The 288,358-nt window shown below is 33.6% G+C and overlaps 3 protein-coding genes and 1 long non-coding RNA gene across 5 annotated transcripts in view; 3 read left to right on the top strand and 1 right to left on the bottom strand.

Annotated features, from left to right (window-relative positions):
* Nucleotides 1–29,531: 29,531 nt before the first annotated feature.
* On the bottom strand, nt 29,532–30,213 carry LOC118683769 (uncharacterized). The gene is made up of 2 exons (XR_004979645.2): nt 30,044–30,213; nt 29,532–29,975 (listed from the first exon to the last, which is right to left on the bottom strand). It is a non-coding gene; the product is annotated as an uncharacterized lncRNA (long non-coding RNA).
* Nucleotides 30,214–66,354: 36,141 nt separating this feature from the next.
* On the top strand, nt 66,355–268,018 carry side-VI (sidestep VI). Its single transcript, XM_036378077.2, has 17 exons — nt 66,355–67,274; nt 146,898–147,867; nt 202,112–202,235; nt 202,665–202,788; nt 203,485–203,569; nt 203,932–204,042; nt 213,315–213,515; nt 222,908–223,059; nt 223,606–223,750; nt 227,985–228,115; nt 236,382–236,541; nt 241,929–242,137; nt 247,150–247,312; nt 253,045–253,266; nt 257,748–258,032; nt 259,939–260,063; nt 261,539–268,018. Exons 2-17 carry the CDS (start codon nt 147,765–147,767, stop codon nt 262,484–262,486), a joined length of 3,288 nt encoding a protein of 1,095 aa, XP_036233970.2. The 5' UTR covers nt 66,355–67,274; nt 146,898–147,764; the 3' UTR covers nt 262,487–268,018.
* Nucleotides 268,019–284,031: 16,013 nt separating this feature from the next.
* LOC106620513 (UDP-glycosyltransferase UGT5) lies at nt 284,032–287,792 on the top strand. Its single transcript, XM_070109644.1, has 3 exons — nt 284,032–284,497; nt 285,946–286,205; nt 286,283–287,792. Exons 1-3 carry the CDS (start codon nt 284,254–284,256, stop codon nt 287,339–287,341), a joined length of 1,563 nt encoding a protein of 520 aa, XP_069965745.1. The 5' UTR covers nt 284,032–284,253; the 3' UTR covers nt 287,342–287,792.
* A 426-nt stretch (nt 287,793–288,218) lies between these two features.
* LOC138857306 (UDP-glycosyltransferase UGT5-like) overlaps nt 288,219–288,358 on the top strand; it is a 6,512-nt gene continuing 6,372 nt past the window's right edge. Inside the window, exon 1 of one of the 2 annotated variants that reach the window (XM_070109655.1) lies at nt 288,219–288,322. The gene's annotated coding sequence lies outside the window, so the exon portion shown is untranslated. The other variant, XM_070109649.1, reaches the window with a different exon arrangement.

Below are 288,358 nucleotides of genomic sequence, written 5' to 3'. Positions count from 1 at the left end.
AAATGTCAGGACGTGCAGCACACGAATGCTCTGCGGTTCGTCTGGTTAGACAATACCGTCTGAGTGTCAGCAAACGCTGCTGATTTGAGTGATTCACTTCGAATTCAAATGTCACACAAAATCGCTTCATAAATCACATTATTATACCAACCCTTATTGCTTGAACATGCTGCTATCGCTGTTTAAGTTTTTTTTTATACAAGCCTTATTGTAATGAGTACTTTGATGACAAAAGCTTACAATCTGCTTCCCTTTTCAATTTGTTCTCCTCTCGACGATAATACTTTGTCCAGCAAATGTGCTGTGTGTACCGTCAGCTTGGTTTGGCAATCTTGCTATTGTTTTACTTTGCCACATTTATTGTTGCTGTTGTTTGCTAACAACAATTACACTGGTGATGCCACTTACCGATGTCCTTTACATGTGTTTACTTGACACTTTTAGCCACTTGCCATTCGCAGGCACTTGTCACTATTGTTGACTGTCGTCCGGTCATCCGCTTCAGCTACGGGCGTTGAATCCGATTCGAAACCATTGCCTGCTACCATTATTCTACATCATTCGGTTTGTTAGTCGCTGTCGCAGCTATGAGTGAGAGCGGGCTGCGGTGTCGGCTGGTATGTGTGAGGGGCGACCGCTCGTTCCAATCACAGTCTAGACAGGATGCGATATGTTTTTTTTTTTGTAGTGGCTATTGTGTCAGTCGTCACACGGCTTGGTTCATTTCAATAGTCGTCTTCACATCGGCAAATTCTTTTGTTTAAGCAGTTTTTTCTTCGACTTACCTCGCTCGTTTGCATTGAAGGTGTTAAGAGCAATGTAAGTATTAACAAGTGTCTCAGCTGGATTTTCAAATTGCCCCGGAAAGAAATCTGGGAAATTAACAAATAATTGTCGTAATGCCTGTTTGTTTCCATTTGCAAATTTTATTTGTTTTAAGAAGCTTGGCATTCAGAAAAAAAACGGCTTCAGTAAATGGTCAAAAAATTATAGTCTGAGTTGGGAGTGTTTGAACCCCTATTTTAACTAGTATTCCATATTGCATTACATATGGTTGTTTCAAAAGTTCATATTTATAACAAAAAAATAATATTGAAGAGTAGTCTTGGTAATTAAGATTAAGGCTGTTAACTTTTTATGGAAGTTACTCTTCATCTGAAGTGTTCCAACTGGAATGTGATTCATTAGACCCTAACTGACTTGTTCTTAATCTCGTATGCTTTAGAAGTACAATCCTCGATGCCGTATGGATACTTGCATGGTGGAGCTAACCATGATTTCAACACTCATAAAGCCTTATAACGTTATTGACCGTATCCTGAACTCGTAAAGGGTGCATATGTTTTCGTTAAGCGAAGTTTTTAGACGCCAAGTCAAGCGTAAATTTTTATATTTGCTGAAAAAAATCAGTTTATGCTTTGCTTCCACATAAGTCACTTTGAAGTTATGTTGAAGTGGCGTAGTCGAGTGGAGTGGGAGTTGATATTTGATTTCTAGTAAATGGAGGCTAAAAGAAAATGATCTGTTTGGACCGGATATATACTTTTAACAAATTTATATTTTTTACATGTCTGAATATAATCCAAGGATCAGACTTTGTAAGTTCTTTCCAAAGATTTAGAGCAATTTTGAGTTTCCCGGCGATCCTTAGTAGAAGGGGCCTTGCCAAACTATTTTACTTGCTGCATAAGCTTAACCCAGGGTAACTTAAACGAAATCAAAGAAAATTAAATAGAAGAAGCTCATCATTCCAGCAATATTATAGTTAATGGACAAACCGCAAGTTGAGATAATTAAAAATAAAACTGCCCGAGGTCAAATTCACTGCTAAAATTCGGTAAAAATTTCAAAGAAGCTCGGCAAACACTGGAAAACTGTTCTGCTGCTAAAACATGATATTCATCAAAATGCAAGCGGCGAGCAAGAGAATCACTCATTTTACATGTTGGTGGTGTTAAGTGTCACAGCTACACGGTCACAGTCTTCTGGTGTCGTTGAGTACATGCTGAGTGCAATGGAGACATAACAAGGCTGTTGGTGAAGGCGATTGCTACGGCTTCAAAACGGTAAATCTTTTACCAACAGTTCATAGATTATCTAATCAGCAGATAAGTGCAACGGCAACAACAAGAAAATGCAAGTGAAATTCATTTGAAGAGTAACAGCAGCAACAACAATAACAAAAACAACAAGAATATGCTTGACAACTATGAGGACAAGTATGTCCAATAGCTGCTTCGCTTGCGCACGTACCTACATATGTGGCACCGTAAGAGCATGTGTGTGTGTGTGTGAGAGACCATTCATGAATGAAGTGTGGCAGATGACATGTTGCAACATCACCGACAAATCCAATGACCGGCAGCCAACTCATCATGTTGAACGATAGCAGCTGTGAAACCAGAAAAACAAAAACAACAACTAAAACAAAAACAACAGCAACAACTACATCTAACAAAGGTAAGAATTTTCAGGAAGAAAGCAAATGTCACCGCAGGACAACAAAAAAGGTTGGCTGAAAAGCGAAATAGCCCGGCAGGTAAATATGTTGCAGTTGATGATAGGCAGCTCGTTAGTGGATAGTGCATAAGCGAGCGCTTGCCGTACACATATACACACATATGTAGATACATAGATCTACACACAAATAACATTTTTGTATGGGTGCGTCATCAGTCAGGCTTGCGAGATGAAAGCGCCTTTGGTGGTGTCACACATACACCTAACTATCTTACTCATCACAGCATTACAACAAACACACATACATAAGCGCTGCACAAAAATGCATGAAAATGTCTAACCATTGAATTGTGCTGGCGGTTGCACTTTGTGTGTGTGTGTGTGTGCGTGACGTAGCTGTTGTCGTTTTGGTTTTTGTGAAATACTATATTCCGGCAGTCATTTGTCGTTAGCGTCTGCCAGTCAATGCCTTACTGAGTACAAAAACTACACTTGTTGTTGTTTTTGTTTATTATGGCAGTGCAGCAGATAACTGTATTGCCATTCATTGGGTGCGCGGCAACAACAAGCTGTGTGTGTGTATGAGTGTCGCTCTTAATAAGGTGAGTGCAACAATAAGGAAGCATGTGTGCAAAATTGTGCTGTACTCGGAAGAGTTTGGTTGCCGGCTATATATAGTTCAACCATGTTACAATATACATAAAATCAGTTGAAAATAAACTTTGCGTAAACATAAGCGAGTTTCCTTGGCATATTTCACGTCAATGCATCAGTGATGGCAGATTTGGACCAAGATAGTCTCAAATTTTAGTAAGCTGTATTGAATAAGGCTTTTTTGGTTTCACTCCAGCTGCAATAAAAATTCGTGCTGTAGATTAATAGCTGATTAACGGCACAGTTGTGCCTTTCATAACACCGTTCTTACTTGCATAAGGCTCATAGCTAGTCACTTCAAACCGGAGATGTAAGTAATGCTATACATATAATATTAAGAAACAAGAAAAAACGTTAACTTCGGTTGTACAGAAGCTATAACATCCGTCACAAACACAAAAGGTTCGTTAGAAGAATTCTATTCCGTTCAGCTCGTATGGCAGCTATATGCTATAGTGATCCATTCTGAACAATTTCTTCGCAGATTCCATAATTATCCTAAATAATGATCCGTTCCAAATTTCGTGAAGATATCTCGTCAAATGAAAAAGCTTTCCATACAAGAACTTGATTCCGATTGTTCAGTTTGTATGGCAGCTATATGCTATAGTGGTCCGATATTAACCATTCCCATATATAAGCAGCTTGTTGGTGAAAAACGACCATATGCTAAATATAAGATCGATATCTCAAAAACTGAGATACTAGTTCGCGTATATACAGCCGGAGGGACAGACAGACTGACATGGCTAAATCAACTCAGCTTATCATACTGATCATTTGTGTATATATTTTATAGGGTCTCATATGCGAAATTTCCACTTATAGACCTGCTGGTCCATAATAATGCCAGATGTAGGTTCAGTTTAATTGAAGCTAAAGCATTCGTCATACAGGACGTCAACGCTTTTTGCGAACTTTAAGAGCGATTTGATACCTAATTCTAATACTTCATCTAGTTTCTTGAACCGCAAAGCTCCTAGATATCTATGATGATTTTTAGATAAAGCTGTAAAGAAGCAGAGAAGGTATTCCAGCGTCTCTCTTATGCTTACTTCTCTGCAATTTACACATGAGCGCGTATGTATGTCCGTGTAAGTAAATGACATGCGTGTTTTTCCTCGGAGGTCTAACACATGCCTTGATGATCTTGTGTGTCCTTAAGGCCTTCCATCCCACCCTTATTCGTCTGCCAGCGATTTCGTAAATTTCATTGTGTATCGTGTTTAGTGACTTACTTATTTCCTGTACTGTTTCGGTAGCCCGGCATTTTTGGCAATCTCATCTGTTATTTCGTTTTTCGTAATTCCTTTGTGGCCCTTAATTCAGTTGCAGTCCCTTTTTTGCCCGCAAATACTTCCCCTTGGAAGATACTGCAGTTTTCCGGCAGCTGGAAGGGTCGCCTAAGATCCAGCTCCGAGCTGGATTCCGGTGCCCACTACATTATTGAAAACCCGGCAAAAAGTGTGTGACTGAGTAGGCAACTCTCTCTTGAACTTGCGTTTGATGTTATTTTGTGACTATAAATATATTCGTATATGTAAATGATCAGAGTGACGAGATGAGCCGACTTAGTCATGTTCATCTGTCCGTATATATATAATTGAACTAGTTGCTCAGTTTTTGAGATAACGTTCCAAAATTTTGCACATGTCCTCTTTTTCCTAAGAAGCTGTTTATTTGTCGGAGCCGAACTCAGACTACTCTAACATACGATATAGCTGCCATTCAAACTGAGCGATCATAAACAAGTCCTTGTGTGGAAACCTTTTTCATTTGAAAAGATATCTTCACAAAATTTGTCATGGATTATTACGTAAAGCAAAGCTATAATCTCTGAATAAATTTATCAGATGGAACTACTATAGCATATAGCTGTCATATAAACTGAACAATCAAATTCAAGCTCTTGTTTGGTAACTCTTTGGAGTCGGTTTGAATCTCGTATGATCCTCCCCATTTAAAGAAACATAAATATTTTTCGCAGAAATAAAAACAGATACTGTGTCGTCCCGTTCAGCAAAAGCTTCTACGTCGATTATATTGTATGCATATTTGTTGAGTATAGAACACTTTCGAGGCGCCTTAGATGAAATTTCGAAAGGCCTTGTTCACCTAAAAATATAATACCCCAAATGTGGCTATTAGAATATATCAATATTTGCTTTCAATACCTCAGAATTGAATTATCTATATTTACAATTAGGTTAACGGCTTTAATGCAAGTAGCAAGTTATACATTTTTTAATATATATTGTTATTATTTTTATTTGTAAATACTGCTTTTATGAAAATATACCAATACTAGGTAGTTAGCAGCGTAATTTAGTGTGGCATATCAATGTCATTGGAATATCGTGCTAACGACGGCATGTTTCCTTCAATGAAATTATACCAAATTTGATTGATAACCTAGCGTATTGACATGCATTTGTGGCTGAGTGAAAAAGTATCTACCAAAATATTAGACTATAAGCTTATGGTATTAGCAGGCCACTTGGCAAAAATGTAGAATCAGTCTAAGTTTTTTATCTACACTGAATAAAGCAACCATATTAAACTGCTCTTAAAACAGTAATTCATTATATATTCTAAAACGCTTTATTAAATGCGGTACATAAGGGAACATTTGGTGTATGAGACTTATTTTACTTAACTTTGTAGTGCCTTTTTCTTGGGTACCTTTTGAAATTAACAATATAAATATTTGCAGTATACAGTGTTACGGGTTCATTCTGTGTTACAAAAATAATCTAAAATTTCCAATTCTTAACATCGGAAGAGCACTAATAAAATCTTGGTTTGATCCTCAATCAAAAAAGGAGAGCGGTTCCGTTGGGGTGATTTATTTCTCAACATAGTCTCCTAGTAAATCAAGAGAGATTTATAATTCGAGGAGAGATAAAAATTTGTTCTCATACAAAAATTATTTCAATAAGTTTAGTGTAATTATACTCTTGGACGAAAGGCGTGTCACCGAACACATTTAGGTAAAAATCCATATCTCGGGACCTATCTTGATATTCCTACATTACAGTACGAAAATGGGCTTGCATGTTGCGAGAGTGTGAAATGTTCGGTTACACCTGAACTTTGCCCTTCCTTACTTGTTTGAATTAATTGTTTTTCCATACAATTTTTATTTTTTTTTGCAAATATATCTAATGAGTTGCCCACGACTGTATATTAGATAAATTTCGTACAAACTCAGCATTAGCCGCGTCACAATCAGCGCCAGTCATCAGAAAGTGAACAGAGTTTTGTCCTAAGCGCATTTTGCTAACCAAACATAAAGTGCTTATTAATTTCAACTTATACACAATGTAATAAAATACACATACGAGTATAAAACAACAAGAAAACTGCCCTTCACAGTTACATATGGTATACGAAGGCAGACATACGAGTATTACATGCCTCCGCTAAGAGAGAGTGTCGTGCTGACATTCGTCAACTTTAATTATAATGCGATTTTGTGGCTGTCAGTCTCGGTAACTTAGGATGCGGCGGGCGAGGGCGCGGTGAGGCACAGAAAAGACCGTTAGATTAATATAAATCAAAAAACTTGTAAGGAAGGGCTGAGTTCGGGTGTTACCGAACATTTTATACTATTGCAACTTGCAAGTATCAAATTCGGGAAAATTCCTTCAATTAACTCATTTTATAAATATATGACTCACAGACTGACCGACATATTGAGGATTGGATTTGTTAGAATAATGAAAATCTTTATCAATATGAGGGTTTGGGTAATTCGTAGACTAATATCACATATTTGCGGCATTCAATTTTAGTATGTCCACTATTGTCCGTACAGTTAATTTTGTTAAGATATCTTACATATTGGCCGATATATTATACAAATATATGGTATAAAGTAATCAAAAGTTTGAAACTCTTATATATGGCATATGACAGATAGGAATAGTATTGTATCGCTTTTATCCATTTTTGGCATTAATACAGAAAAAGATGATCTCTGAGTTTCATTAATGTACTTCACAATCATCACAAATATATGCCGGATAAAGTCAACCGGCTGTTTTATAATCCTGATATTAGTTTTATGGCGATTAGGGCAAGTTCTAAACCGATTTTATCCATTTTATGCACAAAAATAGATTGTTATAAGAAAAACACGCTTATTTAATTTCATTAACATAACTCGCAAATTGTCTGATATTTGCGGTACAAAGTTAACCGGAAGTTCGAACATTTTTCTATTAGATATGGTGACTAAGGGAATGATTGATCTGATTTAACACATTTCCAGCATACGGGCATATTGATATCAGATAAAGATTCTCTCTGAGTTTCTATAGCATATACCACAAATTTACAGATATTTTCTATAAAAAGTTCGCAATAAGAATTGGGGTACCTAGGAGCTTGAACAGTTTTGTTTCGATTTACCTAGGTTTTGGTCATAAGCTGTCACACTTCAAAGTCAGTATACGCGCAAAGTTTTATATAACTCTTAACTACTTAATTTGTATACTGGAAAGTGTAAGAAAAAATGTAATTTAAAATTGTGTAATATGGAAAGGAGGCGTGGTTGTGACGGACAGACAGTCACTCGGTATTAAACCAGTATTTTGTTCCTGATCATTTACATATATATATATATATATACTGTATATATATACTTGTATATATACATAGATAACCCTATATCTATCCCTATTAGTTTTAGGTGATATAAACACCAGTTAGGTGAACAAAACTATAACAACATGTTGCTAGAGTATAAAAATGTGTGTAAGACAGTGGCATTATCAAAACGCTAAGCTTTAATTAAAACTCAATAAATCCCGGAGGTGAAATGCGACCGAGAAGTTTGGCACGAGAAGAAAAACTAACGGTAATATGTAAACATGCAAAAGCAAATGAGCAGAATATGCCTTCAAAGCGAACAAAAAGGCAGTTATATTAAGTGTTTAAGAATAAAAGATGTGAAGGAATAATCATTTATAAACGAGTTGCGCATACATGCACGTACAGTGAGTTAACGAATGTGTGTGTATGTGTGCTTGTATGCAACGTTTCTCTTTTGTATGCCTACATGATTGCTGCTTTACTTTACGTCGGTTTCCTCCAAGGATCATATCAATTCCCAGAAAGAGACAAAGTAAACTCAACAAAGGCATTAACCACACATCAACACTAGCAGCAACAACAACAATGCGGCGCAAATATTGTATAATACCTTTTTTTTAGTTGTAGTTGTCGTTGCTGTCACATGGTGTGTTGACAGCAATGAAAAAAAATTGTTAAGCAGCAACTTTTCGTTGAACAACAATTGTGCACAAATCAACTATAATTAACACGCGGACACTTGCGCTGTCACACGCACCCTTGCGCGAGTGTGTGTGTGGGTGTTCATGTTGCGAAACAAGCAACATTGCAACAAAGTCACTTTAAGTAAGTAACTATTATTATAACATTAGTTTACAAGCAATATTGTAGATGTCAGGCTACAATGATTAACAAACGGCTACAAAAACTACACGAACAAAAAAAATTGCTTCAAGAAAAGAAAAAAAAATAACAACTAATACTGTTTGACAGCACTGTCGGTTAGTGCTGAGCGACACAGTCGCATACAACTAAATATAAAATAAGTGTTTATTTATGTGTGTGTGTGAGCGTGTAGCCCAGCAAGCCCAAGAAGCAGAATTAATTTGTTGAATTGTTAGAATTGAAAGGTTGTTTATGAGAATTGCAGCCTGTTCGAGATACATAAGGCTGTTTTGGAGATTGCGTATACGACATGTTGTACCTGAAGTTTACTTTGCCAAGCATCCACTGAAAGCTGGGCTAATGGAGTTTATGAGCTTAGTTACATAACAACGATTGAAGCTCTTCATATATTTATTGGAAATTTAGTGGGTTGGAAGTATGAATATGATAGAGATAGAAAGTGCGAACATCAAATCTTTGTTTTCGTAAGTTATTCGCCATTTCTCAAGTTACCAAAAAAACTTTATTAATCTATAAGGCATTGTCTATACAATGACCTAAAATTGTTTAGAAAACAGACAGAATTTCAAAAAATAAAATTCGAAAACTGCACTGTATGGGTGTGGCAATGGTCCGATTACCCCCATCTATGTACTTGCACGCACTTTTTTGCTAAGCAATCTTAATTTTTACTTAAGTTATCGCTTGCACAGACGGACAGACAGACAGTACCTTGGATTTTATCTTGTCTCATCATTCTGATCATTTATATATATTATATATAACGCCTTATCTAACTCGATTGTTTTTAGGTGATATAAAAACCGTTAGGTAAACACAACTATTAAACTCTGTAGCAACATGTTGCAAGCGTATAAAAATATCAGAAACATTATTTTACTATTTCAATATGTTATTTTTAAGAACGTAGACTGTTGCAATATGCACAAAAATTGTATTTATTTTTTTTCAAAATCTTACACTAAGTTTAGAAATAGTGACGAGAAGCATTGTTACCAAAAATATAATTTTGTGCAAGCTATCTATCTTCTCTATGTAGGCTAATGTTTCTTTGCAAAACGGCTTCTGAAATGTTGCTCTCCAATGTCTACAATACTCTCACTAATGCGGACTGAAATGTGTTATTCGTCCGTAAATTCCGCTCCATGTGGTTACGTTGCAACCAATTTGCATGGTCTTCTCTAGTCGATTTGTGTGGAAAAATTAAACGAAAGTTATGCACGTAAAACAAAATTGTAATAGGTTGCAGAATGGATTGAAAGTAAATTTTTGGGACACTTAATTATAAAAGACCTTAGCATTGTGAGCTATTGGGTTCGCTGTTTCACACCCCTCGTATAAAAGTAGAAACAACTACATAGTAAACACAACAGCGCACGGCCACTATCACTATGCGGTGCCAGCTGAGCGATGGCTTACATGAAAGAAACAACACACACAGGCATACCTATGAGAGAGCGCGCACTAACTGGTATAAATAGCGCTAAAAGTAGCAAAAACTATTTTATAGTCATTTAGTTAGTAGTTAGTAGCGAATGGATAAGAAAAAAATATATATCACAATACACACATACCATATGTATGTCCCGAGTGGCAAGGAGGCAACCAAACTAATACTGATGAGCGAGTGAGTTAATAACGTTAAAGCAACGACAACAACGACTAAAACCAACAATATCAGCGCGGACAATAGAAGCAGCAAGAGTTGTAATGGAAAGTTTTGCTGATAGCATGACGCGCAATCTGTGGCTGTGGCTGTGTTGTTGTTGCTTTTATTGTATGCTGTGTGGTTTGTTTGTTATGCGGACATTTTGTTGTTGCTATTGTTGTCATTCTGCTCGATTTATTGCGTTTTTTCGTTCAACTAGTTTTTTTTTTTGTTTTGTTCCCATGTGATTCTTTTATGCCCCCCTTTTGTTGTTATTACTGCCCATGTTCGTTCTCATTCATTGCACAAACATGCAGCAACATTCACACATAGGCGCACACATGTGTTACGGTCCCGTAACGCAGTTTTACTTTTCGCAGTTGGCAGTCATGTGTCGTAATTACATGGCACTTGACGCTTGGCAATTTGTTTTCAGCGTCGTCATTGAACGTTGTAACGTTGAAGTTTGTACAGCAAACAAGAACGAAACTAAAAGTGTGGCAACACACACTAGCAAATATTTGCTTGTAGTGTTCGTATATAATTCTAACACTTACAAATGGCAACCACAAAAATTGAGTTGCGAACTGAATGTACTAAATGACTGCGTTGATCGTGTGGGAATGTCTTAATAGTTAAATTACAGTTGCAAACTAGTCGTAAATAAATGTCATCGGGTTGTTAATAAGCAGAGTTTTAATTGAAATTAATGTATGCTTGCGTGATTTTTGTTGACTTGGCAGTCTGGTCTTATGTTTCTAATCGCATTTCTTGTTGATTGGATTTGTTGTTGTATATAATGGCGTATCAGAAGCTCTTTCTCTTCGATGCGCTACGCTCATCATTTCATAGATTATTTTTTTGCGCAGGAAAACGAGTAATCAATCAAATTGGATTTGCCAGATGCTTACATAAGACTCATCATTCCCACGTAGTCTTTTATATTATGAGGATCATAACTGTGATTGATATTGTCTACATTCCTGCGCTATACCTAGTATGCCGAAAAGCTTATATCGCAGAAGGAAAGCACAAATGTTTGACAAAATTTTACTTGATTATTCTGCATGGTTGCCATGGAAAGTGATACGCCTATTATAGCGATATGGAAACTTTTCGCTACCAATTTTTAGTAAGATTTGTCTTTTGCTTCTAAATAGGCCTCAGCATCCGTTAATATACGAATATACCGGAGTCGAATATATGTTTTCAGTGACTTCAGATACAATGTATTTTTTAAATTACTTATGAGCTTTTGTGGTACCAACTTTTCAAAGAGCTTACGCATACCCAAATGTTTACCAAACACAGACCCAGTAAATTCTTGGATCTGATCTTTCTATAGTCAGCAATCTGCATCAACAGTCAGTTCACGGTTTTGTCGTATTATCTAGTGGATTTTGGTTTGTCCGCAAAAGTCTTGTCAGGCTTTGGAGTTTAGCAAATTCCTTACAAATGGTCGCTCCGTCTGGCGCAGAGCTAAGATAACACATATTAAGCCATTTCAAGGTATTTATATAATAACCAGTATTAAGAAGTTGTATAATTTATACGGTTATCTTTTGAAAATTTGATTTAACTACACAACTTATGGCTTCAATTCTTAGAAATTGTATGACCCTTTGAACGGGCGTGTCTATCTGTATATATGTACGCAAACTAGTCTCTCAGCTTTTGAGATATCGATCTAAAATTTTGCACGTGCCCTTTTCTTTCCAAGAAGTTGCTCATTTGTCGGAACCGCCTATATTGGACCACTTTCGCATATAACTGCCATACTAACTGAACGATCGCAAACAAGTGCTTGTACGGAAAGACTTTTCATTTGACGAGTTATCTTCACGGAATTTGGTTTAATTTCTAAGGCAATGGTGTAATCTCCATGAGAATGGTTTAGATCGGACATCTATAGAATATAGCTACCATGCAAACTGAACGAGCAAAATCAAGTTCTTAAACCTGTGAGGGGTATTATTATTTTATATTATTAACGATTTTATATTATTAACGTTTTTTCTTTACAAAATATATTTCAATTTCGAACAATGTTCACTATTAAATAATTTTTTTTTTTGCATAATATTCTCCATGTAATAATTGTTCCTTCATTCCTCGAAAAAAAAAACTCTTACCAAAGTTGGAAAAGCTCTTACTTTCGCAATTAGAAAGCTTCATTGTAAAAGCCAGTACAGTTAATGCACTATTCCATAGTTTTCATTGAAGCGCCTGTACCGCTAATGCACAAAAGGTATGAACGCGCTAGAAGAAGTGTTGAGCAGCAGAAAAAAGGTGGTGGTTTAAGTGGTTTGGCTAGAAAAAGCATGACGTTTTTAGAAAGTGTAAGCGAATAAGCTGTGCTTACACAAAACCAAAGCCACTACATGAAAATGTCAAAGCGTTAATATCATTAGGCCACGTTTGTGTTACGACGAGTACCATTTAAGCCGCTGGAAGAACTACTACAGTTACTTAGTTTGGGTTTTTAGTTGAATGTAAAGCAAAGTGCCGTTGGAAGAAATCAAAGCGTGGGTTTGCTTTTTTAAAAGTAAATTTCCTATACTCACTCAAACGCCTGTTTGAGTGCAGAATTTGCTAATATGTAGAATTTGGTGACAATACGGCATTGAAAAAGTTAAGTACTCTCTAGATCCTCTAGAAATTGGTCGTGGAAACACTACTAACTAATATAAGAGGTTTGTTCTACCTATAAGAGCTGTATTTGACCACAGCTATGAAGCAACTTTAAAAACACAAATCTCGTTAAGTTTTTTCAAATCTCCGCGTGTAGTTCTGCCTATAAAGTTAAACCTTCCAGCAGTTTGGAGATGACTCAAAACTTGTACAGCACATGGTCAAATATTTAGCAAGGTGATTTGGTTCCGAAAAAAATTCTGCGAAAATATAAAATATTTATTTCACAACTTCAAATTTTATGCTTTTTGGTAAAAATTTATTTCAACCAAGCACAAAAATGTGGTGTCGAAATGGAAGATGGTGATAATTTTAATTGTAATATCCACACTAAAGTTGTGTCTTTTGATGTTCTCCCGCATTTCAGTGCGGTTCCTTTTGCTCGTTATGCAGTTGTTAACGCTAATAAAGTTCATGTCATGTATGTGCCTAGTTATTACTATTAAATTTAACTTTCATCAAATACTGCTATGAATGAGCAGACCACTTGAACACTTTACATGCAGCCATTATGAATAATTTAACTGTTGTTGTGACACTGATTGCTCGAACCAACTCAAAGAGTGTGGTTAGGTATACATTTACTCGCGGTTAGGTACATAAATAAATGTCTAACTGAATTTACATAGGTATGTAAGGTAATAATAAAATTATTGTTTTTAATGCACAAATTGTGTCCAGTGGTAGAAGAGACAAAAATAAATTGATGTCGGTTTTAACTCAAGTTCTAAAAGGATCTAATTTATTCATATTGGAAATGCATGCAATTATATAGGTTGAAATATTAGCAGCTACCAAATTAAACGACGAATTTTGTACAAATTACAACTGAAGATAAGAAGTTGCGTGGCTGTTAGGCTATGTTCTACCCTAGTATGAGCTAGAAGTAGCATTGAGCTAAAAAAACACCGGTTTCGTTGAAGTGGTGCAGAATAAAGAGATCGTCAAAAACTATACACATGAATAACGAATTTACACTGAATTTTTAACTAAGCTGTATATTCATTAATCTTTGTACGGAGTTTAACTGAATTTTAAAATAAGAAAAAACGTTAAATTCGGTTACAACGAAGCTGTAATACCCATCAAAAATGCCTTACAAGAATTTGATTTCGATCTTTCAGTTTGTATGGCAGCTATATGATATAGTGGTATGATTTGAATAAGTATATCGGAGATTGCATCATTGCCTTAGGCAACAATCTATTCAAATTTTTTTGAAGATATCGTCATGCTGATTTATGGGGAAGGCCAATAAAAAGTGAGTTTTCCAGAAGTTTTTCTGAAAAAACTGTTAAATTCATTGATCTAACCAGTTATGCACATATTAGGGTATCTTTTAACTATACTTTAAGACTTAGTACTAGTAAAAATATTTATTTGGAAAAGAGCTACAGCTGATTTCCGGGAGCTCCTTTCAAAAAAGACGTTTTGCGGTGACCACTATATCTCTGAACTGAATCATCTGAAATTAAAAACCAAACCGATTTCGTTAAAGCAATGTTAAATCTAGTAATTAATCGAAGAAATAAGCAAAATAAAATACAAAAATATTTATCGAAGAGAAAAAAAACTTTGATTAATTACTAAAAATTATAATTAGGGAGCTCGTGTTAAAATTTGAGACTAATCGCTTTAGCCGCTTTTGAGTCAATGTTGGTCAACGACTTTGAAAACACCATTCTGAGGGAAACGCGTTTAAAGTATTCCGGCTCTAGCCTTGTACTTCCAATTACTCTGAAACGCTTATTCAAATTTGCGTCTAACTTCAAGAATATTCACCAGAAAGATATGAAATTTTCTGTGTGTATTCTTAAATATATGCACATTAAGAAAAAACATAAAAAGAAAAATAGAAAAATCGATTTTTTGAAAATTCTAACTGTATGTTACCCCTTATGTATACATTTAATGGAATCTACAATATTTCCTTATAGCTTTTGCACTCTGTTTACGTTATAAAAAGCTTCGCATTTGAAGAAAATTGTCATTTTTATGGAAGTTCTCTTTCATGAACGGCTTGGATCATAGACATTTTAGACAGTAAGCGCAACACTTAACCAAAAGTAAACCGTACTAGATATTCTACGACATTGAATTGTATAGTGACTAATTTGCAAGTAAAGTGTTAACCAGCTTTAAATTATTTGTTTATTTTCAGTAAATTGTTTAACTTAACTTTCAAAAGGACAGCTAAAGACTGCTGGGGAACGTTAATTTTAACAAAACTTCAAAAGACATAACCGAACTTTTGACGTATAACAAACACTGTCTGCACTCAAATAAAACATAATCATTTCCCCGCAACTAGGTCACATTATTATCTGGCAATTGTTTTTGTTTTGAAGAGTGACAGCTTGGAAATTTTTCACCTCTCCTCTCCTCCAAACTTCGTTAAAGATTACCTTTACATTGATTCACAGTTGTACGTGCTATAAGAAATCCTGTCGCTGTTATTATTGTTGTATTTCATGTCGAGCAAATGAATACACAATGACAGCGCAGATTAGTTTACTTAAATTAATGGAATTTAACACTAATAACAAGCTGCTGTAGGTAGAGAAACTTTTATAGAGCCTATGTTTAGGCGTATCAGTGCTATAAAGCTGAGTTAGTTGTTATTGCTCTACATGTAGTAGCAGCAAATTGCTCGTATAAAGGCAGGTATGAAAGCGCTGCGGCAGGAATTTCAACTTGTTGTTGTTGATAGACATATTTTTGTAGTATTGATTTTAAATGACAGTTTATATAACGAAGCGCTTATTATTACATAATAATGTTGATGACATGCCATTTGCGTAAACCGTAATTTACCTAACATCACAGCGAGGGTGTGAAGGTGTACTTGGTATGCGCCACGAAATTGTCAATATTTTAAGGTGTCTTCTATTTAGATGAATGTTAATATGAATTAAGCTGAAATCACATTTTTCACGCGCTCAATTTTCGTTTTATTTAAATTACTAGAGATTATCTAATCCACTCATTTTGCGCTGTTTATCTTCTGGTTTAGAAGGGAATGGTCTAGCGGAAGACCTAGTTGCTAGTTGGACTTTTATAAAATTTCATGCGCCATTGGACGATACTCACACATTCAGCAATCTCGGCTATCGACAATCCTCACAGTGGAAACTTGTCCTAAAAACATTAAATAAAATTTTAAAAAAATTTCTTACAGTTATATTTTTAAGTTGCACACATATATCTACTGTTCACTGCTTTAAGCACAATTGCCAATAAAAACAAGTAAGTTAGCGCTAGGTTCGGGTGTAAGCGAACATTTCATACTCTCGGAACTTGCAAGGCTCAAAGCCGCGGCAAACTCTTTTCGAATTTCAATAATATTTTTGACAGGTTGACCGATATTGTCGGTAAAAAGTTCCCAAAACGAACTGTTGTCCAGATATTCGGTATCTAAACACTTGAATAGTTTTAGTCCGACTTCAACAATTTTTGATCACAAGATGGCGCATCTCAAAGGCGCTATTCGTGCAAAGCCTTATGCAGATACATTGATTGGTTCTTAATTTGCATACTGAAAAGTAAAATAATCAGATGGAATTTATAATTGTGTTATATGGGAAGTAGGCGTGATTTTTGCTGACTTCGCCAATTTTCGCACTGTATTACTTGTAGTGTTGAAATCGGTCGAGTAGGTCCCAAGATACGGGTTTTTCGTGCCATCTCGGTAGTAAAATTGAATTTATAGATTTTTCGCACTTTTAATAGTTTTTAACAAAACTGTTATATGGCGAGTGGGTGGGGTAATTATCCGAATTTTACCATATTCACAGGGCGGATCGGGATGCCAAAAATTTGCTCTGCTCCACCCTAATGTGATGCAATTCCAACCTTCCTTGAGTTCCCAAAAATACATGTACCGAGTTTTATCAAGACACAATTTCAACTTGTACCAAAGTTATCGCTTGCACGGTCTGACGGACGGATAGACGCACAGTCATTCGGAATTTAACTCGTGTCGCCGTATATATTTATATAGGTATATACTTGTATATAGCTTCATATCTATGTCGATTAGTTTTAGGTATTACAAACAACCGTTAAGTTAACAAAACTATTATACCCTATCACAAAATGTTGCACGAGTATGTATATGTACTACATATAAAAAAAAATTGGCAACAGTAGCACGCAGTCGTTAACGTAAAGTAACATGATGTCGCACGACCAATTAAAATCGAGGTTTGAGTCACGAAAATCACAAAAAGCAGTTGTCATTTCCAACGCAGCAGCAAGCTCCATACATGAGCCACACACCTGCCGTGTACATATTACACTCGCCTTACAACCATTTGACGGCAGTGGTGGCACAAGGAAATTTTGTAAGGGAAAACGGGGGAATGATTTGTAAAAATGTTTGGCAGAGACAACTTCAAATGCAAACAAATATTGTTGAATCGAAAAAGTTAAAAATGTATTATATAATTTAAAATAATTATTGAAAAATCGATCACAAATCGTATTGGTTTGATGTGGGCTGCCACTAAAATAATAAAAATTGTAAAATTGCTCTAGCAAAATTGACGCGCCCATTTTTTAAAAGCAGTACTCTCTTTAATTTTTCGACAAAATTGGATGTATTTTTTCAATCTTACCTACTAAAATAGAACCGACATTTTTAGTTTCGAAAATATCCTGTTATATCAAGGTAGTAGTCTGGTAACTTGGGTTCAAAAAATCGAAATTATTATTTTTGCTTAATTTGAAAGTACAATGTCTTGAGAATATACTGTAAAAATTTCAGACAGAAATTCGAAATATTATATTTCGTCAGTTATAACGAGTATCCTATAGCGCCTCGAAGTCCAACCTTTACGGTTGTTTTACTTCAAATGCGTTTTTCTCCAAACATTGTTTTTCTGGTCGGCCCGGGTCCTTACTGTTTTTCTTCTAAGCCGATTGCTTTTAAATTTTAACAGGCTGTTCTACACACTTACAGTTCTTCTTGGTATGAAACGAGAATTTTTTTCAACCCTAACTTTTTATTTTACAACCCTTTCGTTGTTAAAATAAAAGGACTTTTTTTTCAAAGTTCGCCATTTTGTTATTTACCCTTGAAATTTAACTTCAGTAGTGCATTTTTTTTGAGGTTCCAACTTCGAGTGATAATAATAATTGCAACAAACTATAAAATTTTTTCAAATAAACTTTTTTTATATTTTCAATATGTAAATAAAAACACTCTAAATACTATTCAAGATTATTCATATTTATTTTTATATAAAAAATCACCCTCCAAAGAAGCCATAAAAATAGGCATAAGTTACCAGATTACTACCTTGCAGTTGCTACATGATATGTTGTTATATGTTGTTCAGAATAAATTTTAGATACAGAAACCTACAATATTTCTTGCAACACATTTTAATCGGTAGTGTTTCTGGCTCAAAAATTTACTGTGTTGAACAAAAGTATTGCCAGAGACAGGTAATTCAATGTAAACGTTGCTTTATGAGAATATGGTATAATCTAAACTTAAATTTTGAAAGAAAAATAAAGTGGACATGAAAGGAAATAAAATTAGTTTTTAAGATATTTGAAAGGCGAACGGCTACTTAGCCCCCCGAACATGCATTATGTGGTCCACCACTGCTAGTCTAAGGATAATTCTGGCAAAACCCGGCAATTGTGCTGCATCTAATTGTTTTCGGCTTTGTACTGCCGACTGTTTGCCTCTGTTGTTGTTCTTCATTTTAATTTTTAAAGTACAGACCCCTAACTTAACGCATAAGTTTACTTTGTTTGTTGCACATATTTTTTCATGTTTTCAATATTCATACTCTTTATTGTCTCTCCGAATGTTCAGTTCGATTGTTAAAATTTTAAGTGCAAAAACTTAGTCCTTTGTTCTTTAATGTTTTGCGCTAAGTTTGGCAACATATTAATTTCCCAGGCGTATACAATTTTTTAACATACCTACACACATAAAGAGCGTAAATAGCTTGGATGTACCTACAAGTGCGTTGATTTGTTTAACTGCCGCCGGACTGGTGCAAAAGCGATAGTTAATGGGTTCAAAAGTTTTGAGGTATGCAAGAATTGTAATATAATTTTTTAAGCACACTCGCGCTGGTTTCAAATCACCAAAAAAATTGTTTGGAAAATCTCTCTAAATTATTTATAAATATAAATTTAATTATTTAAATATGTATGTGTTATAGGTTATGTACACTTTTGTGATCGCTCTACTTGCCTTGTGCAGCTCCGTGATTTTTCAATGGTTATCTTTGCCACTCTAATGCCTTTGCTTGTGCTTGCATCGTCATTAAAAATCATTAAATTTTCACGCTGTGGCAGTCAACGTCGCAACGCTTTAGTGTCACTTTATTATACAGTTTCTTAGGTCAACATCGATTTTAGTTTTTTACAGTGAATTCTTCGTGAAAGTTTTGTGCTTTAAATTTTAGTTTCCACACTGGTGTACTGTGGGAATTAGAAATGGCAAACTCTCCATCCACACTCTATTCTTCTTCTTTCTAAGTTGCCGCATAACTATCACCGACACAACATCCGACCTCTGGAGTTAATGCGCGGCTTGTGGGTGTAAAAGTTAGACGCTTTAGTTAGCGATGTCTGTCTGTGACTGTCGCAAAAGGCATAAAAGCTTACGAAAATTGGTATGTTCAAAGTAAATTCATTTACATACACACATGCATATTTACGGATAAGATAATGTCTACCCTCGGAAGGAGTAATTTGTGTTTGTGCCGGCAAAAATAATTAATTTTCGGTTTTTACCTTCAACAATTAGTGAAAGTGAAGATTACAGACTTTACTTTGACTTTGTCGGCACTCACGGTAGTTTTACATAAATATGCATATGTAACATGGATTATTACATATGCGATGTGTATGTTTGAATAAAATAAAATAAATAATTTTTTAACAGTAATAGAATAGTCGGATCCTTTTTCGCATTTTTATTTCTGTCTTTCCTATTCCTTAGTGTTATTAACGGTATTTAATATACTTAAAATCTTACATTTAAGAGATCTGTATCCGTAGTTGGTAATATTCGGTCAAGCGGTTGTCATATGTGTATGATTTATATTGTAAGCGTATGGCGATATGATGAGTAGGAACTTAAGGAGGAGCTATTATATCCCAATTTGCTATGATGACATTGCAAGAATTCCACGCCATCAAACTGTATGACTTTTGGTATCAAGCAGGTGTGTGAATGCTACAAGTGCAAATTTTCACCAAAAGAAAGTCCCAATAGTATTAGTTGATGCCAAATATTTTCAAATGACAATACTGGGGCTCGCTCGTAATTTCACGTCATTAATTGAACTGTACTATTGAAACTATTTTGGATTTCCTGTGATGAATCAAGATAAATTCTGGATTCCACATTAAGGTTGTGTAACGTGTGTGCGGTTGCTATTAGGTTGAGCTTAACAAGAACCCAGACATATTATGCCTGTTGCTATACCAATGACTTGGAATAATGGAGCAGCGCTATCAAGGGAAATGGAGCACAGGAATGCTAGCAGATTACTGTTGGAGACTTAAGAAAAATATTTCACGAACCACATATTTACGAAATTCATTAGTATTTTATCTATATTAAGAATGATTTCATCACATTTCTCTTAATGTGGGTGATGTTTTTACTTCATATATCACAAGAAAACCTGACGTGTCAATATTATTGGTTAGTGGCCCTAGTGTATTTGATATGACTTTTCATGTGACAAAAACAATTACAATTTTGTTAACTAGTGTTATTTTTTTATAGTCGTCTGTTTCTTCGTATGTTGGTCTGTTTGTCCATCTGTCTTTCCGCGTGTCCGTCCATCTGTTTGTATATATGCGAACTAGTCTTTGAGTGTATAAGATATCTACCTGCAATTTTGCATCCGTCCTTTTCTCACAAAGAAGCTGCTCATTTATCGGAACAGCCGATATCGGACTACTATAACATATAGCTGCCATACAAACTGATCGTTTAATGCTCTTGTCAGGAATCTTTTGTTTTTGTGAGCGGTATTATAGCTTCGGTGCAACCGAAGTTAACGTTTTTTCTTGTTATACATTTTTATTTTCACTTTTTATCACCATGAACGTTCTTGTTGTATATGTAAATCAGAAAACTTTTTAATTTAATTGCTTTCCTTTTAGCAACTACAATCTAACTGCATGTCACTAAGCCACACACAGCATATCGAATTACTCATCAACTGTTTTAGCCCATCTAGCACCTATACTCAGGAATACACACGCACGCAAACTTATTCTAATATACTCAGCAAACAACTGTGCAAGACGCTTCTCTATGCTGTTTTGCGAGCGAGTGAGCGTCCATGATTTCGTTTTCCATATACTTATCTTTTTTGACGTTGCCAACTTGTTATTACTCAACTTTCAAAAGTTTTGCTTAATTTATCAGTCTCTTTGAAGCGAGTAGATGGATTGGTTGAAAAAGGCGTAAAGTCAAATTGAAATTTCCGGACGAATCAATGTGCATGCATGCGTGTGTGTGTGTGGGTGTGTATGTGTGCGTGATTTTAATACACTTTTATCAACGTTATTTTGAAGCCTTCCAAATGGAGTATTAAAATTTGCAAAATAAAAGCAAAAACAACTAAGGAAGGTCTAAGTTCGGGCGTAACTGAACATTTCATATTCTTGCAAATTGCAAGGATCAAAGCCGGGGAAATAGCTTCAGGTGGTGTTGGCAAAATTTTATATTAAAAAATATAGCGAAAAGGTTCAACTTCATTGTTCAACGAAATGGTGAATGGATTATAATCTAATTTGGTATCAAATTAACTTATTTTGCAGGGCATATACGCACTTATTTTTATTACTATATTTTACTTCGCATCAGCGAAAATAATACTTAAGTCAATGTGGGCATAGAAATGGAAGCGCTGATTGCATTAATTTTTGACATTTCTCAGGTATACTTAAGAACTTATTTTTAAGCAATTTTATAAATATATAAATATAAACATATATATGGTGTAAAGTCAGCCGAACGTTTCAAAATCGTGAATATCAGTCATATGGGACTAAGGCAAGTTTTCGGCCGATTTTATCTATTTTTGGCAGAAAGACACACTGTTATTAGAAAACCACGCTTTATCCGTTTCATAAAAATAACTAGCACATTGGCCGATATACAAATGGGGTATGAAACAACTGGAAAACAACTGGAAGTGCGAAAATCTTTATATTAGGTATCTGGGGGCTAAGGGAAGTCGTCGTCCTCATTTGTTTTTTTACCAAGAAATACGTTTACAAAGTTTTATAACGATATCTAAATTTTTACTGAAGTCACAACTTGCGCAGATGGACGGACGGACGGGAGGACAGACAAGCACCCGAATTTTAAGTCGTCTCTTCATCCTGAGCGTTTAAAATATATATATATATATATATGTAACCCTATATCTATCTCGATTAATTTTGGTTGATAGAAACAACTGTTAGGAACAAAACTATTATACTCTGTAGCAACATGTTGCAAGAGTATAAGAAAGAAAGGACTTACATCATAGTGGGGCTTTGGGATTTACTGATTGGGCTGATAGAGAATAGTTTGACGTTTGTATATTCGTATTGCGTGCATGTACATGTGTCAGTCATATCAGTGCTTCGACCGTAGGTGTGTTTTGCGTGGATGTTAGCAGATACGAGTGTTGGTCCACCATGTGTGGAAGCAAAAAAAAAAAACAAAAAATATACAAAAAAAATGGTTGTAAGCTTACAACAACATGTAAAATGTGCCGGATAAAATACTCACTACGTCTAACAGCTATTGGCTGCTAACAGGCGCATTACAACTGTCACTTGCAATTCTCGCACCTCTTCACAAGAATTTTGGGATTCGACATTTTTTCGCCTGTCATGTTTGGCCCATAAATGTTAGCACGCTGTAATGCATGTGATTTACACATCGTCTGTAGGTACCGGGAAGCGGCAGTGGCGGGGTATTTGCTCGTATGGCAGCATCTATCCTATAGATTGGCAGATGGGCGTCACCGTGGCGTATGAGTAACATAAATTGAAGTTGTTCCACGCGGCTTCTTTGCGCTTGTTATGTGGTCAATAAGAGAAGGCACTTAAAGGCTTGTCGCAGGTATGCTTACATCTTCGTAATTACGGGTGAAAACATTTATTTATGTGTATGCAACGGTGTGTATTTTTTTGTGCTGAAACTTTTTTTTTAAATAGTTGAAAAAATCAACGTAATAAAAATGTATATATAAATAATTATACTTTTCGTAAATATAATAACATTGTTGCAGGTATGATCCTATGATCTATAATTATAGTTGCCGGGATCTCAAAGAATATTCCATATGAACAAACATATTTATACCTCGAACAGGTATATTAAGTTTGCCACGAAAGTTGTAACACCCAAAAAGACACGTCGAAGACCCTATAAAATACGTGCTATTTAGCCATGTCTATCTGTCTGTTCGTCTCTCTCTACGCGAACGAGTCTCTCACTTTCTACATACGTATTTTTGCCCCAAAAAACTGTTTATTTGTGGGGATCGCCATTATGGGACCACCTAGCACATAGCTGCCATACAAACTGTACCATCAAAATCATCTCTTTGTATGGAAAAGTTTTTTATTGTACAAGTTATCTTTAAGTTAAGTGCAGGCAACGCCACAATCTCCGTAAGTACTAATTAGATCGGACCATTATAGCAATTAGCTGCCATTTAAACTGACAAACCAAATACAGGATAAGTGTCTTCATAAAAAAGTTTTTTTCTTAATAGGTTACTCTAATTGGACTAGCGTAACGTTTTCCGTTGGACGCAAGTATTTAGACAGTTATATTTTAAAATTTAGATATTATATATATGCGAGGGTTGCCTTTTATACTTTCGGATTAGAGACCAAAAATAAATAATAATAATCGAAAATCGCTTTACTGTTTTTCCAAGTATTCTCCAGTAAGATCGTCTTTTCGTTTTATCAATTGTTGAAGCAAATTTTGCCACTCTCATTGAGGTAACTCTACAACATTAGTTCTAAAGGCATCAACCGCCCCTTCAAGTGTCGAAAAACGTTGCCCTCTTAGTTCATTTTTTACGTACGGGAATAAAAAAAATTATTAGTTTCCAAGTCAGAATTAAAGGGGGGTTGTTTTGAGTGCTCAAAAAGGCAGTTGTCACATCGACTTATGTATGAGAGCTTGCATTCTCGTGGTGAAGAGTGATTTCCAAAATAACAGGGAACCATTTGCGTGGAAGTCAACTGCTGTTTGCTTTCGGGGTCATAAGCGTTTTTTTACATTACCAATTGACATGAGTCTATTTCGATATTCAACTGGAAATGATCTACGACCTCGATTAAATTCACCATACCATCGATAAACACAGGTCATTGATAGCAATTTTTTGAATAAAGTTCGTCGATGTACTGTTGCTGAGTTAATCAACGTCGAAAGTTTAAAAAAAATAATCACGCGAAGATGTTAGCGATTTAATATCATTTTTTGACCGAGATGAATATTTTCTGTTACTGTAAACAAGACAATTAGCTCTCGTATGTCATTATATTCTGAGTATGTACAACATCAAAAATTTCAAACTTTACAATATATTTGTGAGTTGCCAGATTGCAACACTAGAATTGCCAAATCTGCGAGGGATACCTTTTTTAATTTTTTAAATATTGTTTGTTTTTGGTTTTCAAAATATTTGTATGCAGCAATATTTTTCTGGGCGATTTTTTTACAGAATTTCTCACACTCTACCATCAGGTGTGGACTTACCCTTACAAAGATAAGAGCTCTTCAGTGCTTTCGAAGCAATTGCCAGTGAAAATTCTTCATGTGCGCTAGCTTAAAATTTGATTTGAGCTTATAAAGGCTATATATATGCATATATATCAATGTCGTGGAATTTATCCATTAAAGGTAATATAAGTAATGGCAGTCTGTTTGAAAAACCGGTATACTTTGTTCGATTCACTACTCTCCAATGTTTGGCGAATCGAAGAATTCGGAAAAAAAGTCAAGTGTTGTTATCAGTATTTTTTTAAATTTTCTGTGAAGTTTGAAAAATACCTGCCGCCATATAATACTAAGCTTTCAAGAGAGTTCCTCGTTCTGATTTTATAGCAGTTTATCGTAACATCCGCTAGGGCACCATTATTTTACTCTCATGCTTGTGTATACCATATGTATGTATGTATGAGCGCATAATTGTCATCAATCAAAGTTAAACCGCATGAATTATTATTTAGCATGATGAATAAGGCGTAAAATATCCTTTCAATCAAATACATTGAACCCCCGGCTTGACAAGCTGTCGCACGCAATCGACGAAAAACGCTGCAAAAACTCCATGCGCGCCTTTGAAGTTCTGCAGTGCATGAATACGTGTGCTTGTACGTTTGTTTGGTGTAGACGCACCTATTCAAAATATTTTTTCCATCAATATCGCGAACTTTCAACACCTTAAGCTATGGTTTGATTTTAGCCGTTTTTTCTTGTTGATTGTTGACGGATTGGTGGATTGGCTTTCGTTATGATGCCGTAGCAACGTCAAGCTAAACGAATTATATGCTTTACGCAGCGTCATGAGATAGGTTTGAGTATGCCTATTTATTATACATGTGTGTATGTATGCATTCAGTTAGCTCCATTTGGCTTTCAGTGGCTGCCAAGTCGGCTCCCATGTCTGGTTGGCGCTTATTGCTGAGGGTGCGCTGCTGCTGATGCTACGGTTTATGGTGCGTGCGGCAACGAATTTGTAATACTATTTTATCCCTGTCGTCGTGCTGTAAGTGGTACCGCTGTATATACATATACATCAACTTATATGTTAAATGTTGCGCGAAATCTCACCTCAACGTTGATTTTCAAGTCTGCCACTAACAATTCGGCTTTCAACAACTACATATGTGCGAAATCATACCAGAGTGCATGTATAATATATAAGTTTGCCTACACCTACATGTTTGAATACATACATACATATGCCAATACATACATACATACATGTATATGTTTCTGTAGATAAATTCATTGGTGTTTTTTCCAACTTATTGCCCCGTACTAACTCATAAGCTCATATTTGCTGCATGCCTTTCCCCCGATCTTTTCGTTTTTGTTCGAAATTTATTTACTGCTGTCATGAAGCTGTCAAAATTGATAGGAAAAACATTTAATTTTGACTTCATACACCGAGTGTCATGTGCAGGCTTTGATTAAAAAAGAAAATTCTATTGGTTGCACCGAATCGTTTTCGCCTAATCGACGCTTAAACAAATTAAAATATTTAGAATTTGGTATTTTGCGTGAAATTAAACGGAATTGTGTGTTAAAATTTTAAAATGCTTTCTTTTTTTTGTTTCAATGCAGGCAATTAAAGAAGTGTAGTTGCGCAAGCAATAAGGCTATATCAACATGCGGTGTTCAAATATGCAAAACTCAAAGTTATCGTTGGCTAAGTGGAGAGTGATGAATTATGTCGCTTGTATGACGTTTACCTAAGTCACCTTGAAGTATCGTGAAAAACTTTTTACAGAAGTCCAGTCAAATAAGTTCTAACTTAAGCAAGTTCACGAAACTACACCACAACATCTCGTCAGTCGTGCTCACCGCACCACAGCGTCTTCTTAAAATAACGCAAATCAGACTCTCTCTATAGCCAACAACTAATACTGTTTTTTAACATTTAGCGAGTTGCAGATTTTAGCATTTGTCTGTGGCTGTCATTCTTTAAATTGAATAGCTCATTGCTTTCATATAATAAAATATTTAGTGGTGCCAATGCGCAGAGGTTCTCAAATGAGCGGCAGCATTTTTCTCTCTCATAGGGTATGCTCTCATGCTTGCGCTCTTCGGCCACATATTAATACGGGTGCAATATGCTGCTACAGAGTATAATAGTTTTGTTCATCTAACGGTTGTTTGTATCACTTAAAACTAATTGATATATATGATCAGGACGAAGAAATGAGTTCAAATCCGGGTGACTCTGTGAAGATCTGTCCGTCTGTCCATGCAAGCGATAATTTGGGTAAAAATTGAAATTACTTAATGAAACTTGGTACACATGTTTCTTGGTACCGTAAGACGGATGGTATTGCAGATGGGCGTAGTCGGACCACTGTCATGCGCCACAACCACAAAGCGCCATGAAACCTATAAAGTGTCATAACTAAACTCCACAATACGATACAAAACTGTAATTTGATGCAGGCGATCGCAGCTCCGCCCCTTTAATGATTAATTGTACATATATATTCCGAATATTTTTGTTGAAAACTACGATAACTTACTGAATACACAAATGGTGCATCGCAGCATTAAATTTCACAACCAAGATGGTAGTGAAGTGCTCTTACGGTACGGTGTACAAATTGAAAAATACGTGTAGCACCGCTCACCTTTAGATGAAATCGTATATCGCAAGAACTACTTGCCTTATTTCAACCCAATTTTGTGTATGAGGTGCTCCACATATTCCTATAATAATCTCTGAAAATGGACCAAATCGGATGACAACCACGCCTGCTTCCCATATAACAAACTTTTCAATTCGTCTAATTCTTTCACTTTAGAGTTTACAAATCCAATATCAATGAAGTTGTGCCAATAAAACTTGTCATAAATAGTACCCTCAAGCCTTTTCATCTTACGCCCAAAAATTGTCGAAATCGGAGTATAACTTTTCCGCAGACACCAAATATGTGGATACCAGTGTATATAGCTAATTTTTTACCGAACATATTGGCTAATCTGTGAGGTCTAGTATTGAAATTTGGAATATTTTTGTGATGACAGCACTGCTCTTATACCAAATATGGATCAAATCGGGTCAATACTTACCTTTGCCGCCATATACCTAATATAAATATTATATGTTCGAACTTCCAGTTGACTTTATACCGCATGTGAGGAATCATAATGAAATACAGAAAAAATCGCTTCCTAATAACAGTTTATCCTCTTGCCTAAAGTGAACGAATTCAGGGCAATACTTTCCTTTGTCTATATGTGAGATATCTTAATGAAATTCAGAGGGCATCTCATTCAGGAAACTGGATAAAATCGGGTCAAGATATACCCTAGCCCCCAAATTATTATAGGTATTACTTATATATGAAAATTGATGAGAATTATGTACACATATATATCGATCAATATATGATATATCTTAGCAAAATTAAGTGAATGTATCACAATTGGATATACTATAGTTAAAGCTGAAAATGTGTGATATCAATCAAAGAATTACCCCATCTCCCATATACTGTAGGTATATATTGATTTTCATTAGTCCAGTACAACGCCTGAAGGTATTTCCCGCCTTTGATCTTTTCAGATTGCAAGCGTATAAAATGTTCGGTTACACCCGAACTTAGACTTGCTTACTTATTTGTTAGTTAAGTTGGTTGGGCCGATCAGATTAAAATTTTGCAGAGGTCCGAATTCCATTATGTGAAGATCGTAGTCGATATTGTGGGGAAATGTTGGAGTAAGATTTCAAGGAGTAACATTTTCAATTTTCCTATATCCTAAATGGAGTAAACACTATTAGGATGTACAATATGTAAACAAAAATTTTCGGCGTTTGCGCCTACTAAGCTTCTGTTTAAAATAAGAAAAAATAATAATTTTGAAATTTTGAAGAAAATGCTTTCTTTTAACATAGACTATCGCTGGTTAGCGATATGTGCTTGGGTCGATGTAAATGTCAATACAGATAAGAGAATTAAAGGCGTGAGTTAGGGCAAACGAAGTTTCTTTATTGCGTATCAGTAAAAGGAAGGGGTTGCCACTAAAACTTCATGAGACTCCTACAAAAAAAGTTATTCGATAATAAAGTTGTCAAGAAAATCCCATGCAGCGAATTAATTTCGTTGGGAGGTAGGCAGAAGTTTTCATATAAAAAATCATTTAATGTTATTTTTATTTCCCTATATGGTAAATACAATAAAATGGCAGCTCCAGCACAAACATATCCCGTCTGCGATAAGATAAAAAGGATGACGGTGGTTAAGGAAATGAGTGAGAGGGCAACGGATATCGAGATGAGAAGGGTACTGAGCGACTGTAAACTTGGAAATAAATGTTTTTGAAAAACAAAAAAGAAAACGTAAACGGAGAAAAGCAGCAGGGGCAGTTGCAAGTCCTCGTCGATTCGATGGCAAAAGCAGAAGATAGCAAGCAAAAGTCATCAACACATACCCGTAAATGGTAAGCGACTTAACGGCACACATATGCAAGCTTACACATGCGAATATAAATTTAGCTGAGCTGACAATGATGTGCGACTTCAAAAGGATAACGTCAACTAATCAAGGATAATCGATTTTGATTGATCTTTAATGGCGAATTGGCGAAAGACGCCGTTGTCAAGCAGTAAGTCGACTCACACACTCACGCAGTCATACAAAGCGCTGAATATTTGTAGTGAGCATATCTTAAGTATTTACTTAAGCACATGCGTTTGCAAGCGTAAACGTTTGTGACTCTGCTTTGGCATTTGTAATCCCTCTCCTGCTTTGTTTTCCTTCTTGTGTGTGTGTGTATGTGTATAAGCAAAGCGTTAACATTTCGATTGAATTAGAGTAATGTGAAGACTTTGCGGCAATTGTGACAGGAATTTATTTATGCCAAATGAAGATTTAGGAAACCATTGCAAACGGAAAACGCATTGAGTGACTCGGTGTAGTTTGACATTATTGAGTAATTGTTTTGTAATGCTCTGTGGTTACTAATTCGTCTTGCTGCCGTCGCTGATTAAGAAGCCAAAGCGCTCAGTGGATTTTAAATAAGGTTGCGCTATTTTTCTCTGTGTGGGTTTGCCGATTTTTTATTTCGTAAATTTGCTTTTGTAGCCTTCTTTGTGCGCAAATTGTTTGGAAATCTGTTGAGCTTTAGCCTTTGATGTATTGCTTTGCGTGTAAGTCAATTATGTGAGGGTCACATAAGTAGCAATTTTTTTTTTCGTTTAAAGAAATTAATTTTTTGCCAAGTCTTAGAATGCCACCAATTCAATTAGTATAAGCTCTGATCCCAAGCCTAAAGATCCTGTAAAATATTGTGATTGTTGAACTGCTTAATTTGACAGTAGATCCTGTCGTGAAATACGGAAGTACCTTTAAGTAAATGCCAATCAATCTGTAGTACCCATTATTCGATCTGAGCGACTGTAAACTTGGAGGCGACATTATTTGTTGAATAACACATGTACGAGGATAGAAATAATCTATAATAAGCTCAAAATATACAAACTGTTATTACTTATACATATTTATAAATTTTGAAATTTATGTTTTCAATTATTTGATAAATTTTGTTGTTGTCTACTTTCAGCATTTTCCATTTGAAAACGGACTCTTTGTTCATCGAAAAATTTTGGCTTATGTTAGGTGCGCCCGTTATTACTGTTTTTTATATATGTAGGAAATACATTTTTGTAAAATTGTTTTGCATTTCTTAAATTAATTTCTTTAGGATAGGATTAGGTCTGTAACATACCTTGGGTTGGCCTTTTTATTCAATATTTATACCCTGAACAGGATATATTAAATTGCCACGAAGTTTTTAATACCCATATAAAGTACTCGTATATATGTATATAAGTGATCACCTTGACGAACTGTATATACGCGAACTATTCCTTTAGGTTGCGAGATATCAATCTGAAATTTTGCATACGTCCTTTTCTCCCAAAGAACCTGTTTATTTATCAGAACCGCCAATATCGGACCACTATAGAATATAGCGGTTATTATGCATGTGACTGAATGACCAAAATCCAGCCCTTGTTTCTAAAAATTTTAATTGACAAAATATCTTCACAAAATTCAGGCCGGCATATTGTCTAAAGTAATGGTTTAATCTCCGAAAGTATTGTTTAGATTGGTCCTTTGTAACATATAGCTCCGATACAAACTGATCGATCAAAATTCATTCTTTTTGTGGAAAACGTTTTTATGTGTCAAAATATGTTCACGGCATTTAGCCACTTTTATTAAAAGAAATAACAGTGTAATCTCCGAAGAAATTGTTCAGATCGATTCACTATAGCAGATTTGGACTTTAATTTAAATCATTCTCAAAAGTGAATATCTAAATTATTAACCAGTAATATCTTTAATTCTGATTATTCTTGCATTTAATTTATTTCTATTCAGTACTTTTTGAGTGTTCCACAAGCTACATGTGAACTGTAGTTGCAGACAGTTGCTTTCGGACTGTTAAGCGCTGCAAATCTACGGCAGCTTATTGGCAATGGCTGTTAAGTAAATATGAGAGCTTAATTCGTTAATTATTAAATTTTGGATTGCGAGATTATGCTGTTTGAAATATAAAATCCGAGCAAACATTTTGAGGTGGGAATCGCCACTAGAGAATTAATTATTATCTTCTTGGCTATATATGCTTTTTTGATGTTTTTATACTTCATATATTTTTATTTTGCTTAATTATTTTTTATACTTCAGTACTACTTTGTTTTTACTGAGCCTTTCCCGACCAAACAACCAACTCTTGCATGTAAGTAACAAAAGAGATCGTTCCAAACTAATAAAATTTACGAAAATGAGCCTTTTTTGAAGTGATAATATCTAAAATATATGATTTATGAACCAGAATAACTTCCGGTATAAATTGATTAAATTGTAAAGAAATGGGTAAATAATAAATTGAAATCTGGGTGGAGTAGAAGAGGTGAAGAGAAGTGAGCAGATTCAAATGCGTGGAGTTATTTATTAACAAAAAGAAGTAATAAAATGCCTTTACATAGGAAATTATTATAAAAATATCGTTATCAGACGCTGATATATGCTGACTATCACTACGTACTTACAGCAAATAAGTTGTTAACATGCCAAAAATGTTTCTTTGTACTTACTCGTATACGCTGCCACCTATGCAGGGACTTTCCTTTCGCGGTCGCATTTATAGTATATTGAATGCGAATTTCACCATTTATTTAATAATATTTTTTTTATGCTGTAAGAAAAAGTAATCATCTGTTGGTTAACTTGTAGCAAAAGGATAACATTTAAGTTGTCAGTTGAGCAAATAAATCAGCATAATGAAATATATATTGCGCCTAAATGCTGGCTACAGAAATTCGTCAGCACACGCTTACTTGAAGAATTCGCTTACACTCATTTATTTTACTTATGCGGTGCTTAAGAGCATAAGCCGACAGTAGTGGCAGTGCTCAATTCACGCACAGAAACATGCACACACATACTCACTAAGCTCTTCAATGTATTTCGTTTTGTATAAGTGTGTATGTGTGCTTGCAGAAAAAAGAAGCGAAATGAATAAAATATTAAGAGCGAATGTGGTGGGTGCTTGGCTTTCGGTGCGTTTTGCGTGATAATTTTTCATTTCGATAAATGTCTAACAAAATAGGTTAATAAATAGACTAGCAACTTGATAGACATTTAGGCTGATGAGTAAGATAAACAGAAGTGTTGGGCTTTGTTCGTATACAAATAATATAAATTACATGCGCTTCGCTCTATATTTCATTCCGCACATATGAATAACGCTACAAAGTCCCGCACTAAGTTCATGTGAGCATTTTATCTGCTCATACTAGTTTGGCTTGTTAAAATTCCAACAACTTTCATGTGTTTATAAGTAATGGTCTTTGTTTGTTATATTTATACCTAAACTTATATTTTTATTTATTATTTCATTTGCTGTCTACTCTTCATGATATCGCTGATCCTGTGTAAGCATAGTGAAGAGAATTAATGAGCAAAATCCTTTGAATGAATGGCCTCACATATACTCTTAGTATACATACACACTCATATATGTATATCTTAATATAATATATTATATAAAAATTACGTGTCACATTGTTTGTCCGGTGTAAACTCCTAAACTACCGTACTGATTTTAGTAAAGCTTAGCACATTGTGTCCAGTTTGATGCAATTTTAAAGATATGATATTTAGTAACTTAATTATATTAAAAGTCAAAAGAATTCATAAATTTTGTAGTCCAAAACCCGTCTATGGCGGCTCCCTTCGTTAGTTGGGACATAACTCTCTCTCTGGAGGCTTTCTATCTCTACGGTGCAGTAGTGCGGTTGTTGACTGGCTTATGTAAATCCAATCGAAAGCCAATCGAAAGAGTTCAAAGGCTCGGTGCGCTGTGCATAAGCCCAGCAAAATCTGTGAGACGACTATTGGCTTCAGGAGAATTTACACCTACAGTTTCCCAATAGTTCGCAAAATTTAAACATAGGTACTAAAGCCAAAAAAATCAATTTTAGTTTTAGTTTAGATTTTGAAAGTTCATTATTTTTTCCAATGTCCAAGGTTTATATCAATCATTTTAAAGATGAAACTTAAAGTAAAGTCCCTTGAATTCCTCTCTGGTTAAAAACGTTTTCGTTTTTTATTCATATATAATATATTATTTTCACTATCAAATAGTTTATTCTAATAGTAGTATTTAATTTACCATATACAAATGATTTATCTACTACTCCAGTGTGTACTCATCATCCCGTTATATACACTGTTATTACAAGTTTTGCATTCTTGACCGAAAGTCGCGAAGTCTAATAAATTAATCTGCAATCCTTTCGGCTTTTCATCTATCAACGAATGATAAATGACCTCTTACTTATCTAATAAATTTTGAGCAGCGTATTGTGCCAGCCGTTAACTGTAATGCAAATATCATGTAAATAAAGTTAACAAAGATTTTTTATTTGCAATAATGTACATCAATCAAATCTGACACCTCAAAATATTCGACGTTTGATTATCTATGACACACACCATTTCACTCTCTCATAAGGAGAAGAGAGAGGGCTTTATTCTCAGCACATAATGCTTAGAGTATTTGTAGCATGTCGAATTAAGACACTTTAAATAATGAATTTTTTTAACATGGATTAACACCGTTTTACCTTACGCGGGTGGCAAAAGAACACTCGCTTAGATAGCAAAGCATAAGTAAGGCAATAACAGCATAAATTGTTTTATTGCGACTTATCGCAGAACGAAATGCGATATATGTATGTATGTTAAATCATTAAATGGTTAGAAGTGTTGCTAAATAACCAGCTTTCAATCATGCTACTCGTTTCTTTATCTAAATGCTACACTTTAAGATTTTCTTTCGAGGTGAAAAAGGTTTGCTTAGGCAAAAGACATTTTATATATAACAAGCTACTTATATTTTTAAGTATAACTCAAGTAATTATCAATGATCTAGAATATGTAGTCCCAAGTTTTACAATTTATGAGCAAAAGTTACAAGCATGAGAAAGAAATATTAACTTAACAAAATACGTTATTGATAAATCTATCCGGTTTTATATTAAAAAATTTCCACAAATTTGCAAATTATTTTAATAAATAAACTTATTTAAAGAAAGGTGTATGAACTTTTTTAAGAACAAAAAAGATATATTTAACGTATATCAGAAAGTTCAAAAAAGTAGCGCATCTCAAAGCAGCTTATGTTATTGCTTTTATTTTGCATGTTATCGCACTTTTTTTTTCAACATTGCAACAGAATTTTTTCCTCCGGTGTAATTAAGAATTTCAAATGAACAAGCTAAGGATTTAAGCTGGGAGCTTCCAACACTTCAACTAACTATATTTACATTTGTGAATGTTCAGGTGTCCGTTATCTGGTTTAAATTGAAAATTACGTTAAAATCTTGTTTTTATGGCAAAAACTTAAACTGCAAAGGGTATCAACAAAAAAAAAAAACAAAAAAAGAATCAACCGTGGTATTAACGGAAACCTTAATAAATATGTATGTATGTTAACAGTACTGCCTATGAGTAGCTGTTGTTAAGTGCCCTCAACTTAAATGCATATGACTAACATATTTATAGATGTGTGTAACTAATCTTCATCCGTGCCAGTTCTTTTTATACTCTTAAAGCTATCCGTGAGAATAGTGAAAGCATTGACGTTTACTTTAATCAAAGCAGTTTTTAGCATTAACATATATATATAACACTATCGAGACGGAGGATTTAGAATATTTCATCTTACCCTTTATGAACCAGCGCATAGATCAGTAAAAATACATTTATAGTTTAATAATCATTAGCAAAACTTTTTGAAAAAGCGTGCGAAAATGCGGCAACATTCTCCTAAATTAATTCTTTGGTGAACAAGAACACTAGTGATTCTATTTTATGTGATGATTAGAAGAATGGTTATCACAAAAATGGAATTTATTGGAAATATACTAATTATACTAACAGTTCACAGTAAATGGGTTTTCACCTATAACATTTGAGTCTTCAACTTTAATTTATATTAATAAATCGCAGCGAGCATATAAGGACTCTCCGTAAATCTTAACTTTAGGCTATCAGACCATTGTAGTGTTTTTTCAGGCAGAAGTGACTACTATCAAGGTGGCGGTAGATGTACTACTACAAAGTGTAGCTTTTTTTTAGGGAGTTGAGTATTCACTCCGCCAGCAGAGCGACAATACTAGCGCTGAGTTCGTTAACTTTGCGCTCAAAGCAACCAGACACTCCTGTACTCACTAGAAATAGCATCATGCTACTTCATAATCAGAATGGTTTGGGTGCTTGGTCACAGCGGAAGCGTTGGTCTCTGGAAAGCCGTTGAGCTACCCAGAGAAGGTATTCCCGCTCAGATCGAAATGGGACCGAGTTGGATTTCCATTGGCGTCTTGCGTTCTAGCACTGGACCAATGGACCTCGTGACCATCTTTTGATTTAGAGTAGAATGCAGGATATCTATTGAACAACTTGCCCTGAGGAAAGTTCATCTTGCCGCAATCGTAGCATTCTTACTGGACATTGTCCAATGGGCTCAATGCTGCAATGTTGCCAAAGTTGTATGCAGGAGGTTGAAGTGGAAACATCCAGGTACTTTCTCCTCCATTGTTCAGGCTTTGCAAAACTGAGGCTGGAACATCTCGGTAGTTTCAGCTTCAACGCAGTAGAAGACATAGCCGAAACTGACATTAGTCGACCCAACAAATTTGTGATAGGCTCAAGGCGCTTTGTCGATTTGTAAGAGATCTCTGTTAAGATCGACCGCTTACATTAACCTATATTACTTTATACAACTCTCCTTTTAATAAACTAATTTGCATTAATAATAAAAAAAAAACCATTAAAAAAATGCAATAGAGTAAAAGTGTAGCAAGTTGCTCCCAATAAATTTAATTCAATTTTCTTAACTTTTATTTTAAAGAGTGCCCACAGCACGTGGCATACTTCAAAGTGACGCTAATAGACGTACGTACATGTGTTAAGATAACTTAACATACATTCTTTGAAGGGAAGTGCATATGCATTGTGTCTGTAGCAAAAGCACCACACACACATTCACCACACACACACGCACTTACGCGCCACTTGGGAAAGACGAAAGTGGAGTGAAGTGCGTTTAATTCGCTACATGCCACAGCAAAGCGCAGACACATTAACTGCACCAAAAAAAAACAAAAAAAAAACCAACACGCACGCGGAAGGTGGGCAGATGCAACAGCACAAAAATAACAATAACAACAAGCACAATGGCATGTAAATTGGATAGCAACAGCGCATTAACAGCGGCAGTAACTTGTGCCACATATTGCGCTGCTCTTCACCACACCGTTCTTTTTCTCGCAATTGCATGCCGCAATCACACAGCCACTGTTCAAAAGTTGCAGAAAGTGTTTTTGTTGCATGCATTTTAAATTTGCATTTTTTAAACTTTACTTACAATATTTGCGTTTTTTTTTGTTGCACGCGAAATAGTGTTAAGTGTTTGGTGCAAAAAGAATTGTGGAGTAGCAAGGGAAAAAAACGCGCATAAAATAAATAATAAATTCACAACAACCGTTATGTAGTAAACTGTGAAAAAAATAAAAACACAATTTATGCAAAATTTCAGTGACTTTATTGCTGCTGTTGTTGTTGGTAGTGTTTGTTATACTTTATTTTGCAATTCAAACCTCATAAATGTAGAATAGGGCAGTAAGTGCGGTGTTTGCTTTTGTTGGGCGCCGGAGTTAATGATGTCGAGGGTGCTAAAATTGAGACAAGTGTTGAATCGTGTCTGTTTCGAGAGAGTGGACCCGATATAAGATTAAAAAAATTTTGTTTAAAAACTGCTTTACTATGCTGAAAGTATCTTGGCATTCCTTAAAACAAAACAAAAAAGATAAAATAAGAAAAACCATAACTTTTAATACCCTTCACAAACACAAAAGATTCCTTACAGCAACTTAATTTTGATCGGTCAGTTTGTATGGCAGCTGTAGTTACTCGATCTGAAGACTTTCTTTCGAAGATTACACCACTCGGTTAGACAATAATCCGTGCCAAATTTCCTAAAGATATCTCTACAAATAAAAAAGTTTTCTATACAAGAACATTATTTTGATCGTTTAATTTGTATGACAGCTATATGTTATAGTGTTCCGATATTGGCGATTCCGACAAATTAATTGCTTCTTGGAGAGAAAAGAACGTATACAAAATTTCAGGTCGATACCTCAAAAACTGAGGGACTAGTGCGGGTGTATATAGACATACGGACGAACGGGCAGATGGACAGACAAGCTCAGCTCGTCATGCTGATTACTTCTATATATGTTATATAATTTATAGGGTCTCCGACGTTTTTTTCTGCGTGTTACAAACTTTTTGCCTAACTTAATATATATTCTTCAGGGTATAAAAATGTTCGTAGAATTTCTTGCGAAGCCAAAGCCCTAGCTTTATTTTATCTTCCAAATAAAAAGCTGTTTGGTTTTATTTCTCACTATCGGCAGCTGCCTTGTTGGCTGCGTTTAGCGAGACAGTTTTTTGATTCTTCATATGATATAACTTATCCAACTAGTCTGTTACCTCCGCAGTAATTGCAAAGGGAATATATTGAGCGGTAGAAATGAAGAGGGGATCTATTATTAGAGGGATAATGTTCTGTAGTGAATCTTATATATGTATGTATATTAACAGAATCAGGTATTAATAAAGACAATGGGCCAGTAAACGTTGAGAAAGTTGTCGATGGATGTTTTGATTCTAAATAGAATATATCACTTTTTTTCGTAGTTTAACCGATTTAAGTACGAGTATCTGAACACCACAACTTTAAAGGATAACTATATGCTATATGCTAACTTAACACGAAGGCACTCTACAGATATGTTTCTCTAAATTGAAAATAAAAAGGTACTGCTATTTTTTCTAGTTAGTTGCTAGTGTTTTATACCCAAGGGCTAAGTGTGGTATCTGTGCGCGGCAAGGAAGTCTGAAAATTTGCTTTGGTCAAAGCAAACAAGGAGAATATTCCAAAACCTCAAGTTGCTTTGTAATTATGCGCTTATTTAGAGCTATGCTTCATTAACTTTTATACTAACAAATTTAATTATGTGTATCATTTTGTACCATATTAAATGCTTGTTTTCATATAAAAGTTTTCATAGAATTAAAAGTGGAAATAAATTTTATTAACATTTTCTAATATCAAAAATAACTTTAATCTTGCTTAGCTGAATTTTTTAAACGTGAGTGCGCAATTTTTTATTTAATTTCTGTTATATAAAACATTCGACAAAGGCAAATCAACTTAGTTAGTAAACTCTTTCTTTACGCTGATACATATTTAAAATATACATGTAAACTTTTCTACTCGAAGTTACTGAGGAAAGTGCTAACTCAATCTATCTACCAAAAGCTTTTAGTGTAATATTAAATAGAAGGCATGAAACCTGAGTAGTAGTAAGCAGTACTTTTTCAGTTGTATACACTCACATATATAAGTATATAACAAATTTCATGCACATGCAGCTTTATACCACTATACATATATAATACATATGAACTATATAAATATATAATATGTAGCTATTGACATACGACATATGCGGCCATAGTTTTCTGCAGTCAGGCATCACCTGCGAACTTGTTTGGCCTTTGCCAGGCGCTTGTGTACCATATATGTTTGGCTGGTGGCTAAAGTGTGCACAGCTTGAATTTGTAGCATTTACTGTTTATTAAATTTACATTTGAATATTTGCAACACATCAGTTTGCACACGCATTTAATTTATGTTTACAACTTTTCGCACAATCACATATGTACATATGTGTGTGTCGTATTTACATACGAGTATATATGTTAAGACGTGTTGTTCAGTTAGTAAGAGACTGTAATCTTTGCCCAGGCTATCTGAAAGTACAATTTCGCTCTAATTGTACGCCAGGTCGTATAAGTAATCATCGTTAGTGCACTTACCTTAATTCGATATAACTTAGAACACAAGTTCCCATATTTTGCTAAATAGAAAAACTATATGAATTTACCTAGAAAAAAAGCTGCTTATAATTCTCGTAGTGTTTCAACACTGGCTGCAAACCTCTCAATCAACTCTATATAAGTTTCTCACATACATACATATCTACTATTACATACCTTTATTGCACATAGCAGGGAATGGTGACGTTTAGCAGTTGTACAATTTTACTTTGCACAACTTCGTTGTAAAAAAAGTTGTGGGAGAATTCAAGACTCAAGTGTTTTCTCATTTACTGTTTGTAATTTGTTTAGCTGCAAATTTTTGCATTTGGTTTGAATTGTACAATATTTCATTCTACATTTGACATGCTAAAATGAGAAAGCTCTTCTTAACATACAAAGTAACCAAATAGGAAAATAATTGAATAATTTTTCAAAATTAATGCGAGTTTATTTCAAGCAAATATTTTGCTTTATTTTTTTGAGCTTTTGTTACATATTTTTTTATGATGACAGCGCTTGCTTTAAGTGTTTGCTGTGCAAAAAGTGTTACAGTTATTTATGAATACATTTTTGAGTTTCTACAATCGGGGAATCGGGTTGGGTTTAATTGAAAATTGTAAGCAAAATTTTCGAACCCATTTTTCTAAAATTGAAATCGTTATGCCTAATTTTAATATAAGATTTATTATTGTCGGATAATTAGAAATTATGACTGTATAGTTGCAATTAAACTTTCTTCTTTGTTGGTAATCACCTTTGTCAAAGTTGGTCTGGCAAGATTTACTAAAGAAAGCAAATCATTTGCTAGTAATTTTTTGGTTCAATAAGGCTCACAGCTTCACTTTTGAGGTCATAACACGACAGTCGTTTCTCTGTTTCCGAAACGGACGTTCATTATTTGTATCCGACTAATACAATTAGGCAGACCTTTATAAAGAGATTGTCTTGTATTACCGCTCAGTCGCCTTATTTTCGACGGAAGAGCCGAAATGATTTGCCTAGAAAGAGATGTTCTAAACACGTACTAAGTTCCCTTGTATAGAGCAAATCTTTAAAGAGTGCCTTACAGAAGTGTACATACTAAATATTTGTCAGGTCATGTTTTTAACCAATGTGTAGTTGGAAATAAACCTATTACCAATATTTTATCTTGATATTGTTCAAATATTCATACCCTGAATCTCTGTCCGTCAGTATATATGCGCACAAGTCTCTCAGTTTTTGAGTTATCAATCTGAAATTTTGCATCCGTCTTTTTCTCTACAAGAATCTCTTTCGGAACCGCTGATATCGCACCACTATTGCATACAGCTGCTATACAAACTGAGCGATCCGAATCAATCTCTTGAATGGAAAAGTTTTACATTTGACGAGATGACTTCATGAAATTTGCAACGGATTATTATCTAAGATAATAATGGAATCTCCGAAGAAATTGTTCAGATCTGTTCGCTATAGCATATAGCTGCCCTACAAGCTGAACGATCGGCATCAAGCGCTTCTAAGGAATCTTTTGTATTTGTGAAGGGTATTATAGCTTCGGAGCAAACAAAACTAACGTTTGTTCTTGTTTTGTTATTTTTTTTGCGGTACCAGATCACTTGTCGTCACGTCAAGTGCTTCATGAGTTTAACTTTTATAGAGCTTTAGTTCACGGTAGTGCCAAAAACTGCACATTTTATATATGTAATTATTACTGCTATAATTATTATAGCTAAAATAATGAGCACAACTTTTAGCTCCATTCATTCAAACAGCGTCTTGAGTACACCCACAACTGTAAGAAAGTAAGCTTAATTGAATTGTGAACTTTATTACATGCCACTTATGTGTAGCAACCACTCCTATTAGACAATGGCTGCAACAAAAAAAGAAAAAAAGAAAAAGAGCAAAAACGGAATGCACAACCGAAAAGTATAATAAAAAGCAACACATTTTACACTTCAAAGCTATGTTAGTCCGTAAATTTTCGCTGTCAACAACAATAGCAGGAACATCAACAGCAACGCAAAATAATCCGAATAGCAAAAACTTCGTTAATTTGAATTTTGCCACTTCGCAAACACTCAGCGTTCTACAACGCACATGCATATGCATTTGTGTGTGTGTGTGAGTGAGTGTTTGAGAATAACATGTAAATTATATGTAAATACATTTAAGTAAGCAATTGCAAGTAGGTACCCACCAAATGAGTGACTACTGCAGCTGGGCGTGGCAGCAGTTGTAGTGACCAAAAAATTTACATAGAACCGCCCGAAAACCTGAACAGTGCGCGCCAACATACACATAGAGCACCTAAATTATTCGCAGCGCTTTTGGGAAATTTGCGCGCGTTGAATAATGTTAAGTGCGTCTGCGACATATGGTAGCTAGTAACCAAGTTCGAAAGCAAATGCGTGCGGTAGAAAGTACGTTTTATTTTTTTAAAGTGAACGCCTATAGTTTAACCGGTTGGGTTGTAATAAGTGCTTGTGCCAAGAAAAATTACTTTGTGTAGACATTTAACCTGCAAATGCCTCAGACGATTGAGACGCGCCCCACATTTTTGTTAGAAGCACTGCCCAAATAACCATCAATGATGGAAGCTTGTCGCTGACACCTACCAACGCGCTACCACTCACATTAAGTTGTAAAGTTGCCACACTGTTTTTGTACACCTTCGACTACAACATGTCATTGCCGTTGTTTATTTATTGTATTCTTAGTTTTTCCAAGCGCACACTTACTTTTTGCTATTAAATGATTGCTTCTGCAAATTATACACAATTTTGCATCAAATTATATGCAGACATTTTTCGGAATACTCTAGGTCCGTAGGCATGACAAAACAAGCGTTGTAAAGTACGAACACTTAGCGCTTGGAAACTTAGCGTACCGAAAACTCTGCTTTAAATAAGTGTATAGATAAAAAGTGTTCGCGAATTTTGCATGTCGCAACCATAATAGCCAATGGGTGGTAATGGCAACACCCTCTCGTGAAAATGTTGAAAAGACATATTGTGTCGAGCTTAAGAAGAACTTACGCTACAGAAGCTTCCAAAGGAATAAAAAAACTTTATTCCTATCGTTCAGTTTGTATATCAGCTATATGCGATAGTGGTGCGATATCGGCGGTTTTGACTCTACGACGGTTGGGTGAGAAGAGCAAGTGTGCAAAATTTCAGATCGATATCTGAAAAAGTGAGGAAGTAGTTTGCGTATATATTGACGGATGAACGGCCGGACAAACAGACAGATGGACATGGCTAAATCGACTCAGCTCGTCATGTTGATCATTTATATATACATTTTAACGGGTCTCCGACCGGTCAGCTTAACTTTTCAGAAAAAGTCCTTTGCCAAAGTGGATTGACGTCAAAAAGGTTTTCCTCTGTTAAAACCCCTTTAAGTTATATTGGCTGAACACTCAGGGTCACGTTAAAATAATTTTTTTTTGTATAAGATTTATAGTGAAGAAGATGTCGAAATGTCTCTGTTGTCAGCTGTTGCAAGTTGGTAGTTAATATTTATATAAAGAATAATACTGTGATCCTTTCCAATGATATACAGAATTATGTAGATTCCGTCAGAAAGCTCCCATAGCACCCAGAGTTCGACCAAAGAGGACTTTATTACTGAATTGTGTAGACAGTGGCCAGTTTGAAGAAGAGCCACGAAGTGCAGAGACTTTCTTATAGACTTCCGGCCACTAAGTCGACGTGTTCGTACTGTGTTAAGAGACTACATATTATTACCTTCTATTCCCATAATTGAGTACGGTCAAGCAGATTGATTCGGCAATTGAAATATAACGGTTCTTTAAGAATATAAACACTTTCGTAAGAACAAATCTGTGTATAGTTGTATAAAGCCGGTGAGTCTTAAATAACCGAAAATATCAAACAAGTTTAATAAGTGATACAGCATAGTCGCCTTGGTACAGCAATAAATAAGAACTCCCGTCTTTTCAACTACTTATTGCCGTAGAATTCTTGCTTGGGCATTTCTGAATCTAAATTTCAAATTTACCTACTAAACCGATCTGAAAATATTGCTTTGGCATACAGTTCAAAAGAAAATATAACTAGCAATATTGCTGAAAATTGTGACAAGGAAAAACGCAGTTAGTAAATTTAGTTACAAAACATAAGCAGGTAAAAACGCTGCTAAGCAAATGCCATGCAGCAAGAGTTGCTGTGAAAAGCAGTTGCTGCTAACAACAAAACAACTGAGAAGCGTCAAAGTTTGTGTCAAACAGAAGTCAAGTGCGTCGTTGCGTGCGGACAGACAAGGCGAGTGAAAAATGTTTCCCCAAAAATTGCTCGAGTCCGTCGACGAGTTTGTGGATGGCAGGCGCTTGCAGGCGTTTCACTTGTCCAGCGAACAAAAGGTTGAGGTTTGTAAATTATTACGGTAAACTTTATTTCCGTTTCCGTTATCCTATCGTTTCACCAATCGCGCTAGTTGGATTTGTGTGCTCTTTTTTTTCTGATTAGAACCTTTACTTTTTGTGTGCACTTTTGTAATACTTCACCTGCAACGGTGACAACACTGCCAACAAAGTTATTACATTGTTTTACGAATTGTTGCAACGATTCGTGAAAAGTGTTATTTCAGCACTTTTAAATACTCTCAGAAAAAGGTGATTGTTCGATGGGTGGTGTTAGTTTGCGAACATGAAAAGTTAGTAGAGAAAGGTGTGGATATTCAAGGTATATACCTACAACGGCTCCTTTCTCAATGAGTTTTGGAGCTAGGAACGAGGCTTAATCTAGGCTATTGTTAGCCTATTCTTATACATTTAATTCATTCTAATGGTTGGTAATATGTCCGACATTATCCTTTATCCTTTATTAAAATCAGAAAAGCGGATTTTATAGTATCAGTCAGCGGTTAGGAGTTGCTTAAAGCTTGAGATCAATGAAGAGCTGTATATCGTGTTCACGAAGTAACACTAGTAGCGAAAATATGAAAGTAGATGAGGCAATCAGTTAGAAATACTTAGAACTGATGGAAAAAAAAAGAAGGTAAACAATTTTTGGATATGATTTTTTCTAAGTATTTGAAGTCCAAAATATGCCTATGTTAAGGGAGTATTCTAGTCTAGAGACATACATTTTAGCTCATTTTTAAAGTCTAAAAAAAGGCAGTCAATAATTTGATCATCGATTTTTCGATCAGTTATTTAATAAGGTTACCAGAGTACAGAACAAGTTAAAAATTTTAAAAACTGGCGGCTAATGAAGTGGGGGTCTGAAAAAATTTGCATATGAGGATACCCATGGTTTCAACTTTCCTAGTCATCTGAAATGAAAAAAAATATTATCAATCTGCAATGATGTCGCAATTGTATGAACTAGTGATAAATAAACAAGCATTTTTTGGAGATGAGGCTAGTTCATACTCAAGAGAGGTCTTTAAAGAAGATTCTCTGCAAATTTCATGTAAATCAGTCGAGTAGAGCTCGAGAAATCGTACAAATAGTATTAAAAAAGTCGGCTCTGAGAAAAACGAATTTAAAGTTTCGCGTAAAGTCTTTTGTTCGATTAGACTCTGCCGAACCAGTGTAAAGACCAGGTCAGTAAAATGTCTATATCTCCGAATAATTTATATTTTCAAAAATTCTTCCGTAAACATATTCTTAAATATTTGTAGTTAAACTTTGAAAATATGAAAATCGATTTTTTTGAAATTCTACACTAGAATACCCCTCAAGAAAGTGACGATCTGTTGCTTGACGATTTAAAATTCCAGTTGATTCTATTTCAAGAACCAATGCCTAGATCCGCTATTTTTCGATGAATCGCAGGCGTCTGTCTGGCGTCGATGAAAAGCAGGAGTTGATGACAGCAGCAAAAGTGGTGGACTTGAACGTGCTCGAGAGAAATATTCTCCAAAAGTATTGTGATGCATATATCATGTCAGATGAAAAGTAGATCAAAATAAATCTTGCTGTAAATTCTGTTACAAATTTTGCAATGCATACAGCGAGAACATATTCGCAGAAAAGAGTGACGTTCAGGGTATAGTGGCCAGAGTATATCAAATTTGCTAATATGTTTTTAAAACTCAAAAATGACATGTCAGATGCCCTATAAAATATATGTATAAATTATTAGCAGGACGAGCTGAGACGATTTAGCCATGTTCGTCTGAGTGTCCGTCTGTATATACGCAAACTAGACCCTCATTGTTTGAGATATCAATCTGAAATTTTGCAATTGTTTTTTTTTTTTTTTGTGACTTTTTTTCTGTGCTTTTTATTTATTGGAACCCTCGGTATCGGACTACTTCCATATCTATCCAGATCTAAACTTGTAACAGAACATAAATACAGCAGAACTAAATAAACACCTCAACAATAATCGTACTTTCAAAAATATATTCGGCTTCGCTGGTTAAGCCGCTTCTTGAGAATATACCCTTTACCTCTAAGAGTAACCAATTATTGGTAGCGGAGAAACCGAGTCATCTTTTAATCTACGTTGTAAGCATAAAGCGAAAAAATTATGTGCTGCACAATTTGTTTCGCGTTGACATGAATTTGTGCAACATAGAAAGTTCTGACAGAAACCAGCGATCTGAAAGTTTCATGTTAAAAGCATTCTCAATTTTGGCCGACAATTTCTTGTTTGTGTGAAACCTTGCTTTATGCATATATGTTTTTTTCATGCTTTTCATAACCTCAAATTAAACACCTATAATTTTTGATAACAGCCGCATAATGATTTCGAAAGAGCCAACGCAATTGCATAAGCATGTATCTTTACGTACATGCGGACATACCTATAGCGAATTAACGAAATATTTGATGTGCTAATAAATATTCTGCAAGCTACGCACCGAGATTGAGGCTGCGGCTAAGGTCCATGTTAGCTGTTGCTAGTGACTTCTTGCGAAGTCATTAAGCTTATATTACTCAACATTAATGTGAAGCTGTCGCACAAAGGAACCACCATAAATGCCACAGTGCCCTTACGCGTGTGTAGAATCCTTTTAGCCAACATCATGTTCCACTCGCGACCGCACACACATTACTTTGATGTTTAAGCAAAACAAATGAGTTTTAAAGTCCACATACATACACACACACACCTATTAATATACATATCATTTACATGTATGTATGCATATGCTTTCATAATGACTGTAATGGATAAGGCAATAACCCGTTATATGAGCGTAGTGGCGCACAGGTCACTCACACATTCGAATCTCTATAGGATATGCAGCACGGAGGGTATTTAGCTTTTGTATATTATTGCCCAAAAACTTCTTGCTAAAAGATTATGTATTGAAAAGTGCGAAACAGTGTAGTTTCGAATGGCGGGAGTCAGTTGTTATGTGAGCGTCGTGCAACTCGACTTATTTATATTTATATAACATTGGTTGTGGGTTAAAAAACATTTATAATAAACAGTGTGCTTAAATTAAATACACTTTTGTTCGTAACGATGTATGTATGAGTTACACATATGTATGTATGAGTTTATGCAGACATAAGTAACAGTTGTTTGTATCACTTAAAACTAATTGTGATAGACATAGAGTTATGTATATTTACATATGTATAAAGGATCAGGTTGATGAGAGAAGTTAAATCCCGAGTTGCAAGCGATAACTTGAAAAAAAAAATTGTGATATCTTGCCGATACACAACTCAAGGGTGATTGGTGTGGGATATGGGCGTAATCGGACCATTCCCACGCCCACAAAACCCCATTAACCGAAAACTTATGAAGTACCATCACTAAGCGCCACAGGCTGTTATTTAGTACAACGGATTCAATTACCAAGGGGCATCTATGATTAAAATTTTTTTTAAAAAGTGAGGGCGGTCGCCCCCTTTCCTAAAGTTAATATAAATACATATCTCCTAAACCATTCAATCTATATTATCCAAAGTCGCTTAGGGAGAACATTTTTGGTAACCCTACCCATCTTATGAAAATAGGTGAATTCGAATTATAACTTTGCCCACTCCCCATATAACGGGGAAAAGCCTATGCCGAAATTGGACGATGGGTATGGTACCGCCCACATAGATATGAAAACCCATATCTCGGTCGAGTAGGTGACCAATTTCAACCAAATTCGGTAAGTTATATACTTCTGACATTCCTAACTTACGTTGTGAAATTGGGCTAATAAGACAGAAACCACGCCAACTTTACACATAACACAATTTTAAATTCCGTGTAATTCTTACACTTTCCAGTATACAGATCAAGAACCAATAAATGTACAATGTATGTATCAGGATAGAACTTTGCAAGAATAGTGATTTTGAGATGCGTCACCTTATGACCACAAAGAGACCGAGTATGTGGACCCCAGTTCTTATTGCGAACTTTTTATCGACAATATCGGTTATTGAATGATATATATAATTGAGATTCGTGAAGAATTCGATTCTGTTAATAGTATGTATGTTTGTCAAAAATAGGTTGAGTCGAATTAATAATTCTCTTAACCCCCATATACCTATTATAATGATTTTCGCACTTCCGGCTGATTTTATACCGCATATTTTGGCAAATATGTGAGTTAACTAAATAAAGTTTTGCCAACACTTGATGATATTTCTGCAGCTTTAATCCTTGCAAGTTGCAAGATTATGAAATTTTCGACTACACCCAAACTTAGCCCTTAAGCAAAAATTTAAGTACTTTTAGCAAACTATTTGACTTTTTCAAACACCCATTAATTTCTATATTACTCTACTAAACAAGTTGTAGTAGGATTTGAATATATCAAACCATAATATTTCACGGAGACCATTTTAAGACCCCAGAAGATTTTTGACAACCTTTAGAAGCATCAATTTGACAAAAGCAACTTTCTGCATTAGATTTATGTACCTCCCGTGAAGCTTGTGCTGCCGCAAGATGCTTCTGGCCCAAAGTGGGACGTAAGAGGTTCTCTAGAGGTGAGGTGGAATCATCTAGATGCTTTCTTCTCAACTGTCCAGCTTTTTCCGGACTGAGGTTAAAAAATTTCAGTAGGCATACTCTCGAACCTCGCAAAGCTGCTGTGGTTGATATTAGCCGCCTTAACAAATTCGTGGTAGGCTCAAGGCGCCTCGTCAATCTATAAGGGTTTGGTGTTCCGTATCTAAGAGTTTTGAGAATCGTACAGAATCTGCGTTCACAGCTGTCCAGGTGGGATGCTTATCAAATTTTGTGTCAGGATCAGCCGTACGACCTAACCTAACCTAACTTCAAGAAATTCAAGATCCAAAAAAAATTTAATAATTATTCAAAAATAATAATTGTTCAAACATAATATACACGAGACATAGGATGTTGCCTACAATTAGGTTAAACATTTTAAGTAGTAATAGCTGAGGGGTTCCTCCATCGTGTCGTCTCTATATGTTCTCCTGGTCTTGGGTTTCAAAAGCAATTAATTGTTGGTAAACCTAAGTTCTAAGTAATCTGAGCCTTTCTATTCGAAATCTCACCAATACTTATTGCCACAGGTATTCCTAAATTGCACACTGGGTAGCCAAAGCTTTATAACGCAATGAAAGAGATTCCCGTCCTACCCCAAAATCCGCAGCTAATGATATTATATACATGAAAACTCCATTAATAATTTTTCACAACTACTTGCCTTTTTTCACATTTTTCTCATACATGCAACAGCCGTTAATGCTACATCATTGTAATGCAGCTGCTACTGCCGTTGAGCGTGTGTGCGCTTTCCGCTTGTTGTCGCATTCGTTGGTGCGTTTGAGGCGCGTATGGGACTCGCTGTTACCATAAATCCCTATACGTGTTCTTTGTATAATTTTTTACACTCCGTGGCATTTATTCGCACATGTAGGTCCTCATAGCTGTACTTATGTGTACATTGCGTAACCACTGAGGTAAGTAGGAAATTACATTCTTGAAAAATACCCACAAAGTAGTTCAATTAAGTGGTGTGATTTATATTTTAGACTTTAGCTTTTGTATTATATCCAGTATGGCTTCAAAACTGATGATATCTTCATATTTTCCTGAGCCAAAATCAATCTTTTTAAACTCATTAATTGCTGAGAGGATATTTGTAGCATATTTGTATTATTACTTTATTATAATTAAAGAAAAAATCCTGCTCTTTTCAATCCTAGAATTTTTAAATGCTATTCACCAATTAAACATTTTTCATTTTAGAAATTATAGAAAAAATACAGTAATTTCCAATTGACAGAATAAGAATAATTGTTTACCAATTCAAAAAATTTCCTACAGGGTCTCTTTACACTCCACTTTACTTGTTTATTTGTTGTAAATTCGTTTTATTTTCATTTGTAATGTGCCTCAAGTTCTTTTTTCACTATGCAACACGCCTTTTAGTACTCTTCATGCTCAATACCACTCAGGCTCATTTTTAAATTCGGCGATGCGTGGCATAAATTATCCACTTATTAGTAGGCGTACTATTCTTCACGCGAGCTAAATTAGATTTAAGCAGATTTGGAAAAGTCACCGATTGTAATTTCAATTCAGTGAAATAAGACTTCGTGAATAGACACAAACTGTACAACTTCTGAAATGATTAGTGGAGTGAGAATATTAAATATTGCTGTTTCGGTATTTCAAAAGTATTTTGCTCAACTATGTACAGACTTTACCATCTTCTAAGGTCAATTAACAAAAATTTCATTATTTTTCCAATATGTTAGATGGCTATATTAATCTGTATCTCATGAATCTACGTCGCAGAAATGCGTTCAGGTTACGATGTATGACGTTAGCAAGATAATATTTCACACTAAGTAACTTCGCAAAGAGTTTTGTATTGTTTGTGCACGCGTTCAAAATGAACACCAGATTACAGAAAATTTGCCATACAAGTATTTTACAGTTTTCTTCGTTGGAGGCGAAAATGTTAGCGAGTTGGCTGAAAATGTGAGTAGTGTCTGTGGTTCTGATACTGTAACAGTCAATAAAGCCATTCCCTTACAGCCAAATTCGTTATTTAGACCTATGCTATCACCAATCGGACTCTCTGAAGCAAGAAATTGCGCAGAAGCGGCCAGCTTTGGCCATTAGTAGAGAAGTTGTGTTGTAACAAGTCAACTTCAGGTGCCAAACACATCAATAGTGGCTCGCCTGAAGCTCTGAGAGCTTAGTTGGGCAACCACCTTATAGCCTAGACTTGGCACCAATTTTTTTCTTATTATCAGATAGAAAAGTTAATATCTCACATCCAACTACTTGAAAAAATTTGGTAAAATTTTGATTAAGTTAACCGTTTAGGAGATATCCATCGTCAAAACTCAAGCGAAAAATTCGCATCAAGCGAACCTTCTTAGTTTTTTCCCAATTACGTGAAGATTTATCGTCAAAATATAAAAGTTTTCAATCGAAAGCAGTTCAATCCGATCGTTCAGTTTGTTTGACAGCTATATGCTTTTGTGGCCGCGATCAAGGTGGCGGTAGAAGTACTGTTACGTAGTGTAGCTTCGTTTAGAGAGGTGAGCATTCACTCCGACAGCAGAGCGGCAATACAAGCCCTGAGTGCGCGAACCGCGCATTCAAAGCTAGTCAAGGAGTATCTGTCCTCGCTAGAATTAGCATCAGGCTACTTCAATATCAGGCTCGTTTGGGTGCCTGGTCACAGCGGAATCGCTGGGAATTGCAAGGCCGATGAGCTGGCCAGGGGGGGTACCCTTGCCCCGCTCACATCGGAATGGGATCGAATTGGTTCTCCACTAACGTCTTGCATTCTCACTCTGGACCAATGGACCTCGCAGGAGCTCAGCAGACGCTGGTCGGCGACCAGCTCCTGCGTGACTGCGCGATCTTTCTGGCCGAGAGTGGATCGCAGGAGGTCGGGGGATCTTCTCGCCTTGAACAAAGTTCACCTCGCCGCCATGGTAGGAGTTCTCACTGGGCACTGTCCAATGCGAACTCATGCGGTGCGGCTTAGAATACTACCCGATGGCAGTTGTCAAAGCTGTATGGAGGAGGGTGAAGTGGCACTTTCTCTTCCATTGTCCGGCTTTTGCTAGGTTGAGATTGAAACATCTCGGCAATCATACTTTTGGCGGTCCAGAAGATCTGGCCGAAACAGATATTGGCCATCTCAACAAGTTTGTCATACGCACAAAGCGCTTTGTCGACATGTAAGGGTCTATTGATCCGGCTCATAGGAGTTTTGGGTACCACAACGGACCGGCGTTTAAGCTGTCCAAGTGTGATCCTTCTTAGGATCGACCCGCTAACCTAACCTAACCTAACCTATATGCTTTTGTGATCCGATCTGAACAATTTCTTCGGAGATTACACAGTTACCTTGGAAAATAAGCTGTGCGCTATCAAAATGCCCACATTTTATTCATATTTTTCATTTTCTTTTATTAACTTAATCGAAATTCATACCATTTGTATAGCAGTAAATTTCTTACGAAACTATGAGTTTTGCAATCTTTAATAATATTGTTTTTTTTTCACTGGATTATAAAATTCTCAAGAAAAGCTGCGATTGCGGCAATATCAAATTCCTGTGCGTCAGGTATCCGATGGAATTCAACATTTATTTATTAAATATTCGATTTCAATATTGCTGATAGGAATAATGTGGAAAGTGTAGGTTTGTTTAGGTGAAAGACATCTCTAATGCACATACCAAAAAATGTGACATGAGTTGTGGCAACATGCAGCGCTGCAATCAACTCAAATTAATGCTTTATTGCAAATCGCATACCGTGTAAAATAAATATGGTATATAAATATATTTACTTTGTATTATCGTTGCATGCTGCATAGCTATAGCACTTACAGGCATCCATACGTAAGTACATGCACACATGTGGTGAAGAATAAAAAGCTGCTAAAGGCGAACAATGAAAGCTTAACTGGAATTTGTTGCTTATTGATTTGCCTCAGCAATTTCTGCAGCTGTGCTTCAGCAGGCGCTTTCATTTACACAGCGGTTAAAAGAAAAGTCAAAGTTTTGATTTGTTGTTATTAGAGTAAAATAAGCATGTAAGACATAACACTTGAGCACACACATAAATATATTTTTATAAAATGTCGAGAATTTTTGCAAAATTTAATCCCAATGAATTTCGACGGCGTGCTCAATGCACAGACAAATGTATTTCGTTTCATTTCTTTTGTGCCATGATTTCTTTCTTTTGCTTCGATTTACTACGCTCGAGTGTAAGGATGTGTGTGTGCATGTGCTTGATTTGCTTTTTTGTTGCGCTTGTGAGTCTAAATTGAAAATACAAAGCTGTGACGCCGAAAAGTATGCAAGCAGGTTGAATTGTCAATTGTGTTGTGTAATAGAAAATAAAGCAAAAGGCAATAAGGAAATCAAAGAAATAACCAATAGCTTGCATTTCCTTTTTGTTTTAAATTATTTTCGTTTGCTTTTGTCACATTTCATTTAATTTGTGGACGACACACCAAAATTGGCGCTGCTCTGTATGGAATATGTCCGATATAAGCACAATTGTTTTTAACCAAACTTATATGAATGCAAAAAATTATAAAGTATTTATTTTTTTATATCAAAATGTATCCAAAGTGTTATAAATCCAACATGAGCCGCGCGATTTCTACTTTAACCTTTTGCTTTAACTTTTTATGCCAGAATAAATGAGAATTATCATTATATCTTTATTTGCATTATTACTCATTATCTCTATAATTCCTGCATCATTTAAATGAGTACGTATTATTTGCATTAAATATCACAGCTGCTCATCGCATTGGGTGGAATTATAACAATTTTGGTTTTGTATGTCAATATACAGTTATATGTATATTCGAATGTACCGCAATCTCTTTGTTAATTTATATTAACTCGCCAGCTGATAGTAAGCGCATAATTATCGCGATTCTTCAAAATACCGTTGTCCTTTGCTCATTGAAATGAGTCTTTCATTTACTCGTATACATATGTCTGGCTTTTTCAACATACCCTGCAGGAAAACGGAGCATACAAGCAAGTATAGGTTTTATTGGTTAAAAAAAAAAAAACAATAAAATTCAGTTTAGAGACGACCCTTCCAACTGCGATTTCATGCACCGATTTACAGTTTATTAAAAAAGTTACTTTGGTAAACTGTTGTCATTTTTTAATTGATTTGGTTTTTAGTTCAAATGTGAACCCTTTAGGGAATTTTTACTGGAAACTTTCATATCAATTACCTTAGACAGCATTGCGCTTCGAGAGGAGCTTGATTTGCATTTGGACTGTGTCTGCTACATAATAGTGTGTGGCATATGGAAGATACTTGTTTCTTTATCAGAAAATATGTTGTCATTTTATTTGATATGACACAGCGGTGCAACCGATTTTTCTTGTTATAACAAAATCTCAGAAAGCTAAAATCGACTGCTTTGTCTGATTCAAGTCCCTCGTAAAACATCTTAACAGATTTGCTAGGAGTCCAAGGTGCTTTGTCCATACATAAGTTTTAAGAGTCAACATTATACGTTTTGACAATTTCAAAACAGAAGGCGTCATTTATCGCTATCTTTTTAGCATTATTCGCTATATTTTTGACCAAATAAAGCTGTCGTAGTAATACTTACTGAGAAGGACTAAGAAAATGTGTAATTTGCAAGAATTTACAGAACATACTCTATCATACTCTATTCTTTTCTGTATAGTATAGTACTTGTATATAACTTTCTAAAATTTTATATATTTAAAAATTACAACTTCGCAATAAAATAAAATGCTGTGAATATTCATATATTGAACAAAGCTTACCCCCCGTTGACGCTGTGTAATTGCTTCCAATATCACAGCAAACGAATGACAACGCACATGAACAGAAGGCGAAGTCAAGTGAATTGATAGTAAAAAGAATAAGAGGAAAATGTAAAAAGTGAAGCAGAAATGTGTGGAAAATCGTCAGCAATTAATCAGTATTCCATTAATCATTTTAACATGGTGAAAAGCGATTGAAAGCGCAACGATTGTGGTGGTCAATATATGCGCACACACGTGCGCGTAATTGAAAATGTGCGAGTATTGACAAAGTGTCAACCGAAGTCCAGACATTCGCCACAATAGCCACTATGCCAATTACCAATTAAAGGAATACAAACACACACATATTGTACAAATAAAAAACACAGCCAACATACGTAACTGTGTGTGTATTTGTGGTGTACGTGCGCTGCATGACGTACAAATGCTCACAATTATGTACATACATGCCGGGGGGGAAAAAAATATCGCCGCAAAAGTATGTAACAGCCAATTGCGTTGCATACAAATAGGCTTACAAACGCATACAGCAGTCGCAGTTGTGCGCTTAAGCTATGCTTGTTTCGCAGTGATGTGTTTTATGGTGGGGACGGAATCTTTTCTTTAAAAATATTTTAATATGCTGTGAAACAAATTACCACTATACTATGAAAGTTATAGTGATTCGTAAAACTTAGTCAAAACGTAGATATTCTTATATTTTACTTATGCAATTTTTCGTAGAAAATTATGATTTCTCTTCTCAAAGAGTAAAATAATTCAAATCGCGTATAATTTTGTCACACTGTTCTTGAGCGCTGCTGAATTTAATCCCAGACTGTATTTCGAAAATTCCATACTGAAATCCGTTAATAAAAAAGGCAAATAGAGCGCCAGTCGTAGAGCAAAACCTCGTCAATGTAAAGTTAACATATGTATGTATGAATAAGCGAGGCTGCTTAAGTATAATCGTACCGAGCTGAGGGTTTTTGTGCCCAACTCAAATGGAAGTAAGTAAATTATTTCAAAATTTATATTTCATTTAAATATTTTACTTGAAAGCAAGTTTACGACAATGTATGTTATATAAATAGCTATATACAGCTATTATACAGCTGAGTATAATTTCTATATTATCGTAACATAGTATAATAGTTTTGTTGAACTAACGGTTGTTTATTTCATCTAAAAGTAAACGAAAGAGTTATAAAGTTATAAATTGTATAAATAATTGATCATTATTCCTTGGAAAAATAGGAAAATCGGTTTTGCAGATGACCGTAATCGTACTATTGCCACGCCCACAAAATGTCAAGTAGGATATTTAAATCTCTCTCTCTTCTCATGAAGATTGTGTCAGAATTTCAAAGAAATTTAAAGGTTAATATGAGTTATTTTATACCTGTTTTATGAACGTTTTACAACAGATTTTAAACTTTAACAGCGTTACATGGTAAAAGCAGTTACCTAACGATATAATTTTGATTTTGTTTGATTTCAAATGACCCAGCACCGAGTTATGAAGGACACCATAATTAAAATTTTTTCCGTCACAAAAATTTAACAGAATATTCTACAAATCCCATATTAAAATATATCATCGGTTATTAAAAATACTTGTAGATCTTAACTGTTCCATTAGGAAAAAAAAACATAAAAATTGGCCTCGTTTTACATGCATTAACCCTACTCCCCCTTAATCGAAAACATACAACGTGCTATAACTAAACTCTAAATTAATGTATACAACTATGTAGGCTGCATATTTATAAAAAGTGGGCGTAGCCCCACCCTCTAATAGTTTACATAACAGTGCCTTCAAATCATTATTATTTTATTCTTCTTAAATGTTCGAAATCGCAGTACAACCACGCTAACATCCCATATAACAAACTCCTTTTCAAAGTCCCTTTGATTTTTTCACATTAAAATTAAAATAATCAAAGACCAATGAAGTTATCGGCATAGATTTTTGCACAAATGTTGCACTCAAGGTATAACATCTCAAATAGGTGTCAATCTTTTCTTGGTAATGATATGTCTTGATGCTAAAAAGAGGTAAAACCGGGTCAATGCTTACCATAGCCCACATAATTTTTTGTCAGTCGGAAGGGAAGATAAATCTTGGAGAATTGTTGATATTACCATAATTAATATAAACAATTTAGATTGTGTAGAGCATGATCGATGTTATATACATATGTATATATATTCTGTAGATGACTGCGCGGATTCATGTAGGAGATTTTAGAGATATTAATTAAAGATAACTATTACTCCAAGTCTCCACTTTCAACTGCTAGTTTGGGATTACCTAATTAGAAGGCATGAAAATAAGTGAAATAAGCTATAAAAATCTCTAACAATTCTTTAATGAATTCTGTGCGAACGCTTTCATATACTTTTTTTGTATGAAAGTATAGCCAAAAGTTTGTGAAAAATATAAAAGCTGATTTTACAGTTTACCTTGTGGATATTAATGACTGCTTTTTGTTTGAAGCTGTCTCGTTGAAATACGTCGTTTATCATTTTTTTTAAAATTAAATCGAGAGATTTTCAATTCTACTACTTATATTGAAACAAAATATTTTCATGCAAGAACCAGGCGCTTTTGGATATAAACTATTTTTTATAGAATTTTAGGAAAAAATATAACACAGAGGAGAGGCCGTAATCCAAAGCAACCCACTTTTTACGCACTTTATTTTATGATTATTATCCATGATAATAAAATTGATAATAAACTTATATAAATATTAACAATTTATCAAACAACATTTTTAAATATAATATCATGCATTTAAGAGTTACATACAATAAAATTTTCTAAACAAACCAACTTATATTTAGTGTTATTCACGTTTTTTCGTTTTAGGTCACAATAGCTGAAACCATTTATTCGTTGCTGCAATAGTATTAATATTTGATGGCTGTTCTCTTAAGAGTTATAGTTTGCAAAATGTTCACAGACCTGCTCTAAAATGTCTAGTTTTTAAAAAATATTTTTATTTTAGCTGTTCTGGTTCTCCCCATTGCTATTGTACGTCTTCAATACATACTAACATATGTACATACGAGTACATATATATGGATATTTGGTAGACTGGTTCGTATAAGGCGACTAAAATAGTTGACAAAGCATTAGGGCTGAACAATTAACATAACTGCTGGTATGAAATGTTTTTCTAATTTTGTTTGGTTTTATCACTCGAGCTATAGATAGGTAAGTGGACTCATTTTATGGCTAGCACTTGAATATTTTGATTTAAAAAAAAATTTTTACAGTAATAGTGAATATTTTGGCTTCTGGATTTCCAGTTTTTGGCACATATAAATCCGGATACAATATAATATATGTCTGTTGATGGAACCATAATCTTAAAAGTGTTTCTGACTGTTTAGCAACTTGGTATAACCTCTGTGTACCATGGGCTGATTCGGCATATTACATTTAGTTGAAATTAAAAAAAAAAAAATTTTATGGTATTGTGCAGAGGCTACCTTTCTGCAGAACGTGTTGCACTTTTCTATCGGCACCCTGCGCAACTAACAGCAATACTTATTTTCTTTAAAGTTACATCCCTTTGCTGAGTTAAATGTATGTCGGGATCTTTTTTAAGGCCTCTTAAAATTCATCACGTTTAGCACTCATGAAAAAACTGGTTTCTAATGTGCCTTAAAAGTCTGATATACTTTAAAAACGTTTCTTCCATTAAATAATTCCACTTTTTCAACAAGTCTAACAGTTAAGTGCGAGCACACCTACCTAACTGTATATGTATGTTATGTAGTATGCATATAAACCGCACCATACAATATACTTCGGGCAGAAAATTTATTCCAACTAAATTTGTTTATACAAATTTAATGAATGCAAGTAAAATGCTAAAATCAACAGCAACGGGAAAGCAAATAGGTTGAAGTGCACAAGCACGTGTTCTCAAGTCTAACACAAGCAACAATACAAAAAAACACAAAAACAAGGCAACCATTTTCCAAGATGACTATTTAGTGAAGGGTGTAATATGGTTTAGTTTGCATGTATGAAGGCTAAGTGAACTGGCGATGTGATGAGGGTAGCGAGTGTACTGCCAGGCTTGTCTGGATTTTATTTTTAAAGTTTAAATGCCGATTGGACTTTAGTGCTTTTGCTTCTACATTTAACTGATTTGTAAAGAATGTCACAGCTTTTCTGGCTATTCTTTTTTGGAGCAGTTGTTAGGGCTTTGAAACGTGATCACGTGAACATGTTTAGCGCGGTTAGCGAGCAAGAATGCGTTAATAGTGGAACCGACTGGGGGAGTAAAGCTCATCAAAACGGTGGTCAGACTTTCGTTTCTATTTAAGTCTGATGTGAATATCTTGTTGCTAAATATCACATTTGAATTAGGTACAGAGAGCTTGTATTAAAATTTACTTCTTAACTCGGAGTTTATATAATAAGAAAAAATTTCGCAATGTCTGGAACTATGGAAAAGTTGTACAAATATTTTTCACGAAATGGCGACTGCATAAAAAAACAATTTTTGTACTACTTTTTTTATTGTTTCGAATTTTTTAAAAATAGTAAAAATTCATATTTAGGATATCGATAGTTCCAGAATTCCATAAAAAACACTTTAAAAAAATTTCAGGCAAATCGACTCAGAGTACTTCAAAAATGGTGCGTGCGTTTTGAAAAAGGCAGTTTCGAGAAAGACGCGTTTAAAGTTTTAATTCCAAATAAACCAGCTTGGATGTGGGATCACCAAATTGCTTTATATCACCGAAAATAGTTTGTACTTTGAAAAAATCTTGTAGATATATTCTTGAATAGTTAAACTTTGAAAATATATATAAATATTTTTTTTTTTTTTTTTTTAGACTGAGATGACATAAAAATGATATTCAGAGTATGTCTTCAAAGTTTAAAAAATTGTCTCCACACCCACTTAACCTATCGAATTCGTTTCAAGCACATATTTGCTTATAAGTTGTGAATATGTTCGTCAATAGGTATAGCAAAAATCTCACGAAAATAAGATTATGAATATATAGCAACTTTGCAAGTAATTTCTGGTTCAAATAAATATAGGTTGTCAAATATCCGCTTTTTTGCTCTTCATTCAATGCTTTATAAAAAGTGTTACAGTGATCGGATTTAGTTAAAATATGCGCCGTTTTGCTCGATGATCTGTTTCCATCTAGACGGAAACTTCATAATACCTTCCTCGTAGAAGCCCCCCTCCTTATTTGCGAAGAATTCGGACAGCCACTTTTCACAAGCCTCTTTTGAGTTCAACTTCACACCACCAAGGGCATTCGCCATGGACAGGAACAGGTGGTAATCACTTGGCGCTACGTCCGGGCTATATGGTGGATGCAATAAAACCTCCCATCCGAGCTCCCGTAGCTTCTGACGAGTCATCAACGAAGTGTGTGGTCTGGCGTTGTCCTGGTGGAACACTACACCCTTCCTGTTGGCCAATTCTGGACGCTTCTGGTCGATCGCCTGCTTCAAACGCCAAACACACAGCAAAACCTTCCTGGCCGTCAATCCCGGCTTGGCCACTGTTTGGGACGATTCACCGGCCTTCGACCACGACCGTTTTCGCTTGATATTGTCGTATGTGATCCATTTTTCGTCGCCAGTCACCATCCGTTTCAAGAATGGGACGAGTTCGTTCCGTTTCAGCAGCATATCGCAGGCGTTGATTCGGTCCAGAAGGTTTTGCGTCAAATTATGCGGCACCCAAACATCAAACTTTTTTTTGTATCCAGCCTTCTGCAGGTGGTTCAAAATGGTTTGGTGACTAACTCCCATCTCCTGGGCGATGTCACGAGATGCCATATGCCGGTCTAACTCGATGTATTCCATGATCACAGGTCTTCCGCCGTCTGGCTTATCCATGGTGTCGTTTTCACCGGCTCTGAATCGTCGAAACCATTCCTCCGCGGTTCGAAGTGATATAGTACCATCCCCCAAAACACCATTAATCTCACGGAACGTTTCTCTAGCGGATTTGCCTTTAACGAAGGAAAACTTTAAAATAGCGCGAATTTCGGCGTTAGTGAACTCCATGTTTACACGTCTATAACTGTTGAACGCAACATCCAAACCAATCAGGCATAGCGTTGTTTTGTAGGTTATGTCAAGACCTTTCAAATTATGTATAGTGTTGCCAGATACGAGCTCTGTAGCGCTTTGTACATAGCCGCGAAATTCAAAAGACAAAAAAGCGGAAGGGAGATATTTGACCTATTTTCAACCTATATTTTGAAGCAGCTATTTGCTATTTGCTATGAACAGTCATTTAAAATTATATTGATATAAATATGTAGATTTCAATACATGCAATAAAGGTATGTGTGTATTGTTTTACAAAGTTTAGTAAAAAGTCAATGCAAAATCTTTTTATGATATGCACAAAGCACTTGTGTTACGCATACGCCCCAACGGCCACAAGCTGGCCACTAACACTTTCGCACACAATGCAAAAATCTACGCTGAGCGCTCAGCCACGCTCTGCTATTGTAGCAATTGCAGCTATGATTTTACTTGTTTGCCATACAATTTATTTTACTCTTGTCATTCGTTCAATTTCATTATTGCACTATTCGTTCGCATTTGCCACAACACATTTCGCCACACACAATGATATAGAGGCGTGCATCTGCCACAGCAATTCAAGTGCACAAATACTCCAACCCCAACTGCTCGATCTGCTTTGCCGGCGCCTTCGTTAACACAAAATTTTCGGTGGTAATTTTGTGTCGCCACTCCTGCTGTCCCAGCGCCCGACTGCCGCTTGCATGTTGCATGCTACTAGCTATCCATCCATCAGCGCCACTTTGCCACCCATTCGACCGACAGCTGGTTGTAGTGGTTTTTGACGCTTTTAGTTACCAACTCTCGGGAATTTACTTTTAGATTAACTTTTGAGATGAAATGTTGAGCTTAGCGGCCAGCTGGTCGGTTAGGCGGGCATAGCGGTGCAGGGGCAGTCTGACGCTGTGAGACTACATGGCTGCTGGAGTTGCAACTTATTTGTTGTATTTCAGTTTGTGTCTATGTGTGTGTCTGTGTGTGTGTTTGTGCACTTGTTGTTTTATGGCGTCACTGTGCTGCAAGCATCGCATTGGTATTTTTAGTAAAAATTGCTTGTTGCAACAAAAGATAACGACCCCGACAAGCGGCAGCATGAGAATGAGCATAACAGGAATGCGAATTTGTTACAATACAGCTACTTGTGCTTGTATGTGTGCATGTGTGTGCGGCCGCTTGGTATGAGTGCTTGTAAAAACGAAAAGTGTTGATCGCCGCGGGAACATAGCTGCAAGTTAGTAGCGCACTAACGGTACTTCCGTACAACAGCCAACACAGTGCTTGGCCACTCGACTAACTGTTGTATTTTACAAACAGCTAAGCGTGTGTGCGCAGCTATGGAAATGTAAATGTATGTGTCTATGCAGTTCATGTATGAGTGCGTCTAAGTATGTGTGTTTGTGTGCGTATACGTAAGTTACCTCTGCAATTTGCTGCACACAACAGAATTTCCGACTTGCAGCCAATTTTATTTAAATGTTTGATACAACCGACTACTTGCCGCAGGGACTATGCCCATACCCAACACACCATATGCAAGTGTAAATGTGTGCGTGTGTGCGCTAGACACTTGCTCAGCGCTTGATGTGGCGTCTGCCGCTGCACCACTGTTGCTGCCATTGCTTGACTGGCGCATTTTTGATGTGCGCTGTCAAAAGTGGCTCGCATGATTTACGTTACACAATCGGTGTTACTTCGTACTGCTGCGAGCATTACTCGACAGTATCAACAGAAGCAAAAACAACAACGAAAAGAAATAAATAGCATAAAGCTATCCATTTCTCAAATTTTGCCTATCACTATTGACCAAGTAGCGCTATTGTTGCTTAACATAAAAAATTGCGCAAATTATTTTATATAAAATTCAATCGACCACCAAGTACACCAACATCACAACACATATAAACAGCTTAAATTTGTTGCAATTGCAGCTTGTTATTGCTTTGCTTCGCATAGTCTCTGCTATCTAGCGATCAGTGTATTGTTGCAGCTGCAACTTGAAGAATTTGCACATCATCGAAGCATCAATAAATTGCAAATATTTTCTTCTCTCCTCCCACCCACTCCCATAATATATTTCGCATCTTTTCGGACGTTGTTTATTGCTGTTGTTGGCACGTTTTTGAAATTCTGACAGTTTTATTGCAATTTTATTGAGTAGCTTGTGCTCTATGTACAGTTTGGCACACTGCGCTTATGGCGCATTTTAATACCTGCTTGTAGTTAGTTTTATTGTTAGGTGTATACTTGTGCGCTCCTTTGGCTACTCACATAAAATGATTTTAATCAAATAGTTTTAAGTTTGGCAGTTCAAGCTTTATTAAATTTTTTATTACCATTGCCATCATAGGAATATAAATTTAATTTTTTGTTTTTTGTATATTTTATCAACTTTTACTCTTCGATAACATAAAATCGTTGAAGCTTTTGAAGTATAGTTTCAGGCGAAAGTGGAATAAATTCATTTGGTATGCTTTGCCTAACTTTTTGTTTATTTCAATATGTAATTCATTCAACGAAAATCAGGAAAGCTGAGCTATTTTGTTAGAAAATTAGTATACAGGGTGTATCCGTTAGATGATGACATGCTTTCGTTGACCAAAATAAGCAAATGTTTGCCTTTAAGCAGTCTTCCCTTTTAAGGCGGACAGGTTCTACGGAAAACTTGTAAAAAAATTTTCTCACAAAATGGCGACTTTCCACTTCTTTGACTGCCCGGATTTTTTTAAAAATAGTAAAATAAAATTTCTAGATATGGATAGTTCCAGATATAGACTAGTCTACAAAGAGGACTCTCTAAAAATTTCAGGTTTTGAAAAAGAGAGTGTTAAGAAAAACGGTTTTAAAGTTTCGCGAAGTGACTGTGCCAGTTTGGCTGCCAGGTCAGCAAAATACTTATAACTCCAAAAATTATTTGAATTTTAAACAGTCTGCTTCTAGACATAGTTTTGAATGGTTAAGCTTTGAAAATATAAAAGACATCGATTTTTTTATCTCTATACCAGAATAAGATGCACATATCCATTAAAACAATATGCAGAATACAACAATTTCAGAATCTCGTAGCCGATAACTTTTGCACTTCAAGGGCATAGTGCTTATTGGGCGCGCGCTCTAGCTAATTATCGGAAATTTCCCTAAGCAACATATAATTTTTTTTTTTAAAGAAAATAAGTTTCAGGTACTTGCCTAGATTTGGTAGTTTCAGACAGGACAAGCTATTTTGCTTAAGACTCTGCAGTTACTGACAGATGCATGCATATTTTTTCAAACAAATGACACGTCAGACATATTTGGTCTAACAAATCTTCATTTGTTTCGGTATAAACCATTCCTTTGGACCACAACCTTGTAGCACCACATACTTAGCTTTGATTTTAAAGTAGATACACTGTTTCTGTTGCTGTATTCAGAAAATACAGACGTGAAAAGATCAATTCAAAACAAATTTGAAATTATCCTGTCTTTGGAGTGCTACCAAATTGGTTGGGGATCAATAATTCTATTACTGAAGAACACAAAATTTAATTTATTTAATTATTTTCTGACGCTTCTTTTGAACAATTAATCATTTCAGATATAGCTAAATATGGCAAATACTATATTAAACACAGATTTGCAATTAAAGCCCATTTCTATGCCTATTTCTTAGTATATATAATATATGTTTTAATTAGAGTTATAAACGGTTCTCAAAGGTAAACAGATCCTCCCAATATCATTTACTTTTCGATTTTAATGGAGGCGGCCTCAGATTTGGTATCAGCTTTAAGGATTTAATAGATCAGTTATTTATCAACTTTCATAAGAACATTGGTGGTTAGGGTTATGTGCTATTGAAGACGATTTTTTTGGGTGTAAGACAACTAGCCATAGATCGAGCATACTCATGTGATCTCATACCATATCGGTCGGGTTAATCTAAGACGAATCATAATTTCGAGAAACTGGTCTTCGTCTACACATCTTATAGTATTCTGATATAAAATGCCAATATAAATTTAAGTTGAAGATATGCTAAAAAAGTTGCTCAAAATAATGACCAAACCCAACTCAGAAAAAACTGTTTTATTTCACAGGCTAACATAAGCTATTTGTTCAACCCTGCGTGTAATGTTAATCCTAATTTGCCAAATTTAAACTGTACTCACTCAAAATATGAAATTTAACTCAAATAAGGACCTGCAGCCTTTGAGTGAAAGCTTAACAAAATCGCTTACAATATGTATGTATATATATATATATAAGAGTGTAAGTGTATAAGAGATTAATTTCCTCAGCAAGATTTACATGTGTTTCATGCACTCACAAATGAAATTTGGCTTTTCAAGCTTCGGTTTTTTTAAAATGTCACGTGCTAAACTTGTGAGTGAGCGATAATACTCGCAGAAGTGCTCGTATAAATCGCTTATTTCGTTCTTAAAGTAATTTCGTGCCGCAGGCAGCATGTGAGTATGCTCTCTAGTTCATCGTACCGTAATATGGAAATTTTAAATTAAGTTTCTACTTGTGCTCAGACTTCGATTTTAAGTCTCTCAGCTGAGAGTTTGAGTAAAATGAGTTGATTGAGAGCAACGCATAGCTGAATTTGCTAACTGTGAGACGCTTGAGCGACAACAGCTGTTGTCTTGAAGAGCGCCATACTTAAGAATTATCATATTATATTTGATACTGACTAATCGCTGAATTTAGTTTTTGTTTTTAAAAATTGTGCAGTGTAACCTTTACAATAAATTTGCAAATGAGCTTATAAATTATAGCTTTAAATCAGAAGGTAAATCAGCATTGGTGAATGCCTTACGCTTGCATTAACAATATAATAATACTTTATTTTAAGCTATTTATAGATATTTTCATGAACTTAGACAAATAATAACAGAGTTGGAGTCGAAAATTTTCGATTTTTAGGATTTATATAGAAAACTATATCGCGAGATTTATAAACACCATTTTGCTTAGTTCTGTGATTGATTGATTTTTATTTAAATTCTCTCGGATGGTAACTTGAAATATTGTTTGAATAGCTACCTTGGAATCTCGGAGCATTTCTCACATATTCCTGAACTTGAACAAGTAGTATTTTACGCAGTATTTTCTATTCTTCTTGAATATCGAATAAGTTCTTGTTATACTAATTAGTCATTTAGCTAATTGATTTAAGTGCAGTTAATTGTTCAATTAACGGTATGTCTCATTATTTCTCCCTATTCAGATCCAGATCTGGTACAATAGGTCATACCTCAGGTGTAGCATTAAGTAGTACTACTGGTTCCAAGCCTATTTCATTTGCTAGGTCTCGTTTCCCCGGAAGTTTCTTTTACCAGCGCTGACAGTCCGATATGTCAATCGACTGTTGCTATATGCACCTTCATCTTATATGTTTATATATAATTCATAACTTCATAAATTATCCTATCTTTATGCTTGAATTTAAAATTGCTTGATACGCAAATAAAACAGGCCCACTCAATTAAAGGTTTCCAATTATACAAAATAAATAGACAAGCATGCCGATGAGCACAAATAAATAATTTATGGTAATAGCAGCAAATGATTCGGGTTTAATATTTCACACTAGCGATAGGCGTTTCGAAATTAAATACTTCGCATTGAAATTTGAGAGCATATTGTGGACGAAATTGCTTAAAAGAACAATATTATAATGAGCAGAGAGCAAACGAAGGTACGTGAGAGAAAGTGTGCAAAAATAGTGAGAGAGTGTGATAAAAATAAACTTCTCTGAGCAGGAGATGGAGAGCATACGATGCACTAAGTCATCCTAGTATTTTCATAATGCGCTCTTTCTCTCCTTCTTTGCATATATTGTGTTCTGTCGACGAATTAGTGAACGAATTCAGAGAGAAGTAGTTCATTACGTATTCACTAAAATCGGTGAGTCTTTTCATATTACATGATTTTTGTATTGGAAAGTTAAACTATTTTCGGTACATTTTGTCTAAACTTAGTTTTAGAGAGACTTCATTTAAAAAAATAGATATTTAAAATAGCTTGTTGCTGTTAATGCGAACTTTAGTCTTTATTATAGAGTTTGGACTACATTAAGCTCATATGAGAGCGTGTCGGTATTCCGATTTTGCCATTTACGAAGTATTAACAACTGAGTTTTAGGTTAGCAGGCTTTATATACTTTTTGAGTCTGCATTAAGTTTTAATATAATAAAAAAAAAACAATAACCAATAAAAAAAAAAATTTACTCAAAAAAAATTTGCGTAAACTCAAAATCATGAAAATATATTGTCAAATTACTTTTAATTGTATTTACATCTTCGTTCACGACAAAATGTAAGATTTTGCTGTTCAAGCACACAATATTTTGCTAACCGTCATCTGTGCCGACCAACTTTTGAGAAGCTGAATAACGGAATGAACGGAATAAACGAGCAATTCAACTCGTACGAGTTGGCAACGAGTGCACACACTCGTCTGTAGTTGAATTGTACCAGTTGCAATAAGCGTGTACGGTCGTTTATGTGTAGCGTAGTGTGTGTAGGAGCGAACGAGTAAAATTAACAACACCACCAACGCCTCCACCACTACGACACGCTTGTGAGTGGTTAAAAAAAGTTGCTGCGAATAACCCACGACTCAGTAAACGACACTTGAATGGCCATTCCCGCTGACGACCGTCGAGTGAGCCAACGAGTGCTGGCCTGCCCCTTACGGCGCCCACACGAAAACAGCACGAGCATACAGACGAAACGAGTACGCTGCCGAACGCATGTATGAATGGGCGAAAATCCTTTAGTACTGAAAAGGTCGTGGTTTTGTGTAGTCGTCGTTTGGAAAAATAGCGCAGCAGCGCAGCTACGTTCTTTCAGCTTTAGACGGTGTGTCGCGCCGCGGTGTGTGTTACTATACGTATTAATATGCAAAAAATATATACATGGATGAATAATATTAGTTTTCCATGCAATAACGAAAAAAAAAATATATATATATACATATAAAATAACTCGAGATCAAATCAAATATACAGTATAAGCGCGTTATTGACGGAAGATATAAAAAAAAAGCTATTAAATAAGTTGCGCGAAAGTGCAGCAGACGTTAAAATAAGATGCGTTCATAAGCCTATAAACAAAAAAGGCATTGATTTCTGTGAAAAATTATTTGCAAAAATAAATTACATTTGAACTAATGCAGCTTGGAGTGCAATGCGGTGTAATTTAATGCAACTGCGCGCCTAAAAGTAGGCTACGCTAGTTAATGTTCATGTTGTAAATGCCAGCAGTTCGCTGGAGCTCCATAGGGCAGTGCGCGCGTGCAAAGGCTCAACGCGATATTTCTATATAGTATAGCTTATAAGTGCTTGTATGAGTGTAAGTAGTCGCCGGCGAACATAAACAAAAAAATTAGCGGCAATTTGGCAATGTTGGTGTAAATTCTAAAAACCAGTTTTATTCTATTTGCGTGTAATATTTGCATGTAAAATTTGTGCGCTAGCATGGATTGGTGTGCGTTTGTAAACTTATGGTATACACGGTAAGCCTAAAAGCATGCTCGTTTAGAAAAAAGTGGTTTGGTCAATATATTTTCGTGGTTGCCCTACTCCATGGTTATAATATAATATAAGATCGGTTGTGGCAAACATTAATTGTTTTTGCTACGAATTAAGCCAGTCTGTCGTTAAATTTTATATATTTTAGCATAATGTGATCACGTGTGTTTTAGCAAATAGAGTTTTCAACGCAATGAATTTTCATGCGGCATATGATTTTTTGTCTAACATAAGTTGAAGGTAAATATGTATAAATAAATTTATGCAATTTATTACTATTCGAAGTTTGAGTAAAGCAATAAATAATTTATTTCGTTAATAAACTGTGAGCTACACTTTCTTAATATTTTTAAATATATTTCTTTTTATTCTTAACTCAACTACTAGTATTGAATACAAATAATCTCATTTAAGTTTGTAAAATTTAGCTTTAGGCTCTAAAATGTAAAAGCTAGTGTTAAATAAATTTTTAACCAAGATAACAAAGTTAAATAGTTTTTTAAATTTAGTATTTGTGCCAAAAGTGGGTAAGCTTCCTTTAGCAAACACCAGCTTTGTTTGGCAAACGTCAGCTTTATCAAAAACAGCGGCGAGTAAATGGTGTCTATTTATTTATAATGATATATTTGCCACAGAATACTAACCAATTATGGTGCCCTAAATTAGCTTTATTCCAATTTAATTAGCTTACACATTTTTTGAGCTCGTGAAAATATTAAATAACTACTTTATAGAACTATAGAACTACGAGTATATGAATTTTATCTGAAAAGTTTGTAAATAGTACGCTTTTTTATTTATGCTGCTAGTAATGGTTACGTTCTTCTATGTGGAATGTATGATTGTGTAAACAATGTCACACAGCCCCTAAACATATGCTTCTTTTTGGCATACTACAAAAATTAATTTCACTACTTTTAATATTTTTTTTATAAACAACAGTTACTCTAAACACTTCCCTTTACTAGTTTTGTAAACTACGCATGGCATAACACTTAGCTGAAAGTTTGATTCTTCTTGTCTGAAAATCTGATTCTTTGACTTTGTTGTATACCAGTAGGCGTGTGGGGCAATATGATGTCTTGTCTATGACGTTATATTGAGTTGTTAATCAAATTAAGGAATAGTAAGTATAAAATAAATTATCTTCAAAAGTACAAACTTCACACAAAATAACAAAGAATTTGTGGTGAATTAAAAAATAGTCTTATTAATAAGTGCCCATAATGGTATGCTACAAAAAGCATCAAAAAAATAACGACAAATTAAAAATTGAATGAAATAGCGTGTAACCTGTATTCAAGATAGAGCAAACACATGTAAATATGTTAGCAAGAATCAGATTTTTAAGTGAGCCACTAAACTACATACACCTCTACGATGTAGAAGGAAGCTTGGCCCACAAGTTGTGCGTCATTGACGTCGACAATTTTACGCAAAATTAAGCATTTCCGTTCAAAGCGGCAGATATGAAAGCAGGTTGAGGTCTCTGCAAAGCCTAAACGGCATTGAGAGCGCAACCAGTGAGTGCATAGAGGCATTTAAAGGAGATTTTACAAAAAAAGCACTTAAAAGCAACAATTTACCTAGAGGATACGCTAAAGAAAAATCGAAGTAGAAGGAGTAATAACAGTGAACTAAAGTTTACTCATGCACGAAAAAAGGCTGTTAAGCGATAAAACTGTTGAAATTTTTGCCTTTACCTTATCGTATGGGTGTATTCTAACACGTGTGCATGTATTGCTTGGGTAAGGGTCTAAAAAGTGTTAAACAACTCTTTACATTATCTTGCGTACATACAACTAATTTTTTTTGCTTTTTTTTATTTTTGTTTTACTTAAATAAAGCTTATAGCTCATAAAAGGTGGCATAAGCGCTAAAATGTAGCATATCTCAAGGCTTATATTAACAACCAAAACCTGTGTGTGTGTGTGTGTGAACATTTACTACACGTTTTATGTGCTTACGCACGTGGCTCATAAATTTTTTGCGGTAAACGAAAAATACATCAACAGCGAGGCACATAAACCGGTTGTGATCATCGAATGTTGGGTATGTGCGCCTACAAATAGGCACTAACGCTAGTTAACAACCAATCTTACTACTTATTTTGAGCGCTGTGCTGCGTGGCTATAAATCATAAGGTAAAATAATGCATTTAGGAAACGTGAAATAAATATCAACAGACATAAATTGTACGCGAATGAGTAGTTGGAGGCAAAAAACGAAAATTTGGAGGGCAAAAATCAAGTGCATTTGTGAAATACTATATTTAGGCAAAGAAAGAATTGACATCAAAAAAAAAAGCAAGCATTAAAATTCGAGTGAAATATAACGTTTTTAAAAAAATAAACACATTATGTAACAATTTGAAGTTAATGACAAATCATACATTGCGGCAAAAATAAAAACCAGCTTAATTAACTAATGCTTTTATATAAAAGAATATATAAGAAAACACTGGTATACGAAATTATTATATCGAAACAAAGTGTTTGCAATTTGTGTGCGAACTGGTAGCTGTTTAAAATTACTCGAATTAAACATATTTTTCGCCACTGCGTTGAAGGTGAGTAATTAAAGAAGTAGCTACTTTAAACTAAAATAGTTAGATAATACTAATATTGTTATATAATATTTATATAGTATATTTAATATTTCTATTTCAGATTTTTGTTTAAGTACTGCAAAATCGCACAGTAATACTACTTAACTGAATTTCTAAAGTAGCCGAAAGTAGCCTTGTAACGAGAGTGCAACATTTTGAGATTTACAATAATATTATATAACTGTGCAAATTCTATGATATTATAATTATCTTGCCTCTGAAGAAAATATGCAATTTTCGGAGAAGTAAATGTTAATCCATTGATTGATTTTAGTGGTTACGATACACTGCAATATTTTACATATACACACAGTATTCGACAAATTTATGTACACTCTGTGAATGTAAAGACCAAAATACTTATTTTGTAGCTTTGTTTATTTTTCTTTTTTCAATATACCCAAAACATTAAAAAAATTAATTTAATTAGTGCACATTTGAACAATTAATTGTAAAATATGCGATTATCTGGAAAAAATAGATATTTCGCAGTGGCAAAAGTAGGTATATTCTCTATATATTGTATTATAAGGTTACGTTCTAATTAGTACTTCAGTATTTACTGTTGCTACCTTCAGCGTAAAGTAGAGCTAAAAAAACGTCAAGGCATGCAGTTTATCAAGTGCTAAGTATCGATTGCGGTATGCTTTCTCAGGCGTTCTACAATCTATTAGAAACAGCTTGTTTATTTTAAGGCCAAGAAAAACAGTCATGCTAATCATCTCAATATTTTTAATAGAATTTAAGTAAAAGCATTTGGCAGGTCATGGTAGGAGCTCTATCACTTTTGATTGATCGAAATATTCTTTCGCAACCCGACTTTTATGTTTGGGATTATTTTGTCTGGCTGGTATATAAAGTTATTTTGTAAGCTTATATATTGCTCTGCGGCAACTTTTGCACTTACTATTTGCAAATTGTTTCTCTGCTTTTCGTAGTTTTAAATTCAAATTGGCTATCAGCACGCCAAATTATTTTTGTTTCCAAAAACTTGACGGCATTTTATAATACTTTTCGGCAAATTCCAAATTTGCCTTCAAGTTCTTTATGCTGATGAAAGTGTTTTGGATCTTGTAGTAGCTAGCATAAGAAAACTTTTCAGATTCTCCGCTGAAGTATACGCTCAGAAACATTGAACTGAAGGCTTTGCTGAAAAAATCGAGCTAAAATAGTCGGGTCTTTTTTCCCTTCTCTGATTATTTTCGTGTCTTCGATAGCAGTGCTTGCCCTTTGGCGGTCTAGCATTTTTTTGTAAATTTTTATCACACTCGTACCTCAGTCCATTTTAATGATTATGAACAATAAATTTTCGCAAGTCAACGCTTACTTTTGCAGATTTTGGCACATTAGAACTCGTGAAAACTCTTATTCAAAAAATAGTAAAAAATTTGGTGGGAAATCCATAGTCTTGTCGGTATTCCCAAAATTTTAAGATTTTTCGATCAATTATAACCAACTTATAACCAAAATTCCAATTGTGTTTCAAAATGAGTATTTTCTAGTTTTTATCGTTTTTCCCGTTGTCTGTATGAAACTTGGTGTTATGTTATTTTACATTTTAGGTGATATTTTGTACATCCTTTAAAAAATGACACCATGTACCATAAATTTTTTAACATATCAGAGCGCCGTTGGATTAAAAATTATGTTTTATTATACTAATAATTTCTTACACTTCTGGTGCTGGATCTGCTGTCGTGATAACTTCCAAGCTCTCAAATCAGGTATAATTGCGACATTAAAACAACTGTGTTCAGATGGAGTTATATAGCTTCAAGAACTTGGTACTGTTTCTCGAAAAATTCAAACTCTTTTTTATGCTTCTTCAAAAATGTTTCATTGCCTAATGTGCACAGATTTGATTCTCGGTTTCGTTTCATCCGAAAATCTGTTGTGTTGCACGGAAATAAAGATTTACCAAAAAGGTTACATCTCGCACTAAAAGTGTCAAATGAAATTGTTTGATGCAACATTAATTATATGATTTGCGATATAATATCATCGTGTTAATTTTATGTTGTTTTTTTTTTTTTAAGATCCACAGAAGTGGCTCCCAAGCCTTCAGATAAACTGCAATATATTTGAAACTTTGCCCTCTTCATTTATTTCGATGTTTATGCGCCTCTCTTCAGCAGCTAAATACAAGTACTAGTATAGATACATATATATTATTTCCTCTTGAAATTTCCCATTAAAGATCCATTGAGCGACGCTGCATAAATTTTGAAGCTACTTATTTTAGGTTAAAATCCAATCAAAGTGTAGTAAATAATATCAATACCGAACTTCAAAAAAGCATACCTAAAACTTTTTACACAACTGTCTTTAGATCTCGAATTCAAATTCGCTCAACTTTTAATTTCCCAAACTGCTCCTCAATGCAACATTTTTTTTAATATATGCAACGACTTACTTACAACTCTATCTGCAATTTATCAAAGTTACATAAGTGTGTGCCACATAACTCTCATAAGTCTCATTTAAAATGTTCACAATTTTTATAAAACTTTTTTTTCTTACTTTTAATTTGTACCTATATAATGGAAAGCAGCCTTGGACCACAAGCTGGGTATTGGTGTCAAACTTTACATGATTACAATTGGTTACATGTTGGCAGCTGCCAGCTGCTTGTGCCCGAGTCGCACAAGCATATAGCTGTCATACCTACATTAATATGTGAGAACAACTATATAAGTAATATGACATACTGCAGACAGGTGTGTGTTTTTGTATTACCGACACATAACCGGCACACAGCGGGTGTTGCTGCTGCTGCTGCAGATGCGGCTGTAGCAAGTATGCATATGAGCACCCCTTAAGCGGCCGCGTACCGCTCAACCTACCATACACTTGATTGCTTGCTTTTATTTAATTTGCCGCAAGTCTAACGAAGAGCATAAAGTAAAATAAAATTCGAAAGAAAAAGGAAGATAGACTGGAATAAAGTAGCAAAACCAATTGTGAGTGTATACTTGTATTATATAAAATGTACTATATAAAAAACATACACACTCACATATATATATATGTGTGTGAGTGTCTGTAGTAAGTCCTTCAAGTTTGTTTCAATGGCTTGGTTCATGGTTCACATACTCGTCTGGCAATAAGTCAGTCAATTTTTTATGGTTTTTCGTGTCCTCTCGCCTTCATAGCTTAGCCATTTGCTGACGGCGTATACTGACTTGTTATTCAAGCTAAGCTTTCCGGTCGTCATGTATATGTATATGTATACATAATATATGTATGTATATATTAATATACATTTGCACACATTTTTACGACCGCTCCTTACGCCTATGTGCTGTTTACAGAACCATTTTTAATTCCGCAATATGTGATGTCTCAACAGTTACTTTTTCTTAATACAGCGCAATATATGAAGCGACATGTAAGTGTATTTATCTTTCATTGCCAAATGCCAAGTAAATATTGTGCTTTTATTTTTTGCTGGCTTCATCAGGCAGGTAGTTGATTTTTTATAAATCATTACTTGCTAAGTGCGTGCAAAAGTATGTGTATGTGTGTGTTTCTTTATAAAATATTTAACTTTCTTATATCGTATGCCTAGCTGTATGCGTGTGTTGTGTTGATTTCCTTTAGCCACTCTATAAGCCTGGTATCACTCTTTCCTTGCCTGCATCCGTTACCTCACGGCCTGGCCATACAACTTTTATGTATTTTACGGCAGCCATTTCGTTAGTTGATTTAATGCGCAGCGGTAAAAGGGCCACAGGCGGTATTTGCGGAAATTTGCTACAATTTTTGTGTAAACATCGAAAGGTGGCAGAGATAAGCGCAATATATGACCGCCTTTGCCATTTTAAGTGCCTGTGTGCGTGTGTGCGTTTGGCTGAGTTTTAAAGAGTTTTCACACACGCGTATTTGTATGTGTGGGCTTATGCACGCGTCACTTTAAGTGCAAAGCGCCAGCAGGAGTTAAAATTTTGTGGTCTCTCCAGGGCGTATGAGTAATAGTTGTAGTACAAACTTGTGGGCGTCTGGAGATTATGAGTAGCGTTTGAACTTATTTCTCTACTTGATTTTTTTTTTTAAATTTCTAAAGTTAAGTGATTTTGAGAAATTGTGTAGCGCAAAAGTTATTGGATTTGAAGCGCCTATAAAAATAATAATAAAAGGACTGTGCTCGTGTTTGAGCTCAAAAAATTTTGCGATTTTCAATGCAAGCAACCTGTGCGTTTCGAATCAGACACTATTTTCACAATAAGTGCTAGTATTCTAAGCCTCGAAATCACTTTCCAAGCTACCTGTAAGCCTTTAGTCATACTAGTTCCATCATACAACTAGTTAAGATTCGGTGGTCTCCACCGAATCAGTCTGCGGTTTTGTGAACTTTTTTTATTAAACTTGGAATGTGTATAACACTGGCCTACACACATTTTGGTGTCTCAGATTTTAGACCTGATTTTGTGAGCTGATACGAAAATATCAGTCACATTTTTCAAATCTGCTCTCGCTTACTTTTTTAGATTTTATTTTTTTCAATACCAAAGTAAGCAGAAAACAAGCGAATTACCGCGTCATTAATCGGTTTCTTTTATTACATGCTCACACCATATGTAACTAAACATATCAGTATTATTATTGCAACATCTCAACTTACTTTCCTAAAACTTTTACTGTTAATGTAATACAAGTGATTATTGGAATAAGAATTGTAGGTAAACCAGAGCTGTCAGCTGACGTCTAGTAGCAATAATAAAGTTTATACGACCGACTACGGATATGGACAGAGCTGCACCAAACATAACCTTTTTTTTTGTAGGCCAGTGCAATAAAAGCAGAAGAGTTCATAAGTGAGGTTGTCGGTATAAATTATCGTTCTACGCTTTTAAAACTTTTAGATTAGCTTTAGGTTTATGCAACTCCTGAACAATGATAAAATATACAGACAGCAGAAATTTTTATTAATTCTTAAAGTTTTTCTAGGTCGTTATCAGGTATGTAGACTGCATATTTTAAAAGCAAAAATAACTTTATGAGAATTGGTGTTTTGTGGCAAATATTTGTGAGTAAATAAAACTGCAATATATTCTTAAAAAATGTACGAAAAATCTGTAATTTTCAGTTATTGTAAAATTTTACTTATAGTTGCGCAATTTGGGATAAGGGAATAATGATTGTTTTCGACTCGTCACATAGTGTAGATTAGCGAACAGCACAAACTATGCCAGCTTTTAGAGCAGATCGGCAGAATTTACTGAAAAACTATTTGAAATGTTAGCTTACATGTCTTATAACGCTTCCCGATATGCATTGTGATTCTTTATTGTTCGTTTGCACAAAAAAAAATATTTCACCTTTAAATATTTTTTATTTTGAAAATATTTGTTAAGTTTTATTTAACCTACGATATGACAGCGGCACATAAGTGCCTTTATTAGGAACGAACCAAACGATTACGAATTTATTGTATAGCTCGAACAAATGTACACCGTTGCGTATACGCTACCTTTATAACACTTAGCGATGCGCATGAACAAGGTGGTAAACGCTGCACAGGGCAAAAGCAAAAATAAAAACAAAAAGGCAGACAGTGTAAAATTAATTGCAATTGATAGTCACATCAATCGAATTTATTTGCGCCGCTAATTGCGCTGCTTTTTATAAAAAATATCTTACGCAGTTGGAATGAAACGCACCGCTTGCTGAAAACAAATTGTTGGCAATAAATAAAATTAAGCCAATTAAAAGCTTAAATTGCCGTGCAGGCAAAGAGAAATTAGCGACTGTTGAATAACGAAATAAAAACTAGCTGAAACATTGTATGTGAATTAGTTATAAAAAATCATTGGAGGGTGTTAAAGGCAAGGCGAGCAGTAGCGTGCGGGCGAGAGTGGGTTTTTGTGTTGGGTAATTTTGTTTTTATTCCTACGGATTAGTGATGTAATCGACTACGAGACTTTTGGCTTTTCAGCAGTTAAAGCCTTAGTTTGCTAATAAAAGCTTTGTGCAGTTGAAGATCTGGCTTTCAAAGCAATAGCTGCTTATGGGCTTAAGCGGGGCACTAATTTCAAAATTATTTAAAAAACGATTGCATATAAATATAATATTATATTGTAATTGATATAGGCAATTTGTATGTGCATGTGTGTGTGTGTATAACATTTAAACCACTTTGTAAGCCGCTACAGTCAAAGCAATCAAAAGCCTAAAGGTACACACACACACATACTTACACAAAAAGTTCTTTAATTACAACTGTAACTGTATACATATATATACATTAATTTTAATGTTGAAACCCTTCGTGAGACTTTGGATCTAAGAATACATGTAAGCGCAAATTGAAAAAAACACGCATGTAACGAAAGCATTGCGGCAGCAACTAGCACTTGATTCTCATGATTGCCTCAATTGACGTTGCGACTGTTGCTACTATTGCTGCTATTGCTCTTCTGCTGCAGTTTTTATTGCCCCCAGTTAGTGGCGCGCACTGCTCACCGCTTACCCAGACAGACAATCCATCAAGTGGCATTAAGTCAAATGAACAAATAAATTACCAGCCATTGCCGTTTGGTGCAGACACTGCCGCAGTGCGCTTACAAAAATTATTTTATTTTCTCACTCACTTTCTTGTTGCTATTTTGTATGGTGTACTGGCTGTTAGCTGCCGCAACACATGTGGGCACTTGTAGCATGCGCTTGTATGTGTGCTTATTTATATATATATATATATATATGTGTGTAAAGCCACAAGCGAAGGTGGTAACGTTATACGACCATTCTGTTCTGCTGCTAGCGATGATCACAGGCAATTGACTTGCCTAGGTTCAATGCGCTTGCGAAGATGTAAACAAACTCTATAATATAGTTTCTAAGCGCTATAACGAGAAAAGCCGATAATTAGAAGTTGGATTTTTGTGTAATAATAATTGATGAGCAAGTATTTACAATTTTACTAGAGTGGTAGCTATCATTGTTATTGAGAACGCACAAGTGTTGTGTCGATGTGGAAATTAGTAATTGAGTGTCAGCGGTGTGGGAACGGTAGTTAACTCAGCTGTCTATTACAAGGCTGCATACAAATAATTGTATTTGTAGAAGTTGTTGTTGTAAACTACTATGTGTCTGTATTTGAGGTGCAGTTTGACCAGAGAGATTATTTTATGTTTTTTGTGTACCCTTGCAACATGTTGCTACAGAGTATAATAGTTTTGTTTATCGAGTTAGATATAGTGTTATATATATATAATGGATCAGGATGCTGAGACGAATTCAAATTCTGTGACTAGTAAACTACTAGTTTGAAAGATATCCCCAGAGTAAAATATATACATTAATAGAGGTAACCAAACTTCGGCTTTGGTCTGAGACAAAATGGCTATAGAAATGAGATATTTATAGAAGTTGAAATGAATCAAATATATTAAGGGCTTTTTAAGCAACTTGCAAATATTTTACTAAATTAATTCAATATTATCAAAAACAGTTAAATATCAGGTTCCTTGTTAAAGCAAACACTCAACATAGTATTGCATCGTGAAATCATGACCATACCATAGAAACTACTTCAGAATATATAATAAAAGCGGCTTATTCCCGAACGCTGTTATATTTCATAGTAACAAAATAAAGAGTAAAAAAGAGCAAAAGAATCGCGCAACGTTGAATTCTAATATCCGCATGTACTTAAGCAATAATTTAAGCTCATAATACTTCAATATTCAAACCTCAGTTGACTGCAAGTGCACTCACCGTGAATACTTAGCCAGCGAACTGGCCAACAAGATGTATTCACTTGCGAAACAATCAAATACTCGGCAACTCAAGTGTCAATAATACAAACGAGCTGCGGTTGTCATGGCGTTGCGAGAGCGGCTACAGGCATGGGTAAGGCCAAAAAATAATGCTAAGCAATAGCAATGAAATAATTTCCATAAAATGTATTCAATAGCGTTGTTTTCTGTAAATACTCATCTATAGGCACCGGGGTCCATATATTCTGTATTTGGGGATTTGAAAAGTTATGGTCCGGTTTCGAATATTTCTGGACGTGAGATGGCACAGCTTAGAAGCACTATTTTTGCAGGGTTTTATTCCAATAAATTCATTATTGGTGTATTTATATTTTTTTAAGTGAAAAATTCATATGGAACATATTCCATACATAAATATATATATTACGCTTAGATATCTGCAATACATTCTTAATGTGCCAGGTAATATTTATACCAAATTCATCAAGATATCTCAATTTTTACTTAAGTTATAGCTTGTACTTTTAGACGGACGGATGGGCAAACAGTCATCCGGATTTCAACTTGTCTCGTTATACCGATCACTTATATATTGTATATATATAAATTATGTATCTATTTGAATTAGTTTTAAGTGTTACAAACAACCGTTAAGTGAGTAAAACTATTATACTCTGTAGCAACAATAGTTTAAAAATTGTGGAAATTTTAGTGGCTCGTTAAAAATTTGTTCAAATGATTAAAATAAGTTCCGGAAGACGCCATTTGTTTTATGCAAAAATCATAAGAATTAATTGCAAGTTAGCAATTGAGCTTTGCTCATTAAGTTTGTCTATATCTGGTCAATGTAACAACTTCCAAGGCGCTGTATCTTTTACCCATCAGCATTCTTAGAACTCAAGTACGTGCCTCATTTCGGTTTTCAAAACGCTTACTAAAAACATATTTATGTACATATATACACGCATTTTCGCTTAAGTGCCGTTATTCCTTTGCGCTTCTACTCGCACACTCGCTAGTTAAGTGACTAATGCACTTTCAATGTTATTAACTGTCATGTATTTGAGTTGCTGACGCTTAAGAAGTAAAAAAACCGCTGAAAATAAATAAAACAATAGCGCAGATAAAACAAAAACAAAAAACTACTATGCAAAAAAACAACGAAATAAGCTTCATACAAAACTCATCGCGTGAAGGAGGCTGAAGAGTGTTATAGAATCTACAAATGACTGTGGTACTCGTGCAGTGGCCGACGGACTCATAGTGGTTGGTAGAATAACGGTAATCGGCTATATAACTGTGCACAGCACGAACGAATGTTTCGTAAAGTGAGCTGCACTCGACCCAAATATGCGAACAAAAAAAAAAAAAAAACAGAAACATAAAAAAACAGAAACTGCACAGCAAATATTACAAAGAAAGTGCAACGAATGCAGCATTGACCGAGTGAGATGCGACGCAAACAAAACTGCACTTGAGCAAACGGCCGCACAAAACCACCACATAAACAAACAAAAAAAAAAAAAGGCAAGCAGCATAAAGCGAAAATAATCACAACACATAGGCAATGAAAACCGACTTCGCAGCTTTAAAGGACAGATAATCAATGGCAGACAAATGCAGCAAACTTACCAAAGAAAACCAAAAACAACAACAAACACAAGAAAGCTGCAACAGCAACCACAAAAAAGCTCTTACTCGCTTTTAGTGCACTTATTTAAGTTCGTTTGTGCTTTTGTTGTTATTATTGATCGGTATATTGCCTGCTATTATTGTGCCTGAAGTACTATTTTGAAATTTCGCCATGCCAGGGCAGGCTAGCTGGCAGTCAGGCGTGTAAGCGGGCGGCCAAGACAGCCACAGTTCAATTGCAAAGCGCTGACGCTGCTTCAATGCTGCACCAGCAGTAATATTATTATGCTGCAGCACTGCACTGTAACGGCCAAGGCTACAAAAACAATGGCCAAAACTAAACAACAAAAAAAAAAAAAACATAACGAAACAACAACAATAGTTCCACTTAAAGCTTTTCAAAACGCCCGATCACTGTTGCCACAATAAAGCAATTGAAATTGCCGATACGCTTAAATCTGATTGTGTGTGTGTGCCTCAGCGCTTTTGTGTTGTTTTTGCGCTTGCATGAAGTTAGCCCGCTCTTGGGTTGGTTGTATATTGTGCGAATTGCAAATATCCAGCTGGAAGGGGCAATCAATTTCGCAGCAAAAAATTCACAATCGGGTTAAGGCAAATGATTCGGTTATGCAGTTGGCCAGCGGGGCGTATGAGTAACATGCATGGCTATCGCATTGAATTATTTATTTCACGCTTTTTTCTCATATGTTAAATTACTTCTTGTATTGAAATTGTAAAAAAATGGTATGCAATATTTATTTCTTTCTTCGCACATTTTGTAATTGTATTTAAGCTTTAAAACTATGAATGGGCAGAAGAATTGAGTTTTAATATTTACTTATATTATGCATAAATTTAGGAATTACTTTAAATGGCTAGTAGTATAATTATTCATACAAAAATACTTTATAATTTATCTCACCATAACGAAATCGGGTGTGTGACCTTTAAAATATTATGGTTTTCTTCGTGTTATTGTATACGAGTTAAAACGGCACTAAACAAATTTAGTGCCGAAGAAATTTTGAACGAACTTGTTTGATTTTGGCTGATATATTAACAAAAAATTATCAGATAATAGTTAGAAATTGCAACAATATAATCAGTGCTTGCCTGAGTATTCAATATCTTCCAAACAGCAGATTTATTTCCCTTCCTCCAAACACGGTAAGCCAAATTTGCAGTTTTGCTTGATGACGAGATCCAGTGACATATTTTAGGCTTTAATTATTTTTATTCTTAATAAATTTTTTCTATTAAACAACTATTTTAGAAGAAAGTGTTGCTATACAGCGGCGTATGCATAAACAAATTTCAGTGGGGGTTTTCCGCTCAAATAAAATTTGCGCGAAATTCGCACGACAATGCAGACAGAAGCTCGTGCGAACTGTTCTATTAGTGTATGATTAAAAAACACATTTTGCGCACGAACCATCCACAAGTTTTGTATTCATAAATTTTTGCGGTTGCATATACGTGGCAGTTGGCGCACGCCTCTAAATACCGCTTAAGCACATACACACAGTCATTTCTATACACACTCACTCATCGTTGAAATAAAAGTTAAGATACGCTAAGGAATATACGCGTAACTTGTCGAAGCTCGTTTGAACCCCAAAAATCCCACTTTTTGTACGCCGCTGCTGCTATATGCTTCCTTACAAGACCTTGCTTTTGTTGTATTTATGTATGTAAAAAAAAAAATTTACTCATTATCTCCCTTTACTACTGTTTGTTTTCATCCAATTTATGTGTTTGTCTGCAATTGATTTGATATGAAATCACTTCTAAATGAATTGTGACAAAAAAATTGTATAAACTGAAAGTCAGTGACAAGAGCAGAAAGTTGCAAACTAAAACGATTTGTGGTTAAGCTTAGGGCAGCCAACAGCAATGTAAGTTAAAATTGTTGTTCGCTTTTACGATTTCGGCAGTTTATTGACGAATGCTCTGGCTATTAATAACTAGACCTAATTTTGATACAAATCAGTATAGATTTTGTATGAATGTTTGTATGTTTATAAGATTATATTGATATAAATAGCACAATAACAGTGTTTACGTAAAGCATTATTTTTGCAAAATACTAAAAATTTACATTCCTCCAGAATCAACTTATAGACAGATCATACGTGATTTCAATCAATCAATTAAATCAAAAGAAACATACGCCTATGTAAATTAAACTATGAAAGTTTGCTTAAAATCAATTATTTCGCCTCAAAGCACACAACAAATATGCTCTGTGCATATAAACCAAGCGATTCACTGGCCATTAATATACCATAATTTTACTTGCTGTTGGTATGAAATTGTCAATAAAAACCAAACACAAAAAAAATTAACTACAACTTTGTAAATCCCACAAAAAACTCATATTTCCATCATTATTCTTGTATTTTCATCACATCTCTGTTTGCTCATGTTTTATAATTTCGTTCAGCTGATTGGTCGTGCAACTGAATGAAATGGTGAGTGTAGAAAATACTTTTCCATTTTTCTATTTATTTTTGATCAGCAAATCCACACTGTGCAGCACGGTAATATTCAATATTCAAATCATGTGCGTTTGGTCATTCACTACATATACACGCACACACATATATTGTACATACTTACAGCAAAAACTTAAATATAAAAGCAACAACACGCATGGCTTACCACCCACCTATGCATGCCGTATGTGTGCCTTGCTTACATCCAACTCACCACAATGTGAAAAATATGTAATTATGAACACTTCTAAGTGTGATGAGAATATAAATTTACAGGTGCACACCCATATACGCACACAAGTGTACGCGTGAAAGTGAATTCGGTTTGCATAACTGTAGTGGCACGTGTTGCTCATAAAATCTAGGATATATGGGTTATTATTATTGTGTTGGCAGTATGTGCACGAGATTCTGATCAACATAAAAATAGATATTTATGTGTAGTTACTTTTGTTTTTCCATACACATAAATACCGTTATTTGAGTATGTGTTTTTTTTTGTTTTGTATGTTTAATGTATGCAATGTGTGTCCATTGAAATGGTGTTGCAGATTTATGATTTAGACAAATATTGATTACTTGAGGCATAGCGAAGTGATGTTTACCGAATGAAATGAAATTTAAAATTTTTGAAATTTTGAAAAATAATATTAGTTTGTACTTTTGAAAAATTAACGTGTTATAAATACAATTTAATTTAATATGGTTATTTATCATCTATATACCGGCATCAGACAAGTATATATTTTTTACACATATGTGTGAAATTGAGTAGTTTTTATGGACTATCTTGATGCATATAACCTTTCTGAATTCGCTTAAACGATTCAGATTAATTTTATAATATTCACCGCTAGGTCAAAACGGGCCATTTCACGAAACACTTCCAACAGATAAATAAAAAAATAATAAAAATTAAATTAAAAAAGTATATAAACAAAAATGAAGGAAGGTAAAATAAAATAAAAAAAAAAAAAAATTAAAATTATATAAAATAACACAAAATAATATATAATAAAATAATATCAAATAATATAAAAGAAAATGAAATAAAGTAGTATAAAATAAAATAAAATAATAGGAAATAAAATAATATAATATAAAACAATAAAAAATAAAATAGAATACAATTAAAAAGAAATCAAATAAAATAAAACAAATTAAAAAATAAAATTAAATCAAACAATACAAAAGTAAAGAAAATAAAATAAAATAATATAAAATTATATTGGATTTTTGAGTAATAATAATTGATGAGCAAGTATTTACAATTTTACTAGAGTGGTAGCTATCATTGTTATTGAGAACGCAAAAGTGTTGTGTAAATGTGGAAAATCAGTAATTGAGTGTCAGCGGAGTGGTAACGGTGGTTGACTCAGGCGTCTATTACAAGGCTGCATACAAATAATTGTATTTGTAGAAGTTGTTGTTGTAAACTACTATATGTCTGTATTTGAGGTGCAGTTTGACCAGAGAGATTATTTTATGTTTTTTGTGTACCCTTGCAACATGTTGCTACAGAGTATAATAGTTTTGTTAATCGAGTTAGATATAGTGTTATATATATATATATAATGGATCAGGATGCTGAGACGAATTCAAATTCTGTGACTAGTAAACTACTAGTTTGTAAGATATCCCCAGAGTAAAATATATACATTAATAGAGGTAACCAAACTTCGGCTTTGGTCTGAGACAAAATAGCTATAGAAATGAGATATTTATAGAAGTTGAAATGAATCAAATATATTAAGTGCTTTTTAAGCTACTTGCAAATATTTTACTAAATTAATTCAATATTATCAAAAACAGTTAAATATCAGGTTCCTTGTTAAAGCAAACACTCAACATAGTATTGCATCGTGAAATCATGACCATACCATAGAAACTACTTCAGAATATATAATAAAAGCGGCTTATTCCCGAACGCTGTTATATTTCATAGTAACAAAATAAAGAGTAAAAAAGAGCAAAAGAATCGCGCAACGTTGACAATAATTTAAGCTCATAATACTTCAATATTCAAACCTCAGTTGACTGCAAGTGCACTCACCGTGAATACTTAGCCAGCGAACTGGCCAACAAGATGTATTCACTTGCGAAACAATCAAATACTCGGCAACTCAAGTGTCAATAATACAAACGAGCTGCGGTTGTCATGGCGTTGCGAGAGCGGCAATAACAATGAAATAATTTCCATAATATATATTCAATAGCGTTGTTAAATTAATATAAAATAAAATGAAATAAAAAAAATTAAAAACTAACATAAAATAAAATAATATAAAAGTATTAATCACTTGCTCTTACAAGAGCAAGGCTTTATGCAAATACAAAGTCTAGTAAAGAGAAATCCGTTATTAGGATTATAAGTTGGATGCCCAGTCAAGCTTTCCAAGCTTCTAGCGCGTCACTTTAGAAGCGTGTGGCCAAAGCTGGCTATTTCTGCGCAGTTGCTTTCCTGAGACGATCCGAAACATTTCCGAAATAAGAATTTTGCTGTAGGTGAACAGCTCATCATCAAATTTTTGGCCTCTCCGATCGTCAATCCTGACATGGCCATGTTGTTGTTGTAACGGTTATCGACTTGGCCATCGTTTGCACCGGCTCACCGCCACCTGATGTTGTCGTAAGTGACCCATTTATCATCATCAATAACATTCCAAGGCAGAAATAGATCGATTTTGTAGGATTCCCAAACACTTCAATGACTTAAAAGCCATTCGGATGTTAGTTGGAATAGAACTTTATATCGATTTGTCAATATATTGCCTTTCAGTAGTGGTAGTGGAAGCGTGGATATCTTCCACATAATATTGTATTGTAAAAGTAATCTAACACTTTAGGGTACACCAGCCAAACGTCGTGCAGTTGGATTATAACTCAACATGAAAAAATAGAATACTCCTATTTTTCTTCCTATTTATGGTTGAGTTCCCTCTCCTATTTATGGTACGTGCTGAAAACTAACCCAATTATAATGAATATAATTGAATAAAAATCTTCGCACAGTTATAATTAATATTTCTGTGAAAACCTAAAATGGCTGTCACTTATTGTAAGTTAAGCGCGTAAATTTCCATTCGAAATCAACATTCCAGTACGTAATCGCATCATTGTTCAGTGGCAGCTGAAAGGGTCGCCTTTCCGGTCTGCCCCTGTCAATGAATATAGCTGCATATATCCATATATATTTATATACACATATTTATATATATAAATGGTGCGTATGTGCGTTTATGGCTTTGTGTGCGACAATGCTCAGTCACGCAATATTTCATTACGTTCTGGTTTTGCTGGCGGACAATTTTCATATTTGCTTAACATAACTGTGTGCATGCATAATCATGTGTGTATTTGTGCTGTTTTGCCTTTTAAATTAAGCGCTTTCAATGCATTTAATGCGTATGTGATATATCAAGCGCGTTCATTAAGGCTTGCGTGATTGCTATTATATATATATATATATATATAAGTGTGTATGTGTGCGTGAATGCTCAAGTAAATCTATGTTAATGTGGCTGGGAAGACTGTCACTAGGCGCAGATGCATATAAAAACTGTGGCATGGAAGCGTGCTTTTACAGTGGCTTCTGGACTAAACTGGTGATTTTTGGTGGAAAATAAGTACCTGAAATGCAGATGTTTGTAAAGATGTAAGAGTTTGGCATAAAAGTCGGGTGATGTAAATTTTAATAATTTGTTCGATAGCCTAAATCGCATAAATAAAACAGCTTACAGAATTTTTACAAAAATTCTTAAAACAAGAAAAAAATAAACTCTTCAGTGTAATATAAATAATACAAAAATTGTTATTTGAACACAACTTAAAAATTGAGGTAAAAAAATATTAAAAATTATTGAGAAATAAACAAATAAATAAATAAATATTTTCTTGCCACAATCAAAATGAAAAATAATATATTATATCGAGAGCATAGTGTAGTTATGTTCTGCAAACTATTTACACTTTTAGCATTTCACTATTCGCATGCAACAATTTCAAGCTGTTTACCATAGAAGTGAACAGGGAGTGAACAGAACTGCCGATAACGTGAAATACGACATATTTTTTGTAGGTATTAAAACATTGATCTACATTGACTTAACGTTTTGGCTAGGTAAGACATGTTTGAAAACCCCTGTTCGATACATATCTAAGAATCACCTGTCATCTACGACTATTTACTCAAGTTACAGCTTGCACAGATGGACAGGCGAACGGACAGATAGTCACTCGGAATTCAACTCGTCTCGTCATCCTGATCATTTATATATATATATAACCCTATATCTAACTCGATTATTTACAGGTGATACAAACAACCGTTAGGTGTTCAAAACTATTATACTATGTAGCAACATGTTGCAAGAGTATAAAAACAAAGATTGTTGTATTCAGTGAGTGTAACTAACTGTGCTAAGTTTTTATTTCAATTTTTTAGTTTTTCTACTATTAATAAATTTAAGATTGATAGGGTAAGCGATTGCTGACATTTGGCCTATCACATTTAGCGCACTATCTGCATATGAACAATGATTAACTTGTGTTGCAGATATACAGAGGCCAATGTATGTATATGCTCTGTTTAATAATATATTTAATATATTGTTTGGTGCCTTTTTTTCGCCATGGCTTAGAAAAAAGCGAAACGGTTGTAAATGGATGTTTCCTGGCATTAATAAAATAAAAATACGAATTGAGTATCAAGCTTGTAAAGATTTAATGAACTTTGCTTTATTGAATTCAGTTGAATAACTTTCTTATTCCTTTCACATAAAATTTGCTTATACTCTAGCAACATCTTGCTACAGAGTATAATAGTTTTTTCACCTAACAGTTGTTTGTATCAGCTAAACTAATCGTGATAGATATGGAGTTATATATATAAGAAGTGAAATAAAGTAAAATTAATAATCTAAAATCAAATAAAACAAAACAAAACAAAAAAAAATAATCTCAAATAAACAAACAGAAAACAAAAAAATAAAAATACAAAAAAAAAAAATCTAAAAAAGTTAAAATAAAATAAGACAAAAATAAATAAAATAAGATATGTTATCTAAAAACCAAAAAAAAAAACAAAAAATAAATCAAAAAGAATAGAACTTACAAAGGAGTTTTGTTCCTAAGCTAAGTACTGGTAACTGCTCTATAAAAGCTCAAATCTATATTATCAATTTAATGAAGTATCTCAAACATCATATTTATTTTTACTTGGAAGTAAAATAAATTACCGTTTCCGAATGCATTGATCCATAATAACGCTACTTGGAGCCAAAATATTAAGGCTTCATAAGAAGCACAAGGACTGTCCTAATATGTTATACTTGTATAAACACAAGCCTATGTATGCACGTATATACCAACAAGTGTTTCGTGACCTCAAACAATCACGCTTGTGTAAGTACTATTTATGCATTAGTGCGTGGTTACACGCCTTTACAAATCTATATGAATATATATATGTCAAAATTATAATACTTATGTGAATAAAGTGTAAATTGTTTCTGGTGTGTGCGTGTGTCTACATATTTGTCTATTTGAAAAGCAATCCTTTGAGTGTTTGTAGGTTTTTATTTGCTCGTGTGCTTATGCGCTGAAGGCCAAACACATATGCACAGCCACATATATACAAATAAATAGTGTTACATATACACACGCACATACATACGCGCATATAAACACGATATTTGCAATGCCAACACTCAGCAAGCGAAGACAGCCGAAAAAGCACTTGTTAAAGAACATCCTGCAGACGAAAATTAAAAGCATTTTTTCTTTGCTCCACTGTTTGCTCAACATAATAAGCAAGTGGTGGCATTTACGCGCTGCTTGGCTGGCTGTCATACAAAGCCACAAGCAACTAACTGTTATGCACAGAAAGCAGAATTACATATGTAGATGTATATTTATGTAGATAATAAGTGTAGGAAGTCTACGGGCATGGCAAAGTTGCGTAGTTGCGCTTGTGTGTGTGTGTGTGCGCGTTTGCCTTTTGCCTTTGTTTGTCGAGTTCACTAGACCGTACTGACAGCCAGCTAAGCAGACAGCCAGGTGGCCCAACCTATTCACCAGCCCATTCGTTAGCGACCGTTACCCTTTGTCTACCATATATGCCCCCGTGTCTCACTCTCTCTCTCGCTCTGTCTCTGCTTGGCTGCTCGCGCCGTGTGGCCATATCAAGGTTGCGTGTCATGTTTGCTGCTGCCGTTGCAATATTATTCTTACTTCTTATGACTTTTTCCGCTCTTATTCGTACGCGTCTAAACTGCTGTCGGCGCACAATTTGACTATGATTTTTGCACGCCTACGCGCCTAAAAGCATATAACCTGTGAGTGCCTTTCCACTTCCAATTATAGTTGCTTCGAGCTGTTGCCTGTTCTTTCGCTAGCCACTGTCGCTTGTGTTACTTAGTTGTGGCTTCCTTTCAATGGCTGTGTATTTCCGCAAGCGAAGTTGTTTACTTTTGGCGCGTTAACGCGCCAACAACAACGATGCGTGAAGTAGTTTATTTAGTGCTTTTTGACATTTTTCCAGGCGTGTTTAGCTATGAGCGCGCTATGGGAGCAGAAAAATAAAAACAAAAAAAAAGAAAAGACAAATTTTAAACACTAAAAAAGAGTATTGAAAGCAATATAAATGGATAAGGCGCTTTCGAAGATAAACACTATTAAGTGTTCACACATGTTTCCTTCTAAACACATATATAACTATTTACCATACTTTTTAGAAAAATAAGAAAAATGTACCTGTATATAATATAAAAGTAACATACAACCACACTTGGCGCAACAATTTTTACGTTGAAACACTTGGTTTCGCCCACGTGTGTGCCAGCATTTGTAATGTCGCCTGAAAATCGCCATGCGTTTTTTATTAATGATTGCTGCGTAAGCGCAGTGTCTTGATTGCCTACCAGCGTAGCGACGATAACGGTTACACCTGCGAGCATAATATATGGCGCCTACACATAAGCCACACACCTACAAGCGTATCGCTTAGTAACTTTCGTTAGATATTGAGTGAGTGTGTGAGTTGTTTTTGTTGTTACACACACATATGTTCTTGTCACCTGCTGCAAACACTTTGGTGTGCGATTTGTCTTTTTATAGATTAAAACATTGCAAACTTGTCTAAAAAATTTCGTTTGTATTAGTTTGAACTTTCGAAGACTCATAGAATAGCTTTTGACTAACGGTATTTATTGAATATAAACTATCAGTCAATGGACTCAAAAATATTTTCTTTTCAACTTTGACATGGTAGCTTAAGCTCACTTCGTTAACCATGTCAACCTTTCGTGGGTGAGGCGCAAGCCAGCAGATTGCGATAAGTAAAAAATTTTTTTGACAAAATGGCGACTGTTTGTAAAACAACGAATTTTATACCAGTTTTTTATTTTTTCGTTTTTTTTAAAAAAAGTAAAAATTTAATTTGGGGATGAGGCTAGTTTATACTTGAGAGAGGTCTACAAAGAATATTCTCTGAAAATTTCGAGTAATTCGGAACAGTAAAACTCGAGAAAACGTGGATATCGTATTAAAAAAGTCTGGTCTATAGAAAAATGCATTAAAATTTCGCTTAAAGTCTTTTCTTCGATTACACCCAGCCAAACCAGTTTGGAGGCCGGGTCAGGAAAATGTCTATATCTCCGATAACAGCTTAAACTTTCTAAAATTCTCTCGCAGACATATTCTTAAATAGTTAAGCTTTGAAAATATGAAATTTTTTTTTGAAATTCCACACAACTGGCATAATGTAAGAGTTGACGGTTTAGAGCACTCTCGTATAGAAATCCTGTGATTAACTTTGTTGATGCTGTCAAATTTCTCATTAAAAAACAGCCCTCAAGCATAAGGGAGTGGCGAAACGAATACAGCTTTAACATAATATAAAATATATTTTCGCGAATTTTTGAAGTACAGAAAAAAAGAGAAAAAAAAAATATAATACGTATACCGTCTGCATCAGTATCTTTATTCCTCAAATTTGTACAATTGCTTTCTTATATCAATTACTCGCAAGTACGTATATATACACGCCTAACGTTACTTTTACATTTGGATTTCTCGCCAAAGTATTTGCATAATTTTAAGTGCAATTCGTTAAATGTCTCAGTTACGTTTTATGTAAATTTGAAAACGTGTTTACTTGTGTAAAAGTATATATGCTAGTTCGTTTGCGCACAACCTTGCGCATTGGTCATGCCATGAGTACTTTGCATTTTTTATGATTGTGTTGAGTGTTGACATTTTTCCAAGTTATATATAGTTTACGATCTACGGACATCGCTCAACTGCATTCAAATATGTTTAAGCAGAGAAAAGCCGAAATGTTTGACGAAAAGCGAAGTGAAGCGTGTAGGACATGGAATGAAAAGTGAATGCCGCATAACTTTTGCATACGAAAATAAAGTTATTTTCAACTTTGCAAAGGACAAATTTAACGAGGTAAAATAAAGCTTGGTGGAGAAAGTGAGGTGGAAAGAGAAGTAGGTCATATAGAGTGAGAAAGAACGGCAAAGAAATGAAAACTTCGATTTGCTTTTATTATTGAAAAACTTTTTTCACATTTTAGAATTCTATATATATACACACATATATATTTGTACTTATACATATATATAAATTGTTATGTGACCCATAAAGTTAAGGAAGCAAATAAAATTGTTTGATAATTTCGTCCAAATAAGTTGTGATATGAAAATTTTGCAGCAGTTAAGACTTTAAGTATACAAATGGCAGAAAAGAAAAAGAAATAAAAAAAAACAACAAAAAATAATAAATAAAAATCTACATATGATTGTATGGGTTCACATACAAATACTTCTGTTGCCCAAACTCGTAGTTTGTTGGCGAGGGGGCGACGAGGAAAAACGAAGTGCCCCTATTTGCTCGTGCTCGTGCAAAACGCTTTGTGCTCTTCACAATGAGGTGTTACATAAATTCAACATCGATTTCGCTTTACTTTCTTTTCATAACGGCAAAACTGTAGCATTTCTTGCGTGTTCACAAAAGCACAGCGAAGATATTCAGTTGCAAAAGTAGCGATTGGAGCACGTCGCAACGACTTAAGGTGACTTAGCCGCCGTAGTTGATAGCTGTAGTAAATTTACGTGACTTTTATTTTGTTGGATGCTAAGCAGTTGGAGAGTATGCAGGCAAATACATGCATACATACGCACATACAAGCGAATATCGAATACAGAAAGCTCTTAGGATAATATATACAATATTATATATACTGGATATTACTGCATATACTCATATTATATATTTAAATATATATATATGTGATTTATAAGAAAAATTAGGCAGCCTTAACGTAGCAGCTACCACAACAAATAAATATTATAAACGCATATAATATAATGTTAAGGCCAAGCATTAAGCTTTATTATAATATATAAGATAAGGTTTTGCCAATATGTTTTTTAAATGATTTCAGGCAGTTACACGCCGTGGCAGGCTCGAATGAATTCCAACACAGAGGCTCAATTTTCGATCACTTTTTGCAGCAGTTGGCCGTATGTCAGCAATAATGCGACGAATATACGCTTCCAAGGCGTCAATCGCTTCGGGCTTATCTGCGTAGACAAGCAACTTCACATAAATCCACATAAAATAGTTCAGCAGTGTAAAATCGCACGATTTTTAAGCTCACCAAAAGATTTTTCAAAAAATTGATAGTTTCATTGGCACGTCCACATCAACATACTCAAATTTAGAGACGAAAAAGTGACGGCAGCAATAGCGGGGCGTTATGCAAGGTATGGCGTCTCTGAGTATGCGCATTATTTCAATGCGCATTTCAAGCAACAGCTGTCAAAGAGACCAACTGCGAATTATGTATTGCCTCATTGAAATCCACAAGTTTAAAAAAAACATCCGTTATGTATATTTACATAACAGTCTGTTCACATTAAAAACCTGTTTCTAATTTAAGTCGTGATCCGCCATACTTACCATATACACTTGTTATGTGACTTCAATAGAGAGCAAGCACGAAGGTTGACGGCAATTAACATAGCTTCCAAAAACATATTATATATATATATGGCAGTACTCAGCAACATTTTGAAACATTTTGAAAAGCTTGTCAACATCGATATAATAAACTCTGAATTCAAGGATTTAAAGGTTTCAGAGAATAAAATAATCCAAACAGCTAACTGATTCTAGAGACTTCCATTGTAACAGTTGGGTTAACTTCAAAACTGCTTGTGAATTTTATTGATCGATTCGTGATCTCATAATCTTACACGTGTTCGTTTTGCAATCGACTGTACAGCATTTTGTAGCCAAGAGCGCGGCGGAACTTATTTATTATAGTTGTCTATAAGTCACTCTATATTTATGTATTTTCAGATGTTTTTAATTGAAAATACGAATATTTAAATAATTATTTCAACTAAATTCAAATCGAAAGTGATTTCAATGATATTCTAATTGACAGCTTCGACTGTTGTTGTAGCGAAAGAAAACATTTCTTAAAAAATTTTGAAAAATGCTGTCATGTTAAGCTTTGTCATATCAAAAATATACTCTCAGATGTTTTATATTTTATCGATTGTTAACTATTGGAGAAATTTGCAACGTTTGAATTTTTATGAACATTCACTGTTTTAGTATATAACTTATTGCCACATCGTGTCACCCGGCTACATTGCTGGGGTATCCCTTAGTGAAATCATATATCAGGCTTACCTGTGCAGTACAACTCACCCAATGCGTTGCACCCTTTTGCGTCACATGTAAATTATCTGTCATACAAACAAACATATGTAAGTCGCTACACTAGCACATGTATTCATGGAGACTTAGTAGGGATTTGCATATTTACGAAGCACACGTAGTTCTGCTCAGTAAGTGCGGCGTAACGTTTCCCGAGGCAACAAATGTTAAAGTTGCAAAATCGTGTAAAGCATAGTTGGAATAGTCGTAGATAAGCGCAGTAAGTATGTATGTATATTTGAGAAGTTTTTTAAAGCCGTAAACTTGTTCAGTTATGTCAAAAAATATGCATTATGAAGCGAAGTGTTGCATAAATAAAATATGTCTCATGAAAATTATACCAGATTTAAGAAATAAATATGTTTGGTGTTAACTAATATTATTTTATAATAATATGGGGGCTGAAGTGTCCAGCAGCAGATATTTAGCTGAGTTTCCTACTAATTTGTAGTATGTGCCTCAGTTTTAACTCTAATGAAGTGATTTGCAAGCTTTTATTCTATACTAAATTAATCTATGCGAAAAGCGCTAATTTTGTCACTTACACTTGGTGACTTAACTGTATTGGCGGTTCGAAAATTTTTCATAAATATCGATTCTTTGATATTTTCCAGTATTGTATCATAATTCACAGTATTAAGTTTTAAGTTGAAAAGACGCCTATCCACAAACGAAAAGGCTTCGATTTCAGTTCTTCTCGTTAAGTGTTTAGTGTTTCATAAGTTCACAAAATTTAATGCTTAAATAGTGTGCATTCGTATATTTATATATTTACTCACTTTATTATTCTTCTGCTATCACCATGCTACCGCAATGCTACCTCCATCTCAGTCACTTTTCCTAAATCACATGTTCTGACAGTTTATTTAATAGCTAATGAATGTTTTAGTTTATCCAGCTGCTATTGTTAATAAGCACACTCAGCAAATACTAGAAAATCTCAGTTTTTTATTTTGTATGAATTATTTTGTGAAAATACGACACCGTGCAATTCTTCCTATTTTACGAAAAAACATTTTAGGAATATATGTATATAGCTATATAAAATAACCTAAATAAAATAATGACAACAGAGCCCGAATTCCAATGAAATTCGGCTTTCATTGAAACTAACATTTTCAGACTTTTACATAAGCGTGCCTGTATATATATATTTATTTTTAAGGATTTTAAGATTATTTATTCCATCTTTTTTGTAGATCACGTTTTTTTACTTTGAACACAGTAATATCATGAAGTTGTTAATACCCACTGCATGAACTTTCATGTTAATAATTGTTATTTCAATGTAATTTCGAATTTAAGCTCAAGCCAACAACTGTATTGATTTGTATGTGGGAAGTTCTGCGACCAACTTGAAAAATTTGTAGAAACTGAAAACAAATTTTAAGTATAGCTATTTAATATATTTGATTTATATATGTAGTTTCGTAGAAAAACTTACAATGGATATTAACTTAGTGTACGAAAATTTTATTTTAACTCAAGTTTTCAATTTTTTTTTTAAAAAGTGACAACAATTTTATTTTTTCTTTGAGCAATATGCCAGCAGCCTGAATAAATTATTGGTAAGTATTCGATTGCAAAATATTTTGAATGTGACATAATATTCCAAGCCAAATAGCTGTAAATGTGTAATATATTCCAACACACCAAAGTAAGAAAAAAAATAAGATAGAAGTACAAATACAAAATATTTGTTACAAAAACTTGATTTTAAGCGTCCAGTTGGTATGGCAGCTATCTGTTATAGTGGTCCGATCTGAATAATATCTTTTTAGGTTTCTCCATTGTTCGTGCCAAATTTCAAGCAGATATGTCGTCAAATAAAAATTTTCCCATACAAGCACTAGATTCCGATCGTTCAGTTTATATGGCAGCTTTATGATATAGTTGTCAACTATCGACGGTTCCGACAGATGAGCAGCTTCTTGGAGAGAAAAGGACGTGTGTAAAATTTCAGATCGATATCTCAAAAACTGAGCACCAGTTCGTGTATATACAGACAGAAAGACAAACAGACCGATATGGCTAAATCGATTTAGCTCAACATGCTGATCATTTCTATATATATATTATTATACTTTAATATACGCTGTTCATGCTTTAAAAATTAAAAAAAAAGTAAAGAAAAATAAAAACGACAAGTTTCGAAGCGAGCACTACGATGAGATTAAAAGTATTGCATTTCAAATATATGTTAGCAATTTTGGTGATAACTGTAATTTTACTCATCTCAACATTTTCCAAAACTTAGACCAAACCATCAGAGATTTTGGGTTATCTCCAGAATGCCAACGTCTTTGTTTTTCGACTAACATATTTTTTTAATATAATTTGTGTGCATTACTAATTATCTAATTAACAGAATTTGATCGGCGATTTGCAAGAGGCTAGTTCTATGATCGCAAAATTTTTATGAAATAATTTTTAACAACAAATTCTTACTAAGCTTCACAGTTTCGATGAATTGATTATTTTTTGCTTTAAGTTTAAAAATATTTAGAAATATTTAAGATTTCTAAAACCAAGCATACATACCTATATGAAGCAGATATAAATCATAATCCAACATAAGTACCTTTGTCATGTTTGTTATTTTTTACCACACGAGGCGTATATGTATATAATTGTAGCATACATACTTGCTACTGAATTCGGAGCTTTACACATGATAGCCCTGCTATAAATGAAACCACTAAAATAAAAGCGTTTAAACGGCGTGTTGTTCCATGAAATGATACCATCATTTTATAACAAAACCAAGGGATAATAAATGAAGCAATCTTGTAGTAAGGTGCTTAACAAATGTAGCTAAAGATACACAGATCTTTGGCCGTATAACTGCGAATAGTCAAAAGTAAAGTACCGTAACTATGATGCGCAGTTAAATAACCCTTTAATATAGCAAACAACTAGTGCAATGGTAATAACTTAACACAATAGAGAGTAACATCATGAACCACACCCATCGCATCAGATTTGCCGCTGTCTTACTCATCAAACATGATTATTTTGCACTCTCCAAATCTCAATTAAAGGCACTAAAATATACAGCTCATCATTTCCAACTTGGTTATAAAGTAGCGAACAGCTGGAGGAATACCTGAACTTTACGTACATTTTATTATTACATAATTCGCAATCATACTGGCGAATACCACAAACGATGGCGAATAAAAAATAGCGGACGCTCTGAGTAAAGATGCAACGCTGGTAGCAAAAATTACACCTTAAATTTATATAAAGACGTGTAGCTTCATGGCATGTCTTGGCGAATTCGAGAACGGATGTAAATGGTGAGAAAGCTTAAAGCAGCAATCATAAAGCATGAAAAATGTGCGATAAGTAAGAATTGTTGCTTTTATTGTTGCTGTGAGTTTAACATTTTCATTTTGAGCGCGCATTTTTCTACTTATTTTTGTCGATCATTCGACAGTGATTCGCAATATGCTTCTGCATACTTTTATGCGCGCAGTGGTATTTACTTATATATCTCTTCGTTGTATAACATTGTTGGTATGGTCGGTTGGAATTGTTTCTGTTTTGGTATTCTGTATCATTTATCTGCCCGTGCTGATAAGTATTTAAAGTACATCGCGCTGAGTGCTGGACCGTTATTCTGAGAGGATTTCGATTTCGAAACTTAAATAAAATTGAACATTACAAGTATAGAGCATAGTTTTCTATTCCTCTTTCGTTCTTTATGGGACCATACCATAATTCAAAAAATATTCCAAAAGTATGCCTATAAGTCTATATACGTACATATATATATATATATATATATGTATGTGGATCTGTTCAAAATAACTATATATATAAAACTCGAAAACTTCGACATTATGTAACTTCTCACACTCTTAAGATGACCAAAAAAGCTCTGTACTTGTATAACATCTTACAAAAAACAAATGTAAGGCGGAAAATGTTTGTTGGTTAAAAAAAAAGTATGGGAAAAATAGCTACGTATACTTTAATAGCTCAGAACTATGTAATATAAGCTCTAGAGTTTTATATTCACTAGTAAGTGTTTAGTCAAACAACTGACTCTTACACATTATAACTGATACAAGCCCACATTAATATCTACTGGACGGTAAAATTCGGTTTTACAATTCTTCTATCCGGGCACTTTCTGCTCTATTGTTGAGCCTTTGCATGACTTGAAGAGGTTAGGCAAATCAGGAGTCATAGCCGAAAATGACATTAGCCGCCTCAACAAATTTGTGTTAGGCTCAAAGCGCCTTGACAATTTGCGAGTGTCTTATGATCTATTATAAAGGAATTTTAAGTACGATAACGGACCGGCGTTTTAAGCTAAGGAACGATCGTTTAACCTAACCTAAAACAACCTTAACTTCTATCGCATTTTTCTTTCAGAACGAAATCGATATAATAACGAAATAGTCCGTTACTTTATTGGATACTATAGAATATAGATCGAGATCCGAAAACTAACCAGCATACTATAGTTTAAAAGACTTTCAATTTAATTGTTTCACCAAAAAGTATAACATAAACTCCTGCCGACCTGATAGCTACTCAATAACTGTGTAGCTGCAAAAATCGAAATTGTAAACCAGATTTTCGTATATCTCTGCAATAAGTTTAATAAATTTGGTTCGGTTAATTTACCTAAATAGTAGTAGTAGAGCATAGGTTTGGCTTGAAATTTGCACACGAAGCGTAAAATTTTTATTTCTTCCTAAGAATAAGGATATTAAAGGCAGAGCTTTATTTATAGCCCTTATTTTAAAACTCAGAGTTCGTATAAGATATGTGGTCCTGCTTTTTATCTCTCTCATTTAAAATGCAAACACTTTTTTTTTTTAAATCAAAATAAGTCCATATTATCACCATTCTTATGGTTGTTGTGGCATCAAGAAAGACTTTTATTCGTGAGTAAAGAAAACTTCGCAGTATTTTCTGCTCTTATTTCCTTAATTTGTTCTGCACAGGTTGCATGAGTCTGCTGATATTGACAACGCCGCAACAACACTTATCTGCCGTAAATAGTACATATTTAACTCCCGTTAGGTTAAAGGAAGCCCAGCGAAATGCAGCTGAAGCATTACGTAGCAATTCCAAGTGATAATTATGTTGAAATGTACTTCAATCTCCGTGCTGCAATCAGTAGATGCTACGCTTGATATGATGACTTGGCTGTTTGTGAGTGCTTCCATTTCTTAACAATTTTCGTGTTGTTGCTGCAAAAAACTCTTCTGATGTACTCTTCAGCGGAAACTCTGTTGCATGCTTCCTTGTTCCCTACACACTTTTCTTCAGACGAAAAGCGGAAGCCAACTGACGTTGTGGAGATTAGAGTTGCAGCTATCGACTGCCACCAGCGTTGACTGTTTGAAAACTGTTTTCATATGACTTTGATAACTTTTTAATTAATTTAAGCGATTTTATGGTAAGATAAAAGTGATATGCGTGAGATTGTGAGCTTAGCCAGGTAGATAAATTGCCGGAAGCGAGTGAATGAATATGATGGTAACAGTAAAAATGCTTAATGCAATTTTGTTGACTAAATATTTAATATAATACTATATCGGCAACTTTGCGATGCAATGAAGCAGAAGTGCTACAAATGCATATACGAGCAGCAAAAAGCTTGAAATATGTCAAAAATGTTGGAAGAAGAGTTTACAAAGACGAAAAGAGCATTCCTTGAATTTTGATGTTTTCAAAAAGTGAAAGAGAAAAGTGCGAGTTTTTGGGTACTTGTGGTACTTGTGGTACTTCAAACACGAAGCTTGGCATACAAAAATAACATATCAACTTCGAATTTTTTGGTGCTCATAGATATACAATGTTGTTGGTAATAAAATAATTTTAAACAACCATTAAATCCGTCGCACTGTTGACTCTGCTCTGAAATTTCAACATTATAACAAAATATTTATTGCAAATCTGAGAAGAAAAAACGTTAACCTTTAACAAAAAGATATGTCTTCATGCCAAATTTCGTCCATCATGTAATGTCCACAATTTCAAAAGTATATCTTAAAAACTGAGGTCTTTGTTTGTATTGCATATATACAGACAGATAAACAGACAGGCGGACATGACTAAGTCGACTCAGCTAGTCACGCTGATAATTTATATATATACTTTATAGGGTCTCCGATATTTCCTTTTGGGTGTTACAAACATCGTGACAAACAAAATATACCCTGTTCAGGTATAGTGAATAAAAAAAAATTGAAAAAATACAACTGGGATATCTCAGCGCGTCGGTTCTATGTAACCACAATGTACCCGGATTTATAGTTCAACCGGGACTGCCATCCAAGCAGCATTCCATGAAGATATCTGGGAACTATTTTCAGTTGATACAACAAAAACAAACACTTGACAGCGATTCACAAAAATATTATTTGTTTCGTGTTTATAGTACAACAGCGTTATATAAAAAAAAGTTTTTTAGCTCTGTCTAAATGATTTCTCAATTTCGTTAAAACAGAGATGAAAAATACCTCTTCGTACTCAATTTTAATTTTTTCTCGTGAAGAACATATTAAATCTCGCCAGACGTACTTTCATGTCGGCTTGTATGTATGTCTGTATGTATGTATGCGCCTTTGTCAATTTAGACAGAAGATGATAACTTCCTTATTGCTGTATGTCTTTTGCTTCGCAAGTCATGGCTTAAACCCATATAATTACCGCAAAAGCGGAAGAAAATTTCGAAAATCATGCCATTATGATTAACATGCAAAAACGTAATCAGAATGAAAGCTTCACGTAAACGTAGCGCAAACGCCGATGAAAATCCAAAATATAATGGAATGCTAGAACCTAGTAGAACTGTTGCTCAAAGAATGGCTGAGTCATGTCAACTCATGCAAGAGGTGTAATTGCTAGATTTAAGAAAACCCATCATAAATGCTTCTTTCACTCTCTAAAATGTGCTATCATTAGATTTTAATCTGCTGTTTGCTTGAGTCCAATTTACTTCGCTTTTAATTATATGGATTTTATATGTATTTGTGTGTAAATACTGCTGAGTAGGGTGTGTCGAAAAAAACGAATATATTTTTTTTCGCTTGGTACTCTGAAAGATAGGTTCTTAGACATCTCTAAGAAAATCAATCCAATATGAGCTCTTAATTGTAATGGGGAGGTTCTACGCCGATAAAAAAATTTTTTTTTTCTTATTATCAGATGGATACAATTAGCACGGTATATTAAGTTTGCCACGCAGTTTGTAACACACAGTACGAAACATCGGAGTGCCTATAAGACACATATATCTGTGTGTGTAAAAGGTCAGCATGACGAGCTAAGTCGAACGCTACGTGAACTACTCCCTCCGTTTCTGGGATATAAATCCAATATCTTGCACACCAAATTTTCTCCAAAAGAAGCTGTTCATTTGTCGGAACCGCCGATATCGGATCACTATAACATATAGCTGCCATACAAACTGAACTATGAAAATCTTGTTCTGTATGGAAAACTTTTTTAATTGACGAGACAGCTTCAAGAAATTTGGCATGAGTTAATACCTAGGGCAGTCGTATAATATGCGTTGAAATTGTTTAGAACAGACCATTATAGCATATAGTTGCCACCAGCTGATCGATCAAAATTAAGTTCTTTTATTGAAACCCGTTTATTTGTGAAGAGTATTATTTTTAGCCCCAGCGCTAATTGATATTCAATTTAATTTAAAATATCGAATGGAATTAAAGTAAGCTTAGCTCGATTTTTTAATGTGTACCAGCGCTAACTTGCATTAATACTTGTAGAACTGCGGAGCATATTCTCTTATAAAAAATTGCCGAGCATTTAATTTAATTCTAAAGTGAATATAGGAAAATTTAGCAGTTTTATTTGTAAAGAAGTTGATATATCTCGATTCGATAAGGAGAGTTATGTGTATTAAATATTTATTAGCGTTATACGCTTATCACAGATCACTATACTAAATGAAATTTAAATCAATCTCATTAGCTTTAATGGGTACATTTTACTTGACAACGTCTATAAAAAGCAACAGCTCAGTTCATTTTCTTACACAACTTCCTCCCTACAACACGCCTCTATTTGAGTTTCATACTACTTAATATACGAACAAAGCAGCTTATCCTTTACACTCTCCACACATACCCAGATACACAAGCAACACAACAAGTGCTGTGGCTGTAGCCGAGGCTTTATATTAAACTTTACCTGCGAAATATAAAAACTGTAGAGATTGTCCTTTGCGCACGACTCAGCCGCGTCCTTCAGCCTTTCTAAACTTGCACTCTGCACTAATTTCCGCGCATAAACGTCGCACAAAAAATTGCACTACAATTTTATTTTTCATGTTTTTATCGCTATTGCGCTGTAATCAGCGAAGGAGCGATGTGAAATGTGGTAGCCAGGTAAATAAAGTTGCGGCAGACAACGGAGGGAGAGAGACTTTTTGCGTAATTTTAATCCTTTTATACCTTTTTGCCTGCAAAACTACATAAATGTGGCAAAAGCTAACGGAAGGGGTGATAGTGGGGGCTAGTTGTGTACGGGAAAAGGCTTTTCTATGTAAAATATGCTAATGACGTTGCCGCGGCTGTAGTGAGCAGACGCTATGTGCTATTAAGTCTGCCACGATGCAACGCTCAGTCATTTATATAGGGGAGGCAAAACAAAAAAAAAAATATATATACATATATAAGCACAAAAATTAAAAATTAAATTGCTTAAAAAATTAAAATTGTAAAAAAGTGGATTTACCGTTGCTACTGCGCGTAAACTACATTTATAGCATTATTATATTTTTTTTTATGTTTTTATGCAGCAAATTAAAAAACTTCACAGCGCCAATGTGAATAGGTTGAAAATTGGCAGTAAGGTGTAAGGAGCAAGCGCTCTCACTGGGCACCTGCTGCAGCGCAATTACATACAAACAGACACGTAACTGTGTAAAAGTATGAATAAAGGAAATGCACACGCAGCTGTGTGTATGTATATGTGTGCAGGAATCGGTGTGGCTTGGCTGTTGTGCAGCGCTAAATGAGTTCGTTCAAAACAAATGGCAAAAGCAAAATCAAAAACATGAACAGAGGCGCATATTAGAATTAAAACGGGAGCTAAACGAAACATTAAGAGACGTAAATATTTGTTTATATGTATATATGCAGGTGTAGATATATTTCTTTACAGTAAATTTAAAGCACAGCAATGTGCGCAAAACGGGATTACGCGCGTCTATTCGCAGCTTAAGTATAATGCGCTTTGTGTGCGATACGCCCGGCTGGATGATGCCATCGTAAAGCAAATCGCTATGCAAGTCTGTGTTATTGAAGCTGTTTAGGTTGGCGCACATTCAACCTTTTGAAGTTGACTTTTGTTGCAAAAAAAGCGCAACTGCAATTGCCGTTATGTTTTTAAATATACTCCACTACTTCACCGATTGTTACCCACACTCTTGACTATTATGACGGCACTTACTTCGTGACGCGTCGACGTAATAATGGTTAGACATTTAACATTGAACATTTCCAGGGGAAATTTTGTCCTTGAGTAGTGGTAAATTGGTTAAAGCGCAGTTATTGAGACGGAATTATTTAGCCTAGCAGTGAGATGCCGCAGTGGTAGTTGCCTAATACAGTTTTTCTTCACATATTAATAAATTATCTGCCATGATGTTAAAGCATAAATGTAAGATATTTGGTTTTTGCAGAAATCATGCCTAGTTTAGCAGGTCTAGACATCTAAACTTAATACTCATGTTATTATTAAGAAATTACTTGGAAGCCGGGCATGATTTTGATCGGTCAGTTTGTATGACAGCTATATGTTTTATGGATCCGATTAGCATAATTTCTGCGAAGATTTCAGCATTGCCTTAGGCAATAAGCCATGCCAAATTTCATGAAGATATTTCGTCAAATGAAAAACTTTTCCATACAAGCTCCTTATTCTGATCGTTTAGCTAGTATAACTGCTATATGCTATAGTGGTACGATATCAGCGGAACCGATAAATAAGCAGTTTTTTGGAGAGAAAGGACGTGTACAAAATTTTATATCGATTCCTGAAAACTGAGGGACTAGTTCGTGTATATACAGAGAGACAGACGGACATGGCTAAATCGACTCAACCCATCATCCCGTCATGCTGATCATTTATATAGTTTATAGGGTTTCCGTTGTTTGCCCCAGTTTCGAACTTAGCTAAAGAAACTTCGATAATAAGAATAATATCGTTAAGTACTTTACCCGGCGATATTCCTGTAAATAATTAATCAATATGGGTTAAATTATAATATGTTGTGTACTTGTATTGTTTGTTTATCACGTCACTACGTTATTATAAACGATTTTATGTCAATGAAATTTCTAAAACCTGAATTGAAGTAAACACGACACTTGTGCGAAATGTGTAATGGAATATTTGTCGCTGCCACCTTTGTAACTGTCTGTTTGTTTGTTAGTATTGCCAAATATTTGACACATTGAAATCAAAATAAAATACGAACGTCGCAAAATCGGTGACATTTAAAGTGTTGTCTACACCTAACGCGATTGATTGCTTGCCTCAAGCAAATACACTCGGCAGTCACCTTTGCTACTCGCAAGTTAAATGTTGCTCTCACAAATACCGTTAATCATATATGTATATCAGTTTTTCAAATTTACATTCATCCTTTGAATACGTACGATTTGCTGCTATTCGAATTTATTTCAAAGTAATATATGGTATGTAGGGTACATGAGTACGTACCCACACATCCAGCTTTTTATCCGATATTTGAACAGCCGATAAAATTTCAAAGTGTCACCGCGCCCAACGTAGCCTTTATGTTGAAATTGTGTTCTAAGAGTATTAAAACCGATATGTATATGTATGTGTGACCTTACCTATATTTAGTCGCATGTCGCTGCTATCAGCTTGAGTTTCGGCCTGCTGATAATATTCATGCCGCATTTGACTTTGTTAGTTAATTCGATCGCCCGCATTTGCTCACCCTTTCCTTTATGCCGGTCGAAATAATTTCATTTATTGCTCCAATTGCCTGTCACTTCGACTTACTGCTTTATTTATTTATATAGAAATAACTCTCTCTCACACCCACACTTCCTTAAACTATGATAGAAACCATGTTTGAACTCTGAACTTGGGTTCATTCGTCTTGTTTCTTTTTTTTTGCTTGTGTTAGCGAAAATTTAATCGAATGACTAAAATTCAATTGAAAGCTCGTTTTATGGATTTTTATTAATTTATAGGCCAGCAAGTTAGGGTAGGCAGGTCTTGCTTTTTTAACGCTTGTAAAAAAGACTCTTTTGAATATGTTAGAGTATGTTGGATACAATAATTGGATACAGGAATTTAAAAGCGTTGAATAATTCATGAAGATAAAAATTTTAAGTTATCCATTATTCAATATAATCAAAAGTAACTTAATATAATCATAATAAATCATAAACATTATACATGTTATAAAATCATAAATCAAATAAATCATAGAACACAAATCATAAACCTTAAATCCTGAATCAGGAAATCATAAATCATAAACCATACATCGTAAATCTTAAACAACAAATCATAAGTCATAAATCAATAATTATGAATCATAAATTATAAATCATAAAACACAAATCTTAAACAGAAAAAATCATAGATCTTTAAAATAAAAAATTACAAATCATAAATCATAAATCATAAACTATAAATCATAAATCAAACAAGTAAGGAAGTTCTAAGTTTGGGTATAATCGAACATTTTATACTATCGCAACTTGCAAAGATCAAAGCCGGGAAATTGTTTCAGGTCTTGGCAAAATTTTATATTAAAGGATGTATTGACCGATTCAACACATTTTTGACACAAAGACTTAGTATTATCGAGAGTTTCATTTATTTATTTTACTATATGAATTTCGTCTCTTCATCCTGAAAAGTGGGCGGAGCCACGCCCACTGAATAATTTTCATCGCGGTCCCTATAAAAGTTCCAAAGATAAAATTTAATGTCTCTAACGTGTTCAGTGCTTTATTTATTGCGCTTTTAGTAGTTTTTAACAGTATCGCTATATGAAGGGGGCGGGTTTTGTCCCCCGATTTCACCCATTTTCACACCGTCGAGAGAAATGCTAAAGACATTTGTTTTCAGTTAATTTAGTTATTATAGCTTTTATGATATAGCAGATATACACATTAAACTTATTAGGGGGCGGGACCACGCCCACCTTTTATAAAACATTTAAACTGCAGCTGCCCCTCCCTTATGTGATCCTCTATACCAAATAAAAGTCTTCTATCTTGTTGTGGAGCTTAGTTATGGTAATTTTTTCGTTTGTGATTAATGGCGTTTAATGGGCGTGGCAGTGGTCCGATACCAAGAAACATGTGTACCAAGTTTCATAAAGATATCTTAATTTTTACTCAAGTTACAGCTTGCACGGACGGACAGACGGACTAACGGACGAACGGACAGATAGTCACTCGGGATTCAACTCGTCTCTTCATCCTGATCATTTATAAATACATAACCCTATATCTAAATCGATTAGTTTTAGGTGATAAAAACAACCGTTAAGTGAACAAAACTAAACACTCTCTGTAGCAACGAGAGTATAAAAATTCGAATCTCAAACAGAAAAAGTTATATATCATGAATCTTTAAAACAATAAATCAATAATCATATAGCTCAAATCTCAAAATGTGAATCATTAAATATAATATATTGTAAGTCTTAACAACAATAAAGCCCAACTCATGAAACTTAAATAACAAAAATTTTAAAAGTCATAAAAAACAAGAAAGAACGTGACTTTGGTTGCACCGAAGCTACAATACCCTTCACAAATACAAAGGTTCCTTGCAACTTGATTCCGAGCGGTTAGTTTGTATGGCAGCTACATTCTATATCTGATCAATTTCTTCGAAGATTTCAGCTTTAGCGCCAGATTTCGTTACAATATCTTTTCAAATAAAAAATACACTTGGTTTTGATCGTTTCTATGGTGATTATAGACTATAGTAAAATTGATATCTCAAAAACTGAAGGACTAGTTCGCATATATATAGACAGACCGACAGACGGATATGGCTAAGTCGACTTAGCTGGTCATGCTGACCATTTAGCTATTAATTTTTATATTGTCACAGACGTTTCCATATGGCTGTTACAAACATCGTGGCAAACTTAATATATGTATACCCTGTTCAGGGTATAATAAAATACTAACCACTTTCCCTTAAACAACGAAACTAGAGAAATGAAATTATCATTACAACGCCATATTTACCACAAGCCATTAATAAAAGAAATGAAAGTTAAATCAGAAATATTATGTAATGTGTTTAAGTTATTGATAAGAAATCAATTGTTCATCACTTGCTACACATTATGACTAAATAATAACTACAAACTAAATACTTTAAGCTAATTAATCAAATAGTGATGATCTAATATTAATAATTTATGAGTTGTGCTTTTCATCATTAATGACTTAGATCATTACTCGTAAATCTCAGATCATATATATGTAATCATAAGTCAATTATTATAAGTCAGTGTAGAATATATTATACAACTAATCAAAAGCCATAAATCTGTATCCAAAAATCATTAAATAAATAAAAGTAATAAACGTTATTGCTTTCTTCGTAATATATTTACATATTTCAAAGAAAAACCATTTATATTCTATTTACTTTATTTTCTTTGGTAAAATGTAAGTTTTCATAAAACTAATGTGTGTTAAGTAGCTGCCGGCCTGACACATTGACACGCGCCCACATGAAATTGAGCCCACCCATGCCAGGCGCTGGTAATTCAAAAAATTATGCACATACATACATATCTTGTACTCCTACATAACGGCCTGTGTGTATAATATGTGCAAGTGATTGCTTACTGATTGCCCTCCATTTGCCTGCCTTCTGTTTGTTTTTGTCGCACCTTCGTTATAGTAAAATAACTCTTACAAGCATAAACACATCCCTGCACGCTCGATTGCTTAGCGAAAATACGTACAGCAATTTAGCTTATGGTACATATTTAGTTACACATACATACTATGTGTTATATATGATTTAAACTTATTTGTAGTTGTTACATATAATCCTGCCAACTGCCTGCAATAGCTGCAGCAGTGATAAGCACATTTTATTGTACGAGTTGACAGCTTTTGTTCACCCACATACAAACACATATACCTTTAACTATATATATGTACACACATATATGCGCATAAGACATTAGACCAAGCTATTTATATATTATTATATAAGCTCCGGTATGGCTCTGCTGTAAGATAGAAACGTGTGGCGAGAATATTTTGATTATTGGACTGTTACGCTGAAAAGAGCACAAATTCATTATGTACTCAACATGTGCTTACATTTTTACCACATGGGCATTTGTATGTGGGCATAATGATCAACTGTCATCGTTATTGCATTCTCTATTATTTTCTATGCAAATATAAACAAAACAATGTTGTTATTGGTGTCAATCAATTGTGCTCATAAAGTATATATATATATACATATGCCTATATGTCTATAGCTGTATATACAATGTATGTAAGTATATGAGTATTTGTCCAGTCTGTCTATAATTACTGAACGCACTGCTCCTTTGATATCTAATTTTGTTGCTCATACGCCACGTAGGCCGACAACATCAGCAGGCACTCTTCTTGAATGACTTCCGTTAGTTGGTTGTTGCTGTTATTGTTGTTCCTCTTTCGCTTACATGTATGCTGTTTTCATTGTTTTTGTTTTTTCTAAACGTTTTATTATCAAACATACATAGGAATTTTCCTGCTTATGGCACATTCTCACTCGAATGATAAGAACACTTATTCGTATTTCCACCTTTGGTGTGCATGTATGCGTTGAAGTACTGGTAGAATATATGTATGTATATAATTATATGAGGGCATGTAATGTGTGTATTTGTTTTTGCTATTGTTTATTCGTTTTTGTTTGTTTATTTGAAGTGTTGAGTTAACCCTAGCATCGGGTTATTAGTGGTGTCGCCTTTGAACCTGTTCATAGCTGTTATTTGATTCCCTTCCCATATCTCACATGCTGTGAGCCCTGTTCACCTGCAGTATGAAAATCTATTGTTAGATCACGTCCTGTAATATAAATTTATAGTATGAACCTAAATAGCAGCGTTGCTTTTGTAGTTGAAAATAGGCAAATTTATTTTGAACGAGTTCTAATCTCTAATCTCGAAGAATCTTAAACTACGTTTTTCTTATACAATTTATATAATAGTTTTTTTAGTGTTATTTACCGTACAAAAATCGTGCTTTTGTTTGCTTTTCGCATTTGCTGTATCTGTACACTACACACTCGACAAATTTGGTGTTTACGCTAAACTCTATATTTACTATTAATGCATAATTGCTTTATATGCATTTACAACAGCCAGGTTACTATAAAAAGTTGATTTAATGTTGTCTGTTTTGGGTTAAGGAGATATTATAGTCTAGAGGCATGAATTTCAGTTAATTTTTGAAATATCGCTAATAAAGACAATTAGTATTATTACTACAATTTTTTTCTACTCATTTATTAACATTAAAAGAATACAGGAAAAAATAAACAAATAAATTAGCACATGATCACACTTACGAACTCAACTCTCCTAGCAATCTGAAACTAAAAAAAAATATTAATCTAGAATAATGTCGCAATGTCTGGTTTTGCGAAAAAGTTTGACATTTTTTTTTATGAAACATATAAAAATGACTAATGCCAACAGCTGAAGTGAATTATAAACACCATGTGAACTATAAACACCATGTTACGGCACAATTTGTGTAAAGGCAAAAAGGCAAGTTTGCACAACCATATATAAGCCAACATAGTTATAGGTATAATACTTAATATTCAAATTATTGAAGAAACCATTAAGTAAACCATTTTTTATTGAGAAATTATCAACAAACATCCTAAGTGTTTAAGGTGAGTTAATTGTTCTTTTATTAACAACATCGTAGAGAAGTGTTCAAAGACAATTTACAAAGCTGAAAATAAAAACGATTTTAAATTAAGCCTAGTTCCAATACAATTTTTAGAGTGTATAAAAGTGGTTTTCAGTTAAACATTCAACGCTAAATCCTTAATGTTTTTTTCAATTATTACTTAGTTGAGTACGCTGTCTTTGATCCACTTTGCAGCGTTATACAAAATCTTCAGGAAATTAGAATAAAAAGACTGTGTAAATAACCTTTTCTTTCAAAAATATTTTTTATTTGGTCAAAGAAAAAAGAAATATCCAACACGTCCATTTAACTAGAGCAGAACTTGTTAATCTAATTATTCAGATGCGGTATGCAATTTCGAAAACAAAGCAAAAAAAGAAAAAAGTAGCAAAAAATCAAATAAATATTTTTTCCCTTGAGTCCATGAATAATAACCCAGGACATATTTCAATTGTCTACCAACTGTGTGCAGTGATAACTTCGCAGCCGTATTTACACGTATGTATGTGTGAGTATATGTATGCGCTGTGCTTTGTAAATAAAGGGCGGTATAACTCACTGTTTTATTGTTTACAATGTCCACTTCAATTTGCAAGATGAATGGGTTAAGATTGTCATTTGCTGTGAACAAATGAATGTAAGGCGAAAAGGAAGCGCACAGGAAGGAAGCCAGCAGGAAGTCGACGCACAGCAGCCCAACTGCGCGCAGACAAGTAGGCGATGCGTAAACAAAGCTAAAGCATCCGGTGTTGCCTTCTTTTGCATTGACACGGACCTCAATTGTTCCTCAATTTCTATTATGATTATTTCTTTTGGCAGCGCCAATACAAAAACGTACACACACACTCACATAGTACATAAATACAGGGTACATAAATAATAACAGACAGACATTTGTGTTTCCATTAGCACAAAGTACAAAGTATAAAAACAAATACATATACAACAAAACCGCCCAGTGTCTTCCAATATATCATTGTTGTCACAATGGTGTTTTCTTTCGGATATGATTTTATTCTTTTTTTCGTTTCTCCGTTTTCTTTCTTTTCCATGCTTGTATTCCACATTCATTGCAATATCAATTTGTTTGTTGTATATTCGCTGCCATTTGTAAGCACATACATACTCGTATACTGTCTTATTGACTCTGTGCGCTTCTTTACCGTAATTGTATTTGTATTTATACTTGAAGTTGCTTTTTTTATTTTATTTTTACTTTTGGTATACTCCCTTTTGTTATTCTGTGCAAATTTTGTCTTCTAATCTCTTAAATTGTCGTAAAACACAAATAAATTAAGCGATCTTGCAATAAGTTTGCTTATGCGAACATAACTTCCATATTTATGATCCTATGTGTAATAACCTTTGTGTATGTATGTATGCGCGCATGTTGGCCGCGTGTATTGGTCAATATTTCTTTACAGTACATTGGAAAATGTCAATTGCAGAAAACTATGAGTTATTTTAGCACATTTATTGACTACTGGATGGGAGTTTTCCCAAAGGTTGCTTCAGCTCAAGCATACTTGTATGTAGTATATATGCTACAAACTAGTAAGAATGTAGAGAAGAGTTTTACATGTGTTTGTAGTATACAGTAAATTTTAAGGAAAACCAAGAAAAAACATTAACTTTTGTTGCACTGAAGCTAGACTACTTTTCACAAATATAAAAATGTCTATACACGAAATTTATTATGTTCGGCCATTTTGTATGGCAGTTATATATGATAGTGGTGCGAATTGAACAATTTGGTATATTATTGAATTGCCATTGATAATAATCTATGCTAAATTTGGCGAAGACAGCTCTGATTTTTATTGGTCGGTTTGTATGGCAGCTCTATGCTATAATGGTCCGATATTGGCAGTTCCGACAAATGACCAATTTCTTGGGGAGAAAATGAGTTGTGCAAAATTTCAGATCGATATCTCAAAAACTTAATGACTAGTTCGCGTGTGTGAGAACGGATAGACGGACGGACAGACGGACATGGCTAAATCGACTTAGCTCATCATCATCTCATTATATAAAATATACCGAATTTGACGGGTTTAGACTCAAAATTTATTTTAACGCTTAAAGAAAGCATGTGATCACTTAAGATTTTTTTTTAAAACTCCAATAATGACCACAAAAATTCATTTTTAGTTGATAAATTTAAATTGGCCAGAAAGAGAAATCTCCACAGCTTCTAGAACACTTATCAAAAAATTCTTAAGAAATTAAAATTTTAACCCGAAATTTACTTTAAAACTGAGTAGGTGTTGAAAAAAAATTTTTTTTGTCCAAAAATTTTCTTTTTTTTATAATCTACAGATTTTACCTCCAGGCTAAGCAAAAAACAAAAATTGTTTCGCTCCACCCCACTGTATATCTACATTTATATTATCGTAAAATATCTCTTTGTTCTTCTATGCGCTTTTGAGCTTAAAGTAAGAATTACAACTAAACAAAAATTGCATGAAAAGAAATTTAAATCAGATCTTACCTAGAATCAGAGAGTGAAATGTTACTCATACGCACTGTATTACCCTTCACATTTTAATGCATACTACATTTGTGCGCTTCTATGCAGTTTTTAGCGGGAATGTGAGTACTAGGTGTGATAATCTACATAAAAAAGTACATCAATCAAAGTCTCATATCACTTTTAAATCGATACAGAAAATGTTTTTAAATCTGTCTCTTCAGAAAATAAAAAATTTATTTAAGCTTAAAAATTTGTTGGAATTACTGATTTTTATTCATTTAATTTTTTCGAATTAAAAAGTAATATTCCAAGTTTTTTTTTAATTTTAATATGTAAGTTTGCCGAACAGTTGAAGATGATATTCCTGCTGACCCTCACCAATTAATTTATTGTATATTTTAACTCTAGATAGCCTGGTGAATGAGTTTTGCCGGAAGATAAGAATAAGATAAGATAAGAATAAGTTTTTAAAAGTGAGCTACTGACCACTCATTATTTTGTTGTAAATTTATAAATTACCTCGACGCCATTTTGTGCAAAGGGTTAGAATTACAAAAAAAATTAAAGTTTGGCAACTAACTAATTAAATGTAAAGCTCTCAGTACTAAACAAAAAAATGTTGAAAGTTGAAATTTTATGAAAGCGTCAACTTTCCGATAATCTTAATTTTTTTTTAAATTATAGCTTATAGCTTCGAATTAGATTGAGACTTGCAATAATGAATTTGAAGATATGTACAATAAAATAAAAATCTTTTTTGCCTTAAATAGAGCTCTTAAATATTGAGCATAGCTTATATTACCATAAAAGTTCAATATTCTTCGCAAATCAGTATTAATATATTCTTTGAATTCAAATCTTATTTCCTTGCAGTATTATTCCATACCATCCTTAGCAAATTCTATTATGTGCTCAATACCTCGGATAAACTGCTGCTTCATGCATTGCTTCTTATTTAGTGCAATACCATAATATTATCTTATTTTTATTTGTTGTTATTCTATCTTCGATTTTGTTTATGTGTATTTATTTATTGTGAACATGAATAGTGTTTCAGGTTCGTTTTCATATTATGCCGTTTTACACATACAAAGATATTTATATGTATATTTACATATATATTTGATATATATAAGTGTATCGAAGTGTGCGTTCAAAGAATCGTTTGTCTGTGCTCTTGGCAATATTGAGAACAATGATTTTGTTGTTGTTTTAAGTATTTATTTCGCATTGGTTCACCAGCTGTACAGCTGTTGCTGCCACCGCTGCTGGCGCTGTTGAAGATAAATGTAGTTAACTTCACTTCTGCTGTGTAGCGTCTTCAGCCATCAATGGCTATGCTGCTTATCTCTCATCTTCTTCTTATGCTGCTTCCATTTCATTTAGTGTTCGCAGAAAGATGCCGTATTTTGATTGTGAATTGAACTGATGTTGATTGTGGTGCTGCCTATTTTTGTTTTTTTTTTACTATTTTCTCGTTTTTCTGCTCGATTGTCATTGCCATTTTTTCTTATTTTCTTTATTTTCTATGTCCAAGCGCTTTTTTCTGTGCCATGCTTTTATGTTTTCTTGTCCCATTTTGCATTTTCATCAATTGGTCTTGTTTATTGTCTCTTTCATTCACGTTTTATTGAGATTGTCAACAACAAATGTGTTTAATTTCACATGCCAGAATGTTGATAACTATTTCAGAGTATATGTGATATGGAATAATATATGTATATATATGATCAAATAGATTAAGGGATAAAAAGGTTTACGATTTTTTATCGTAGCTATATAATATATATACATTAGGGTGGGTCAAAAATCCGAATTATTTTTTTTCACTTGGTACTCCGAAAAATGTTTTGGTAAATACCTCTAAGAAACGCTCTCCAAGTATGAGCTTAACTGTAACGGAAAGGTCTTCCGCTTTACCATTATCTATATTTTTCTTATGATCGGATAGAAGAATTCATATCTCGCTTCCAACTTCTATTTAATTTGATATAGTTCATTTTACGTATTAACGGTTGAGGTTTGCTTATTTTGAAGCAAATCTGCTTTTTTCTTTTGAATTTATAACTTAATGAAAAACATCGTGTTAAATTACAAAGCTCATAGTCTTATATGAAATTTATTGCTCTACAAACATTTTTTCTCGTTTTTTTTCGTGTTTTTTTTTGTGTTTTCCTTTGGTAGGCGCTTAACTTGATAGAAAAATGATGTAGAAAATTTCCTGCAATAATATGAGTTTTGCAATTTAAAATGTGTTTTTTTCATTGGGTTCTAAAAATCAAAAGAAAACAAAAAGTTTTCTTCAAAATAGTCAAACTTCAACCTCATTTTATAAACGATTAAGTTTACGAAAAAACTGTAGGAGTCCATTTTGTAGAACAATTTCCTACAAAATATGTTTTTAAGTATTTAGAAGCGACCTTTCAGTTGCAATTAAGAGCTCATAGATAGGAAAACTTTCTTAGCGGTGTCTATCAACCAATTTTTCAGTTTATGAAGCGAAAAAAACGAGATTCGTATAGATTGTGGGTTAAGAAAAAGCTTTACGATTTCTTGCCTTAGCTATTACATGTATATATAAATACATTCTACTATTGATAAAGGTCTCAAATATAAAACTAATTCAACCTCTACTAGCTCGCTTCGACTTCGCTAATATTTTCAAATTATTTCGTATATTATTTTCTACTTCCAACTTAGTTTTTGAATCTATGGTAAAAACACTCAGCCATATAGGTATATATAAACATGTTGACAAGCATTTAAAATCGTACCCGCAGCGCTGTTGACAGCAAATTGTACTTGCAAAAATTTCCAACCATCTGTCAGCAGTAGTTTCTCCTCAACGTCCTGAGCTGAGTACTTTCAGCCGCATCGATTTTCGAACGCCATTGATGCTGTTCTTTTGTGTTGTCATGTTTATTTTCTTCTTCTTCTTCTTGTTGGTTGTGCATTCTCCCTTTTGTATTTGACTTGTGGCATGCAGCTTGATATTCTTACATAACGGTAGTGTGCTTGCGTTATTTTTCGCAGTTGTCCTGCGACATTTGCGCAAACACTTATGACAGCTATTTGTTTGCAAGTTTGTTACCTCTTGCTTTCTTATTCCCTATAATAGTTCTGTTTAGGTATTCTATTTGTTTGCTAAATGTTTGTGTTTGTGTAACTCTTTAAGTGCTTTTATTCATTTATTTATGTCCATCTGCTTCTTGTTTACTTTTTGCTGCCATAATTTTGTTTAATAGTGCTTGTGCCTTTGCTTGTTGCTGCTGAGAGCTTTATATATGGGGATGTGAATACATATGAAATTTGGTACATATTTGATGAAAAATTACTTATTAACGACATCTTCTAGAACTTAGGAGAATAAATGAAGTTTGTAGAACATTTTTACCCAATGGTGTGGTGCTGAATAGACAACAGAGCCCTATTAAATCGATTAACTTAATACTTTAAATACATACTCCAAAATTAGTAGAGCAGATTTCGCTTTTTGAAGACTCTATAAATAATTAATTATCAAACATAGTGGAACTTGGAGTCTACTGTGATCTAGAAAAGTGGAAGTCATTTTTATGAAATGATTAAGAATAAACCTTTTTCCTACAACATTTTCAAGTCTTCTAAGTATAGTCTTTGTTAAGCTCCTGCAAGAGTTCAAAAGCCTTGAGACTGTAGAGCTATATTTCCGACTTCTGAAATGCAAGCAGTATATCTGAAAGTAGACAGTTAATAATGGTGGTTCCAATGCTTATCCTCATTAAAAAATGCTGATAATAAGTCTTGAGAGCATTCCTTCAAATAAGTAAATAGTGAAATTTTCGCGATTTTCCGAAAAACACTGTTATCTTGTCAACAAACACCGCATAACCGCTAAGAATTTTGCGATATAATCAGTAGCTAAAATACTTTTGCCGGTTTGATCCGCTGCAGTTTTTCAAGATATAATACTATATGCTAATGTAAACACAGCAATAGTTTTTATCTATGAAATTTAGGTCTTCTAGCAAATTAATCCATTTTTTTCCAATATTTATAGACTTTAAGACAGTTGGAGTTTTCGTGCATTTTCGCTTTAGCATACACACTTTATTTTGCATACGAAAGCATAAAAGCGTATACATAATGCCCGACGTTTCAAGTGCATATGTGGCATTTTAAAACTTACGTCTGACATTGTCACTTTTTCATAAATAATGGAAAGAAAGGCAGGCTGTTTTGCCTGCATTGTTTTTTTTTTGTGCTTTGCACTTTTAGTGAGCAAAGTCAATTTGCGCTTAGCGAGACGAGGATAGCCGAGTTCAACCGCTGCATTTATATTCGGGATTATCTCCATACATATTTTTTTACACAAATGTAAAGTGGATCCTGTAGGAAATCTAAGCCAACTGAGATAAATGTCTGTTCTGAACTGCGCATACTGCAAATTATATAAACGATTTTCTAAGCAATTTAAACAATATAAAAAGTAATAAGAAAAAATGTTAATCTGAAAATGTCCGATCTGAATTAGTTCTGCGGAGATTACATTGTTGCCTCAAATAATAATCCGTGCCTAATTTCGTGAAGGCACATCGTCAAATGAAAGAGTTTTCCATACAAGCACTTCATTTCGTTTGTTGAGTTTGTATGGCAGCTATATGCTATAGTGGTCCGATATCAGTTGTTCCGACAAATGAGCAGCTGAGGGACTAGTTTGTATATATACAGACAGATGGACAGACGGGCATCCATACAGACGGACAGACAGACGGACATGGCTAAATCAACTCAGCTCATCATGCTGATCATTTATGTATACATAGATTTTTTACGGTCTCCGACGTTTCCTTCTGAGTGTTACAAACTTCGTGGCAAACTTTATATCCCCTGTTCAGGTTATAAAAATCAACAGTATTTATACTACATATGTATGTCTGTCTCTCGGCTTTTCGTGAACTTTTTTATTAAGTATTTTATAAATTACTGTATATACATAGTAGTTTTCCCTAGAGGATAGTTAGTTGATTTATCTACAAACTCATATGCGTGCACATACTTGCATAAGTTGAAAGTTTCATGATACTAGCAGCGTAAGGATTATAAATCAAAACCACACAAGTTTATGCTGGCCCAAGCACTTTTTATATACTTTCTGCTTTTAGGTATATACACCGTTGCTTTTTATGTATGTATATACATTATTGTTGCCTTTCTTATATATATATATATATATACTATATATTATTAAATTTGCAAAGGAATACATGGTATAGCCGTGAATATTAAGCGTGATATTTAAGATTTTGGTATTTTAAATACACAGGTAGAAAGAGCTAAGAATTTACGGTTTAAAAACATTTTAATATTTTTCGCTAGTAACTTTCAATTGGTAAAAAGAACTGTAAAGTTGAAGTTTAAGAAATTCATTTCCAATGTGAGTAAAAGATTTTGGTTTATGTGTTTATTTTTAACCTCTAATAATTAGAATTTTTCAATGTGGTATGATGGAATCGCTCCAAAGCGAGATTGAGGTGCGTTGGCTCAGAAGCTTCGATAACTTCCACAGAGTCGTTAAAAAACGTATTGATAGATAAACTTACACTGGTTTTATAAATTCTAAACTAAAGCAATTTGCAGATCTTCCTAGGTTTCTGGAATATTATGGTGACTACGAAGTTACCTGGAAGATGGGCAAATGCGCCTTTGGGGTGACTAAGTAGTTGCGAATGTGACTTAGGGATTTAAGAAATTTAAAAAAAAAAAGGTTTTACTGGACCGCTTTACTTGAAATTTTGTCATGTTTATGGACTTGTCTATGTCTGGAACGATCCGTAAACAAAATTAAAATTTTTAAAAACTTCAAAACTGCCGAAAAATTATTGTTTTTTCAGGCTGTCGCCATTTTATAAAAAAATTTAAAAAAATATTCTAATTTTTCCGTAGGACCAGACATTGAGGCATTATTCCATATTAATATATTTCTTTTTGGTTTCAGATTGCTTGGAGAGTTGAAATCATGGGTATGATCACGTGCCAATTTTTTTAAAACCCCCGCAGTCAGCAGCTGCTAAGTTTAGAAATATTTTTATTTCTTGATTTTTTCCTGTATTGTTGCTGTAATGTTAATAAATAACGAATGAAAAAATGATTAGTAAAAATATTAATTGCCTGTTTTTTCCGGCACCTCAAATATTACTTATTATTAGTCTAGAATTCCTGCTTGTGTCATATATACATATTATTACATTACAAATACAGACTTAAAATATATTTTTCAGTCAGTTAAAACTCTTAAGCTTTAAACGTGAACCATTATTTTGCTCAAAACATGCACATCTGACCTGAGAAATTCTTCGGCGTCATCTAATTTCCTAGTCTATGATATAACCTTCTTCGAATTGACGTAATAATTAATACGTAATAACTAGTAGTTAAATAATTTTAGTAGACCGTGGAGCGTTTTGTTTAAAAATAAAAGCATTTTTTTCAAATAAAAATTTTTTTAAACGAAATTTTTCGAAATTTTTTTTTTTTTTTTAACTGTCAGACTATTTAATTACCCGTTAGAGAAGTGCATATATAGTTTAATGATCAACGAAACTATGCAAAATAATGCCAGATAAATTAAACAGCGAATTGGTGTTAAGATTAGTGATTTATGTTGAGTGTTTCGTGCGCGTTATTTTTTTTAGGGTCAAAAGTTTTAAAATTTGTGTAGATATTTTAAGATCCTGTACCAAAACAATTGTCTTGAGAGTCAGAGTTTTTAAAAATTTCCATAAAGAAGTGAAAGTAAAATTATATTTTTTGACCTTTTTTTCTTAGTAAGTATGAGAGTTTACGAGCAACGAATTGTTGCACATTAACACAAAAAATATGCTGATGCAAATTTTTAGCACTAACACTTAGCATTTGTATGGGTGGAGTGTATGTAAATATACGGACACATAAACCCTATAAAATAGACAAAGAAAATGTGTGAGACTGCTTATAGTATGTTGAGTGATTTTTATATCTATGTATATACATAAGTGAGTCTTATATCTGCGTAGAAATGTGTATCTCTATTTCTAAGCGAATACGTGAGCTCCGGTAGGTTTAATTCCACAACGCACAAATACGTGATACTCAGCGAGAACGCAAAAGCAAGCATTACATTTACATTTATAAAATAAAAACATATATGCATATAAATGTACGCGTTTATATGTATGTACATAAGTAGATTTCAAAGAGTGCGCATATTACTATTGTAGAGCACAGTTAGTCGTATATTTATATTATATTTTAATGCAGGTGAAGGTCAGAGCACGATGGCACAGTTGGGCGTCTATGCTGCCGTTGACCCAGAGGACGCACAATAAGCAGTGGCAAGTGGCTGCCACAGAATATATACACAGTATGTGTCATGTGTACCCAATAACCAATTATTTAACCCTTGGGAAATATATGTCATAGTTTGCTCTCAGTTTGGGACAAACTAGTGGATATTTTATGTTTTTTTTTTGTTTTTTTTTTGCCATAAAAATAAATATGGAAGAGATTGAGAATTAGGTAACTCTCAATAATTGTATGCGTTCACTTGTTAGTGAAATAGAAATGTTCGTTGGGTACACATATGTAATGGTAGAAAATATGCTTATCGTGCGTTTCTGTGTCTAGAAATATACTTTGCTTGGCAGTAGCTTTAGTGTGTCGAGAATGCAAGTGCTGCGCTTACGTAATGAACGTCTTTACCCATTTCTGCATATTCTAAAACATTTTCAACAGAAGACTCTCTACTTTTACGCTTTCACACATACTTATACGCATAGGTGGCGCAATATTTAGTTGGCATTGTGGCGTAAAGTTGGAAAAAAATTTAATGACAGCATAAAGTATTGTATATACAAGTAATTGCAAGGGAGAAGCGGAAAAGCAGACACTTATAACAGGCGAATAATATAATTATGAAGATAAAGTGTAAAAAGAATGAAAATATAGGATTATACGCATATTTATGTTATGTATGTGTAATGTTGCACACACTCTGAATTATGTAAGCCGTGACGATAAATGTTGGAAAAATTAGGTGCACATTTTTTGCAGGTTTTTAATGCTTTTATGATTTTGTGACTCTGTGGTATGTGACGAATAAAGGCGGTTGCAAATTCAAAAACATCAAAAAAATGTAGTAAATTTAGTTACGGTTAAAAACACGGTTTAAAGTTGAGAGTTTCTAAACATTTAAAAAAAGAAAAGGTATAAGTTCACATGAAAAAAAAATTATATAAAACCTGCAAAAATGTTTACTTCGGTTGCAACAAAGCTATAATAACCTTCGAACATAAAGCACCTTCTATATAAGGACTTGAACAGGATCGTTTAATTTAGATGGAAAAATAAAGAAATTATTTAATTGCCTTACACAAAATCTGTGCCAAATTTCGTGAAGATGTTTTGTGAAATAAAAAAGTATATGGCAGGCGCACAAGATTTTTAACAAGTTTAAACACTTGAGCGCACAGAAATCTAAGTCGCATCTTTATACTAAAATTTTTCTTTAACTCTAGACATTTTTAGCAATATCCGTCAGTAAATAAAAAATTCTTATATATTATAAAATTGCACTTTTTCAATTTTTAGGTCATAATGCTCAATTAATTTAGTTGCCTCTTATACACTTTATGCTCATGTATGACTTTGCCTCAGCTACCAATTAGGTGTTAAATTCAATAAACGTGCGGCCATGAACTCACTCACAGCGCTTGCCAACCGTAAGTAGAGAGAAAACACAGGGAATATATTTACATATACATACATAAGCGCAAGGGTGTCCGTTATTTCCCAAGTTGATTGTGTTTTGACAAACGCCTACTGAAGTTTCGATTTTTGCCCTAAAATAAGGATCTCCAGCTCATTATTTTCAATTTAAACCGTGTTTAAATCATATTTTTTCCCCATATACTTATGTTACATGTAATTTTTTGATATTTTGCATTAAAGAAGTAAACCTAAAAACTTGTAAAAGTCATATACCGGATAAAATTTTCGGCTACACGAAAAAAGTCTTATTGATTTTTTTTCAAAAAAACCATTTTTTAGAAGTTATACACAGTTTAAGTTATACTTCAAATAACTTGAGCAATAGAAGTCATTTATATATTTTGTGTTGCTCATACGACATGGTGTACTTATGACTACAGTACATAAATTTAACTACAAATAACTTTTAAAGCAAAGTTTGTTTAAAAAAAAAAAAAAACATTAAGACATTTTTTGTACAGCGTAAAATTTTGTATTCGAATACGTTCTTTTCAAGGTTGCAGATTTATATGGTTTGAAGATATAAACTTTATGGCAAAGCATCAAGAATCCCTTATTATATACCTACTATATGTGAAAGCTAAAGTTATTTAGGCACTGTTTATAATGAACATCATGTGCTTATTTATGTTGGATCCTTCTTTTTTTGTCAAAAAATCTATTTGCGAAATAACGCACACCCTTTTATATGTATGTATAGAGATAGTTTAATCAAATATATATTAACTAATATTTATATAACATACCTAACGGTATGTTTTTATGTCTCTTGTCATTTGTTGCTCATAATTACATATCAGCATATTTGCATAAATTACAGTTTAACAAGCCAGCTAGTAAACCAGCCAGCCAGTTAACCAGCCAGCCAGTCAACCAGCCAGCCATGACGTCAGTTAGCATTTTTCTGGTTAGACGTGTTAAAACTGGCAGCTGCCATTGCGTGTCAAGTCTATCAAAAACAAAAAAAAAAAAACAAATTAAATAATTAAATTTGTAATGAGTGTCTGGCGAGACATATGTATGTATGTACAAGCACATGTGCTGTTAAATATTAGTGCTTGCATTCGATATACATGGTACATATGTACATATATGTTTAGATGAACGAATGGGAATAGCAAAATATTGTACTACTGAATAATTACATTGGCTATGGTCTTATAGAAAATGTGACGCTTGCTTTTATAGAGTGCTGTAGCGAAACATTTATTGGTATTATAGTGCTTGTAAAAACAACATATGCATATATATTATATAATATATTCTTGATAAGCTTAAAGTTGTTCTTTTCAATGCAGTGATAAGCCTGTGGATTTTCAAAAGACAATTAAATTCACACTGCTCAGTTTTCTTCTGATTTGTCATAACAATTTCTTTTTACTGGCATTGTTGAATTTATAGACGCATTCAAAACGTTTTTCCAACATTTTGGTAATGCTAAAAAATTTGCTTCTATATCACTTCGGATCTTAATTACCTTAAAAATCTATGAACATGTGAACATGTGTAATACATTACAGCTATCTACTGTTGTACTTGGGTGTAGCGATATGATTTTTATAACGAGGCATAAATTGAAAAAAAAATAAATAAATTCCTTTACATAGTTTTTGCCCTGAAGATCCACAATCGAGTGTTCATGAAATTTTGAAAAAGATGTTTAAATCAGAATTTTCCTGGCTGGCGGCATTACTCATTAACTCTTGAAAAAAAAATACAACATATTTTGTTTGTTCTCTATTAAAGCAGAGTTACTTTTGTTGAACAACTGTAGAGGTAGTCTTTTTGCGCTCCAAGCTTCAAGCCAGACATAATTTCAACTAATCTACAATGACAACAACGGTAATATTTTTGTTTGAGGCCAAAATCTAGTTTTATGTATGCCAGTAAGTTCTTCTCAGCAGGTTGTGTTTAACCTCTCAGTATAGTCGGATACAAAAACGCTTTTCATAAAATCCATAAGCTAAAAGTAGGACTCGCCTGCATATAGTCTTTGTCTAGCATTTAAATTCAATCTTGAAGATATTCGCATGCGCTAACAACAACACCGTTGTCAATAGCATACCATTCGTGACACATACACTGGATATATATAATATTTATACCAACGCTTTGTAGAGTTTCTGCGCGTAGGCAGTTGGTTAACTATTTTTCTGGCTCTTAAGCTGATGGTAAACTTCCGCGTGATTGCCATAACCGTTAGCATTATCCTTTGCAAATTACACCCACGCCAGTGTGCAACAACGTTGCTCACAGCCTGAGTCTCGGCAATGCGGCGCATATTGGCCATTACTTTGCATTCACTGCCTTTGGCGTCTTTCGTTAGCTCCGCACTTGCTTACTTGCTCATTTCCTTACATAGTGCTGATGCTACTGTTGTTTGTTCGTTAAATTTTAATTTAATTACTTCAACCCTCCTCTCCGCTGTAGAGCAACGTCGCAACCAAAGCGGATGTGTTGTTAAGCTTGAAGCTTCTAGTTCGACACGCATCCGCGCTTCTGAGCTTGTCATTATCCTTTCACTGCCAGATCTTATTGCCAGCCATCCTACCGTCCAGTTCGCAAACGTTTCAGCGAAATATTTCATTTTTAATTGAAAAATCAATGACAGCGCCTGCTCGTGTTTGTTGCGCTGCGCCGCTATTTCGTTGATTAGCTCTATATTAATTATAGTCTAAAGTTATGCCAAGCGTTGTGCACACTTTCAGTTTCCCACTGAGGCTTTGAAACTAAATTAAACACTAAATTGCGCAAATATGTGTCTCGTGCCGCCTGCGGTTTGATGCTTTGTGTTTCAATGGAATATATCATATATCGTCCTAAAATTGTGCTGCCTTTGTGGTTTAGGCACGTGGTAGTTATGTTATGTTATGTTGGTATGAGTATGTATTTAATGTTATTTGAATACGCTACACACAACGCAATATAAATACGTAGATATGTCCATATTTATATGTTGAGGGTACAACAACTTCGCATTGGAATTTTCAATTTTCCAAAAGCCCTTTATAATCTACGTGCATCTCTAGCGTTTTTACTGTGACCATGTTCGAAATTATTATTTGAATTTTAATTATTAGGCGTTTGTCAGTCTCACCAAAGTTGGTCTATGAGAAATGGCTTATTTGCCTTGTAGCATATTGGAATGTAATTAAATTTTTGGGGGACAAACGTTGGATTATATCCTTGAATGTAAATAAATAACAGTGCTTGCTTTTAGCTCGGATAATTACAATAATTACAAATGGAAGGTAGATAGAACATAATGGGAAAATATTTGGAAGCAATCTCTCTCAATTTTTTCTTTGGATAAGGTTCAACCTTTTGACATACTTCATTGTAAATAGCTAAATTTAGATATAACGAGAGCTGAATTTTTTGAGTTGAACTTGTTAGCTTTAAGCGGAAGTTTAAATAATAACGTTTTGTGGCCAAGGCTTTTGGAATTTTTGAGATTTTCGTGACTATTGTGTGTACTAGTTTCCCTTTGGTAATAAAAATTACTAAGAGAAATTTAAAAAGTCAACAACAACAGTTAGTATTTCTGCCTTTAAAAATTTACTGAATTTTACAAAATTCGCAGCTCTGCTGTACGCAATTATTTCTTAACATTAGTGAGACTTCCATATACAATATTAGACAAGTTACATTAATGAGCAATAATTTGCAATGCTGATATTTATAATCCTGTACGCAAAATAATACATTACTTTGCTTTCATAGCAAATCACTTCTCAATTCGACTTGACATCTCTCAATACTAGTTTTAGACACTTAACTATTTGTGATAAACTTATTTCCCAATTGGAAATTCGCTCATTCATTATCAGTTAAGTATAATTAATTTCCAAATTATACAGTTGTACAGTTGTTCGCGTGCCTTAGGATGTCGTAAGGACTCGTTGTGCTTGTGTGCACACTCTGGCATGTCTGCAAACAGTAAACGATAGTACTCGTATAGTAAGTTTTTAGAGTATTGTGCGCTCACAACAAAGCAGTTATGGTGTAGGCTTCGGTTGGCTAAATCGACTACATATATACATATATTTTATGTGGTCTCGGACGTTTCCTCCTGGGTGTTACAAACTTTGTGGCGAACTTAATATACCCCTTCAGGGTATAAAAAAGCAAATGAGCAAAATCATTATGCGACCAGTAGTGGATACTGCCTATGGGTGGATATAGTCGGCAAAAGACTGTCATCGGCTGTTATTAGTAATTTTATGCCGATTGTCAGTGACGACGTTGGCCTTCAATGACAATCAAGCAAAAATGTATGATTACCATATGTATGTATAAAAGGTGGACCGGGGAGAGTTTGTGTGCCACAATTATGGGCATTTTTACGATACTTTTTCCATAGTTCACACATGAATTATACGTCATGTGCATTGTATTTGAGTGCCGTTAATATTTTTTTGTTATAAATCCGTCATTAGTGTAATTATTTATAAAGGGTTTATCGCATAATTTCTCACCTTGTTTAAATATTGCTACATTTTTGATGATGATTGATTTTATTATGACTTAGGTGACAAAAAATTAAATAATAGCAAAATTATAAATAGTTAGCAAGTCTAATAAGTTCCCCTTCTTCATTGTGATCTCACTTTATATAATAGCGTTTTAGCGATGAAAATGTTGCTTCACTATACGGCAAAATTATAATTATTAAATAGTCCATTTTTTACATGATAAAAGTTGATTTATAACTTAATTAAGGGTAGATTTTAGTTGGTGTTGCCAATTGTTATGTTTTTATTCTGAAAAAGGTTGTGAGAGATGTTGAAAAACTTTTTCTGTCGTTTTTTGCGGAGTTTATAATTGTGAGCAATTTTTATATGGCAAGCCCATATACTGGAAACCATTCAAGTCTGTAAGTCCGGCTGCATGTTTATCTGCTATTTATATAAATATACAAAATTGAGTTATGAGACTCTTATCTTTGAAACACGTTAACTTGATAAAAACACTAATCCAATTTATTTTGAGCCATGCGTTGTTCATCGGCTTTTTCAGGCTATGAAACCATTACACTATTGAGAGAAAATTTTTGTTTAACCTAGTTTTTTTTTCCTTCTGCACAACCGTTAACCCATAGTTTCTTTTTCAAATGGTTTGGCTTTAGACAATATAAAAGTTTGAAAGGACCTATTTATTCATTCGTTTTTTATAGGTTCATCGCATCAAGAACAATGATTCACTGTGAATGTGAGGTTAAGTTCTCTGCTCTGATATAGCATCACATCTACTGAAAATGAATGAAATGAATTTTTATATCATAGAAAAGTAATTATTATAAAACTCCAAAAAAGTTGGGAAGCCTTCATGTATTATATTATTATATATAGATTGAATATTTGTTGGAATAATAATCTGAATAAACGCAAGACCTACAAATCTTATTTCGTTCTGGATAAGAACTCAAAAAGGGTACAGTAAGTAACACGATACCATCGATAAATGTTTGCTTTAGTAAAAAGAAACTTAAACAATTTTTTGCAAAATATTTAAAAATGCTATAAACAGCAGAAAGTTCGAAACAAAGTGTATCCTCTGTTTCTCTACTTTCCCGCAGAACCATATACGGGAAAATATTGAAATCCGTTTCGCTGGCCCCAAACCCATTCACATACAAACGTCGGTAAATTTTAAAATACAATTATTAATTGCCTCACACTGGCGAACGACTTTATTTTTATTTTCATTCCACTGTGTTAATTGGCAATCGGGGTCATCATCGCGAGTCTGTCGTGTCAACGCCATTATCATCTTCAACATAGGCAACATGCAGTCATTGTTGATGCCGCAACATAAAAAAGAGCTGCGTGTAGCCAAACTGCCAGCCATTTATTCATTTCAACTGTCAATGAGTAGCACTCTTTGAGTCACACTCACACACACACACGCACACAAACATGAAAACGTAGTATACGGTTATGCCATTTCGAAAAGCGGAGCTGATTTCGATGCTAACCGTTACAGTTGTGGCAAAAAACGTTGAGAGCCTGCCTGTATACCGTTACCTTCGCTCTTATCCCTTCTACTTGGTGTGCTCTATAATTTTCTTCATTTGTGTTGCAAGTTGATTGCCGCCGAGCGTCAATTTGCTTGCTTGCATTGTGCGCTCTATTTTATTTCATTTTTATTTGCTTGCCTCCACTTTAGTTGATTTTGTTTAATTTTTTTCGTAAATTTCTTGCTTTGTATTTACCTTGCAGTAGCTGTAGCTGTTGTTGCTATTATAGTTGTTGTTCGTCGAACAGCATACGAGTGTGAATGCAAAGAAAGAAAGTGAGAAAGAGAAAGAGAGAGGGAGCGGCAGTGAAGTGCACTGAAGTGCAATTATACAAACGGAAATTGCAGCAAACGGCTGTAGCCCGGTTAACGGTAAGGAATGCTAGTTGCATACATATGTAGGTCCTTCAGGCAGTTGCGTAAATGTTGCAAATGTAACAGTACATACACAGCGGCGTATAGATTCATCAAAACTATACACACACATATAGCTTGTATGTGTGTGTGTGTGTATAGCTTTTGCCACAGCGTTCGCTCTTCTTTGTGGCAGATACGTACATGTACACTCGTGTATGGCTTTGTGTGTGTGAAAACACTGCGCTGCTGTCGCAATAAAAACAATGAGTTAATTAAAGCAAAACAAAATTTCAATTATCATATTGTATGTAGTTAAAACCCTGCAGCCTTATAAAGCACAAATACCATACATACTTACACATGTGCAAACAGACACACATATACATACATATACACTACCAAAGTTGCATAAATACATGTATAATTACGTACACAAATTGGATCACTAAACCAATATGCGACAAAAAATATCTGATTTAAAATATAAAGTGGTAGCTAAAACACATTGTGAGTGAGTAGGAACACACCCAGTAGGAAATTAAGAATTTCGTGAACTAAACTGCAAATACAAGAATCTTGAAAATTTAATTTTCGAGCTTAAGAGATGAGTATGGTATATAAAGTTTTGAAGCCAATATCTGCGCATTAGCACTTCAGTTCAAACTCACTTTCTGTTGGACATTGGTTCGAATTTGCTGCTGATGAACAAAAAAAACTATGTATATATTTCTCTATAACTAATTTTAAATCAATTTATTTTTGGAAATCAGTTTACAGAATTTTATATTTTTCTATAATAAATTTGATGTTCTAAGTGTGAATTGATTTCCCACAATAAATTAAATTGTTTAAAACTGATTTATTTCCCCTTAACGCAATATACTGGTCGGTTGGTAAATGTCTGCGCTCGAAATGAAAAAATACTGTTTTTGGTAGGAAGTATATTTTTTTCTTCAATATAATCTCCTTTAACTTAAATACACTTATTTCAATGATCCTCCAATGATTGATGCCATCCCTATAATGACTTTCCGAAAGCTCTGCAAAATATCCGTGTACAGCTGTAATAGCTTCTGCATGCGACGAAAAACGCTTTCCACGAGGGAATTGTTTCAGCTTTCTGAAGAGGTAGTAGTTGCTGGGAGCCAAATCTGGTGAACGGTGAATGCTCAAGCAATTTGCACTTCAATTCGTTGAATTTTCTCATTGTTAAAACACCTTTGTGAGCAGGTGTCTTGCCTTGATGAAAATTATATTTTTGTGCTGCAAACTAGGTTATTTCCCACTAATTTTTTCATTCAGCTCATCCAAAAGGCTGCAATAATATTCAGAGTTGATTGTTTTACCTTTCTGCAACTTCTAAAAAACTGATGACATAAACTTCTTTGCTGATTGTGATGACTTCACCTGCTTTAAAGCTAAACAACCAGCTTTAGTCCACTGTAAATGTTCTTATTTCAATTTAGGATCAAGGTGGTAGATCCAAGTTTCATGTATAGTTATAAACCGATAAGAAATCGGTTTTATTCTGCTTAAAATGCTCCAAATTATGCTGAGAAATTTATTTTTGATGTATGCGGCACCAAATTTCCAAACAGATTTTTTCATATGTAATTCTCCATGTAAATCATAATATACACGTTCGTCTAATATGTCTATGGCATTAGCAATTTCACGCTTAGTCAAACTTGGATCTTCACTAACAATATTATGAACTTGTTCAATTATTTCTAACGGGGTTGCGGTTGTTGGTGGTCCTTCGCGTGGATCGTCGTTAAGCCTAGTACGGCCACGTTTAAATTCACCAGCCAAAAATTCAATGGTGCGTTTTGTAGCTGAGGACTTCTTATACATTTCTAACAATTCTTCATAAATTTCCTTTGCTTTCAAACCTTTCAAAACAAAGAAACTAATCGAGAAACTTTTCAACCAACCTGTATTTCTTATTGGTTCACGTTATTTCAACTCAATTAAACTTGTCAATTTCTAACTAATATATAAGAGTAGTATATCTAAACATATACATATGTATGTATTTCTAAAATAATGTATATGTGATCATTTGGTAGATACAACTAGAAGTTTGTTTTTATTACTGCTCGGTTCAACGGCCGCAATGCAGTTATCATTATTGCCGTTGAGGTAAAAAATAACAGTAAAAGCAATGACTTTAATAGGGAAATGTCAGAAAGCAATTAACTTAGCACATTCTATTGAGTTGGAAATTTCATTACTGTGAAATTCGTTGGTGTATTTTAATGGTGGAAAGGCAATATAAACGTTCTATGTTGTAGTTTTTTAATTTTTTTTATATAGCCGAGTATATGTGCGCTTGGTCACTTCGGAAAATAACTATTAGGTTTTATGATGTCGATTAATCGAATGTACTGTGATATTATTGTGTGTATGCATTAATTCGTGTGGTTTTTTTTCGAAAATTTAGACTTTATTGTGAAAAAATTGTTATACATTTAATGTTCAAAGAATTGCCCATCGGAAGCTACGATATTTGCCCACCTTTCTGGCAGTTTGTGGATCCCATCCCAAAAGATCTTCTCCGGCTTGGAGGTCAAGAAAGAATCGAGCCAGTTTCTGATACCCTATTCTGAAGTGAAGCGTACTCCGGTGAGGGCATTCTGCATTGATTTGAACAAATGGTAATCGGAAGGTGATATGTCTGGGCTATAGGGCGGGTGAGGTAGATTTTCCCACCCACAGTTTTGCAAATAGTTTTAAACTGGCCTTGCAACATGTAGCCGAGCGTTGTCATGATGAAAAATTATTGATTCGTGTCTAGTCGTATAATCTGGTCGTTTTTCCGAGATGACCTTTTTCAAATGAATTAATTGTTTTCGGTAGAGGTCCCCATTGATCGTCTGACCCGATTTCAATAGCCCATAATAGAGCACACCTTTGTGGTCTCACCAAATACATAGCATAACCTTGGTACCATGGATATTCGGCTTTGCCGTGGATGTTGATGGTTGGCCGGGCTTCACATACGATCTCTTGCGCTTTGGGTTATCATAATGAAGCTATTTTTCATCGCCAGTGACAATCCGATGCAAAAATGACTTCTTTTGGTGGCATTGAAGCAACATTTCCGACATGCAGAATCGACGTTCGACGTCTCTTTGCTTTAATTCATAAAGCACCCAATTTTAAAGCTTCTGGATGAATCCTAATGATTTTAATCGCCTGGAAACGGTTGCTTGATCAACTCCTAATACTTTTGCAAGTTCTTATTGCCTCTGGCATAGATCTGCGTCGAGCAATGTCTCCAATTCTTCGTCTTGAAATTTTTTTGGCTGTCCGGGTCGGTCTCCGTCGTCTAAGTCGAAATTGCCTCTTTTGAACCGTGCAACGTTCAGTAAAATACGATGGCTTTCGGTAGCACATTTCTTCATGTTAAAGTAAGAACTCTCCGCAAAAACACTTTATCTGGTACAAAGTTCGACATTTTCAAATGAATGAAACAAATTGTTGTTCACGCTAAAACAAATGACATCTACTGAAAACGATGCGAAATGACAGTACCTTTGAAATGAATATAGCCACAGTCGAACACGACGCGAAATAATACTAGTAGAGCCCTCTCTTAGAAAACCGCACGATTAATGCAATACATTAATAATTAAAGGGGATTATTTCTGTAATTTAGATATACTTAGATTGATGTTATTGTGGAAAAATACAGCCAAAGCTTGAGCTCGGGTCTTCCAAACTTTACTTAATAAATTTAAAACTTATGCGATTATGAGACATTATCAATTTTGAGATTGTCAATGCGAGACTTCTATTAAAATAATTTCTAGCAATAGCGCCATAGTCCGAGATTCAGGTTAAAGAAACTCGAAATAATTAGTTTATTATCTGAAATTTCACCTTATTTTTTTAGATCTGTATAAGAGAGGAGATAATCGTAAATTTCAGAAATTGCTTTGATCTTTAGAAGCCAGAGGAGAGTAGGGGGGTGTGGAGAAATATCCGTCCAATGTCTGTTTATGATACACAACCAATATCTCTTCATACTCCACTTTGTGCAAGTAGGCCCAAACACTTTCCTATTAACACGTATCATGCAGCGATACTAAAATGAGTGCTTTCGCACTTCAACACAGCTATGAATGCTTGAACATAGTTTGGATTTTAAACTCAACACTAGCTAAAGGACAGTCATGTCATGCTTCGATTTTTGTTTGCCGGGCATATATTTAAGATGCGAGCATAGTCTGTATTTCACTAAAGTCAGGTTATTTAAGCACCGTGATACCATTACTCAGATAGCTGATTAAAAGTGCGAGTGCTAAAATTGACTACTGTGTATATCCTCCTTTCTTTTCTCCAAGTTACACTTGCATATTGCGTCAAATTATTCTTGTATACTTATTATTTCCTTTTCTTGTTGTAACTAATTAATTTTCCTCGTTTATTTTTGCAGTTTCTGTTACTTTTTGCTACCTCGTAGAATGTATTGTTTTGTCGTTGTTGTTAATTAAAATGGACAACACTTAATCACTTTGATTGATAGCTGGATTGATTGATTGGCTGATTGCTTGCTTGTCAGCCTACCCACCTGTTCATTTTAGCAACAGTACACCTTTGAATGCGATCTACATATACAATAAACCTAGATACACTCACTTACATATATACATATACATATATGTAGTGGCGCTGGTGCTCATGCTCATATGTTGGCAATCGTTGCTGTGTCCACCTAACTGTGTGTAATCCAGTAAGCAATTAGAGTGAAACTAGAAACTAACCTTCTATTAAACAGGTGTTACGTTATGTTGAGGAAGTTGGTCTAATTTAGGGTATAAATTTCGCAAAGCTAGGAAGCGCCAAGGATCAGTAAAAAAAGAAATTGTAACAATTACGGATAATCATCATTTTTTGGCGCTACAGCTTTTTTCTTTTGTTGTTATTCTCGTTACTTGACCGTGGAATCTTAGTTCCTGGTTTTTGATTAAGCGTATAACATTTTCACCTTATACAAGTTGTTCTAGCTCATAGTTCCATCTTATACGACACTCGTCATAATCTTTTATTGCTCAATTGTGGATAGTGATACAATATAAGCTCTACTAAAATACATCGCGCTGATTGTGACTGTTCTAAAATTTGTAAGACTTCTGAAATACAGACTTCTCTAGAATTTTTGCACTTATTGCAACCAATCAGAATGGCGATTTTATGAAGTTTTGTTGCTATCAGATGATATAGCATAGAACTTCTTCTATTTTGGTCTTACATATTTCTATTAAATTCTACCTTGACTTCGACCCAACAGTTATTATCCTAGATTTTTCCCTTTGGATTTGAAATTTATATATTTCTTTGAGTTTCGAAACGGTTTCGATAAAAAAAAAATGTTTACTTTGTTATTACTTCTTTTTTTGTTAACTGGGGAATTAATTGATGTAAATCCACGCACACACACACACACATACACATTAAGAGAAGCGTTGCATATTCACAAAGAGAAAGCAATGTAAAAGCGCTGTCCATTTCACAGCGCCTTCGATGTCGACGCATCAATAACGAAAGTCGAATAATTTATAGGCGCTATTTCATAACGACCTCACTAACGAGTGGCTCTTTGGTTGTGCAGTAAAAGCAAATTGCGCGAAACAGCACAGCAGGGATATTGGCATATACACATACATCGATCGTGCATATACGAGTATAAAAGTATGCAGATAAACATAGGGTACATTAGGGTAGCTCATAAAAATGTCAAGCATAAAATATCAATGATGATAAAAAATGATTTGCTCAGGTTTTTCTAGTTTTTATATACTTGTTGAGTAGATTCATATAATGAAGTAATAAAAATTGATAACATCAATAAGTTTAATACATAATGATAAATATTTTTTTTTGCTTTAGTTGATAAATGTAATACATCTTTTATATAAATATTATCAAAATATGTATATTCGTCGATATAAATATATAGCTAATGTGTTTGAAGATATGACCAACATTCTACGCGTTTTTGTAATGCGCAATTGCTTGTATTCACTGAATATAACGTACATTAGGGTCATCATTTGTTAAAATGTTTGTGTTTCGGAAAAGAGTGTTTGAAATTGTCCGTTAATCTATATTCTACAAAATAAGCAAAAAAAAAAATCAAAAGGTAAACTTCGCAAATCCAAAAGATTCGTTCAAGGAACTTTATTCTCATCGTTCAGTTTATATGGCAGCTGTATGCTATAGTTATCGGATCTGAACAAGTTCTTTGGATATTACATTGTTGCCTTAGACAATAATCTATGCCAAATTTTGTGAAGATATCTCGTCAAATAAAAAATTTTCCATACAAGCACTTCATTCCGATCGTTTGAGTTATATGGCAGCTATGTGATATAGTATGCCGATATCGACGGTTTCGACAAATGAGCAGCTTATTATGGAGAAAAGAATGTGCATAAATTTTCAGATCGATACTGCAATGCCAGTTCGCGTATATACAGCCAGACGGACATAGCTAAATCGACTCAGCTCGGTAAATTGTTATATACAAGTATAGATATACCTATATTTTGTTTATAAATAGATATATACTTACAGGGCCTTTGACGTTTCCTTTTGGGTGTTACAAACATCGTGGCAAACTTAATATACCCTGTGCAGGGTAAAAAATGGGGGTTAATACTTTCTAACGGCTTGGTTACGTAAAAAACTTTAAGATTCTTTTGAACTACCCTAGTATACACTAGAAATGGCTACGAACTTTTTTAATTAATACTGAGAAATATGCGAGTTTTTTCGTGAAAGTAAGTGTCTCTGTTACTAATACGCTTTCGTAGAAAGATTGATTCCACTTTAAGTCAGAGTGAATTTAGATTGGGAGTTTGAAGCTCAGCAGTTTTCAATTTTTTTTTTAAATTAAAAAAAAATTTTTTATAGCATTAACGTGGTAACAGTCAAACTTTTTTCACAAACGCAAAGGTTTTGGAAGCAATCGAAATCATATTATGATTCCTCTAATTTTCATGCAAAGTGAGCCAGGTTCTAAGCGAGTTTATATTAAATTGACTAAGTCCATTCCTAGTGTAATATTTTGAATACCCTAAACGTTTGTAGCCAAAAGCTTACAACAAATATGTACTAGCACCAAAAAGCATGCGTCCACCTTCACATTGTACGTATATCGGCAACTATCAAACGCTGTCCAAACGCTTTAAATTGTCAGCCGCCATTTAGTGTGATTTAAAATGCCGCAGCTGTAAAATGTACATACGCCACCGACAGCGTTAATGCCAGTGTCGGTAACGTCAACACTGCTTGCTAGGCGAGTACAAATTACGGAATACATATAGTCGGTGATAAATTTGCAATGTCCAGATTCGACAGCAGCGAATGTAGGCAACGGAGCACACGTAAACACAGGGTAAAATTCTCATTAAAAGCAGCACACTTAGATTAAGGATACCACAATGAGGACTTTCAAATTTGTATTCATTGCTGTCAAGGTGGGCGAATATGCTGGATGGCTAAATGACAGCTAAACACTTAAGCATACCATTATTCGCGCACGATGAATGCCGTGTTCATTTGGATTGGAGTTAGTGGAATACGGAATAAATTTATCAAGTAAGCAGAAAGTTTTACAACTATTTTTGAATAAAAAAATAAAATTAAATTAAAGTAGACCGTTTTATAAAAAAATCAGCTTTGGCATAAAAAATATATATAAATAAATCGAAATAAATAAATAAGTTAAACTGCTCATTCGTTGCACCGGTGGCGGTTTGGGCACATTGGCATATGCTAACGCCGATTTTTCATGCTTCCCACTTCATTCATTTAAAATTTTCATAATTTCTACGTGGTTTTCCTGGCGGATTACGTTTTTATTTCATGCGCACAGCCGCACAACAGCATCGTGGCAATTTTACGGTTCACTTATTTAAGAGCAATACCAACAGATCTGCAGTCGCGCAGTTCATGTCAGCCCAAGTGAACGCTTTAGAACAAATAAATAGCAATTTCAGATTGCTTCGCCATGCGCAGGCACTATAAGAGGCCGCTAAGTAGTGGTGGTGCCTGTTGGGGCGCGGCGCTTGGTTAGCTCAGTCTCAGCGCTTGGTGTTGTTGTTGTGCATTCATTTGTGGCCCACTAATTTTTTCAAACCATTTCGTGAGCCTTACCGGAAACGGATATATTTGTTTAGTGCAGCTCGCTTCGTGCCTGAGACTGTTTGTATTGCTTTGAATCTTTGTTAGCGCGTTGGCATTGGTGTGCGATAAGGCCTGAACGACCAGGTGTTGGTGTTGGTATATAATATTGTTTTGCCTCGACTAAAGCAAAGAAAAAACAGTCAGCTGGCACTCATAAAACCTGGCAACCGGAAATTGTTGTGGCGCTCAGTGAAATCCTTGTGGTATTTTATCGCCAAGTGGCAGGAAGAAAATAAAATCCGGTCATAATTTGCATTTAAAAAAAGTCATCAGTGGAATTGGAAAAATTTGCGCTTGAAGAGAATTATTTAAGAAGTTTTCACTTTACTGGAAAATTTCATTGACAAAACTTATTCAACTTTAGCAAATATGTGACTTTAAATTTTTTATTAGAGTTGTAAATTTTACGCGAGTAACTGTTCGCTCATTTGTTTGCTTCATTTTAGATCCAAAAATTTCGATAGAACTAACTTTATCTCCGGGAAAATATAAACCTTAAATGGCTAAGTGAAGTTTGTAACACCCAGAAGAAACGTCGGATATAAAAATATATATACATATGTATAAATGATAAGCATGACGAGCTGAGTCGATTTGTCATCTCACTCTCTCTCTCTATCCGTCTGACCGTCTGCCTGTATATATGCGAGCTAGTTCCTCAGTTTTTCAGCACCATCTTGTGGTGGCTTTTCTGCTTCTCGATAATTGAGAAAAAATAAACGCTCAAAGAAGTTCACTGCTTCGAGAAGTACTGCATTGAAAAATATGTTGGTAAACCGTTCCTTAACAATACACGTATGTACACATCAAAATTTTTCGGATAAGCCTGAAGTAAAATTTGTCAAACTTTGCAACAGGATCTTCCGACTACCACTGACAATAGTTGATATATCAAAAGTCAGAACTATGTATAAGTAGAGCAGAGATATATATTGGATTAGATATGTTATAGATAGATATAGATTTTGACAGCTCGTGGCGGCCATGTTTGTTTACGGATTTGTATCAAATTTTGTCAGCATATTCACTAAGCCATTACATCATGTAACGTTTCACTTTGGTACAGGGCTTGGAAATTATTTAAATTACTATGCAAATTCACAGTCGCCGGTCTCCTACTGTATTTTGTATTTTTATCAAAAAATTATCTTCTCTGATGAGGTCCGTTGCTAGCTTAATGGCTTCGTCAACAAACAAAATTATAGCTATTGGGGTGAGTCAAGTCCTTGTGGCCTCGAGGTGAACGAGATCATCAAAAATTGGCGTAAATGGGTGGAGATATGCAAACGGAGCTATGGTGGTTATTTGGGCGACATTTTTTTCAAATGACATAAGCTTAAAACTATTTGCATAACCAAAAGAAACTAGAACACATTTTGACCAAATTTGAGTGTTTTAATTCATTTTAACCTTACTTCGTTCCTGTTGGTAAGTAGATCCTTTATGTCTTCAGTATTTAGTTTTTTTTTTCATTTTTATTATAGTGAGTAGATTTATTGTCAAGCTTCGACTGGGCAAGTGGTGTGGTGTTCCCAGCGAGCGCTGGACTAATGGCATATATAGAAGAATAGCTATTGCATTCTAAGTCTACATTGTTTGAAAGCGTTTAGACGTAAAGAGCTTAGTAGTTTAGGCAACCCAATGTGACAGTTTGCAAGCTCGATAACAATTGGTTAAAAATATTGTTAATTTCAAAGCACTCGCTCTTCTAATATTGTCAATTAACTTTTCGTCTCTTAACCTTATTGCGAACTCAAAGAGACCTCCAAACGTGTTTTTCAGTTAATATTCAAAATAACTAATTTTTCTATTGCTTCAAAATCAGTTATAATTGTTTACTACATAGCCACTTTTACTTTACTTTAATAAATATTCATGCCGACACAAGCTTGCTTAAAAAACCGAAGCAATCGTTGCACGTTTTTCTAGAAACATTTACCAGCATATACGCTGTCAACTCGATTGTACTGACATTTTCTTTATTCATTTGTGCAGTTGACTTTCGATAGAATATTTGTATATTTGCATGTGTGCTAGTTTTGCTTTCTTTGCGCTGTCACCCGCTTTTCATTGTTGCCACCACCGCACAATGAGTGGTCAACAACAAGACTGAACAAAGGCATTGAATGGAATTATATATGTATAAAAGCATAACAGTGTATATACATATGTGTGTTGCTCTGCGTATGTAGTGGATGCATGGAGTGGCAACAGCTGGATGAACAACTGCCAAAGAAGTTGTTGCGAAAAAAATTACTAAATTATAAAATAATTCAATGGCAGTGCTTGGTAGCCACATACTGTGTTAACACACACATATTTTATATATATATGTGTGCGAGTGTGTTAATATATTTACATATGTATTGTATGGTGAGTATAGTGGTGAGTGCAGCTCGTGTTATGACAAAATACACATATGCCATTTGCACATAAGCGCTTTTTCATTTACTCGCCTTCGCATTTGCCACACATATACATATCTATATATTGTATATGGTTATGTGTGCGCGTGCTAGTTTTTGTTCACAATAAACCGCAAAATATGCAATCGACAGTCTGGGACATTAAATTCAACTTTCAATTCTATTCATTTGCCTGCTGGCTAACAGACGTTTTTGCTGCGAAACTAAAGGCAAGCAAAGCAAATGGAAAAAAGATCACCATTTATAGTGGAAAATAAGGAAAAACGTTAACTATGGCCGCATCGAAGCTATAATACCTAACACAGGTGCATATGATATAGTATAAAAGTGTATAAGAAGAACTTTACTCTGATTTTGATTGGCCAGTCTGTATGACAGCTATATGCTACAGTGGTCCAATATCGACGGTTCCGACAAATAAGCAGCTTCCTTGAGAGAAATGGACGTGTGCAAAATTTCAGATCGATATCTCAAAACTTGAGGTACTACTAAGTATAAATACAAACAAGTCCATAAATAGACAGACGGACATGGCTAAATCGACTCAGCTCGTTACGCTGATTATTTATACATACAGAAATAATTTATAGGGTCTCCGACGTTTCCCTTTTACAAACTTCGTGGGAAACTTAAAATATGCTATACAGGGTATAAAAATGTGGTAAAGTCACTAGCAATAACAGCAACAAAATAAAGCGAGCTAAAAACAATAGCGCATAAGCGATATTTAGTAGGTATGAGCGAGTTGCCGGCAAATAGCGTTCATCGTAATACTAACAGCCTGCAGTTGCTCTGCATATAACAACAACAAACACATTGTAACTGTTTATCAAGCAACCGTGTATATGTGCAAGCGAAAAAAAGGACATTAAGCAATTCATTGCCATGCTAAATTTCAAATGCTACAAGCCACACATACACACTTACATACATAGATATCTGTATATGTATGTATGTATAATATGTGTCTGTGTTTGTGCGAGGTAAGGCAAAAAATTGCAACTCAATTATTGCAATTGGCCAAGAACGTATGTTTCTTTATTGCTGTCATCTGCTGGCCATTTGTGACTATTGAATATTTAGCTGTTTTTTGCCGCTTTTAATATGAACTAAGAATACCCGTTTTTGTTTGGAATCAATTGAATGTGACATTGTTTTTGTAACTAGTAGGTGCAGAGTAGCTACAGGCAAAGTTAATAACTCAGAAACTTACAACAAGGATTCGGGTGTAAGGAGTGCTCGCAAAAATTTAATGGCAAAACTTTTGGGAGAATGATGTAAAGATTATTTTCAATAATTTATATTTTTTATACATAAATATAAATATAGTTTATGAGATGAAATTCGAAAATTAAGTAAATAAAGTATATGCTCACAACCATTTTCGCTGTTAACCGTTTCTCTACTCGCTGTTTTGGAGAACTTAAACCTTGCAATCCATAAATTTAATTGTTCAAGAACATTTAAAGCAACGATGTTACTTGAAACTCAAGGGTTACTGTAGTGTTATTTGGCGTGGAGAGAAGCATTTCTCACCCAAGGAAAGCGGCGTAATACAGGGTCTACCAACAAGAACGACGGGATATTAAAATGAAATAAAACACTCAAATTTGGTTAAAGTGGGTTGGTCTTTTTTTTTTGTTTTTTGTTATGCAGATAATCTTCTGTCATTTTTTATTTGAATAAGGAAAGGAAGTTCAGGCCAAATTTCGATGAACCGATGCAGCATTTCGGCTGCCTGCCGCAACATTTTGTTGGAAATAATGATCGTCCGCGTCGATTTCATCAAATCCTGGTAAAAAAAAGTTGGTCAACATAGCACCAAAATTTTTCGACGTTTCCTGAACCACACGAGGATTTGACTCACCCCAATTGCGACTAGTTTGTTTGTTAACAAAGCCAGAAATAGACCTCATCTGAGAAAATGAGTTTTCGAAGAAAATCGACTTTGGTTTCCATCATTACAAATTGTCATTCGGCTTCAGTTCTTGTATTAGCACAATCTTATGTGGATGCAGAGCCAAATTCAACGACAAAGTTCGCCATATTGTCATTGGAGAGAGACCCAACTGTGGAGAACGTGAATTTACGTAATAATAATGTACAATTTCCAAGCATTGTACCCAAGTGAAACGTGACGTGATGAAATGAAAAAGCTGCCTGAACACACTGAAAATATTTGACACAAATCCGTTAAAAAATATGGCCGCCAAGAGCTATCTAAATCACGTCGTCCCTATTTAAAGACGCTGTACAATTGCGCGTCCAAAACGAATCATTGTAGCGCAAAGTTAGAGCGTACGTTTTGCAAGTCTGCTTGAGCAGCTAGTATAATAGTACGATTCGTTACTTTCTTACTCTTAACTACTTGTAATTGAAGGCAGCATATTCCTCGGAATGAAAAATATTTTTTTAGCGCTATTTTTTGACAGGCATACATTTCGTGGCATCTGCTCGACAATACCGATATATTGTTGTATAAAATTCAGGTCTTTTCATACAAGTCGTTATGACAAAATTTGTTTTTGCGGAGATAGTGTGAAATTTTATTATTTCGGTAGTTTATACCCTTCAAAATAATATACTAAAACTTCGAATCGATAGCGCAAATATTTTATGAGTTACAGCCATTTAAATGGTATCCGCTCAGTTCAATCCGGTCCATCAGTTTATCCTTAAAAACGTTTTTCTTGAAACAGCAATTTTCGAAATGGCAAAAAGTGATAACTCGAAGACAAATGAACCGATCGTCATTCAACTTTTTTTAAAAAAGGCCGCCACTTTGTCAATTTTGGATTTTTTTTTTGGTTGTAAGTTATTGTATTTTAGTTTAACGAGAATCCACGGAGAAGACCAGAATCACTGCAGCAGTGGAGAATTTTTTTTTTGAGCGCTTTTGGAGATCTCATATAATGCACAAAATATTAAATTTATTTTTCAACAAATTTCACTGTATATTCTTAAAAAACGTATAAATATACTTTGAAAATTTCAAAACAATCGATACAGTTTTTTTTTTGTTTTTTACTTCCTAAAACTTGGCAAATTTAGGCACTAGTTGTGCGCCTTGATTTTCCAGAGGAAAATGTAGAGAATAACTTAATTAGCAAAGAGAATTTTGTATTTCTTTTTGTTGCCTCGAGCACAAATCAATTGAAAAGAGTAGTTGTTTATTCATTTCAGTGATTTATTTTCAATCAGTAATATTATGGATATAACATCATATTTGAAAATAATTGTAATATACAAGTATAGGACATTTATTTTGAGTTTGAAGCACGATATGTTTTAATGCTTTAGTGTGCTGAGCGGTTTTTCGTTGAACTGGAATTCATTTGTTTTACACAAATATCAAAGCAATGTTTTTTCAGTCGGCATTATGCTTTGTCTATATCAAAGATCTCAAGGAAAAAGGTTGAAGTATGTCATCTGTTATCTAACTGGGCTATACAAAGGCATGTAGTGTAACCCAATAACTATATAAGATTTAGATCAGAGTATTAATGCTAATAGATAATTCCATTATCATGTGATATTTTTATGCATTATATGTATTTAATTTTTTAATTACACAAAACTTAGTATAAAAAGTGAAATCAGCAACAAAAACACAGACCAACAGCACAGTCAGCTAATCTTTTATTTTCACACACTATTATTTAAAATATTGTATAGGGTCAATTTCCTTCGCTTATGTAATACATACAATGTATGTATGTACATGCAAGAACATATACTTTCATTTATACCCATCTTTGTCCCTGGGGTGTGACTTTATTTTCTCAGAAAATTAACATAGTAAAACTTTAGCAAACTTTTCGAGTGAAGTTTTAGTTACACACCAACTTAAGTTCTCTAACACTTTACGTTGCGCACATAAGCACACCTGCAACACCAGGTAGGAAAAACCGTTTCACTTCATCACAGTGTGTAGGTGACAGAAATTGCCATAAATTTTGATATGAATTGTTTAGTACAGCCACCATGAGACAATATTATTTAGTAAATAAATATAAATCATGATTACAAAGTTTTCGCGTATTGTTCTAGAGCGGATATTTGCCAGGTTGCTAATTTTTAGATAATATATATCATATTAACACAGAAGCAAAAACTGGATGTATATTTGATTAAACCAAAGCTAACATCACTTTTTAGTATTGCAAGGTGAGCGCGAGAAACAAGAATGGTTCAACACTGAAGTATTAAGAAAGCTTGTAATTCCCTACAGGTAGCTATATCGAACCCATGTTCATTAGTGCATACGCATGTTTATTCCTCATGATTTTATGTGTATGTATGTATATGTATATGCGATCCATACATTTACTTTTCTAATTTTGTTCTCACAACCTTACCACGTTGTTGTTAAGTTTAAGTTGGCATTAGTGTTGGTTACTTGTTGGTAGTTCTGCACATATGTACGTATGCATGTAGGTACCATATGCACATATATAATTGGTGGCAAGTAAGCACTTGATATCCAGGAACATTCCTACGTGTGAATATGTTATATGATGCAGGTGTTGCGCAACACCTGGCGCATAAACTTTTACAAAATGTAAATAAGGTAATGAACTTATGGATTTCTATGTGTGAATAAGCGTTTAGAGAGAATTGCACATCTGTTCTCGCGCGTTTGAAGAGCTGAAATTTTACATATAACATGTCTATCTTTCAGTATAATATTAAACTAGTCAGAAAACTTCCAGTGCTAAAAATAGCAGAGTTATATAAATCATATGGAAGTTGCGGCCTGAACAAACTCTTAATTTAAACTGTTGCTGAGAATAAAAATTGAACTGGACGATTGTATAGTCATTTTGATTTAGTGCGAAACTGATTCATTTCCAATTCAATATTGCATGTAAAGAAGACTAGTGGGCTGACTAGTAGTGCTTGCTTTACTCTCATTTTGAAGTACTTAAGAGCTTGTCTTTACTACTATAGAATATTCTATTTATAGGAACATATAACAAGTGGTGGTATTTTCATTTTTAATTCAGTGTTAAGAAGTAAAAGAATAAAGTAAGCAATTTTTGTAGATAAAAGAATAATAAATGGCCATAAAATAAGCTTTGACATCGCACTTTGTGAAATTTTTCTTCTTTAAAATACTTTAAAGAACATTTCCACATACGAGTGCTATTTATGTTGTTTACAGTAACTTAAAATATTCACCTCAGCCATACAAACTGACCGATCACAGTACTTGTAAGGAATTATTGTATCGGCGAAGGTTTGGGTGCAACCGAAAAAAAGTTGTTTTTGTTGTTTCATACTAATATACTTACACTCAATTGGAATGATACTGTGTGCGAGGTGACAAAATGGCCAAGTCATTCTAAAGCGTCGCTGACGGTGAATAACTTATCTCCTCGGCTGCATTGTAGTGTTCTTTTCCTTAGGATGTACTAATGGTCCATAAAGATCTTTATGACAAATTTATACTATAATTGTTATCAGTTTTATTTATTTTGAAACGATATAGATTTTTTTACAACATGCTACTTTTGAACATCGTCTTTTAAATAATGTATCGAAATATCATCACTAACAATTTTAATATGAAAACGCAATGCTACTGATTGCGTTTTGCAGTCAGTAATTATAATTTTGCATAAAACTTAAGCTTAGTTCATTAAATTTTTATAAAGTAAATGTGCCGAGCGATCTTGAACTTTGTAGGATCAGGAAATCATGCATTTTTAAATGAAACTTGTATTTGAAGTAAGTCTAACATCTTAGTTAGATTTTTTAGAATATCTCGAAGCTGCATTACTCATCCAGAACCAAATTTACCTTTGTACAAATAAAAGATGCTTCCGAAATTAGCGACTCAATATTCATCTTACGTGATCTAATAACGCAACAGCTCAACTAATTGGGGCAACTAAGTGTAAGGGGAAACTTAACAAAATTTCGTATGCAATGAACTCGTAGTTACATATTTATTTCCGATATTTTGAAGTTACTAAATTTTGATATTTTCGATTTGATATAAAGGGGTTAATCTTTTCTAGAGGCATGAATTTCAGATAATTTTTGAAGTGTTGTAAAAAAGGCAATACGTATATTTACGAAACATTTTTCTATTAGTTATTTATCAACATTACAAGAATATGGTAGAGGAAAAAAAAAATCAAAAATTAAAATAAATTCAAAATTTCCAAAATTAACAGCTGATCAAGTGCGGGTTCCAACAAATTCGCACGTGACCATAGCCACGATTTATACAGTCCTAGCAATTCAAAAGTCAATAGTCATGAATAATATCGCAATGTCTGTGACTACTGATATTGTTTTTTGACAAAACGGTGACTTTTCTTTTATTATATCGAATATTTTACAAATAGCAAAAATATAAATTTGGAGATATGAATAGTTCGAGATATAGATAAGTCTTTAAAAAGACGGTATAAAAATTTCAATCGGTCCAGTAGAAGATTAGAAATCGTGCGTATCAATTTAAAAAAGGCAGTTACGAGAAAAACGCGTTTAAAGTTTCGTGAACTGACCGAACCAGTTGTAAATAATAAATAATTTCAATTTTAAAAAATACCTCTATTCTCTATGGCTAAATATTTTTGAATAGCTAAACTTTGAAAACTAAAAAAAAAATTGTTTTTTTACCAGTATAACAAATATTCAATCGTATAACTTCTAACATCTTGAGAACCTTAAAACAAAAATTTTCAAGAAAACAAAACAATATTAAAATTTTTTTTTATTTTTACCCAAAATAAGTTATATTTTTTTGAATACTTACATACTGAAGAATTTTGAGGAAAAAAAATTGTATTTGTAAAGCAAAGTCCACTCGAAGGGGAAATAATATTCGACAAAAAAATATTCAACCAGTGAATCGGTAACCCAAGGCATTAACTTTTGCAGCACTTATATTTACTTTTCGCCTTCAGTCATCACTCGTGCCATAAACCGATCTGGCCTTCTATGGCGGTAAAAGCAAATGCCATTGTGATGGATTTGCGTGTACAAACACAGGCACACGCACATATCCACACTTACCCACACACAGCCACCGTGGGTATATATTATTTTCATTAATTAATCATGCCCCCGAGGAAGACCTCTTATCTCCAGCCTCGATTGGCGTAAATGTGCAGTGTAAGTCACAACTACATACATACAACTTTACACATTTATATGTGTATATGTGGCGTAAATAGTGTGCCCGAAGCACACACATACAATAATATTATTATTGTTGTAGATATCACATACATACAAGTATTATACATAATAGAATAACGAAAGCTGCAATGAAATTAGAAAAAAAAAACAAAAACAATGAATGAAAACAACAACACAATGAGCTAAATAAAATAAATGAATCGCGAAAAAGCAGCATAGCGTTGCACCATTATTATTGTTTGCTTCTGTGTGCGTATGTATGTGGCAACGGGTGAGGGTGTGCATGTATACTTGTTGGTTTGTAAAAATCCCCGCAGTGACAATATAAATATGAAAGGAGATTTGCTGCAAGCTCGATTGTCGCTATAAAAAGCAATCTCATAAGCGCACTTACACAAACTCACATTTAATAGATTATGTGTGTAGGCGTGTATGCACGCGCGCGCTAAATGAGAAATGACCCTGGTCTTGCAGTATAATTATTTTCATTTTTTTTTTCAAATTTATTTACAGTATATTTCTTTGTTTTGCAAACGGCTTTGACTTAATCGCTTTTTATGTCTTATTCACCCTTTATGCCTTTGTTTTAATCCGCAGAAAGTTGTCGCTTCATACTTTTTGGCGTATAAACGTTTTTTTTTTAATTCCTGTTTTATTTGCAGTTGACAGCTCCGTTATTTTGGATTTAATTGTGGGGTTAACGCAGGTAAAAAAAAAGATTTTAACCGAAAGATTAAAAAATAATTTATTTTAAAAATAAAATTTAAATAAATATAATATTATGGTGGGATAAGGTTGTATAATACTTTTTATAGTCGATTGGCTAGTGTTTTCAACACTATTTCTCTGTACATAATTCACGTGGTAACGCTGAATTTTCTTGTTTTCAAATTTGTTAGAGTTTCAAAAAAGTGAAAAACTGAAATTTCGAAAAAATCCCCACAGCGGTACTTGGGCCAGGCAATTATTTAACGTTATAATTTTGGTTATTTGATTTCAGGTGACACCGAGTTATGTAACATGGGTTCTCAAAAATAAGTGTTAACTGTTTCATCAGAAAAAAAAGGGAAAATTTGACTTTGTTTTACACGAATTAATCCTACGCCCGCACCTTAAGCTTACAATATTATTTAAGTGTTATCATATCATTTTAAATAATCTTCATATTTTCTTTACTTGCAGACTTCCGTTCACCTTGATTGCACAAGTAACAATGCAAAGCGGCTCAGCCCAATTTTGAGCTCAACACTGTGTCAACAGCTCACACATGCATACACAAAAAAGTCCAACCGCCAGATAGCAACGCTTAAAATATGTCAATTTTCTCGTACAATCGAAATGAAATTACTAATGCTTACCGCTGTGATCATGCCACAGAATAACGCTTTTGAATGCCGCAAATGCCTGAAGTTACACGCGTGAAGAGCTCCATGCTGCGCCCTTTATAGCAAAACAGCACTGAATTGTGCAAAACTTGGCTGCGCGCATTTCTGTGCATTTCTGTTGCATACTTTTAGGTGTATAAATAATCAGAAAATGTGAATGTGTGCGGTATTTCGCATTTTTCTCGTTAATCGCGCAAAATTCTGCAGCTCGATGAGTACAACCGCTGCGCTTTAGAAATACTTTTATTTTTCGCTAATACGCCATTCAGGCATGTACCATATGTAGATATTGCTGTAGGCCTATTTGCATATGCATATTTTGAAGTTAACGGCTATTTATATGGAGCGCAATTTTCAGTAAAGCTGTCAAAATTCAGAGTTGGTATAGTGGGCCTAATGGAAAAAAAATTAAAAATATTTTTTTAACGGTGTTAATATAAACATACCTACTTTATACAAAATTATTGACAGATAAAAATTCCGAAGATGAAGACAGATTTTTGTAAGACGTCAAATTACTTGAACTTCTAATCTTCAATTATCGAAAATTGGGTATATTTGTTCACTGTCTTCTGCACATAATACTTTTACAGAAAATTCAATTAAAATGTTCAGGGATCGGTTTCCTATATATATTATGTATTTTTATAATGTCAGGCATTTAGAATGAATGGTTCGGTAAGTAGTTGTCGAGAAATTATCGTATTTAAAAACCTTCTTAGTATAAAATGATTCATTAAAGTTATCTAGAAATAATCGTTTTATTTTCTTTTTGGATTAACTAACACCCTGGCTCTAAATAAATGTCAATATTCGCCGACAGGCTACATATATTACTAACTTTAAGTCACAGGATTGTAATTTTTGTTTTCTAATTTCAAAGAATGTTGTATATCGAAAGACATGAGCTAAAAGTAACCAATCGCTTCTGAATAAGCCACTAGATTAGATCAGACTAGCGCTATGAAAAATTAGCAATGATAAATTAGTACATGCCTTTAAAGGAAAGTGTTGGAAGCTAGTTGGTTGTAGAGATAAAAAAACAATGCAGAAGCCCTTTTAACTAAGTACAAGTATTTGACTCATATACAGAGAAATTTCCACATGTGTGGTGTGAGTTGACTTTAGGCTTTCGTTAAAGTTTAATTATTACGAAAATATGGGGAAATGAAAGTAAAGCTTAATGCTTGCGAGGGAAAAACGACTCAGCTGGAATTATACAGAAGTAGCATAAATATATATTAAGTGTTGGTGAAAGCCTTAAATGTTGCCATATAAACGCATATGTGCATGGGTATATTTTTCACTGTGTTACAAGGGGTAGTGTATTTTATTTGCGCATGTGTTAGTGCGATAAATGCGGCACGTGCAAATTTTTATGTGAAATTTTCATGAGCGCCAACATTGCCACTGCTTGCCTGCCACATAACTCAAATGCATATTTTTACCACCGTCAGCCATAAAAGTATGTACACATATAAATATGTATATGTATTATTTCTTACAGCATACCAGTGACAGCGACAGATGTGTAGGCGGGCGTTTGCGCCACCTCAATGTTTACATTAAAAAACCAGCAACAATGCGGTCGGATGTATGGTGCAAAAAGGACAAGAAATATTTGTGAAGTAAAATAGAAAAAAAAAATGAAAAAAAAGATAATGTAAATGTGTGAACGCATATCAAAAACTAACAATATTGTGCTGACACGTCTGCAACAATGTCCCTTGTGGAACATAACTAAACCAAAGTACTGAGCTTGAGCAGGCGACCAGCTGCATGCCAGGTGTGACGTATATGACATGTTGAACGCATGTGGCAACACACAACCGTCCAGCAGTGCACAAAAGATGCAATTTTAAAAATAAATTTAAAAATAATAAAATAAATAAATAAAATATAGAAAAATTAAAATTTCGAATAAAATATATGAAATGTATAAAGCGGGAAAACAATGCATTAAATAATCACAGAGAAGATTTAAATTCATAAAAAAAATAACAGTAAATGCTTGTGTGTGTAAAATACTTGTAATAATCTCTAATAAAATAAGTAAAATTCAATTAAATAAATTAGAAAATAAAAGTGTAACAAAAACAGAAATGTAACTAGCGTAGAATATATGTTAATAATAACAATAACATAAATTAGTTAATTAAAATTTGGTGTACAAATGAAAACAAAGTATATATTAAATTGCAATATACAAATAACAAAAAGCTAATTAAGAATTCAGTTTGAAACTTCAATACTTCAAAAAGCTAATATAACAACAAGCAGCAACAATATATTACACACATTTACAACAGCAGTCAATTTATAACCTTGCTGACTGAGTGCTTTTTTTGCCGACTTAACAGCAGCGATCACACACATGATCACAGCTATGGAGCGCGCTTTGTCGATTCTGTTATGCCTCAGCCTAACAACTTTGCAGTTTATTTCAACACATGAACATGGCGATGGCTTCAAACCAGGTGAGTGGATAAGTTTTATAAATAAATATGCCATAGCTACACAGCTACAGGGTGTTGTATGTAATATGTATTTAATTATGAAAGTGTAAAATTTACCAAAGTAGCAAAGTTATACCGCTTATCTATATTCTTCCATTAAACTAACATATGTACAAATGTAATAATATCCATCCAGCCAATGGAAAAACATTCGGTTTCCCAATACTGAAACCGCTAGCCATAGTTGTCAAACGAAATAAGTTATGTGAAACAACTTGAAAATAAATTGCATCTACTTCATTCTTGTATACTCATGTATGGGGTATTCTTGCTTTGAATTTAATTTCGCGTAATATAATATATGTATAAACCTACTAGTTCTTAGTAGTGCCAGATTGAGGTTCGGATTAGTTTAAGCGGAAGTATTCATCTCACAGAACGCCAATGCTCTTTGCGAACTTTAAGAGCGATTTCATATTTAATTTTGATTCTTTATCTAGTTCCTTTAAGTCCCAGATATTTGAGGAGAGTTTCAGATAATCCTAAGCAGAAGCAGGGTATATCTCATGCATATTTCCCTGTATCTTCTACATGTATCGTCGTTACTTATGCCCATTCGGCTCGCATGTGATGCCATTAGGTTGTGACCTGTCAATAGGCCAACAACAGGCTGCATTCCTTTCGAGACAATGTAAATAAAATTTGACGTATTGAAAAATCTCTCAACAACACTGGTATCATGCTCGGACACATTTTTATTTATTATACACTTGAGTATTATACAGGAGACCAAGATGGTTTATGAACCAATGAAGAACATGGAGGACGATATGAAAATAATTTATCTCAATTTTTATTTATTTATTATATGTAAAACCGGTTCCGTTACGATTATCTGACTGCATTGGGCATGAACACTCAAGTTCACATTTACATCGGCTGTGGCAGTCTAAATATGTTCTAGGTTGGAAACTCATTATTCTTAGAAAGTAATTGCGAAAACAAGGTTATAAAGCAGTTTCTCTTTCGTTATAGCTGTCTTCGAATCGCCTTTCTGTGCTCGCTTTTACACTCTTGTCAAAAAAATTACATGTAAAAGCAATCGCAAAGTTATTGAGTTGAATTCCTACAAGAGAGTATGCGGTTACCACATTAAAGTGTTATAAACGCTATCAAGTTTTGTTTTGCATATTTTAGATTAGTTTTACTATTGCAAATGATTCAAATGACAAATGAAAATACAATTTTTTATTTAAACACAGAAACTGAAAATGAATTATAAAAAAATATAATTTCTTCTTTAAAAAAGAATCATAACACTATTGCGCATGCATCAGCTGATATGTTAGCGAGGGGTTGCACCACAAGTGCTGCCCGTTTGTTTGAGCATCTGGTATAGTTTGTTCGATTCGCTGGAGAGTAACGCTTTGCGAAGCGAAGACAGCTTATAATATGTTTCTTCAATGATCTAAGTCTTGGTAGGATAATTTAATATTGAATGATTTTCAATGACTTATTTTAAGTGAAGTTATCTTACTTATTCCACCCCTTGACATAAACTGCTGTTGTACGGTTATAAAAGCGACAATGCATTTGTGATGATATTATATTATGTTAATACATGAAATTTAAGAATTAAAAATTCCTTTTTACTCTACTACTAAATCAAACTTTTTACATAAATCCGCTCTGTGCCCCAGCTCCAACTATGCGTAACTGCATTTACGCTACCACTCCCCCCGCTTGTATTATCATATAATCATATATGGTATTAAATAAAAAAATGTTGCTTTTGACAACAAAATACGGTAGATAATATTGTGAATAAAGTCTCCCCTGTGAATATTGTACTAAACCATTGCGTCTTCGCGCTGACAACAAAATCTAATTAACTCGGCTAATTCCCAAAGTCGTTGCAAAGGTTGCCATAACAGTATAATAGTAAACACACAGCAACTGAGTGAAGGTAAAACAGTAATTTTGCGTTGTTGACCCTTGTTGCAAAGTGTCTGGAAAATATTGTGAACTTAAAATGGCAGCAGTAATGCGGGGCGTAGGTTGGAGGCGATGGCGTCACCCGTGATTGCCCTTAGCAAGTGTTGAAGACATTTTCGGTGTTATATAACATTGTAAGTGTTGTGATGTGTTAAAAAAGTATAATTATTTTCTAAAGTCATTCGATCCACAATTTTAATTAAGTGCCTTATTAAAATTTTGTACAGCGATTTAAAAAATCCTGTGCGCAACATATAGTCGCAAATAGTGATTGGATTTTTTTATAATATATTATACTTCATAAATTTGTCATTGTGTGTGTGCAAAATGTTATGTTGTCACCTGTCACGTATTATTTGATAATGATTTCGCCTCTATTATATATATATATATCTTCTATACTTATTACTTCTTTGCATTAAAGTATGATAGATGAAGGTTACGAGCGTTGCCTTTTATATTTCGATATTGGAGAATTAAGAATTAATCATCAAAAATCGCTTTATTGTTTTTTGAAAAGCTTTCGATTTTCGACACTCTGATTGAGGTATCCCCAAAACATACGTTCTGAACACAACAACCACCTCTTTAGGTGTAAAGTAAGTAAGTGTGTAAGTGCGACTCATCGAATCTCTGTTCCGAGTCCTCAAAAATGCAGTTTATTTCAGTCGATGTGTGAGAGCACGCATGGTCGCGGTTAAGGGTGATCCGTCTTCGGCCTTTGGTTTTCCTGATTTCTTTAAAGACTACTGGCAAACAATTTTTTTTTCAATTTATTATAAAGAACCTAAATATTATAGCAAAGCAGTTCAAAGACAGAGAACTGTTTAGGGTCTCACATTTTAGCGGCATCAAAGTATGTACTAGGTGTCTGAAATTCGATTTCGGCACAATTATGCATCAGCCAATTAAGGAGCTCATATCTTTTGATAAGATAATACATATATAATATATATATATATTAATTGTGGTCTTCAAAGTAAAACACTCACCGTGTTTACATTTCAAATGCGTTCTGATTATAACACAAAATCATCGCTGAAAACTCCTCGATCAATCGTGGACGTAAAGCATCTGCCGATCACAGAAATATTCCGCTTCTGCGTTCACAACAGCAGCGTTTTTTGCATTAAAGGTAAAGCATTTAAGAGATGACTTTGTTAATAAATAAAATCGTCAAATAGAACACGAAGAAATATGCAAATAAATACATATGAATGTTGTATGTGTATATGTATATGAGTAAAATACATAAACCAAAGAAAAATATGTTTCGTTTATTTGGCATGCATATAAAAATAAAACAAATGCCAACAACAAAGTCAGTACCGAGAATGCATGCATAACATATACAATATTTATATACACAGCTATATATATATATACATGCAGGTATTTACCCAAGCAATATGTACAATGCAAAATAAATAAGCGACGGGAATTCATAGCCCAAGCACGCAAACCAACGCAAATGGCAGCGCTGGGCAAATAGACGCACACACACACACCGGTTTTATATGGGGCACTGGAGACAATGCGATGCAGAGGTTCCCTCAAAACACAAACACACACACCCCCCCCCCCCCCCATAAATGTTTATATTGGGGGAAGCGTATTGGGTTGTGGATTCGGCATAAATACAATTTTTTTGTTTTGTTTAAAAAGGCGGTGTATGTGTTTGCATAAAGCAGATGTCTAGCCAGGAAATTCATTGGTGTTGCAAATTTGGTATTCTGTTCAAGAGACTGGCTAAAATGATTATGTCGAAGATATTTATTCATACTGTCTTACAGTACTTTATATAACAGTGCGAACAACGTTTGAAATATTTCTTAATATCATTTAGTTGCACCACTTTTGAAGCATTGCATTCTACAACTCATGGGGTTTCTCTTTAAAGTTATCGCACATGCGGGCGATCCAATATGTTAGGCTTTGCATTCGATATAATTTTGAGTGATATCATTATTAAATATGAATCATCAAAAGTAGATATAGCCATAGGTGGAAAGCTGTATGCTACCGTACAGCAATATCTCATGATTGTCAAATATTTTTTTCATTATTCGGTTATTCGCTATATACAAGTGGATTAAGCATATGCTAAAAACTCATATAATTCCATACTTATTTGGTAAAGAAGTTTATATTGTTTATTATGATTTTGGGATATTGAAAATCGGTTTCAATTCCATTTACATTTATTATTTTACCTAACATCTATTTAAAAAAATATATTTTATATATAATTAATGTGGCAACCTTGTTGCATTTTTTACTTTACTATACTATTAAAAGCTCTGTAGCTAAAATTGACGGCACTTCGAACGTAATATTTATTTCAAAGAGGCTTTTATTATAAGTCAAGTTCATTGAATATTATATAATATAAATTATAAATTTTAAGAGAATATGTAATATGTTTCTTACGTGCAGTGTATTGGAAGCTACAAAATTTTTGGAATGACAACTGTGTGACATTTTAGAATTTAAAATTTTTAAATACAATCAGTATGGCAACCCCATAACATTTTATGCTTAAATAAGAGTTTGTTTGTCGCAACATATAACAATTTGTAAAGCATATTTTCAAACTAACCCATCTTTCCAAAAAAGTTTGCGGATGGCAACCCCACTAATTATATATATTTTTTTTTTGAAATAATGATTTGAATAATTTTCCAATATTTTGGCTTATATTGTATATTTTTTATGCAAGCACAAGTGACAACCTTTATTTCAATTATGATCTACCTAAATTCGTAAAGTCGACTGTTATTAAAAGCGAGATTTTATAAGTGTTCTATCTTAAAGGTTCTAATTCACTACAAATTACATTCTGGTTCCAAAAATTATCTTTCCTTACTTTTACTCATCACTACAGGGTCATCGTCATTGTTAATATACTAAATAACAGCAATTTGGTAGCATTATTAATATACGACATGCTGTTGGTACTTTTATTCCCAAACAGCCACCGAGGCACATGCATTACTATGATAGTGCAATATCTCCCACCCTTCTCTCAAATTGTATGAGCGCTACAAAGCACAGAAAAATAATAGCCAACCATATACATTCACATGAATCAGCAGAATAAGCCAACTGCCCGGCTAGCAGTATAATAAACAAAAAATAACACTATGTTTGTTAAACGCATGGAGGGCGGGAGATAGGATTTTGGTGCTCTCCTATACTATGCACGAGTATATGTGGGTGTGTGTCAAATAATGCACAACCAGCATAAAAAATGACACAATTCACATAGAAAGTTTGCAGTAAAAAGCGCTGCGGGTTCAGCAGGAGCCGGAGGGATACGGCAAGAAGCAACCGCATTTATTATGCGTATGTGTATGCCAGGCCAAAATATGATCTTCTCGTAAAATAGTGAAAAGTTGTAAATGGAAGCAACGGGAAATATGAAATGTAATATTAGAGTGGAATGTTATGAAATGAACGTTGTAGACGATTGGACAGTGAAAGGGAAGAATGCGTGGTTGTCTATAGACTGCTGGCTACTATTATACGAAATGGTTACAACTTATTCAGGCTATAATAGTTGCTATCTATCTAGTTAATATTTTGCTTTTAAGTGTTGAGATTTATGTATATACATACAGTTAAATTGAAAATGTGCTAAATATAGGAAGCTTCACTGTCATACACTCTTTTTTTGTTGGTATATATTTTCGTAATAGCATTCAGTTATTACTGTGTTTAAATACAAAAAATACGTCGTTAATCGTAGAGGGAGCTCTCAATTAGTATATCATTTGACAAGTGCTTCCAGAAGTAGGACTTTACAGTACTGTGACAGTGTTGTTTGAAGCTTTAGTAATTATGCTATTATTATATAAAGGCATCTCATCCTGGATTTGCTTTGAGAACATATCATTTTCGGAATAAAATTTCTTTCTTGGACTTATTTTGCTTCCAAATTATCACTACAAATGACCCTTCGATTTTGTATGCATTTACCATAGTAAGATGATATATTGGTGATGTTTTTACATAGTTAGTACAACTAATTTGTTTATCTTAGTCTCTCAATTTTTCTGATATATACTGACGACGGACATACAGACTTGGCTACATTAACTCAGCTTGTAGCAAACTCAATATACCCTGTTCACTGTATAAAAAGTACCTGAATTTCTGCGCGTAGTCCAAGCCATTAAATGCTAATTGTATGCTGTGTATGCAATTGAGCTTTAAAAGTAGTTTCAATTGTGGAGGCGCTTTGAGATTGTACAAGTATTAATCAAATAAAGTTTTGGGACTCTAATTTAAATAGTGCAACAACTACAAAGCGTTTACATTCTGTAATAAAAACAATATAAAAGCAAACCCAGTACAGTCTATCTGAAAATGCATGCCTTAAAAAACATTGTTGGAGCCGGTTAATATTAGATTTTACTACTTTCAAACGCTTTACTCATAACCAAATTAACCTCAAGGTTCAATCTTATAGTTCGGTAGTGCGTTTGAATGCCATACTTTTATTTGCGACTAATTGAAAAATAATTGCAATAAGAACACCCACATGTGAAAATATTAATATAAGGGCAGCAATAAAAAGGTAAAACGTATATATAATATATGTTTTTCGCTTTTTGAATTTCGACAACCTTAAATTAACGACACGCACACTAATAGACCTATGCAGACATGAAGATAGATAAGTTTGAACTGCAAAAGATCTCGGTTCGCAGCCCTTTTATTGCGTGACCAAATAAGCTAATTGCAAAATAATTTTCAATAATTATATGTTATATCTTCGTTTAAAGTTGTCAGACATGTATTTTTTATTATTTGCTAACAAAGAGTAGCTAGGCTTTGATAGAAAGCGCATAATGTGAGGGTGCGTTGAATAATTTTTAAGCCTAGGGAAAGTTTGGTGAAAATTTCAGAGTAAGCGGTTAATATTTTGCACCAGTCTTCGCGCTCACCTAGCACCTTTAGGTTTGGTTTTTTCTCAGGTTAACCAAGTAATAAATTTTTTACTTACTTTCTGCATACGTGTTTGTGTATTTTTGAGTTAGCAGCATTTGGATCCACCCTCGTAAGCCTTTTTATTTTGATCAGCTGCGTTTTCCCACACTCACTGACCGCAATAATGTCATGCAACGGTGGTTTGGAGAAGTTACTACAGCAATAACAACCACAATAAACACACCAAAACGTGACTTTAACCGGTTTTTGCTTTTGCTTTAGAAAAGTAAATAAAACCTAGTAGTCAAATAAAATATTAAAAAGTTGATTAGTTTGATGAACAAAAACGAATATCCCGGAAAGGAAACGAAAAGTTGGAAAGAAAAAAAGAACACGTATAATAGAAGAAAGAAGTATGAAAGCGACGATAGCAACCGAGTGTAAAAGTTTTGTTTATTTTGATTTTGAATAGCCTAGTTGGAAAATATATTTTTCTGCTGGCAAACTTGTATATAGAATAGAAATAAAGTGAGTTTTACACCGCGATCTAAGATCCATTGTGCACTCCACTCTTTCACAACGACTAACATAGGCCTAGCACTTTATAAAATTCTAGTAAAACACATCTGCTGAAATTATGTTTTTGTTTTATTCAAAATTGGCTTTATTCATCAACACAATCATTCCAGCGCCGTTCTAACATTTCAATACCACTTTTGTAGAGCGATTTGTCTTTTGCCTCAAAATAAGTCTCATTTTCAGTGATAACCGCTTCGTTCAAGCGAAATTTCTTACCGGCGAGCATTTTTTGAGGTGTGCAAAGAACCAATAGTCGCTGGGAGCAAAAAAAATTCCGATTTTTTACGTTTAAACATGGTCAAACACTGCACAGAAGTATCAACACTTTGCTGCTTTTGGTACACAGTTGGCAAACGCGGCACCCACTTTGAACAGAGTCTCATCATGGACAAGTGCTCATGAAATATAAAGCCAAGACGTTTTTGTTTTAATCCTTACGATGTCAACTATATCACGGAACTTCACGTTCTGATCATTGAGAAAGAATTTGTGTATTTTTTATGTTTTCTGGTGTTGCAGCCTCATTTGCACGCCCATTGTGTTTTGTATGATTGGTTTTTCTACGACCACGTTTGAAGTCAGCAGACCAACGTTTTATTGTAGTTTCTGATAGTGCTGAATCCACATAATACTTTTTACGCCATTGTTTCGCTTAAACGGTATTTTTTCCCACCAAAAAGCAGTGTAAAATTAAAATATACAAATAAATAGAATGTCATGAAATTTTAACAGCTGTCATTTGAGGGTTAGACCAACTAAAAATGAGGTGAATTCAATAGATGTGTTTGTTTTTTTTTTATTTTTTAAATCATTTCACTCATATTGGAAAACCCTTTATTTGTGTGTTGAAGCATGAAAATAGAAAAGTAATAATAAATGTGGCATGTGGGTATGAAAATTGCTGGAAAACTTTTTCTGGCATTGTAATCAAGCAAGTTCGTCGAAGAGTGAAAATAAAAGAGAAGGACACAAGTAAAAATAGTTCATGAAGAAGAAATTCAACTGCTATCAAGAAAAAAGTAAAACGAAAGCAAATAAGAAACATAAATATAGAAGATATTGCAAGAAGCACCTTGTGTTAGATAAAAAATTCAGTTATTAAATTTTGAAAATGTCATTTCGTTAACCGTTTCTAAAATCATCTTCATTTTGCGCTATTTTTATGAGTGAAAAGTTCACACTGTTTTCTATTATAACTTGTGTAGTGTAAGTGACTTATTTTTTTTAAACACAAAATCATACCGAAAGCACACTATGGCTTAACGAGGACCGTGAATCCTGCCAACTCTATAAGAGAAATTGAGGAAATATCATATTCATAATATTAAAAAAGAATATACGAGTATATATAAAACAACAGGATAACTGAAAATAAAAAGCATAGCAAGCACTTTTGCTTAAATTAAAACTTATTCAGTCTGGGCCTAGCGGGCAAATGTGCTCAAATGCCAAATGCAGCAACAGCTGTGACACTGTCATATGCATATGCCAAACTGTTGGCAATTTGGTGTCACACGAACAACTGCCATATGTGGCATGTAGACGTGTTGGTTTTTGTGGTGTGTGTATATCGGCTGGTGGCAGTGCAAGGAGATGAGCGCCATGCTGCATGTGCTGAATGTCAATCAGGCAATGTGTCGCTTTGGATGAGGTGAGCTGGCTGACAACGGACAAGCTGGTAATTGCCACTCACCATCGGTGTTTATGGTTGAACATATTGTACATATATTTCTGCTGCAATACAAATAAACATGTATAAGTATATATGTATATGTGATAAGGAAGGTGGAAATAAATACACACAACAAACTCCGAATATAATGTATATAATTTTATTAGCACAGCTTTGAGGCTAAGTTATATAATAGTTAGAAATATATAGGAGTCCCCAAAAGCGAAATATATGCGCAGATATCTCTCTGTTTGTCTTAAAATATGAATATATATACTATATATGAGAAACATATGTACATCTGTTATCGTTAAAATTGTCACAATACTACACAGTTTTTTATATTTTTAATTTTTATTTTTTGGAAATATTACAAATGCTATAACATTACATGGTGGATAGTGGCATTAAAATACTTGTGGCTCTGCTGCTGAAATAAATTTTTAAAAAATTTTTGTATATTTTTTTATACGCTATATTATAAAATATATATGTATACAAATGAAAAACTGAGTCGATTTAACCCTGTCTGTCCATCTGTATGTCTGTATATACGCGGAATAGACCTTCAGTCTTTGATATATCTGTCTGTTGCTTTGTACACGTGTTTTTAAGCCGCTTGTTTGTCAGAACCGCTGATATTATACCACTTTAACATACAAACTGATCGATTACAATCAAGTTTGAAATGTAATACTTTTTATTTGTGAAGGGCAGTATAGATTTGGTGCAACCGTAGTTGAAGATGTTTCTTGTTTAAAATTATTTAAACATTTCATTATATTTAACTGTCTTAAAATGCATTCTTAATATTATTATCGATCCACGACCTCATGTCTCAGAGCTGATATAATTAAATATCTAGTCTAAAGCGAAATTTGAACTCTTTGATCCTCTCTTTTTGAGGATCTTATTTATACATGGTGATATCATAGTTTTACTTTAAAGCAAATAAATATTGTTAGCGACCTGGAGAGTTTCTCGAAACAATAACATTATAGATACCATATGAGTACAGATTTATTTGTACTTTTTGGCTATGTTTTACAGGAAAAGTGCTTTTCGTGATCAATTTTTTACTTTAATGAGCCATTGGTAAATAAATTTGCAACCCAATATTTATTTAAAGATTTATTTTTTAGTATTTAACTACTTAAGTGCAGCAAAAAACTTTTCCGAATTCTGTCACTCATTTGTGATATGACAAAACTACTCGCATTCGAAGCAGCTTGTATGATTTAGTCTGCGACTTGCGTTTCAAAATAATATTCACATGTTTGCAAAATTTTTTCAAAATTGCAACTATTTTCGACTTTAATTGCCAAGTAATTTGTGCAACATGCTAACTTGCAACAAACGAATGCTTCAATTTATTTCACTGACTGGGCTGAATACAGTTAGATGGGTGGATATTTTAAATGTCATTTATAGTTTGGCATGTAAATTAAGCTACATACCAGCCACTCTATGCCTAATATACATGCTAGTGTTTTCAGAACGATTTTCGATTTAAAATTTTAGTTCACAGAGAGTAATCGTATGTGACAGTAAATTGACTCGAATATGTTTGATTGACTGTTTGCGGGTGAAATGTGGTTAGTCATGGAAGTGTGACAGAGAGGTATGCAAATACTTTTTAGATGCCTGTATGTATGATTGTGTGAATAAAAGAGTAGACATATTTATATATATATTTTATATATGTGTAGCTATAAAATAATTAGTTGACATACATTTCTATTTATTCGCCTATAAAAGTAACAAATAGTATGACAGCGGTTCTACTGAAGGGCTAAAGTGTAAATTTTATAATTTACTCGGTAGAATTCAATTAATTTTTGAGCACTTTTAATAAGCTTTTTTTATTCGTTTCGGTGAGCACTTTATAGTAAATATTTTCCGCAAAGCTCCTTCAATAGCATTTTTGTTAATAATAATAATAATATAATTTGAGTTTTTCATTATAAAAAGCTTTTAGAACATTTTAACCCTTAATTTCTTCCTAGGTTTCTTCATTTGATTACTTCTGTGAAAGCAAGAAACCAGTGAATATTCAGTATCATCGGATTTTTGCTAATATATTTATGCAAACTTCAATATATTTGAAAAACATATAATAGTAAAATAGTTATGGCATTTTAATATGTACAAATAAATATGAATATTGTGCTTTATCCACAAACATTTAACTGCCTCCTCCTACTACAGTGACACCAAATATATGTAAAACATTCGAATCTTATACTTATAAAATCATTAGGAAACGCTTCCACTCATTCTATTTCAGTCATACGCTTAATCCTTATTTTCATACACACTTTACATCACCAAATGAATAGAAATTTCACCTTCAACTGGTGCTGCCAGGCTTATATTGTAGGCAAACAATAAAACTCACGCATTAGGGTAAATAAGTCGGGATTAGCACTAATGAAGTCTGCAAATATACGAGAAAATTAAACATAAAGTGACTTGTATGAGATAACAACAAATAGTAACTAAAAGTAAAGACGGACTAAGTTCGGGTGTAACCGAACATTTTATACTCTCGAAATTTGCAAGGATATAGGCCGAATAAATACCTTGAGGTCTTGTGAAAATTTCATATTCGTAAATAGATTACAATCAAAATTTTATCTTATTAACTTACATTCATTAGGATCACATATCATCACCAATATATAAGGAGTAAAGTCGACTAGATTTTTGAAAATTTTGATATTTGTTATATAGGGGCTAGGGTAAATTGTCTCCCAATTTTAGCCATTTATTATTAGAGAAACACGCTTTCTCAATTTCAATCAAGTAACTCATCTATTGACCGATATATGCGGTAATAAGCCTTTTTGTCTATTAGGTGTGCGTCCGATCAAAAATTATCAGGAAAGGATTTTCTCCAAATTTATATAATATATCTCAGAGAGACCGATATTTTTGAGAAAATGTTCGCAATAGTCAGTGGAGACCATGAATTCGGTACCTAAGGGCTTGAACAGATTGGTTCGACTTACTGAATTTGGTTGAAAGCGGTCGAACAGATCCCGAGATATGTGATTTCACCACTAAAGATGGGCGGTGCCACGCCCACCGTCCAATTTTGATACCTGCTCCTATAATGCCCATTGTGCCATCCTGGGTGTAAAATTCAATGTCTCTGACGCATTTAGTTAATCATTTACCTCACTTTTAGTAGTCTTTAACAAGACCGGTATATGAGGATTAGGCAGGGCTATTATCCGATTTTATCTATTTTTACACTATCTGTGCAAATCTGGGTGACATATCTTTATTGGTATGGGATATACATTATATACATTAAACTGATTAGGGGGCCATGTCCACTTTGTCAAGATTTAAAACCCCTGGTGTCCTTCCTCAATGTTATTCGTTGTGCCAAATATGAGTTCTGTACCATAATTTACGGTTTATGGCACGATCACGCCTCGTCTTAACTTCTTCGCCAAGTAACATGTGTACCAAGTTTCATCAAGATTAAGTTTTACTCAAGTTATCGCTTGCACAGACGGGCAGAGAGACGGATTTCAACTCGTCTCGTTACCCTGATCATTTATATATACATTACTCGATATCTATCTCGATAAGTTTTAGGTGATACAGACAACCGTTTGTCCGTGAATCTAACGGATGATATCTTTTTAGTTGGATCGCAAGTACGTTATCATTGTTATCCAAACGAGAGAGGTAACGAGTACTAAATTTTTATATAGTTTCTTTTAAAGTGAGCATTTTTAAGTCACTATTGAGTTCGTCATTTCTAGCATAAAAAGGTGCACCCACTATAATGCAAAGAACTTTAATTTGAATAGCTTGAATAACTTTAAAATTTGAATCAGCTGAGCGCCCCCGTATTTGAATTCTATACGACCAGATAGATCGGCTTATCGTTTCATATAAGAGTGGCCTTAACCTGAGCTGAGGGTCTACACCACTTGTACGGTCTTTTCAGTATTAATGCCAATGTTCCATTAGGTGAGCCACGGTTCCAGAGCAGTTAATTGCGTTTGCAGTTTTCTGGAGGCAGCAGTAAAACTGATACTTCATGCCTTTAGTGCAGTGTTATCCGCATAGGTTGCCGTAATTGTGTTGCTGGAGTTAATTACTGAGTGGACAGCCGTGAAAGGAATGTAGAGCACAGGCGCAAGTACGCTGCCTTGAGATACACCAGCGCGTATGGGTCTCAGATCCGACTCAGCATAACGACATCAATCGATTCGAAGGTTCGATTATGCAAGTATGACTTTAGCAGCAGGTAGTAAGGCATGAGAAGTTTTTCTTTAACTTATATAATAGGCCTAGGTGCCAGACCTTATCAAATGCTTGACGGATATCAAGGAAAACAGCACAGGAGTATTTATAATTTCCTATATCATCAGTTATAAAGTGTTCTACTCTATGACATTGCTCAATTGTGCCGTAAACTTTCTGAAACCAAAAGTGGTAATTCGGGATGAGTTGTTTCTGCTCCAACAAAGGCAGAAGTTTGCGCAAAAATATTCTTTCAAATATTTTTGAAATAATTATCAGTAGGCTAATGAGTCGATATGGATTGACCCGAAGCTTGGAATCAAAATTATTTCAACAAATTTCGATTGAGAGGGTAAATAGCAGAGTCTGAGCATACCATTAAAGAGTTTGAAGATAATGTTAATTATGGTACTTTTAAAGCCTAGTACATTAATTCTGTCATAACATAAACTGGTGTATTTTTTTTTTGTTTCCCAAGGAATTAATCTCCTCGTGTACCTCTACGTTTTCTATTTCAACGATTGGTAGCTCCATCTGACAAGCAACGTCTAAAAAATTGCTGATTTCAGCATTGCTAGCATCGTCACTAAACTTGTTAGGGGTAAAGGTGTTTTGAAGATGTGTGGGAAACTCATCGACTTTTTCTTCTTAGTTTAGCAGCAGAGACCTCTGCTGTTAATAATTGGTGGACATCTGGTTGTAGGTTTTTTATTTTGTCTCTTCGCATTCGAAAGATTGTTTTCTGGATTTACTGGTTTGGCAGCAACCAGATACTCCTCTAGGTACTTGTTGGTAAGTTTCCAGAGAATCTTCTTCAGCTCCTTCGTAGCACGGTTCGGATGAGTTTTGTTATATGGATTTCTGCTGACTTGCAATGCATGCCGAAGACGTCTCTTCTCTCTCAGCTTTGTCATTACTTCATTGGACCAGAGATGCCTGTCCCGCTTGTGGTTGCTCTGTGAGGCGTTGGCAACAGGCGTACACACGTGGGCAGCATTGTGTATGCTTCTGGTCAAAGCTTCCGAGGCATAACCAATATTTGACTCAGAGAAAATGGTGATATTGTCTTTCTCATTGTTTTCTAGACATGTACGAAATTATAAAATGTTTGTCCCTTTGACAAGAACACTTGTGGGTTTGTACATTGCGAGAACCGACGTATTAACCTCTAGCTGAACTGCGCTGTGGTTAGATTGAAGGTCCAAACCGATGGAAGTGCGTATGTGTCTTGAGTTAAGACCTTTCGAAATAGCAAAATAAAGAATGTCTGGAATTTTTGTGAGGTCAGATGGCCAATAAGTTGGCTCGCCTGCTGAGATGTCAAGTCTTTATTCCAAATACATTTCAAAAGTGTTTTGCCTTGGTATTTGCGAGCGATGAGCACCACCAGGTGTTTTTGGCATTATAATCACCAACAGCGATGAATTTCTTTCCAAAGTGGTCCATAATCTGCTCATACATTACTTGTGTAGATTGTGTCGCGGAAGAAAATAAAAGGCAATTATTGTTATATTTCCATGAGGGAGCAACACGATCATTGCTTTAATATAATGTTCTACTTTGGCTCTACTTTTGCACAAACCTGTTTAACTATATTTCCCTGTTTAACTGAAGAATCAGAATCAATATTTTCTACTTCAGAGCTCTTTCGGGCACTTTTTTTTCGCCAACAGCTTCGAAGAATTGCTTTTGCGCTTGATAGGTGCAGACAACCATTTCATAGGTGACTGCCAGGGGACAACACCCGAGCAAGTTTCTCTTCCAACTCATAAGTTTTTATATCTGTATGTAATAAAAATTTAATTTATGTCTTTCACAAAATTATAGAATTTTTTTAATTCTTTTTCACACATTTTTACGAGTTTAAGAAAATAATTCCAATGCTATCGTTTGCAATGCTACTTTAATTCCACATATTCAAAAAATGTGAAACTTTTTCTCTTACAATAATTCTGGAAATTTAGAAATTTATTAATATTTTCCTCGAAGTTCATCTAAAATCCGAACTGTTTAATTGCTGTAGAATTCTGGTATACTATTTACAAAACCAGCAACAGCAAACTATCTAGCGAATCACAACAACGAGACCAAAAGATGTGTGTACATGTAGCTACTGTATTTGATTGCGTTTGTTTACCATAAATCCCAGCTAAACAAAAACTCATTACTAAAAGCTTATACGCACGTGCTGATAATATTTGCCACACTTTGTGATTGTGTGCGATGATAATCTTAAGCTTGCAGCTTTGTTTGCTACCTCTGCTTAAGTATCTACATTTATACATTCATTCAAGTATTTTGTACTTAATATATAGGTACATAGATACCTAGAGATCTCAACAGACAAATCTCGTACAGGTGCTTAAGCGCAGTTAATCTTACTTGTTTGTATCAACATATACTCAAATTCAAACATTTATTTTAAGGTGGGAAAATGAAAATAAACGAAATAAAATAAAACAATTTTGCAACTTATGAAATTACAACAGTTGATAAGCGGCTGAAGAGTCTAAGCTAAAAATTGGGAATATTTGAGGATTAATTGCGGCAATATAAAACCGATAAGCAACTGTAAACTTGCAGCCAATTATAACCGAATTGTTAGTACTTGTTTTGGTCTTAAAACACTTATATTCCAAATAATCAAATTTCTAGTGCAATTTAATTTATGCAGCTTAAGTATTTTAATAACAATAGCTCATATATAAAAATTACACTTTCAGCGAATTTTAGCTCAATTAAAAGATGCAAAATTTATAGCTAAAACTCAGACAGAAACAGAAATGCCAGTTGCTATAGAAGAACACAGTCTACTCGTTTAATTTACGTTTCATTCTAAATAGTTGTAAAATAGGATAAACTACTATAAAAAAACCCTTATGGAAGGGCTAAGTTCAGGTGTAACCAAAAATTTTATACTCTTGCAACTGGCAAGGATCAAACCCGTTGGTTTAAGGAAAATAATTTATGTAGTATATATTTAATTAAAGGCTCTCCAACATTTCGTTTTGGGTGTTACAAACAACGTGGTGAACTTTATATATCCTGTTCAAGATATAAAAATTGTTAGAGGAAAGAAATTTGATGTGAGCTATACAGCTGTTGCCTCTCCAAGTTATATTAATATTATAATATAAAGTAAAAATTCAAAACATTCGAAGCAGAAAATATAAAAGTAATTGTTTGAGTTTTAGTTAATATATTATATAAAAGAAATAATAATATTTTTTTCCAAAATAAGTAAAATTTTAATTTTTAACTTTATATAACTATTTATGTAATAATTTCTATATTAGATATTAGAATTCTGTTTATAGGTAAGTCTTTGTCATTTTATCATTTTGAGAAATTCCTTAAACAATTTTTATACTTTATTATAACTTCTTCCTTTAAGGGTTTCATCAAATATATATTTTTTTTCTATGTGAAGTATATATTAATTTTAAATCTATGTAGAGATAAGTATACGTATTGAAACCACAATATTCTACTGTTTGCTAGTATTACTGCTATAAATAACTTACCGTCCATATTTAGACACGCAGCTTTTAATATTTCTTTACAAAATTTACGCTACATTTTTTATTATATTCTCCAAAAATCACTTTTCACCTACACAGCCACTTAAAATACACACCGTGGGTTAACAAAAAAACTTCCTTTCTATAGAAAGCTTTTAAATACAACGCATGTATTGGATACTCTTGAGTTGATTGAAAATCTTGACAACGCGAATGTGACATGATGATGGTGAAGAGATAGAAATAAAAAGAAAATTTAATGAATGGCGCCCTACCGGAAGGTGGAATAAAGGTGCGAAAAACTCAAACTGAACAGCACTTCAATAAAGCAGACATATAAACCCACATTTATATTCACATACAAACAAATACACATACCAAAAAGAGTGGAACTTGTAAGCCTGCCATTTTCACCCTCACCTTACCTTTTGTTAACGCTCAAAAATTACTGAATTACCTGAAGCACAATCTCAGCGAGAATCTACAGTCATGAATGAACAAACCAATTTGACTTCAGTTCTATGCTGCGACTTCGCGGTAGCATGCAATCCCGGTTGTAGCATCAAGTAAGCGCTGTGTACGCAATTGCCAACATGCGTGACGCTAACTACCTTCGAGTACACATGGTTGAATTCGCAGCGTACCATAAAAAGGAAATCAAAGTAAGACTGTTTAAGCTGCAGTTATTTAAGACATGACGCTTCTATTTCCTTACGATGATCCTTATGCAATGATATGAGTTAGAGCATATTCAACACCTGCTCACACAAAGTACTTCGGTATGTTATCACTCATATACCTATATGCTATATGTAGCTATAAATACATATATATATTATATCTAAGCTTTGAATGTATTTATTTTCATTAATGAAGTATACTCGTTAGTGTGATCTTAAGTTACCTTAAATTTTATTGCGATTTTTATTTGCTTTACATTTGTCACTAAAAGGAAAACGAAATACATATGTTGAAAATTTCGCTAAAAATTATATATTGCTCATATGAAAAATTGTAGCATACAATTAGGCTGTTAAGTACAATAAAGTTACATTCATAATCGATGGAAGTGGCTGAAACTGAATTAGCCTCTTTTATTTTAAAGGAAAATTAAAAAAAAAAAACTCGTTATATATTATTTTTATTTCATCATATAGTTTGTATTTATTCTATTTTTTCGAATTACACTTAAGTATGTGATTATTTACAAGAATTTCTGATGCATATGAAGTTTTTACTAATAGAACACCGAGCTTAGGAAACGCTTGAATTTTGTCATGCAATAGTTGGGATAAAGGTGTGTGTTTGGATCGGAATGCTTGGAATGTGGCAGAGGAATGTGACAAAGCTACTTGAGGAATTTAGCCAGTTGTAACATTTCCAACTGTACAATATTAGGGAGGTCCCAAGTTCTAGACAAGTACAAAACGTGCAGTATTTTTTTCATCTGATCAGTATATATAAAATAAAATTGATTAATAAATAATAAGTGACCGAAAACATGAGTAGCAAATTGTTTTTTAAAAATTATTTTATAATTTCAAGTGGTCGCATGTGTTGTTCTATGTGAGCTATGAACGCCCGATTTGAAAATTGTTGAAGTTGCCCGACTCGAACACTTCGAAATTACCGCGCGCTGTAAGTGAAAACTTTTTTTCACTATTCTGCCAATCGAATAATGTTTTCACTTTTCCAAAGTGTACTTTAAAACGAAAGTAGCCGTTTTTTTGTTTTGTAATTTAAGACTTGCAAAACCACTTAAACTTTTCCAATTTTCGAAACACGTTTTATAATAATTTTATTATTATGACTTAACTCTATATAATTAAAAAAAAAAAAAAACAGATATAAAATAGCAATTAAAAAAAATTATGTTTTCGTTATATCCGCATATTATCAGAATATTGCCATAACATCCCGTTTGCCCTACGCTCAGCTCAAAACACTTCACAGTGCATCAGCTTCCAAAAGATGCACATACCTGTAAAGATTGAAAATAAGTGTAAAGATTAATAGCCAAACGTGTGTCTTGTTGCAAGAACAAGCCAATTATTATACTTTTGACAAACACCATACCTATACTGTTTATGTTCATTTTAATTATAATTATTTGGCTAAGGCATTCGCTTTTTAACAATTAACTATTTTTGTGAGTGATTTAAATAATAAAAATACTTTTGTGGCTGCCTAAATCTGTGCTAAAGATTTTCGCATCATCCTACAAAGCTTTTATCACATTTCGCTGTGAAACGAAATTTTCAATGATAATCCACCAATTTTGCCTTAGCTTTGCATTCATTACTACTCCTTCCAACTATTTTCTACCAGCCCTGCATTCTGCTACTATATTGCCAGCACGCACTGCCGCATGCATTCACTCAAGGGTTAATGCGGTTCAAATCGTAATGGAAATTTTGTTTACCACAACTGTTGGATAGCAAAACGAGAATTCTTCGGTTAAGCAAAGATGCCATGTTAATGCAGACACATAAATGCATGCACGTGATATGTGTGGGTGTTGTGCATGCTCAGGAATATTGGTTGTGGTTGAACTGCTCTCCTTGCTGGTGTCACGAACGTAATTCTGTGAAGATATTTAAGTGTGCATATACAAGTATGTATTTGTGTACCGTTGCATACCAATCAACATTACAGGCATACATGCAAGCGGTTAGCTTAATGTGTTATACGGTGATTGTTTTAGTGTTTTCTGCCTCCTACACTTGCTTCCACATTTCGGCATGCTTTTGTACTATCACCGACATGCCACAAAGATGGGCCACTTTACGAATTTTGTAGTTTTATTTGCATTTTCCGCTCTATTTTCATTTTACCATTTCAGGGTATTACAAGCGAACTATTTATCTGTTCAACTGGTGACAGTTTATGGGACTCTATGGGTTGGTGATATGTAACCACTACAACAAAGATTGTTCTTTTATGGAGCAGATAGTTTTACCGGTGAACTTGGAAAAGAGGTAGTAGCGAAATGGGCAACATATTTGATAACAAACAACGCTCAAAAGCGTTTCATATGGCGTATAATACTATTTAGCTTACTAAATTTATTTATTTTTTCTTCTGATTTCTATTATTACTGCAGAGTTAGGTTAGGTTAGGTTAAGAAGCCGACATTTACAGGGATCTCACTTGAACGGCTTTGAACGCCTGTCCATTGTATTACCTGAAACTTCTGTATATTATACATATAATAGATTATAAGACCTTTACAAATCGACAAGCGCTTCGTGCCTATCACAGATTTCTTGAGATGGGCAATGTCAGTTTCGGCTTTGTGCAATGGTTTGCCGAAGATAAGACTGCCGAGTTGTTTTATCCTCAGCCTTGCGAATGCTAAACAATGGAGGAGAAACTGCCTATATGTTTCCATATCATCCTCCTTAATACCAAATGAATGCCTATTCGACAATGTCCAGTAAGAACCCCCACTACTGCGGTGAGATGAACTTTGTTAAGGCAAGTAATTCAGAAGATCTCCTGCGTTCTAAGTTATAACAAGTTCAGTGACAAAAGCTATTTTACTTTTAGTCCGCAAGTTGCCATATTCTCAAACTTTCCTATATAATGAGTGGTTAATAAAAAATCCGAATAAATTTACTCTTTAGCCAAAACTCTACCGTGTAATATTTGTCATATAAATCAAGCATGATTCAAAACTTCTGTAGATTTTTGTAAGTGATAAATTAAATCAATTTAATAATACAAAAAACTTAATTATAGTTTGATTGAGAATTTATTCCATATTTATATTAGTATACGTAGCAAATTGGCTTGATGTATGCAAAATCAAACAATTCGAAAGTACAGTTCTATATCAAGTACAAAGTAATTTAATGTTCATGTTACTGTTTATAAGCCACTATTTAATTGACAAATAATGAACGATATAAAAATAGCACATATGTACAAATATCTTCATATTTACGTATAAACATTTAAACGTTCCACAAAAATCGCGTTATATCAATCAAATTTCAATTTGAGCACTTCAAGTGCACGCTATTCAATCAATTTCAATATAAAAATTTCAAGTATTTGACATAATAAAAGTATAAGTAATTTTTTAGCCAATCAAAATGCGCACAATCACTTTGACATGATTTCTATCCACTTAAAATGTAATAAAATATAAAATATGTGAAATTAAAAATTAAATATATGAACGCATAAAGCAGACAACACACAGTTTGCTAATAAACCAAAAAAAAAAAAAACTAAATTATCCAACGCCAAATTGATTTTAAATTGATGACCAATTTATAAGGCTTGTGCGACGACTCATCCATTTTGCTTTGTTGAAAGCAACGAATTTCACTGAAGCAGCAAAATCGCAAATGGTAGCGAAATGGCAGTTGTTCAATTTGTCTCCACTGACCGCCTCCAGCCAAATGTAGCAGCAGCAGCAGCTGAGCCGCAGAGAGGACACAGCTGCGTCTTGCACATAATAATCATCATAATAAAGCGTTATTCAGAAAAATCACTGAAACCTAATAAAAAAAGAACTTATGAAATCAAAAGATTATTACTTTTTTGGGCTTTTGCTTGATATTTGGCAGCCAGTGTATAATTTAAAAATTACTCGTGTGGAAAATTCAATGAGTGGCGACGAACACGCTGAAAGTTGTAAAAAATCAATGTTGGTTGGTTTGACGAGTGGAGATTCGGGGGGCTGTCAAAATGTGGATGTGTGCATCTGCATGTGGCTGGCATTATGTAATTATAGTATATTGGAATATATATTAATAGCTATATGTAATTACCGCAAATTAATTACTCTTTAAACAGAATTTTTTATATTAAATAGTTTCGAATTTTAATAAATTAATAAAATCATCCAGTCATTGCATGTATACGACTTCAAAATTATTCACTTCACATTAAATCACATTATATCCCATCACTGCCAACTTCAATCTGAACCATATCACATCATATGACATATCGTATGACATCTTGGTTAGGCTTATAACTTTTCCATTATACTTAGCTTTACATGATCACATCAGCTTTACTTGCTCATATCTTAGCCATTACTTAATAACAACATGTTATATCTTATTATTATCAAGTTACATAGCCATTTGCCATATAATATCAAAACTTATATTATAAAATATAGAATTCTGTTCGATCATATATCATCGCATCTTACTTGATAATATCACATCGTCTCGCAATCATATCACATTATACATTATATATTATATCATACCGAATTACTTCTTGGTTGCACTTTCACCTTTTTCATGTCATATTACCACGTGACACATTATTGCGCGTATATTTTCTTCGATCATAACTCATTCTTACGCGATTATGTCACAATGGGTTACCTCAGATTTACCTGACCAAATCACATCACTTTGCATAGACTTGATTTTATCACAGGACAAGTCACATCACATCAAATCTCATATCACATAGAGACATAGACTTTATGTTACAATGTGGTATATATATATCTTATCATTATCGAGTTACATCGCTGTTAGACGATATCTTATCGCAACATACTTAATCATATAATATTGTGTCTTAAGTAATCACAGTTCGTCATGCAGCATATTGTATTGCGTCCTGCTTCATTATATCACATCGTAACTTACTTGATCACATCTCTTATTTAATTACATCACATTTCAATCAAGTATTACACATCACACCAGACATACCATCCAATGTTATAACATTATGCCACAGCACAACCTGCTTCCTTATTTCACGTCTTCTTTTCTGGATCATATCACAGTACAGTGCATCAACATAATAAATAGCATGAAGTACATAAAACATCACATTCCCATATCAGACCCAAACACATTTACAACACTACATTTGAATGTGATATCATATTATTCTACTCTATTAATATCGATGGGAATACATTTAATTTTAGCATTCATCACAATAGTAAATAAATAAGTTGTTATGAATTCACGTTTGCAATAGTTTTCCTAAAAAATAATATATAAAGAAATATTTAAAAAATGTATATGTTAATATAAAGAAGAAAAATTTTTGCAATGCATATATTATAAGTCCAATGAAAGAGAATAAATATATTTTCAGAAACTCTAAAGGCAGCTTAAGCAATAGAAAAAATATTTGTAGGGTTGATATTTTAACCTAGGAAATCCTGATGCTTAACAAAGTATCTAAGCAGGATTCGTATATATCATACAATACACAATGCTTTTGAAACACATTCAAACCTGGCAGCCTGGCATAAGCTTTCATATTTGAGTTTAGTTTTATGAATAATGAACACAAAGGCTGTATCAGAAATATGAATATATATATACTGATACATTGTATATACTAGTCATGAGCTAACATATATACTCTCTCAAGCCACATTTGTGTGACGCCAGTCCCTTCTCCTATTTGTTTGCTACTCGAACTGTAGTCTAGCAGGCAAAAGCAGACAAGCAAAACACAAAACGAAAGATAAGAGTGAAACAGAAAATTATTTAAAAATGTTACCAGCGACTAAGGGTACAGGAGCTTCAATGGTGACGAGCAAGAAAGAAAAGACTACAAACAAATTTTGAAAATGAAAAATGCTAATGCTTATATCATTTCTCTGAACCTCAATTACATGTATCGAGGTAAACAGAATGGTGTTAACAACAACGACAACACGAATTACCAGGTGACAGAGTTGTTGAGAAATGATTGAGCTTAATTGAAATGTCACCTATATTTGGCCAAATAGTTTCACAACTTTCGTAAATATTTTCATTATAGATTATAGTGATTTGAGTAAATAAGAAATGTGTGTCGGTTTTGAATAAATATTCTTACCACATATTTCTAGCTTTCGTATTTTAGTATAGAAAGTAGATTTAATACAGAAAACTTTAAATCAAACGTATTCGATTATTAGATGATATAAAAATTAAGTATGTTTATATATTTACGACAATATATCTGTAAAGATGAAAGTAACGTATATATTGGGGTGCCCGCTATTTAACAAGTTGATTTTTTTTTTTGCAAACACAATAATTTTTTAGGATCTTTATTGGCTTTTCTAAAGGAGTTACTTAATATTTGCTTTCAAATACAAAATCATTCAAAACTCTACTCTATGAAACTAAAGCTGCAATATACTTTTATAGCGTCTTACTATACATTCTCTAAACCTCTTCTCTTCGCCAATTGCCTACACGTCATGCTTGAACTTGTCTTTCTTGTTAAAAAAGTGCTCTTCTAAGCAATAAGAATTTTACGGTTAAATGTAGTACAAAAATAAGTATGTGAGTATTGTACGTATGTATTGCACCGCATAACGGTAGCATAGTACCGTTATTTAAATTAAAGCAGTTGTTTGTTCGATTTGCCGTTTACCAAACTTTGCCAATTTGAAGACAGCTTCTATTGAAGACAGAAATATTACTTACATATATATATATATATACCTATAGCTATACATATATAAATGCCAAAGAAAAAAATGTAACGGCGTAATAAATAAACGAATAAAAGAAGTAAAAAACTCGTTTTCATACACGAGCCAAATTGCTCGTAAAAATAAAAACATAAATATTTCGATGAGTTGCACCAAAACACCTGCAATAACCACAAAACTTTAAATTGTTGTGCTGGAACGAATAAACAATGGTACATATATCTATAGGTATCTATATGGCTGTATGAATATGTGTGCGTGTACAGAAGTTGTGCACATGAGCTAAAAAACAGCTGTGACACAACGAAAGGACAACATGGCCACCTTAATAAATGAAAGCATAGACACACACACACACAGCCATGTACATACAAAGTAGCAATATGAAAGTATAATCGATTTACAACAACAACAATAATAATAAGAAAAAAATTGTGAAAGTAGCAGCAGCGGTAAAGCTTAGACTTGTAATCGAATTGCAGCACGGGATAAAGTTATGCGCACTCCTAAACATATATATGTATGTGTGTGTATATATAAATGAATTTCAGCGTCTTGCCAGGTGCTTTGATGTATACCATATAAGTAGGTATCGGTGTGTGTGTGTTTGGTAAAACCAATTTTTCTTCGCAGCTTTATCGCACATTGTGCACATTTCTCAATTCTTTTTTTCTTTTGAAACGTCGCCAATATCGCATGTATTTACTATATGTCTGATTTGGTTGTTGTTGTAGCTCCACTGCGTTGTTGGTATACATTCATGTCCGTTTGTCGACTGCGGTTACTGTCACCTTATATAATAATTTCTGTTAGTTTTTGTTGTTGGTTTAGTTATTTTCACACTGCTTTGTACGCGGCATTACAATGCTCCAAGCAATTTACTTCTAAATTAATGAAATACATTTTCCGATACACTAAGTTTTCTGAATTAAATTTCATTATATTTTCGCGTCGGTTTTGGCATTAGAAAGCATATATACTATGTGTATAAATATATAAAGTACGTAAATTTATATTTTCTTCTATATAAGCATACTTCAGACACTTTTAAAGCAATACCAGCAGCATACAACTATAAAATTAAATTATATTATATTTCTATTTTTTCGAACTAAATTGGCTAAGTTACAATTCGTTCTGTGGCCAGGCATTCGTTTTAAAGCTTAAACATAGTATGAAGCAAGAGACAATGAAATGCGCCATGCAATGTGGAAAGCCCTACTCAATATGCATTACCCAAACAGTCATGTTGTTTATAGCTTAGCAGGGCAATGTACTCTGACGTTCTGTCAATGTTGACAACTCCATTTGCCCACATTTGACAACTCGTTATATTTTCGGTACTGTTTAGCAGTGATGTATGGGCTGTTTGGCAAGAATTTGGCACAAAAATATACATTTCTGGCTTTCCGCGACTTATTTAGAGAAATAGCGTGCGTCGTGTATTTATGGTAAATTGTCAAAATTTATATTTATTCTGATATAAAATATGTATAATATATTTGTAAATACGTGCCCATAAATAGTATTATATAACATATTTATTAAAGTTGAGTCAGTGAGTAACTAAAGATAATGAACAGTTTATCAGTTTCTCTTTAACTTGAAAATTTTAAAGTTCGCTAGCTTTTTCTACCTTGCACTCAGCAGCGCCAAACATAGCCGCTAATGCAAAAGCAACCATCCAATATTTCTCACGTTAGAGAGAGTCGATCAAATATTCCCTCAATGATAACTACTCTAATGTAAAGGTCTTCAAAAAGTTTCGAAAAAGGGTTAGAAGAAAGTTCATCTGCGATCAATTGCAAAGCAATGACAAGAACTGACGATAGTAACTCTGTCTTTGGAGCAGTTTTGCTGGGCATTACAAAATTAGTTACGCATGCTTTTTCATTATCCAGCCAGATCGTTATAAAAGGTATTGTATAGTCAAAGTTGACTTAGGTCGAATCACTCTTTAAAAAACTGAATAAAATTATAGCGAAGTAAACGGACTTAATTTACAGTTGGTCGCATTTTCAGCTGGCGTCATGTTGAAACTCACGCAGTATTTCAAAAAGTCTAGATAGTAAACTAGATTATTATATGCGTCTGTTGGCGAGAAATCCTTTTTTGGGGAAAAGTCTTATAACTTTCCACTATCGCCTTCGGCTTGCTTATGTTTGAGGAGGTAATCGACAGAACTAAGAAGGGTACCAAAACTATTACTCAACATGACAACAGAACATTGAAAAAAAACAACATTTCCCTGGTTAATCTTTTCTAGGGTCGAAGCAATCGCATCTTGGAACCTTTTTTTTAAAACAAACCGACGCTGGTAATCGAAGACAGTGGTGCAATTTCTGAAGAAATTGTTCATGTTGAATGATTGCAAAATATAGCTGCCATACAAACTGATAGACCAAAATCAAGTTTTTGAATGTAAATGTTTGTATTTGCATAGGCTATTATAGCTTCAGTGCAACTGAAGTTAACGTTCTTTCTTTTTTTGAGATAGTGCGAAACTTACGCATTTTTTGAGGGCGCCATACCAGCTTGACCTCTTATAATATAAAATATTTGTTCTAAGATAACTGTGGTGTCTATGACTTTTAACCATCAACCATATAAAGGATGACTCTCAGCGTTTGCCAGCAAACCACCAATCATAGCTAATTTCATTATTACAATTTAAAAAGTATGATAATAAAATAATGATAATTATAGCGTGCAAAATTTAGAAATTATTTGACCCCAGAGTACAACAAAAATAGCAAAAGAAGCAAAGCTACAATAACGGCAAAACTGTAAATGTGTGCGAAATAAATCACAGGAGGGTTGACTTGTCTCACTTAACATAACTATTTTGAAAATTTTATAATAACTATAATAATTTCTGGCAGCAACGCTTAGCAGGTAAGCTACCTTTGTGGTGCAGTATACAATCAACATATAAGTAGTATGTATTTTTACAATTATGTATGTGTTTGTATGCCCGCGAGTGTATATAGTTGCCCAACCAACCAAATAGAAAGCCACTTTGATTTATGAACCACTAATCGCGCAGTTTATGGCCTCAGCTTTAAAACGACACCAAGGGTTATGCCATATATCGTTGCCTCTGTATTTGTAACAGTTCATAGATAGAAGCATGCATGAACTGACTAATTTTATTTGGGGAAAAAAAGTATCGTATTTCAGTTAAACGCAGCAAATCCTAGTATAAACCAATGCATTTAGTGAAATTTGTTGCGAATAAACCCAAATAAACTCCCATATGTATGTGTGTCGTTCTAATATTATGTATGTGTGTGTGTGTGCTTGTACAGGCGATTATGCCATCTGCTCGCTGTTGTGGCTACTTGGCTGAAAAAAAAGGATAATAGCAATCAGTTAGTTGGGCATTAGAGTTATACGCTTAGTTGGCTATAATACCAGCTAAGCATACTTGCACACACACATACATATGCAGAATATATATATAGTGATATACATAACAACCGCTCATGTGGTTGCTCAGGCAGTCCTGCAAGCTTGCTGAATTGACCTACTTGCAAAATAAACTGCATGAAAATAAATGTTGTGTCGGTGAAAATAAAATTATACCCTTCATATTGAACGCAGACGGCTAGCTAATAGGCCTTGTTGCGCCTTCGCCACATATAATATTATATATATGGAGTGTGCTCATCTATGTATAGCTTACTAAAGCTAAATAATATTTACAGCAATTTCGAACGTAATTTTGAGCGCATTGTCATGTCATGACTTCCGTTTCCGTTCCAAACACCCAGTTGGTATAATTTGTAAGAGCCTAGTTTTAGCAATAAACATACCACGCATGTATGTATGTGGGGTGTGTGTGTGTGTGTGCTTGAGTTAATGCTGCTGGTGTTTGCGCGTTACTGTGCCGTAATAATTTCGCAAATGCAATAAATTTTGTTTAATGTGCAATTTATAGGACACCATTTAATTAGTTTAGCTGCCACCAGTCACTAACTGTGTGTGCGCGCATGTGTGTGTGTTCGGCTATTTGCTAGATTGCGCAGTTGAATGTTTAGTTATTTGTACGCTTGATAACAGCAGACAACCGTAACCAGTATATTATTCACCGACACCTGGGAATAATAATATACTCAGGCACAAACTGGCGTACATGATGTATACGTAACATGCCTATAAATATAATATAACGTTGGCAAATACATGTGCATTCTTACATATGTACCTGCTGCTTTACTTTTCTATACCAGTATCAACGAGGCTTCTATGGCTGAACACTTATCGTATAAACATATTTATGTCAACCCAAGTCATTTGACTTTCTAAGCACATACAAATATCTCTGTTATCTCTGTATATCTAAGTCCTTTAGTAAAATGCTGAGACCAAATAAAATGAAACGAAGAGTAGAAATATTTCACATACTTTAGTAAATTGTTGTTGACAGCGATTATTGGCACAATGCGTAATTATGAAAAGTGAAGCTTAGAGAAGCTGGTAGTGGCGTTAAGTTGATTGATGATAAATCGACTTGCCTTGGTACACGGTACAGTAAATGTAATGCGTTTTTGTAACTATTATTTTATTTGGTACATTTTTAGCTGCATTTTTAATACATTTATAAGTATAATCCAGCACACATCTCTATCTTTACTTAGACAACTGATAAAAGGTAGTTTAAAGCTTATTAGCTTGAAAGCTTTCAAAAGGTTATTAATCAAGGAAACTTGGAGATAGTGATTTCATAGAGCATTGGTTAAATTTGTGCCAGCAGCCGCGGTTATACAAATAATGCAAATAAAATTGGTTCGGTGTGAGTTAAAATTGGGGGGCTATGGGTTGTTACGAGTTTTTTTTTTTTTATAATAATTTTAATATTTTATAAATTTATTATCGGTTTAGCAAAGAAAGAAGATCTTGTATAAAAAAGGTGGTTATTATTTAGCTCTGTAAGTTGATATCCCATAACGTTCAAAATAGAGAAATCTGCTTGGCAAACTTAAAAATAAGTCATCTAAGTCCTATTATCAGCGGTTCTCTTTTGGCAATTATATCTTCTAGAAATTTTTAGTCGTAATGCAAATGACTGTTTGATTTTTAGAATGGCTTTTAAGGGTATTCCGATCTGGAAATAAAAAATAAACTATTCATTTTTACATTTTTAAAGTTTTACTATTCAAGAATATGTTACAAGAGAATTTTGCATAATTTTAATTACTTACGGAGATGTAGGACTTTTGCTGACCCTGCACTCAAACTGTTTTAGCCGGAACTAGAAATGCGTTTTTCTCGAAACTGTCTTTTTCAAAACGAGACCCACGATTTCTCAGGTTATATTGGACCGCTTTTCCTGAAATCGTATAAAAAAAATTTTTTTCTCGGACAGTCGATACTTCGTGAACATTTTTTTACAACTTTTTGGTAGTTCCAGACATTCTGACATTATTCTAGATTAATATATTTTTTTTTTTTTTTGGTTTCTGATTGCTAGGAGGGTTGAAATCGTGGGTATTGACCATACCACAAGTGCGAATTTTTTGAGACCACCACTTCGTCTAATTTTAAAATTGTTCTGATTTTTTCCTGTATTTTTATAATGTCAATAAATCACTATTAGAAAAATAGGTCGTAAAAATATGAATCGTCCTTTTTACGACGCTTACAAAAATTTCCTAATATTTATGCCTCTAAATTAAATTACTCAGGAGAATACTGTTAGAAAAATTATTTTTTGAAATCTAAATTAAATACCATATAATCCCTTTGGATATCTACTATGTACGTTTAACCAACAAAAGCATAAACGCCCAGTCTAATAATAATGCTTTTAGAACTTTCGTCAACTGATTGCAAATATTTAATACTAACTTCCAAAACTCCCTACAATGAAGTATCATTATCAAATTCTTGCTTTGGTTTCCTGGAAGACAAAGCTGATTCTTTCTAAGCTTAAACCGCTCCCGCTTCATTTTGCACAGTGCATGCAGTCTATGTAACAGTAAAAATCGAAATACCACTAGGTATTAGTATTCGCACCACACTAAGCTTTGTGTCTACATTAAAATTGAATGCGCAACCAAAAAACCAACAGCAGGAGAAATATGTGTTTTGTTCGTGCGCCTAAATGTAGGCTATGATAAAATGTCTTGCCATTGCTAAAGCCTATTTGTTTCTTCTTGACTATCTGTTGCCTGGAGACGCAACTAGCGACGACATTTGCGGCGTTGAAAAATTACAGACATTAAATTCGGGCGCTGTGATTATTTGTGTTTTGGTTTTTTGTTGCGCTTTGGTATTCCCACTCAGTTTATAGCTGTGTTGCGGCTCACTTTCTTGTTATTTAGATTTTTTTCAGGTTTGTTTGCAACTTTTGTTATAGGCTTTACTTGTGCGTGCTTGCGGTTAGCCGTTATTACAATTTATCTAGCTACTCAACAACATGCGAGCTATACCATGGAAACTTGGTTCGATGGTAAAAAGTTTTGCTCTAATAATTACAGTGAGATTTTTTAAATTATTGTAGATAACAAGAAAAGTTCTTAAGATATTACAGCAATTAATAATACCAAATATTCTAGAAACGAATATTTTGTAATAGATTGAGTTGAATTTTAAGTTATATTAGTGTAACAAAGAATACAAAAATTTGTAGAAAAAATTAAGTTATACATTTTATATATTTTTCATGATTTTATTCAATCACAAGCCTTAGATCATTAATATCATAAATGTGATTTTTTTTAACTTCTCTTTTTATTTTCTGAGAAATTTTAACTATATCCACACATTTTATCCCATGAGATATTTTTTCAATAACCAAACAAATTATCTCACAAGAAATTTTTTTATAATATTAATTATTTTCTCTCATCTAGAAAATGAACCTTTAAAATCGTTATTATATAGTAGATTTTCATCAAATCTCATAGTTAAATCAAAATCTCTAAAAATTGTGCACAAATGTTTTCCTATTCAACTCATTTGCCATATTTTCAACAGAATTAATTCTTGTATTATTTTTTCATAATCAAGCATACAACATTTGTACTCTCATAGCAGAAGCTAAGCTATTCATTCACTATTTATTATTATCTAATTGTTGTCATCCAACTTTGTTCTATGCCCATTACCTTTGTTCCTTTCATATTTTGTTCTGCTATGTATTATACCAAACATTTGACTTTGCTGTGTGCAACCGACTTTCCATTATGTGTCTTTGCTTTTGTTGTTGTTCTGGCATTGTGTTTACTTATGATAATTGCCGTGTTTATTACAACAAAATCAGCAATAAAGCGTGCGGCCATACATAAGCAATTGGGCATAAAACCACTATGGCAAACATTTATGTAGTTGTTGGTGTAGATATGTGTTTGTGTAACTCCTTTGTTCTTAGTCGACTCGCAATTGAATACTTTTGTTCATTGAGCTGAGGCGTGAACTTCCGATTTGTCTATATAGATCAATTGGTGGAAAATTTTTATTTAGTGGTAACTATTGCCTATTGGTATTTCGTCATTAAATACTTAATAATAATAATAATAGTTGTTTTTTTTCGTGTTAGATATTTGAATTTGAGATAATTTTAAGCATAAAAATCTTGCTCAGCGGCAGACACCATTTTGGGTGCTCTTCCTGGAGATCGCCGAATCTATGATTATAAAAGTTTTTTTAATTTGTTCATTATTCTTTTTTTGTTTATTAAATAAAATACCTATTAAAAAAAAATCACTGAAAAACGGCTTATTTCTTACTTGCAAGCGCATACAACATCTTAAGTGTGTTTATATACAAAAAAAGGTATTGCATATTAACCACAAGATTAAATTAAAATACAAATTGCTGTTTGATATTAAATTTAAAATCGAATTTATTATGTTTTCTCTCTTCCTCTCTCAATTTCAGGTGAGTCAGAGAAAACTAGTTCAAAGAAATATCAACCTTGGCTTACATATACCAATTTGGGATCAAGATTTATACATACATATATCTATTTACGTATGTATGTATACTTTAATTGTAGACTTCCTATTATAAAACAGCACTTTAGTTCAGACTTGGCTATTTTGTGCACTTATAAGTAATACGTTTATTTTAAAGCATAATAATTGGGAATATTGTTGTATATTTCAAGGGTGCAACACTTTAGATAATGGGCTCAGAGTTTCAAGTGACTACTTCCAAAATTGTTGCCGAGTACAAAAGTGACGCCGCATTATAATTGTGTATTTGAAATGTGTTGATATTTGCAAAATAAATACATACGTACGAATTCTATTTCTACGAATTATATGTATGTATGTATGTAGGCGTGCCGTTGATGGGAACCTGTGCGCCAATTGCTGTTAATGCGAAACTCATGCTACAACTAACTAAAACCCATTGTAATTTATTGCACACTTAATAACATGTTGCATATTCATGTTTTCTTGCACATTTGAGGTGTACGCACGCATACAAATACCCACACATATATATATATATATGTATATTTAATATATATGTATACTTAATATATATATATATATTAAGGTGGGTCAAAAAAAATTATATTTTTTTCGCTTTGTACTCTGTAAAATAGGCTCTTTGACACTTTTAAGTAAATCTCTTCCACCTTACAGTTTTCTATTTTTCTCTTGTTATCGGATACAAAATTAATTTTTTCTCACTTCCAACTACGTGAAAAAATATTTTGTTTTAAGGATTTCTTAGAAAATTAAATGCTCTACAAAATTTTTGTAAATATTTTTTCAGAAATCTAACCGTGTAAAAGAGATTAACGTTTAAAGTTTGATTATTTTAAGGCGAATTTTTTTCTCAGTAATTTTATAACTCATGGAAAATAAATTCATTTTGAATTGCAAAACTTATAGTTTTTTAGGAATTTTTTTAAACTTTTTTTTATATATTTTTATTGTTATTTTTTTTTCATTGATTTTTGATAATGGATATCTAGTAAACGCTTCACTTAATCAAAAAATTGTATGGACCAGTAAAATTTCTACAAAACTGTGAGTTTTACAATTTAAAATAATTTTTTTTTTCAATGAGCTATAAAATTCATAAAAAAAAGAAAGTTGCCTTAAAATAATTAAATTTACCCTTAATATCTTTTAAACGGACAGGTTGACTAAAAAATCGTTGGAGACCTCTGCTTAGGGCATTCAATTTCCTACAAAATTAATAAAACGATAAATTTTTTTCCAGTAGTAGGAAGCGAGTTATGAATTTTTGTATCTCATAATAAGAAAATAATATATAACTGTAAGGTGGAGGAACTTCCCGTTTACAATTAAGAGCTCATACTTGGAGAAATTTTTTTAAAGGTGGCTAAGAACCTATTTTTCACAGTACCAAGTGAAAAAAACAAATTCGGATTTTTTGACCCACTCTAATTTATATATATACATATATATAGATATGTGTTGTAGTGCTTGGAAACGCAATTAACTAGAATATACAAGAAGCACTCATATTGATTTCTAGTGGCACACACAGCGCACTGGGACAAGTGGCACTGTAGACACTCATTGCACTTATGCAACGACACAGACACTTACATATACACACGCATCATGGGAAAAAACACTATGTATAATATTATAGTATGTGGAAAAAAGCTAAAAAGCCTATTGTGTACAAATATGTTACCAATTTTGTTATGGTGGACCGCCGCATGTAGGCAAATGGGTAATTGCTACAATCAATGAATAATTAATGTCGCACATGAGTGTCTGGCTAGGATAATAAATTTACACAAACATTACTGCTAAAAGCGACAAGTGCAAAACACATAGACATATATATGTACATGTGTTGAGATGTGTGTTTATTTATTGTACAATAATTGCACAACAACTTTGTTACATTACGCTCGCGTGTTTAAAGCCTAAAAGCATTAACACTATGCTCATGCATAGGCGTAGTCGGTGTAGTTTAGGGAGGTGCTTTCAAATTGCCAAATATCTAAAAGGCTTGACTGGAATATCCGAGGTAATACTATCTCTCCAATCCGAAGCTTTTGTAGGTACTTTAAGTAATGTGCCGATCGATGGGAAAAGCTTGCGGGTATTAAACAATATCGCGAATTCATTGTTATTTGATGGAGGGCCTTGAACTATTGTTTAATTGTATAAGTGATAGAAGTGAAATATTTAATTGAGAAAGTTTTATCAAATTATGACTCAAATTGGTCTGATTGGTACATCGCTGTTCGTGTTGTTCATCTGTAGAGCTTTAATGAGATAGTGTAAAAGATGGAAGCATAAAAAGTTTCGTTCAGTACAAACTTAAATATTTTGTACTTGTGAAAAACTTTGAAAGGAGAAAATTCTATATCTTGCTTGTATCCTAATCAAAACAAAATGGCCATTTGCTGAATTTATCAACGCTATTTTGACCAATTTATATGATCATTCCCACACTGTTCCAAACATGTGTATTTCGGTGGTTATCAAATTAGAACTTACTGAAAAACTTCTTAAAATTTTGCACAATTCGTTCAAAATTTAGTTATCCAACTAGTCAGCAGTATATTCCAAAAATTTCGACTTCTTAATTTCAAAGAAGCCCCACTAATTAATTTTAGCTCTGCCACTGTGCTGAGGATATGCATATTCATATAACATTAATACACCCGTATATATATTGAGGTGAGTCAAAAAAGCTAACACTTTTTTCGCTTCGTATTTTACAAAAATAAGTTCTTAGACATCTCAAAGAAAATCTCTCCAAGTATGAGCTCTTAATTGTAACGGGAAGGTAGTTCGTCATACAGTTTTCCATTTGTTTTTCTTATTATCAGATAGAAAACTTCATATCTCGCTTCCAACTACTTAAAAAATATCTGTAAAGAGAAAAAAACTATACGTTTTTTTTACCCACCCTAATATAATATATATATACATATACCATATATATATATATATATGTTTGTATGTCTTTATTTGTTCAGTTAATAGCGTTTTCTGTTACTTTTTTTTTCATACTCCAACTTTTTCGCTTTGCTTTTTATCTTGGCGTGTGGTAATTTGCATTGCAACATTTGCATGTTGCAACAATCTACATTCAGTGACAAATGAAAAAGTCAATATACACTTGGTCCCCCCACGTAATTAAATGTACAAATACATGCACCAGGCACTTACAAATACAAACAGATTAAATGTGTACACACACACGCAGACACTGTGAAACCAGTGCTACATAGTGGTATTTTCCTAGAAATATAATATGATTTCGTAATCACCTGGTCAGGTTCAATAGTTCAGTGCAGCAAATTCATAGATATGCAATGTTATTAATATCAGTATTAATAATTTGTGAAGTGGAATATCTGCAAGCATTTGTGCTGAACAAGGAGCTCCCATGAATGCTACAAGACATGCAAGCATTCCACATTTAGTGTGATGTATAATTCGGAGAGGAAATAGTACTTCTATGAGGAAAGAGTAAAAAGTTTTAGCACAACATAAGGCTAAGTTCGTGTGCAATCGAATTTAGATGTATAAATGCTAGACTAGTCAAGAAAACATATCCACATAATCTCTTTATATATATGGTATATACAGTGTATACGGTATAAAAATAAACGGAAAGTAAAAAATTACCATATTAGGTATATTGAAACTAGCGAAGAGCCTAAGCTGATCGCATTTACTTTTGGCACTTTTACTAAAAAATGCTTGAGAACATATCCTAACGCAAATTTATAAAGACAGCAAACACACTGACCTATCTCTTAGGCTTTTTCGCCCTATTCGATACTATGCGCTTATGCCAGCGCTTCTTCCAATCGTCGAAACACTTCTGAAACTCAATTTTAGGGATAGCCAACATTTTCATCTATCTTATAAAACGACGCCCCTCTAAAGTTCTCTTTCTTTTTGAAAATAGGAAAAAGTCACACGCAGCCATGTCTGGTGGCTGAGACATCGTTATAGTGCTGGTCTTTGGTCAAGAATTCACGAACAAATTCTTTGATTCATTTCACTTAACAAATGAAAATCGCCAAGCTCATAAAAGCACGTCCATCCTTAGCGGTTACTACAGATAAAATATGCAATGAATACAGCTGAAAATTTAATAGTACTTTCGCTGCATGTATATCAATATAATCAAAATTTGAAAATTGGACTATCCAAGCCTACAAAATTTTAATTTTAAAATTCCCGATATTTTTTGAACACTATGTCCATGTAATTAATTTCGCTAAGATGTCGTACATACGGACCGCTATTTACTATTTAAGTCAGTGGCAAGTTTGAATATCCTTATATTATACTATATTAGATATATTTGTGCTGCACTGAACCGAATTTATCAATTTACAACACCAAAACACATTGTTACTTGTACTTTTAGTTTCATTCAGATATCTAACCGATTGACCGACGTTTTCGATATAAAGTGAAAATTGGCAGTGTTCATACGCGAATTGTTATCCAATTTCGTTTACTTTTAGATGCCATACATTTAAAGCAATATTTTAATTCAGTTTCATTTACCTTGAAGAGAGAATATTAAGTTTGCTTGTAACACCAAGAAAGAAACATTGGAAATCCTATAAAGTATATATATATATATATATATATAAATGATCAGCGAGCTGAGTTGATTTAACCATGCCCGTCTGTCCATCTGTCTGTGTATACGCGAACTAGTCTCTCAGTTTGTGGGATATCGGACTGATATTGTAACACTATTGCATACGAGTATCATACAAACTGAACGATCGGAATACGACGAGATATCTTCGCGAAAATTGACATAGATTATCGTTCAAAGCAACAAAACGAAATTTGAAAAATGTTATAGTTTGGACCACTAAAGTTATAGCTGCCTAATAAACTGATCTTCAAAATGTAGTCTTTGTATGAAGTCTTTTGTATTTGTGAAGGGTATACTAGCTTCGCTGCAAGCGAGTTTAAAGTTTTTTCTTGTTACATACATATTTTACTTTCATGATACATGTTTTTTATTCCATTTGCCTCTTCAAGGAACTCGTTTAAAAATAACAGGGACCAACCTTCTTACGTCTATAATACCGCAAATAAATGTAACAAGTAATGTGCTAAACAACGTTATCTACCCTTTTCGAATTATCTTAACTGTACATATATAGGATAAATATATAGGACGAATATTGTTCTGCGCTACGTGGATACAAGCATTTGCACCACTCGCAGCCAATGATTTTGTACAAGCAATATATAAGAGACACATAATTGGAATTCATATTTCATGTCTTTAAAATTTATCAAAAGAGAAATGTGGTAAGGGTAAGCGTGTTCTGTAACTGGATACAGTAATATAGAAAACATTTATAGCTCTAATTTTTTTAAGGAACTCTATGCAGCTAATAATTTGGAAATTTATTTCAGTACGAGTAAATTCCTTTAACACCGTTCATAACTCACAAACTTGCAAGTTACTTAATTAAATTAGAAATTAAGAGCATAAAAACCCAACTTAAATTACAATGCATTTTATTTTTCTCGGCGTCTCATGCTTGAAAACAAACTGTGTGGCAAAAACAGCAAAAACAAATTAGTTTCAAATCTGCAATTAGCTGTGGCAAAAGTGTTTAGCTGCACTTAAATGGCAGCCAACATTTATTACTTAACACCCACCTGAGAAATAGGGAAACGTGGCAGCTCCACAAACAAACACTAACACAAAATACATATGAACACCAGGTATAGTTGGTATTAAGCTAGCGCAAGTATTTATGCGCAACTATCTGCGTGTATGTGTGTATGTATGTGAATGAGAAGTCTGCCAACTATGTGAAGTGTGGCGCAGTTGAAGAGAAAATTTTCATAATGGTTGCATTAGCAGCGGTTTTCAAAACTAAAAACTAAGGAACAGCAGTGGCGGCGTAACTAAAAACCACGGCAAGCGCGCAGCAACACATCTACATATTGCACATATACAAGTGTGTATGAGAAGTGTAAAAAAACGAATATATTTAGGTATATATAAACACACACAACCAGCAACGAAATGAGTGTTCACCAAAAGTAGTTGCGAAATACAAATTATACACTTGCAAATACAAACATACATAAGTACGCGTGTATATGTATGCATACTTGTAAATGTGTGTGTGTGTGTGTGCTAAGGCATAAATGTGTCAGTGTGTTAGTGTGATGCATACAGTGTTCTCTTGAAAGAGCGTGCAAAATAATTTTCACCAAATGCACCGAAAAAAAGTATGTCAGCCGCAGCAGTGGCACAAGAGGAGGGTGTATAAAGCAGAGGGTTTGCATAAAGCTGTGCTCTTTCACTTGCATTCATTCACATTAACACATTTGTTTACTGCCACACTCGTAAACATATAGACATACATACAAGCCTAGCATGTACTTAGCCAATTGCTCGACATATTTTGCAGCTGGGACATTGCTTTCGCGTTTGTAACGGGTTTGTGTGTTTGTAGTTGATATTTTTGCATACTGTATATATATATATATATATATATATGTTGGTGTTTCGACTCAAAAAAAAAGTGCTTTAAATATTTTTGAGCGCACAGCTTTCGCCAGTGAGTCGACGGCAGCTGTGCTTCATGAATACGAAAGGATTCCTTTAACTTTTTCCATAAGCAAGTTTTTTTCAACTCTACTATGCGCATTAAAATGTAACTGTGAGTGCATTGGCTTTTATGTTGTCAGCTGAAATAAAAAATCTGAATAGATAGTTGCACGCGCAAAAGTGTTGCAGACAGTCGTGGTTTTGTTCCACTTATTAATATTGCTGTAAATGTATGAATAACGCAAAAAAAGTAACCACTACCGTTATTAATTTTAACGGTCTTATTTGAATCATATCCGATATATGTATTTTTAATTGATTTGAAAGAATAATATAAACACAAACGCTTTTAAAACCATTGGCGATAAATATAAGCAATTACAACGCATTTGAGTGTGCTTTTTATGCACTTCCGGCAATTATAACTGTGTATAAAAGATAAGATTTTGTAATTATTTGAGGTAAGTATGAGTAAGCACTGTTTTACATGAGTCACCAAGTTTGCTAACTGAAGTAGTAGACTCATTCACAAGCTTTTGAGCTTCCACTGGCCCTAAAGATTTTAGTAGCTTTGAAGCGTTTAGCAGGCTTAAAAATACATATGAACACCAGCTTTAAATCTTCCACTAGTCGTGGAGCTTTGAGTAGCCCTGAAGCTTTCATCTGCTTTTGAGCAAAATATGTATTTTTTCAGTGAAATCGATTAGTTTACTTTTACTTTCATTTCCAAGAAGCTTTATTATTCTGCATTTTATGAAAGTTTGCGTGGTTCTACTCTTACGTCCTTTCTTCAAACTTACATAACATAACCCATTTCATTTGTAGAATTATAAATGGAATATAGCAAACAAGGGAAAAAAAGATAAACCATGAGTTCGGTTTATATCTTAATGTTAAACATATATTTTCCAAACTCTATAAAATGCTGCTTTTGCAAAAAATCGCTTTCTTTTCCCTTCTTTAAAACGATCAAAAAGTCTCCGCAAGTATAAAAGTCTGTTTGAGCCAAATAAATTTTCATAAATCAACTCTTAGTCATCCTATTTATCTGAAACCAACATCATATAAAAAAATATAGGTATATAAATGCATTTTATACATTTTACACACAGCTGGTGTATGTACATGAAAAATAATCACACATTCAATATATTTTTAATTAACTCTAATCTATTTTTTGCCACACATTTTATTGTGATTTATCAATTGTGAGATCATTTAGCGGCATAAATAATCCGTCAGCTCAACTGCTTCAAAATAAATCGATAAAACAAGTGGACACGTGTTAAATCTACCATTAAATAGAATCATTTCCTCAAAATTTATATACACATCCGTTAGACACACCTACACAGACGAGTACAAAATTCTTTCTAAACAACAGATTGCAGATTGGAAAATGATAGACTAACACACATATCAAATTCACGAACATATAAATATCACAGCAAAACTAAAGTGACAGGAGCAGGGCTTAACGAAAATGCTCTTGACTCAAATTGTTTGAATGTAATGAAGAACAAATAAAAAATAAAAAATGCTGTAAAGGATACAAGCATGAGATATTACTGAAGTAGACTAAAGGTTGCACAGGGAATTTAGCCAATATGTGAAGGGTTGTTTACGAAACAGTGTGTATAACCGGAATGAAATAAAAGTCAGGAAACACTACTTTCCCGCAAGAATTTCTGAACTGACATAGAAGTAGTTAAATTTGGACCAGATGTGTAGCAACTATGAAAAATTATATAAAATTTTGTGTATTTACTTTAAACTTATAACTAAACTTAAAATAATGTGAAATTTATATAACACATTTTTCATATTTGCACTCTGAATATTGGTAATTAAGTTTGCCACGATGCTTGTAACACCCAAAAGGTAAGGTTAGATACCCTATAAAGTATATATAAATGATCAGCGTGACGAGCTGAGTCGATTTAGCCATGTCCGTCTGTATATATGCGAGCTAGTTCCTCAAATTTTGAGACATCGATCTCAAATTTTATATCCTATATTTTATCATCAAGAAGCTGCAGGAAGCAAGTGCTTGCGGGAAAAACTTTTTAATTTGACGAAAAATTTGTTATGAATTATTGCCTAAGGCAATGGTGCAATCTACGAAGAAATTGTTTAGATCGGATCACTACATGCTATAGGTATCATACAAACTGAACGATCGGAATTAAGTGATTATATGGAAAACTTTTACACTTGACGAGATATTCTCACAAAATTTGGCATGAGTTATTGCCTAAGACACTGATACAATCTTCGAAGAAATTATTCATGTATTTAAAGAGTCATTTTACCACTTTATTTACGGAAATGTTATTTAGTCTTCTCTAATCTATGATTACTATTCTGTCAGAAAATTTTATGTAGAGCCTAACTCAATTCTAAAAAGTAAACTTTCACTTGCCACTTAGTGGCTACAGGCTGTTTATCTGAAAATATGATATAAAGGAGGGTTATTATATTTGAATTAAGAGCAGGCATATAGTTATGTATGTGTGTACTCACTTGACGCGCTGTCGCTCTGTGTGGGGTTGTTCAATGTTATTACATAGTATGCATCGATATAAGGCTGGATGTATGCCTTTATGCTTGACCGCCACACTATTGATTTGCTTATCAATGAATAAACAATTCGTTGAAGTTCCTTTGATGGCTAAACATATAACATACATATGTATATCGGCTTATAAATTTGCCATGGTAACTTGCTCTTACTTTAAGTTTGTCGACCTCGAAGCCTTAGCTATGCGAGTTATATAAAATCTATGATATACTTGTATAGGATATTTATATACAGGCTGACATGCCTCTCCCCTGGGCTGATCATTTTCATAGTCTTTGGGCAAATAAGTAAATAAGTAAGTCAGTAAGCGTTGCCATTTTTTGTTGCAAAGTTTTTATATATTTTTTTGTTGCTATTTGGCCACTTACAACTTGCGGTTGCACGGCTGTCTAGTCCTCATATTATATTCGTAGCTATGTGCTCTTTTGGGAACATTTTTTTTTGATTTCGTCTCGTCATTTTCCGCCAGCTTTGAGATTATTTTGCCCTTACTGCCACCCTTCATTACTTCATTTTATGTTTACAAACCTTTGTGGACTTTAGCAAATTTCTATTTGGCCCACAAAGTTAAACAACTCCGCCCTACCTTTAACACGTCGCCTTAATCCTCTAATACTCAATATCCTGGTCGTTGGTTGATTATTTTATGAAAAATTTACAAATAAACCATGAGTGCTGTTGTTGATTCGGAGCTGAGAATGCGCCATCGTTTTGCAGGTGCTGGTGGAGATGAAGAGCTGTAGACCTTTGTGTGCCCGTATACTCGTACTTATGTTATATTTGATGACTCTGTGTTTTTTACGCTTTTACTGAACCGACCAACTGGCAGTGGTCTAGACTGGTTGCTGATTGTAAGGGAGAAGAAGGTTGAAAAACAACCACTGTTTGATGAAAGCTTAAAAGTGGCAGTTGAAGCGAATTGCTGGCACACTTCTTAAATTGAAGCAATATCTTAAGTAAAATATATAAATATTAAACCGTCGGGAGAAAGTATTTTTGAATCCAGTTTCATTAATTTTTAAGAATAAAATGCTGTTTGTATTTTCATTTTGAATAATGTGAAGCGTTGAAGAAGTATCAGTGAGAGTTGTTTGTTGCTGCTAATTGCACTTGGACGGCACGTGATCTCGTCAGTATGAAAAGGCGACAGCCAAATATAAAGTCGTTGTGCTTACTTATTAAGCCTTAGAGGCAGATATTGAAAAAGCTGTTTAAGAAGATTTGTTGTCTATTGAAAAGCTATCATAGAAATTATTCCTAACTGCCAGAATCTTCACCATCTCTATCACAACTAAAAATTAGAAAAAATCGAGCCTATCTACTTTATGCAAAGTAATGATGTCAGACATTTGAAAAATCTCTAAAACGCATTTATATAGAATAACACATACATTTTGAAAAATAAATTCAACTGTGAAGGGTATTATAGCTTCAATGAAGCAGAAGTTAACGTTCTTTCTTGTTTCTAAGACTGCTAATGTAAATCGTTTTAGTAATAAAGAATAGTAGATATTTTTTCAAAACGTAAATAAAGCGCGTTTTCTAGTATAAATATATTTGTCTTTCTCGCACGTTCTAGAAAAACCAATACCTTAGATAGTCTCGAGCCAGGCTTCGAATGTTTATTGTGCATTATACTCATACTGCCGCGATCCAACAGAAATATGCGAACTAACTTTTCTATCTCTTTAATTCTCCATGAAGGAATAATTAGGGTTATTCAAACCGAACATGTTAAGCTTAACGACTAACGAATTAGCAAAGCTGTTGTGAACAATACCGTCATGTAGAAGAATGTGTTTTTTTTCAGGTTTATTTTTATGAATTTCAGTTTCACTATTTCTTCTAATACAAGGACCTCTTTTTAAGAGCTTTCCTATACATTTTTTTAAGTATGTGTGTAAACTATTCCAAATGAGCTTTTTATATCGATTAACACTCATTTATAAAACAAAAGGTGCACAGCAAACTCAATCACGGTACTAACATTGCGTTCGTTCAAATTCCGCTTATAAGCTAAACCAATTATTGTTATGTGGGTGGTAATTCAAACCTATGAAAATTATTTTTTAAAAATTTGGTTTTTCGATACACTTTTGTGTCAAAATAGTTTCGAAATGTAAATGTGAAAAGCAGTATCGTTTAAAATAGCTCATGGGAGTATAAGCAAGCCAGGAGTACCGCAGGACTACCCTATTATATATGCAACAATAAATTATATTCGATTGAAGAATTAATAAAAAGTGTGAAACAGTTTAAGCACAAAGACGCACACACACAAATATATTTTCGCTTTTATTTACACACGTGAAAGTCACAGTTGATGAAAAAATCTTAACTTCATTTTCACGTTATTGAAAATAGTCAAACGAAATTACTATTTTTGTATAAAAGTCAATGGCCTATATAAAAAAGCATTTATCAAGTGCCACAAAAGAAATAGCTTCCCATCATAAAAAATATAAAAAAGTTACGCTGCACTCATGCGCGTATTTTTCACATGAAACCTCATCAATAATAACAACAACCCGCGAATGCGCAAACACATTTAAATAAATATATTTGTACTGCGTCACATGACAGCGCGCCACCAGTGTTGTCACCTATTGGTAACTCATATTATATAATAATATATGTATATATGTATTTATATAGTATGTACAAATAGTTATTGTGTCCTTTGATATCAAAACGCCACAATGCCCACGCTCTGTCCTTCACACACACACAGCCACACATATAAGCGAGTGTGTGTGTATTTTTAGTTATATATGATGTATATATGACGTAATTGTGAGTATGTTTGTTTGCTGTTTGTTATCAAAAATTTGCTGCCATCTGCGCTTTTCAGTATTCGTCATTTGTTTGGAACTTTCATTTCGTTCACGCAATTTAAAATATTCATGAAAACAATTTCATCGTAGGTGTCAAATCTGTATGAATGCATTTGCATTCAAAATAGTATTTTAAATTCAACAAAGTGTTGCGTGAGTCAACTGCATGTACAAAAACAAAAATCTATTGACTGTAATAAATAAGCGACCTTGCCGGCGCGCAAATATTTTAAATTGAAATTGTTTGTATGTAAAAAACTCGCTGGCTGCATGTGAGATTTGTTTAAAAACACAATTTCCTTTGCTCAGCACTTTGCTGATATATATATATTTTACATATGTAAATGGTTTTCCAATATGAGTGATATGTTTAAAAAGAAAAAAAAAAACACACACTAAATGTTAAGAAAATTGAAATGTTTTTTATTTAGTGTGAAGTACAATTGATACAATTAGGTTCTGTACATAACGAATTCGATTAACCTAATTTTCAAGTACTTTTTCCACTAAATCAAGTCGTAGTTTATTGCTAAAGACGAATGACTACAAATAACCTCACAAGAAGTTGTCGAATGGTGTTAAATCACATTTTCTTGGGGGCCATTCGATGTCACAATTTCTTGAAATTATCAAATATTCAAACTTTTCTCAAAAATGCGGTGGTTGCACGTTGTTTTTGTGTTTACCTTTCCATGATAAAATTGTAAGCATTATTAAATACAACGAAAAAAAATAATCATCATGACGTATCAAAAATAGTCGAAAAGACACTTAGAAATTATATCATCGCTATTGGAAAATCCGATACATATATTAGGGTGGGTGAGAAAAAACGAATGTTTTTTTTCGCTTGGTACTTGGTACTACCTACCTCTCCGAGTATGAGCTTTTAATTGTAACAAGAAGGTCCTCTGCCTTATAGTTATCTTTTGTTTCTAGTTATCGGATACAAAGATTCAAATCTCGCTTCCAACCACTTAATATCTCGTTTCATAGAATTTGTATTAAATTCAATGTTCTACAAAATGTTCACTAACGATTATTTCGTAAACCTAACTATTTAAAAGATTTAAACGGTTGAAGTTTTATTACTTTAAGCCAAAATTTTTTATTCATTACATATTTTATAATTCAATGAAAAAACTCATTTTAAATTGCAAAGCTCATAGTCTTGTAGGAGACTTACTACTCTACCTTAATCTTAAATATATTTCAGAGATCCATAAAATTTCATATCATCCGACAAAAGCGAAGCGAACTAATCCCTTAGTTTTTCAAATATTGATCTATGTCGTTTTTTTTTTTGGAAGCTGCTTATTTTTCGATACCGTCAAAATTTTAGTATTTGTATGGAAACTTTTTTATTTGACAAGATATCTTCACGAAACTTGCACAGATCAAAATCGGGATAAAGATCTTCATAAAATATATTTTTTTCTTACTAAGTCACCTTAATTCAACTTAAGGCTTGATTATTTACAATAATGTGGATAGATAGAGCTAGAAAAGCGCTATCTAATTGCGTTTGCAGATTTAGACATACACTTCGATGCAGCCGAAATTAACGTTTATCCTTGTGTTCTAAACATATGACTGATTCACGCGGAAATTTCGAGAAATAGCCCAGTCAAATGGCCACCAAGTTTGTGCGATTTAACGGTTTTAGATTATTTTCTCTGGCGGTATGTTAATCAAAGGTTTACATAGCAACGTCGAAGAGCTCGAAGACAACATTCAGGAAATATGCAAACGGAGCTGTGGTGGCTATTTGGGCGACATTTTGTTCAAACCATAACAGAAAAGACAACATAAAATTATCTGCATAACAACACAAAAAAAAAAAAGAAAAAAAAACAGAACCCATTTTGATTAAAATTTAATGTTTTATTCCATTTTAACATCATGTCGTTCTTGTTGGTAGACTTTATACTTTAGAGTTTGGCTACCAGAGCTCCAGAGCCGTTTCTGTTGCTGAAAAACAATCACTATTTGACTTGATCTGATAGCAATAAGGTTTTTTATATTGTAAAATAACTTTTTGACTAAAGAGTTGTTGTCGAATCTAAAATGTTTGAATACTAATTTTCCTGCTGAAGACAATAATAACTGCACCGCTTTGACCGACAACAGGCTGTTGTACCACTGCAAGTACGATAATCACTTACTTTGTGCATTCGTGTAGATTTGAGGATCATTTCGCCAAGCATTGAAATGTACATATGAATTAATTTAAATTAATTTAATTTATCTATGTTTTAGATAGTAAGGAAAAATTCAAAAACATTTAAGCTTTAAATATAAATTCAAAATTTAATCTAAACTTTATCAAAGTAACTATTTCAAATGAATTACTCACATAACGGTTATAGCGATAGTAACCATTAATTTGATTACAACGCTTTCACAAAATTAAGCAACATTAAAGCAAAAAAAAAAGATACAAACCGACTATGTACACATGTATGAGTGTATACATACGAACATTTGATTAAATGTTATGGTATATTCAATGCAAAACCGGCAAACTAATTCAATTACATTTCATTTACAGTTTTATTACTAACTACATACACACACTCCCTGCGTAATAGAAGGGTCAGTAGGTTTTATACTGTTTTTGGTATACAAAAATGCGGTGTAGGGTTATAATAACACAACAAACCGTACGTAAACGACAAGCATTCAACATCTGGCTAATTAATCTAATTACCACAACTTTGCAATGCACATAAACACCTACACACATATAAAAGCAAACAAGCGCGCATAAACCTCCAGCGCTCAGATCAACAAAACAACAAAAACTGACAGGCAGCAGCGCGACACGAAGATGGTAACAGCGTGTCAAGTGAAAAAGCTGAGATATACAGCACACCAAACTACACTTTCGCACTTACACACACACACACACATTGATATATTATTTTGCAATGAGTTGTAAACAAACCGCAGAAGCAACACACCTACACATATGGCCACCGGAAGACTTCGTGTAGCACTTACATACCATACATCCAGATATATATATATATATATATAAGTACATCTACATACTTGTATGTACCCTTTATTTTAACTCCCTGGCGCTATGCACACGTACAAGCTACATACATATACACATTTATGCTTGTTACAGCTACAACTTTTTCTACTATTGTCATGTCGCTTTTTAATTGTCAACTCTTTGCAAGAGTTTCTTTTTAATGCCACATTCTCTACCATTTGCTTTGCTTCTTATTTGCTCTTATTTGCAGATTTTTACTCTCATGTCACGTGCTTTGTTGAACATTAAAAATATAATTACAACGCATTTACTTCAACATTAATTTCAATTTTCTCACCTACAATAATGTACTAAGGGCTTTGTAATAGATCTAGATGTGTGTATAACTATGCCTGCACTTATTTAAGGTTGTTTGTGTGTAATAGCGTTAACTATGTGATATATTTGCTAGCAAATATAGGATTTCTCCGGAGTCCTGTGCGCAGTTCAGGTAGTTGGCTGTTGCATACTGCTAGGGGCTGCCGGAAATTGAATTTTCGTACAGACCGCAAACCATAAACTTTCATAGGCCAAGAAAAAAAAAGTAAGTGAAAACACAGACATGTATTTATGTAAATTAAGGTGTCCAATATTTCCCAAGTTGGTTTTCTTTTAGCGCAAAAACATTTTATTTTTTCAGGAAATGTTGTGATTTTTATACATTGAAGGGCAATGTAATTCAATAAAAATTTGTACAAACCGCATTTGACTGTGGCAAAACTCTCCACAGCTTCTAGAACACTTATCAAATTTTTTTTACGAAATACAAATTTTAACTCGAAATTTACTTTAAAAGTGAGTGAGCAGCCTCTAAATGTTAAAAAAAATTTTTTTTACAAAAATTTTATTTTTTTATAATCTATAAATTTTACCCGCTTTTCGCTCCACCCTAATATATATATAAATGATCACAATGACGAGACAAGTTGAAATTCGGATGTTTGTCTGTCCATCGTCCTTACGATAATTAATTGGAAGGTGGACGTGGTACCGCCCACTTTTAGGTGAAATCACATATCTCGGGATCTGCTCGACCGATTTCAATCAAATTCATTATCTAACATACCAATGTTATAGTGCGAAAATGGAGGAAATCGGATCACAACCACGCCTACTTTCCATATAACACAATTTTAAATTCCATTTGATTTTTTCACATTCTAGTATACAAATAAAGCACCAATTGATATATCGGTATAAAACTTTGCACGATGACCAAAAATTGCCCGAATCAAAAGAAAACTGTTCAAGCCTCTAGCAAGCCTCCAGCAAATTATTGGTAATCTGAACCCAAAACTTCCTATTGCTGTTAACATCAATAGACAAAAGGATGTTGCTTATACTTTTCACCTCTCTATTGTGATGTAAGTGCTTTTAACCTCAGCAAATACTGTATGTTGTAGTTGATTGAATTTTGTTATGGACAACAGCTGCTGACTATCTTTCCAAAGCAGCACATCTCTAAATTGGCACGTTGAATACATTCATAAGACTTGTGTCGGTTTCAGTGTTCATCATATGTTGATAGTCTCCGCAAACTTGTAACATGATGTGTAAACAGCGTCAATAGGAACACACTTTCTGAGTAATATCCTTAACACTGTGATGGATGTTGCTTATTGAACCATATGATGGACTTAACATTTTTGAAAGGACGCTAATAATGACTTATAAACACATTTTTAGAGGAATACAAACACTAATGCACATACAAAAGTCCATACCCACATGCAAGCAAGCGAGCAGATTAATTACAAAATCAATTTAGGATCACAACTTGATGCCAGGCAAAGTGATTTTTTCATTAAAATTGATTTGTGTTTCTTGTACACTTAACACTGATTTACGATGGCAAGGAATGAGGCAATCAGCACCGTGTACACGTAGGCGCATACACACTTGCCAGTCCAACGGGTGCCGTTTGGTATGTGTATGTGTGTATGTCAATAAGCAGCTTGTGTGCAAAGTGGCGCATGGGGAAGACAATGCAACAACAATTGCGGCACAACACTCTGGCATTGCATTAGCGATTGCAGTAGTAAAATGAATGGATGAAACGTGCAGCAAAACAATAATAGCTGCATTTGTTGTTGTTTCACCATGTGTGCTTGGTTGATACACTCTGATTTGCCTGTAGTAGTGTTGTTGGCTTGGCAAGCTGTGCACCTTTGCAACGCAACACTTTGGCTGACGATAAATAAATTTTGCGCTGTTTTATTGCCACCAGAAACAATAGCAGCTTACTGTAAGGCGGCAAGTAGAGTGTGGCTGAGAGTTGTGTGCTTAAAGGATGTTGTTTACGAGAAGCAGCTCACCTGTGCATCCTCTTTGCAATCGCATATATACCTATATAAGTATTGGCAACATTTCGCTTTGCGCGCTTCAGCAAATCTGTGTTATAGCTTATCCAAATAGTTGCACTGTGGCAGAGTTGCTTGGCAGTTGAAAGCAACGTAGTGGCAATAGCATGACTGCTAGTTGCAACATTGGCACAATGCAGCGTACAGTACTTCAGTGCGCGAACGAAAAGGCTCAGGTGTAGCAATATATAACCATATGGCAATTCTTTGCTTTATTTATATATGTCAACGAATATTTGCGTTCATTTTGGGTACCCTGTAGGAAAAGCTGCGCCCAGAAACCTCGACAATCAGTCATAAAAAAATTAAGGGCAGACTTAGTGTTAAATACACACAAATATTCTGCATATTATTTACATAGTTCTTCGTACAATGATATATTTGTTTTTTGTTCTAATCAAAAATTAAAAATTTGTTAGGCCAAAAACACTAAAATTTTGGGTGAAATTTAATTTCTTTCTTAATCGTTCATACAAGCAATATCTTTTAGTCAAAAGTTTTTAGGGTTTTAACTACAAAAACTATCACAATCACTGCAGTAGTGGTAGACCTAGTTTTTAAACAATAATTTCAGTAGTTTTTTTATACTCCTATTCCCAATTTTGCCAATTTGCCATTTTTTTAGGCCGTCACAATAGTTGTGTTCCTCAATGAGGTAAATCAAACCAAAAGTAAAATCAAATACAAAATAAATAATATAAAATATAATAAAATAAAAAAAATATATAATATAAAATAAAATAAAATAATATAAAATAAAATAAAATAAAATAAAGTATAATAAAATAAAAAAATAAACTAAATAAAATAAAATTTAAATCAAATAAAAATAAAATAAAACAAAAATAAAATATATGAAAAAAAACAATAAAATAATATAAAAATAAAATAACATATAATTAAATAAAATTTGATTTAATTAAAAAATAAATAAAATAAAGTAATATTAAATAAAATAAAAAAAAATAAAATAAAATTAAAAAAATATGAATCAAATAAAAATAAAATATAAATCAAATAAAAAACAAATAAAAATAAAACATATACAAAAAAAGTAAAATAATATAAAAATAAAATAAGAATACAATAAAAAACCATGAAATAAGATAAAATAATATTAATTAAATAAAAAAAAAATAAAATTAACTATCAGACCATATTTCGGCACATTATCACCTTTAAGGTACCCAAAAACTTTTATTATTTTATAAAAGCTTATAAAATTACGTAAATGATCGATTTCAGTTTGTATGGCAGATATGTGCCGATATCAGCGATTACGACAAATGAGAAGTTTTCAGGTTAATACCACAAAAACTGAGGGATAAGTTCGCGAATATAAAAACAGACCGATATGGTTAAATCGACTCAGCTCATCATGCTGATCATTTATGTATATATATTATAGGGTCTCCGACGTTTTCTCTGGGTGTTATAAACTTTATGGAAAACTTTATATACCCTGTTTGGGGTATACAAATCATTACTTCTGCCTAATTAACACAAACCAACACTAATTACGCAGGGCATTTTCTTTTACGAGATATTTGGTAAAACACTTGTGGAGGGAGTCTTGAATATAATTAACTTTAAGAAATTTACTTGAACTTTTTATATAGACTGTGCATTCCCCAATAATTTTTTGCAAAAATTTTTCTATTAATTGAATATTTTTGCTCTGCTGAGATTTGGACAGGGATTGCTAGCCTATTAAGAGCTGGCAATTTACCCACGAATATATTCTTCGCATTACGAAAAGGGTTGTATAAAGAAACCTATAGCTTCGAACAGGTTAATGAACAGAGAATGACATGAATTCGTTCGAGCTGACTAACCCTATCAAAAGTTGACATTAAATGAAGAATTTACTGTCGATGGCTTAAGGCACATAGTAAAGTTTATTTTTTAATTCTGTGCCATCAATTTCGCAAACTTTTTCGTGAATACATCAAGAGCCTTTTTGTGAACAGCATTAAAATAAATATTAATTTCTTCATAACTTCTCTTGACATGAAATTTGAACATAACACGATTTTCTGCTACATGCCACTCTAACCGCTTTATTTACCTTTAACAACTTCTTAAGTTTTGTCACTCATCTAATACGAGACAAAACTTTTGTAAGCAACCAGACGTACATATTAGTAAAATGGCGTGTTATAATAATTATGTAATATGTCCACACAAGTTGGCTAGTAGGTACACAAAAACTTTCAACATTTCATAAAAGTTTACAAAAATTAAGTAAATGTCAAGCAAATTAATACCAATCACCTGCGAAAGACGCACTCGACCCCTTTTCAATGCCCATATAACGAGCTGACTGAAAGCGACTGACGCGCCTGCCACTTCACGGCCACGGCAATTTCGCGCGCATTTAACAGAATATAGCCTATCGTCAGGCGCGTTTAAATGCTGGAACATTTTGCTTAGCTGTCTAATATAATAATTCAGTTTATTCGGTTATGTACGTGTACTGAGTAGGTGAGGTTAAAGAGCGTGGGAGTGTGGATGTTAGCAGCAGCGGGGTAAAAGTTCTGCCTTGACTCGGTATTAAATGCGCTGCTTAACCATTCAACCACTCAAAGAACTGACTGGAAAGAGGATAGAGAACGATGTTGGGGGAGTACGCTAAGTGATGGCTAGCGCCACTGCTGTCGTCTGGTAGCTGACTTTTAGTTGCACAGCAAATATTTTTTGTTTTTTGTTTTTTACTTTTCTGCTGTTTTCTCCGTTAGACCATTTATTTGCTCATTTTGACAGTTAGAGCTAATTAATTATATTCGTGTTGTCTTCTATTCCATTCACATTTTATGTTGGCCGATTATTTTCTTTTTCTGACATTATGCCACTCGAATGCCAGCGCGAAAATTGCTTGCTTCACTGCCTATCTTGGCAGCTTAATTGAATGACAGACAGGTAAGCAGCTAGAGTCGTGGCCAACGGGTATTGGGGAAACGAGTGCCTTAAGCATATAAGCGACGTAAAAATAATCAAGAAGAAAACGGTGTGAGGGAAAGTTTGTTTTTATAGAAATAATTAATAGAATTAAAATATACCAAATGCAGGCCAAAAGTGTAAGCTAGTATGTGAGAATTAGCAAAAACTTCTCTCGTAAGAGATCTGAGTCCTTAGTTTTTATTATAAAACTAGAATATTAAAAGGCGTCCCGTTTTTAGGTTAGCGGTATGTCAGTCAAACATCTACTCAATTGTTCAGCAAAACTGTCAACCTTGCTCTCATTATCAGATTATGCTAAATAATTAAATTGGCTGAGCACTAGAATAGAATGGGCAGGGAGAGACTGGAAATATTATATGCGCTTATTACAGCTGGGACAAATATATCGATTTGTGGTTGTTGTTGTAATAGTTGAAAATTGTTTAATTTCTGGTATGCCTAAAAATTTCTGATATCAGTTTCGTTAAATATGCAAAACATTTGAAAAAGTATAATATACCATGTGACCTAGAGGAATTTTTTCTATCGTGTTAGTAGAGAAGAGTGACTTTTACTGTCGCAACAGAAGTAAGAAAGATGTCTTAGTGAATTAAAGACTGCGTAGCCTAATGCTTATGGCTGTAGTATCGACATCTATAACTTCTAAGACAGCTTTGCATCTGAATTTGCTAGTCAATTTTTGGTACAGAAGAATACAACGCCTTGTCCTGCTACTATGGTTCAAACCTCTAGTTTAAGTTCACCGAATATTGGTCGGATATGTCTCACTCTCTGCAATTGTTCCAAAATTTTATCAATGCCTAAAAACACCAAAAATTAACCGATAAGTTAGTTGTGTTACCAGTTAAGGTATTTGTGGTGACTTCATTCAAATTAGCCTAACGTTATAATGATTTGATTCGATGACCTTACCGGAATCTATAAGATGAAATTACGTCATTTTAACGACAAATTTTTGCTTACCTTGTAAGCAGCAAGAAACTCACAGCTATGGCATTTGTGCGCGACTAAAAAAATTATTTTGGTCACTTATCTTTAAGCTAACTTTAGACAAGAAATGCGATAACTATTTTTAAGAAAATTACTTCCCTATAAAAAATTAGCAAAATATGTAGTTGTATGCTATTGAGTATGTTCAAGTATATGATACATTACAGTTATTTGTTAAAAGCAGGCAACTTGTGCTCGACAGTAGCCCGAATTTTTGAATTTAAAAAAATCTATGTTAGTGTGTGCGCTTTACATTGCCTAACGCTTGACCTATGTATGCAACATGTGCCGGCATATCAATTTATTGGCAGCAGTGGTAACTGGCTTGTTTACCTTCATTTATGATTTTAATATTGCAACACTTAATTAAAATAAAGAGAAGTTTCATTTAAGGATCGATATTTTTGAACACTTAATGTAGTCATATATTTGTGTGTATTTGTTCTGCATACTGTTGCCTCAGTACGTACATATAAATAAATATAAAAATGTATATAAATATTGAAAGCTTTCACCACCTTCAAAAATGTATATTTGTATACGAATATTAACTTTTACGTACCGCTTTTCTCTTCTTATTTGCAGATGGCGAGATCCTCCGTGTGCTGGTCAACACTTCAGCGCAAATTAAGTGTGATGTCGGTTCCAGTTTGCCAGACGATAAAGTTTTACTGGTCGTTTGGTATAAGAATAATCTTCCAATTTATAGGTGAGTTAATTAATTTTTACTCCACTATTAACATATACAATAGTATTTTATTTTATGTTGTATAATATTTTTAAACCACATACGAATTTGCTGGCAAAGCGGAGAAATCGTTGTGGATAATTTTAATGCATTATCAATAAAAGTCTTTAATTAAAACTGAAGAGCTTTGAAAAGCGAAGTGGCAGACTTTTAATTTTTTTGATAATTTGCCGATACTGTTGTTGTATAATTTTGGATTTTCAAATGAATCAAATAACAGTTCAATAAATTTCGAATTATTAATCGTTAACTTTGATCAAATATTGGCTGTGTCAAGTCTAACTGTTATTGTTGCACCATAAGCGTTCAAAAGCTTCGCAATCTTCCATATACAATATATATTCTATAAATGCAATATATATACATAATATAAATTTGCTTTATTTACAGCTATGATACACGTGGTGCGCATGCAGGCACGCCATCCCATTGGCGAGATGAGGACGTGCTGGAAGATCGTGCCGTCTTTCGTACGCATAAGGAGCCAGCTGAATTGATAATAAATCCTCTGAAGGTATGTGCAAATTGTTTTACCATTTATGTAGTTTATAAAAACTTTGCTTAAAGTTTCAAATATTGCCAACTTTACTCGTACAAGCTCAGTATAAAAGCAATCCAAAAGTGTTATCAGGCCACTGAAAGCCAACCGATAATAATATTAAAGCTTAAAAGTAAATACAATCTGTTACTAAAAACATTTATTAAAAGATAATTTTTAAATCGTTTTTTTGCTATTATACTGATATATCTATTAATTATTGCTCAACACACTATATGTAGGCAAATCGGTAGACAAAGTACTGTAATTGTAGTATTGCAGCCTACAATATGGCATACCGCTCTTTACAGATAATTTTTTAGGCTTACGTTATCGTTTCTCCAGCTTTATCTGCCTTTTCACCGTGTTGTTTGATTATCATTGAATAATCGCCATGGATTAAATAATCATCGAATTAGCTGGTCTGGCCTGCTGGCTAGTTTTGCTAACTTTAATCTACCGAAGAAGATAAAGAAATAAAGATTTAGGCAGGTTCCGGACTTAGCTTAAAAATAATTTTTTTTGTTAAATTTAATTTTTATTAATATATATATTTTAATAAATAATAAATAAATGTGTTATATAATATAATTTTTAAGAAATATCACGTCAAATGACTATTTGCTATTTATATTTATTTTCTGAAAATTTCTCTTTCTCTCTTTCTTTCAGGAAAAAGATGCAGGGAATTTTCGTTGCAGAGTGGATTTCAAACTCTCGCAAACTAGAAATAGTAATGTTAATTTGGAAGTAGTCGGTAAGTTTCACTTGAAAAATAATTCATTGATATGAAGGGTAATAATGAAAATTAAGCGAAAATATATTAAAATTTTGCATATTTGTATACTCAATTTTTCTTTTATATTTTCATTTACTTTACTGTTTCCGATTCTTCAACTACTAATTGAAAAAATTTAACCAAACCATAATTAGTTATTTTAAAGTAATATGAAATGAATGGTAATTGGAAAAAATGTACCACAAAAGAAAATTAAACACGTCCGTTTCAAAGTTGGTTTTTGTTTGCGTTTTTGTGCTACCTTTTAACGCATTCACACGTTCATTTATGTAATTAATAATCTCGCCACTTCAAAACTAATTGTTTTATTTCCATTTCAGTACCTCCGCAGCAACCGGCGATTGTGAGTAACTCAGATGGGAGATCCGATACACGAGCTGGTCCGTATGAGGAAGGCGGTCAACTGGATCTGACATGTGTGGTGTACGGTGGTAAGTTACACAGAAAACCCTTTTAAAATACTATAGGCACACATTGACAACTATGCGAAAGTTATTTGAAGAAGTCTCAATTCTCGTTTCTCACTGAGTTTTTCGAATATATTGTACTTCGAGCTTATATTATATTGTACATATAATAGATAAAAGTGATTTCTATGCGAATTTATTGTGGCGCTAGAATTACACTAGAACAGCGAATTGTTTAGTAGTGAAGTGAATTATATTCACCTCCTTAAAATTAACCATAAGGCTTTAGGTGAGCTATTATTAAGGATTCGTGTACAGCAATCGCTTGTTGAAAGCGCAAATTTTTGTCTGAAAGTTCGTGGAATTAATAATACAACTGTAGATTCCAAGAAAATTTTAAATAAATTTGTGAAAATCACAAATAAATAAAATAAAATATAGTTCTCACAAGCTAAGCAAATTAATGGATGGCGACAGGAAAAAAATTATCAAACTCTTCATATTAGTAGAGTTGTGTACTTTCAAATATGTCAAGTATAATATATTTGTTTACCGCGCTTAATTTAACCGCCCTTTCCTGTTATATGTGTGAAGTAAAATTAAGTTGCCATTTTAAAGCTGTTGCCACTTAGCTAAAGCAATCAGCTGTTTTGACAACAATCACCATGAGCTCCTTAGCAATAAATTAGCTTGGCTATCGCGATTTAAGATCGCTCCGGTGTGTTTACCTGCGCACACATACAAACAAACAGGAGTGATGGATGCTATCGCAAATGCTTTCTATGCATATTTTAGTATTGGCCATTTCAATGGTCAATATACAGGGTGTCTCACATAGTATGTAGTATTAGTAAAAGCTTCGTCAGTTATGAATTATTTCAGTTGATTACTTGGGTTTTGGAAACGTGAAATTAGCAGCCATTACCAGCCGTTAAATGAAGCAGAAGCAGTATATTTGGGTTACCGAAAATCCATTTCATATATACGAGATCGAGCCTTTAAATTGTGACGAAATTATTATTTTAATCGTTTGAAAAAAATGGGAATATTGGCGGCGAACCCAGAACTCCAAATTTACTTTTCTCTTATTTATTTTTGGTCAATTTTAGACAGCAATCGTATCGAATAGTATGTTATTTTGCTTCGATAGCTACAGACGGTATATCATCACATGTTGACAATAAATATAATATTAAATGAGTAAAAAAATTTTAAAGAACCAGTTTATGGTTAAAAATTATGGTAAATAAAAAATTATGACTCATACAAATACAATATTTAAAGACAATTTTAATAAAAAGGTACTTATGTTAATTAAAAATATTAATAAAAAAGTACTCATGTTCAAAATATATCCATTTTGCTAATATATGAAAGCGCTTTGTTTAGGTACTGAAGCAATATATAAACCTCGAGTGTTTTAATAAAATGTTACTTCTGAGTTGACTTTGTTAGCTTTGTTTGTACAAGTACTGCCGGCAAGCGGAAACATAAGCGCCAATGAATGGTCTAACATGTCAACGTTGACATAAATCAAATGCAGCACAGTTTCTGTGGTAAATTTTACTAATGGCTCGAAGATCCTAATAAGAAATTCTAGCGATGTGTTTTAAAAAATGTCAAGTAATTAAAGATCTGAAAAATAGTTACTCTTTATTTCAATGCTAACGATTTTTAACCTTGTCGCAATATGATGTACTTGTAGTTTTTGTAATTTTTGAAGTAAATTATTTGAAACTAACCGGCTATTTGCTAATACCTATAATTGCCAATATTATATTTATAAATACAAAAATTAAATTTATCTTTTTTTCACCATGACGTATAAGTGACATTTATGTTTTTGTTTATAAATGAATGTTACTCATACGCTATGACCAATAAACTGCACATATATAGTAAAAGGAAATTCTGCGGTTTGGCGACTGAAAAAGTCAAAAAAACTGACAACTCGAAAACTTAGTTTCATGTCGTTAAAAATTGACGGCAATAAATGAATGCTTAAGTAGCAACTAATGAGGTTATTCATTGATACAAAATCAGCTTTCGAAGACCACTTCTGTGTCGATAATATTTTCAAGTATTTAGAAATTTCTTTTAGGAGCTATTATTTTCACATATAATATATATGAATACGAGGGCTGCTATTTATATTTCTGGCCTAGTAATGAAAATATGAATATTTATCAACGAAAACGGTTTTTTTTCGGTCGGTTGCTGTTTTGTTTCGGGCTCATACGCATAGATCCATGATTCGATCGACGATCTTATAAACGTCTTTTGAAGCACCGCGATCGTATTTTTTCAGCATTTCTTCACACCAATCCACACGAGCCTTTTTGTGAGCGATTGTCAAATTGTGCGGGATCCAACAAGATCCGGCCAGGTGTTCATGCAATATCGAATGTATGCTGGTGGGAGAAATGCATAGGCATGCCTCTATCTGAAGGTATGTTACATTACGGTCTTGCATTATCAGTTCACGTACGGCATCGATGTTTTCTGGCACAACGGCTGTTTTTGGACGACCTTCACGGAATTCGTCTTTGAGCGAGCGTCGGCCACGATTGAATTCGTTGTACCAGTTATTCACAGTGCTATAGGATGGTGTTTCATAGCCATACAAAGATTTTAGCTCATCGATGCACTCTTGTCGTAATAATCCACGTCGAAAGTTGTGAAAAATGATCGCACGAAAATGTTCACGAGTTAATTCCATTTTTTGGCCGAGATGAGTTTTTTAATTCCCTGTAAATAAAAAAATTCACGATTAAATGACAAAACGTTCTTTGCAATGGAAATGTCAGATTGCACCTGGCAACACTTAGTGTTGCCTAGGCCAGCCAGCTATATAGCAGCCCTCGTATATATTATATACACGCGACAGTATGCTTGCCGATCAAACCTACTAAAAGCATACATGCATTCATGCGGTAGCTAATAACACGTTTACACGTTCTTTCCATGAATTTTAGTTAGTTATCGCATAAAACGACAAAAGTAATTAAACTAAGTTAATTTTCAGTTATTCTTGCGTGTTGAAATAAATGTATTGTAGATATGTTTGCATATGGAATGTGTGAGAGTGTGCTTGCGGTACGAAATATTTCATTGCGCGTTTGTACTACTTATATATGTATATATAATATGTATATATATGTACTTTATAAAATGAACGTTCATTTACTTATATGCGCTGGCTTATGTGCGCTATATTTGTGCCATAATATTCTTGATAAAGACATATCCTATAAAATTGTTAGTGGCACTTAAAAGCGGTACTTATGCTGAATAAGTGTGGATGTGAACTTATTATTATTATAAATATGTATAGAATTGCATATGCTTTTGATTATTAAGTACAATAGTGAATATAAATATAAAAGCTTAATATGTGTATATATTAGCTTAAGCACATTAAGTTGTAAAGTAGTAACGCAGTAATCAAATGCTTAGCTGCTTATTGCAACGAAACTAGAATATCGTTTATAAATACAAAAGATTCCTTACAAGAACTTAATTTTGATCACTCAGTTTGTATGGCAGCAGTATGCTACAGTGACTCTATCTGAACAATTTCTTCGGAAATTTCACCGTTGTCTTGGCCAATTACTCATGGTAAGTTTAGTGAAGATAACTCTTTAAATTAACAAGTTTTACGTACAAGCACTCAACTCTGATCACTCAGTTTTTATGACAGCTATATACTACAGCAGTCCATTATTGGCGGTTCCGACAAATGAGCAGCTTCTTGGGGAGAAAAGAGAAAAACAGATCGATATCTCAAAACCTTATGGACCAGCTCGCATATATACAGAAAGGTGCACAAACGGACGAACTGACAGACGGACATGGCTAAATTTAGCTCGTCACGCTGTTTATATATGCATATATTTTTATAGGGTCCCCGGCTTTTCCTTCAGGGTGATATACAAATCAAGTTACATTTACTCAATGGGTTAGTTAAAGTAGAATGCATAGATTTTAATAGAATGCACCTTAATTTTGGTTAGGTATTTTCAAGAAATAATGGCTAAAAAGCAGCGTTCCAGCATTTTCAAAATGCACATTCGGTGTCTTATTCAATCTCTTTAATATGAGCCACCAAAATTCGGTACTTAAACCGGCATAAAAGAACGTTAGAATAGCTAATTTAACTCTGAGTTCCCTTTCATTTGCTAGACATCGAGAAGTTTCGCAACAATTTTACTTCATCGCGATTGGCAATCTTCAAATTTCCATGCCTACCTATTGGCTGTCATAGCTTTGTAAAACGACGCTGAAACGCACCTTCGCTTCATCACATCTAACCTAGACATACGATAGTTATACGCGTATAGTGTGTTTCGTGTTGCCACTGTAAGCAATCAAGTTAACGCCAATATGCACCTGAAAGTATGCCATCAACACCGAAGAAGACACCCCACCCTATGCCGGCTCCGTAAGTACAAACGTATATATGTATATATAAACGGCCGATGTAGGTCAGTAGAACAGGCGAAACAAATTGTTTGCGCAATTGTGCAACAAAAGCTAAAACTGTATAACTAACAACAACGTGGGGCAATAACAAAGAAAGCGTGCTATAAAAGTAGCAAGCATGCATACACACACAAGAACTTAATAAACGCACAGGGTTTCACATAAAACTGAAAAGAATAATATTGTAGTTTCGACGGTAACGCTTGTGGCAAATTTTGCTGCACTTGTTGGCGGTGTGTAGAATGCAAAACGAATGTGTTTGGTGTTGAATGAAAGTGAAATTATTGCACTGAGTTGCTTGAAAGTGTCCAGCTAGTGGCGTCAACGCACCCTCAAGCAAGTCGGTGGGTTTGGAAATTGCATTTTTGGTGACATGCAATTTGATAATAAAATACATTTGTATGTATACAGTCGCAGTCAGCTCTGAAAAGCAATTGACTACTGTGCTTGATTTAGAGATAGGTGCTTTTATTGTTTGTAGTTATGTAAATAATGTGAGGTACTAGAGGTCAAACCATTTTAGATATTTTTAACAAAATTTGGTTCTAAAACTCTTTAAATTATTGAATTCTAACAGCTAAATTAGGTTAGGATAAGGTATATTAGCCGGCTGTCATGCCATACATAGACCTACTGGTCCTTAGTACTGTAAAATGGATGTTAGAGTTAATTTGAGCGGAAGTATTCGTCACACAGAACGACAACGGTTTTTGCAAACTTTAAGAGCGATTTATTGTAATATCTAATTTTGATTCTTTATCTAGTTCCTTAAACTGCGAAGCTGCTAGATATTTAGCATGAGTTCTAGGTAATGCGGGACAGAAGCAGGAGTGGTTTCTGCGTCTCAGTTATGCCTTCTTTCCCACACTTGCGCATGTGATGACAGTGGGTTGTGGGCTGTCATTTTGCCCTTCCGAGACCGTGTGATTTAAAATAATTTTCTTAGAGCTTTTGCACATCATCATGGCGATCCTGCATGTACTTAAGGCATTACATCTCTGATTCTATGTGTTAGTAAATTCGGAAATTTCATGGAATATCGTTTTTAGGGACTTACGTTTTTTCTCTAGTGATTCAATGGCCATAAACATTTTCCCAGGATTTTTTATAGTATATAAAGTCCGGCAGCCACTACATCTACTACTTCCTTGCTTCTAAGAACTTTCTCTGACGTAATATGGTGCGAGATTATTACCTTAATTGACATCTGGCTATCGACGTATACATATATTGAGCATAACTGTTTCCTGCATTATTAGCTATCTCAGGCGTCTGATCTGACCACAAAGACTTTCACTTGGAAGATTTTGTAGTATTACAAAAACTTGGGGAACGCTAAAATTCAAATGGAAGGAATATATTGCGGCGCTCACTCCATTCGCCATTTTTGATCCGTCTGGAATATTATGGAATCTAATAAAGTAAATTTGGAAAATGGCTTGATATTCTCGATTTCAATACACTGAAATTTAGAATATTAGTTTCTAATAGCTTTGGATCATTTTGAAACTTCGTACATCTTTTCTGCGAGCTTTAAAAATTGGAAATCAGAACCAATATTTTTTTTATTATCAAAATATATCATATTTATATATTTTTTATTCAAAATCAACGATAATTTTTTTATGTTCTAAAAGAAAAGCATCAATTAGACATTTTAACACTTTAGCCTAAATTTGATAGCTAGATAGCAATTTAGGACTTTTTTATTATACCAAATAAGCAAATCTGCACCAATGCGCTGTTTTTTTTAACCTTCGTTTCGCAAGCTTTTTGGTATACTCCAAATCTTAAAATTTATCTTTCGAAAGTATATTCAGCTGCCTGTTAAAAAGTCAACGTCCGAGCCACGAATTATTGACATTTCATACTACCCTTGATGCAATCTTTATTCCTGTTCCTTTTGGTCCCATGCTCAACCAGACACACCCAGACTTGCGCTCGCATGTGAACCAGTGGCTTTGCAATTTCATTTTATGCCACTCTTTATATTTGTTGTACTCGTCATTTTGCCAACTATACGGTAAGCGCTTGAGCCGCATATAATGGCAATTTGTCGTTGGCATCAAGACCCCATCATGAGCGGTCAGACAGAGATAGCGCTTCGACAAGCCAACCAGATCGCGTAGAATCGTTAACTTTTGCCAGTCTTTCTGTAACGGTATTTGTGTGTGTTCGCTTAAAGGTTGCGAATATCTGCCATTTGGCTGAAAATGTATTTACCAAACTTCGTTGGCTTTCTTTCCTGTTTACTCGTATATCCAGCATTAACAGTTAGCTTCGCACTTCCCACTTGAAGCGTAATGCGCCACTGTTTGCTTGTCTTTTTGTTGGCGGTAGGTGTATTTTATTTGGGTCCATCAACACAACCCAGCCATTTCGGCTTATTGTTATGGCCAACTCATACTGTTTGGCAGTCAAATAGTTGTTGCTATTATTGTTTGTACTTTATGTTATAGAACATTTTTTCACTTGACACAAAATTGGCTTTCTGCTGCTACTTAGTTTGTCTGCCTTTTCCACGTTTTTCCACTAAATATATCCTTTAAAGAGGCTACTTGGCCGCTGCAACAAATTGCCTGCCAACGGAAAATACATCGCGTATACATATTCGTACGTACTTATAGTGTGTTGCTTGTAATATGACATAAATTTGTATTCCTTAACGATTATAGAAATTCTGCTTGCCTTTGCTGGTATGTGTTTGCTTGTTGGCAGCGCATTTTTTGTATACAAAACTTTTATGCCGTATACCTCTTCTCCTCATTGCACAGATACTTCGTATAAAGCTCATTTGTCCTTTTGCTGTACTTTTTTTCTCGCCAAGCATACAGTTTTTGCTCCATTTTGTCATTTGTATATGTTTTGATTGCACTTTGAAAAAGCGATTACTTTAAGTTCCAAAATATAAATAAAATGCAATTTCCTTAATGGATGTGCACATCTCTGGCAGACACGGCGGCCGCACCGCACAAAAATTGCAGAACACATTTTCAAAGAGGGACAGGTAGTGAGCACACTGCGCAGAAAAGTAAAGGCTTAAATGGCACAATATTTGCATATCTAATATTTTTGACATATTGAGCCGCTTATTTTGCGGAAATAGTTGGCAGGCTTGCAAAAACAACGGCTGAAAGAACTTTTTGAGTTGAAAGCGTGACTTAGAGAAGCGGCAACATCTTTTACTAAATACGATTTTATTTAAAGCTTCTTGTAACTTCATGCCTCGTCTCTTAAAAAGTACAACTTAATATTTATATGAGTCATTCTATCCAGAATTTTTCATTAAAAAAATAAAGTAAAAATATTTCCAAATTGATACAAAATTTTTTTTTTATAAAAATGTAACTTTTGTATATAAAAATAAATACTTCAAAAAAAATTAACGTGCATCTCATTGGAAAGCTGAGAAATATTCGCAAAGAATAGGCCAACTAGTTATTTTTATAATGAATACTTTTCTACATATAAATTTACATTTGATACATTTGAAAATTCATAACTTCAAAGTTTTCAAATTGTGTCGAAATAAAAAAGTAGTTGTCTCATATTTTGCAACATGGAACACAAAAAAATGTTTAAATGTAAATTTTGGATGGAATGACGCATATACATATGCCATATATATTATATTATGTATATATATACCTATATATATACCTATATTATAAGCAGAATTAACTCATTTTATATGTTTAATATTACAGACACGCATGACGTGTCTGTCATTTGACGCAAAATTTGAGTAACTTTTCAATTTTTGGATATTAAAAGCACTTATATAATAATCTATGCAAACAAAATAATAATCAACTGATTTTTGTTGATAATATGACATGTCGTATGAGTTACACAAGGCGCACTTTTGTAATAATTTTTATCCGCGAGTATTTTAAATTCAATTTTCTATGATATTAAGCATCACTTGTATTTAATTTATGTGCATATAAGTAAACGGCTCACAGAATTTACCATATTTGGTGATCTGGTGCACCACGGCGTATGACACTTGTATATAGATATTTTAAGCAATTTTTTTGATTATAAGGCAGCCGAGATCTCTTTCGAAATCCTTTTTTTTTGTTTTGTTCATTACGGTGAACAAGTTTTGTATTAGTGCCACGCATTGTTTATGGAATTTCAAAAGAATGATGAATTTAAGAAAATAAAATTATGAAAATGTTCTAATATTTTAAGTGGTGGACTCTTAGTAATAACTGAATGAAGTTTGGAATTCTATTTTTATATGTTAGTTATTTCCGAGTCTTCCTATAATTTTAATTATTGGAAACATTTTGATATGTTTTTTTGTTATTTGACGAAAATGTTACCAAACATTTATTCACATATACACCATATCTCACTGTTTACTATCTACTACTCTATTTGCACGAAAGCGCATAGAAAAAGGTCTTCACAACAAACAATTGCTGCCTAATATGGCATACATATATCACCACTGCTAATGGAGTCAAGCCGAATTGACCTAAAATAACAAAGATACTAGAAACAAACATAAATAATCTTATTGTTCCCATTTGTGGACAACCGCTTACATAAATCATATCTAACTAATTTGTGCCGTGAAATGTGGGATATGTGGCTTTAATAGTTTGGCATAGGTGGTATTTAGTGAGACAGTTATGTGATATACTTGTATTGTATTTATTGCAGCAACAAACTACACTCCAACAACATCTCTACAACAGTAACCATATAAATATTAATTTCTATACACATTATTTTATTTTAAGAAAAATTACTCATATATATATTTAATTTTAAATATTTACTTTTTCATTCTTAATTTGCAGGCTCACCACCGCCCACAGTGACTTGGCTCTGGAATGGTCACATTCAGAATAGTGTAGTGGACTTCACAGCAGATGGCACCATCAAGAGCAGATTGTTGGTGAAGAATTTGTCACGCATACACCAACATGCTGTGTTCACGTGTCAAGCGAGTAATTTTCACAAGAAATATGTCTCCACCAATATCACCATTGAATTGTATTGTAAGTATTAATTTAATTAGTTTCATTATATATACAGGTTTACATACAGGTGTACAGATATATTTGATATATAATAGCTTTTAAGTAAATTAAATAAATTACATCATTATTTTGCAATGAAATTCTGTGCGCCACGGCGAATGAATGCGTACGAGTATGTGAACATGTGCACAATATTGTTAATTGGAAAATACAAATGCAAGATAATAGGTTACACATATATACGCATAAATATATACATGTGTAGATATATATATATATATTTCTTTTTTTACGTATATATATATACTAATATACTGACAAATTATAAGCATTTACATACTGCGTATGAGTAAAATAAATTGCATAAGTTGGAAGACATGTGCAAAAGTATAAAAAGTTAATATTTAATCAATGAAAAGTAAACTCTGCCAATTCAGAAATAACGTTTTTGTATAAATTTTTCTTAAAATTGCATTCAAGCTTTTAATCCAAAATAAACTTTTAAACTATCGGCACAAGTAAATTTTTTTACTGAGTCATACGTGTCTTATGAGTAATTTAAATATTTTGAATCTACAATTAGTACTCTTGAACAAATTAATTAATTCTATATTAAAAAAAATTCATTGAAGATCAAAGTAATTTTATTACAAGGACTCTTGTAAAGTTGAAAGTTAAGCATATGGTTTTCAATTTCCATAATAACAATGGAAATATCACTATCATAAAATAAGTGCGAGTATAAAGAGTATTATTGCTTGCGCAAACAACGACGATTGAATAAAAATTGTATACCAATATTGTAATAAAAGTAAACAACGTACATTTCATCAAGAAAACTCAACTATTTGGTGACAAAATCAATAAACAACAATCTTCAATAAGTACAACAACAACATGTGTAATGAAAATTTTGGTATCACGTGGTATTATTCAGAGGGTAAATACGCACCGATTTACCTACTTATTTATGTAAAATATAAGGTATATATGAGTTAAACAGGGTGACTCAGCTACACCAATTAAAGCAAAATATAAAAAAAAAACTTGAAATATGTTAACGAAATAAAAACAAGTTAGCACATTTAGAGCAAATAATTATGGTTCAAATAAATATCAAATACTTAGTAAAATAAATATATACTAAAATAAATATTTGCTTACTATATATTTGTTATATACAGCCATTACACCAACAACCGCCGAAGTCCAAACAGCATTTTCACATATTAATTCATAAAAAACTTTGTACAAATATCTGCTAGGGAATATCAAATAGCACTGACAGCTGCCCCAGCCAATACCCTTTTGTTTGTTACTTATCTTTACTCCTACCTACAGATTTCCGTTATTTCCGTGGTTATTCGCTGGTTCGATTGAAAATGAGCGCAAATATTTACTTTTATGTCGGCTGCTAACATGTTGCCACCTTTGCCATAATCAGTTTATTTACTTGCCATTTACTGTATATGTTTGATAAATGTCAAAAACAACAGCATTGTGAAGACTAATATATCAAACCACAAATTATATCGAACATGTTGCTTTAACATATATTTATAAGCAAATATAAATAAGTGAAACCAATAGAAGCAACAAATCTGCAAAGTGCACACGTCCTTCATACCAAATCACCAAAACAGTTTAGTAAAAAGTTTTGTGAATTAAAACGGTTATAGCCTAGAAAAAATATTTTGACAACAAATTAAATATTAATGTGTATTGGTTTATTGTTAATTAGCAATTTTTACGATGAAGAGCGGCGTATTCTATTATTATATAAGGTTAAGGTTAGTGAGCATGAAGAATTAAGGGTACTTAGTACTTTTTCATAAATTTTTCAATAGTTATTTTAAGTTCTTCAATTAAGTATTTAGTAAAGATTTTATCAGGGTGGGCTTAAAGAGCTTTTATGGAGATAATATAATTATATCGGCTTTGGTCTTCCAAGCAGCTGTTTAATTTTTAATTTTAAATTATTATTATATTTTTTTTTTGCTGTTACTCACTGACTTTAATGTTTATTTTCACTTCTGCTGTTATTTGGGTGCAATTTGCTAGTTATCAAACAAATTTTGGCGTTGTCTTAATAAAGCAATCAGCAACATAGTTTATATAATATTTAATAATTCGTTAATCATTTAGGGATATAAGCACTCAAACTAATGACAGTTTATATCGATTATAACGGTAGCAATATTATATTCCGTTAGAGTGTGAGTTAGTTTTATAAAATTCTTATGCATACATATTTAATGCCCGAAAAATTGGTTATTTGCGATGTGTTATATCAGTAACTGCTAATCAGCAGCACGGTGCCACGGCGTATACGTAAAACAAATGTGGGATACTGCACAAATATTACATTTATAATTTTTGAACGGTACAGATGTAATGCTGTTGTAGTTATTGCTTATTCGCATGACTATTTTTTTCAAATAATCGATTTCTTTTTTTTGCATTTTCGTTAAGTGTAATATCTTGAAAATATCCTCTGAAATTTTCGAGTCACTTTTTGAGTTATTCGACAAATAACAAAGAGCGCTCAAGAGCTCTAGTGTGAAACTTTGAATGCGTTTTTCTCAAAACTATGTTTTTTGAACTGGTGACAACTGTAACTCTAAAACCGCCCAATAGATTTCAATGAAATGTATACAGCATTTAGAATACATAATAAAAATTTTTTTTTCGAAAATTTCTATTTTTTAATATCAATTAACTGTTGATTTTTTTCCTTCGATCAGGTCCAGGATTTTCTATTTATAAAACAAATTTTTTTCATCCGATTGATTTTAGATGAGTATCCAAGGACTTTTGATGTCACCGCAAGGGCATTTTTGTGGAACTGGTTCAAAACAGACTTTGGAAATTAAATTTTATAAAATTTTTTTTTTTTTTTTTTAATTTTAGTGACTTTAAGTCAAAACATTGTATAATAATGCCATATTACTACTTTGGTAAAAAAAAATTACTGAAAATTCTCATTTTTTTGTGCCTCTGACTACCACTAACTTCTTAATGTTTACCCTTAAAGTTAGACTTGGTCAGCAACAGCAGCTCTTGTTAGATTTCTTTATAATTAATTGCTAAGAAATTAATATTGTTTTTTTTTTTAATTTTAAAGAAAATATTATTTTTATACAATAAAATAAAATTATTATTTCGCGAGCGATTCCGAATTTCCTGCAGTGCTCTACATAAATATTGGCTTATTTATATTAAAATTTTTTGATCAAGTTCGCGCATACCCTGCAACAATTTCATAAAATGTGCATGTATGCTTCCACAGCTTTACCAACCTGTGATAGCAATTTATCATATTAACAAAAATGTGCAAATGTGGAAGTGTTTCGGTGCTGTATTATTGTGTGTGCGTATGCTTGTGTGTATGAGTGGCATTATGTGTAATGGTCGACTTCACACATTACCGTTCGGTGATTTTTTTTTTAAATTTTAATTAAATATTTTAAATTTTAATGCTGCACTAATGTTGGAACTAATGCCACAACCGCGGCCACCACACAAACAACGAAAGAGATTTTGGCATGCTTAGTAAGCGCATTAAGGATTTTCATTATGTAAAATGTTTAAAGTGAAATAAATGTAACGCTGCTGTACTATTTTGTTAAAAGTATGTAAATTAATTAGATATAGCGAGGGGTTATGAAATCAGTGGAGCGTGTTTTTATGCGCGAAAATGCAACAAAAGTTCTGCTGTATTTAGTATGTACATGTATTTAAGAGTGTATGTAAGCATTTTAGTGGGGAACAAGGTATTAGTATTAATAATTTTAAATCATATTATTTATAGACTTTTGTAAATAGAGATAGCTTTAATGTTGTCTAATAATAAATTTAGTATTAAATTGAACAATTAATTAAGGCAATTGCAATTAGCACTATGTTAGTATGTACAATTTTTTTTCTTAGATTGTTTGTCTAAATACATTATGTAATAAGAGTACGGCGTTTTTATCCAAGACACACTTGGTGCGAGTCTCCGCTAAAGAATATCTTTTTCTAATCGACAATTTGCTTATCAGCGAATGTCAAACTTTTCTAAATTAGCCCCGAAATATGTATAACTAATTCTGATAAATCCGGTCAACGGCTTGCATCCAATGAAAAACGTTTTGCTATTTCTTTCTAGTCACGTGGTTTGATATTACCAACAGTCAAGTCGATGAATGAAGATCTTTAGCGGTGTTTCGATTAGTCAACCGACACTGCTATTAGCTTGGGCTAAACTAGAACTCAGACATATGCCATTTGTTATACCAATTTGATTAGGACCGAAGCAAAATATCATGTAAACGATTGTTATTTTTGTTTGACTCATGCAAAAGACATTATAGCCAAGTACAAACACACTAACCAGTATCCAAACTTGTTTACGGTCAACTGACACATTCTACATAAAGCCGAACTGCCTGTGCCAAAGCATTCAAATCGGTCAGAAAATCAGGATTATAATTATTCCGGAACTTGTTCTAAGTCAACACGATGAAGTGAATATTTGTAGATCCACAAATACGACAACTGATAAAAATTAAAGCCTATTTAATTTTAAAAAATATAAATTATACAATGTAAATTACAATATTTTTTTAAATTCAAGCTTTTTTATAAACTTATGCATTAATATTTTATTTTTTTACACCCGCTTAACACATAAAATAGTGCATGAAATATGATTCTTCTCGTTTTACACTCATTTATTTGTTATGCTTATTTTTTTATTTAATTTTACCTGCAACTTCACTTTAATACGTCCACTACACACCTGTCGTCGTTAACAAATTTTCAGCGGTTACCCGACGGTCATTTATCAAATTACCATTATACTCACCGCATAAAACCGGTAAGCTTATTTTGTGATAAGATTGCAAGAAAATAAAAATTATAGCGGGTGCACAGATGGTCTTGAGGCCGCAATTCAAACACGCTCGCTTCATATTCTGAGCATGTATTGTACATTGAGATATCTAACGAAGTATGACGATTTGTTTCAACTATTTTCCAAAAAATCAAAGCATTTGTAGAAACGCATTTGCATTGGATAAATATTCTCATTCTTTATCGCTTATGTTTTGAACGTTTTACTATACACCTGCCGTACTGCAAACAAACGCACTTTGCCAACGCCAGCGCCGTGATATTGCCTGATATTTTAATAACATGGATTAAAGTATTCACTTCAATCTCTGGCATCAGCTTGTTATTGTTTTTGTTACGCCGCAATTAATAGCTACAATGTAGAGATTTTAACGCACAGCAAATAATGTGTGTAATTAATTTTATTATTGTATTGTAATAAAAGCTTATAAATTAATGAGAAAAAAAGTTTAAAAAAAAAAAACGAAATAAGTTAACACCAGATATAAAATATTAGCTGTGTTATGTAAGGCTATGTTATGTTTTTACCTGCAGTAAAGTTAAAAAAGCCATTAATTTTTTGTTGACATTATCAGAAAGGTAGTCGCTACTTAATTATGGTGACGTACAGGATATACAATTATGTTTTTATATAAAAATGTGCAAATTTAAAATAAGCTTAAATAATATGTTATCCTCCATTTAATTAATTAAATTACAAACAACCTTATCACACCCTCTGAGAACATTTGAATTCCTAAAAATCGGTCTACCTAATTATAAAATAATCAAATTAATGTATCCTTTTTTCTCCATATTTTCAAGGTAAACAAAAAAAAAGACTTTTTTGCGAATTTTTTTATTAAATATGGATTGAGTAATTTTATTCGGACTTTTTGTACATTATTGAGCATACTTTCGACAATATAGGGTAATTTTTTCATCCAGGAATATTTAAGCAAAAGCCGGCAACAGAGCGTCCCCCAGAATGTCTTGAGAAAAAAACAATTTGCGGTGTTCATCATAACTAGGCTGGAAATTATCTGAAAAAAAACTAAGAAAAATTAGTTAAATTATGATCAAATCTTCCCCCCAAACGTTTTGTGATAATTTTTTTTCATTTAAAAATTTTTGGCGGCTATCTAAAGTGTAAACTGTTATTTTCCACTAAAAATTTCGCCATTTTGGGGGTGGAAAACACGCTTAATGTAAAAAAAAATGTTTACTAAACGTAGGAGGCGATATTTTATGTGTCATAAATGTGTATAAAGTTTGAAATGAATCGGTCAAGTAGTTTTGAAATGATAATGAATACGGACTTTGAAAAAGTAGTTTTGAGAAAAACGCGTCTAAAGTTTATGAACTATTGGTTAGAGCGTTTAAGGCCAGAAGATTAATAAGACAATAACTTCAAGAATATTGCTTCTATTGACCTAAAATTTTAAGGACATATTCTTGAAATGTTAAACAATAAGACAAAAGAAAAAAATTTCAAGAAGACGGTGCGCCGCCTCGTGCTTCGTGTCTAAATGGACACATTGTACGTAAAGTTTGGCGACTTGTTAATTTTGTAAAATGGCGTAGTCAAATGGCCGCCAAAATCATGCGATATAACGCCTTTAAATTATTTTCTCTGACGGTATGTTAAGTGAAAAGTTTATGCCAATCAACCTTGTAGCTCGTAGACAAAATTCAGTATACCATAGCCCAACTGCTGCACCAGGAATTGAAAATTAGCGTAACTGGTGAAGATAAGTAAACGGAGCCGTGGTGGCTATTTGAACGAACATTTTGTTCAAATCAAAAATGGCACAAAATTATTTGCATAACAAAAAACAAAAGACAGACCCATTTTGACCAAATTTGAATGTTTTATTTCATTCACAGGTCGTGAATGTGATTAATATATGAAAAAGCAGATTTGTTTTTTTTTGCGCTTACTCGTATTGGAAAAAAATACCAAGGTTCATAAATTCACTATGGTTCATGAAATTTTTTTGTTTTCAAAACTTCAAAATATAATTTTGATTGCTATTTTGTTAATATAAAATACTAACTTAAATAACATTTTAACTGCTTATTTATTTACAATTGCACAATAATAAAAACATACTCATATTCATGCACACCAAACATATTTATTTAAGTAAACACCTAAATTGCTGCCTGTACAAATTTAAGTGCCTTATATGCATTTCTCTTGAATATTATATACAAGAGTACACAGTTGCATAGCAAATGAGTGCAGCGACCTGTTAAAATAATATTTAACGTCCATCTATACATAATAAAAACTCAAAAGAAAAAAGTAATGAAAATAAATATCAAACTCACTTTCCACTTGCTGCTACCAAACCACATTTAATAACAGAAAAAAGTATATAAATATGCACTTAGCACACGCTGGACTGAGAAAGCTTTATGCTTTTATAGTGAAATGCTTTTAACATTTCGCGTTTGCGCTCTGTTATTGTGAAGCCGTTTTTCCCCAATTAGCTTAGCAGAAAAACACATATTTAACGTTTAATGAAAACGTGGCTCACCACAATACATTTTGGGCGCTTTAGATGCCAGTTGCATGGTAATTTTTCTGAGCTTATTTACTTGTGATGTGACACATTGCTTGAGTAATTTATTGCGCCTTAATATTATAGAACGCGAGAAGGAAGAGTTAATCAAAATTAAAGAAAGCAAAGTGCGCCAACTTTTTGATACTTATCACTATTTGGTCGCGGTATTTTTTGATTTTCCTGTACTAGAAACTCGAAGTATGTATAGGCAGCCTTTTAATTGTATCATGTTTTGATATTAAGTTCAATTTTATAGTGCTATAATGTTGGCAATACTATATATACTCGTAATAATATTTTTATGCGCTTTGCCATCGTAGCGACCCACTGTGTGTGCATTTGTAGCAATAAATAAATCACAAGCGTAAAAAATGTGTATTGAAAGCGTTTAAAAATATTACACTTTGTTTAAACGCAGTGAAATTGTGCAAAAATTATTTGTAGCATAAATTAAAAACAAAAACAATCATACGTTTCAGTATACATTTAATACCTTTGTGCTAATTGAAGTTGTTGGCAACAATTTACCCGTGCAAAAACGCATGTGAATTGTAGTAAAATATAAAAATCATTTATTAACTATTAGTAGTTCACATATCAATTGAAACATATTTCTTTGGGTGCATGGTTACAGACAGAGTAATTATTCATTTGCGATTTTTTGCAATTAATTCCAAAAGAATCAGATAATTATGATACAATTTAATATATTATTGGAGGAGTGTTTTAAGTGTAAAGTGATGAAAGTTGTAAACAAACTAATTTCAAGTATTTTGTATTTGTAATCGCTTAAAAAAGTTTAGAATATTAAAATATTCAGTTGCACCGAAGCTATAATAATATAGTGGTCCGATATTAGCAGTTCCGACAAATGAGCAGCTTCTTGGGGAAGAAAGTACGTGTGAAAAATTTCAGATATTTCAAAAACCGAGAACATGGCTAAATCGACTCAGCACATCATGCTGAGCATTTATATATACATTTTACAGGGTAACCGACGTTGTCTTCTGAATGTGACAATGTTCGTGGCTAACTAAATATACCCTATTCAGGGTATGAAAACACACACAAGTAAGAAAAATCTCAGTTCGGATATAACCGCGTATTTTATGCTCTGGCAATTTACAAGGATTTAAACTGCGATTTGGAAAGTTTTATGTTGAAACATGTGTTGTAAGAAAGTGAATGGCTAAAAACTATATAGGTAATAGTTAATATATTAACCTATAGTAAACGTCATACACTCATCAGTTTTCTTTACTAAATCTGGTTTCGTTTCCGCGATAATTATATAAAAATCCCCCTAGTTAGCTCATATGAGGTACGTGTGATATAAACTCAACCAAAGAGGCTGAAATTAACATATGAGGGTTATGTAGTAACTGTCAATTTGAGAACCTTGAATTATCATATGAGTGAAATGGCGCTTAGGCCAAGGTCTAGACCGACTCATTCATATACAGCGCTCAACCAATATATAAACACGAAAACGAATCCACTTAATTTCATTAAAATATCTAACATTTTGACTATGATGAACGGTTTAAAGTCAGGTGGAAAATCGCAAGTCGCTATTTGATAAATATTAGACTAGGAAAAATGCTGCAATAACATGTACCAATGCCACTTTAAGAAAGTAACTTACATACTGACCGGGATATTCGTTATAAAGCTCATTATATGTATGTATGAAGTATAGGAGAGCTTGGGAAATTCATGGCACGAATACACACATTTTCAGCATTAAACTATAGTATATTTAACTTATATACGTCATCCTGATCATTTATCTACCTACCAACTAACCTATTTTACTGGTATATCTATCTCTATAATTTTCAGGTATTACATAAAAGCGTTAAGTTATTGTTACTCAATCAAAACAACATTTAATTTTTATTATAACCTCAAATAGTTCTAAAGTACTTTCAGTTTAATATTTATTTAAACTCAATATAATTTCAGTGCGACCGCTTGTGGTTGAGATTTCCTTCAACAATCAACCGATGTCTGCCGATCGCAAATACGAAATTGAGTGTCAAGCCATTGGCTCAAGGCCACCATCAAAAATTACCTGGTGGATGGGTAATATGGAGCTGTTGGGACACAGTCAAAAGGTAGAAAAAAAAGTATTTTTTAAAAGCAAATATTAAGTTTTAAATAAAGTTTAATGCTAAGGTAGTTACTTATGTATTGAAATAAGTTGGTATTGTAAAGGAAGGAATAAGCACGAAATCGATTTATATTATGGCTTATAATGTTGAAAATTTTTGGTGTAATTATTATTATATTAAGCTCCACTTTAAATGTTGTGGAAAAATTTTATAATTTGTTAAATTAAAAATGCACCGCATTGACTTTTTTTATTTTAAATAACAGTAATATACAAAATTTTACATAATATTTAATTTTTTATACAAAAGGTTATGAAAAAATTTTTTTATTTTTATTGCAAAATTATTTATACTTTTTTGTTATATATAAAAAAGCATATGCATATGTATATATAGATATATGCAAGAAAAATGTATATGATTTATTTGAAATATAGTCTATGAATATTACTTTATTATATAATCCATAAATATCAATTTAAATAAAATTACTTAAAATTAACTTTCTTATGGCAAACTTTTCATGTCGTATTTTCGAATTCTTTAAAGGTTTCGGAAGATGGCAATGTAAGCCTTTCCGTACTCAGCATTACACCAACGCGTAGTGATCATGGCAAAGCGCTGTCCTGTCGTGCGACGAATGAGCTCGTGCGTAACGGTATACGCGAGACGGCGATGAAGCTTAATGTTTTCTGTAAGTAATACTGTTATTGTTTGAAATAGTTTTTTTTTTATATATTATTTAGTAAATCATGAATGGAAATAATTACTTATATCGCTCAACTAATGCGTATGAAAAAATCTAGTAAATGCCAGCCAGGCTATAGCTTTTTAATAATTGATTTTTATATAATGATATTTCCAATGTACGTGGATTTTAAATATTATATTATCTTAATACAAACAGGTGATATCAAAATTTATACCTTAAAACGTGAAAAGTTATTTGATACAAGTGGATTTATATAGCAGTAAAGTTATTCTAACTCTGAATCTTAAAAAATTTGTCACAAATGCATTTTGCAACGGTTTCATCTACTATAAGTTAATAAATTAAGTAATAAGAGTACTATATCCCCAATTTGGGTATCAATATTTTTAATTAAAAGACCTTAAAAGCTTATAAGCTTTCTTAAAAGTTTCAAAAGCTCGAATTGTGTGTTACATTCCAACTTTTCTTTTCCACAATTCAGAATCGGGGTTGTCAAAAATATCAAATGTTAACTTGAAAATTAAGTCTTCCTGAGAATTTAACTTCTCCTTCCTTTTTAGAATTTTATATATTGTAGTTTATATATTTTTTTTTTTTCTCTTCGTAAACCTCAAACTTCATTTGGGCATCAGTTACTACTTAAATCAGTCGACGGTAGTCATCAATCACGTCAGCTATGCTGATATCGACAGCAATATTTGGCTGACATCATTAAACCTTGAAAGTAAAAACTGACAAAGAATCCACTTGAATGTTGTTTCGAGTCGCTCGAGTTGAATTCAAGACCTCTCGCTTCTTGCCTTGTGATCGCATTCTTTTTTCAATAATTTCACCGTAATGTTAATGAACTGCTTACTGACGAACTTGTTGCAGACTAAGGTATCAAAGAAATTTTCTTTCCGATTCAGTAAAAAATTATACAACACTTAAACTGCATTCAAAAGCGAAGCTGCTTCAGGGGTACCTTCTATTGCGTGGACTTCAATTAAATTCGTCGAATTACCTGCACAGGAAGCGTGTTCTGCTACAGCGTTGACTTCCTTACTTCTTGCCTGTAAACCTGAATAAATTACACTGTTCGCGTTAAGATCATGGAACCCGTTGCTAGATATTATGTATTTATCGTATTTTTTGTAGAAAAAATTATGTCTTTTTGGAGTTTTCCACAATTACAGCACTGTGAAGTAATAAAAAAAAAAAATGTTTATGTTTTAAATTCTGCCTCCACTTGTGCGCAGGCACCGAGGGCACCAAATGTTAAACCAGCGCTGGCCTTTTGTGTGAGTAGGACGAGTAAGAAGAGTTATTCCAAGACTAGATGTATATATATTTTGCTAAACATAGTTAACATATTTCTTTCACACCACCGCTTTTTGGAAGAATAAGTGAGGCATTTTAAAAATACGTTCCATTTAATTGTTATTAAATATTTGCCTTAAAAACGATTTGATAATTTTTCATCACAAAAAGTTTGCTTTGAAATCAATTTCAAAAAATTTGCATTATTCTAACTTCCATGCTGACATATACATTTATACAAGCAAATACTTGTATATTTTGTTATTTGCTCAACGCTTGAATTAGTTACTATAAAATTTTGTAACACACATACACGCAAACTTAAATAAAGCCGCAACGCTGCTTTGCCAAATTTTGTGATACAAAGACAAAATCCATATAAAAGTATATGTAAATATGAACAAGCGAAATGAAGCACTCAACTTGATTGGCTATAAAATGCATTGTTGCTTTGCTAACAACAACAAAAATCTAAAAGCCAAACAAAGAAAACATACGGAAACTTAAAGCAGTGACGATGACAAACAAAATTCAAGAGAAATATGTGCAAAAAAAGCTAGATTTTCTAAGACACTGTAAATGTTGTAAGAGAAGACGAGCAACATAGAATGAAAGAAAAATAGATACCGTTAAACGTTGCAGTATTCTTATAGTAAAAATGTGTGTATGCATAAGCTTTGCAATATTTTTTGGGCACCAAGAGCTTATTATAGTGAGCAATATAAGTTTACAGGCACATTTTCGCTTTATTTATGTGTTTGTGTATGTAATATCAGCTACAAACTGTTGATGACTAAGAAAGTCATTAAACGGAAAAAATAGAAAAAACTCGCTTCACATATTTACAAGCACCCTTTACACGACAACTTGCCGTTATCACTTAAATCGAATGTGTTCGTTATACTTCGAGTATTTCGTTACACACATATGAAGCAATAACAATGAATCGCAGAGGAAGAACACACGCAACCATCTCAACCTAATTGTATACCGACAACCAAAGCAGCTCCTTATACGAATCTATATGTAGATAGCTGTGAGTTTTACATATCAAAACTGCAATGTTTTGTTTAAAAATTGCTTCGTTTATTATAACATACTTTTTGGCGCTTTCACACTTCATCCTTTAGCACACTATTGTGACACATACACACACTCAACGCATAACCATTGCATGCCACCACATGCTGTTACGTGCATATCATGCGTATGTAACTATATGTGTATGTGTAAGCGTTCATAAGCATCTATATACTTGTATGCTTGTTCGTTTCGACAGCTCGTCTGCCTTGCCTTCGAAGATATTAAATTAGATAACATTTTCAATTTCCTTGCTCATTTACATAAACATTCCACATTACACATTCTCCAAAGTGCTGGTGAAACTGTAGTGAGCAGAAACGCAAAGACACGAAGGAAAAATGAAATAAAAATATTTGTAGAGAAAACAGTGACAGCCAATAGGCGTGTATAGTTCTGTGCCTACGTAAGACGCAGATTGCGATGCGGGACACTTGCAAGAGATACTATAAGATCTTCGATGAACTAGCACACAATAGACGCTATATGTTGGAGTTGAGTTTTATAAAAATTATTTTGACAGATTTAATTTTCGTAAAATCAAAAAGGGTAAGAAAGTTTGTACTCTTTGTTTTATTTTTAGTACTATTTTTATTTTATTTTTGGTATATACGAGTACTAATATAAAGGCACAATATAGTTTAGATCGCAGTGTACGGGTATATTATAGTTTTTTTTTCCATTCTATTCTATCATACGATAGTTGTAATTTTTCTAAGCCCTTTAATCTAAAGAAGTCTTATTCTTCTAATGGAGGGCCTATTTTTAGACAAAATTCTATTCTAATTTTATAGCGATCCTCCAACTTTTAGACACCAGTTTTGTAGTGCGATTTATGTTTTGCTTGGTAATAGATCGCAATTAACAAACAATCCATCTTGCTATCTACAGTTTTGAACTCTGACAAAAATGTCTGTGAAGCAATATATCTCAGTTATAAGTCAGTAACAGAGTTTTTTGAAACTTAAGTAAAGGTACATCAATCATTTAGTTGGACTTTTTCGGCCATCACTACCTAGAACAAATCAAATAATAACTATCTTCAATCGTCAGGCGACAAAGCCAATATGAGTTCACACGCATCAACGCTGATTAAAAGATTTTCAACCTGCCAAATCATAATATTTAGATATGATAGGCTTTACACTCGACACTCATAAATTCTATTTTCTAAAAGTGAAGAAATATTTAATCACAAAGCGATTGAAGCAAATCTTTTAATATATTAAAAATCTTCACAATTTTAAAACTTTTGATTGAATCATTCGTATTCCTCAAAATTGTAAACAAAAATTAATTCAAATGTAAAACAATACTCTTTTTTTTTTAAATAAGTAAATTTCTACTGTTATATTGTATAATCATTGCAATTATGTTGTCTTCAGTAGCAAATGATAAAATAAATTCTGAAATCTTGTCTAGTTTCATTTCGAAGCGCATTTAATCAAACTGTCAACAACAACAATAGTAAGAGCATATTTGGCTATATGCATTTCAATTAACATTGTTTTTATCGGCATATTTCTATTGACACAGTTTGAACTTACGGCAAAGTATCTGTTAGTGCCAAATGAAATCGATATGCTTGTCTGCAACTTCTAGCCAAATAGATTGAATTAACGTGATTGACAGTTTGATATATTTTCAAGTTTAGTGAATACATATAAATATGTTTACATAAATACACTGTATATATAAACTGTGTATATTATTTGTGAGACTATAAATTAAATTTATTTTGATTTGAAACCACAGCTCTTAGTTAGTATGTTGAGTTTGCGATAACTTTTACTAAGAAATTCTTCATCATTCTATTTTTATATTTCTATACTTACAGTTATACCAACGCTTCAATTGGACTTGGGCTCGAATTTGAATCCGGAAGATATTGAAGAGGGTGATGATGTTTATTTTGAGTGCAAAGTGCATGCGAATCCGGCAGCCTACAAAGTTGTGTGGAAACATAATGTAAGTATTAATAGAAAAATGTGGTGAAAATAAATATAATATATACATATATATATCTCTATATATTCTTGGTAAATATTGTATTAAATGAAAAGTTTGCAAAGCCATGAAATAGCAATATTTTAATATTATTGTATGTTAAATTGAAAATTTTGGAATTTGACCTGACAATAATTTTTTTTAAAACTTCGTATTCCTGGAAAGACTATTCAATAATATTTTAATTCAATCTGTTTAGAAAATTCCTACTAGAACTAGTTGCATATTTTCATTTTTGCTGCCAACGTAATAACATACTCGGCAGTAGTTTTCATCAAGTTCAAGTTTAGTACATATTAAACCTAAGTAAAATTGAAGAATTTGAAAGAATTCACTAAAGTGTACTTGTATGCTATTGAAATCGATTTAATTTTCACTTTGAAGTAACGTAGGTAAATTTGCTTGTTCTTACTGTTGATTGCATTACTGACCATGCAGGCATAATGTTATAAATCACAGTTGCGGTAATAGAATTTTGTGTATATGTTGGCATATTGAATTGTCTGACTTTTCTGTATAAACTTCTAGGCTATATTTTATTATACATGTTACAAATTTAACAATATTTAATTGCCGAAATGTAAGCAACGTTTTTTTATTTCAATCATAATTAAGACAAACATTTGAATAAAGTGTTGACGAAAATCAAAATTATATCATAAATTTTAATAAAATGGAACTTAATATTAAAATCATATTTGAAATTAAGAATGAAAAGAAATTAAGAATGAAAAGAAATTAATAATAAAATTAAAAACGAAATTTAAATTTAAATTTAATTTAAAAATAAAATTAAAATTAAAATTAAAATTAAAATTAAAATTAAAATTAAATTTAAAATTAAAATTAAAATTAAAATCAAAATTAAACAAAATTATTATGCTCTGTAGCAACAACTTACAACAGTATAAAAATGAGAATTAAAATTAAAACTAAAATTAAAACATTGAAATTAAAATTATAATAATAGAAATTTAATTAATAATTAGAATTTTAATTACAATTGATATAAATTTTATTGCAAAATCTCCAATATAAATGTCTCACTAACTAAAGCGTTCATATGTAAAATGTTTCCCGTAAAAACATTTCAAATAAAAGAAGTCACAGCATTTTTGAAGTTTCATTAAATTTGCCGCAAAACATGCCACAGAAGCTGGTTTTGGCTGCATTGCACTCTTTTCCTGACTAAACGCAAAATAGACTATACATATATAAGCGAGAGCTCTGGCGTGACTAGAACAAAGCATGCTTTTCTGCGCATCTCTTTAGACCATGCCTTACCCTTACCGTTTTCGGTGTTTCGTGCGGTTATTTTGTTGTCAGCTGCACATTGTATTCATCTGTTAAAACGCGCCGCTGCCACTTGACATAAGGCGTTTGTTGAAATGTAACTAAGCAAATAAAAATATTGCGACCGACTGTGCAAATGGGCGCGCACAAAAGTATACCCTGCAATTAGTGTGCTACATGACAATTTCATTAAGAAGTGCGGTCAGGGTCACTTAGCTGCTTGCGTTTATTGCGGTCACTTTTAAAGTTGCCTCCTTTAGAAATATACAGACATTGCACGATTTTATAATTTATATTTCTTCGCTTTTTAATTATACACTTGTGTTCTATGGAAATCACCAATTCATGGAAATTAGTAGGACTAACATTTTGGCACGTTCCAAATCTTCCTATATCGGGATCTTTTTCGAATATTTTCTGATACTAAATATGCTACAAACAGCTTCTTAGTTTCAAAATATTTTTCAAAGCTTTAAAACAACTTATAATACTATTTTAAAGTTATCACTTATTTATTCGTGATACAATCAGCAAGGACCGATTTTTATCCCTAAACAGAGTATATTAAGGAAATGTGGGGGATCCTACAAAGTATTTATACATAGCATATTAGAGTGATGAGCTGAGCCCATTTAGCCATGTCCGTGCGTCTATTTGCCTGTAAATGTGCAATTTTTCGTTTGTAGAAATAATCCCTCAGTTTTTGAGAAATCGACCAGAAGTTTTGTACACATACTTTTATCTCCAAGAAGCTGCACATTTGTTGGAACCACCGATATCGGAACACTATAACATATAGTTGTCATACAAACTGAACGAACGGAATCAAGTGCTTGCATGAAAAACTTTTTTATGCCTAAGGAAAAAATGCAATCTCCGAAGAAATGGTATAGATCAGATCAATATAGCATATAACTGCCATATAAACTGACCGATTCAAATCAAGATGAACATCTTTTTATACCCCTTTGTGCGGTAAAAAATACACCTGTGAAGGGTATTATAGCTTCCATGCAGCCAAATATATTTTTTTTTGTTATTTTTTTTTTTGTAACTAACACAAACTAAAAATGTATAAGTGTAAAAAACTGCTCAGCAGTAAGTGCAAGTCGCCGCCCAATTAGTGCCAGCTAATTTTGTAAATGACAGCACTTTTAAATGCACCACCATTGGTTTTCCGACTCCAAACCACTACACACTCCATTCGTAATGGCGTGCTCAAAATTAAGTGTAATAAAAAATTGAAAAGATGTGGCACTGCCGTGACAGAATGAAGTACGTATGCACAGACAATGGAAGCCACTGGGGTGGCACCGCAATTAAATTTGGTAAAGGTGATTTAGTGAAATTTTTTAATTTAAATGTTTGAAATTTGAGTGCTGTCTTGAAATGAAACAAGTTAAATTGAGTTCGTTTTTATATATGCGGCACATTTGAATTTAACAAGCACTTTTTAATTGCACTCAATTAAGATAATGTAATTAATGTTATTTTCAATCAATTAGTAAATTTAGAAATAATAAATTAAAAAAAAATTTATTTCCAAGAGTAAACTAAATTGTGAAACGTTAAAAGTATTAAATAGTTTCACTTGAGCAAAATTGTATATAGTTAATATAAATTTAACCTTTTTTATATTAAACTAAATATCAATTTTTATAAATTAATTATTGTCAAAATCAATTTAATTAATTGAATGTCGATATCATAATGACAAATATGGTATAGTAAATTTTTGCCTACGATTCCACTGCGGCCAGGCACTTATTCTAGTCTTCTTCCAAAGTGACTCGATGCGATTGATAACGAGATTAGACATTCATGAACAATTTGTTAGTATATCATAGCATTGCTTTGAGCAGAAATTCATACCGAATTTCGTGAAGATATCTCCTTAAATAAAAAAGTTTTCCATACAAGGACTTAGGCTATAGTAGTCCGATATCAGCGGTTCCAACAAATTAGCAAATTCCTTGGGATAAAGGGAATGTGTGCGAAGTTTCAGATCGATAACTGTAAAACTGAGGGATGACTTCGCGTATATACTGTCAAACAGACATGGTTATATCGACTCAGCTCGTCTCGCTGTTCATTTATGTAGGTCTATATATACAAGTATATATTATAGGGTGTCCAACATTTTGTTTTGAATGTTACAAACTTCGTGGCATACCCTGCTCACGGTATAAATATTTTTAACTTACGCCGTTTACAACGGTAAGACTGCTCTTAAAGGTGTAAAACGAAACTTGATAATTTTGAATTTAGCAGTTTTATCACTTTAATGAGAAGCTTAACTCGATCAAGTTGTTGTTGCTTTGCCATATATCTTTTGATCAGGAGAAGAGATCGAAGCTTGCTGTTATATAATTCAATTAACTTAATCAAAACAGCATAATTTCATTTTAAATAAATTCGTTTTTTTTATGAAAATTCTAAGATTTTTTTATTTGAAATTTCATGAATAAAGATGAATTATTTGAAATCAGAAAAGAACCAAAAAACAATAAATAATTGCATTAGTGTTGTCGGAAACTCCTAAATTAGGTCAAACTGAATAACACTAGGTCAACTTAAAATTATTGAAGTTCTTTTAACATTTTAAATAAAATAATAAATAATGTGCTAAAATATAAAAATCGCATTAGTTTATATCGTTAAATACATATGTATGTAATTAAAGCGCACTAACGAATGTCGCATTTGCAAATATTTACTAGTCCCACAAATTTTTTCACACCCGACTTTAACTTGATATTATTTGCACGAAATATAAATGTAAATAGATACCTACACAGCTGTGCTTGCTGACAGATTCACTGAACTTTTTATTTGTATATGCAGAGAAGAGAGTATGGGCTGGCAACAACAAAATTTCACACGCTCATTAAAACTCGCACGTACACGCTCACCTACACATCCACACATATAAATGTGTACATATGTATGTATCAATCTATAGACAAATGTAGGTATGGATATGTGTGTGCACATGTGTGCACGTTGAATATGCTGACAATTTTGATCAAACTAATTGTTAATTTCATTTGCGTGCACGTTAATTGTGCAGCATGAATATTTAATTAAAAAGGTGGCAGCCATGGCAGTTAGTTAAACTTGTTAGACTCAACTCAAACAATTTCTACGACATTGTGACACTACTAACGACGTCGGCATGGCAATAGTATGTTAATTTAGTTTGAGGAAAATACACACATAAATGTAAGCGCTTCAAATATTAATGTTAAAAAAAACTTTTTTAAATAAATTATTATAATAATAAGCTAAGTAGCAAATTCACCGAACAAATGATGGCATAAGCTTTTTTATGTAATATTTTATAATTAATTGAGATAACTTTTCTCGTGAGAAGTCAGGAAGTTAATGGGGCGCTTGATTTTTTCATGTGATTGAGATACAACGGTTGGAAATTAGCGAGAACACTGTAACTAATGACAAGAGCGGAAGTGACTCCAAATTGGAAAAAAAGAAATAACGTTAACTGCAATTACCCTTCACAAAAAGAGAAGAGAACTTCATTTTGTTTGTATGACAGCTATACGCTATAGTGCTGCGATATCGGCCATTCCGCCAAATGAGCAGCTTCTTGGTAAGGAAAGGGCGGGTGCAAAATTTCTGATCGATATGTCAAAAACTGAGGGATTAGTTCATATATATACAGACATATATAGACAGATGGACGAACAGATGATGGACAGGAGCGCAGATCATTTATATATGTATATATTTTATAGGTTAATATTATCTTCTGGGTATTACACGCTTGGTGGCAAATTTAATATATCCTGTTTAGGGTACAAATATACCGCTACAACAAATACTCTAAGTTCCAAAAAACTTTTAACTTCATCAAAAAGCACTGGAAACACCTTTGCTGGGGTTTAGGAAATAATAAGAAGTCGTTTTATGCTGCCCCCTGTTGCCAATTTTCTGGCTCAAGTTCTTACGCTTTTCGTTCCAGTATCCTTCTGTTTTCTTTTTACCAAAATTAACGCTTAACCACCAGGATAAAAATTTACTTGTATATTGGTTCAAACATATCTATCATTTTTTTATTGTAATAAAATTTCAACCGACCTGACAAGAAGAAAAAACTACAGGATCTATATATCACCGGGTCTATATAAACTATGCGCACAAACGAAATTGTTAAAAAAAAATTTTTGTCAAAATTTTGTCGAGCAATTTTTATCATCAAAATAAAAATTGAACAATGAGTTTGCTACTCATTTTGTATTTCCAAAGAAATCACGACCACTTAATCGCTGAGATTGTTGCCGAAGTGTTTTAGATAGTCTACTTTATCACGAACGCAAGTACATGAGGAGCACAAAGCACTCCGTGAAGGTCGTGAAGTCACCGAAAACTTGGTTCATGCCAGTCGTCCCAACTCTGTCAATGACGATAACATCGAGTCAATGACGATAACAGTGCTTGAAACTCGTCGTGTTCTCAGCAGTGAGATAGCAGCGGATCTCAAAATCGCTTATTGTTTTGATGATTGATTTGATCGCTTTAAACTTGCTAATGGATTCTATATGAAGTATTTTCAAAGCAAAAATATATTTGAAGGTTCGTTACTGCTCACAAGAAGAAAAGCTTATTAGAAAATTTTAACAATAAACTTAAAAATATGCCCGGCTAAGGATAGGCGTATGGCAAATTTTTAAGTGAGTTGCCCTACTTTAATATAATTTATTTTTATGTGCTGTTAACATGTCAAACTTTATATTAGAAAATCTGAACTATTGCAATTGTATTATTTTAAATATTAAATAAAATATGTTTTTATTCTAACGTACGTTTCCTGCAACAAGTACAAAAGCTATTAAAACATAAAATGTGAAACTCAGCTCAAACTGAGTAATACTAACATAGGCAAATAAGCAAGCAAGCAAATAACAATAAATGCACGCTATAGAATTGAACTTTATTAGCGGTGACAATGCATGACTTTGACATAGTTTATGAAATGATGAGCACGCATGCATTCACACTCTCATATACAATACAAGCACATAAATGCAAACACCATAAAGAACTATAATAACACAATCGCAAATGACAAATGGCACATAGCGAATAGCCAATAGAATAGTGAATAGCGTAGAAATGAAAAGTGAAATACGCAAACAAACGCTCTGTCTACAAAAGAGTGTAAGTGAACAAAAGAAACAAAGCATATCAAATAAATAGCAGCTTAGAAGCGCCTGAACGCCTGAAAGCACGCAACGAAGTGAGATTATTACAGCTTTTGCATTGCACAACATAATGTTGGCATTTGGCGCGCATATATATATATATCTATATATATTTATTAAAAATGAATTGCATGAGCGAACGTAGCTGAGGAGCAATATATTGTTTGCTTAAGCTATGTACACACATTCGTATGCTTTAGCGACATGTGGCACGTGTGACATATGTGATAAATACAAATAATAGCGCGTCAACTATTTGGTGGATAAGCGCTTCAATTGTTTAGAATGCTGTATTGTAAGCACAAATGTAGCTTGCTAAGCATTACATAACATACATGTATATGTATATGTGTAAAAATACCCAGCAGAAAAATTAATGACGTTTAATACTGGGCGTTGCGTAAACTAAAGCCAAAAATGCAACAGCAGCACTTCTTTATTGAAAAAAAAAGTTGGAAAAATGTGCGAAAAAGTTCATCAATTGCTGGAACTGAGATATGCATGTTATATAACATATTAAAATTTCGCTGCGAGGGCTGCAATTCAGTTAAACTTGGAAAGTGCGTCAGAAAAATTCCTGGGGTTCACAACTCGCAAGCTAATGTATAGTTGCCGGACACAATGATTGCCCTTAAACCAGATAAATACATAATGAATGATTATTTTGGTCAAAAGTTAGCCCATCTTACTTTTGTAGTTAGTTAGTTGGTTTATAATAAACTTAATATAACAATATTAGAGGAAGAAGAGAGTGGCGATACAAAAAGTTATTTTTTCAATTTCGAATCAAAACTAGAGAGACTTACATGGCTCGAAATGTAAAATGTTCGCCAGTTATGCGTTCTTTTTAAGGAATAGTTTCCACATATGGGTTAGGTGGAACTGTCTGTCCCATTCGGCTGAAGGCTGTCTCATCATTCTCTGCGCCATTCCGCTCAATCTATTTTACTAATTTTCTGATGGTGGTATCTTAAGGGTTGGTGCTCTGTAATCATCTCTTCAATATTACTAAGTCCCCTTATGCCTAGGAGTAGAAGATTTTTGGTCTGTCCACACTCCAAAGTAACTCGATGAGATTTATATTGAGGATATAGTGATCAAATAAACTCGCGGTAGAACAGAAACGACAAAAAAATAACTCTATCGTCACTGCCTCTAGCTACAATAAAATGAATCGAAGATAGCAATATAAACCTGTTTCTTTACCAAATCATTTATAAGGTTATTCTATCGCAAAAATTAGGTGGCAGTAAGATAAGCCGTGATAAGATAATTTTTTTCGTAGGTATTAGTGCTCATTTTTCGAAATTTACCTGTACTGTGCTTAGTACTAATGCCATTTTCTTAAACATTTCCTGCAGGGTGTATCTTTATATTGGTATACTATATGCGTATTTACATAAAGACTGCAATTATTGCCAAACTTAGCAATTTTCATAATAAAAAAATACTAAAATTAGCTTGCCTTGGGAGATACGTGCTCGATAAATATTAATAGGAGAGGAGTAAGATTATGCTTTAGCATACGTTTTGTATATTCTTGGTAATAATATAATATATATAATATTAAAATTAAATCCAGGCGAATGCTTATAGTAAGAAATCAGCTTATAAATTATTAACCTGCTATAAACTAATTTAATTCTATCTCTCCTAAGTCATATACATATATGTTTCTCACTAACTGAGTATTTTCTTGAAATCCTTTTTAGAATCAAATCATTCAACACAATCAACGCGCTGGCGTCATTGTGAGTAGTGGCGATTTGGCGTTGCAAGGTGTGACTCGTCATCAAGCGGGCAACTACACCTGCACCGCTTCGAATGTTGAGGGCGATGGTGATAGCAATATTGTTGAGCTGAAAGTGATGTGTAAGTAAACGTCACGGATATACAAATTCAATGGATAAAAATATACATTTAATATAATGTGAACATGTAAAAAAATTATGTTATTTATTTGGAGAACACTCCATTAAATACTTATATGAATTGTGTATGAGATCTAATATATTGTTAGTAGATTACTAATTAATCGTAGTAATAGAGTTAAATGTCATAGAATCATAATGAATTGAAACTATTATGCTTGCCTGCTGATTACAAAAACTATTTTATGTACTGCATACACCTACACATACTAACATGGAGCTATACATGTGCTTCCACTTTTTGTTTTGTTACAGCAAGCAAAAAGCGAAGAGAAAAGCATATTTCCTTTGACACAAAGCAAAACAAACACTCATGCGCATTTTCTTGCTCTACTTCGGTTTGGGACTTCAAATAGTGCACATAGTTTGCCTAGAAACCCAGATTCCTACTTTTAAAGTTTTGCCAAAGGCAAAGAATGCCGAAAGCGCTAAGCGAAAAAATATTGTTGAGCAATGCGGAATGAAGCGAAACTCCTGTTTCAAGAGCGGGGAACGGCGGAGACAATAGCAGCGTGGAACGTATAAGTAATTGCTAAAGGAGAAATTTAAGCAGGCGATTTCTTCTACTTGTTTAAAAATACCTGTGTGCTAGCCGCCTGTGAAATTATTGTTGCTATTTATTTTTATTTGTTACTGGACAAATTTTAAGATAGCTTAAGTCGATTTAAGCTAGAGTAACTATTTAAAGTTTTCGTAAAAATTAGGTAAATATTTTACCCATATATCATGCTGGCTTGAAGCTCGCAGCTTTTAGTTATCGTTAAAGATAAAAGTCATGTTGTAGTTCCGTACAACTTGGTTGTAGCAAAAAAAAAGTAATATTATTGTAAATCCAATTTTGCCATTTTAGTAAAACTGAGCAGACTCCTGCAAAAATTTATATTATAGAACTACATTCAGTATTAGATAAGGTGGCATGATTGGTAGTTTCGTATAAAAGATATTTGTGTAGAGAAACTGGAGAAAGTGTTTTTTTCATTCTCATTTCATGTTTCTTTGTGCTTATTCAAATATCAAATTTTTCATGAGAGTGTAATTAGAATAATTCTAAAAAATATTTAAGCTCGTAACTAAGCGAAATTTGTCGGCGAATTATTTTTAAAGTATGGCGGCTTACAATGTATGCTGTATAATTACAATATTTGTACGATCCTGATGACAAGTGGCTTAGTCAAATGTTTCGAAAGCTAGTTTCTAAGAGCTTTGTTGTCAAGAGGTTACAAAAATTATTCGATAATAGATTCCTCTTTATTCACATCACTCTAATTAAATTTGTATAACCTGAACAGGGTGTAATTTGATAAGATATCTACAAGATATTTGGCAAAAACTATTTTCTAAATCAATGCAACAATATTTGAAGATATTTTCAAGATCGGACCACTGTATCATAAAGCAACCCTACAAAATGACCAATCAAAACCAAGATAAAGATTTTTTAGACCCATTGATGATATACAAAATTACTTGTGGAGGCTATTTTATCTTGCTGCGATCGAATTTAAAGTATTTTCTTGTTTCTATGCTTGTTCTGTCCTCCCAATCCAGTCTTTGTTGTGAGGAAGTCTACTTCTGCTAGAGCAATCCTAATCCTATAAGGTACTTACACAGTTTCAACCGAATTTTCGTTACTATCTTTAATTATTAATCACATTTATATACCGCCCTTTTATAACAGAATATATAATTTGCTTATTACTTAATGAATACATGATTTCTTTCTCTCAAAGTCATTGTTGCACTAAAACTGATTCCTTTGAGAATTTTCCATGAAAACATTTAATAAAATTTGATTTCCAGCTTAACAAGAAGCAAGCAGCTGCCAAAAAGCGTCTAAAAAGCTGCAACATTTTTGCCATGTAAACTTTTTATAACTCCAAAAGCTGTTTCTAAATGTTAGATGACTGACCCAACGACACAAAAAGCAACAGCAAACGGATTTGTGCATGTCAACTTGTTTGCATAAATCGTATATATTAGCTATCGTCGGTTGTACGCCTTTTGACCGAGCAAAAAAAAAAACATTAAAAGTTTAAGTATGCTTTTCTCACAGTTTCTTACCCTTTATGCTTCACTTGTGGGCAAAAACAAAGTTTTTGGACACGTTCAAAGTAGCTGAGTAAATAAACTTATAAATTTAAACTTTTCGACTCTAATTCTCTGTGTTACTATTACTGAGTGAAAGATGTGGCGTTGGGTGCCGTCAGACACAATATGTGTGTGATTGTGTGTTAAAAACCTTTAATCAACTCATTCCGAAGATGGCTGAGCGTGTATTGTAACAATACTTTATACTTAAGAGATGCATTTTCAATTTTTCCTTCCCACACCCTCACATCTACTGATTTGGTTCATAGAATAGAAAAAATTTAACTTTTCTGCACAAAACTTAACTGTAAATATGAGCAACTATGTTATTGCAAAATAAAAATTAAAAACATCAGAAGTCAATATTGAGCTGTGTAAATGTGTTGTTCTTATTCCAACGGCTTTTCTATTGCCACTCAATATATTTGTACGTTTATGTTTTCTAGTATGTACACTCTAGTGCCAACATAACTCACTTTGATGGTCCGGCTACTTTTGCCCGTAAACTTTAACTCCTAGTTTCGCTGGTCGGTGCGATAACCTCATGTTATGGTTTTACAGCATAGTATAATCTCTCTGAAGTAGAAAGCTTTATTCTAGCAATACCTAGTTGTTAGTAAACTTGTTTTTGTTATTACTTTATCCCTTTTAGATGTACTTTTTTGTATATTTGCCGCCCTTTTCTCTACCGCTTCCTCGAAATTTTGTTGGAAAATTGCATTATTTATTGGTCGAAAAGGCGCATATACTTGTACATATAAATGCAGAGTGTGGGAAGGAGAAAGGATATCCAACGCTTGCAATTTACTTTAATGATGCGCCATAAACTCAATTGTGTAGCAACCCTACTTGAAACTTTAAAAATTGTAGTCGCCACTGTGCAACATAGAAATAGGAGATAACCGAAAATAATAACTATTTTTATAAGCACTCTAATAGTTTATTATTGAAACTTTAGCAAATCACTCTGTTATTAGATTTTATATGTACGAAAGCTATACTTTAAATGGATTGGAACTTTTAATGTGAGGAATTTTGATATTAAAAATGTTTGTACTTTTTTTACAATGTTAATCTAATAATGGTGGAATTTTATTGAGAAATTCAAAAATAAAAAATTTTCTATGTTAAGGGGGTATTCTAGTCTAAAGACATAAATTTTAGGTACTTTTTAAAGTGTCGTAAAAAACAGGCAAACAATATTTTTACTACCGATTTTTTTTATCAGTTATTTGTTAATGTTACAAGAATACAGAAAAAAATTTAAAAAATACAGTGAAAATTTAAAAACTGGCAGCTGATGAAGTAGGGGTCTCAAAAAATTGGCACATGCGCATACCCAGGAATTTAACCCACCTAGTCATCTGAAATGAAAAAAAAAACTATTATATCTGCAATGATGTCGCAATTGTATGAACTAGCGATAACTAAAAACAAATTTTTGACAAAATGGCGACTGTTTGAAAAAAAAAACCAATTTTTTTACCATTTCTTAATTTTTTCGTATTTTTTAACAATAGTCAAAATTTAAATTTGGTAATGGAACTACTTCATACTAGCGAGAGGTCCATAAGGAAGTTTATCTGAAATTTCAAGTAAATCAGTTCAGTAGAACTCAAGAAATCGTGGATATCGTTTTGGAAAAGTCTGATCTGAGAAAAACGCATTTGAAGTTTCGCGTAAAGTATTTTGCTCAATTAGACCCAGCCGAACCAGTTTGGAGGCCGGGTCAGTAAAATCTAAAGCCTATATCTCCAAAAATAATTTAAATTTTCCAAAATCCTCTTGTAAACATATTTCTAAATAAATAACATTGAAAATATAAAAAATTATATATATTTTTTTAAAACAGTTAGTTATTGAGATCTCGACGTTTAAGGAATTAAAGCGGAAATGAAGCTTCTTTAATAAAGCTTTTATGACAGGCATTTTCATAATGCGCTTGGAATATTAAGAACGTAGTTTATTAAAACCGCCAACATATGAGGCACTAAATAGAACTAAGTGCTTAGAAAGACTCTTAAAAAAAGGCATTTCAATTAAGCATTACAATCATTATATGGTTTCATAATAAATTCTTAAAGAAAGCTTTAAAGCACACAAGCTCAAAAGCCAAAACCATATCAAAACAGTTGAGAGCGGCAAGCAAAATATTATCAGCTCAGAGTTACATTTTAATTGCCATATAAACCAATGAAGCAATATATATTTGTGCACTAAGAAAAAATGTCGGAATAAGGAAATTTGAAAAAGATAGAGGACTAACAAAAATAATTTGTTGAAGCTCAAAAGCTCCCATCTTGTGACAAACGATTATCCAAAACATAATTTAAAATTCGCTCTATACTCAGATATCATTTGGAAACAATTTGGAAAAAATAGGACATATTTCAAAATTGTTGCATAAACTTAACTGAAATCTCGTGCATACTATATAACTAAACTTTAGGTGGCTGATCATAGTATCAAATGACGTTCGCTATTTCTAAAGACCGACAACTGTGCATTTAACGCCTGCTATCTTATAAAAATACACACTTTCTTCAGGCATTTGGCAGCACAAAAGTATGCTATGAAAAATTTTACCCAAAGCTAAGCTACAATTTATGAGTCCCAGTTAGTTGGTGGGCACGTGGGTGTACATACATACAAACACTTTTACCAACGTATATTTGCTTCACATTGCTATGTTTTGTGTAAACAATGCAAAAAATATGGCTGCAGGCGATTGCTGTTTTATGTAGACACAAATACCAACGTTAAAAGTGCCCCCATTTCTGCGAACAAAATGGAGAAATATAAATAAAGAAATGCCAGCATAAAGAATTAAATTGTAAAACTGCAGTTTGAGGTAAATAAAAAAAAACTACGCTTGAATAATGTAAAATAAAAATGCGAAAGCCTTTCTTGACTCACTTTGTAGGAAAGTATGCAGTGCGCGTGTTGTAGTGCGAGAAAATATTTTGCAATTGTTAAGATTTTTGCAGCGCATTTTTATTGCAATTCTGTTTCGTTATTTGTAGAGCATCCTTTTTGTGCTGACATATAGTCCTCACTGATACTTATTTAGTTCAAGCTACTGCTTCCCGCAAGCTTTAAAGTAACTTTCATAATACTGGGATTATACTTAACGCTAACTAGGTGTTGGCTGCTATATACCCTACTCTTTTCATATGTTACGATACAAAAAAAAAGGCATCTTTTCACATTATTGTTGTTCATTTCTTATATTTTCTACAGACAAACCCATTTGCCGACCGGATCAGAAGAAGATTTATGGTGTGGCGCGTAATGAGGCCGCCGAGATTTTATGTGAGGTTGATGCATTTCCACCGCCGGAAAACTTCAAATGGTCCTTCAATAATACAGCAGAGACGTTTGATATGCCGCAAAGTGGTTTCCGTGCACATTCAGCGCAAGGTTCGACATTGACCTACACGCCGGTCAAGGTGAGTGCATACACACACATATTTACATAAGGACTTAAGTAGCGCATGGGTTATAACTTATGCATCTGCAGCTTATGTTTACCGTAATTCACTCATATATTCAGCTACAAGTAGACATAACTTCATATATAATAATGTAAATTTATCAACAAACGCATATTTACTTATCGCGGTATACCTTATACAAATGGGTGACACACTTAAGCCTACTTTTATTTCGAAGTGTATGTGAGTTTTCTAAGCAATATACAAGTATATACATATGTATTGACGTGGTTTTATTGTAAGTATTTTAGCACCGCTGGTGAAAAGTTTAGAACAGAATGTGTACTTCTCTGTTGATATATTTTAAATAGTACAAGTATATCATATTGTCGCCATAAATGGAAGCATTAGGTCTACAACTGAATGCAAATGTGATCTGCTGGTTAGTTTCAAGGTTAATGAGAGTCATCTCTGCACTAACTTCTCATTTATACTACTTTTCTATGGCTAAAGTTATAGTAGCTTATCTCCCATTGCTTCAGCCATCTAATAGAACAATCAGGTACCATAGCAAGGAAAAACGTAAAGGGTATAAAACGATTTTTATCTTGATTTTAATCGGTCAATTTTTAGGGCAGCTATATGTTATATCCGATCTGAACAATATGTTCGACGATTGTAGCTTTACCTTGGACAATAATGAATGCCAAATTGTGTGAAGCTATCTTGTAAGTAAAAACATTTTCATCATTTTCGCTTCCGACAAATGAGCTGCTTCTTGGTGAGAAAAGGCGGTGCCGACATCTCAAAAACTGAAAGACTTTTTCGCGCTATACAGACGCATAGACAGTCAGAAAGACAGATATGGCTAAATCTGCTCTGCTAACAAAAGTATTTCTAAAAATTTATTTAAAAAACACGTCGCTCCTCTCACAAATCTTTTGAGGTAGAGTAATTCTACCTCGTTTTCTTCCAGATAACTTTGCCAATCGACGTCTGACAAAATTTTTAGTCATAATGTCAAAACAGTCAAGTGCTCCGCAAAAGACATCGTATCCTAACGACTAAGCTCTTGTCGAATTGTCACCTTTGGTTACTCATAATAAGGCGAAGCTTTTGTCGGATAAACAATACCTGCCTGATCGTAACTAATCACATATCAAAACACTATTTGAATAAATATGAGAGTTTTCGTTCCTCTTTATTATTTCTTTTGTCAATTAAAAAGCGACAACCCAGTTCTTGGAAACAATTTATATACGTTTTTTCGAATTAGATGCGCTTTTTGGCTTCTTATGAATAAAATTGGCATAGTTATTTCACCCGCACTACTTTCCAAAAATTTAAATTTCGTACCGTCTGTTGTCAGTTACTCAGATACGTTTGTTTAGCTCTTCTCCATTAATATTTCATATACTCGAGCGCTAAAAGCTAAACCAAGTATCATTTTCTTCATCTTTTAACATTTCTTCTTCTTGTTTGGCAATAAATTATAAATTATTCACCCTAAAAGGCTCACATGCCACTGAATGTGATATAAATTGGAAACTTTCTTTCCGTTTCGATGGCAAATTTGCCGCTTCCGGTTTCCGTTTGTTTATGCGAATATAATATTTTCAAATGAAACACTTCACACAAACACTTATATGCCAAAATTTTATGCATGTATGTGTGAAAGAGAATATAATACGAGTGTCTTCTTCAGGCGTACATGGCGGCAGGGAGTGTCTCAGCGTTGATGTATATTTACAATAACTTGAATTCGTTTGTTCGAGTTTCTACATCAAATACAAAATTTTTGATAATGGTCATAACACAACATTTGTTATTGTTATTAAAGCAAATTTACATCAGTTTAAGAATATGTTAGCTCATAAAGGTACTAAAAGTATTTATATAGTTAATGTTGTATTTATATAGTTAATGTATAGCATTCCCTAGTTATGTAATATTAAATTTTTACAGTTTATCTTTATGAAGTGATAATTATTTCTAAAAGAGTGCTCATACCTCTTTTTGAATACTTTAGGTAGGTAGGTAGAGTGGCTGTCTAACGACGCACCTAGGCCTATAGGAGGCTCATTGTGATATCACCGGGACTAATGTTCCCTCACTCTATCGTCTCCTCTCTGAACCAACCTCTACAACTAGAAATCGAATCCAAAACTATCAAACCAGACAATTAAACGATTAATCATAAATATATCAACATTTTAGGTTCGGATTTGAAGAGTTTTTTCTTTAGATTTTAGTGATTAGAACTTGTGTTTTCATTAAAAATGGCATAGAGATATCATAAATTGTATTGTTAAAACATGTTTATGGTGTAGAAATTTTTCTGAAATAAGATTAGGTGACACAGATTGAAACGAGATACGTGATAAAACCAGCGAATTAGGTAGCTTGAGATCATTTCAATTGAAAGTTTCAAGGCGTTTATTTTATAAATTTATGAAGTCGTCTATTTGAATAATTACAAAGAATGGGTGAAGTTTATTTGAATATCCTCCAAAATACAATTTAAAAGTTCAAAAGTTAATAGCTTATATGTGTTTTTCTAAAGTCATATATTTATTCAATTAAATTTACAAAAAAAAAAAAAAAACACAGAGTAGTTGGGTAGAGTTTCTTGAAGTCTGAAAAATGTCAAACAGAAGTAATAGCATTCAGACAAAATTTATACGTGCCAACAAAACGCTCTCTACACCCTCTTAACTAACGCTCTCAAAGATTTTGAAAAGTGTCACGAAAGTCAGCTGAATATCAACACTGTTGTGTAAAAGCGACAGAACTATTCTAGACATCTGTTACTTTCTTAAACACACATATCTTAACTGATACATAAAGTGATTTGTTGTTGTAGCTAGTATTTGGTTTGTTTATTATTTCTAGCATTTTATGTCATTTAAGTGTTGCCGTCGGGCAGTTAGTTGGCTCATATTCGCTCAGCAACATGGCACCATTTACATACATACATGTGTCTATGATTGGTTCTATGTAAAAGTGAGTGATAAGCCACACTCAGTTTTGTGGAACAGAATTTGGTAAAGAAAGATTTTCAAAAATTGCTGGTGGTGGCAAAATTTGTAATTTTTTTTGTCTGTTTGTTTTCTATTAGAGTTTATCCCTCCATTTGTTTAGGACAATAATGTTAGAAGATACAGCGTCTACCAATAGCGATGACGTGATTTTGACAGCTCGTGGCATCCGTGCTTGTTTACGGATTTGTGTCAAATTTTGTCACATATCAAGTGTTCACTTTACTGTTTTACAGTAAGAGCTCTTCGCTCAAAACACGGTCGTCATATTGCTCCCTCTGAGTGCGCAATTCAACGCATATTTGCAAAATTCGAAATATGATTATAATCTCCCTGCTAGTGTGTCACCTTAACGTCAAAGAAAAGTCCATAATGAAGGAAATAGCGCTGCCGTTCAGGCCAGTGTTAAGGTCAATCCGAATCAGTCGGTTCAATGTCCAATGACAATATGGCGACCTTTGTCGTTGGAATTGGCTCTGCATTTTGGTATACCCCTTAAATTCTATAGTACTTACAAAGAGAGATAAGTGCTTTAATAGGAAATATAGTTTCACCTTACGCTATGTTTCAGAGTTATGCATTAATCAGAACTAGAAAATTATAGAATTCAAACCAGCCATACTACTCTAAATTTGAATAAATAACCTAAATTTTATTCTTCTCTTTTTCGAGAGCTTTATGTTTATCGTATCTTCTTCAGTCTCCATTTTTTCTTCACTTCCTTTTTTACTTTCACGATTATCATTTGCTAGAATTGATTGCTCTTTGTACATATTTATGTTATTTTAGTCTCTCTACGTTGCTTCTATCTTCATACTAATATCCGACAATAGTTTATTTTATTCCAGCGGCAACTTTTGAACTATATGAAACTTAGCGGAGAGGTTGCTAATATTTTTAAAGAACAACAATTTGTTCACTGATACGTACAAATTTTTGAATTTTCTAAGTTTCGAAGTCAATCGAGAATATATAATTATAAAGCAGTTTCTCTGTATACTAATGGTTTTTGGTGTTCTCCCACCAATGGGCTTATTATTGAGATAACGGCTTAGAGATTGATCAGTACCATTACATATATACATCTCTCGGTTCGACACGAAGTGTTAATTCTTTCAGAAGAATAATATTCAACGTAGTTTTCAGCCACACGTTCTACATTTCTACTGCAGATTATCAAACTTTCTACTTTTTCCTAATCATATATTTCTCCAAGTAATAATATATACCGCACACTCGTGCGTAAAACAAAAAGTTTTTTTCTACTGAGCATACAAATGAGAGCAACCAAGTGAGGTTTGCTGTATTCCAGCTACAATATACCTACATTACTTGTATGCATACATATAATATATGCTATATACATATGTAAGTGGCGTGTGTGCCACAATGCGTATGATTCAGGACAAATAAATGTCTTTCATTGAGTTTATAATATTAAATCAGAGAACACTATTTCGAGTACCTATGTCATATTGTACAATACATATTTGTGTATGTTTGTATTTACAAGTATGTACAATTGTATATGTGCACCTTCCTTTGGGGTGTATGTATGTGGCATGCGTCTGTTGATAACTACAAAATTACGAGGGTGTAGATATAATGTATGTATATATCACTTAGAAAAAGAGCGAAATAAATTTTCTGTTTGTAAATTTGCTATTTTACGAGCATCTGTCAAATTGAATCAACGGCAAAGCTTCGTTAACGAGAAGTTAACTTTGTTGGAAAAATGTCAGTAGAAAGTGAAGTTTTCCTTGTAGCTAGGTATAATGGCCGACAGGTAAAAATATGCATTAGATAGTTCAAGAAATTGTGAATGCAATATTTTTACAATTTCAAGAATGAATTGAAGTGTTAAATACATAAACAAGATTTACTTAATTTAATTTTATACTTAAATAATTTCTCACCACATTCGATTAGTTTGGCTATGTCAGCATTTATTACTACTGCCCGATTTAAATAAATAATTTTCTCTTACAGGAAATGGATTTCGGCACCATCATGTGTTGGGCAGATAACAATGTCGGTCAGCAACATGAGCCTTGCGTCTTTCATTTAATTGCCGCTGGTAAGCCAGAAATGCCAGCGAATTGCACTATATTCAATCAGACATCGGACTCATTGGAGGTCTATTGTATGGAAGGTGAGTAGAGTTGTCTGATTTTAGTTTAATTTACGTACCAGGATTGCTGATCAACATAAAAAAAATAGTTTTAACTGCCTAACCAACAGCGTGTATTTATCTTTGGGGGGCAAGATCTAAGCACCACATGTACTTGAGGCAAGAAGGTTTTCCCAAGGAAAGATGAGCTATAAATATTATGACAGCATATAAACCACATAAACTGTATGCTTTATAGCACAGAGACTTGTCTTTAAGTTGAGGGTGATTTGATAAGCTATTTATTTGTATGTACAAGTATATTACAATATATATAAGATCGTAGAACATGATCAAATTTCTCTCGTGCCAAGATAAAGAAGGTAAGTATATGAATAAAGCAGGTTAGCTTAAATCTTTCAATATTCAGTGCAAAATAGTGCAACATTTTCAATTTATTCGTCTTCCCGCTACACTGACTCTTTAACTAATCCTTGGCAGACACCAAACAAAGCTCACATAACATTAACTTTACCCCATTTGTGCGGTAGGACAAGAAAGAAACGCATTGTAAAAACTTGGCTTATTAGCTCATGGCTGAAGAAAAGAAAATAATACGAAAGAAAGCGACGAAGCAAAAGTAGAATGCGAATCAAGTTAAAGTTTCTGCAAGTTAAAACTGTGGATTGATTAACTAAAGTGGCCACTTCTCTCGCCCATCAAAGTTATTTAAGACTTTTTGTTGGTTTCATTTGTTTCTTTTCTTACCCACTCTCCATCCGTATGCTCTTCTTTTATGCTTTTATTCGCGTGTTATATATTTTCATTCAATTAAAAGGCTACTAACTAATAAAACCGCATTATGAGTTAGAGTGTAACTGAATAAGTCAAGTCAAGAAAAGTTTTGTTCAAAGAAACTAAAAAGTAAATAAATTCGAATAAACTGGACACTTGCTACGAATAACCTTTCCAATGAGTTGAGTGAAGTTGTTTAGGATTTTTTATATTAAATTAATTAGGTATACATAATAGGGAAAATAAATATTTTATGAATATTTGTATCTTGATTCTGAACGCTCAGTTTTTATGGCAACCATATAGTGATTCGATCTGAACAATTTATTTTGAGATTAAAGCGTTGTCTTAGATAATAATCTATGCCAAATATTGTGAAAATATCTTACCAAAAAAAATATTTCGATATAAGAACTTGATTATAATCGGTCAGTTTGTATGACAGCTATATATATATATAGTGATTCGATCATAACAATTTCTGCGGAGGTTATAGCGTTGTTTTGGACAATAATGTGTGCCACAATTCATCAAATAAAAAAGTTTTTCATACAAGATCTAGATTTTGATCAGTGTATGGCAGGTATATGCAATAAGTGTTTGATCTAAACAATATGTTTTGAGCATATAGCATTGTCGTTTACAATAAGACGTGAGAACCCGATATCGGTGATCGGGAGGCAATAGTGCATGTGCATACAGACTGACGGATAGAAAAATATTCAAACGCTGTTTCATTAGACCATATATCGTGTGGTATTCAAAATCACAAAATGTGTACCGAATATTCCTCGGGCTACTACTCCAATTAGGCAATTAGTCACATATATAAACAATTTAAGCAGCTTTTTAATGTTTTCAGGAATTGTTGTCAATTTAAAAGTGATACCTTGTAGGCTTTACATAGTAAGTAAATACTTATATACATACATATGCATATATGTATAGATTTAGCTGACCATTCGTCCCGGTTTAGCCGGGACAGTCCGTATTCCGAGATCAGCGTCCCGGGCTTAGAAATTAACAAAAAAAAAAGAATGAATTGAATAAAATTGTGTTGCTCTCTCACTTATTAAATGTCGCTATTTTCAGTGTATTATAATATGAAAAAAATTGATTACTAAAAACACCCTCCCGGATTTTGCCGGGACAAATAAGGTCACCGAAGTATAGATGAATATCGATAAAAACAATTATATAAAACATAAAATATGTAATATATCTAAAAACTGTGTATTTACACATATTATATATATATATATGTGTGGCTTTACGAAAATGGATTCACATGTGAGCGGCGCAGTGAGTGAGTGTCGCATACATAATGCAAGAGTGCACTCAAGTTGCTCATGTTTTTTAAATGAGACTCAGTTGGTGCAGCAGCAAACGTACGAAATGTAAAAAGGGGGCGGCACTCACGTCACATTGCCGAACAGTTCATACGCTTGCAAATATGTTACGCAAATGTGCGCATGCATGTAAGATATGTATGTATGTATGAGTTAGCTGCACCGCCAAGCATACGAATTTACATACATACTCATACGCATATGTGCATATATGAACTCTCAATCTTTTCCATTTTCGGCACGCCGCTTACTGTGGGCCCTTTTCGCTTTCTTACTGTTGTAGTTATTGTAGCTGTCAATGATTTTGTATACGAGTATACCTATAAAATGCTGCCAAGCATGAGGCAAGTAACCCACCAACCATACAACCAGTCAGTCCAACAAGTGGGCGAATATTTATATGTTATATGTAGCTACCGTTCCGGTGAGGACATCGGGTGTACCTTGCTGTACCCTTGTACGTGTAGTTGGCATTTAAGCTGTCAGTCTGTTGTGAGATGAAGGTGTTTGTTTGTAGTTTGCTGTCTTGGTTGTTCGATTTAGTGTCGAGTTTTGGGGTTAATAAGGCCAACAAGTCGAAAAAGTTTGCTTCAACTACTTGACTTGTCTTGGCTGCTTGAATTTTCTATTTATATTCGTATGTACAAATGTATGTATGTGCATAGCAGAACTTTTGTTGTTAGTTGGAACAAAGTTCTGTTGCTGCTGATTGTCTTATTGTTGAGTTGTTATACTCTTGTAATATGTTGCAACAGAGGAAAATAGTTTTGTTCACCTAACGATTATTTGTATCACTTAAATCTAATCGAGATAAATATAAGGCTATATAGATACATATATATAAATGATCCGGATGGTGAGACGAGTTAAAATCGGAGTGATTGTCTGTCCGTCCGTGCAAGCGGACCCAAATTTCCAAAGGACATATCATTTCGGCATCTTTTGCGACAGCATGAAAATAGGTGAAATCGGGTGATAACCATGCCCACTCTTTTCATAACGGCTTTGTTAAAGACTACTAAAACTGCGAAAAATCAATAACAAACTGTTAGAAACAGTAAATTTTACATCCGAGATGAAACAAAAGGGCTTTATAGGGTCAGGTGTCAAATTTAGTATATAAGATTATTTTGACATTCCCATTTAACAGTGAGCAAATGGTTAAAATCGGACACTAACTACCCCTACTTCCCATATAACACAACTTTAAATTCCATCCGATTTGTTTACATTTTTTTACATTCTAGTATACAAATCAAGCTCTAATTAATATATCGGGATAAAAATTTGCACTAATATTTCCTTAAGGTATAAAAATTGTCAAAATCGGACCATAACTTTTCAAGCCTCCAAATACCGAAAATATGGACCCCAGGCCCTATTGCTATTGCCGAAAAATTCGTCAATATGTGAGATATATAATTAAAATTCGCGAAAAATATTTTTTGATAAAAATATATTGTTGTGTCAAAAATGGGCCCTTAGCGCCCAGAAACCTAATTCAAAGGTTTTCGAACTTCCACTTGACTTTATAATAAAAAACATAGGCTTTGTGATATCTCCCACAATTAATACATTTCGCTATATTTCTTAATATAAAGTTTTGTCAACACCGAACAGATTTCCCCGGCTTTGATCCTTGCAGGTTGCGAGAGTATAAAATGTTCGATTACACCCGAACTTAGTGCTGCCTTACTTGTTTTATTTGGGCTTTGATATTCTAACTTGTTGTTTCTTTCTTTGATTTTCAGTTCCTAGCATTGCCAGCTTGATATTCGATATCGCATTTTAATACTTGTATATATACGAGTATAGATATGTATGGCAGTGGAAATACATTCGAAGTTGCTAACAAATCCACATATAAATACTTACAAAAATGTTCATGAATTTATTTATTTATTTGCTTTGCATTCAACTTTTACGCTTGCAAATCAAATCTATTTGATTCAAGTTTCACATTGCACTGTTGTAAATCAGAATTTTTAAGGTATTCTTTCAGCTTTTTGCAAGTCGCGCGGCACTTAACAAACTGATAAATGCGACATTTCAAAGAGCGCGTTTCAAAAAACTCACAAATTCAATATAACAAAAAGAGAGTGTTCGAAAATTAAATTTAAACAAGTAAGAAAGCGTCTAGTTCGGATGTAACCGGACAAACCCGCAATTTGTGAGCCTCAAAAGGAGGGATATTTTTCTGATATTGACAATACACAAATTTATACACAATCTAACCCATTTTTGGTACTAAAGTAAAACCAATATTAATTACGCTTACTTGGCTTTGCTAAGATAATGTGAAATATGTATTGAATGATATAATATATGTGTATGGTAGAACGTCAACCGGAAGTTTGAAAATCCTTATAGTAGGTATATGGAGACTAAAGAAAGTATTGACATATTTTTATAGAAATATTCTCTCTGAATTTCATAATGTAATATATCTTACAGACAAACCAATTTTTTTGGTGAAAAGTCAGCTATAGGCGCTGAGAGCCAAGTCCACGACATTTGTAATTAAATAATCAGAACTGAATTTAAAGTTGTGTTATATCAGAAGTAGGCGTGGTTGTAGTATGATTTTGTAAATCTTCATACTGTGACATTACAGCGCCAAGTTCTGTTCTTACTGAAGTATGAATTTATACCTAAAAGTGGGCTGTGTCACACCCATTGTTCAATTTTTTCACTAATTTTATGCAGCTATTTCTTATAATCTTTATTTTTAGTCTTGTGTGTTTCTTTACTCAGTTATCACACTTTTAGTAATTTTTAACAAAACCGTTATTGTTTGATCACCCGTTTTTCCCGATCCGACTTCACCCGTTTTCACACTGTATAAGGAGATGCTAAAAAACTTATTCTAAGCAATTTTGGTTGATAACGTTTCAGTGATTTATAAGATATGTGCATTAAACTAATTGAGGTGCGAAGCCACGCCCATTTCTTTTTTTAATTTTAACCGCAGGTGCCTTTTTTAACTGCGATTGCCTATATCAGATTATAGTTTTGTATCTCTTTTTCGAGCTTGGTTATAGCAATTTAAATTGCCTCGTCTTCCTCTTCAACTCTACTTATATGAGTATACTCATCTCTATTAGTTTTTGATGGTAAAAACAATCGACAGGTCAACATAACTATTATTCGCTGTTGCAAAATGTTGCGGGAGCATACTAAAGCCGAGAATATTAGCAAATATGAGTTCAGAAGGGTATCAAAAAATTTTTTTTAATGTAATTAATAACCTTTAAACTTATTTCGAAAAAAATATGTTAACATTATTGGTTTCGTTGTTTTTTATGACAAGTAGCAATGCTTATTATGTGATATAATGCTCATCATAAAAATTATAATAGTAGAGATTCGAAAACCTAAGTAAAAAATTTAATTTTTTTTTCTACGCCAGGTTCTGCACACAGTGGAATTTCAACCATCATAAATTTGTTGAACTTTCTTTTTAATGCTTTTTTTTCTACTGATATTAATAAATTAGATATGGATTTTAAGGTATAAAATACCGCTCTGCGATAATGACAATTTTTATGTTCTTGTAAACTAGAATTTTCCAATTCAAAGTAGTTATTGTATTTCATCAATAAATATTTATTATTTTTTATTCAAATGCAGGCTTTGACGGTGGTTTGCGACAATGGTTCCTACTGGAAATTTTCGATCAGCATAGTGGCCAATTGCAAGCCAATATCTCATCAAAATATCCACTTTTAAGCGTCACTGGACTGGACTCTGGTCGTCTCTTTCGCATATTTGTTTATGCAGTGAATTTGCGCGGACGCAGTGAAGCGGTGCAGGTGGAAGGTTATACGCTGAAAGCGGCGGAGAAGCAAACAGGTATGTGTGAAATTATTTTGAATGAATTGATTAGTATGAAAAGTGAGTGAAATTAGAGAAATTCCCAAAAAGTCAACGTATGGTCTATTTAAATACAGTATATACATATGTAATGCTCTCATAAAAATTTATAAATAAACATGAGAAATACCGGGAAATGATGAATGTGATCTATTTCCTCTAGAAATCTTGGAACAACTCGTTTGTCAGTTTACAAATTGCTAAAATACTGTAAACTTTGATTAATTTAAAAGAATATTCTTCTGCCTAGTTAGTGATTACCAGATACATAGAACTCGACCCCATAGCCAAATATTAACGTGAAGATCACGTTGTCAAATAATTTTTTGGGTCTGGCATTTACAATTATGTTTGATATTCAAATAGCTATCAAAAACATAATTGGAAAGCACCTAAAACACTTTACCGAAAATATATTTCTGCAGAATCGAGACAGGTAGAGAGACCACTAGAAGGCGATCCTCTTTTTCATACTAAATCCCTTTGTGTACCAGTAGGTATAAGCAGTACATCGGAAATCGGTGTATTGTCGAAGCACTTTTGCCACTCTGATTGAGGTACCTCTAAAAAATGAGTTCGGAACGCATGTGACGGTCCTCAGGTGACGAAAGAAGTGTTCTGAGTGCTCAAAAGTGTAATTGTTTTGGTCGCTGTGTGAGAACTCGCATTGTCGTGGTGATCCGTTAAAGTTTTCTTGATTTCTTGACAGAAAACTGACAAACAAATGGTTGTGTATCACTCAGAATTTACTGTTCTGCGTTGTTCTAGTGATATGGTTGCGACCTGTTCAGTTATTCAAAAAGACAGGCAACTATTTGCTTGGCAGTGCTTTGTGCTTTTGTTGGATTCGGCTCATCTTGAAACATCCATACAGTCGACTGCTGTTTATTTTCGGGGTTACGATGTCATAGACGAAGAATCGCTATGGTCTTGTTTTTACATTTCTCTCGACCAATGGACACGAGCCTTTTTTTGAGCGATTGACAAATTGTGTGAGATCCAACATGAACAAATTTTTTACAGTCTACTGTTAATGCAGTATTAATGTATGCTAGTCCTTTTACTGCCTATAGTTCTATCAAGCTCACGATAGTTTACATGACCACCTTGCATTATCAGTTTGCGCACAATAGCATCAATAGTTTCCGGAACAACAACTGATTTTGAGGGTCACGAAATTCGGCTTAGAATGATCTGCGACCTAGATTTCATTTCCCATATCATCGATAAAAACTTGTCTTTGATGAACTTTCATCGTCAAAAATTTCATTAACTTTATCAATGCACTGTTGCTTAATCAATCCAGGTCAAAATATGTAAAAAATAATCCTGCGAAAATGTTTACGAATAAATTAATTTTTTTTTGACGATATATTTTGGATATTTTAAGTTACTGTAAACAACATTAATAGCGCACATATGCCAAAACGTTTTGAGTATTTTGACATCAAAAATGTCAAACTTTACGGTAAACTCTAATCTCTCACACCAAATCTCGAAATATAAAAGGCAACCTACGTAGAAGCTTTAGTGGATTTATCGTGAAATCTTATTTTAAAATTCGTGGCTGATGAATGGAGTTTAATGAGTAGCTAATCCAATTTACTTCATTCTCTCCGCAGACTATTTCGTCCGTATTTACTATACAAACCATTTTCTTCAAGGTAAATATTCTGAGGACAAAAATCGCTATCTTTAAATATTCAAGCAGCATTTATGTATATGATTCCAATTATCTAACATGAAAGCCCTGCTCATTGAATCATGTAAACCAATTTTTCTGACATAATTGAAATTAAGACATTTTCTTCGTATAACAATACAGACTCAACAAATTGAACGGCGGCTAAATGCAAGCTTGTAGAAATGTGTAAAGGGAATGAAGAAAAATTGTGAGCAACCCTTTTTTGAAAAAACTCATCTCAATTTATGCGCTTATTTACTTATTTCCCACTTTTCTTTTCTTTTTCTTGTGCAAGTAGCACTTCGCCTTAAATTATGCAGAAGAAAGTGTCCGAAGAGATAGTAAATGTGAAGACCGCAAAAACGCCTGGGTAGCGGCTCACAAGCATGGTTCGGCTAAACATCTGAGTGTACACTTAAATGCGCTGGCGTATAATTTAGAATAGAAAATTGGATTTTACCGAGACTTAAGTAGCTGTCGAGCAAGAGAAGAAAGGATAGAAGCATATCTTTATACTATATATTCATGTAAGCTCATCCAAATGCTGGCAAAAACCTGGCAGCCGTGGAGCTAAATTGCAAGGTGATCGCCGAGCCAAATAGCTGTAGGAAGTGGAAAATTTAAAATGATTAGGTTTAATGAAAATGACGGAAACCCTTAGTGTCGGTCAAATAAAAAATCGCAAATAAAAAAACAAAATACAGAAAAAGTGTAAAAGTGTAAAAGAAAGAACTAAACGGCGAAGTAAACGCGCTGAAAATTTGTAAAGGAAGAGCGTATAAAATAATGTAAATTGCAATACTAATTAGATGCTGCAGTGGCGATGCTTGCCACAACAACACCAACTTTTGCCTCTATTATTGTAATTTAAGTTGTCTTGCAAAATAATTCTTGTACGAGCAAACTTTTTTAGAAATATATTATTTCAAAGTAAAATTTTTTCTTATTCATTAGATAAACTAAATCGTTGACATTTTTTTTTTAAATTCTAGAACAATTCCAGGCTCAGACTGAATTAGCTATGTTTCAAACAATTTTTAATTTTTAATTATTTAAAATTAAAATAATTATGCCAAAAAATAAGAGCAATAAATTAAACCTACCTAACTTTTTTCAAGTTGTTCAAGTAGAGCAGAAATATTTTCTGACTACGCTCGCATTTCTTCTGTTTAGTCTCTTTACTTTAGAGAAAAAACATTACATCTGAAAGCAGCTGACAATTGTCATATCACCGTTGATATACATATGTACACAACAGTACTGATGAAGAGGTCATGCTACACACAAAGACCTATAAATGAATCTTAGTTGGTAGCGCTATGTTGCTTACGTTAAATAGTCAAGCGGCCTAATTCTTCTCACGTTTCAAGAGAGTAGTTAAAATCAATTGTGTTACAAAATAAAGTTGCAAATCTCAATTGTAAAATAAAGTAAAGCAATATAATAGCGTCTTTTAGAATAACTTAGTACGTTAAGAGACCAATGTTTTAATAGAAAATCTCACTACAGTTTAAATCATTGAAATCTCTCTAACTTTTAATGTACATAAATACTTTTTAGCGCAGAAAAACTACTCTTCAGAAACCAGATTCAGTCTAAAATTTCAAAAAACAGTAAATTTTACCATAGCCTTACTTGGCCAAAGCTCTGTTTTATGCTGGTTAAACAAAGGATTAAGCCTTAACAACATTTAGGTCGATTTTACCTTACTCTTTGTGGTTTCGCACTATTCGCCACAAGAAGCATTTGAACTAAGTCCAAGCGGCGGATGAATGGAACTGCTATAAAGACAACTCTTATTATCAAATATTCGTATATATATTGACTTTAATATTATGATCGGCTTCATTTTTGAAGAAATATGTACCATTGATTCTCTGCCATAGAGCACATAGAGCAATAATTTTAGAGGATGTACTGGCATCTTAATACTGGCTTGTGGATTACCATCACTCCAACTTAACCAAAAGTGAGCTTCATGACTGAACTATATTCTTTGGTGAAAATCGAGACCGGTGGCCAACTCGTTTTGGGTCCATTCATCAAACGTGCGACGTGCTTGATAGTCGTTCGTTCAATTCTTTCAGAAACTGAATTTTCTAAGTCCGCAAACCAAGATGCTTTCGCAAAATATTCCATAAGGTGAATTAGCACAACAATTGTTTCGCGCGATGGCGGGTGGACTCATTCGTGTCTTGTTTGTTACTTACTCTGTACTGTACGGCATCTCTGAGGATGCGCAATATTCACTAGAGTAAACGTGCTGTGAACCTGGTCCATGGTTGCTCGAATTACCGACTCTGCTAGGTGATTATGTTGACTGAATATTGTACGTAGTGCGCAAAGAGTCGGGCGAATCGAAACTTTATTTTGGTGATAAATTTGCACAATTAGCAAACGTTATTCCAGACTAAGTCTGTTCAGTATGAAATGGCAAACCAAACTAAGAAGAAATCAAGTAACAGCTGTCAAAAAGAGTAACTTCAATAAAAGTATTTCCTCATTGAAAACCATACAACTGAAAAAAATATCAGTCACTAATTCAATGCGAGCGGAGACGCGAAGTTTTTATAGCGTTTTCCCATTTTGTATTGAATTAAATTTTGGTGGTTATCGCATATCTTCCATATGTAAATATTATCGCTTCGTGAACGTTGAATTTACTGAAGATTATTGTAATATAGGTTTCTAAAATTTATTTCTTACATTTAGCACATATATGTAGTATTGACAAGGAGTTTATCTTTACAATGTGTTGTTTTCTTCATCTTTACAGTTGCGTTGACATCCTACAAGGGTACACAATCCAATTTCGAACTCACACCCATACTGTCTGTGGGCATTTTCGTTGGCATTTTGGTGGCATTGGTCTGCATTACCATCGGTACGATTGCAGCATTAAAAGTACGTTCACACAAACAACAACAAAAATATCAACATCAAAATGCAAAATTCTCACGACCAGGCAATTTACAAATTAAGGACAAAATCTCTTTGCCATTAAGTCATTCGGAGGAGATGTACGACGAGAAGAATCCGGATGTTGTGCCATACAATGAAGGTGAGTAAGCAAAACCAACAAATAACAGTTAACTGAACTGAATGTACATATGTATCTGAGCGTGTTAGTGAAGAGCGAAGGTGTAGTGGCATTTCCACATATATATACAAGTACATATGTATTAATAAAGACAGTGTTTACACATAAATACAAGTACAAGTACATAAGAAGATCATGATAAATCCCTGGCATTGTGAAGAACGCATTTTACTTGGCAGTTGTGTACCTTTAAATGAAAGCACAGACGAGCATCAGATGATGGTGCCCGCAGTACAGTTGCTTGTAGGCCAAGAGTTTGTCGCCGTTACAAGTGGCAGGAATATTCATTCATTCGTATGGAATATTTTTTTGTTGACAGTTAACCAAACGGTACGTAACTGCAGGTGCGTACATATTTACATAGAACCGAAATATCTTTTAACGGCGTTTTCTGGAAATGTGTGGTCACAATTAATTGAAAATGTTTCGCATTAAAATAACTATCCGCTACCCATTCGTAGGCGGCTTAAAATTAAATTATTCGCTCTTCGTCGGATAATGTTAAAAGGTACTTGTAGATAAAAAGACGCCGAAAACTTGCACTTTATAAAGTCATTAAAGTTCGGTTAGAAATATGATAACAGTGGAATTTGTCTGCGATCTTCGGGCAAACTTATATAGTTTTCACGCATATATACAGAATTCAAGACGCTTATAACAAACACAAATATTAAGATGTATGGATGTAAGGAAGGCCTAAGTTCTGGCGTGGCTGAAAATTTTAGACTATCTTAAGTGGAGGGGATCAAAGGTGCCTAACTATTTCCAGGTGTTGGTAAAAGTTCATAATAGTTAACATAACGAAAACCAATATAAATAATATATAGAAGCTGGTTTATTTCTTCAACTGTTTTCAACCTATTTTCGGCAACAAATTTTATACAAGATTTTACTAACATATGTTATCATAATATTATCTGGAAACGATGCGCTCAGAGTTTTGTTGCTATATTTTCATATTGACCGATATATACGCGTTATAAAATCAACCGAAAGTTAGAAAATCCTTATATGAGTCATATGAAGAATAGGTAATGTATTGACCTACTGCTACATAATTTTTGTTGCAGAACTCATTAATATCATGAAAAGACGCCATCTCAATTTTATAAAGATTTCTTACAGATTGACCGCTATTTTCAACAAAGAGTCAGCCATAGGCACTGTGGCACGGTATCTGAGGCTTTGAAATTTTATATGACGTTTTTGACCTCTAACATAGAGGTGACATACCTAAATTGCACTATTTGTGCAAAGTTTTTTTGCGGTGACTTCACTCGTGATTGATTAATATATTATAAAGTGAAAGTATGAGTATGAATATAAGTTTAGTTGTGTGGTAAGTTGGCGTGGTTATAGTCCAATTGCGGTAAATTTTTAACTGTGAAGATAATATTAAAGACCAAATATGCCTTAAACTGAACGAAAAATTGCTGAGATATGGGATTTTACGCTAAAAGGGTTCAATGCCACGCCCATTATCAATTTGTATACATAAATTCAGATTCGTCTTGTCATCCTTATCATTGAGGTATATTCTTTTCATGAGGGCAGATATATTAACCCGATTAGTTTTAGATTTTACAAATAACCGTTAGGTAAACACTACTATTGTTATCCGTGCAACATGTTAACTTTTAGCGCAAAATATATAGAGACTAGTTAGAAGATGATGCTACATCATAACGAACATGCTCAATTCATAATTATTCATGAATGGTAAACTTTTTGGGCAAAACTTCTCCCGAAAATTTCCAAAAGTCAACCAAATTTTAAACTTGCAAGTGAATAAATACATATATACGCCACGACACTATCACACATACATACATTTATGCATCAATTAAATATGTGCCTTTCTTTGCAGTCGATGGTGAATACAAACAGAAATCAGCAACACAAACACCATCCGGCCATCTGTCCACGACAAGTGAAGCGGAAATTAGCTGTAAACCGCTAACGGACGAGCTTGGCGCATACAAAAGCAACAAGGTGAGTAGCAAACGCACGCACAAGCGCTCTCCGAAAATACACACACACTTTGTAGCTGCTTTATTGTCATAAAATTAATTCATCAATCTTGTATGCTTATGTGTGTGTGGGTTGCTATCTTTCACTTGAGAAAACTCTTAGGACGGCGCTATTGGACTTTTTTTCGATTTAAATTCCAAAGTTTTTACTTATTTTTGCTTTTCTTACTTGGCTGCATTTCCTTTCTCTTTTGTTCACTTGTCTGCCATGGTTGTGGCCTGCGTTGGCCTATTAACGAACACAAACACACACACACCTAAAGCTGACGGACAAGTTAGCGGTGGGTTTTTGTTTTGCCAAAGACATCGTCAACTGGTGCGTCGATAATGAAGATAGAAAACGTCGTGAATGGCTGGAGTAAATGTAGGAAGATATGCCGTTGCAATAGTGATAAGATGGCAGCCTATAACAGTATACCTATATATGGTATATGTATATAGATGTAGGTTGGCTGGTAGGTACACGTGCTAGCACAAGGATGATTTCTTGTAGACAACCAACCAAAGTTTTAATTACTTTGCTTTACAACAAAATTGAATGTTTAATAACTTTGCGGACTTACTTTGCATTAATTGTGCATGAAAAGTGTCAGCCGACTTTGGTTCAGGTAATTTTATTCATATATACAAACTTGTATATATACGAGTATATACATATACCTATATATATTTTTTATTTTTTTTATGAAACTCAGCACTTCTTTCTCCCTCAAGAAAAGTAAGCTACAAGTACTTATATAAAAAGTCAACAAAAGGCACAACAGAAGGCAAGACAAAAACAATGCGAGCTTAAAAAACAATTTTTTTTAATTACGTTGTGGTTATGGTGAAATCATAAAAATATTATATTTGACCTTAAGGTAGGTAGGTCTGAGTAATCCGATCTGAGCAAATTCTTCAGAGATTGTGTCATTGCTTTAGGCAATATCGCGTGCCGAATTTTGTGAATATATCTCGTCAAACGAAATACAATAGTTTTCCATAAAAGCAGTTGATTCAGGCTCAGTTTGTATGGAAGCTTTATGCTATAGTAGCGCGATATCGGCCATTTCGACAAATGAGAAGATCCTTGGTGAAAGAAGTATGGGTGTAAAATTTGAGAAGGATAATTCAAAAACTGAGGGACTAGTACACATAGACAGACAGACAGACGGACATGGCTAAATTGACTCAGCACGTCGTGCTTATCATGTTATGTATATGTACTTTATAGCTTCTCTGACGTTTCCTTTTAAGTGGTACAAACATCTTGGCTATTAAGTTTGCCTATTCAGGTTATAATTATCATACCGCTTAGCTTATTTGCCAAATTCAAACAGTAAAAAATATTGCTCGACTTTATCTTCATTCAGATTACACATAGTACATGTATATATGCTACACCTCTAAAATAAAAATAATTGTTTCTAACAACTTTCAAATTCTCCAACATTGCAGGATGATGAGCTACACTATGCTGAGCTAACACTTGCGCCCGGTAGCGCTAGCACCAGTGGCATACCAAAAAAGTCCATTTCGGTCGATTGCAGCAGCAGCATGTTGTTACAAGGCGCCGGCATAAATACAAACAACATGTCTGTCACTATCGGCGGCACACTGCCGCACGGTACCAGTGTACGCAAGTTGTTGCCCAACATACCGGCCAATGCCGGTGCGAGCACACTACAACGCCTCAAGTCGCAGTCAACAGCGGCGGCGCAACAAACACCACCACCACCATCGTACGATTACTTTGAAGAGCCGACGATATATGCGCAAATAGATCACTACAAGACAACAACGTTGGGTGGCACAACAAATGCTGGTTGCCCATCATCGGCATCTGTATCGCCGTTCCCGCCAAACATTTCGTCGCCAGCCTCACAAGGCACACCCTCGACGGTGTCGCCCGGCACCGTGCAGATGTATACAATGCCCTCGCATCCGGGCGGTTATCATACGCTGCCGCACAACCATCATCATCAGCAGCAACAGCAGCAGCAACACCTACAACAACAACAACAACAGCAGCAACCACCACAACAGCAGCAACACAATACGTCCGCCACGTCGATGCTACAAATGATGGCGGCTGCGGGTGTTATGCATGGCGCCGGTGGCAATATTTATCAACATCATGGTACGTTGCCAATGCCACCGACATATCAGCAGCACCAGCAGCACCAGCAGCAACAGCAACAACAACAATTACAACAACAGCAAATCACCGGCCAAATGTTAGTGTCGAGCAATAGCAGTGGTCTTGGCTCGGCTACAACAACAGCGGCCGTGACAAGTCCGAGCAGTTCGCTGTCGGGTCTCTCGGCCATTGGCAAATCGTATTCGCGTGAAATTGTGACGGTACGAACGCCGCTAATGTATTCGCAGCAGGAAAGTTGCGTCTAAAATGATGTCACGCAAGCGCATAGCATGCATTAGACATAATTAAGCGAAACGGAATTCAATTATGTCGTAAGAGACTGGGTATGATTTGTGGAAATTTGAAAAGTATAACTTTTACATTTAAATTGGTCTGATTGAGTTGATGACATAATGAGTGTGTGAAAGTTATTGCATGTGTAAAAAAGCTCTGAAACATGATTTTTCTCTATATAAACGCCTCTTTGTGGAATGGAATGGGTAATTAATCTTTCAATTACTTTGAAAATATATATGTTAATTATTAAGTATTTTAATTTATTATTATTAATTATTATTTCTTACTTCTACTACGTTCGTTTGCTGTGTTTTTTTCTCGCTCTGTCTTGCTTGCAATTTGCTTTAAAAACGTCACCATTTTAATGTGGCCTACATAAAAATGAAGTTGGAAATAAAAGTATGTGAATATTAAAATGTATTGGTAATCAAATCAATTTCGATATGGCGACAATATTAAAAAAATGTATTTTTGTCATAAGCAGTTTCATATATTTGTTATTATAAAATTTACATTTATTGCAGCTTTTGTTTGATAAAAGAACATAATTTAACAAAAAACAATTTATTATAAAAAAGTTTTAAATCTAAATTGTTAAATTTTTATAAACATTACTGCATAAGTTAATACCACAGCAAAATGAATTTGCTTTTAAAAGCTACGTTGAGCGTTCATAAATTAAAGGCTTAACCAAACATGATTTCCGATAATCTAAACTCAATTTTAAAACTTTCAAAGCTTAAAAATTTATATTTAATTTTCAAAAATTTAATGCCATATGCTCCACATATCATAACAGCACATATTATGTAGCATTAGAGGGTTATAAACCAACATGACGTATACGTAACGTGTGCGCCCAGCAGTTCTGAGAAATTGTCTGCTCCCATTTGAACCTAAAATAAATGTTTAATTAATATTTAAGTTAAATTAATTATTTTTATTTAACTCACGATTCACATGTCTACTTTTTACATATTACTTCGAAATTTCGTATTTGAAATTTATTTGTTCTCAAAATTTTTGAAAAGTTAACGCGCGGCTACAAATGTATATGTAAAGAAATTGTGTTGTACGCTAAAAAAAAGCGTGTTTGCTCGAAGCGTGATTAGGTATGCAAAAAATATAATGCTGTTACTACTTAGTAAAGCCAGTAATTTAAGGCTATGAGTGTAGTTATTGAGATTAATGTACATAGCAGAGAATTGTACACTAATGTATGTATATGAAGCTAATTACTTTTTGTAATTTCTAGTATTTAGGCAAGCTAATTAAATACAAAAACTTAAGTAATTAGAATAATTAGATAAATGTATAAAAACTAAATTTAGTAGGGTAGTACTTAAACATCTTAAAAAAACAAAACAAAAATTATCAACTTAGATATGTGTAACATGAAAGAGAAAAGTGTAAATTACTGAAATGAATAACAACTAATTGAAAAACGCTTCACTATTAGCGAAAGTGCAAAACTCTAAAAAAGAACTGAATGCATTTGAAATAATTAAATGTCACAATATACAACAACACAATCCCTACTTCGTATCCAGCGAAAATCTTACAGATTTTTAAAGAAAAATTTAGCGTTCAATAGCACAAATATGGAGGAACAAATAACTAATTTATTTATTTACACATTTTTGCTGCTGCTAGCTGTCCCACATACCCGTGATTAATAATTTTTATGCAAAAATCAGAATGTAGCACACTTCGTGTTTAAAGAGCAGCAAACATAGTCATGCACTTTAATTTTACGTTGAACAAAAGTCCATCATCAAGTCAGACTTTAGATTTGCCAGTAGCCGTCGCAAAGCTCAGAGAATACTGAGTTAAAGAGATGCGCTAGCAAGCCTAGCCGCGCACATTCTACGTTGTAGAATTTTAACTCATATCGCAATAAATTAAAATAAAAATATTTATTTTTGTCACCAAACTACTCATTTAAATTTTTAATGCATTTACGAAGGATTTTCGTATATCAAAATTTTTTGAAAATATATACATATCTAATTATAGTTTTAAGACTACTACAAGTAGATCATCCTCTAACTAATTATTACTAAATATTTTATTAAAATCCATAAATTCCACCACCTACAACGTTAGGTGTTTCAACTGCTCTCAAAGTAGGAAAAATTAAAATTTAATATATATATATATATATGTGGTATCGAGTTTAATAAAATATATAGTAATAATTAAAACTAAGAACGATCTAGCAGCTTAAAAATTATTTATTTAATTATAATTATATAAATATATAAAAATATATATATATATAAATATTTATATATTATATATAATATTTTTATTTTTATTTATTTCGATTTGAGTCTATATATGTCTCTTCACGTATGAGCTCTTAATTGTAACAGGTAGGTCCTCCGTCTTACAGTTTTCCACCCTAACATATAATATATAAATGACTACAACCGCAAACATCGATTTTTCAGTAAATTCCCCCCGCATTGAATAAATAAAATATAAAATATTTCGCTGAACTCCATACACTATGTCCGCCATCAATATCTAAACGTCTTCATTGTTGTAGCTAAATCACAATACACAAAATGTATGGACGATTTACGTAAAAGAAATTGTGCTTCGAAAATTGCCGTGAATAATACACACAGCCCAAACTTAAGCTGAACTCAACTACAGATAAAAGAGAAATTTAGAAATATATATGCAATCCGTAAGCCAACTTAAATGTTGATAGTATATTACTATTTAAATGTTCCTTTTCCAGTGTAAATTTGATATTTGTGTAAAAAAAACTACAGACTTGAGACTACAAATTGTGTTATTAAAAAATAACAAATTAATACAAGAAGCGAGAAAGTCACAAATGTATATATGTGTATATTGTTGTAAATAAACAGTTCTGTATGTATGCATATAAATATTTATATAGCTAAATGAACCACATTTTACCACTCAATAAATAAAAGCTCATATAAAATGTCAATTTCTTAAAAAAAAATATATGAAAATTTAATATAAAGCACTTACGAACACAACAAAATTATACATACTATATGTGTGTGTATATGTATGAAAATAGATGGCCAAAAATGGAATTCACTTCGCAATATCATAACTCAACTCACTTCTTCCATCATACAATTCACTAAATTGGCACTTCACACCGATTATAAGTATATGCAAAATTATTGCACACATGCATAACAAAGATTTTCCAAACTCAAATTCCAATTCACTAATTAATAGTAATTGTAAGTTTCGCATTTTAATATTTCACCTAAACAGAGTAAATAGTGTTAGCACAGTGATGCGACGAGCGATTAATGTTTTGAATTCCAAATTGTTTACTTGTTACTTTAGTGGTACTTGAAATATTCCAAATACTTTGTTATTATAGTTTCTCAAATTAAAAACTCAGCTAATCAAATTTTTATGAATTAATTTGAATACATTTATAATTGAACATCGAAAGGATTTTATTATTATATTTATAATATTATTAAATTTACTATTGTTCAATAGAATCTTATTATGTAATTAAATGCCGTTTTATCATTGTAAGGTTGAGCGTTTAACCAGAACTTTATCGGCAATAAGTTAAAAATTGTTTTTCTCATTATCTGGTAAGTCCGTCAGTTAAATTCTGGTAAATTTTACACCAAAGAAGGAGGCTTTTTTTAGTTTCTAACCAGAACATGTAATGACAGTTGTCAGCTGTAAAATCTATAATAAAATAAACGGCGTTCAGACGGGGACTCTTTTATCTTTAATTATCATTATAGATTATACGTATTTGCATATTACATACAAAAGAAAGTGACACTAATATTAAAAGAGTCCTCCTCTGAACGTGCACATACATAACTCATAACGTGTGCACAGTTTTGCGCTTTCACAATGCAAGTTATGGGAACAGTTTTTCCCATGTATTCACAATAATCCAACTATCTGTAGATAAGCTAACCACAACTTCGTGAAAATGGTTCTGTTAGTTAAAACTATCATCCAGTTAAGCTAACAGCGGTTGAGAATAATATTAACCGCGTATGTGTGAAAATTTGTGGCTAATTAACTTAATTAGCGTACCGTTTGAAACATCTACTAATTGCTTAATTTAGAAGACTTGAAGAATATGAAAATTCAGAGAGTTCATTTTACAAATAATTTAACAATCTTTTGGGAGAAATACATTCTGCAAATTGTTAAATTTTAAAACAAAATAAAAAGTTTATGTTGTTGAATGTATCAAGCAGAATCTCATAAAATGTTTTTTTTTCAACTTTGAAATTTTTATAATATTTTCTAATAGTATTTCTTATATGTTAAAAATAAATTTCAAAAACATGTTTACTAGACTCATTTCTATTATCGCAACTTTTGGACAAAACATGTTGCGCAAAATTTTTTTCTGCAGCATGTCGTCTTTTAGTGACCCTTTCGTACTAGAGGTCTCTAGAAAATTGCTGTACATGCCACAGAAAGCTACTGATATTATAGGAAAAAATTATTCTTGCCATTGAAAACAATTACTTTTAATGGTACTATCAATAAATATGCGAACTGCACCTCATAAATGAAATATCTTACTAATCATTATAATGTCTTCGCAGTTGTTTATTTGTATGTGTGTATTTTAATGTCACATATAGTTGTGTAAATGTCTGAATTGTATAGCTGTGTATAAGAATGTGTATAGTTTTGCTCCAAGTTGTTCACTTAAACGTCTTTAAGATGAGTATTTTTAAATTAACATGCAAACAAATGAATTTATGCTAGAACTGTATGTATATAGATTAAGCAAATCCTGTATAAAATTGTAATAAGATCAAAAAAAGTCTCTAAAATTAATTGAAATACTTAGTACTAAATTAAAAACTTTATTTAAGATAATTTAAATAAATTTTTAGGAAATCAAAATTAATGCAAGTAAAAATTCTTCAACACGCAAGAACCTAAAATGACGCTCGATAATATAGAAAACCAACAAAAAATAAAAAATAAAGACAGCAAATCTGAGACCTAACGAAAACCAACCAATTAAGTAGCGCTAAGTAAATTAATTTTAATTAATATTTCAATAAAACTTTGACATAATAATAAAAAACAACAACAAAAACTCACTCTTTGTAAATGATGTACTACATGTCGCTAAAGATAAAATGAAACAACAATTGCAGCAACACATACAAGCTGATCTGTATATGTATGTATTAGTGTAGTGCATTTGATTCGTTTATCTCTATTAAATGGATTGTGTGTACTGAAACGTAAACAAATACTGAAGATGCAAATATTTTACGTTATTTTAAGCACTATCCAAAGAAATTGTTAAGTGATAAATCTACATATATTTAAAACACAGATATAACGGTGCATATACAATGTACGTTGACGTTTGAAAGAAGTTAAAACTAAAAGACAGAAAAGAAACCTAAAACAAAAACAACTAACCAACAAAAACAGGAAACATATTTGAAGAAATAAATCACAATGGATATTGAAAAAATGTAAAGAAATTTAATTGGTTTTTATTTCATGGAAGTAGGGATTACATACATATGTATATACCGGGTGCGCCATTTTTGTAATGGTATTAAATATTGAGTAACCTTAAAATTCTCCATCGTCTAGCTTTTCTAGCTTAAAAAAAATAAATGGTTTTATAGCTTGGGTATTTTTAATTAACTTTGACCTTTAAAATTTAAAAGGTGTTTGCAAAAATTAACGACAACACTCCTTTTTTGAAAAAAAAAATTATTCATTCGTCTACATTAATATTGTCGCCTTCGAAATAGTCCCCTTTCGATATTTTCCACTCATTACAGTATTGTTTTTGGCCAAGAGTTCAATTATTTTTGGAACACATTTCGTAATTTCCATCACTTTTTCGATCATCTCGGATGAAATAGTGACGACTTAAGCGCACAACTGTCGCCAATATATATTATATATATAATATTAATATAAAGGTTGTCAGATATCTCCCTTCCGCTTTTTTGTCTTTTGAATTTCGCGGCTATGTACAAAGCGCTACAGAGCTCGTATCTGGCAACACTATACATAATTTGAAAGGTCTTGACATGACCTACAAAGCAACGCTATGCATGATTAGTTTGGATATTGCGTTCAACAGTTATAGACGTGTAAACATGGAGTTCACTAACGCCGAAATTCACGCTATTTTAAAGTTTTCCTTCGTTAAAGGCAAATCCGCTAGAGAAACGTTCCGTGAGATTAATGGTGTTTTGGGGGATGGTACTCTATCACTCGCCCAGGAGATGGGAGTTAGTCACCAAACCATTTTGAACCATCTGCAGAAGGCTGGATACAAAAAAACTTTGATGTTTGGGTGCCGCATAATTTGACGCAAAAAAACCTTCTGGACCGAATCAACGCCTGCTATATGCTGCTGAAACGGAACGAACTCGTCCCATTCTTGAAGCGGATGGTGACTGACGACGAAAAATGGATCACATACGACAATATCAAGCGAAAACGGTCGTGGTCGAAGGCCGGTGAATCGTCCCAAACAGTGGCCAAGCCGGGATTGACGGCCAGGAAGGTTTTGCTGTGTGTTTGGTAGGTTTGGAAGGGAATCATCCACTATGAGCTGCTCCCATATAGCCAGACGCTTAATTCTACCATCTACTGCGAACAACTGGACCGCTTGAAGCAGGCGATCGACCAGAAGCGTCAAGAATTGGCCAACAGGAAGGGTGTAGTGTTCCACCAGGACAACGCCAGACCACACACTTCGTTGATGACTCGTCAGAAGCTACGGGAGCTCGGATGGGAGGTTTTATCGCATCCACCATATAGCCCGGACGTAGCGCCAAGTGATTACCACCTGTCCATGGCGAATGCCCTTGGTGGTGTGAAGTTGAACTCAAAAGAGGCTTGTGAAAAGTGGCTGTCCGAATTCTTCGCAAATAAGGAGGGGGGCTTCTACGAGGAAGGTATTATGAAGTTGCCGTCTAGATGGAAACAGATCATCGGACAAAACGGCGCATATTTTAACAAAATTCGATCACTGTAACACTTTTTATAAAGCATTGAATGAAGAGCAAAAAAGCGGAAGGGAGATATTTGACAACCTTATATTAGCAGCCTGCCGCACACAAGTTCGTTAAGTAAATAATAATTATTTAGTAAACCGGTAGATAAATTCGAAGCCTAGGCATAATAAAAAAATTTGTGAAATTATTTTTCTTAATAGCATTCACGGCTTTGGCTACAGTGCTTGACTACGAAATTATTTTTGGCTTAAGTGAAACTTGTTGTTAAGCTCAAAAGCCTTTCAGTTTTCATAATCTTTGGTTTTAAAAGCTTTTTTTTCAACTAATTTATTAACACATTTTGCAAATACAATATCTGTTTTTGGAAAATCTCGTTAACCTTAATTTTTGTTAAAAGTCTTTATTATTAAGTGAATAACAATACGATTTTGAAACTTATCTACGACCCTATCTACGACCGCCATAAGCTCACCTTGTATACTCTATGTGCGAAGATATAAGACCAACTAACCGAGAGAAGAAGCAATCGTGGCATTGATGCAACCACGTTTTGAAAACTCTAATTTCGATACATTATATGAAAATTCCCTGATATGCTAGAAAAATGTTAAGCTCTTATAGACCAAATGAGGTTCTACGGAAATGCAAATATTTTGTGTTTATCAATATCTGTTTGGCTATCCGAATAAACTTTGAGAATATTGTTTAAAATTAAAAAAAAAAAAAACACTTTTTACTTAACTTAAATAATTATTCTAATACATTTGAATATTTCCAACGCAACGTTTTGAAACTCATTTACGACCAAACAATATTAACAACATTTTTTACCAACAAAAAGCTCCGTCATCTACCACAAAGTATACCTGCTCATATATAACGCGATAAAGCTGCCTCTATTGCAAGTACTAAAGTAATTTGTTGTATATGTGGCCTTTAATTGCTCGCGCACTAGCTACACCAGAAGTTGCTGAGTTGCACTGAACTGAATTAAAGTGAAGTTGGTGGCCATAAAAGCGCACATTAATAATTGAGTTTATGAGAGTGGGGCGCAATGTTGTGTTGAAATATGGCGGTTGTGTATAAAAATGTGCAACAATTACAATGTAATTGGACAAACATATGATTACCTTAATATTTAGTTACACTGTAAAAATAATTCGGTGTAATCTATTAGCGATTATAATGATTACGACGTGTGATATTTATACCCTAACGTGTGTATATTAAGACTGCCACGAATTTTGTAACATCCAGATGTAAACATCGGAGACCCTGTAAAATATATACTTAGATATACAAGTATATAAATAATCAACGTGATGAGCTGAGTCGATTTAGCCATATCCGACCACTATAATATATAGCTCTCTAACAAACTGAACGTTCGAAGTGCTGTCCGTGCATGGAATTTTATTTTAGTTGACGAGATATCTACACGAAATTTAGCACGAATTATTGGACAAAGCAACGGTACAGTCACCAAAAAAAATATGCAGGTCGAATCCCTATAACATATAGCTGCTCTACAAAATAAACGCATAAAATCAAGTTCTTGTATGGAAACTTTTATATTTGGGAAGGACATAGCTGCGGCGCATGGTCTTTTCTTGGTTTTTTTTCTGTTTCTGCGACACTTTTTGATTCCCACAAGCAAATCATTTTTAAGCATAATGATATTGAGTAACAAAAATGAGTGAATTATTCTAATTTTTTTTCACAATTCCAAAATAACCAGTTCTAGCTTGGATTTTTAAGAAATTGATACAAAAAATGGAACCAATAACGAACTCTTTAAAAGTCAAGAATTCGTTACAGAATTTGTTTCTGTCAATAAGAAGAAGCGAATAACAATTTTTCTGGTATAAAGCAATGTAATTCTAACTTGCTCTTGCAAGAAAAATATATATACACGTTAGTATAATATAACTAAAATTCTCTAGCAAGTTTGTAAATGGAAATACAAGGCAAACATTTTGGCTCAATTTGCGCTTAATACTAACACGCATACATACATATATATACATGCATAGTTAGAGTGATGTATGACACTGTCCCATAAACTTGTCGCTATTCCACATCTCCACACAGACATACACAAATATTCGTAGCAACACAGTCACACTTTCTGACCGAAACCATTTCATGTTTGGCTTAAGTATTTTCAGCAGGCAGGGGTATCATTGCAATCCAACGGTTTGTATATAAGCATTTGCCTGTGTATGTGTGTATACGAATTAGGGTTTCTGAGCTTTTCTGTTTTCTATTATTTTTTTACAGATTGCTTGTCAAAATGCCAAATTGAATTCATTAGTAAAGACAAATTGCGCTCAATCGCAACTATGTACTACAACCAAAGCAAAAACAACAAAACCAAGAACAACAGCAACAACAAACAACCTAAAATCAACTTCAACAATAACAAGAATCAGTAAAGTACACAATTGAAATCAGCATGTCAAAGAGGAAAACAAATGACAAGTTCACAAAAAGCAACAAAAACAAAAAATAATATAAATAAAGTTTTCCACAAAACAGATAACCAAACATGCAAAGAAAATTGTCTAAATTAAGCAATGACAAAATCGTACATAATGTTTGCTGTTGAAAGGCATGTAAGTTACCACGAAATTCAATGGATCGCATTTCGTTGTTAAGTGAAAGAATTGCGGAATTTGTTGCTACAATATTAGTGGAAGCTAATTTGAGTGAATAGTTTTTTGCGAATAACAACACATACACAAAATTGCATATATGTTATAGGAAATATTAAAAATATTTTGTAGTTTTAATTTAAAGCTAACGACCTTTGGTAAAGTGATTATTCACATATTGATTAACATAATCTAATAGAAACATCAATTTTAAAAAATATCAATAAAACATCAATTAAAAAATGTCATCACGTTCCGATTTGACGATGATGTCTGAATTAACGTTACTTTCTTCAAAAATATCAACAGAAGTCGGTAATATTCAGTTTATTTTTCATTGAACGTTTATAGAAAGTCTCTTTGACATTTATACATGTATTACTCAAACATTTACGCATAGTTCATAATAACAATCAGATATGTAATAGGTAAGGTTAGGTTCCACAGCTGATCCTCGCATCAATAATAACGCTGGATCCCACTTGGGCAGCTCTGAACTGCTACTTTGTGTTTCAAAAAAAAGGCAGATTTGGATCACAAGACCTTTATAGACCAAGTCCAACCACTTCGCTAGGGTCGCCGAAGGTGTGTATACGAAAATGTTTCAACCTCAATATGGAAAAAGCTAGACAGTTGAGAAGAGATTCTCAAGATGTCAGGAGTAATTCCAATTTCTTCGCTTCTAATCCAATTTTTCAAGTAGAGTGTGTGTTGTAAATTATATTTAAAACTGATGTATGAGAAGTTAAAAGAATTATTGTTAAAATACCGTAATACCAAAAACGGTACGTTACGTTCTTAGTGTATTGTTCAAAACTGCCTCGCTTGAAATTTGTGGTGCGCTTGTAAGAGATTAGCAAATAATTAAACTCTCTCGGTAGTGAGTTTCTTGACACACCTGTATAAGAATATATACACTTGCAAGCAAAACGTTTGATAATCAATAACTTTTAACACACACTTTCTTGCATTTGTTATCGAAAATGTTTAAATTCATTTTACTTTCTATTTCTACAATCTTTTTTAACGTAATTATTTGTGTAAGTGGGCATATGTGTATATTTCAGTATCCATTGAATTGAAAATACTTAGAAGAATGCCTTTTTAGTCTTATTCGCTCATTAAACTCACACCCGTCAAAGCTTTTGTGACACGTAGTAGCATACTTTCAGGCGCACATATACCGTTCATAGCATCCGTATATATATAGAGGAGAATAACAGCGGTTGGAGTGAAGTTCGTGGCATAAAATGTCATTTGTTGGGGATTTGTGTGCATGAGTGTTAAAACTTTTGCAATAATTAAATTGTTTTCTTTTTGAGTTGAAACGCAAAATTAAAACAACCGCCAGCGAAAAGTCGTACACAAGCTTGGCAATACAACAACAAAGCTACTTGAACTCTTTCATTCCTACTTGAGTATCCATAATTGGGATGGGTGTGTTAATTCATTTAGATTGTTGAATTTTTATTAGCTTTGAAAGTTTTGTACTTAATCATCTTAGCATGGCTGTTACAAGAGCTTAAATTACTCAATCTACAATACAATAACATCGGGCGTGACATTTATATTTCGCCTTTGTCCTTTTTTGTTTCAACATTCATTGCGCTGTCGATTATTCACTTTATGTCTTTTGTTAGTATTTCGTCGCTGGTTTTATGTTTTGACGGCGACTTACGGCTGCATATGTTTATGGAAAGTTTTAGTACTATCCATGCATATATACATTAATATGAGCGCTAAAAGTGAATGTATTTCCTTGACAATCATTGGCAACAATATTTATGATTTCTTGCTTATCTTTCTCTTTTATGTAGCTACAATATGGCATCAGATGATGAACAACTTAGATTGAGCTAAACAGATTGAAAACCGAAAATAACTTAGTTCATACCATCTGAAATGTTATGGTAAAAATTGCCCTACAAAAAATTTGTTACCAAGCACTTACTAATTGACATATGGAGTTCAAACTTCACACAAACATAAAAAAAAAAATTGTTTTAATTTAGGAAAAATATTAACGATGGAGTTGGCGAATGTAGTTTAAATGGACCAGTACGAGTCAAATGTGATCAGATGGCATAGTAATACATCACATCATCACATCACATATGTCACTAAGGTGTTCTGTTACGCTAGAAATACCCTGTTCAGTTTATAATAAGAAGTTTTAGGCCTTAGCTTCTAGCTAACTGGTTATTAATGTATTAAAAGTCATGGCAGACATGTCCCCCGCTACTGTTGCAAACCATGGTGGTTAGTCTTCTTTAAAGCACTTTCATATACCATATATATTTTTTGTCAACGACCTGCTAAAAGTTGCGCAAATTGTTGGATCTTATGAAAGGGCATTGTATTTGCTTTAAGTTGAACGGAAAAAGAAGCGCCACACTTTTATATTTAGAAAAAAAATTTTAATTTCTTTCAGCCTATAGAAGTAAGCGTAATCCTCAACCATTGTTGTAGCTGCATTTGTTTGACATTGTTTAAGTGTATATTATACAAAATTTCTCTGTGACTGTTTGTGTAACTGAGATTAGCCTTGAAAAACGCCAGTTGCACAGCTCTGAACGCGCTATTATTGTTCACTTAATGCATCTGCAACACATTTACAACGCTTGCAGCTTGCAACTTTTCGACGATGCTTTGTTTTCGCTGACTTTATCTTACGCGCGACTGCTGGCAAAGAATGTACAAGTAAAAGCGAAATGGGCACAACATCGGCTAATTGTAAGTAATATTTGTTTTAATTTTTTGCGTAACTTTTCTTTTTTAATCTTTTATATTTCTTTTGTTCTCGAATTTTCTGCTTTCTGCTTTTATACACGACATCAACATTCGCTTTGGCATTGCTGCACACATTTTCTCTAACGTACGAGCTTTTTCTATTATCTCTGTTAGCTCGCCGTCTTAGTCGCTGTTTTTATCTCTTATTACTCGTATTTACCTTGAGTGTAAATTTGGCTTTTATATTATTGTTAGCTCGACATCCAGCTTAAGTGCATTTTTCTCCAGAAACGATTCACTATTATTATTTATTGTTTTTTTTTTTTTTTTTTGATTTGGTAGCTTTAATGAAGATTGAGTGCCCAACCAAAGTGAAATTATTTCAGTTTTTCATCAAAGCGTATGAAGTTTACCTTTTGCTATTTAGTGATGTGGTTAAATAGACTAGAGATAGTTAAAAGTGTCATAACTCAAGGTAAAAAAAAATAAAAATAAACAAGTATGGAAGGGCCAGCTTGAACATTTCGATTATATTACATTTCCCTCTGACAGAAAGTGGCTCCAGGATCAGCTACTGATAATCACACACTCACTGTATCCATCTGTGGTACTAAAAGAGAAATTGGGAATAGCACCGCAGCTATAATATTGCTCACAGATGCATTCTTTATAGCATAAAAGAATATACAAAAAATTTAACTTCATTTTGACCGGCCAGTTTACAGACAGTCAAATATCTCAAAAACTGAGAGACTAGTTCGCGTTTATACAAACGGACATGGCCAAATCGACTCAGCTCGTCACGTTGATTGTTAATGGTATATATTTGTATGATAAATGTACTTTATAGAATTTCAGACTTTTTTTTTTGGTGTTACCAACACTCTGTTAAGGGAAGAATTAGAAAAGATAGATCTAACAAAGAGGCAAGATAGATTTGTTATGCGGTTGAACAACTTGCTGTCCTGATTTCAATAATTATTGGACTCCGTAAAACCTAATTATTGACATTACTAAATGGAGTGGAGTACTTAAGTTATAGCATCAAGAGCTCAAACTGATTTGCCAGCAGAAAAAAAAATTTTTTTTTCTTGAAACTATTACTAACCTAAACACGAGTTTAGTGGCGATTTTGGTGCTCCACAGTTTCGTTAAACTCTAATTAAATTTTGTTTCAATACAGCCCTTTTTACAACAGAATTGGACTACAAGAATTAGGTTTTTCAATGTAACTTGAGCGCATTATTGACAAGACAACTTCAAAGTTTATTAAACATTCTTATAAGAACATATGTTTTAACGCATTTAATTAGCGATTCTTTATTCTCGTAATATTTTGACTAGAAATGGTGACCCTGATCCAGATGCTTATGTGTGCTAAATAGACGCAGGACAATGCTAAATAAGAATTTGAAAGTTTTAGGAATTTTTCGGGCTATATAAGGAAGCAGTTTCTGTGAAAACTGTCATCCAACCTATGGTTGCAGGTTTGTAATTCGTTTTTTAATACTAAACTGTGGAATTTAAGTTATCGGCGTTGACTTCGTTATGACAGACTACAGCACTAAATTTTATTTATTTTATTGATGGAGAAAATATAGACCATGGATGGTGAAAGTATAAATAAAAAATATTATAATCTAACGATTTGCTAATAAATTCAACATATCAAAGCAGACGACAAGCTTTAACCCACCATTTTTTTAAAAAATTAATAAAAGTTCTCCCTTTTCGAGTATGGTGTAAGTGTTTTTTTTTGTGTTTTTGTGAAGTACAAACAACTTGGTTGGTCTTTGCGCAGAATTTATGTGCACAAAACGGATACAATTTACGGTTGGACACAGCAGGGATCTGACTAGTTGGAGACCGACATGTACGTGTAACAGCCGAATTTCGAAAGCAAAAACTACCAACACCATTGCCTACGTCTGTGTAAATGGGTATGTGTCACTGTTGTTGTTGTATTTTTGCACTGACTTTGCGCCATATTTGGCCTCAATGGCCGAGTGCAGCAAAGCAAACACCTGCAGTATGACAACAAATATAACAACAAACATAACTAAAACGAAATGCTGAAAACAGAACAGATATGCGGGCGTTTAGGGCACTAAAGAGACAGGCACACACACACACACACCAACATACATACTAGGATACGATATGCACATAAGTATCACGCTTGGGCGAAACATCGCAACGAAGCTGGGAAGAGCTGGAGTTGGCCAGGAAATATCAGCGGAGGCAGCAGCTGTAGTGCTATGCAACGAAAAAAATAAGTGCCATGAAAAATGGGTTATGCAGATGGCAGTGTGTCGAATAGAAGGATTGCCAGGAAAGTGTTTCGAGTGTCCGAATTGCCAAAAGTGGTGAGCGGGAAAAAAGAAACGATAGAAAAGGTGCGCCAAAAAAAGACTGACGCAATAGACAACAGGTCTGCCCGCATATAAGTCATGGCAGTTAGAACTATGCCATCTACTTCATTCGACATTGGATGCTATTCAAGCTGTATAGTCTTTGTTTAGCCGCTTGGCGTGGCCGACCTACATACATGTAGGTACGTATGGCTGCATAAGTAAGAAATTTTCGAATATATTTAGTGTCTGGTTGCCTTTATGTACGCGCAAGCACACATGTGTGCGGCTCGGTATTGTCGACGCGCCTTCGTCAACTCGAACATCAGTTTTAGCTTCATCGGTATTCAGACACTTTGAACGGAAGCAGAAGAAGAAGCGCAATTCAGAACCTTCGAGGCGTTATAAAGTGGCAGTGATTTGTTGTCAGTGGCACAAACTGTAACTGAAGTGCTTTTAAGTAAGGTAAGTAAGTTGGTAGCATTCAGTAGCCATTGTATCCACATGCTTACAGATGTAAATGTGAAAAACTCCCAACAAATATACATATACCTAGGTGATATAGACTGAGCAGAGTATACGTGTCTATTAAGAAGTATGAAGAGTTGCTGCCAAGCTCACCAGTTGGAAGATGAGGACACTGCTAGAAAGCAGAAAATCTGGCTTATTACCTGATACCGTATTGGTAAAAAAAATAATTTATCTGCAAATGCACCGAAGCAGTCATACTCTTCAGAGGTGCACTTATTGTAGCAACTTTATGTATTTGTAACTAAAGCAGAAATCTGAAAATGTTTAACATAACAGAACCTGACTTTGATAGGTAGTTTATATGACAGATATCGGCGATTCCGATAAATCAGCAACTTCTTGGGAAGAAAACGATATCTCAAAAAATTAATTCGCATATATGCAGATGGATGTACAAACAGACAGACGAATATTATAGAATCGACTTAGCAAACTTACTACCTGTTTAGGGTATGAAAAAAGAAATTGAGTAACCGTAATGTTGGTGAAGAAAATGTAACCGCTGTTTAGTGTCATTTGCTATTCATTATTTGAAATCTTCGCTTATTAATTTTTTTCCAATAAGTTGTATGGCTTGCTACAACATACTGGAGGAATCATTTAAAATTACTTTTAAGAAAGTATGAAACAGTAATGTCTGCGACTTGCAAGAAATTGAAAAAATTTAATTTTTTGGTAAAAAGAAATGCGGTTTATACTCAAAAGTTTCTATTCCAGCTCACGTGCACACATGCAATATTTATGTTACGCAACCGCACTGGCACACCACATACTGCATGTTAATATAACGCATACGCCATGCCATTTCTAACGGTTAGGTGCAAATGTTTGTTACTAAGAAGGCCTAGTTGCTAATTTAAAGTCTTAATTGCTTGTCATCAAGCAGTTTAAACAGCTATGAGCTTAAAAGACAACTTTTTTGTAATTCAACTGCCAAATCAGTCACATATAGCTTTGTAAAAAAATAATAATAATTTAAATAGCTTTAATTCTTTCGCAGCACAAGGGTGCACTATAACTTTAATAATTATGCGAAGAGTAAGAAAATTTCCTTTGTGGCAGCTCCTATCCCCCAAATATTCTTGTTACGCTATTTTAGGCACAAACAAAAGGCAACTTTTCTTGATTGCATTCACAGCTTACATTTTACTTGCCTTTTGCCATTTGTGTTTAGCGCCAGCATGCAACCAGTTGCATACACTCACACGCACATATCCGCCGCATATGTTGCAGGACCGCCTGTTGTTCGCTAACACCACAGCATCTACGCTGCCGTTACTGTTCGCCTCGTCTGCTGCGGCTACCAACAATTCGCCTCCACAACAATTTACACAATTCACCATGTGATGTGTGCTTGGCTTGTAATATCTTTTGAAACACTCGCATTCTCGTTGCTTGCAATTAAATAGAAATTGAATTCGCTGTTGTACCGCAGGCATTCCGTAGTACTGCAATGTTGCATGCGCACACTTGCCAAGTGGAAATTATGAATTTCATACCGCTCCTTATGTGAAATTTCGTTGGTTGTGCTTACACATTGCTAAGTAACGCAAAACATTTTGCATATTATAAGAGCCACGAGGAAAAAGTAGACTGTAGTGTATTAGTGTATATGTGCGGCGCTGTTATTATTTCGAAATTATTAGCAAGCTAGTGCTTAACGAGAAATTCGCTTCAATTTTCGCTAAATGAATTTTGATTTCAACTTTTGATTGCTGCGTTGCGCGCTAATGGCTTTACTGCTTTCGTATTATAAACTCTTAAACTGTGTGGTGGTAAAGAATGCACACATACTTCACGAATCAATTAAGTATCGAGCAGCAGCTTTCATGAACCTGAAATACAACGGACCTTTCTACTTTCTATTAACTTTAATACGATAATTTTATATTGAAATTGAGTGTCTTCAGCAGCGGTAATTTCTTCAAATCAAAAGATGTTAGCCTTGGTAGGAATATAATTGTCAAAACAAATGAGATTATAAAATGCTAATAAACTTTTAGAAAACATTTTTCGCTTCTTACTTTAACATACTTCGGATAATGAAAAAAAGAAAAGACGTTAACTTTGGTTAACCGAAGCAATAATACTATTCACAAATACAAAATATTCCTTTCAAGAACTCTGATGAGGCAGTTTCTAAGGCAGCTGTTTGCTACAGTGATCCGATCTGAACTAATCCTTCGGAGATTGCACTATTACTTTAATCCATACCATGTTTCTAAAAGTCTTAAATATCTCGTCAAGTGAAAAAGTTTTCCTAACAAGCACTTTATTCCGATCGTTTAGTTTGTATGGTAGCTATGTGCTAGAGTCGGATATCGGCGGTTTCGACAAATAAGCAGCTTCTTGGGGAAAAAAAGGAAGTGTGGAAAAATTCAGACAAGCGGACATGTCTAAAGCCAATCAGTTCGTCATGCAGATCATTTATATATTTTATAATGTATCCGACGCTTTCTTCTGGGTATTACAAAATTCGTGGCAAACTTAATATACCCTGCTCACGGTATTACAACTGCCATAATTGCTGGCAATGACGGTGGAAGGTTAGAGAGAATATAATACTAGTTATTATTTTCCTTTACAGTTCGAGTTTGGTACACGATTCCAGCAAATTTTTTTTTATGCTTCAAAGTGTGTATGTATATTTATACACACGTCTATTTAAACGCGAGCAAACACTTTTTTTCCATATAGCGAAAAATCAATCATATATGTACACTCTGATATATTTTTCTTCGAATTCATATATTTTTCGCTGGTTCCTGTTCATAAAGAAATGAATTTGTATGCTAAAAGCAGTAATATACAAATAAAATATTCGGCGGAAGCGACATTATGCGCTTTTCGAAATATGAAAGTAAATTTACATACGCATATGTGTGCAAGTGTACATACGTAAGTATATATGTATATAAGGGTGGTTTAAAACAAAAAAAGTGTTTTTTATTTCGCTCCGTATTCTGAAAAATTAGTATTCCAAGTATGAGCTCTTAATAGTAACGGGAAGATCATCTTAGAGGTACCTAGGAACCTATCTATCAGAGCACGAAGCGAAAAAACGCATTCTTTTTTTTACCTAGACTAATATATGTATATATATATATATATATATGTATATATATGTGATTTGCAAATAAGCGCTTTGCCAGTTGTTGCTTCTGTTAGCATCGTGTCGTTTCGTTAGCTCGAAGTTGATTTCACACACACTTATTGTCTATATAAGTTTTCTACTCATTTCCTTGCTTTTCAATTCATTTCCGTGCGCTGCTTTTCCTTTTGCATTGCATACGGTCCTTTGTTTGTTTTCAATTTGTGTAACTTTTCTGTGCAAAAAAATAAACGCGCTCCAGAAATGTGCCTAGACGGCATAGCTTTCGTCTGTGTTGCGCTTTAGCTGCGTATTCATTTTCGTTTTGCTTATTTGCCTATTTTGGCAAAACACATTGCTTAAATTTCTGCAATATTCTGTCAACCATTTTCATACCCTAAACAGGTTATATTGATTTGCCACGAAGTTTATAACATCCAAAAGAACACGGCGGAGACCCTATAAAGCATACTTGTATACCTATATAAATGATCACCGTGACGAGCTGAGTTGATTTAGCCATGTCGGTCTGTCTGTATATACGCGAACTAGTCCCTCAGATTTTGAAATATTGTTTTGAAACTTTGAACATGTTTTATACTCCCGAAGAAGCTATTAATTTGTCGGAACCGCCGAACGAATGGAGTTAAGTGCTTGCATGAAAACTGTTTTCATTTGACGAGATATTTGAAACGCATCATTATCTAAGACAACAATGGTATTTCCCAAGAAATTGTTTTAAATGGACTCAGCTCGTCATGCTGATCATTTATGTTCCGTGTTTAAAATATTTAATATTTTCCCCAAAATTAATCGTTACCTCTAATGAGTAAGTTGTGATTATGTTGATATGGACGGTACGTTGGTGCAAGACCGCTTAAGGACCTAGTAGAGAAAACATATTGAAATGCAATTCATACTGGTTGTCCTTGCATTTTTTATACCACCGTCCCGTCATACTCCATGAAGCATTGCTTCAGTTTTAAAAAAATGTCTCCATATGAAGAATCGGCAAGCGTAGTTATAAATTTTATCTTGAAATTATTTAATCTTAACCTTAGATAATATTAAGATCTTCTTGAAATTCAAATATTATTCTGTAAATTAAAATTAAACAACTAATGCAACAAAATGTATAAAAAACCACACCAAGTAACGAAACGGCATTTTTGTGGGCAACAATCGAAGCGTTTGAGAACGAATATCTTCAGTTAATAAATAACGAGCTGTTTTATTCATAGTCATCAACCATATTTTCATCTCTTTTTAATACTTCTGCCTCAATTTAAAATTTTGTAGCGCTTGGCTTACTTTTATAGCTAAATGAATGTAGATGTAATATAGAAGTCTATACTCAACAAAATAATTTGAATTAAATTATATAGTAAGACAAAACATATACCAATCAGGTAGTAAACAATAACCTGTATTAAGAATATACATATAAGCAGATAACTTTTGTGATATACATTGTATACAGTTATACTTATGTATATACTGACATACATACAATCATCGAAATGTTAAAGTTATTTTTAAACACACAGCAAACAATTTTGATAAAGTACAATAAAACAAGAAAATATTGTAAATCCAGTAATTCATAAGTTGTTGTAATATGCCGTTTTCTTTTTTGTTTGTTTTTATTTTTATTTCTTGTTTCTCAAAAATGATTCGTTGTGACCGATAATGCTATATAAAAATTTAAAAGTCATTGCTTATCCCTGTCGTTGCATTACTTGCCAAATATGTGATCTCATAAAATTTTTAAGGTTGAGTTTGTACTCATATAATAACTCTCTCCTCATTTCGCATGCAATATACTCTTTACTATAAGAAAGCTTTATCATAATACCAGAGTATACTTGTATAAGACACATGTGTAGGGGTGCATACCATAATAAAGCATTCTCTTACGCGCGATTAGAAGAGAATGTCAGGTTATCATTGAAAGTTTCTCTAAATTATATAATTGATCATGTTTTGATATTAGAACGGGTGTAATGCTTTGAACACAAAGACGACTGCACGACAGCGAAATTTTCTTGTCGGCAAATGTCATCTTTAAGCCAGCATTTTGATCATTTTGAAAACGGCAGACGGCGACATATCAAACAGCTGATGTACACAATTTCGTTGTTGCCAGTTCGATTTATTGTTTTAAATTATCAATTCTTAGTACAAATGATACATATGTATATCATAGTATGTTCGTAAAATAACTTTAGACTTGTTAGAGCTTTGAATAATTTTACATTTCACATATTAGTGGCAACAATACAGCTGCCCATTCTCGTCGACAAAACTAGAAATGGCTTTAATTTAGCGACAGCTGCAAACCCCCTGTTTCCGTTAAATCGTGCTGCTGTCTAAATAGCTGTGCTCTTAAGAACGTGGGTATTTCAATATTTGACAGATGCTGCCTGCGCTTGCCGTCGTCTATGTGTTCAGTGTTTAAGCATAAGTGAGTTTCTGTTATTTTTGGAACACACGACCCTAAAATATGTAAGCGTCTATATTAGGGTGCTCTACTAGATTAAGAACATTAAAATTTATAAAAGCTCAGAAAATAAATATTTGAAGAGCCGGCAGATATGTATAATACAAATTGGTTATATATATGTATGTATATATGTATATATATACAACGTATATTGGCTTAAAAATATTGTGGGAATATTTGATGCCGACTAAGAGAAAACATTTTTGTCTGTCTAAATTTCAAAGCAGCTTTAAATGTACAGCTTTAAGTAGAAAAGCGCGAGCTCTAAAACAATCGATAAACCTTAATTGTGGAATATGCGCGCATATACTTACATACATTAGCACTAACGATTATATCAATAAATGATATCACATTTATAACCTTTACTGTAATTACTGGGCAGATTACTCATACAATTATTATATTGTACTCTTTGACGCTTCGCTCACAGTCGATTGGCGGTTCTCTCAGTAGCAGCTGAGATTACAGTAAACATTGTGCACGAGCAGGAAGAGTATAGCCACATACAATACGTAAATATGTAGGTTTGTATGTAGATATACTCAACTATAGAACAAGAACTTGCAGAAGTGCTTACAAATATACAAACAGCTGTGAATGCAACACAAATCTAACCATATATATATATGCAGATATATAACGGAATATTGGTTTTGACGGTGGACAGTCAGTCACTACTCTTAAAATGCGTAACATTCGATTAAATATAGGAAATTTTAGAGAGATCGACGCAATTGTAGTATTGTAGTTTTTAATTGTGTAAAATTGCGAAAAAAAGAGAACCTTTTTTTTAATTACTTAACAATTCAATTGTTTACCAACGTTAGACTTCATTTATTGTGTGCATTTTGTTGTGATTGTGAAATAAATAAATGCATTTACTAAGTGTCATATTAATGGTCACAGCTCTGCTGTGTACCGCCAATGTGCAGGCCTACCGCTTCTTGGGCATTCTGCATACCGGCGCCAGATCGCATCACATCGTCGGCTCATCGCTGTTCAAGGAGCTGGCGCGTAGAGGTCACCAGGTTACTGTCATTTCACCATTTCCACTAAAGAAGCCGCTGGAGAATTATGTCGACATAGAAACACCTAGAATAAAGGCAGTCATGGAGAGTGAGTGCTATAAACTTAAGAGCTTAAGTATTATTTGTCGTTACTCATTATGCAATCAATTAAAAGATATGCATGTAATATTGCCGGCAATGCAAATATTTTTTCTTTGTTTTTCGTAAAAGCTCAAGTGCAATTCAGTGCGATAACCGCAGCGCATGCATGAATAAGCATATACGTAGACTTATGTACGCGATTATAAGCAAACAAGTGTTCAAATAGCAACTTAGCTATGTATGTAAGTAACCTTGTTAATTGAAAAACTTTCAGTGTGTATATGCATAGACATGCACAAGGTACAAGTGCACTTTGCAATTATTTTGTATTAAGGGGGTTTTCTAGTCTAGAGACATGAATTTTAGGTAATTTCTAAAGTGTCGCAAAAACAACGCAATCAATATTTTTACTATATAAAAGTTAAACATTTAAAAAACTGGCAGATGATGTAGTCGGGGGTCTCAAAAAATTGACACATAAGCATACCCATGTTTTCAACACGCCTAGTCATCTAAAATGAGAAAAAAAGATTATCAATCTGCAATCATATCGCTATTGTAAGTAAGTAAAAATTTTCGTTTGACAAAATTGCGTATGTTTGAAAAACGATTTTAACATTTTTTTTAATTTTCTCGTATTTTTTAAAAATAATAAAAATTGAAATTTGGAAACTCGGCTAGTTCATACTCGAGAGAGGTCTATAAAAAATATTTTCTGAAAAGTTTAAATAAATCGTGGTTATCTTATTGAAAAAGTCTGGTCTTAGAAAAACGCATTTAAAGTGCAAGATTAGCTCTCGCTTATTTTTAAATATGCATTTTCATTTTACATAACAAAACTCGGAAAACATGAAGCATAAAAAACAGCTATGGTTACCTAAGAAAGTTTCGACTATCAAAACTTTTCGTCGATTCACTTTCCAATAAATGATCTTTCAACTTTTCCATACTAAACTTTGGCAATTCTATAAATGTAATTAAAACAATACCCTTCCACGTTCAACGCTTTGACAAATACGTATATATATTATAGCAGTTAAACTTATATTTCGTATTATATTATATTCATAGTTATATGTATGTATATATGATGTTTAGTATGATCGCAGTTATGATATTAAAAACTTCAATATAGAGAGCGGCATATAAAACATATAACTGTCATGCATATAAGAGTTGACTGATAATTAAAAATATATTAACAAAGCTCTTATACAATTTTACGAGGTAACATTATAATCACTTGTGCTTTGACTAGGCAATTTTGTTATTACTTTCACAAGTGTTTTTTTTTTTAAGGAAGTGTTGTTGAACTGAAAATTACCTACAACTATATTTAGATTAATATACACATGTTTCTTAACATTACAGCTAAGAGTCGAAAAATTAGTAACTTAAAATAAAAAACAAATATTTTTCTTTATACTTGTATATATTTGCATCTGTTATTCGCAGGCTCCGCAGCTTTTCTTCTGCAAATTAGTGAGCGGAGTGTTATAGAGAATGTGCGGAATTTCCATGAAATGGGTCTTAATATGTCGCGCACATTTCTGGAAGAAGACAATGTTAAAGCACTACTTGCTAGTAATCAGACCTTCGATGCAGTTATTTGTGAAATATTTCTCTCTGAAGCGCTATATGGTCTAAGTGAACATTACAATGTGCCACTAATAGGTTTAGGCACATTTGGCGCACATCCCTGGAACACAGATATGGTAGATAAACTAACGAGAAAACAAATTACTTTAATGCAAATTAAATATTTTATTTTATTTTTTGTTTAATAAAAAAGGTCGGTTCACCCAGCCCCCCTTCATACGTAGCAAGCGCTATGTTGCCATTCAATGATCGCATGACGCTGTGGCAACGTGTGGGCAACTTTGCATATAATATATTCGAACGTTTGTTGCTCGATCTATATTATTTGCCGAAACAAGCAGCGATTTATAAGGAATTCTTTCCGCACAATAAGCGTGATATGTACGAGGTGCGTCGCAACGCTGCATTAGTGCTGCTCAATCAGCACGTGTCGCTCAGTTTTCCACGTCCATATGTCCATAATCAGATCGAAGTTGGAGGCATGCACATTAATCGAAAACGCTCACCACTACCTGTCGATTTGGAACGATTTATCAATGAATCGAAACATGGAGTCATCTATTTCTCAATGGGTTCCAACCTGCGTAGCAAATTTTTGCCTTTGGAAAAACGTAAGGCAATACTTGAAACATTCCGTGGCTTAAAACAGCGTATACTATGGAAATTCGAAGATCCGCAACTCGAGGGCAAGCCGGATAATGTATATATAAGTGAATGGTTTCCACAGGACGATATTTTGGCACACCCGAATGTGAAAATCTTCATTACACATGGCGGTTTACTCAGCACCACAGAGTCCATTTATCATGGCAAACCTTTTATTGGCATACCGATCTTCGGCGATCAGTTTCTCAATATGAATCGTGCCGAAGCTGGCGGTTATGGCATAAGTGTGGATTACACTAATTTCACGAAAGAGAAATTCAAAGTCGCTATTGAACGTATGTTGAATGATGACAGTTATGCGAAGCGTTTGGCGGCTATTTCAGCGATTTATCGCGATCAACCAATAAATCCGTTGGACTTGGCTGCCTATTGGGTAGAATATGTGGTGAGACATAAGGGAGCCAAGCACTTACATTGCGCCGGACAGGATTTGAGTTTCATACAATATCATAGTATAGATAGCATGCTGATCTTATTTGGTGGTCTGGCTTTAGCAATTCTGCTGACCATGTTGCTGATACGTTTAATATGGGGTTGGTTGCAATTTGCGCTTGCTCGAAAGGATATCAAGGAGAAGACACACTAAAGTGTGAGAATTATTGCAATTAATGTAATAGTGAAAACTTGTATTATATAATTCTTATGTTATAAAAATTATCCGTTTATAATTGTGTAGTTGCTTTGAAAGATAATAACTATATGCAATGGTTTAATCTAAATAAAAAATTGTTGGTTTCTTGGCGGTACTATTATGTAACATAGATATTGTAATGATCGTCAATTGTGGGCAACTGTCGCAAACAGGTGTTATAGTGCGTTTCATAGCAGCTCTTGGCAGCTTATGCACTTCACGGAGTTGGGATGGTATGACCTTACCGTGCTGGTGTACCAAGACAACTCAACTTTATCGAATAGTTGATTTTTATGAAAAATTAGAAAAACGACGCCACAAGGTACTGTCTTTCGATATACGTATTAAGGGATTTTAAAAATTGAATAAACGTTGTAATTTAACGAAACAAGACACGATGCGTAAATCGTTCCGTGTAGTTCACTTTGAAACATATCACTGTCATGCGATGCAATGTTTTTGTTGTTATGAATTTTCGTGCTATGTTGTTGTTGTTTACAAGCTATAGTAGTTTCCCAGCTGTAAGATCGGATATATTAATTATATCTCTGCTAATGTTTGTTAGGGTTTTATACATAGCATAACACAAATAATTATTTATGGGCTGTAATGAATTTATTGCGCGTAACACTAATTTTCTAAGGGTTGCGCAAACCTGTTATCAGCAAGAGAGTGCTTTGAATAATACTTAATAGTTGTACTTAAATGCATTTCAGAGATAAAATAGTGCGAAAGAGCAATGCAAAATAGCACAAAATAGAAGCGTTCGCTGTAGATATCAGTTGGCAATGAGTTAAATAAATAACGGCACATCTGTATTGACGTTGGTCAGTCAATTCATATGCTTATGATGCACAGCAACCTACGAGAAATCAATTCGGGCAAACATCGACGAAACAGTGATTTGTAGTGCTTAGTTATAAAGAAATTGTGAAAGTAATTTTGATAACTTAACGATTGAACAGTTTACAT

The sequence above is a fragment of the Bactrocera oleae genome, chromosome 2 (assembly GCF_042242935.1).
Source record: "Bactrocera oleae isolate idBacOlea1 chromosome 2, idBacOlea1, whole genome shotgun sequence".
Lineage (NCBI taxonomy): Eukaryota > Metazoa > Arthropoda > Insecta > Diptera > Tephritidae > Bactrocera > Bactrocera oleae.
Note: the sequence above shows the minus strand (reverse complement) of the source record. Positions and strands in the feature narration are given on the sequence as shown.

What these genes read in the sequence shown, in the direction of transcription:
- LOC106620513 (XM_070109644.1), top strand. Translation starts at nt 284,254, where the DNA reads ATGCATTTACTAAGTGTCATATTAATGGTCACAGCTCTGCTGTGTACC. An exon ending in AATAAAGGCAGTCATGGAGA is followed by an intron (nt 284,498 to 285,945) that starts GTGAGTGCTATA and finishes TGTTATTCGCAG; the next exon opens with GCTCCGCAGCTTTTCTTCTG. An exon ending in ATCCCTGGAACACAGATATG is followed by an intron (nt 286,206 to 286,282) that starts GTAGATAAACTA and finishes TTAATAAAAAAG; the next exon opens with GTCGGTTCACCCAGCCCCCC.
- side-VI (XM_036378077.2), top strand. Translation starts at nt 147,765, where the DNA reads ATGATCACAGCTATGGAGCGCGCTTTGTCGATTCTGTTATGCCTCAGC. An exon ending in AGCGGCGGAGAAGCAAACAG is followed by an intron (nt 253,267 to 257,747) that starts GTATGTGTGAAA and finishes TCATCTTTACAG; the next exon opens with TTGCGTTGACATCCTACAAG. An exon ending in TGTTGTGCCATACAATGAAG is followed by an intron (nt 258,033 to 259,938) that starts GTGAGTAAGCAA and finishes CTTTCTTTGCAG; the next exon opens with TCGATGGTGAATACAAACAG.